The sequence below is a fragment of the Homalodisca vitripennis genome, chromosome 4 (assembly GCF_021130785.1).
Source record: "Homalodisca vitripennis isolate AUS2020 chromosome 4, UT_GWSS_2.1, whole genome shotgun sequence".
Lineage (NCBI taxonomy): Eukaryota > Metazoa > Arthropoda > Insecta > Hemiptera > Cicadellidae > Homalodisca > Homalodisca vitripennis.
The window spans coordinates 173669387-173957744 of NC_060210.1; the positions used below are offsets into that span (position 1 = coordinate 173669387).

The 288358-nt window shown below is 32.7% G+C and overlaps 7 protein-coding genes across 9 annotated transcripts; 3 read left to right on the forward strand and 4 right to left on the reverse strand.

Annotated features, from left to right (window-relative positions):
• Window positions 1–2089: 2089 nt before the first annotated feature.
• On the forward strand, window positions 2090–31121 carry LOC124360672 (casein kinase II subunit beta). Of its 2 annotated transcripts, none has more exons than XM_046814491.1 (6): window positions 2090–2195; window positions 11281–11356; window positions 21925–22027; window positions 27156–27347; window positions 27952–28141; window positions 30643–31121. In XM_046814491.1, the coding sequence occupies exons 2-6, from the start codon at window positions 11285–11287 to the stop codon at window positions 30752–30754; spliced, it is 669 nt and encodes a 222-aa protein (XP_046670447.1). In that variant the 5' UTR covers window positions 2090–2195; window positions 11281–11284; the 3' UTR covers window positions 30755–31121. The 2 variants fall into 2 exon arrangements, with proteins under 2 accessions (XP_046670447.1, XP_046670448.1); XM_046814492.1 differs by lacking the exon at window positions 2090–2195 and adding an exon at window positions 2204–2238.
• Window positions 31122–44723: 13602 nt separating this feature from the next.
• LOC124360673 (dehydrogenase/reductase SDR family member 7-like) lies at window positions 44724–78276 on the reverse strand. The gene is given in 8 exon segments (XM_046814493.1): window positions 44724–46423; window positions 56401–56525; window positions 56527–56571; window positions 56687–56818; window positions 60199–60438; window positions 66116–66219; window positions 67880–68029; window positions 77861–78276. Coding segments are annotated over 8 exon segments (996 nt in total). The 5' UTR covers window positions 77985–78276; the 3' UTR covers window positions 44724–46347.
• A 5239-nt stretch (window positions 78277–83515) lies between these two features.
• LOC124361517 lies at window positions 83516–84359 on the reverse strand. Its single transcript, XM_046815572.1, has 2 exons — window positions 83948–84359; window positions 83516–83741 (listed from the first exon to the last, which is right to left on the reverse strand). The coding sequence occupies exons 1-2, from the start codon at window positions 84113–84115 to the stop codon at window positions 83598–83600; spliced, it is 312 nt and encodes a 103-aa protein (XP_046671528.1). The 5' UTR covers window positions 84116–84359; the 3' UTR covers window positions 83516–83597.
• Window positions 84360–88975: 4616 nt separating this feature from the next.
• LOC124360675 (guanine nucleotide-binding protein subunit beta-2) lies at window positions 88976–105255 on the reverse strand. The gene is made up of 8 exons (XM_046814495.1): window positions 105179–105255; window positions 100560–100644; window positions 99202–99347; window positions 98977–99110; window positions 96386–96551; window positions 93218–93422; window positions 92811–93027; window positions 88976–90045 (listed from the first exon to the last, which is right to left on the reverse strand). Exons 2-8 carry the CDS (start codon window positions 100626–100628, stop codon window positions 89939–89941), a joined length of 1044 nt encoding a protein of 347 aa, XP_046670451.1. The 5' UTR covers window positions 100629–100644; window positions 105179–105255; the 3' UTR covers window positions 88976–89938.
• Window positions 105256–106499: 1244 nt separating this feature from the next.
• LOC124360674 (procollagen-lysine,2-oxoglutarate 5-dioxygenase) lies at window positions 106500–189184 on the reverse strand. Its single transcript, XM_046814494.1, has 16 exons — window positions 188704–189184; window positions 180070–180158; window positions 164440–164573; window positions 161449–161612; window positions 159875–160051; window positions 152703–152884; window positions 152371–152508; window positions 151119–151246; window positions 150550–150651; window positions 147206–147331; window positions 122260–122392; window positions 120283–120465; window positions 120098–120202; window positions 117214–117360; window positions 110805–110933; window positions 106500–109161 (listed from the first exon to the last, which is right to left on the reverse strand). The coding sequence occupies exons 1-16, from the start codon at window positions 188792–188794 to the stop codon at window positions 109006–109008; spliced, it is 2184 nt and encodes a 727-aa protein (XP_046670450.1). The 5' UTR covers window positions 188795–189184; the 3' UTR covers window positions 106500–109005.
• LOC124360676 (immunoglobulin domain-containing protein oig-4-like) lies at window positions 122926–128873 on the forward strand. Its single transcript, XM_046814497.1, has 4 exons — window positions 122926–123080; window positions 124368–124572; window positions 126938–127087; window positions 128651–128873. The coding sequence occupies exons 2-4, from the start codon at window positions 124369–124371 to the stop codon at window positions 128807–128809; spliced, it is 513 nt and encodes a 170-aa protein (XP_046670453.1). The 5' UTR covers window positions 122926–123080; window position 124368; the 3' UTR covers window positions 128810–128873.
• LOC124360677 (immunoglobulin domain-containing protein oig-4-like) lies at window positions 133703–141145 on the forward strand. 2 transcript variants are annotated; one of them, XM_046814498.1, is made up of 4 exons: window positions 133703–133779; window positions 137204–137409; window positions 138538–138687; window positions 140755–141145. In XM_046814498.1, exons 2-4 carry the CDS (start codon window positions 137230–137232, stop codon window positions 140911–140913), a joined length of 489 nt encoding a protein of 162 aa, XP_046670454.1. In that variant the 5' UTR covers window positions 133703–133779; window positions 137204–137229; the 3' UTR covers window positions 140914–141145. The 2 variants fall into 2 exon arrangements, with proteins under 2 accessions (XP_046670454.1, XP_046670455.1); XM_046814499.1 differs by having other exon boundaries at window positions 133756–133775.
• Window positions 189185–288358: the final 99174 nt, after the last annotated feature.

Genomic DNA, 288358 nt, shown 5'->3' on the forward strand with positions numbered 1-288358 from the left:
GTTGAATTATACATTTCAAGTCTATACCTCATTTAATTTTTTAGATATCCTGCGGACAGACAGCCAGACAATCATACAGAAAGAAATTTGTACATCCCCCTGGCATACAGAAGAGTCATTTTGCCAGGCTACTGAGTGACAGGATACAATGACGCTCAGCCGAAAAGCATGAGTAGACATGTGCCAAAATGGAATAGAGCTCCTTCTTGTCTAGGTATAAATAAAGTTTCATGTAAAATTTAAAGCTTACAAAAATAAGACATTTTTAGAAATATCTTGCGAATGGATAGAGTACTTGTGTTACCATGCCACATGTAAAATTGTCATATGATTGTACACAGTTTGCTTACAAATTTATTTATTCTGCGATTTTCCCGTCACTATCACGGTTAACCGTAATAGCAATTTGAAAGTGATCGCTATACGACAATAACCATATATAAGTCAATTTGTTTTCGAGATATTGTGGTTCGTACAGGCATACAGAAATTAAGTTTTTCGTCTTTCTCAGTTGAGTGGCTTCGGCACTGTAATTTGGCGGCTTCTGTCAATCGAATTCCTCATAGTGTATGTTTGGAGTTGACGTTGTAAAAATCTACTATTAGTGTTTTAATTTGTTTGCAACTTTTCATTTTAACTTTGTTTAATTTGAACGTCGGGTAATGTTTGATTAACCATTTAACAATAATTAGAAACCTCAACCTGTTTCCAACAGAAGTAGAAATACGAATGATAGTTAAATTATTTCAGTTTATGTAAATGAGTGAAATATATTTTGAATACATAAACAAAAAATAGGAATCATAACAAGAATGTCATGTCTTTAAAATATTTCTTATATTTTGTAAATACAACTGTCACCAGACTTTAAATTTAGTTCAATAATATCAAGTTAGGTTATAATAAACAAAATATTTACGTATAATACGTATACAAAGTATTTACCCTCAGATGTTAGGACTAAACTCGGCATAGAGAGCCTTCATGCCTACCGGGCTAGGAGTTGACTGATTAACCCTGTTTCGTTTTAAAAGCGCTTGTTTGGGACGGAGGGGCGTTGAGACAACGATCAGTTGAGTAAACGCCCTCGAATGTCTTATTTGAGCTTCGATGCATATAGGGTCTTTGCGTCAACGACCTCTTAATGCATATATTTCAACTTATTCTGAAACTAGGTTGTTGATTCTACGAACCTTTTTCTACTTTTCAACTTTTAATTTATATTTGGGCCGTTAATACAAAGATCCGTAGTGTAAACGGCCCAATTGAATGAATTAGATGGAAAAAGGGTTGTTGCGTTAACTAACCCATTTGTAGTTCTATCCTTATATTCTTTATATGGGTCGTTGTGACAAATAACCTTTCGGGTGAACTTTTAGTTTTCTTAATAAATCGGTTCGCTGTCACAACGCTTCGTAGTGTAAAATACCCTTTGATATTTGTTATTTTTCAGAAAGGATCGTTGAGTCAACGATTAGTAGTGTAAAAGACCCAACACTAATATTGCAAATATAAAAATAGGGTCGTTGAGACAACGATCCGTAGAGTAAAAGAGCTGCCCCCGGTTCATTTACTTTTCTCTCCGTGATAAAAACAAAGAAAACATTAATGTTTTTTTTTTTTTTTAATGTAACTGCTTCATTCTTGAAAGTTAAAAGGGAGGTTTGAAAGTATACAGGGTTTTGGACATTAGTCATTGTTATATGTTACAAAACGTATAACCTAACGTTTTGAGGATTGGTTTCTATCTTCTTCGTCAGGTGCAGGGTTATTAATACGTACAAAAATAAAGAACAGAAAGAAGAAAAGAAAAGAAAAGAGTTAAAACATTCCCTGATGCTGCTTGGAGTCCACCCCAGGCGTTGTCACTGCAGAGGATGCAAGTCCCGTGCACAAGTCAAGAGTACTTTTTGTAACATATAACAATGAAAATCACTGAACTCATTTGTTTTGTGTAAACTAACAGTAGTTGCGTAGAAAACTCTTAGGAAACTTGAGGAACTGTGATTAGAGAATAAAAACTTTGCTGTAACATAATCACAATCTTTGATTGGCGCTGTTTTAGTTTTGTAGTCTATGGTTAGTTCCTGAAGTTTGTATTGTTTCTTCTACGGTTGGTACTGTTAAATCAAAGAAATACAAAAAATGATTCTTTGTTGAATAACGTCAAGCGTGGCTAATCAAAGTAGGAAAAGGTAAGTGATTTTCGCCGAAATAAATTTTGTTTACATTTCCTAGGTAAGTGTTAAATGTTAAGAATATATTAATTAGTATAGTAACTTTAGCACGAGTGTCGTAGTATAATATGTAGAAAATTAGAAGACCTCTAAATGTCTTAATTTACACAATTAATTAGACGAAACTGGGAAGGAACTAGGCTTTCGGTTACCTCCATTAAGTTTTACAATAATAAACTATACAAACGTTAAAATAGTTTAAAAAGCTACGTTTTGACCAAGTCAATAATATAAAATGATAAGTGTTTGTATCAGATTGCACTTCTAGATGAAATAAAAGTTGAACTATTTGAATATTAAACATGGAAACTACTAGGTTATAGTTGGTTCTATTTATATGTAATTTCCTGTATTTTCCTAATATTTACAATTTGTATTTAATGAATTAAATTAAATCCATTGTTATATTTTCACTTATAATTGATATGTCTTAATATTAGCTTTGTTACATTGGTTTTACTAATTATAAAATACATAACTTACTATAGCCATAGATTTCATGTCTAGTTGAGGTTAGTTATTAAATAGAAAAATAAGCATTGTGTACAATGTAAAAAACAAAACATCAAATTTTTAGTAAAAGAGTCTTAGCAAATCTATTATACCTAACTTGATATTTTCAAAACTTGTTAACGAAATGAAATGAGAAATGTTTTCATTTTTAGATTTAGTTAGGACTATTTTAGCCCTTTCTTCCAATTTACATCTAAAGATATCATTTATCCTCATAGAAACAAGACTAATAACAGTTATTTACAAGTAAAAGATCATATTAAACAAATTGAAAATGAAAAACAAAATGGTTACTATAGGCTGTGATTAATTTTTGTTATGTGTAACAGGAGTTATACTATTAATCCTTCTCATTTAAAATATGCATATTGGTCCACCAAAAGAACCAATTAAATTATAACTAATGTTATGGGGTAGACTTTAGTAAGAGGCCTACACTCGTTATTCGATTGCTATTATCGAATGGTTCAATTGTTTTTATATGAAGGAATAATTCGATATTACAAATTACTTAACTTAGGATATGATTTCGTCTTATTAGTTATAGTAATTTTAATGTAGACAATAAACAGCAAGAAGTAACTGATATTTCTAAACTTTGAAAATAGTGTATTGTGTATTGAATATGAGGAAAATATGTGAGATATTTCTCACAAGTGACTGTTTAAGTGGCTTCATTATGTGGATTTGCCTCCTGAATTCTTTCCTCCATTTCACAAAGACTGTTCCTCGTTGATATTAAGCTGGGCAAGTTGTAATATTTTAAGGTTTCTTTGATATCTAAGTCTAGGCCATAGTTGGTTTTTTTAATATTATTAGTAAATTTATGTTTTAAAATTGTAATATACGAGATTCTTCTTGTTATGGTTATTTATAACCCGTATTGTATATGATTTTGGTAATTGTCACAGTAACGGCCGGAGTGGCAAAGTACGAGTTTTGCGTTATTATTTCATTGGAATCGTCCTGCAGAACAAAACAATATAAGGTTTGATGGGGTGGAAATGAGAAATAACGAAGTTCTAGAGCATAAAAATTGGAACAATTATTCCCCCGTGGAGCAATATTTCCATGTTGTACATCCATGTCGGACGTCACGTGATTCAACCTCGTGATGACGTCATCGGATGCAGCGCCATCTTTACAAACGTAAATGAAAAATAATACTGAAATGAGCAGAATTTTGATCCAAATGAACAATGTTTTTCTAAATTTTGAGCTACAAATTAATTACTTGTTATCGAGTAGAGACTAGTGCCTCCGGCCAACGAAAGAAAAACGTCCCTCGAGATAGTACCTGTCAGTAAAATATCAAATTCTAGAGGGGCTGATCAGAAATATAAATTGACATGTAATGCAAAGGCAATTATGTAAAATGTAAAAAACTTAATAAATCATGAAAAACCCTAATATAAATATATAAATGGACATTAACAGAGAACACTTACCATTAGTGTGTTGGTGGATAGAGCTGAGCAGGGAGCCTGGTTCAGTTCGAGGACTTCAGCTGTGCACGTGACCTTGAGTGTGTGGTGTTAGGTGGGAGGGGTGGCGGGGTAGCATTATGCGCTGCGTCCTGAAAACATTTCCTGTGACTCATGAGTAAAACCCTCCTTTCAGGAATTGTATTGGCCCAAATAACTCATCACACTCGCTAAAAACAGTCTGTAATGTGATAGTGCTGGTTGTGGTAGAATTAAATAATAAGAGAAAACCAAATAATAAGGAGTATAACAAGGAATAGTAGGACTTATCCTTGTTTTTCAGTTGTTATAGTGTTGTTTAACGTGTTTTTGAAAATAACGTATTTGTCAATACTAATCTGCAAATCGAAATCGTGAGTTTAAAGACGTTAAAGAGATTGTTGCACCTCCATCTCAGCGGCTAGCACGTAAACGCAACAACACAGATAGCTTTTATTTGTTGAAAGGGTAGTATTTGGGCCCTACGAGCACAGCTGAATTCCTCCAACTATATATGGGTGGGGATATTTGGCCTTGAAAATGAATTCTGCCAAGTATCTGACAAATTGATCACTCTGGACACCATAACGAGGGACTTCTCGCCAGTGTCTCTCAATGGTGTTTGTATGTGCACTGTTATCAGGGTCAACAAAATTAATTGAATGATTCACGGAGAAGTGCCTCAATCCCTTGTCACCGAGACAGTTGCAGGCCTGCCAACAGTCACTAACAATTTTCGTACCTGCCAGAACCCATTCCTTTATTACGACAAGCAGAGTGTGTCTATCGCATTTTTCAATAGGAACAAGGAAGGAATCTCTGCTCTGCCTTTCGATTTCCCCAAAAACCCACTGTCCCTGAATTCTTATGCCGTGATTGTATTTTATCTTTCCAAATTTAGCCTCATCAATTTCAACAACTGTCAGAGGACCGCCAGTTTTCTTCGACGTCGTTGAAATGTGATGGAAATATACTTAGCGGCAGAAAAAATACCAGTCCACCACACAATTTGCAAAAATGCCAAACTCCAACGAAATATAGCGTTGTCTCGGTGGCTTTAAGTGCAGCAACGTGGTCACCACACCAAAATATGTCTCTATGTCTAAGCGTGTTCTTTTAAAAAAGGAACCTGCCAGAACCAATTTTTTAAAATTACAACATTTAAACCTTTTTTTTACTACTTTTCCGAATTTTTATTTTTATATCGCAACGAAACATTGAAAGTCTCCCGGCTTTAAAAATAATATGCGACCACACGATGAACAAATACACTCATTATTAAAAATTCCATGTTCTATTAAAAAGGAAATAATCTTGTTTTGGTCAAAACATAAACTCTACGTGCCCGACAATACACTCTGACTCACACAATTCACTATGACTGGTCGAACTAGTGGATGGTTGATTCATGATTGTCAAGCACTCACTCGATCCAACCTACAGTACTTCGATATCTTGTGAAGCGCTGACTCATGCCCAGGAGCGCTCAGATAACAGATATGCTAACAGTTCGCTATCAGTCCTGGCCGCAGATAATATTAAGTAAACAGATTAGCCAGACACAGCACACAAACAGAACATTAAAACATTAGAAACTTAACTAGTTATTCATATATACCCCCTAAAATCATGTTATTTGTCATTTGCACCGCCTAAAACTATATATATATTTTTGTTCACGAGGGTGAGCAGAATACGTTGATAACATCAAATTCGTGATTTGCCAGGTCAGCCTTTAATCTTATAGTTTCCATGATTTTTACATATCGGAGTTGGATTGTATATTGAATTATTCGATAATAGTAATTGAATAACGAGTGTAGGCCTCGTAAAATAATTAAACAAAAACTATTGATATTTTTGTAAATGCTTATTTTAATGACTATGTTTTTCAGTAGGATAAAGGGGATTTGTTTACTTCATATTATTTGTTTTTTTTTTTTAAAGGAAAATACTTTAAAATAAATTTAAAAAAAAACATATAAAAATTAAAATTTAGAAGGATTTTTAATCTCCTAAAAGCACTAGTAGTTTAATGGGCTAAAAGTAATGCCTCTAGCTATTAGTGTGAAGTACTACAGCACCTTTGGTTATGTCCCATGCTGATGTCGACAAACGAAAAACATCCCTCGCGATAGTTCTGATGAGTAAAATATAACATTCTAAAAGGTATAATTTTACACTAATTGTTCATTATTCTTCACTAAATATTACAAACTCGCCTAACCATATTAAACCGGTCTAAAACAACAAAACATCAGTGCATGCTCAGTTAGAGTATAATGGCCACCACCACCACATTTGTTTCATAAAGAAAAGAAATGTAAAATTACATGTCGATCTAAAAATGATACAATAACAGAAAGTCGTACTAACACAATAAAATTACTTCATATAGAACCCACTAGACATGTTGTACGTAGGTAAAACGCAGTTGTAGAAGTTTAATATCATACAAACACAACACAACTCGAATACAAAATGGCTAATGGTGACGACAAAACACAAAGAACAATGTCTGTATTTTATAATGTAGGCTACAATGCAGCAAAATCTGACCAATCAATGAAATGGGAAAAAATAATTTTATAACGAGATGTGCAAGTAAGATTCGTATTGGCAAATGATACCAAGATCGTGAATGAATAAACGGCAGTCAAATTTCACTATAGAAGTAGAAACTGTTGCATAAAATATGAAAAAGAGAGAAACTACTTATTAAATTATCCTCATATGCAGTCGATAGTCTTACTCTAAAATTCTTTGTACTTTTCTTGTGTGAATATTGGTATCCTGATTGTTCCCTCGACCAAAATATATCCCTCCTTAGATTCTTATCCTCTACCCAGAAACCCCATTTCCCCTTGGTCTCCTAGACTGATGGTCTATTTGGGAAATAACAAAAATTTTAAGCTTATTATCAATTATCGTGCAATATATGAATCGTGACTGTCTAAAAGTTCTGTTTCGAAATGAAAACGTACTGTTTTAAGAAGATGATAAAACGTAGCTTATGTAAAAATAATCCAGAAAATGATTAAAAAGTAAATTAAGAATGCTTAGTTGATGGCCTTACATAGCAAAGCTTGAAGATAATTCAGTTTAGTATCAGTGCAGACAGCCTGTGTGTGTTTATTTTGTATGTAAATGTTACCGAATAAGGCAATCAAAATTTTAATGTTATTAACATATTCTGCTCATCCTCCTGAATAAAAACATATATAGTTTTAGGGAGTGCAAATCACATATAACTTTGTTTTTTAATAGTTATGGTTATATTTTTATAGTGTGCTTCTTGTTATCTATGATTTTCAGCATTATCTGAGTGTTCTGTGGTCAGAACAGTTTAGTTATGCACCATCTACTATGCCGTGCAGTCTCTCTAACAATGGCGTTTATTACACAATCACAGAGTGTTAACTCTAATACAGTTAATATTAGTTTTGAAAGTTATTTCGTTTTGATGCAGATTACATGAGCAGTTAAAATATTTGGAAATTAATTTATTCCTCTTTAATTGGTTATTGCTATTTTCAGAGTGAGTGTTTAAGTTAGATGTGTAATCATGTGTTATTTTTATGTGTGTATATTTTATTATTCAAGAAAAGTTATTTTTATGATCAGAAGTTACTACGTGGTATGTAAGTGCATAGTACATACATAGGAAGTTATGGTTATGTTAGTTTTGCTTATTTATTATTAAACTTTTTTCATTATTTATTGGTTTGTTGAAAGGTTTTTCGAATTTATGGTTAACCACACAGAAAACGAGATTCGTATTATTATCCTATTGCTATTGTCCTAATGAAAAATACAATATAAGGTTTTAGGGTGTGTTTGAAAATAACAAATGAATTTTAGAACATTAAAAGTGGAAGTAAATTTCTTGTAAGGTAGAAATTATGATAAGTTGAGTTTACAATATTTTATTGTTTATTCCAGTTGCGGTTCCTATAAAGCAGTAATGGTTGTAGACATTCTTGATCAGATCACTTAGAAATATTTTTTTTCCAGAAAAGTTTTTCCTCGAGGGATGTTTTTTGTATGTTGCCATCAGTGCAGGGCAACAGTTTTGACACTCATGGCCAGAGGTGCTTGTGTCAGGCTGATAAGAATTTTTATTCTTAACACTTTGTACCCTGAGCCCGAGTATAGCTCGGGTCGTGTTATTTAATTGTATTATTTAGCTCAGTCATCTTATTTTTGGATTCAAACATTTTGATTATGTTCATTGGTTGTCTAAGTTCGTATTTGTTGGTTTTGAGATCCCTGGGTCACGTTTTAGTAATGAAATACGTATATTTTTCGTCATACTACAAGCGAGTCTAGACAGCTGATCGTAGGCGCCGCGGCTGATCGTCGGTACTGTCAGTTTGCTTTGTAGTGTTTTACGTTGTGTTGTGAGTCTTAGTGATGTCTTACTAAGTTTTCTACAAATCTTGCCGACAAATACTGAAGCAAATGTTATTTTAAATGTGAATTTAACTGTTTGTAAATAGTCAGAACTTTAGTTTCTTACTGAATGAAGTAAAGGCAAATGCAAGCAATGTGAGGTTATCCGTGTGTTTTGTTTTGTATTTACACTCGCTTTGTTCTTTCTTCTCGACTTTCCGTTGAGTTTCTTTCATATTATTTACTTATTATTTTCGAGTTTAAATAATATGGGTGATGAAATCAAAAGTAATGCAATTTGCGATCTTTTGTTTGACTGCGAGTCGGAAAGTGACGATGATTTTGATACACACCTAGGACCAAATACTGATTTTATGAACGATCTAAACGAAAATTTGAGAGATCCTGTATTTGATTCAGACAATTGTGCTTTAAAAATTACCACTCTAAGGCGAATTACCTGAACTAACAAGCTATGTAGCAAAAAAATTGTTTTGTATTTTTTACATAACATTCAATATTATGTAATAATTTTATTTTGAAAATAAACTTTATATTAGTATACATTTAAAAAAAGTATGTATCTCTATCTTTAAAAAGATATATAGTATGAGTTTATAACATAATTACTGTTATAACACAGAATGTTTTTAAAGCATCATAAAACCCCCAGGGAGCCACGCCGAAACATGTATTAAGGGCCCAGGGTACAAAGTGTTAATAGGTCTAAATTAACAAAAACATCTTTTATTTTGGTCAAACTCCCTCGATTTCAGTATTATAGTTATTTTACGTGTAACGGGTGACGTCAGCAGCAACCAATAGGAGGTTGTCTTACAATCATAGCAAGATAATGTGATGCCGAAGAATAACCACATGCTGAAACTACATGTTGTTTATGTCCATATCGTTCAATTTGTGCCAAAAGAAATCTGTTATCATTGTTCTGTAGCGTTCGCCATTGACAGTGATGGCCTCACCAACGTTGTTTTCAAAAAAATACGAACCAATCACACCGCCAGCCCAAAATCCGCACCAAACAGTAACTTTTTGTGGATGCATCGCTACCTGGTGAACCTCATGTGGGTTGGCGTTGTCTCATATATGGCAATTATGCTTGTTAACATAGCCATTCATCCAGAAATGTGCTTCGTCGCTGGAGATAATTTTTCATCTGAAATTAGGGTCCTCTCCCAAACGCTTCATAGTCCACTTGGCAAACAAACGGCGTTGTCTTTGAGCTCCTAGGTAACTTGGATTTTGTACAAATGCAGGCCTAAATCCAGATACCAAAAAACCAAATACGTCTGGGTGTATGATGGTTGTTTACCGAACCAGTCTTCTCGAATTTAGCTACCAAACGTTGAAGAGTTGAGATTGAAGGGCCTCCGCGTCTGCTGTAAAATGGTCGCAACGCACATAACGTTTTAACTAGTGAACACTCATTTTGATAATAAAGTTTAATCAACTGAACGTGCTGCTCAATCGTGTAACTTGTCATGATGAAATAACTTGTCATGAAATGGCAGAACTCACTTGACAACAACACTAATGAAACAGCTGACACCAAAACATGGCCGCAACAGGCTGCCAACATCTACCTGCCCAAAATGAAAAACCCATTAAAATTTGCTCATAAGCAGATGCAGTTGGCACTGCTGTAGAACGTCTAAATTCTTTCATTATCTGTTGATTCTGAGTTAAAAAATTGGTTGAAAGAAATAAACATACAATATACTATATACAATATTACGAATTTCAGTAATATTGTTATTTAAAAGAGATCAGAGATTTGTTTACCTACAAAAACAGTGTAGACATTCATTTTGTTTTTGTATTTAGCCTAAACAATAATTTATTTTCTTACAGAATAAAAGCAATAGTCATATTTATTACAAAACAAGAAAAGAATAAAAAACAAAAGATTTATGAAGGCAGTATTGATGTTTTGTTCCCTCAGTCCAAGATCTTTACTGAGTAGAATAAGTGTTATAGGTAGTTGTGGCAGCCTTCAGTACATTCACAGGGTCTCTTAAAGTGGTCAGGTAGTGAGTCAAATAAAGCTGCACCTTTGTATGCAGGGTTTTTTTTCATATAGGCTGAGATGGTAAGGATCCAGGATAAAGTAAAGCCTGTTTCTAGTGCTGTAGTGGTACTGGTCCACTAGTCTTGTTTGATTATAACTGACAGCAAAGGTCAGTTGGTTTGTCTGCAGTCTTGGGGGATATACAATGATGCTCAAGATCTTGTTCTCTCTGAACAAACTTTACTTGGTAGATTTAAATGGCCAACACTATTTGTGTATTTGTTTTGTAGTAATGCATGAAAAAATAGGTTTGTGCCACTTGTGTTATATCTCATTTATTTTTATAGATTTGTCTTGTCAGTTTCATGACAAAAATATCCAAACCAATTCAATGAATCAATTTTCTACCACTAATTAACTTATATAAGACATACTATTGGTGCAAGTTTCAATCTCTAATATCTAATCGTGTTTGGACATAAATTTTTGCCATTGATGTAGAAATTTTTGAAAAATCAATGCATATACATAAATGTATAGGTGTGACGTGACCTAGAGTGTGTGTACATCTAATCATTGAAGGTTTTTGAAGGTTTAGAGAGAAGAATATATTAATATTAAAGTTGTGATAAATATGCTTTTGTTTCAGAAAAATGAGCAGTTCTGAGGAGGTTTCGTGGATTTCCTGGTTCTGCGGCCTTCGAGGAAATGAATTTTTTTGTGAGGTATAAACTTAATTAATTTTTAACTAGAATTGTTATGGATTTGATGATGACATCACGAATCCTTTGACTGGTAGGTTTTTCATTGCAGTAGTGCTTCAAAAAGTGATTTTTTCAGAGTTTTTTTTTGTTACTAACCCTCTAACTGGCAATCAACGGCATTAATGGAGATTCCATTGATTTGCAGTGCTCACTCAATTAGTATTTATTCAAGTAGTTATGAACATGATTTAAATACTACTGAGAAAAAGAAAGAAATGCTGAACATTGTAAATCCTTTTCCATTTCTCTATGCCCGATGATCCACCTTGCACAGTCAGAGGCGTACTTAACCACTGTACATGCTGATGTTAACTTAGAAGCACTACTCTTAATACTTCCTGCGCTATGGATAAATGACAGTTACTTTCTGGATATCCCTTACATTAACCCTCCAATTGTTAATAAGAAACTCCCAGAATGATACACTGGTTGTTGTCTTTGCGCATCATATTTTTAGTATATTATTTAAAATATGTGCTAAATGCTAAGTAATATGTGTTATATATCAATTTTTTTTGTTAGAAACCAAAGAAAAATGTAAAATAATGCAAATATCCCCTTAATAGAATATTGTTTATACAGGGTGAATATAAAGTCAGGACCCCCCCTCTATTTTTTTTCTATAGGTAATATAAGGAGATATCCTGTGGGTAGTGGTGCAATATGGAAAGGAAGTTTCATTTTATGATATTGAAAATTTTTTTTTTGTCCCCCAAAAATGCGAAATTTTGGGGGCAACCCAAAAATTTCAAATGTAAACCCCTATCAAGTGACCCCTCATTTTAAAGAGCATGAAAAAACTTAAATAGTGGTGAAAACCAGAGATCGCTATCTCTTTTCCAACAACATAGCCAATAAAAATTGTAATTAAGTCTTTACACCTAAATTTATTTTGTTTTGGGTACAGTTTCCGTCTGCGTGGAAACAGGTTTATTGGTTGTTTGTGTTCTCAATGAGTGAGGCATGCAATGGACGAAGAATCCAATATTAGAAGCTAAACTGATAAGGAGTTATTGTCAATGAGTGACTGGGCTTTTCCCGGTCTCGAAGTACAGTTAGTACAAACTAGTCCATTCCTTGTTTCAATCTTGTGAGAACAGGTAAGCAGTATGGAGTCAGCTGATGCATTATTATTTATAATAGACAGTAGAGCTGACACCAACAGCTGATCATTGCTGTTGGAACTTTGTCACTTTCGTATCTTTATTATTATTAAACATAGTTACGACAATGAGAGTTAGTGCATTAAATAGAGGGCGTTTTTAAATAGAATAATTGCAAAATATTGTACTAAATTTTCATAAAAATGGTGAGAAGGTTTTATGTGTTTTAGTGTTATTACAATAATTTATTTAGATGCACTTTCGCATTGTAAGTTTTTAAATAATATTATCTAATTAATACTAATTACGAGTATAAATGGCACGTAGTCACGAAGACAAAGTAGAAATGATATTTACTTTCGGGATTTTGAATGAAAATTATCATGAGGCAGAAAGGCGGTTTAATTTGGCACACCTGATAGACCTGTGACAAGGAAATACTTTTAAGAACTTTAGTAAATAAATTCCGAGAATTTCGTTCCATCAGAGATGCCCCACGCTCAGGTCGGCCTCCTTTTAGGCGGTGACAAACAGTTTGAAATTGTTGCACAATTTGTTGAAGATCCGCAGCAGTCCACCAGATTAGTAGCAAATCTTTGTGATGTTTCCCAAATGTCTGTGGTAAAGTTACTGAAAAAAAAAAATAAATTTCACGCCTATAAAATTAAGCTTATCCATGAGTTAAACGAAGACGATCCAGACCGTCGTCTACAATTTTGTGAAGAAATGGAAGCACTAATTTCTGCTCATCCATTGTTTGTTCGAAACGTTGTGTTTAGTGATGAATTGCAGTTTTTTTCGTCAATGGAGATGTGAACAAACACAACTGCAGGTACTGGGACACAGAAAATCCCCATGTTTTCCCGTGAATCTCACACCCAGTACCAGAAAAAGTTAATGTTTGGGCCAGGATTTTTGGGAATCACATTATAGGACCATATTTTATTAATGGAAATCTCAATGGTCAACTGTATTTGGAAATGTTACAAGAATCAATTTTTCCTGCAATAAATACTGTTATTAGGGAGAATCAACATGAATTTGAAGAAGAAATCGTTCATTTCCAGCAAGATGGTCCCATCACATTATCATCGTGCTGTACGACATTTCCTGGGGAACTCAGCTACGTGGTCAGTGGATTGGTAGGCGTGTGGTGTAATAGGAATGGCGCCTGCACGGTCTCCGGACCTTACACCCGTGGACCTTTTTTCTATGGGGTCACATAAAATCGCAATTTACAAAACACCAGTAGCAAACCTTGAAGATTTAAGAAACAGGATTATTAATTTTGCAAACCAAATACCACCCTCAGACTTTCCAAAACGTCAGAGAGGCGTTCAACCCCTACGCTAATCTCGCTGCCAAATAGTAGGGGGGCTTCAGTTTGAACATTTGATTTGACTTCGTGACGTGGTGAGTTATTAAAATTGTTTTGGTAATAATAGCTATTATTTCAGATTAGGAAAGAGATAGCAATCTCTGGTTTTCACCAATATTTAAGTTTTTTCATGGTCTTTAAAATGAGGGGTCACTTGATAGGGGTTTTACATTTGAAATTTTTTGGGTTGCCCCCAAAATTTCGCATTTTTGGGGGACAAAAAAAATTTTCAATATCATAAAATGAAACTTCCTTTAATATATAATATATATTTAATATATATATTACAATACTTATTATCTTGTATTGAAAAAAAAATCATAAATCGTTTGTTTTCTATGTTTCATTCCATGTAACTTTCACATGACTGGATAGTAAGATACTGTAAATGTAAAAAAAATATACACAGTATTATAGTGAACAAAAAGATTGTAAAATATATACACTTATTTACAACACAAAAGTTTTTTGATAAAAATGTAAAGTATATACTACTTTTTTTGGCAGTACGCATCCATATTGGTGTTTTATGAATTCTTTGGAAGAGGAATATCAGATAATGATGAATGTTTTCACTGTCACTACCAATTTTCACAACCCAACTCACATTCCACTAGTTTATAATCCAGATTACTGGAAAACAAATCTGACAAAAAATATCATGTACTTTATTTGCTGATAAGTCACTTACATGATCACAACTAATATTTTCATCATCCAATAGTTCACGTATATAATTTGAACGAGGATCGCCCATTTCACAACATAACAATCAATTTTAAACAACTAGCCTGCGTCATAACCTAGCAATAATAGCAACAAAGAACATCAAGGCCGTGCAACACGTCACCAGCTGCATAGTCCATCAGCTGTATGCCGTGCAGCATTTGGATCAATATCGGCTGACAACTAATATTATGAATATAAACTATATAAAACTAATTGGTATTTATAGGTAGAGAGTGAGAAATAAAAACTTGACCAAGTAAAACTGGTCCTATTAGAAGTGTACAGTAATTATCGGTCCTCAGAATTATTTTATATTTACCGTACCTAACAAAGGCAATTTAGTGGAACGTTCTTTACCTTTTATCTTCAGCAAGTACATATTATCAACGATCTGCATTGATTTCGACTTTGGACACTAAACTCATAGATTTTGAGTAAATAAATGTGAACATAACCTCTTGTAACTAACAAGGTTGAACTAGCACTCATGCTGCTATACGCTCACAATTGTAAAGAAGCAACACACTGCACATTGTTGTTGGCAGGTTGCCGGGTCAAGGCGCTATTGGTGACAATGATCACTCAAAGAATTCGTGGTAACTTAATGAAAACCGGTAATAACGACCTTACTGTTACTACTAGGATTTTATTTTATACTACAAGGCTTATGTAAAGCTGCTTCGAAAAGTCATTCCAATTTCAAAGAAAATGTGTAACAATAAATTGATAAGAGAATCTCTAAACAAAATAATGACTTGGAAAATTGTAAAGAACAGAAACAGGCAACGAATGAAAAAAGAGGTTCATAAGTAAAATTGCAACAAAAAACCATTGGTAGCGAGTCTCAATGGTCCCTAGGCAAGCCTCATCGATATATTCCTCCTGTACCAGCTTCAATATATTTTTCCAACTTCTAAAGAGGAGGTTAGTCGGAGCATCCTCTCCCTCAAAACAAAAAGCTCCAGTGTGGCTGAGACAGCATTTTGTCTTCTTTGCAGAAGTTCTGTGTGGATGATCTGGCTTCTTTGTCAATTCTCATAAACTAGTCTTTGGAATTAGGATGTTTTCCCTCAAAGTTGAAGTATACTCAGTCCATCCTCTACTCAAAAAAAGATTATCATTCTTAGATCTCTAATTATCAGCCTGTTTCTCTGGTTCCTACATTCTCCAAAGTATATGAGAAGGTCGTTCTTACCTGTCTCTCCAGTCATCTATCCATGTTTTAAGTCATAAACAAACAGCAACATGGTTTCATACGGGGGAAATCATCAATCAGTGCCCTGTATGATTTTTCAAATCTATTCTGATCCCTGGATGGGTCGAGTAAGGCGTTGGGTTTGTTCTGCAATTTATCCAGGGCCTTTTATTGTGTTAACCTGTTCTATTAAATTAAGTTTCTCATTATAGGATAAGAGGAATTGTACTTGAATCGCTTCAATCTTTTTTATCTGAAAGACAACAGAGTACAGATAAATAACTCCTCTGACTCATTTTTGTCCTTCTATAAATCAGAGTAACTCAGAATTCCTCAGGGCTGCATAATCTCCCCTTTATTATTCATATTGTACATTAATGACATTCATGTCATGGGAGAAAGTTATAATCTCAATATGTTCGCTGATGAGTTCTTGGTTTCTGGAAAAGACTGCAATGATCTTGAAGATAAAGCATAAGGTCTCTTTTCTACCTTCAGGGAATTGTATGAGAATAATGGAGAATAATGAGACATGACCCAATAACTTGCAGTCTTCTCCCTCCTTAAAGTTCGTGGGCGTTTGGCTTGAACAATCCCTTTTTTGGTGACTTCATGTCACGAACCTCTTGTTTAGCACCAAATCAGCTCTTTTTGCTATAACAATTTTAAAACCAATCTTTAGCAGAGAGGTTGTTCATGAGGCTACTGTGTAAGCCGACTTTGTTATGGAGTCACAATATGGGGGTCCTCTAATCTACTGGAAAAATTACTCAAGTGCCAGAAAAATATTTTGAGAGTGATTTTTTATTTAAGTCCTTGACATCCTTGCAAGATCATTTTTCAGCAAAACAATATTCTTACTGTGTTTTCGCTTTACATCCAGGACGTTCTAATATTGAGATTTAAAACTACTTTAACAATGAATAAAACTGGTGATTTTCACGTCAATACTAGAAAGGGATCCATGCTGAGTTTTCCTATACACCAAACAACAACCTTTGACTGAAGTCCATTGTATGCTGGGTTACGTTTTTTCAATAGGTTGCCAGCGGAAATAAGAGTGACTAACTCATTGTCATCTTTTAAACCCACCCTGACATCTTAGCTATGCATCCAGGCCTTTCATTCATCTCGGAGTTTTTCAATGGTTGAGATTCTCTTCATTTAATTTTGACTGTATGGTTTCAATGTTATCTATTTCATTTTTGTAACCATATATTTAGTTTAACTTATTGTAATGTTGAATTTAATTCAAGTTATTTTCTTTTCTTTTAACTATTTATTTGTAAAACAGTTAACTATTGTATATTTATTTCTTAAATATATTATTAGTGACGAACCACAAAATTTGTAAGAAGCCATTGTAGACAAATGAAAATGTGAAAATAAAAAAGAAAGGAAGAAAGAACATTACAAATTTAACTTACTTTTAAGTTACTTGTTTTTTCTTTTTTTTTAGTATGACTTTCCTAAAGTACACAAGGTACTGAACCAAAATAATATTTTAACATAAGTTTTTAAATGTCTTTGACATCTTATATGTTGCTATGTTAACATGTCACTGTCAGCCGTGATGCTCTATGCAAGTAACCCCTATGCCCTTTTTTTATAAGCGATTGTTTATGTTTACACCTTTACAAATTCTTGTTTGAATTTTGTAAGTTAATTAATTTAGAAGGGTTTATTGATTTTCATTGTGGTTTTGTAAACATAACAGGGTTTTTTTTTGGTGGGAAGAAGTTTATTATCAATGAAGTCGTCAAAATTCTGGATTACTATTGGACTCAGAATCTAGTATAAGTGATATTTTTGGGGACACCAATGATGCTGATTGTACTTCTAGTGGCAAACACCAAGGTTTTGTATGTAATAGTAATGTAAGAAGTCAAGTCCTAATTTTGATAATATTAGCAGTGATTATACCTAGAATACCTGATGCACGCCAGCAATTATGTAGTGATAGTTCTGAGCTTCATGGCTGAATCTGATCAGAATTATGATATTCAGGACAATGTTTTAATGAGAAACTTTTATTCAGAAACCTTTAGTCACAACATTTCTTTTATGGACTAAAACACTGTCCTCCAATAACTGCTATGCCTATAGAATATTTCAACCTCTTTTGAATTTGTTTACATCAGAAACAAACAAATATACCCATCAAATTCTAATCTAAAGGAGAGAGGCTTTCCCCTCAAATCCGTTTTAGGTCTTGGTTGGCTCCCCAGTAATGAAGTAAATGTTTTTATTATTGTGGTACTAAATGTGGGACTTACAAAGAAATCCATAATAAAGTCATATTGGTCTACAACCTCATCTTAGTCAACTACATGGTTTGGCAAAAAGTTAACTCATTTAATATTTGACTTTTTTCAAACTTGTAGATAATTCTAAATTACCCAAGTCAACTGATCCAAAATATACCCAACATAAAAATTTATCCCCATAGTTGATCATTGCAATTGACTTTTCAAACATCATTACTCTACTAATTATCTGTTGAAAGTTTTACTGGTACAAGCTTGATGCAGTATTTACCAAACAAACATCACCTTCACTAGGGTATAAAGTTGTGGATTCAGTCTCAATTTACTGTGCTGATTTCTTTTGTTACAAAGGAGCTAAATCTAATGAAGAAAAAATTAAACTAAAATATGGGCTAGGATACACAGTGCTCTCTCACAGGACACCATTGTTCAGAAAATTATCTCTGACAGACAGACTTGTTATACCATCTCTGCTTATGTAGAGGGAGTGCTAGAGACCATAAAAGTAGAAAAAAAGGTAATACAGCTGCATTGTTGTCCAACCAATGGCCTGATACTGTAGGAGCCCTCTGTTGGTTTAAGTAGACACCCTCTTGAAGTAATGCAGAAAGCAGTCCGAAAGGGATTGATACATGGGCCAGTGGGGTTTAACAAAAATTCCCTTTTATGGATAATTTCTTTACTAGCATAGGTCTAATAAAAATGTTATACAAACAAAGGACCTACATAACAGGCACTATTTACCCCCTGAACTTACAAATAAACTAGATATTCAAAAGGCCTTGTACTTTCAAAAAAAATAATCATACTGCTATGGCATATATCATCAGATGAAATCCTAAAAAAATCAGCAATTCTAATAAGGGGGGAATAAAAAATTACAATTACAAAGAAAAGACGAGGCAAGGAAATCACACAGTGTAAACAACAAATTATAATTCATACATGGGTGAAATGATATGCTTATTTATATAAGTACTGGAAGAAGGTTATATTTAATATTTTTGTATAATGATCTTGAATGGATTTGTAATATACAAAGATAATTGCTTGAATATTAATATGAAACCTGTATCCAGGTATCATTTTATTGTTACGAGTGGCTTCAATTAAGAAATGTAGATCTTTTTACTATCTAAACGGTGGTGATGGTGACATTTAAGGTTACTTGGTACTGCCTTGAAAACTTGTTGGATTTGTACTAGTAAAGGCTTAAATTACAAAATATCATAAAAAGATCTAGACTTTATTGTAACAAGTGTAAAGAGGGATGTCACAGTGAATATTTTTCAAATTATGTTTGCATACGGATGTAGTGCATGACATTCATCACAAAGCATGAATGTACAGGTGTAAATACTGTAAATATTTTTCAAAGTTGTAAATAGTACTGATAAAACATTAAACACATATATTTAAAACTATACTTGAGTTCATTCAGGTATTAAGCAGTTTCTTGTGCATAGTATCTAGTAGGCAGGCTGCAGTGTGTTTTAGTAAATGTTTAACTAAGGATTATGGTGCATGATATTCTCAAAAAACATGATTGTTAATAACTCTCAAAGATCTGAATAGTAATTAAGAAACATTTACTACAATAGTTTCTGAGCTCACAGAATAATACTGAGTATTTTCTTGTAGATTTAGTAGCTAGTAGACTGTCATATGTTTAATAAAGTGGTTATATTTCACTTATGTGTTCATTATTTTGCATAAAAATGGATAGTAATGTAGGAAATTAATTGAAATTTTATAAATAGTTGTCTCTTGTAATAATTTTTTTTCTAATTTTATTACTTTTCGTTCATTAAAAGTAAATTTGTTGAAGTTATTATTAATTTTTTTTAATTAAATTTTATTAAAAATAGTTTCTGGTATGTAATATTATTGAAAATTACACTAGAAAAAGATCCTTTATACTGAATATTTTGGTACAAAGAACATTAAAATAATACTTAGAATTATGGATCAAATAATTTTTTCTACAAATCCCTTACTACATATATGGTTTACAAATGTGCAGTTTTTCCATTATGTTGAGAAAATGAGAGTATAACATTTTATATTATATAAATTTTATGTGGTCCTAAAATTAAAGTAAAGTAAGTAAAATTCAATTAAATACTAGGTAATTGAGAACTTGTTTAGTGATTAAAGGAACATTTTTGCAGGTATTAAATCTTGATCATGGATGTGAATATATGATGGCTATCCAGAAAGTAGATTATAATTTGATAAAAACAAAAACAAAAAAAATTTATAATATACATTTGAAAGTGACACTAAAATACTATTTTTCAATATAGTCACCATGTAAATTTAGGGACTTATAACAGTGAACTAGTTTTGAAATTCTGGCGTTATAAAATTCTGCTGCCTCAGACTTTAACCAGGTAGTCACACCCTCCCACAGTTCCACGTCGTCATCAAAGCACTACATCACAAGGCAGGTTCTCATTGCTGGAAACTTGTGGTAGTTGCTGGGGTGCAAGGTCTGGACTGTAAGGGAGATGTGGAAATACCTCCCACTTAAAAGCAACCAGGGTCCACGGTTTTGAGTCCGATTTGCCGTGTATGATCAGGTTTTCTCGTGCAAAAAGAACATTTTAAAACTTAACCTTCCTCTGAACTTGTTTTGTATTGCCCTTCTTAACTTTTGCAAGGTTTCATAAAACCTCGCAGAATTTATAGTTGTCACGTTCTAAGAAATCAACAAGAACTCCTTTCTTGTCCCAAAAAATAGTTGCTATAATCTTCTGTGCCGATAATGTTTGCATGCATTTCCTTAGTTTTTGGGGGAGTGTGTATGCCCCCACTCCAGAGACTGTATTTAGGTTTCACAATTCACATTTTTTACCCAAGTCTTCTCTCCTGTAATGATTCAATTGAGCAACGAGTCACCATCTTTTTTGTAAGTGTCCAAAAATGTCAATGGAGCAACCATACACTGATTTTTATCGGTTTCTGTTAAGATTTTCGATACCCATCCTGCACAAAATTTATGGTAACCTAACTTCTGCATAACAATTTCGTGTGAAAAACTCCTTGAAATTTGAAAAAAAAACCAAGTGGTAGTACTTATATTGTAAATCGGCGGTCCTCTTTAATCTTTTCGTTGACTTTAGAGACAATTTCGTCGGTTACAGTGCTTGGTTGCCTATTAGTTCAGCCATTTTTAAACCTAATGTACCACTGACGCACTCCACCTTCTGTAATCACATTGTTCCCATAAACTTCGCAGAGCTTGGCTATAAATCTTAATTGGTTTATGGTGCTTAGTCAACAGAAACCGTATTACAGACCGCACTTTCAGTACGTGGGATTTTCAATTGCGTCACACGTTTTAAAATGCTATTGTAAAACAACAAGGAGTGACAATAACCTCTCACTAGCATGACTGGATAGCCACTGATTGGAGAATCGCCCTGACAAAATGGCCTTGATAGTCCCGCCCCTAGCAGGTACAGAGCGAAATGTAATCTACTTTCTGGATAGCCCTCATATTTCCAAGCATAAATATCATGTTTTTCCTTGAGAATATATGTCTTTGTATACAAATAATACATTTGGCATATTTATATATCCTGAAAGTAAGAAAATATTTGCTGGAAAAGGTAGAGCAGATTTACCTTTGATATGGAAACAAGAATTTATACTCTCCTACTTATTTATTGCTGGTGAAAATCAGCATTTTTATGTTGATTTCATATTTATATATTCTTTGGTTGTTTTTGTATATACTGTGTTAAATATTCAGAATTATAACACGTTCCAGCTCTTTTCAAGCTTATAATAATGTATTCTTATAAGGCACTGATCATAGTCATAATATTAATTGACTGAAATGCTTGTTGTAGGTTGATGAAGATTATATTCAAGACAAATTTAACTTGACTGGTTTAAATGAACAAGTTCCACATTATCGACAGGCTTTAGATATGATTTTAGATTTGGAACCAGGTAAGTTATTCCTAAAGTATTTTAAAATTCAATCTCAGTTTTTAGCTTTTGGGCATTATTTTAAAGTTGTGTAGAGAAGCTTTACACTCCATTGATTTTCATTTTAGGTTTTGATTTTCAGGTGCAAAATAAATATATATATTTCTAAAACTTCATATGTAAATGCTTATAGTTCCAATATAAGTTTTTTCTCTGTTGAAAGTTTATTATTTATGGTCAATCATTTGAACCAGTTAAAGGTATCAGAAATTTGTCATCGTCAATGTTACAAATATTCAAGTGTCAAAAAACCTTAGGTTTCAGATAAAAAAAATACATAAAAACTAATTAACATGTGGCAACGAACTCGTAAGTGAGGACTCTGAGTGATCAGTCCAACACAGAGTAATTGCAGTGAACGAGCGATGGTGAGAAACCAGTAAGGATAAAACAATTTGGGCAGTTCATGTGGCATATCGTCTGAAACAAAAAATGGCCGAGGTAAAGGGGAGGGGTGTTAAACGGCTGCATCTTCATTCTTACATTTTTGTTCTTGCAAAGTCATAGTTTGTGTTCAAATGTTGTTGACTGTGTTTTCTATGAATGTTACAATTTGTCTAAGCTTCTAATGTTTCATTTTTAAATATTGGTCTAACTTTAGGAGAAGGTTGACATAGCAGTGAATAATCCACTGGTTACCAATGAAGTATATTGTCCGTCATCAGTTAGCAATGGCGTAATTACCCGTCACGCTAAGTTCATTATTTTGTAGTTGAATAATAATTCTGATATCAAATTTTTTTAGGCATTTATCTATATTATTATTATTATTTCGATGGTCAGTCCGTCCAAACATAGCATGTTCGATTTTGAAGCGCCTCGACTCGCTTTAAATCGAATGTTTCTTATCATTACACCTGTTGATTGTTTGTTTTGATTACCTGCTGTTTGAAATGGCGTCATAGCTAGAAAGCTTTAGCTATACGAGGTATGGCTAGAAAATAACTGGATTGGTAAGGCCACAGAACAAGTGCAATAAGGTTGAATATTGTATGCTCGGTTACGTGACCCCCCTCCCACCCCTCCTCGAGTTTCGTCTGGCTCCTGTGCTTATAGTCCAGTCGTATTACCTGATTGAAAAAATAAATGTTTTCTTACAGCAAACTAATGGCACAATTTAGTCAAAATACATCATAAATAAATAAAAAAAACCATTCCGAACCAAAAATCGTCTATTAGGGGGTATAGGAGGGGTGGTTTTTAGGGGTGAAAATGGTTTTTTACAATTTGTGAGTAAACAATGCATCCTATTGAAAAAAGTCAAATATAAAAGTGGTTGGAAATAAAAAAGATCTACAACTTATGTAGTAATAATTTTTGCCCTAACCTCAAAAATTCCCCAAAAAAATTCAAAAAAACAGTTTTTTTTTTTTTGGTTTTTAATTTTTTTCTTTTACAAAAATGGTTCGATTGAGCTGAAAGTTTGATCAAATATACTTTGTGCTATTCTAAAAATACTGTATTTTTTTCATTAAGAAATATGTCAGCCGTTATAATAAAATTTCACTTTAAAAAAATATTTGATAATTTTCAATCACCATTTTGAAACATTTTTTTTAATCAAAAAAGGTTCTATGACGGCTCATTATTTTCGTTTTTTTAGTCTATTTTGAAGAAATGAAATAAAAAATATGTAGTTTAATTGAAAAAATTGCAGAAGAAAAATGGAAAATAAACAAAAATATTGACATTTTTCATTATATACATTGTATTATTTACGTGGAAAAATTGTTATTATTTATTTAAATTATAATTCTTTTTAATGTTGAAAGAATTTTCGAATATTTTGAAAAGTTTAGAAACATTGTTGAATGTGAAAGTTGGATTACACGTATATATAGTGCAGGTATATAATAGTGTCCTTGAAGCAAAAGGGCGGGGTCAATCCTATTCTTCTATTATACGGGTCTCAGTATGTTTCTAAGCATACAATAAGCAGCTGCTTTGTCGTCAGTGAAGTTATATTGGAGTAGTGTCGTGAAATAAGCCTCCGTGATTAGCAATTTACAAGATTTTTGTCTATATAAAATACAAATCGTAAGTAAAACTTTTAAAATTGTTCGAAACAAAATTTTATAAAAATTATTCAATAAAAATTATTAAAAATAATACAGATCATAAAACTTTGTCTCTGTACATACAATTTTACGCATGCTAATTATCTAGTAATTTTTACGTATTTTCAGTATACTAATTTTATCGTGCTTTCTGCATTTTAATAGATTTGTGTAAATGGTGGAAAAGGTACCTTCTTGTATCATTTGTAAAAGCCGCGATGGAGATTTGGCGAAAATAAAAAGTCGAGGGATAGATACTCTTATTTCGTCAAGTAAACAAAGCAATGATCAGCGGTTACAAAACATTTCAGAAATTGACTGAAGCACACATTCATGATGGTTGTCGATCGGCATACAATAGACCTCAATCAATTGTTACAGCTTCCGAAGAACAAACAAGAAAAAAAAAAAATCCTATTGGGAAGAAGATTATGAAAGAAGCATGTGATTTTGATTTTAAGCATCATTGTGTTGTGTTTTTTGTGAAGAACCTTATAACCAAAATAGAGCATTTCACGGCATGCAGAAGGTTGGGACTAAAGAAAAATCAACTTTAAAGGGAAGAGATGTTTCAGAATAATTTAATAAAAGTCTCTAAGTTAGAGTGAATTTTCTCAAAGAATCAGGTGAAGTTCAAGCTTATTATCATAATAGGTGCATGTCATCTTTTTATGATGGGACAACATTTACAAACATCTTGTAGACATACATTGAGTGTAGATTCTAAAGATTTCATAAGTTACTGCGTGTTATTACTTAAAAAAAATTCATCCGAGTGCCAATTTTCCCTTAACGAAATTAAAAGAAGATTTTGATGGTGATATCCCAACATTAAATATATTTTTAAAAAATTGAGTGATAGTTTTGATAACGATCTTGCGTTTCCTTCAATGAAAGGAGATACAATCATTACATTTAAAAAAAGCAGGGAAAAATTGAGTAGAATATAGTATGAATCACGATCAGATGACGTAGAATATGAAAAAAAAAGATATTTATATTTTTAGGTTCACTGAAAAAACATAAATATAAAAAAAAACTTTTGGAAGGAAATAATGGTTTCTTGATTCAATTTCAATAAGAATTGTAAAAAATATTGCAAAGAAATAAAAAATATATGATGAAAAATAAAAATTAAAAAAAATTTACTAAGACTCAAATTCCTGTTTTTTGATTTATTTAAAAATTTCCACGTAATTGTTAAATATCCATGATTCATTATTATTTTGCTTAATGCTTACAAATAGCACTGGTATAAAAAAAATTATAATTTAAATAAATAATAACAATTTTTCGACGTAAATAATACAATGTATAATGAAAAATGTCAATATTTTGTTTATTTTCAATTTGTATGCAATTTTTTCAATTACATATTATTTTCAATTACTAAAAAAACGAAAATAATGAGCCGTCATAGAACCTTTTTTTATTAAAAAAAATGTTTCAAAAGGGTGATTGAAAAATATCAAAATATTTTTTTTTAAGTGAAATTTTATTATAATGGCTGAATATTTCTTAATGAAAAAAAAATACAGTATTTTTAGAATAGCACAAAGTATATTTGATCAAACTTTCAGCTCAATCGAACCATTTTTGTAATAGAAAAAAATTTAAAACCAAAAAAAAAAACGGTTTTTTTTTGAATTTTTTGGGGAAATTTTTTGAGGTTAGGGCAAAAATGATTACTACATAAGTTGTAGATCTTTTTATTTCCAACCACTTTTACATTTGACTTTTTTCAATAGGATGCATTGTTTACTCACAAATTGCAAAAAAAAAACCATTTTCACCCCTAAAAACCACCCCCTCATATACCCCCTAATAGATGATTTTGGTTCGGAATGGTTTTTTTATTTATTTATGATGTATTTGACTAAATTGTGCCATTAGTTTGCTGTAAGAAAACATTTATTTATTTGACCATTTTTAACTGCTATTTCTCCTGGACAATTATTCTGCCCATAGCATTACTTATACACAGTAACCTTATGCCTCTGCATCGAAAAAATGTTGATTATCCAGAAAGAACAGCATGTGAACATCTAATTTATTTTTAAACTTGGAAAATCTGGAAGTGAAAAATTTGTAATCTTACAAGTTTATGGTGACTACATCAATCGATGCATTGGAAATTCCCTCCTTCTCCACGGCAAAAAAAAAGCACAAATAACAAATTCAAAATTCAAGGGCATAATGATTATGTTTTTTGATATCAAAAGGATGTTGTACATTAGTTGGGTAGCGGAGAGGCAGACAGGGAATCAGAATTGCTACACTAGCGTCCTGACTATCCTTCGTGGGCTTGTAAGGAGAAAACTGAACTGAATAATTTGTGGAAAAACAAGTTATGGATGATCCTCCACCAGGACAATGCTCCAGCTCACAAAGCTTTGTCAGTTAAGGTGGTTTTGGCCAAACACAGCATCCCTGTCTTAGATCATCCACCCGACTTGGCCCCCTGTGACTTCTTTTGTTCCTTAAAGTCAAGTAAGTTTTGAAAAGATTGAGTTTTGAGACTGTTAAAGCAGTAAAAGAAAAAGCAAAGAAAGTCATGAAGAGAGTTATGGAAAATATTACGGAATGTTATTAACACCTTCACTCTGGCACAAGACATGTACTGAATTTAGGATAGCTGGAATAGTTGTAAGTTTTATTCACTGCAGTTAATGTGTTAAGAATCACACAGATCAAGATCTCTGTCTTCTACATATTGTAGGGTTGTTGCCTTCCCATAATGTCACTGAAGGATATTTAGGAGAAAGCTAATGAAAAAGACATGGTCATCTTTTTAAAAAACTAAAATCTTGAATCAGAATCCTTTAAGATGACACAATCAAAATATGTATTGTCCAAATAAAAGTTTCGCCATTTCACTTAATGTGAAAATAAATACAAACAGTAGGGGAATTCAGAATGTTTGTGATTGTTCAAAATGTTTTTATTCTTTTAAGTTTACAGAGAAAAGTAATGAATTTGAAAATACTTTCTGAACAAACATTTTTATAGAAAATATTTATGTTTATTTGCAGATGATGAACTTGAGGACAATCCAAATCAATCTGACCTGATTGAACAAGCTGCAGAAATGTTATATGGTTTGATTCATGCACGTTACATCTTGACAAACCGTGGGATTGCATTAATGATAGAAAAGTATCAGGCTGGAGACTTTGGACACTGTCCACGAGTATACTGCGAAGCAGAAAATATGCTACCTATTGGTGAGTTTTTTTACATAATGCTTCAAGTAAACTTTGTGTACTATCTCAGCTCTACCAACAATATCTATCTATGGGACTATTGTATCTGGGAGAATTTAGTTATCTTATAATTGCTCAATTTTGTCTTACATGGACATGTGCTTTTAATGAAATAAAAAAAATAAATTTTAACTGAAGATTTTGAAAACATTAATATTCCACAAAGGGTAATAGTACTTTTATTTGCTGGTGGGTCTAAATTTCACAAATAAAACCTTGTGTTGCTTTTGGTTTATGTACTATTCATTGAAATTATGATAAGCTTTATGACAAAGCATGTTTTTAGTTTGTACTTAATTTAGAGGTAGAAAGTCATTTGTATGGTTATTGAGATATTATTACTTGGTTTAAAACCTATGGAAAACGGGGTATGTAAAAATGTTTTTAAGAAGTTTACATGAGGTTCAAACGTTTCATTCAGATTGTAAGACTCATGATACAAATAAAGTTTGTGTTAATGTGTGTTGTGTTTGTGTAAATTAAAGTGTGTTTGCACTTCTCAAATAAAGTATTATTAAGTTCCAAAGTTGTTATCAAGTAAGTAACAAATTTAAATCTGATTTAGGTTTGTCGGATGTTCCTGGAGAGGCTATGGTGAAGTCATATTGTCCAAAGTGTATGGACGTGTACACACCCAAGTCTTCAAAACATCACCACTCAGATGGAGCTTACTTCGGCACAGGATTTCCTCATATGCTGTTTATGGTTCATCCAGAATACAGGCCTAAACGTCCTGCCAACCAGTTTGTTCCAAGGTAACCAATCATATTTTACAAAAAACCATTCTTATTTTGTTGTCTACAAAATTTTAAATAAACATAAGCAATGTAAATTTGCCTAAAATACTGCTGGATTGGTGGTAAAAATTGAGAGAATAGGAACAAGTTCCATACCTGTATTGTTGACAGAATAACTTGCAACATCCATAAAATCGCAAACTCTGTAAAATGTTATTTCATCATGTTTTAAACTCAACCTGCAGGGTACATCAAATTTAAATATAAAGACTTGTGTACAGGAATGTTTCTCCATTTTGTCCAAAAATCAATGGTTTACGTTGAGTAAAAAAAGTACAATTTGGCCCTCATTTGATTTTAGTGTGGCTTTTAATGTGTTAGACAAAGATACCTTACTGCAAAAGCTTTATAAATATGGCATTCGAGGTAAGTATTAAGTTTTATTGGATTAAATATGTTCATATTAGTAAAATAAGAAAAAGTTTTTGATCTCATTTTCCATTGTGAAGATCAGTAACACAAGGACCTCCGTACCTTTACATATCAGTTATAAGTTAATGACCTCACAAACATTTTTTATCCTCATTAGATCAATATCTTAACAGTTTATCTGTGATTTTTGTTGTTGATGATAGCATCTTATTTTGTAATCACCAATATCCCAAAGTTTTTGCAGTATTGTAAATTTATCAATACCACTTCTTACTCAATCGATTTCTGTGAATAAATTCTAGCCTAAATTTTATAGACTGAGGCGATTATTTTTAATGAAAAAGGTGACAGTTAATTAATGACTTTTTTCCAGATATAAAGCTTACTACCTCAGTTACAGTTCAGGGAAATTCACATAGATAACAACCCGAAATAGAAAACTCATGTAACAGCTTTGTGTGTTTAACTTAATTCTACAACATTCATTAATTATATGGCCCCTCTCTGATTTTGTCTCAAAGGAGACTTTTTATATCACTTTTATACATTTAGGCAAAATATTTTATATTTCTATTTCCTATGGTATAATAAAACAAAACAAAATAATCATGGATTTGGCAGTGGGCCAGATGCTGTAGCACTAACAGGTTTAATCGAATTTTTACTCTGCAGAAGAGGGCCTTGAGGACTGTCTGGGGTCTAGGGCCGCAGGAGAGTTGCAGAAAATATTTTCAGTCAAATGGCATCTTAACCCTCCCGTCTATTATTCTATCACTGTGTGTTGATTTAGTTTTTAATAATCACAGTTTGTTTAAAATTCAAGGTCATAACTACAACACTAGAAACAATAACCAGTTAATAATAGAGATATTTAAGATAATGATTTTTTCTTTTTTTACTTTAGTCCTAAGACATTATCTCGTCGGGATAGCTTTTTACAGATTGCTTGAATATCTCAACATTATTTGAATATGAGCTCAACATTGACTTATTATTGTTATTTATTCATATTTTATGTTATAATTGTGTCATTGATTTACACAAGTGTAATGTTTAATTGTATATAAATAAAGAAAGTTTGTAGTGAAGTTAATTGTGAAGACTTTCATTTATAGGATGTAGTGAAGATTGTACATACTTTAAGATTGTACCTGCTTATACGATGTAACAGAATTTTACGAAGTTGTTAACTCTTTAAGTTAGGTTAAGTAACCTTTTAAGTTGACTTTGTTATACATGTGAACATGTTTACAACAAATAAATATTTGATTTGATTTAAGGATCAATTCTTAGGTTAAAAAAAGACTTTGATTAAAGTCTGTATTGAAAAAACCTTGAGTTTTACCCCATAAAAGCTATGTTATACTTAAAATATTTTGTCCGTTTTTAGGTTATAGAATCATAAGAAATGTCTAATTTTAAAGATACATTAATAAGCATCCAATTGCTTTTAGATTTTTCTTACACGATTAAGTGATTCGTGCATATCAACAGGATAAAGTAAAAAAAGTTGAAAATTTAGTTCTAAATATATTAATAGCATTACACATATTTTTGTTAGAGTATTAATAATATATTTAAAATGAGATGTCTTTCATAACTTATTATGATTAAAAGTTAGGTCATGTAAATGTTACAAGTTGAACGTAATTATGGAGCTAAAGTCAAGATGGCTGCCAAGCACAGCTGGCTCTTCAAACCATGTGTCTTAATGCAGTCTCTTTATCAGGTACAGCCCCTTGACGTCAAAGAAATTTTAATAGCAATCAGGAAGTGCTGACTGAACTTAATATCATTCATGTTACCTCCACGGTGTTTGCATAGAAAAGAACGGTTTTACTCTTCAAACCTGGGCTCCATCCCACTGGTTTAATTGTTACAAAATTGCTTAAATTTAATCTACAAGACTTCAAAATTAAATTTATATGGACATTGATATTACTTTAGAAGTAATCTACGAAATATTAGTCTGAAATAAAGTAATGACTGGTTCCAGAGCTTCAGATCAAACCAATCACTTATCACAGAATACTATGTGAAAGTTCTTAATTTACTGAATTGAATTTCATATTATTTATTGTTTACAGGTTATATGGGTTTAAAATCCACCCCTTGGCATATCAAATTCAACAGCAAGCAGCTGCCAACTTCAAAGCTCCACTGCGAGCCATGAGCTACGGAAATAATGCTAAGCGTTGACCCTAATATACTTTTTGTAAGTGCAAACAAACAAGAACAGTAGATTCATTTTTTACTGTTGAAGGATGTCTAGATGAAGCATATAAGATAGGAATAACTACTATCTCTATTGTACGGAAACAAATTTTCATGTATTATATTTTAAATGTTAAGAAACTAAAGTAAGAAGCTATAAATAAGAAGAAAAAATTTATCCGATCATGATCTTCTGTTTAATTCTGTATATTTTTTCAATTTCTTTTATAGATTTCCCTGCTGAATACTTTGAAAGCAGTTTCACATTGTTACTAGCTAAGAACTATACATATAATATTGTACAAATACATGTATTTAGTATTGCAAATTAAATACTTTTGTTCTCTTTAAAGCGACCTCTTTATTCTTTGTTCCTTCTCATTTCCATATTCCATTTTAAATGTAATGTTTAAACCTTTAAAATGGCTTTTAACAATATTGTTATCAAATTGTAGTGAAAATATGTCAGTATCTTGTGCACCATTGTCTGTATTACATTATTTGACGAATGTCAGATAAATAGCACAGAAACTGTTAACTAACTATCAATAAATCTACCTTATTTCATTTTTTTACCACTAGATGTGTGGGCATATTGTTCTACGATATCTCTTAGAAAAGTGTCCAGTAGGTTTTTTTTTGTGAAATCCCAATGGATACAATCAATTTACATGTCCCGTATTGCAAAGTTACAACATGTAGGCTAAAACATACCTAGTTGTACAATTCAAGATTAAAATCACTTGTGCCTTTCCGTACATGATAGTATCTTTATACCGAAATGCGTATGCGATTTTGGATTGTAAGACAAGGTATGGTTCAGCCTATAATTGTTGGATAAACTCAAGAGGGTTTACGTGAGCTGACCTAGAGCCTTTGTGTGCATGTGTGAATTATTTCCCACCTGTGGGTAGTGTCAGTTGCTGGCTTGCAGAAGAGATTTTAATTTTAAACTTTCAGTTAGATACATAATTTATAAATATCAATCATATTTCATATTTTCTTGTGCAAATAAATAATTATACAACAGTGCTCTTTCAGTTATTTTTGGATGTTAACGCACAGCAAAACACTGCAATTTTTTGACACGGTAAAGAATAACATAGTGTAATGCCCAGACTCTGAATTTACCAGTAGGGAATTCCTTTGTTTTAAAATTTTAAACAAGCTGTTGTAGCAATTAAATGGGTTGTTCAAAATACGCCATAGAAAGGTTTATTTATACAATACTTTATTTAAAGCGTTTCTTTTGTCGATGATGTAGGATTACCTCCAGTTTTCAATTGTTCTAACCAAAATCCAAAGGCCAAGGATCACCACCAACAAACCACTGACTTGTAAAGTAATAAATCTGCATATGACTAAATCCAAACTATTGTGTAACAAACTAGAAGGAAAATTTGTTTGACAGCAAACTAGGCCTACGAGGCCAGTCATTATCCAATGCTCTATTGTGTTAAAGCTTATAGAGTATTCTCCAGTCTGATCTATTTTTCAACTATCAGTAAAGTATTGCATTTTTGAAATGTTAAAATGTATATCTATAATAAATTGGTGTATATCACAACATTGTATTAATGTTACTTGCCATTCTGATGCAATATTAAGTATCCAAACCACAACGGATGCTACAGTAAACATTGCATCTAAACAGGTGCAAGAGCTCTCACGAGCGGTGTTTGGAAATTTTACACAAGAATCAGAGAGCAGTGTGTCTGACATTAAAACTTCAATTCTAAACAACACCGAGACATTACTGTTTGTGTGTGAACAGATTTTGCATTGACTCCTGTAACAGTTAGCGATGTAGCTGTTGCAAGGATTAAAATTACTTATCCTTGTTTACAATATGGGGAAGTTCCATGGCGAGTTAGGGAGTTCAATGCATTCCCTAGAGAAGGGAAGAGAAGGCTCTTCAATGCACTGGCACTGGCACTTACCAGCTACAACCTTGAATTGAGGAGGTCATAAAGGAGGACCTGGCAGAACTTCTACGAAAGGGTTAAGATCAGCCTAATGCAGCTCATCTCCAAAAAGTACTCTATAACGACCACTCAAATGGGATAGGTACACTGTTAAAACAGGATGGGACCTACACTGAGAGCAGCTGGGAGACGAGCTACTCCTAAGAACTCACTTTCCCAGCTCGATTTCCACCAATAACACACCTACCAACGGATTGGACTGGGCATTTACATGGCCTACCAGTAGAATTTTATGGCTGGGGAGAAAAGTTTCCCGTGAAAACAAGGTAAAATGTGCTTTTCTATGTTTTAAACCATACAAACCTCCTTGAGGGGTATTTTTCAAGCTTTAATTGCATTGATAACTTTGTTCCGACAGTAACAAAAATGTACAGAGCCAGTCTAGTTATGGCTACATTCCAAGTGAGTAGAGAAAAATAAATGTCGCCTTTATACCCTCCTCTGGTTGCTAGTGGTTGACAATCCTAGATCTTATTAACCATGAGGGGTATTACGCATAGAGGTATGCAGATATATGGTAATCATAGTAAAAGGCAGGCATGAGGAGGTAATTTCCAGCCTCACTCAAAATACCTTGAACCATGTCTGGACTTGATGCAACAGCACCAGGCTCAGTGTAAATCCAGGCAAAACTGTAATCATATCATTCACCAGAAGGAAAGTGACTCTTACAGCTCTAAAGCTGAATGGAATGATCATACATTTTTCAAAACAAATCAAGTATCTTAGGTGTAGTCTCAAACCAGAAATTGACATGGAAACCACACCTAGAGAGGGGATATCAAAGAAGACTTATTTCCCGTAGACTTCTGTGCATAACAAGGGGCCTTAACCATAAATAATGGTTTATTGGTCATATGTGGCCAGTAATATCTTACGCCTCATTGGTATGGTGGCCCAAAACAAATGAAAAGCCAGCACAGACTACACTTACAAAAGTACAAAGGCCAGGATGTCTGAATATTACCAGTGCAATACACACCTGTCTAACTGCAGGCAATTCTAAATCTGCTATCACTTCACCTTCATGTGAGGAAGGAAGCAATGACCAATGCCATAAGGATACCTTACATGTTTCTTTCAGGAGCCCTGAAGGGAACTTAAGTATCCTCAAAGAGGTAACATGGAGTTAACTTCTTTTGGAACATAAGTACATTCATTCACTATTTTTTTGCTTCAGAATCGTTTTGTCCGTGTTTGGTGTATTGAAGTCATGTACAGGTGAAGAAACACTATTATTAATAAGAATTAAGGATAGCAGAGTAGTCCCAGGAGCTTCCTCTGGGGGAAAGACAGACAGAATATCCTCTTGGGGGTGCCTGTCTCTGTCTTGTAGTTATTTTCAGTAGCAGAGAGTTATATATTTGGCTGTAAACAAGATAGTCGACTGCTGTAATCCTTCCAGACTGTCGTCTGCAGAAGTGACCTCGGTAGTCTGCCTTGAGAAGAGTGTAAGCTTTCAACTCTCGACTTTCCACAGTTGGATAGGAACTAGTAGTATATTCCTGCGGAGTTGTCTTAAAAAATCCTTTGACTGATCTCAGTCACAGATGGGCTGGTTATGTGACCTGGCAGAGGTCTCAGCTAGCCACCCCCACTACAGTCCTCAGCTGGGGGATCTACAGATGTTCCTGAAGGAACATTTGATGTTAGGGACCAAATAGCCTGCACTATCGTTCTGCCAAGTCATCTCTTCCCCATCTTGTTTAGGTGCATTCTAATGTGTGTGTGGCAAGTAAAATCCTGTTTTCTCAGTTCAGTACTGTCACCAAAACTGTTCATTTCCTTGAGTTTCTCGCTTGAAATTGTTCTCTTTATTAATTATATGTCTCCTTCCGAAGTCATGACAATAGACAATAGACAAATCTCTTTATTTACATGATCGTAAAGAACAGTATAGCGTCAAATATTTAAAACAGTCATAACTCAGAAATAAACTTTAGAAGAGATAAGTAGAGCAATTTTGGAAAAGTTCATCTGAGATGTGCACTCCTTGCTCTCTCAATAAATTCCTCCAGGCTGTAGATGGTTTCGGAGATGAGCCAGCTACGTAGTCTCTGCTTTAAGGAAATGTGACTTGGAACCATTCGTAAAACTATAAATTTAGTGTGGTTATTTTGTTGACAAAGCCTGGAATAACCTGAGCAGCTTGAAACTCAGTTTATGTCAATGGCCTCTCCGATTATAACAGCCACATATCTGTCAGTCAGGTCTGCACAGATGTCAGCAGCATTCTTCATGATGTAGGTAATTGGAGCTCCAGGACAGACATTAACAAACACATCAGATTCTGGAATGAGTGATTGAGAGAGATTTCTGACAGGACTATCAGAAAAATATGTGTCTTTTTCAGTATAAAATCTCACTCATATTTTTCTTTAGTACACTGACTTTAATATGTTTTGCATTAGTTTTAGTTTTAGCAAAACATCAATGCATTCAGTGTAACAATCTAGCGATTTTTCAAGATAATTGATCAATAAATTTGAAAGTGAAAGTTTATTGGTTACATGTTAACATGTAGGTATACCAGTATACAAATATTGACTGTAAGGATTTACAATAGAGGTTAAACAAAAAATATGTAAATGGAAGAAACAATTCACTCGATGCATTATATAGAGAAATTGTCTTCTATATGTTAGTTTAAACGACTCAGTACTACGTCAAGGTTGTGAATACCAATCTACCAAATACCACATTGTTTTAGCATTCTAGGCTGGTAAAACTTTAGCAAAAACAATGTTCTTTGTTTTCTTACGATTTATTTTGTTTTTTCAAATGTTGATTGCAGTGCAAAACCGATTGATTTCAAATAGTTTATTGTCACTAAGCTAGTACAGCTGTTTTACATGTTTTAAAGTTATTTGGTAACAACCTGATTTGTATAGTATTGCCAACTACAGTCGGGGCCACCAAATTAGGCGGGTGGGTGGAATTGCGCCGTTGCCAGATTGTGCAAACATCGTGAAATAGAAGAATCCCTGAATTGTATCCATTTTAGAGCATGATGTTGTTTGCCTTCTCCTGAGATTCTGATGACATCTTACAAGTTACAAAGATGAAAATCGTATTATTGGCTTCAGGAGAGACTGCTGATGATAACGGTGTATACTTTTTGTATGTAAATACAAAAATGTAATTTTTAAATCCTAAATACCTACAAACCAATTTTAATTCATTAACATGGTGTATTAAACATTTCAGTAAGCGAGGAAGTTTTTTATTTTTTAGTTAGGAACATTTTTCTTGTAACAAAGTTTTAGACAAAGGTATAAACTTTATTTTTTGTCCCAAACAAATTTTTCTCAGTTTACTAACTTCGCTGGGAAATGCGTGCAAACCTAAATTATTGAAACCAAACACGCAGAGCGATGCGTGCGCCGTGCGTATACACACAATTTCTACTCAACTTGTTTTAATAGCAATACTTTACTTTCTATTATTTTTATCATTACTCAACTATAGTACTATGTATTGTAACCATAGCGAAAATTAAATAAATATTTTATGTTTAGTAAAAATAACCATGTTTAAAACAATCTGTTTTGCCTTCCTTAGCAAAATTATTTTAAATATAAACATTTTAAACACGTGTAATAATAGAAATAATAAAGAAACATTTTTAAGTAATTATTACTAAACAAAATTCAGAACGTTAACTACAACACATTTAGTTTGACTATTTAAATCACTTTTTTTAATACCCTCTAATCGTCTCCTTTTCACAGGTGTTTTTTCATTTTCTCGTGAACTACCAGCTTCCTCCATTTTTAGTATGTAACTACACTCTCACTAACTAGTCAGATAGTACAATACGACTGGCACTGGCACTGGCAGGGTGGCGAGTCAAAGCTGCAGCGTCGGCGCGCCCCGACGCTTGGACTAGGCAACAATGTGCACACAGCGTTGCCAATTTGTGCCTGAGAGCGACCGATTCTCGACCTTCCTCCGCTTCACCGGTCCCATACGTGGCAACAGCGCAAATCCACCCACCCGCCGTATTTGGTGGCCGTGACTGTAAGTTCCACATTAAAGCCCAAAAGTTGACAGATGTTTTTTAAACATTTAATTTTCTTAAGGTAAATATTAATTTCTTAACCAGTTTTACTATGGTTAGGTTTTACAAAGTTTGATGAGAACTATGAAGCTGCTTTTTCGACTGCTAAAACACTTTAATTTTTTATATGTTCAAGTGAGTTCCCTTCAACGAGCAAAGATGTGTCATCGGCATAAAGAATAACATGATGTGGATGTTAAAAGACATATCATTAATCATCACTATGAACAGGAGTGGCCCAAGAACTGAACTCTGGGGGACACCCTGTCCACAGATCTAGATATCAGATTCCTGGTTACCAAGTACAAAAACTTGCCTACGGTTTTCCGAATAATATTTCAAAAGACCTAGCTCTGTACCCTTAATATCATACATAAACAACTTATATTTTGGCTATAACTTAGCATGATTAAAGCTAAAGTTGACTTGTTTTCAAAAACATCAAGTATTATAGAGACAACTTTTTCAACAGCATCAATTGTAGATTTACTGGATAAGAAACCATATTGAGCATATTAAATAAGTTATTATTTACAAAGTATAAATACAGCTGTTCTTTTATACACATCACAATAATTTAGAGAACACAAGTACAAGGGCAATAGGCCTAAACTGAGATAATTCATCAATTCCACTTTTTGTACTAATAGGTTGTGGCCTTGAACATTTTAAGGCTGTATGAGTGAACTCCTTGATCAAATTAATCAGGTACGTAAGAGGACTCACAATTGCTAAAATTATGCTCTTAATTAACTTATTGGATGAACCACAATGTCCTTGCTATTTAAATTTAAAACCGTTTACAATGTTTAAAAACATTACGATCAGAAACAATTACCAATTAAAAACATAAGATCAGTATTGTATATTGGGAACAATAGCGATGAAGTCTACATCATGGTTAGGATTACACTGCTGCCTATTAACAGAAGCATTGTTAGAGTTTCCCTCCATACTAAAAAAAGGAGTTAGTTATTTTTCACCAAAATCATTTAGTGAAAAAGAACTATTAACTAACTTATCTTTATGAAGCCATAGCTTCACCCTTAATAACCTTCCAAGCTGCACTGCATTTGTTTTGTGCATCGATAATGTTGGACTCATTGAACTTAAATTTTGCCCTAGATAGATCAGATTTACATTTAATTCAAACAGTTTTGTTTTCATCAGTCAGAGATGATTTATATTTACTGTATAAAGCTATCATATCATTTCTTACATTATTAATTTCAGGTGTGAAATTAAGTTACATCTTTTCTTAAAAGTTATCTTATTAAGTTTACCTTAAAAAGTTACATTTTTTACAAGATTTAACTAGATTAGGAGGATGTTTCAACAACATTTTTCAAAATAAGGGGTCATGTTATATTAAACAAACAAAGAATTAAATCCATACAAATGTTAAAAGCCTTTTCTGCATAAGATATAGAATACAAAAATACCAATTAATTTCATTTAGCCTACAAATTAAATTATTTACACTTTTCAACCTAAAGCAGAAAACCCTATTGATAGGCTCGAGTTTTATATTTATTCATACCAAATCATGATCTGAAATTTTGTACTGATCAATTTTTGAATGTATGCTCAAATTGGTTAGAATGTTATCAAGACAATGAGCATCTCTAGTAGGTTCAGTATTAATTAGGTAAAGATTAAAAAAATTGAGCAAATTTAGCAATCTTTTACAATGGAAACACAATTTAAGTAAATCTATATTAAAATTACAACCTAAAGCTACATTAAGAGATTCACATTATGTAACAACAAGGTTAATGGATTTTTTAATGACCCCAGATATTAGTCAAAGTCTGATCCAGGTGTTCAGCCTCTTCGATAGTTAGCCTCTGTTCATTAACAATACCAAAGTTATGAAATATGTCTTTATTTTTGAGGTGGAGTTAGTGCTGTTTTTGCTCTTCCACAATCTGAGTGAAAGCATCTAGCTTGTTCCGTATTGAACACGAGTTGATATGAGCACTCTATAGATCATAGTCAACATCACCGTTGTGACCTGCCACTGACAGAAACCACAGCCTAATGTCTAACTTTTTGATTGCGGATGGAAACCCATAGAGGAAACTAAAAATAAAATAAAATCCAACAACTCTTGCATAAGTTAAAAATTGGATTCTTTTCTTACCAACTATTTGAATTTGATTGCAAACAAATAACACTTACTCCTTCAGATGTGACACATACAAGGTGAGACAATAAAGTAATGAGACTGGTGTGAAAAAAAAACTTGCTTATTATAATCAAGTTTAGTGTTGTCTCCTTCAAAGTAGTTTCCTCCTGCTTGCACACAATTTTTCCAGCACTTCTGCCATTGATGATAACATTTCTGGAACTTTACCGCCATTTTGACTCTTAAAATATAAAAAAGTGGCATGGAGCGATATCTGGTGAATAAGGTGGCTGTGGTAGTACTGAAATTTGTTTTGAGGTTAAAAATTGCTGTACTTACAGAGCAGTATGGGATGGGGCATTATCATGATGCAGAGTCCAATTATCAGCAATGTTGGCACGGACATGTAAGAACTCTTCTACAAAGTTACTTCTAGACGAACTGTTTATCGATTGATGTTCAGTTTTTCTGCAATCATTTTCACGGACAATCTTCGATCAGAATCAGAATCAGAATCAGAAATTTATTGTCACATAACGTTACATAAATGTAGTAGATAAAATCTACAATGAACAGGTGACTCGTCAATATAGTTTAAAATATACTAAACCTAATTAAAAAAAGTTATAAACATAATTAACAATTCATTGATAAATAATCAATATTAATCGCACAAACAGTGATCCAGTATATAAAACAGTAAACTCTAATGATACAGGTACAGATTATAATTCATATTAAAATTAAATAAAGATAGATGTAGCTATTATTACACTAAAATAAAATAATGTACAAAACATAAAACACATTTAAAAATAATTAGTGATAAAATAAATACAGTGGAATTAATATATATACATCAAAATGTTTTGATACGGTTGGGGAGTAATTTAATTAATGAAGGTTGCATCATTTAGAAAATCAGTTTCTGAATAATATTCTTTCTCTATTAAAATATGTTTTAATTTTACAGAGAACTTTTCTGGAGGCAAAGAGGATAGAGAAATTGGAATTTTATTGTAAAATTTTAGTCCTTTGTAATAAGGGGACATTTAAAATAATTTAGTTCTATGGATTGGGTATGTAAGTCTGTCTCTCTGTCTTGTATTATAATCATGATCTTTTGTGGTGATATTATTAAGTAAGTTTTTATGGGTATACATTAAGACCTCATATATATAAAGTGACGGAATGGTCAATAAATTTAACTGTTTACATATAGACCTACAAGATGATCTAAAATTTAATTTTGTTATGATTCTCAAAGCTCTTTTTTGCAATATAAAAATAGAAATTGCTTTGGGGGAAGAACCCCATACCAATATACCGTATTTCATGTGAGGAAAAAAATAACCATAATACACTGTCATCATAACTTGAAAACTCACAATATTTTGTAAAACTTTTAAGGCAAAACACGCAGAGCTCAGCTTATTTTCCAATTTTTCAATATGATGTTTCCAATTAATGTTTTTGTCAATGTATAATCCTAAAAACTTTACTGTATTAGAAACACCTACCGATTCATCATTGAAATTCACGGTCTGAAGAATAGATTTATTTTGGTGTGTTTTAAAATGAACAATTTCTGATTTTTTGCTGTTTAAAAATAAACCATTTAGATTGAACCAATTATTTAATTTTAAGATAAGTGATGAGATTTTACAATGCAAACTTACAGTGTTTAGGTCTTTTACTATTGCTGTTGTATCGTCAGCATACAATATTAAACCTTCATCTGTTACTTGCTGTAGGTCATTTATATAAATTAAAAATAATGTTGGGCCTAAAATGGATCCCTGAGGCACCCCCTTACTTACAGACTTCCATTCAGATTCATATTTTATGCTTCCAATTTTAATCAAAGTTTTTTGTTTCCTAGATTGGAAATAAGACCTAAACCAGTTTAATTCTCTCACACCATAAAATTCCAATTTTTTAATAAGATTGTTATGTATAACGCAATCAAAAGCGCTAGATAAATCGCAGAACACACCAGCAGTGGCCCGCGACTCATCCAAGGCTTGAGAAACCTCATTTACCAAATGAGCCAGGGCCCCTTCAGTGCCATGACCTCTCCTAAAGCCAAATTGATTTTTATGAAATAAGTCATATTGTTCCAAATATCCAGTCAACTGAGAATTTACAACACTTTCAAAAATTTTTGAAAAAACTATGGGAACTGAAATTGGGCGATAGTTTTCAATGTGAGCTCTGTTTCCTTTTTTAAAGATAGGTTATCACCGAATATTTCAGTCTGTCAGGAAATTCGCTCTTCATAAAAGAGAAATTAATTAATGTACATAGTTGGGTGCAGATGTAGGGATTCACTTTTTTTATAAGGAAGGTAGGAACATCATCCCATCCTGTGGAATTTGTATTTTTTAATTTCATTATGGCTTTTGATACATCTTTGTTTTTTACAGTTAAAAATTTGAATTCATGAGGCGTTTGTTTCATATTATGAAAAATCATATGCTTGTTATAGGGTATACTTTTGGAAGTTTGTTTAAGTTTCTCTGCAGCTAAAGCAAAATGTTCATTGAATTCTTGAACAATTCTATTTGGATCAGATATTGTATCATTGTCAATAATTAATTGTCCAAGACTTTTTTCCTTTTGACCGAATCCCAATTCAGATTTAACGACTGACCAGACAGCCTTAGATTTATTTCTTGACTTGGAAATTAGTTCGTCATTAAACATTCGTTTAGCATTGTTAACAACTTTTCTAAATATTCCTCTGTATGTTCTATAATATTTTAAAAGAAATGGTGATTTGTTTGTTTTGACTAAGCTGTGTAACTCTCTTTTTTTATACTTGAAATTTTTATCCCCGTAGTACACCAGGAGTTTTTAGTAATTCTCGTCTTCCCACTAATGGTTTTCATTGGAAAACATTCATTAAATATTAACAAGAATTCTGACAAAAAAGCATTAAAGTTATTGTTTACATTATCAGATGGGTCCAAAGTCCAATTTAGTTTTTTTATTCTTGATTCAAAATTGAAGACATTTATTGCAGAAAAAAATCTTTTACTTATTAAAATTGATTCTCTTTTAGTTTTCTCAGGTAACTGGATGGAAACAAACAAAGAATTATGATCTGACCACCCCATGTCAAAATTTATTTTATCATTTACCATACAGTTCATACTTGTGAAAATGTTGTCTATGCATGACATTGTGAAATCAGTAATTCTGGTTGGTGCCAAAAAATTATATAAAAACCCATTTTGTGTCAGAATGTTTTTAAAAGTTTTAACATTGTTACAATTTTCATTCAACAAGTTGATATTAAAATCAGAAGCCACCAATACTCTGTTATTTTTATGTTTGCTAACCAAATCTAACCAATTCTGTATTTTATTTAAAAAGATTTCTGTGGAGTTTGATGAACAATATACAGCTGGTGGTGGAGTTCTATAAATAGATGCTATTGTAACATTATAATCAATTAGATTTATAAAGCAACCTTCAAAATGAAAGTCAGCATTGAAACATCTAAGGTTAATGTTTTCTTCAAACTCAATACCAGATTTGACTAAGATACACGATCCACCTCTAAGAGCTGTTTTTCTTACAAAGTAAGATGCAAGTTTAAACCCCTTTAATTTTTTCAAAATTTCAATATTTGATTTATTTAGCCACTGTTCATTAAAAAAAATAATAGATATGTCTTTGCCTTCATGTTCAAGAAAAATTTCAATGTCATTTATTTTACACAAAAAACCTTGAGTATTACAAAACATTATCCAAATGCTGTTCCTGTAATTAAATTTTAAACCATCAAATATTTTGTTATCTATACAGCATTTTTGCATGTGAAGGTTAGTATTATTATTGACATGGGGTGCAATCAATTCTAAATCTAAACTTCTATTTAACAATCCTTTCTTGACATTTATTTTATTCCTAAAAAATGTCTACCAACTTCATCAGATCATATGAGTCACGCACCCTGGTCAAGTTAACATCCGTCCGTGAGGTTGATGGTCGTCCACTGCGGTCTTCATATTCAAAATTTGTTTTGCTTACTAAACATTTTATTATACCAACAAAAAACTTGAGCTCTTGACATAAACTCCTCTCCAAAAGCCTTCTGAAGCTTACCATAAAATTTTGTTGCGTTTTCACCCAATGTAACGCAAAAAGAAATGGCATATCGTTGCGCAATATTATGCGGTTCCATTTCCGTGACGAGAGACACAAACATGTGTTAACTTATTACAGCACAACTCACAACTGAGCAGTAGCATCGATGTGCCGCTTGGACTAGAAGCAGCTTACAGATCAAGGTACCTATGCAAGTCTGCAGGGTTGCCACATCTTGCATCAGTCTCATTACTTTATTGTTGGACCTCGTATATGATTTTTGCCATTTCGAGAGTTAAACAAGTGAAATAGTTTACTATATTATGTCTATAACAAAAAACACAGTGCACCGTAATAGTTTAACAGGTTATAGAAATGTTATCACTTTTCGATTTTGTTAATTTAACTATTTAACAGAATCCCTACACTACAACATGTTGTTTGTGCATGTAACCCATTACTTCTAACTACTACCTTTCTCTTACAAACTGTCCAAACAATTTATGAAATAATAGACATTTTTTTCATAGTAAAGCTTTCTAACAAGTACGTACAACTGTCATATGATAGATTGCAATAAAATTTCAAACTAAACATCCAGCCCAGAGGACCAAACAATATTGTATGAGAGATTGCAATAAGATAAAAAACTAAACATCTGGGCCAGACAATGTTATGTAAGAGATTGCAATAAAATTAAAAACTAAACATCCGATCCGAAGGACCAGAAATGTCTTGTAGGGAAAAGAAATAAAACAAATGAATCAATTATTTAATATATTACTTTTAAAATTGGTTCGGAGTCTCCAGCTTCCAACAAATTATAGGAGACAATTTAAGGATAGGAAATTTCATGGTATGTGCCAAAATAAGTCACTCACCAAGAGAAGTTGTCTTTCCCGAGCACCATCACAAGAGGAGTCCCTGTACCAGGTGCAAGAGATCGGAGGGAGAAGAGACCAGAGAGAATTCCAGAAAGGGGGGGCTCCAGAGGTCCACACTGATAGATAGTCCACGTGTGTAGGAGAACAACACTTTAGCACGTACAACGGGGCACATAAAGGGTGTACAAGTGGTAACAAAATAGGTAAAATAATAAAGGAGAGTGGTGAGTTGGAATAATTAGCAGAGAAGTGAATGTGTGCAGAAGACACACAGGAGTAATGTACAGGAGAGGTAGGTCATGTCGAGAGAGACAGTGACCATACCAGTACAAGAAAAGCAGCCCCACTGACTAGCCGAGTGACAAGGGTTCAGGGTGGTTTGGCCATGATAAATTTAGAAATGGTATTTAAAGGACAACAGCTGATCTCTCTCACTTGCTCATTGATTAAACTTAATATGCTTAATTAAATAAAAATATTACTAATTTATTTGAAATTAAACAACAACTATGAAACTAACATTTCAGGACCTAGGTGAAATGTACATAAAAAGCAGATGTCTCCTCTATATATGAATTCACCTCCTTTGACTTACATAATGTCTCCTAGTTAGTTTAATCCTGACAATAGAAAGTGGAGCTTCCCATGAAACACTTGCTGAATGAACTGAAGAAGTGTTATTAACTCTTTTTAATTGCCAAAACAGCATACTGATACTTGTTCAGAATAGATGGATGCCATTCACAAAATGTAAGTTTCAAATTAAATAGTACACAGGGAGTGAAATAAATATGATCAACTATAACCATGAAAATTTATTATTAATTTAGTACAAATACAACCAGTTGAGTTCTACAGGCACTTTATATTACTAAAACTAACGTTTATAAATAATGTTAATTTAAAAACAACAAACAATGTAGGAAGCACAGCACACATTTTTATTAAAACCCTGCTTTAAATAAATATCAATTTAAACTAAAATTAAAATATTTACTCTCTTTCAAAAACAAAGCTTCCTGTTTGAGAAGATGTAATGTCTTCAGTGGTTTTAACTTTTTTATTGAACAATTTTAGTAAATTGATAGTGCTTTGAGAAAATAAAACTAAAATATGTTTATATTTACTTTTTTTCTAAACATTTCTTACACATTAAGAGAAATAATTTCCTGTAGCTTAATAACACCTAGTCTACTTATACTTTTCCTTTTAATGTACAGTAGTTGGTATACTCCCTCACTCTTCAGTTGGCTTGAGACAGCCTTTTTTGCGTGTCTGCCAATTTGATAGTGCATGACTCCTTCCCAGTGAAAGGTTTGTTTTGCTATACAATATAAGAAAAAAATAAACTTTACATTGTAACACATTTTTGTATTATACATTGTAATACATGCTTGTTGTGAGACACAAGATTTATTAATTTTATAGTAATGAAAGTCATTTGGATCGGTTAGTTTATACTTGTTATAACAATAAACCTATTGCTTATTAAAATGATCAATGCCATTGAAAACAACTTCAACTGTGATTTTATATTGTTTCTAGTGGTAAAATATCAAATGCTACAGGTACTCCCTTGTCCATAATGATTGTGTCATCATAAATTAATTGTGCTAAGCTGACTTTCAAAATTTGCATCCTTTGTATTATTTTACAATATTACTGTGTCAGATCTTCAGGTGTAGTTTAATTAAAATATTCCATTTTTCAGATTAAATATACCTGGAAAAGTTTTCAAGATTTAATCTGGCATTGTGAGGTACTGTCGAAACATTTTTTTTATCTAATTTTTTTCAAAATACAGTCTATCAATCAAATAATCAAATTTATTTGCCATAAAAACATACAGTCATTAGCAATGTCACCATCATGGCATGCATGCTAAGTCAAATTTTCTATTTCTAACCTATATAAACAAGAAAAGATTTATCCAAATCGTCATAAACTCATAGATCTACAACATGTTTACATCTACTTGTTTACATAACCACAAAGATATATTATCATATATCCAATAATTACTATTAGTAAAAGACCAAAAATTGCTTTGCCCCCTACAATTTATTTTCCATATTCTGATTTCAATAACCTATTCTGTAATCTCATGTTTCATGATAGAGAATTAAACATAAAACAAATAAAAGCATGGCTCTGAAAAGTTTTTATTTTACTAATACGTAGGTTTTAAGAGTACCTAAGCTAAAGGCCATGTATTTTACACAATTTCAGGATATGTGGCCAAACAGTTAAAATAATTCAGTTAGTACAGTCTGAATGAAAGAAAATGGGTAAATAAACTATAATGTTATCTTAAAGAATTTATGACTAATTGGTTTAAAATAATGTGTAATTGTGCCAAAAACAACTGTAATGTAAAAAGATTAATAAGTTAATAAATAAATATAAAACACAATTGGTGTAGTAGACTATCTCTGGACTTGAACAGTGACTCGACTGTCTCTCAGTTTCTGGAACTGCCCAAACCTTGTTATTTTCATCACCCTGTAACAAGAATATCTTATTATCGTATATAAGAATAGTCAGTCAAAAATTCATTTAAATTCATTACTGACCATGGCTGATTGAAAGAATAAAAATTGTTATGGACATGCACCACTGTCACTGTTGTACTTAACTGCAACACAATATTTGGAGAACGGTTTTATCTTCTTCTATTGAGAAATCTAAAGAACCATGTTTTAACACAATGAGCGCAACAAATTAAAACAAACATTGACATAACAAAGTCAACTGATATAGTAGTGTTGATTGACAATTTTATAACCTGAAATTAAAAAATCAAGATTAAAGTAAGTTTTCCAAGAGTAGAGTTTGCTCAATAGTAACTAGAAACCAATTCAACAATGACACGTCAAAGGCAGCTGTTTTACTCCTTTTTATGTATTTTTTTAGGATTTTTTTACTGCCAATGGTATTTTAATAGATCAACTAAATGTTTTTACAAGAGAATTGTCCAAACCTACTTACAAATTTTTTGTAGGGCTCGAACCTGTGACCTCTAGCTTGGAGAGCCACAACCTTATCCCAATGCTATGACGAAGAAATTGTACCGGCCTAATTAGTAATGAGCTTGATGCTGAGTCAAATTCCATGGTTGGACATGCACTATCATAGACCTCATTCTTGTCTATCTAGAAATCAAGTTTCATGCAACATTTAAAGCCTACAGTAAAATCTTTCTTTACATAAATTGCTACATGATACATTCACATTTTTTCATTAAGATTCATGGCACTATTCAAATATTAAAACTTCCGGTGAGCTAGGGAAGGTACTACAACGCAAGACTGCGCTAAAACCAAATACTGTCATAGACCTTTAACCCTTTCCGAGCCAATGATGTTACTAGACGTCATGCCTAAACTAGCGCTAAAAGCCAACGACGTCCATTGACGCAAAATCAATATTAAAAAAAAATATTATTTAAAAGCATTTCTGGGTAACAAACTTAGTAAAAACTGTTAAACAAGGGACAACCGTTTGTGTCTATTTTGAAGGTCACAGCTCTTGTTCGAGCGGCAAAATGGCGGGCGGCCGGATGTTCATAGTCTCCTGCAGAGCCAACGACGTCTACTGACGCGTGCTCAGTCCGCCTGTAGCCTTCCGTGGGGTTAGGTGTTTATTCGCCCTTCCATTTTCGAACCGCGTATTTATCTTTTCAATTTTAATGTTAATCAATATTTTTAATCAATGTACAGTGTAGTTTATGTATTATTACGTGATGTCAGAATGTCAAAATAAAATTTTTTTAGTGACATTATGATTTTACCATTTTTTTGCTGTAAATTAACAATAAAGAGTGAAAAAAAAAATTTTGTCGTTTTTGTACCTCTTATGTTATAAGAATTATAAAAACAAATTGGTTTTGATTTGTGGGAATTTTTTTATTTTTAAGGTGTATGGCTCTTAGGAGTAGTTTCGATTATTTATTTGTGGCTCGCTAAGGGTTAACATTCCACTCTACTACGTTTTTCTTGTTAATTCTATGAATAAAAATGTCACATGTTAAAATCTCATATGATTGCAATCAGTTTGTTCACAAATTTAATTATTTTCCTATTTTCTTGTTGCTACCATGCTTAACCATAAAACCAATTGTTATCCATAAGATCACGGTTACCATAAGACCAAAAATATTCGCTACCTCTGCCAAATTCCATTGAGTGACATGCACCATCATCAAACTCAGTTGTCCTCATATAGAAATAAAGCTTCATGCAAAATTTTGCCTATAAGTCAGATTGTTTTTGAGATATGATTTGGACAGACACACAGGAATGAAATTTTTCCAGAGCCTCGAGTGATAGGCTTTTACTAACGCTCTGCCAATAATATATTAAAAATTTTAATATATTTTAATGTATTAAAAAAATTTAAGTTTTGTCACACACATTATTAATTGCCTGAGCTCTAGTGAATCCTAGCACTCGTCAGCCTGTAATAATTTAATGTCTGTCTATCTGTCTATCCACATCTTGCATGAAGCTTTATTTCTGTATGAGGATCACTGATTTTGATGATGGGCACATCACTCAATAAAATTTGGCTGGGCGTTAACGAATATGTTTGCATGGTCTTAGAATAGTAGAATAAATAAATTTGTAAAAAACCTCAATACACCCACAGTAAATTCAAACATGTGACATTTTAACACATGTAGCCTAACTAACTCTATACTTACACCAATTTATGGTGACTTTTTGTGTATGTATACCTTTATTATGTAAACAATTAATGAAAAAATGTGAATGTATCATGTGGCAAGATACACTAAAAAAGATTTTTTATTTAGACTTTAAATTCTGCATGCAAATTACTTCTAGAAGAATGAGCTTTATAGTGCGTAATTTTATATTTATGAAATGAGCTGTAGATTAGAAATTACATGCAACCTCAGTGAAGCCTGTTATGACATGTAGTGTGGTGGACTTCTATCATGTTCTCCCCTTTTGAATGAATAACTGAATGAATGGGAGATGGATCCTCTATGTGATCAGCAGTAGGCAGGCCAAGTCCTACTAACTGAATTCCTATCCTGTATGTGGCGTTACTTTGGTAACGGTGCGGAGGGCCTTTAAGTATAAAAGATTTAAATTCAATACAATCAACAACTAAGATTTCCTCAGTATCTTGTCCAAAAAATAAAAATGTACAATAGAAATCCTCCATTCTTGCCTCAGTTAAGTGACCTGACTCAAGAGTTAGTATGAGTCACACAGCACAGATGAATCTTGTCTCGGCTGATCAATGAGACTCGAGAGCAAGGATGAGTCTCACATAATAACCACTGGTGTAACCAGAGGAGATATCGGAATGTATCCCCCCTCTTGAAACAAAAAATAATTTTTAAAATATTGAAAAGAAAATAGGTTAAAAATAGATCAGCTGAAAAAGTATGCTGTAAATTATGAGGGCTGTTCAAAAAGTATCGGACCATCCACAAGCCGGAATGAGAATTTTATTGAACAAGTGCGAAATTAAGTCACCGAGGACCATCGTCTTACAGTCCGAGAACTAGCAGAAGAAATTGGAGTCAGCACTGGGTCAGTACATTAGATTTTAACTGAAGATTTGGAAATGAGGAACTGAAAAATTTGTTCCAAAGTTGCTGATAATGGAGCAAAAACAACTTTGCCTTGACTTTGCACAAGAAATGCTGGACAGTGCAAACAGTAACCCTGACTTCCTGAATACAGTGATCACTGGTGATGAAATCCTGGATTTATTGATACAACCTGGAAACTAAGATGCAATCATCGCAGTGGAAACACACGACATCTCCAAGACCAAAAAAAGCATGGTAAGTTCGCAGCCAAGTCAAGGTCATGTTGACAGTCTTCTTTGACTAAAGTGAAGTGGTGCATCATGAGTACACACCACACGGCCAAACCATCATAAAAGAATACTATCTTGAGGTTCTTCATCACCTATGTGATGCAAACGACACAATTTGTGGGAAACCCATCCATTCTGCACATCTAATTCAGAGTTTTCTCGCTAAAAACAACACACCTCTGGTTCGTCAAGCTCCATACTCCCCCAACATGGCTCCCTAGGATTTTTGGCTATTTCCTAAGCTGAAAATGCCCCTGAAAGGAACTCGATTTCAAGAAAGAGAAGGCATTAAACAGAATACCACGGCTGAGCTTAACAGCATTCCAAAAGTTGCCATCCAGTAATGTTTTGAACAGTGGCAGAAACGCTGGGAGAAGTGTGTGCATCACCAAGGAGACTACTTTGAAGGGGATTAGAAGTTTGTAGTTCTAGTTCTATAAATGCAATTTCATTTAACAAAAGTCTGATACTTTTTGAACAGCCCTCGTATATCTCAACTAGCAGTTACCCAAAATTTCACATGCAATTTTCTGCTGAACAATTGGGACATAATAAGCATAAACTTTTTAACCCATTACAGATGAAAGGCACAACGTGTATGTCCTATCAGCGGAACGGAGACCCGAAAGGCAATCCATTGTTTCTTATGGGAAAATATACTGAATATAAATGATAAACAACTAGTATTAACAGATAATCGTATATTTTTACAATTTCATTAGCATTGAGGCGTTAAAATTCAAGTTTCTATATTGTAAGATTTTTGGATTTAAAACGAATTCATATTCCTAACCGAATTTAAAACTTTAGCCCCATGTTAAAAGCGGAGCCTCAGATGCTTTCAACATACTTATTTTACTTAAACAAATTAAGCAAAGATTTGGCATTAATCCAATTTCTTTTTGATTTCAGTCTAGTTTTTGCCAATGCTTAAAAGAATTTTAAACTTGTTTATTTGGGCCTTAATTTCTAATATATTTTAAATAATAAGGGAACTTATTGGTTTTGTTGTTTTGTTCTATCTGGATTTACACCCTGATTAATAAATATTTTTGTAGCTAAAAACTAACCTGTTTTTAGTATTTAAGAATATTAAAAAATTTAAACAGGCTTAAATCAGTATTCCATTTAAAATTTAAAAACTTTGTTTAAAATTTACTTTTTTAAAAAGTTTATTGACTGAGTGTTAGTTTAGCCTAATGTCTGCATAATATCGCAATAACAATTCAATCTTTTTGTTCCTGAAGGAAAGAGACGATTGTCCTCTCACTTAGTCCTAAAAGGACCTTTGTGCCTCTCTTATATTTGTATCCTCAGAATCTGAGACTTTACAGAAGCCAATCAGATTTTAGGGCTCCTGTTCTCTGATGACCTTGGGGCTGAGGAGATATGCTCCTAGGAATCTTTTCCTAATTTTAGATATGACAGGACAGTTTAGCCTTACATGCTCCACTGATTCCTCTTCTTCTCCACAGAGTCTGCATTCATCAGTCTGGATAAGACTCACCTTCATAAGATGCTTTCTAAGGGGGCCAAGTCCTGTCAACATACCTATTATAATTCTTATATCCTCCTTACTTTGATCTAGGAGAGATGCCCACGCTTTAGCATAAGGAGAGATAAACATTTTTGATTGCCTTAATCCTGAGGCCTTACTCCAATTACAGTATCTTGTCCTCTTTTCCCAATCTTTTACAAGAGCTTTGCAGTAGGAGAAACCTATCCCACAACCTGGCTCTGGCCTCACCATAAAGGACTCCACTCCCTTTATGGCAAGGGTAAATGCAACCCTTGAAAAAGATTGAGTTTGATGAAAGTACATGTCAGTCTATGCGATTTGGATAAGCGCGTTAGCAAAGGGGCATATCTTGAAAATGAACTTAGAATTGAAATTTTGTATATTTTGTTATTAAAAGGGTAAAGAATATCTTATTTCACCAGATAAACTTAGATCACCAGGGCTAACAAACTCTCTCTGATACTAAACATGGGGACCAACGGCTTCAAAACCACCACCAATTGTCAGTCAGGCTGACTGCTTGGAAGGATATGATCGCTTAGCCTGTTACTAGTCTACACCATTCTCAGCTATTGCCGTCCCTAGTACTCAGGGAGCTAGCAAATTTCTTCTTCTGTCTGTTTTCTACCTCTCTATCCCAAAGAATATTTCAAGAATAAATTGAGGCAAGTACATGAAATTTTGCATCTAATCTCATTTCTACATTATGCAATAGTGTTTAATCATAGTACATGTCTATCCATGGGATTTTACTGAGCTTTATTGAAGACTAAGGGGACTGAGAAATTTATTTTCTCATTTTCAACATTTGCACTCCTACCTTGTAATCCTACTGAATTGTTCTATGGTACACGATAACTATTGAGTAAATTCTACCTTATAATTATAACATATAGGTTATATTTATTTTATTAAGACTGTTGGCAAAGGAAATAAGCTGCATATTAAGTTATATACAAATTTTATCGCTTTACATTTTAAAATTCAAAAGATTTACCTTCAAAATTTGTGTAAGGGTTCTTTTTTATTTTTGATATTCCAAGGAAAGGTAATTTTTTTCACATGAAAATAACATAGAGTATAAATTAAAACAGGAGTAACATAATTTATTAAGTTGTTTTACCAATAGTCTCTCATAATACAATAAGCACTAAGATTTTACATTCATTTTAGTACTCTGAATTTTGAACATAAATTTTGGTAAAGAACATTGTAATTGCTCAATGATTCAAGGATATCACATTCATGGAGATTTTGTGAGTTTCAAAGGTATATTACAAATAGGTAAATCAAGTCTCATTTATGAAAAATAAACCAAGGGACCTACTTTTTGTCAATTACTTCACAAATAAACTATTGGAAACATGATTAATCCTGATAGTACCGTTATATTTGCAGCCTAACATGGATTAGCTCAATTATATAAAAAATAAATAAAAAATTTTATTAACCAATTGTTAATTTTAATTTTTTGTAATAGAACAAAATAAAAATTATATCTTTTTTAAATTAATTTATTTACTTACAATATAATTACTTAGTAATTAGCGACATAGCAAATTAATACATTTTATCTACTGATAATTTTACATTGTAAAATTGTTACAGTTAGGTTATTGATGATATAAGGTTATTTTTTTACAACCTCCGACCTCACACCCCAACGGCCAGACACGTGGCAGGTCCGTGGTGTGCGCACTAGACGATTGCGCATCTTCCAAGATGGATATTTATTGAACTATTCCCTTCTGCTTACAAGAAACCAATAAAAATCCTTAATTCAAATTTGCTGGGAGAATCAATAGAGGCAGCCATGTTTATGCGACTGCAACTCAGTGCAAACTAGCTACTTGAACTAGGCAGTGAGAAATATTGTAGTGGGAAATATTTGCGATCCAATTCTGCCCACACCGTGGACCTGCCACGTTTCTGGCCATCATAGCATGAGATCAGAAGTTAAAACAAACGACCCTCATATATAAGTTATTGGAGCATGAAATATGTATGTACTAGAAACATACGAATGATAAGTTTACGACAAAGTAAAAAAATTATTAATTAAAAAAAAGTCAAGATAACACGGTTTGTATAGTAAAAATATTTGATTTTATAAGTTTTTAGCCTACAATTAGATTCTATGTTCATAAAATAGTATGAGAGTTCTATAATAGTAAATAAAAAATAAAAGTATGTGATAGATATTAAAGTAAAAGTTTAGCACCACACACATATGTGTGCAAGTGGCATAAGCAATGGTACTAAAATGTTACCTGTGAGCCATTCTCAGTTACCTGAGAAAAGTATCAACAAGTACACAGATGGTCACATAATATGCAGCCTTGAAACTACTAAAATATACTTTTCATACACCCCAGCGGATAAGTTCTGAATTAATATTACAAAATATGACTGAAAGTTGTTAAAGTATCTATCTTTAGGTGTTTAAGGCATTTACATCAAAGTCAACTCTCGCATATGTACAGCACGGTACGGGTTACATTTATCCTCAACAATTTTCATCACTTTTCATTAAACTGTTCAAAGAATTGGGATGTAACACTATAATTAAATGTCAAAATAATAAAATAATGTATGATTAATCCTAAAAGAAATGCTACTCCAAAAATACTATATAATTTGTCATAATATATAATATTATAAATAAATTACTAGAATACTAACATGCACAAGTTGTAAAACTGTATATAGAATTTACATAGCTACAGTCTAACAAAAGCACAAGGATTAAAAATCTGTACAATTAATATAAATAATACACTAATCTTGACTAATACAAAAAAAATTAACAACACTATAAACTTCATATATCTTATGCTGATTCATACAAAACTTACTTCAGATAAAGTTCTTTCTTTCCTTAAAACACTATAGTGGATTTGGACTTTTCTGATCTTGACATATCATTACACTTTTTTGTATGATTAAAACATTGTGGATTTCTGAGCTAATATAAACTATTACCTCCATCTTTCTGGGTCAGTTGGTAGAGATAGATAGCTTTTGTGATAACTGAAATATTAATATGGTTTATTTCAGAAATACGGAATTACAACTACATTTGTTGTACGTATAGTTAAGTATTATGTTTTAATTATATTTAATTAATGTAAACTATAAGTAAGCTGGTTATAAAAACTGTTCAAAAAAACAAGATGTTAATAAGATAAGTTTTGTAATAAGACTGAACTTGTTTTAGCATTCCCCCCCCCCCCCCCCCCCCCCCCCCCAGTTCTTGGTGAGTAAAATATTTTTAAGGGATTTACATGTAATCAATATATATATATTATATATATATATATATATATATATATATAAATATTATATATATATTATATAAATTGTTTGAAAATTTTGAGATATAAAAAGTTTAGAAAATATTATACAGAGTAAGACAGATCACCCGTCTACGATATATAGCGGTTGAACCGAGAAACCTTCCTTCTTCACTTTAACGAAAACCTCCACATTTCGACTACAAACAATTTGGGAGAGTAATTGTTAACACTAAAAGATACACTAAAATAGTACTGTGGAGGGGGGCAGAGGATTATTTTAGAATGATTTTCAAATGTACAGGTAGGTTGAGCCGTACTTCATTTTTAAGGTCTCTCTTTCTATTCACTGATCATTTTAATACAAAAAGTTTTAATTTGTATCGCTTCTTGTATACATGGTGGTCCAAAACATCAAAGTTATATGGTTTCATAGTTTTTTTTTTTTACTTTTACCTGGTTACAAATTTTTCTAAATCCAAATTTTTATTTAAGGTTACCAAAAATATACTCTTTCTAAAATTATGTTAAATATGTTACAGTTGTTACTTTTCAGCAAATTTAAAATTTTTAAAATTGTTCAAATTTAAGACATTTCAAACTCGTAAAACCTAAAAAATAAAAATAAAAAAGTATAACTTTCATTACATCTATCAATAGTAAAAAGTAAATTTTTTGTATTTAGTTGTTTGGGTTTATCTTGAACTCCTGTATTTGCTGTAGTTTCTTAGTGACTGAATGTAAAAATTTTTTTATAAGTTAAAGAATTGATTTGCTCATGTTTGCCAGTAGCTGGGAAACATATAACTCATGTAAGTACCATTGTTAAAACAAATATTTTCAACAAAAATCTAAAAAACAAATATAACGAGGAAGCATATAATCTTACAGCTTCGTATAATTATTACAATAAAACACAATGTTTTAATAACACAGTTGTATTCAGTTTTAGATTCTAAAAGTACAAAGTACAGATAGTATTTGATCTCAACAAAAGTATTAAAATCTTGATTGAAAACCAAAACAAATTATATATGCCAAGGTATAATCTATCTCACAGTAGTGTGTTTGATTTGCAATGACTAAAAACCATGAAATGCATTATCAATGTACAAACAACATGCAGATATGTTATGAGTAAGAAAACTGAATTAAGGTTTTTCGGAAAACATGAAACGTTTGATATAAGTGCAATCCCCGAAATCACACACATTCAACACACTGCAAGCACTGATACATTATATTTGTAATTTTCACAAGCCAATGGTAAAAAAAAATGCAAAAATGGTAATGCCACAATGTTTATGAACTCCCAAGCTGAAAGTATCTTACAGCAATAAATCATAAACAAGCACAAACAAGGGACACAACAACAATAAATAATTATATTTTCAAAACATACTTCACTCGGTTAACTTGTTTTTGGTTTGTCAGGAACAGTAACTTTACTATCCCTTATCTTCTGAAAAAAATTGGTGTTAAGTATTTGTATTAACCTGAAACAAACACAATAAACTTAACACTGTAATGATGAAAATTACTAATTCCTCATATCTTTATAAATAATCGAAGCATGTTTTTGCTTAGAACTATAAATAAAAAGAAATGTCCTGCCAGAGTTTTAAATACTAAGAAACTAGTTAATTCTAATTACACTTAAAATGTAATTGAACTTTAATGTTTTAACTAAAATGTTTGCCAACAATAAATTTTCCTAATTTTTACTAATGTTACACATTGCATTGCTTGGCTCAAAATACCACAATTCCACTGTTCTGAACTACTTATGGATGCATGTTAGTATAACTTACCTTCTGGCAATATTGGGATAATAACGTAGAACATAGCAGAGAGGCACTACTGGAAATAGCCCCATCCAAGCCTCATCCAACCGGTTGGCAATGGCCACAGCACACAACTTGGCACAACGTTCGGTCGGTCGTCATACGTTTATCCGTGGGATCCTGGTGCTGCATGAACTTCTGTACACACAACACATCCATTTTATACACCATGTCAACCAGCTAGCTGTTACTTTTTATATAAATGAAACATTTTATTTATAATAATTAAGGTATGGAACACTCTGAAAGTTACCTGGCCTGCTGTCTCTGTGAAGCTCTCACTGAGGACATTACTAAAGACAGGTCCTGGACACAGAAGAGTGATGGCTAACTGTCCCCCACCACTCTGACTTATCCTTTCATACCGCAAGCTGTCAAAGTATCCCTGCACATTTTACAAACAAGACATTATAATAAAATTTTTTAAATCACATTTTATGATAAGCAATAATACCTTTGGCACACTATAAAATATAGTTATCACACTATATATGGAATAATATGTAACACGGAAATTAAACACAAAGAAATAATCAAATGGGTTCCCAAGTAGTTACAACTTTGCCCACCAAGCATTGCTGAGATCAATGACATCAATAATTTTCAAACAATCCTGATCTACTCAAATAGGACAATTGTGTGAAGAAAATGTATACAATGAGGAATTTAAGTGATCAATACATTTATAAATACATAAAAGTAAATAAAATAAATTCATGAAACAATCACCAGTTTTTGAATAACTCATCATTTTTTTGAGTATTGTTTTGAAAAATAATCACTGGATTCACTACACTATGTTTTGACAGTGACAATCATAAAATCACGTGTATTCGTCAAAATTCATTTTAAGTTCACATTGATTACATGGGATTGAACTAAAGGTCATTTCAGGTACTATGCTTTGTTAGGTTATTTTTATGTAGGCTGATGTAACTCTAACCCCTCTGCATTAATGCCGAAGTTGGCAAGTTTATATTAAAGTAGTTTTAATATTCTATTAACCCATTGTGGTTCAAGTTATTTAATATTATTTATCATTATAATTACATTCCTGTATGTACAAATTATTATGTTGTGGTATGTTAACCAAGTGCATTGTGCATAATACCACACCACTCATAGTCTTCACTCAAATCTACCTTTAAAATTAAATAAATTTTGGTTTGAAATATACAGGGTGTACATAAAGTCCTGCACGGGTATAATATTTTCTGAACGATAACAGATAAATCAACAAGATTTGGTACATCAAAACTACACCTAAAAATCTACTTTTTGAAGGAACTATCAGTTTTCTGTAATATCATGGGGACGTCCCGCAAGGAGTCAGAAGGAAATCTTAAATAGGAGCATAGGTCAATATGCACATCGTTTTAAAGGGTTTATCTAGCAGAGTTTAATGCCGCAAACCGCACTCAAAAAGATTGATCCAATACAAAATGGCGGCTGTTCAAAGGTTTTACTTGGTTACATTTTATTAGTAGCCATAACCCCAGTAAAGCAAAACTGCAACCAAACGAATACTGCAGCTAACTACTACATTATGCTTGTCAGTTGTACAGAAGTGAATTATGACGTTAGTTATCCTCAAGGGTTACAAATTTGGTCCTAATATATTGATAACGGGGAAAACCTGATAACAGTAACAATTAGAAATCTCTTATCTTTGGGTCGCAGTTAGGACTTTCCTATTAACCAGTCTATTCATAGTAGGCTATTCTAGTTTTCTTGTTTTAGTAGTGCTGTCCATCCTTTCTATCAGTGCGCTTTAGTACAAAAGAGTTTGTCGTATTGCTTGTAGTTCTTCAACTACACTATGTCGCTTGACGAACGTGAACGTATAACACTTCTTATGATGGTTTTTTTGGGGAAATAACAGACGATCACACGAGGAAGCATGCCATTTATTTAATGACTACGAGGCAGCCAATTTCTAGAACAACTGTAGGGAGAACTGTTCAGAGCTTTATGGAAACAGGAAGTGTTTCCGATCGTCATAGGTCAGGAAGGCCCGCTACTGCGACAACCGAAGACAACTGTTTAGATGTATTGCAGTCATTTGTTGAGAATCTGCAAGAGTCCCTACGCTCAGCGGCACAAACTCATGACATCTCTGTTACGTCTGTTAAAAAACTGAAAGGGTCTAATTTTAAGCCTTATAAAGTTCATTTGGTGCACGAACTCAACGAAGGTGATTTTGATCGAGGTATAGAATTTTGTGAAACTATGATGGCCAAAATAGATCGCAACGAAATTGATCTAATCAATATTGTGTTTTCGGACGAGTGTTCATTTATGCTGAATGGAAGCGTAAACAGGCACAATTGCCGTTACTGGAGTAGCGAAAATCCTCACTGGATACGGGAGGCACATACGTAGTATCCACTAAAGGTGAATGTCTGGCTTGGTGTGATAGGTAACCAGTTGTTGGGTCCTTTCTTTATTGAAGGAAATTTAAATGCAATATCATACCAACGTTTGCTGGAAAATGAAATTACACCAGCACTTTGATACAAGTTTGGAGAACATTTCCAGAATATCTGGTTTCAACAGGACGGAGCACCCCCACACTACGGCATCGACGTAAGAGCCTATTTAACCACTGTTTTTTGGCACAGGTGGATCGGAAGGCGGGGGACTGTAGAATGGCCAGCACGTTCACCAGATCTGTCTCCATTAGACTATTTTGTTTGGGGTTTCCTTAAGGACAACGTCTACAAAACTAAGCCTCAAAATCTAAATCAACTGAGACAAAGAATACTTCAAGAATGTCAGACGATTCCTCAATTTGATCTGCAAAATTCTGTTAATAGTTTTTATGTGCGTCTTTCCAACTGTCAAATAACCGGAGGTGAACAATTCGAACATTTACTCTGAAAACATTTGGTAAGTAAACATATTTTTTAAATAAAACATTTGAACAGCCGCCATTTCGTACTGGATCAATCTTTTTGAGTGCCCTAACTGCGACCCAAAGATAAGAGATTTCTAATTGTTACTGTTATCAGGGTTTTCCCGTTATCAATATATTAGGACCAAATTTGTAACCCTTGAGGATAACCAACGTCATAATTCACTTCTGTACAACTGACAAGCATAATGTATTAGTTAGCTGCAGTATTCGTTTGGTTGCAGTTTTGTTTTACTGGGGTTATGGCTACTAATAAAATGTAACCAAGTAAAACCTTTGAACAGCCGCCATTTTGTACTGGATCAATCTTTTTGAGTGCGGTTTGCGGCATTAAACTCTGTTAGATGAGCCCTTTAAAATGATGTGCATATTGACCTATGCTCCTATTTAAGATTTCCTTCTGACTCCTTGCGGGACGTCCCCATGATATTACAGAAAACTGATAGTTCCTTCAAAAAGTAGATTTTTAGGTGTAGTATTGATGTACCAAATCTTGTTGATTTATCTGTTATCGTTCAGAAAATATTATACCCGTGCAGGACTTTATGTACACCCTGTATAATGTGCTTCATTATACTATAAAAGAATATCAAACATCAATAAGAAAGTGAAGAATGTACACTATGAAACCCTGATGTATGACCCAGCTCCTGTGTGACGATATCTTGTCAATGAATGGTTGATTTTGATTAAACGTAATGGTACAAATAATCATTAATTAATTTTTTTCCCAAGATGTATATTATATACTGTCCCTAACACTTTGACAAATAATTTATCATCGTATTGCATCTAGAAATACATGCTAATCTCATTTGTTCAGTTTCCAAAATAAAATGTGAGCCACTAACCATAATTGCATGTTTGGTAGCCGTGTAGGAACCGGAGTAGGGAGCCCCGACAACCCCAGCTAGACTGGACATGGTGACTAGGTGACCTCCACCTTTCTCATTGAAGTAGCGCACAGCTAGTCGAGCCAGAGACACTACACTGAACACATTCAGCTTGAATATCTCCTTGTCAACAGCAATGTCAATGTCCTCCCAGAGAGCACGCTGTGATCGTCCTGCATTGTTTACCAGGATGTCCAGCTGCAATAAAACATTTTATACTCCTGTAACCCTCTGGACAACTGTACTAACAACAATTTAACGCTTCATCTTCAGATTTTCACCAACTGTGTTCTCCTTATCAACCAACCAGAAAGGCTCTATCTATATTCAGACAATAAATAATTGATTTTAAGAATGCCTTTTTATGTTGTATACATGCATGTGTATATAATTTTTGGAACTACTCTAATAAAATTAAAATTTGTAAATTATTGCAAATCATATTCATTTAGATTTCTAAGTTGCACTTATATATATATATATCAGGTAGAACATTACTCCACGATATGAAGGTTTCTTCACAAATAGGCTGAGATGATGTTGATATAGGAGGAAGTTGCTCCTGTGTCTGGTATTGTAGGTATGATTATCATCACTCCTTGCTTACCCTGTTTTTTATTGTAAAGAGAATTGCCCTCTTGAACCTGGACTCCTACAACAGTCAGAATTCTCAATTCCTTGAAGGCCCCTATCATGTGTGTCTTAGTCCTTTTATAGCTTCTCTTTGTGTAACGAGATTTGAGATTGTCATCCCTCCCCAGTCTATTAAGCTTATATCTCAAGTGGTACTCAATCAAAGAGTAGCATGCTGCCATGAGTACTTCTCTGTGGTGATAATTTGTGTCATTTATTTTTTTAATACATAAAGGCTCCTGTTGAGTTTACAACAAACTTGATTAATATGATGTTCCTAAGTTAGTCTTATGTATTTTCCTGACTCTGTTGTAGTTACTTCTGGGCACTGTGTGACTTCTGGCTGTTCCTGAAACTGAAATTCCCACTCAGAGGAACCATATTTCAAACAATTAGAGGTTAAATTGAATGTAATGGTGGACTTAATACTGATCTCAAAGACAGACTTTGCATACAACTTCTTTTTCAGAATTGTTGGAAGAATTGTTTGTACAAGAGTGCACCATGTCCAATGGAAAGAACTTTAAAGAAGACTAAAGTTCGATTGTGATAGGTATGCTATACCAAAATATCGGATACTTTCCGAACAGATCTTGCATGTTTATACTGCAGAAATAACACCAAGTAAAAATAATTTATAATAAGCATAAATATTTATATATTTTTTCAATTAACACGTTCGCTACCAGGCGGCGCATATTTGCGCCGCTCGGGTCACCGTAACAGACCAACGTTACAACATGTGGTTGTTCTACACAGACAGAGAATAATTGGTGTGAGACTAACCACAGACCAAGGATAAAATATTGTTGAATTGAGCTATAATTCAACAAAATAACCTAAAATGTACGTCTGTACTGTTCTTATTTGATATATTGCTGATTTGCGTAATTTTTACGGCGGCGCATATGTGGGACGTGCGGTCTACAGCATCAAAATTTTAACATAGACCAAGTGTCCCGTATATGAGCCACTATTTAGTTGCTCAGTTACTGTAGGTTTTAGGGTAAGTTTCAATCAAACATGCATATCTTATTATGAGAGTATTTTAATTCATGGTACAAAAGCTCAAACAACAGAGTCATAAATACAAGTTCATTTAATGTATTATTATACATATCTTATTAGGCTATAGGCCTTCAAGAATTTTAATTTTAGAAATTAAAAAAGTAGAATATAAGAAAATAAAGTTGAAATAAAGTTAATTTTATTTCATGGTACAAAAACACAAATGGGATTCTTTTTACTCTACAAGACATAATACACGACTGTTAACCCATATGTCATAACTATTTTACAAAATAAGTGAACATTTATATAAGTTATTAAATTTACACTTATATTCAGAATGTTCCACTTTACATTATATTTAAGTGCTCACATATTCATAGTCTAATTATTGTGCCACTGGTTATAACAAGTTGGCATGCATAGGCAAACTGTTTGTTATTTGAGTCTCTGCAGACAGAGCAAGTATAAAATGTTTGCTTCCTCTTCTGGTTTCTCTCTCTGCAAACATGGCATCTCAGACGCTTTTCGAGCTTCACGGGAGTATGGGCAGACTGTGAAGAGTGGCTGGAGCGAGGATTCCTGGCATGGGCTCTATCTGAATGTAATTTCTTATTACGATGTCCCTGAACTTCAGGTATGTTGTTTTGGTGGCAAGCCTTGAGAAAATGTAGACACCGTTCCACAGGGAGACGTCTAGCAGGTGGAAAAAAATTTTGACATACCATCGCAGAGATTTTCTGGGAGTGGAATAATACGAGACTATTTGGTCACTGCGATCGATCCCACTCATGCCTTTATTGTAACGTACAACCATGCTAGGCTTCATTGTTTGTTCCCCTCTTTTGTTTGTTACCAACTCCATCTCAGGGCCATTCGATGTTGAAATAGTTAACACATTTCTTTTGTCACGCCACTTCATAATAATAATAATAATAATAATATAATAATAATAATAATAATAATAATAATAATAATATTCCTTTATTGCATAAAAACAATTTACAACAATTGCATTGCAAGCGTCAGTAATGGTACAAAAAATACATCAGTTATTTGATGATTTGTCAACTAAAATTATTATTTAATGAAAGGCAATAATCAGAACCAGGGATTTTTCTCGTTGCTCTTAATTTTCAAAATTTTCATCCCAGCGGCCCATCATGAACTCATCAACAGAATAAAATGCCTTTGATACCAGGAGGTGTTTTAGACGAGCTTTGAATTTTTTTGGATCATCGAGTTGTTTGATAACTTCAGGGAGCCTATTGATTATTCTGACACCAACTTGTGACGGCAAGTGTTCAAAAGCAATTGTTCTGTGTTGTTCGGTTCTAAAGTTGTCCCTGCCTCTAGTCTCGTACTGATGGACATCCCTACCCTGCAGCAACTCACATTTGAGTCTACAGTACAGGGCGACATCGAGAATATAGAGGCAGGGTAAAGTCAGCAATCCAAGCTCCCTAAAGGAATCTTTACACGACTCTCTGGGGTTCAATTTTGAAAGAATTCTGACAGCTTTCTTTTGAGTTCTAAATACTCTTTCGAATTTGTACTTAGAACAGCTGCCCCACAGTCTCAAGCCGTAAGTCAAATGTGGATGTATCAGGCCAAAATATGCCGTTTTCAATACATCCAAAGAACAAAATTTTGCAAGATTGCGCAGGACAAAAATGCCCGAGGCAACCTTGGAGCAAACCTTTTCAATGTGATCGTCCCATGTCAGTCCTCGGTCAAGGTGCATTCCAAGGAACTTAATGGATTCAGCTTCATCAAGAAGAACATCGTCCACCATCACTGCAGGCCGTAGTTCTTGGTCTTGTTGCTGCCGGAGGCAAAAATTCATGACGTTTGATTTCGAGCCGTTTGTTTTCAGATTGAGTTTTCAGAAATGCTCGATGCATGAGTTCAACTCAATAAATGCCTTCACTTCGAGATCGTGTTTTGATTTTGATCTGATGCAGAGAGTCGTGTCGTCAGCGTATTGAGTCACCTTTCCATTCTGGATTGATGACGTCAACCTATTGACGTAAATTATGAAAAGGACTGGCTCTAATATTGATCCCTGAGGGACACCATAGGGCATTTTCACTTTGCTTGACATGGCATTCGAGACTATAACATCTATAACATTCATAACTGTAACATCTCCCTTTTGGCGACTGATAGACTCCCCTTTTCTCAACTTTGTTTGGACCACAACCTCCGGATTACCAGCTCTAGTTGACCTCAAAGTACCACTCATGTTGGTCTTGTTGTTCATGAGATACTCCGCTAACTCGACGCTATTGTAAAAGCTGTCAAGAAAAAGTATGTGGCCTTTGCCAATGTGGTCCTTTATTAACTTTTTGACCACTTCAAAGGAGTGGCCTTTATCTGTGTCCATCAGAGTTCCCTTTCCTTGATAAATTACAATATTTATAATGCATCCTTCTGATGTAGTCAGCTCGTAAAGTTTTATCCCATATTTTGTTGCTTTATTTTTTATATACTGCCGAAACGACAGTCTTCCTCTAAAGAGGACCATAGCTTCATCCAATGAAAGCGACTTGGCTGTAAACTCTAGCACAGTTTGCTAAGATATGGTTTACTACGTTTTCAATTTTATGCATTCTGTTGTTTGTGTTGTCGGTGTCTGGATCATAAAACCGTAAGCATCTTAAAATGCACTGAAAACGGTTACGGTTACGGGAACGTCCGCCCAAAAGTAGGATGTTCGTATAGGCTATCTTTGGACCAATAGTGCTTTATTGATGGTAAGTTTATATTACCCATCAACATGCACAAACCCAAAAACTTTTTAAGTTCTTCTATATTGACATCCTCCCAAACGTTCAATGATGCATGTTTAGGAAGAGGATTTCCTCGAATGATTGATGCTCTCTTATTTGTCCAAGTGACTATTTTTTCTAGGAGAACTTTGTCAAAAATAGCACCAAAAACTTCAACGGGATCTGTTGTTTGTAAGTGTATATCTTCTTTACCTGTAAACTCGTGAACTAGTGGAACATTGTTTGTGTTTGTCCAACAAGCAACTGAACTAACGTAGGCATTGTGAACTTCATTTGTTACGAACTGCACGTTAGAGTCATCTGCCAAACTATTTTGAGACTGTTCAGTTTCATCAGTGACAATGTTGGAGTTATTTACAATTCCATTAGCCTCAATGTAAAACAATTCATTTTGTTCTACTACACTACTATCATCACTACTATTAGAGCTCGGAACGTACTCACTCTGTCCATCCGAAGAAAACAAAGAACTTGAGTCAGATTCACAGTCACTATTACTCAGCTCACGATCTATTTCACTGTCAGTACACACAAGCTTACGTTTCTTATTTCGTTCCATTTTGTTCTACAATAGTTTCTAAACACTAACAAAACATAATCTCAACCGTAGTTCAGAAGAAAGAAGCCCGTGGTGTGAGGTTTACAACAAGAACAGTGTAGGCGGCAATGAACAAGTTTACCAACTGTGTGCGACGTAATTTTTAAGATATCCAGAGACCAAGCGTCCCACATGTGAGTCAGACATCCCCGTAGACCAATACAAAAGTATCAAGCCTCTAAAATAGACCAGTGATTTTTCATGGCAATAATAATGGCATGCAAACAGCGGCGCAAATATGGGACGTCAGTCTATTTGAGGTGCCTCGAGTGGCGCATATTTGGGACGCCGGTGCACGGGAAGAAACCGTGCGGCTCATATTTGAGCCGGTTGGTCTGTGGGTATACGACTTTTCTTAACATGGTGGTAGCGAACGTGTTAAAGTTATTTTTAATTTATAAAAGATAAAAATTGGGAACATTTTTACTCTGGATATACTAAATGACAAAACTTTTGATAAAAGTAGGGCCTACATCATCAGAATACTCATGAAGAAGCTGTACTTTGCCTTGTATTAAACAAAAAGTAAGACATTTTTTTTCTTGAAAAATCTCAAAACTATGGTAGACTCTTTGAATACAAAGAGTGCTATCTGGAGTACAAACATGATTTTAAATTTTAGAAAAACAAACTTAGTTTCTAATATGCTATCATCATATTCAATGCAATTTTACAGAAAACCCGTTTATTCAGCAGAGTTACTGCTTATAACTTTTTAACCTGAAGATAAGCTGATTATAATTCGTTCTTAATTTGACCTTGAACATGACAGTTACCTTTACAGAATTCTAAATTTTATTGAGGCCTATATCTATAAACAATTGTAAACAAATATACACATTACCTGTCCATAATGAGCAATAACTTGTTGAAAGTACTGTTCATGTTTCTGAATCTCCAAGACATCCATAGGGAGTATGAGCACATCCGTGGCTGGTAAACCAGCAGCTATGAAAATATTAACATTTTAAATCTTTGTACATATTGTATGTTACATTTAAATTTTCTGTATGAATATAAGAAAACATTTACTAAACACTGGTAATGAGATTAACATACAAAATTTGTAATTTCAAATCCAACAAACATAAATTTATAAGTAAGTACAAATGTTATGTGTACGAATTTATTTATTTATTTTACAATTCCATAAAGAACTAAGACTAAACAAATTTTTTTAACGACTGAGTATGTTAACTCCCCTAAATCTGACCTTGCAACACTAAGAAATTCCCACTACTGTCCCTTGTCAAAGCTGTTCCATCATAACTATTTCACCATCTGTACTGTTATTATCTCCTGTGATTATGTAGTTCACAAATACCCCAATAAATCATTCACTTTGCTTACATGTATAAAGTATCCACTCTACATCAGCTGTTTATATTTTATTTGTATTTTAATATAATGATATCAGGCAGAAAAGTCTATTTATGTCAGCAAATGCAGTGTAATTTAAGCCTCATTTTACAATACGAAATGAAAAAATTCAACAGATGATTTATATTCAGTTAGAATTAGAAGACTAGAAACCTATCATCTTATGAAATGTGAAAGAAAATTAGGACTGACATTCAGAGTTTTATTAAAAAAAAAAAACATAGTTACATAAATTAACAAAAAGTTTATTTATGTGCTCTAGAATCAAATATACAAATAACTACATTAAAAGAGTTAACAATACACTGCAGGTGCCCTAAACTATCTGCAAAAATATATTTGAATAACAAGATGCTGTTCTCTATAAACAATACATTTTTAATAGATAAAAAAAAACCGTCATCAATAAGGTATTGAACCCTAGAGCTATTGGTTGGTACCATTAGTACTGACTCCATTCCTTATAAAATGCCATCACACAGTATAGTACTAACTCACGTTTATTACCATTTATTTGAACATAGGTCGAAATTTTCACATGAAATTTTGTTTAGTAACTCTTACTGTAGATACATACTTTACAGCCTACTTGATGAAAGTTTTTTTTCCGCTGTCTATAACATGTGTTTTGTATTTATGAGTCCCATATTTGATCAGCTGTGTGACACTACATAGTCTGACAAGCGGTCAATTGTTGCTAAGTAACACATAATAAACAACATGACAAATAATTTTTCATTTGTATAAAAGAGTAGTATGCTTTTAATGTATTACTAAACCCAATAGTACACAACATTTACTACTTTTTGGTTATATTTTTGGATTTTTATTTTCAGATTTTTCATATCGTTGAGACAACCAAAAACTAAAAAAAAAAAAAAAAAAAAAAAAAAAATCGCTTGAGTAAAAAGCAAACTTTTTTGTTACGAGATAAACAACATTAGAATAAGCTGAAAACCCCATATTTAAACCTATTTTAATATTAAATATCTTATATCTGTAATGAATATTTGAAAATATCAGAGAAAATTCCCTGCTGTTTTAGAACAAATGACCAAAAGTTCCAGGGTTAAATTTTAAAATGTGAAATTCATCTCTGGTTTAGTATAAATAACAAAGTTAAAAAACTTGTATCACTATCTGAAAAGATATTTTGTCTGTCATTAGAAAACATACAAATCGGATTACAAAGTCATGAATAAAGAGCTTTCATACTTGTTATACTTACCTATACATTTCTGCTTAACCTTGCTTAAGTTTCCAGCATTCCTTGCAGAAATGACCAATTTGGCACCATTTGCTGCCAGTACCTCGGCCAAACTTGCTCCAATACCACTTGATGCTCCAGTTATCCATATCACTTTCCCTCGTAAAACTCCTGCACACCAATTATTAAATCAGTCCTGATATTAACAACCTCAGGTAATATTCAAAGAAACTTAAACTGTACAAATATTCAGGATACTTAATCATTTTCGACCTCTCAGAACTCAGTCTAGGGGTCACTGTGTTTTATTACTAGCGGTTTCTTACAATCTATATAAAGTAATAATAAAGTATCCCAAGTATACAACTATTTTACAACTAGGAAACTAATACTCGACTATTTATTGAGTGAGTAATAATTATTAATATTATTTAGTCCCAGATAACAGCAACAACTGAAGTGTCCTATTAACCTCTCAGTTGCCAATACACACTTAATATATTTGTGAATATTGAGTATAAATGCATGTTCATAACTCTTACTGATGTATATAATCAATAAATACTATCTTAAGGCACCAGTTAAGGTACAGGAACTCACAAGTTCTTATTTTACAACATTTAATGGTCTTCAGAAAACTTTCACTGGTGGATAGGCAGAAATAAAACATATCAACATAATTGGTGTAAAAGGGTGAACTGAAGTTCAAAAATAAACAGAATAATCAAAAATACACAAATACAGCAAGTTATGATTTAAAATAACCAATATTTGAACTAAAAATTTATTATACCAGGTAGTCAGTTAGTATTTGTTTCATAATAATTCCTGTCAAATAGTTTTTCTTTTTTATATCATGTTTTAATTATGAAACGGCTGAATTATCTTTTTTATGGACTAAAATTAATTTACAGGAACTTCAAAAACTTGAAGATTATTTTAAATTTAACTAATCAAAATGTTATATCAAATTATTTTATTAAATCCGTTGTTTAAAAAATAGAGTGGAGGTAGTGGTTTTAATTTAGTTTTTTTACAAACTGAAAATTTAAAACAAACAAAAGAAAAATACAATTATAATAACCCTTTCAGATACATGATAAGATTATGCTGTTCAGATGATTATTTCCAACAAAATCATTTTGGAGCAGTGGTGTATCTAACATTTGAGTTGAAGGGCCAAAATCGTCATCAGATTTAAGGGGGGGGGGAGGTGGTAGATAGAGCCCATATTTCAATAATATTGTTTTAAAATAGGGTTTGAAATGTGGACCTAAACTTGGAGAGGATTTGATTACCCAAAGACTGTACTAAATGTAACAGCTTCTTCTACCATTACATGTCCTTATATACTACTTAAATTCCATGAGGCTATAGTCTTATATACTGTGTATTGATGGATAATGTGAACTAACAAACATATTTACTTTCCTTAATCTTATATGAGTGAGCAGTAGTAGCTGTAATGAAGATTCTAATCTTAAAACATGTAAGGTATATTAAATAAGTATCAAGTATAAATAAATAATGCAAGATTTAATTCATGTTTATTTAATTTTACAGATTTCTATATTTGTAAACAAGTTTACAATAAAAAGGGAGGTTCTAAATGAATATTCCATACTAGGATGTAAAAGACTAAGTTATGACAACCCTAATTTAGCTCCTAAGAAGCAAGATTTTATACACAAGACAGTCCACCACATCACTGAATCGATTGGAGTATCATTTACTCTTAGGACTGGTTGACAGTAACTTATACAAATTTATCGTTCTTAAATCAACATAGCCTTTATTATTTTAGTTCACACTGAAAATTCATGAAATATACCCATTTATTTAATCATATGAGACTAGTGTACGTAAAATTGATGTGTACACCCGTATTTTTCCTTCACCCTGCTCTCCCCCTCTGTAGGCCTGGTCTCCTCCAACATTGCTTCTGTTGTTTAGTTGGCAGTGAGACGGAATAGTGTGGTATAGTATGTGCTTGCTTACGGTACAGTTATTTAACCTGTTCTCTGCACAACATGTAAACCTTAGGTAGATCTAGTAGTGGCTGTAAATATCACAATTCGTCATTTCGGCGTGGCTGTAGTAGTAATGACTGTATACAATACGTGATTTATAACAGTTACAGAACTGTGTACATAATTGACTAAATATTAATTTTACGTTAAAAACTTTGAAGGTGAGCGAGAAAAGGTCACTGTTGGATGAAGATATAATATGTACACTGGGATGATGAAAGTGATACAAATGTCTGAGAATTTGATGATATAAGTTCTGATAAATATGATAATGATACTGACTCCGAATAGATTCCAGAATTTTCGAAAATAGATCAGGGTTTCGTGAAATAACTGTTCCAATCAGAGGCATTGAGCTTCATAAAGACAAGGAAGAGTAGTGAAGCAAGTAACACAACAAAGACGGCCACTAATGATTAAGATAAAAAAAAGGATCTAAAATCTCAGGACATTGTGATTGTACCAGATGTTGACACCATTGGTGGTAACGATGGATTGGTGTGGCATACCAAGTCTGATAACGTAGTATGATAGGAAGGGTTGATTCAATTGAATTTTGAGTTTAGGAATGAAGGTGAACTGGAGCTAAACTCAAAATTCAACTAAGTCTGAGTTGAGCATGGGAAAAACCCCTTCCAAAAACATAACCCATATACGCTTATTCTAGGGCTTCTGCTCGAAATGCTTCTACTCCAATTAAATATTTTCAGCTCTTCTTTTCGGGCTCAAAAATGGATTATTTACAGAAACTCTGGTGATGGATCACTAAAGGACTTGGATCATCATGAACTGAATGTGATTGATTGATATTTGGCATATTGACAGATAACAATTTCTCAACAAAATTGTTGTTTAATACCATATATTCAGGTGAAAAATACCATGCAACTATAGTTACTTTTTTCTAGATATTCTCTGCTTTGATGACCAAAATACAAGAGATTAACTGAAAAAGACACTAAATTAGCACTTGTATCAGAAGTGTGGGATATTTTAGTAGAAAATATAAAGAAACACTACAAAGCCAAGTCATATGTAACAATTGATGAACTAGTGGTGGGTTTTAGGCATAAATTACCCCTTCGTTATGTTACATTCCCAACAAGTGAAACAAGTATGGGATAAATACTGTCATGATATGTAACAATAGCTCAAAGTACATGTTAAACGCTATCCCACACATAGGGAAAGGTACAGTTTCTAAACTTGTTGCTGACATTTTTGTTCAGTGATTAATGGGGACAATTGCTGGGAGTAAACATAATGTAACCACTGACAATTAGTTTAACCACTGACATTGTGCCTTTGGTTCAGTAAGCTACTTCCTGAAAGAGTGACATCATTCAACAGTGAGCACATTAAAAAATCAGAAGGAAACAGATGACTTCAAAGATGTCTACTACAAGGATCTCCAAGTGGATAGTTTTAGGTTTTTATGTTATGAAGATGTAACTGCTGCATCTTAAAAAGCACTACAATGTTTTAGATAAAATCTCTAAGCACAGTGGAGCAATCAAGTTTTCTACACCTAACGTAGCTATGGCGAGAAGTGTTAATTCATTGCCAACTTGAAACAACTTTGCTTCATATGACTAAATGTGCCCTAACCAGTAGCCAAAACATCCACTTGTATGATACATATGGCATAGCAAACTATTGAACTGGGAGACACAGAAAGATGGTTTAAGGTACGCCTACCCTCGCAAGTGGGTGTTAATTTCCTCAACAGACTGCCCAATTTAATTGAAGATGCTCCAACGCCTAAGGTGTTAAAGACTCGCCTCAAATGCTTCTTGGTGTCTCAAGCATTCTATAATGCAAGTGAGTTTTTGGCATTTGATTGGAAGGCAACCTAATTAGAAGACTGACTACACTGTACTAAGTGGGTTGCATTGGCAATGAATAAAAGAGGCGTGATTGTATGATTCATGTGGATTTTCACTGCCCCAAATCCAACAGTTAAGTTTGTTAACCTTGCCACTTAAGTGAACAATTGACTCGTCAGAAAATTTGTTGCCTAAGATGTTCATTATTAATCAGTTCATTCTTTATTCATCAAAGCATAAATGGTGTCAAACTTAGTCTAATGTATACAATTTATGTGTATAAAATAGCAGCAACTTAAATACTTTAATTAAAACATTAATAAACCAAACCATTAACACATCACTTTATCAGATAAAAATTTTTTCTAATGAATAAATATAAATAGGTTTTCCAATTAGAAATATTTTAATTTTCTTTTTGAATATGTTTTGGTTTTCTATATTTTTAAACTCATATGGAAAATTATTAAAAAACTTAATTCCTGCATAGCTAGGTTTCTTGGCATACAAGTGCTAGTCTATGACTATCATAAGCTGGTTGCTGACTGTTTCTTGTGTAATAACTGTGGGAACTTTCCATTTTGGGTAGTTGGTCCAAATTACCATTAATATGAATTATCAACTGACAAATATACAATCCGTAAACAGTGGCAAATCCCAATGACCGGAAATATTCTTTTACAGAATCCGAAAACCTAATTTTAAAATTATTCTATTAGTCTTTTTTTGTAAAATTAGAATTTGATTTAAGTTACTGTTCAATGTTGTACCACATAGGAATAGACCAAATAATGTATGAGATTCTAAATAGACAAAATACATTTGCTTTAATGTTTTTAAACTGTTTAATTGTTACATTATTCTTAATGCATACAGTCCAGAGGATATTTAAAAAAGAAATTTATTGATATGTTCATTCCAATTTAAATGCTTATCAATTGATAAACCCAGAAAATTATAATTGTATCTACTTGATCGAGTTTCCTGATATTTTAAAATTTAAATCATCTGCATAAAGGCTAATTTTGTTGGGGTTTCTAAACCTGATGGCAAACCTGTAAAATAAACTAAAAATAATAATGATGATTAAATTAGGTATTGCCTTACAGTAAAATGGTGTAAACCGTATAAATAGATAAATAAATAATGCTATTGATTTTTGTTGCACCATAATTAGCACAACCAAAACCTTATTAGAACATAATTACATGGTTAGGCTAGTTCAGGAGTTTGAATAGAGCAAGTTAGTAACAAATATATTTATTTAAACCTGCACTTTTTCATAATTCCACACATAGGTCCACTAAAACTAGGGTCGGTAAAGAAAACCTTTTGAGGCCACTTCACGCACAATATTTGTCGTTTTTACAAAAAAAATGCTTACAAATTTTAAAATAACCAGAAAAAATTCAATTTTGAGAAGGCCAAACACTTTTTAAAAGACACTAATAGTAGAATAGGATAACAGTAATACCTCCGGCCATCAGCATAGGCTGAGGCAGCTTGATGCTGTACCTGCACTGATGAAGACAAACGAAAAACATCTATCGAGATAGTGCAGATTAAAAAGGATACAATTCCAAAAGAGTGAACACTAATGCTTGAGTGCTACCAGTATTACAAACTCACCTAACTATATTATTACACATATCAGAGTAATAGCCGATACTATATTAATGCACAAACAATTTAAATTCGCAATAAGAAGTTAAAGAAAAGGAAAACATCTTTTCTGTTCATTCTGACGCAATGAGCTACCATACAATAACAAACCAAAACGACAAACAAAATTACGTTGTAGGTATTTCATATTATGTTATAGTTCAGCTATATTTTTGTATATAAAAGAGTAATAATTTAATGACAAGTTAAAAATTATCTATATCTATCTAACTACGTATATATATATATATATATATATATATATATATATATTATAATGTAACAAACAAAGTGACGGTGTAAGATTTGCTTCTAAATATTTTGAACGATAAGCCTACTTGACAGCTAGTAACACAAATAATGTTAAATCATAATAATAATATACAATAATAATGAATACTTGACCATGACACAAACATCACACTGAATATTTTTTTATTTGATAGTTTGGGTATTTCTAATTGATAATTTGGTTTACTGATTCAATTGCCATGGTGGCTGCATGTTATACTGCAGCTGGGATAATCTCATTCAACCCTTGGCGATCGGGAACCCTTTAATGCGGTCAAAAGTTCTCACTCTTCTTCTTCTATGGGGCAGCCTGTTGCCATGCACTTAAGCCTCAAGGGCCTTTTGCACACGCCGGAAGCACACCATGAGACCAAACAGTCTAGGGTTTCAGCAGTTCTACAAATCGCTGAAAACAACCGATCAGGTCCCCCTGGGGAAATTCACCATCCTTGTCCAAACTACCAAATATGGCGTACTGCTCCCTTACTATTGCAGGGCACTCAAAGAGCAGGTGTTCAGCAGTTTCCTCCTGCTTGTCTCACTCAGTTCTGTTAGTCTCAGATGGTTATCCTCTCAGCACGCCAGACCACGCACAGTGGCCAGCTGCATTCTGCATCACTACTCAGCGCTTGCGTAAACAGGCACTTCACTTTCCTTCGATTTAAATGGCAGTATTTCACCTTCGACTCTTTAAATGTCTGAGATTTAAATTAAATTCTCAAATAATGTACATAGTTTATTAGCTTTAAAACTTAAACTTTATCAATTGTTTACTTATTATTTCCTTTGAAATGAATCAAGTAACATCTAATTAAAAATTATAGGTTGATGTGTTTTAAAAGTACACAAAAACCAGTCTCAAGTGGATCTCTATTATCAACAGACTCATTTCTATATTTTGAGCTTCGTCTCCATCACAAATGCACTAGTAATTAATTGATAGGGTATACTATAGCACCTATAATGACACTGACATTGATAAAAAAAGTTCTGAACGATGTTTACTATAGTAGTGTATATGCTGCAAACAGAGAAATATTAATGAAGTTACTTATTTGGCTAAGAGATTGCAGCACTTTCCAGCCACAACTGGATAAAACAGCGAGGGCCACTAGGTGTGGCCCGCCAAGCTGAGGGACAGGACGTGGTCATAAATCAATGACCTGACGCATAGAGCAGCCATGACTACCCTTACAGCCAGATAATCTAAGAGGACAGTCATAGTTTAATGCGGATTGCAAGGGTTTAAATAATAACTAAACCATAACAAACAAACATGCTGACATGCTAAAACAAAGAAAAACACAGTTTATCATCTTTCAACACTATTTTGGTTAGTTTACTAAAGTTAACTGTAATTTTTATTTAGATTGTCACTTTTCAAATATTATGTTTACCATTTGAAAATTTGTTTACGTTGAGACAAATGTTTAAAGTTAAATGTTCAAATTAATTAATTAGAAGAGTGTTGTCACTTCTTGAGTGAATGTTGACAACTCGGTCCCCTAGATAGACTAATTTGAGACATAAACTAATATTAAAATGTTTAATAATTTTTATTCAATATAGTTTGTGACCAACTAAAAATTCTTTCAGGAAATTAAAGGGGTTGACTTTAATAAATGGCCTACACACATTATTCAGTCATTTTTATCAAATGGTTCGACATTTTTATCTGAAGGGATAATTTGATATTACAATTTATTTAACTTAGCATATGATTAAAACTTATTAATTATAGTAATTTTAGGGAAGACTAATAAGCGGCCTACACTCGTTATTGGATTGTTATTATTGAACGGTTCGATATATTATCCAACTTTCATATGTAAAATTTACACACAATAAAAGTTATAATAAATTACCGTAACAAGAAGAATCTCGTACATTACATTAAAAAAAATACAAATTTAACAATAACAATACAAAACAACTAAACCAACTATGGCCTAGACTTAGATATCAAAGAAACCTTACAATATTTATAACTACCTAGCTTGGTATCAATGAGTAACCGCTTTTGTGAAATGGAGGAAAGAATTCTCCCCATGTATTACCAGGAGCCAAACCCACACATTAAACAGCAAGAAGTAACCAATATTTGAGACTTAAAATGGTGATGAATATGAGGAAAATATAAGATATTTCTAACAAGTAACGTTTAATTGGTTTAAGTGGCTTTAACGTGTGGGTTTGGCTCCTGGTAACCCATGGGAAGAATTCTTTCCTCCATTTCACAAAAGTGGGTTATTCATTGATATCAAGCTGGGCAAGTCATAAATATTGTATAACAACAAAACCAACTATGGCCTAGACTTAGATATCAAAGAAACCTAACAATATTTATAACTTGCCCAGCTTGATATCAATAAGTAACCGCTTTTGTGAAATGGAGGAAAGAATTCTCCCCATGAGTTACCAGGAGCCAAACCTAAATGTTGAAGCTGCTTAAACAAATCTCGTCACTTGTGAGAAATATCGGTACTTTGGGATTATACCGACCACACCAGTATGAAGAACACAAAAATAGAAATTTATAGAAACAAACATGATAGAACGAAAAAACAACTCTTCAATTACAAAATTACAAACTTACAAGCATTTCCAGGTATTGTGATCGGTATTGTTGTCGCTGTTATCTTATCTTTCTCGAGAATCCTGATTACGGCAGGCCGCGCGGCATCACGTGATTTGCACGGTACATAATTGCCTTTCCATTTCAATTCAATTTATATTTCTGATTAGCCCCTCTAGAATTTGATATTTTACTGATAGGTACTATCTCGAGGGATGTTTTTCTTTCGTCGACATCAGCGCGGGGCAGCACCGAAGGTGCTGTCGAAGCCCGCGCTGATGGCCGGAGGCACTCGCATTTTGGGTGGCGGAATGTGATCAAGAATAAAAACAAGTTTTGAGTGTTTTTTTTAATAAAAAGTTTAGTTTGGTAAATGTTTGTTTTTGTTGAATTTTTGTGTTTGGAGAAATGTAGAGGTAAAACACGGAAGTACAACAAAGCGATGCACCAGCTGAACGGGCGGCGAGACTCTGCAATCACGTTATCTACTAGACGCTCGACTTTGACCTCTGTCTGAGGATGGGGAGGTGTTTGCGATAAGACAATTCCTGTTTTATATTGACGAAATATTGTTCTACGCTAATCTAGTAATCAGTAGAAACGAAATGTGAAATAACGATTCATGTCTGGGTGTGGTCGGTATAATCCCAAAGTACCGAAATATCTTACATATTTTCCTCACATTCACTGCCAATTTCAAAGTCTCAAAATATTAGTTACTTCTTGTTGTTTATTATTTACATTAAAATTACTATAACTAATAATTTGAAATCATATGCGGGTAGGGTACGATAAGCGGACCCGGCTTTTTATATCAAAATTGGCAAACGATATTACTTAATCACAACCATCGATACTGATTTTAAATTATTTTGAACAATTAACTTAATTGTTAACTGTTAGCTGTTAACTATATCAACAGCTATAAACACTTTCAAATGATACACGTAATCGTAATATTATTATTATAGATATGATTATGTGTATATAAAACAATAATTATTATTATTATACATACACGTAATAATATATAATTACATGTATATAATTATAAAAAATTCCATAATTATGACATAAACCATATGAATTGTGGCTCATAATTATTTATGCGTTTTCCTGTTTGATCGATTTAGTTCTGGTTCGTTTATTATGCCATTTCTTATTTATTTATGAGTTTTCCTATATACTCATATTTTAATTTAAAACATATGATTGTTATTTAGGGCTATAGATACTTTTATACCAGTTTATAGTCTAGGATTCGAGATGCGAATATTAGGTATCGATGATTATATTCTTCGATAGCCTATAAAAAAACCGGGTCCGCTTATCGAAACCCTACCCTCATATGCTAAGTGAAATCAATTGTAATATCGAATTCTCCTTCAGATAAAAATAATTGAACCATTCAATAATAGCAATTGAATAACGTGTGTAGGCCACTTGTTAAAGTCTACCCAGTAAACATTACTCAACATTTTAATATGTGTCACATAGGCTATTACAATAAAGTTTAAGCTCAGTTGTGCTAATCTAAAGTTTTCCAGCTAACATAAACAATTCAGTGATTAATAAACCAATTACTGTATAGTATACTATTTACACATTTTGACCTTACCTATTTTTTTACCAAATTTTTCTGCTAACACCATTCCAAAATCGCAGTCTGCTATTGATAAAACAAGTAGGTACACAAACAGATACAGTATAACAAAAAGTCCAACCAGAGTAAAACAATCCATTTTGTTTGTTATTTATTTCACATGAAAATAATATTAATAAAAACTAAGTGAGGATGGAAAGTTTGAAAATGTACAATAGTGAGGGTTTTCAAAGATAAGATACCTAAATCTTATCAGAAAAAGCTGTTATTACCGTTATCTTCAACTAGAATCAGACGTCACTGAACTGGAATTTACATACAAGTACAATAGCACTGACTACACAGAAAATCACAATTCTTTAGTTTCGATTTCAACAGTAAATTTTAATACTTCAAGGAATAGTAAAACAATTTTCTCGTGGTTAACTTTGCGTACAACGCCAAACTTAAAACTCGACTTTCAGTCTCAGAAAGTGAACTAAAATTTCTCGGTGAGTGACTGAAAAATAGTTTGAATCTGAGTATCTGACATAGAATTCAACAGGTAATGGAGTAACAGCTGTCATCAAGAACAGCTGTGATCAGCTGGAATGATATGCTCATTGGCATAGACAGTTTGACGAAAGCCAAAGAGTTTACCTTGTAGCTTTGTCTTAGTCAGGAAACATTAGAGACTATATCAAGCGCCACCAAAGAAGACCTATGAGTAATAGCCAATTGAAATGTATCATATAGTTGCCGCATCAAAAAACTAGTGACTACTGTCAAAATATGTTAACAATTTTGAATTTAGACACAATGCTTAACAGAATATAAGGCCTCAGTAGTAAACTCAGCTAAGCTCAAGCGGTGTTATGGCTGCACTTTTACATATTGTTATTAGTATATTGTAATTGTTTCAGGTCATGTTTTGATCTCGCTCGATAATAATGAACCTGATGATATTTATAAACTCAATGAAACATGTTACGCTAACGATTACCATCTAAATTTTTTGGTTGACACAGTCATGTGCGTATCCACAATTGATACAAACATTTAGGTATATTTAAACCCTGAAACCAATTTAACAGTTAAATTGAAAGCATACTCATAGTCAAACCATATATCATACATCAGTTTAAAAAACATTTCTTTTGATATTTCTACTACAACAGCTAACATATAATAAAACACAATACTTTTGCTTGGTAATTTTTCGGAACGACGAGTCCGTCTGCAATTGGTAGGGGTTGAAAAATATTAAAAAGTCAGTGTCGCTGCTTGCGCTTCGGGGGAAAGAGACAGCGAGTCCTTTGTTTGAAGGTTATTTTTGACAATGGAAGGATTGTGAAGGAAACAGGATTTTCCGGACATTTGCCATCGTTCAGTGAAACATGGCAAATGTCCGGAAAAATCCTGTTTCCTTCAGACAGCGAGTAATGGCCATGAACGCCTACCGGCTATTTCATTAAACTGATAATTTTTAATAGTCTTAACATAGTTCTCAATGTTTCGTTGTTTGCGCTAGTCGTGTATTAGTGACTTGTGTTAATAATGAATACTGATAGTGGTAGTAGCAACAAAAAAACTATTAGTTCTATGATTTTACTACTTTATTTTACTATATTCTTTTTAATTCATTAAATTTCGTTCCCTATTACTGTTCTAATTTTCCAGTATTGTTTCCAAAAAATTCTTTAAGACTTATATAAATTTAGATGCTTATCGAAACGTGTTTTATAGTTGACCTATGTGTGTGTGTGTGTGTGTGTGTGTGTGTGTGTGTGTGTGTGTGTGTGTGTGTGTGTGTGTGTGTGTGTGTGTGTGTGTGTGTGTGTGTGTGTGTGTGTGTGTGTGTGTGTGTGTGTGTGTGTGTGTGTGTGTGTGTTATTAATGTTTGCAATTATGAATCATGTAAACATTACGGTAAATATTAAATTTGTCTACTACTCCGATTTAGAAATTTGTTACTATAGAAATTCTATAAATAATTATAAGACATTGTGTATATAGCGGAAATGTATTTCACTGTTTTCACTCGTGTATGTGACATCAGTGCAGGTCACAAAAATCAGGATACAAACTGAAATATCCCCGAGATTTATCACGTAACATGTCATCACAGTCATGATGGTCTGAGAGAGCTCTAAAATATAAAATATTTCATTTCCGGAAATGTATCCTATAAAATCGTGGAGCTTAAAGTATTGTTCTTAGCACTTTGTATTGGAAAAGGTGTATTATTTTTAGATTCGATAAAGATGCAGTGCCCCACATTTGAATCCCATATGTCCCATGATAAGTTTCAAAACAGTTTTGTACAGTGACAAATTTTTCAGGAGAGAGATGTGATTATTTTCCATAGAGCCAATATATTTTCGAACATTTTTATCTAGCTGCATCAGTTTGTTCCAAATGTGGGTTAGCCATGTTAATCGCCTATCGATGTGGGTTCCCAAATATTTCACATACGGTAATTGTTAGTTGAGTTAGTGGAATGTTATTAAGGAAAACATGTAAACCATTCCACATGTTAGGAGTAAATGTAACATGTACTGATTTAATTTAAATTTAATTTAATTCTTCAGCGTTTGAGCCAATCAGATATTCAATTCAATCATCTTGCAAAATTTGTGAAGCCACAACTGGGTTTTGATAAGAAGTCAAATCTGCAGAGTGGTTTGCCAGGTTTTCGGGATAACAGCTATTTTGGCCTTCTTCCACTGAGATGGAATGTACTCAAGAATGGCATTAAACAATATAGTTAGGAAAATAATTCCTTTTCCAGAGAGTTATAGTAACAACTTTTCCGTAATGAGATCAGAACTATTAGAATTTATTATTAATCTCTCTTATTGTTTTCTTCAATTACGAAGGTGTAAAAAAGCTATCGACATTGAAAGCGGGTTTAGAAATTCTAGGAATTCCTTTATTGCAGAGCTTCCATTATGGTTGTTGGCTAGAGGGTTAAATTTGAACACGTTAAAACAACTGTCTTTTCTATCTTATCTTTCGCCCAAGTACCACCAGGTTGAGGTTGTTTCATCCTTTTGGTCACTTTCCATAACGAGTAGTCAGTCATCTTAGTAGAGAAAAGGTGAGCTATGAATTCCTGAAACCATACATTATTTATGTTTTAACGTTCTTTTCAATTGTCTTGAAGTTTTATTAAAATTTTCGTTATCAATATTATTTCTTGAATTTTGCCGAATTATTCGAAGTGATATTTCGATCGACAGTCTCTTGTTTTATGTACATTAGATAATAATCTGTACTAGTAGTTTCGTTTTCAGCTTAGGAGTTAATTTTCATGTAGAAGACTGTACGGAAGAAGTAAAAATGTCAATGGCATTTTTATGTCCCCGCCAGATTTTAAGGAAATGTTCAGCCTTAGAGTGCCATTCAATAAATCCCAGAATTAGTCCGAGTTACTACTTTTGTTTGCCGGTGTACGAAGCTTTTAACATATTATTTGAGCTAATGGTAAATATCAAGGGCGAATGTTTCGATGAAAAATCAAGGAATGAGGTGATATTCATAAAACAAACTGATTTGAGGTGTGTTGAGAGATTCCTCTGGTCAGAAAGAAATCAATTACATATAGTATTTTGATAAACCTGTTGAGCAATAAGTTGGACAATTAGGATGATTATTATTATTATCTACACATTTAAGTAGAATTCCTCCTCTAGGATTTCCTAGCCTAGAACCCCACATTACCTACATGTTTTGCATTATAATCGCTTCCCGCCAGAAATCGATAACCTAGAAAGCTGAAAAACGTATTAAACTGTTATGAAAATAATGTTAAATCTAGGAGGTCAATTGAGTGAAAAAATAGTCAAGGACCAATCGAATCCACAAACAATGATGGTAGCTTGAATAACATGTTGGTGAACTTTGAAGCTCTTGGTATGTCTTCTTAATAAGCACAAGCACGCCCATCATGAGCGGTGTAATCGGGATGGTTGGTGATATAAACAACATTAAAGGAATTTTAAAGTAATTCATGTTTATGAAATAGGTTTCAGAAACCAACATAATAGTGTATCAATTTTATGCATGAACATATAAATATTAATATCTTGGAATATGATGGGCCAAACCATTGACGTTCAGAGACCAATCCTCTAGAAATTATTCATTTTAATTTTACGATGACGGTTATTAGTTAATTAAGGTACATATTTGTTGAACTTGTTAGTATAAGAGCATTTCAAATTTGTTTGGAAATCCATTGAATAAAAACTGAGATCCATTGTAAATTTAAACTGAGATTTTCTTCAAACTTAGATCGACCCGATGTTACCCGAGCATACGACAGTGATGATGCGGATATTGCAATGGGCATGAGTCCACGATACAGATGGATTTAGGTCATGGGCAAATTTATCAGCCTTACCTTTTTCCTCTGACGAAGTAGGTGCTTTCTTAGTACTCAGGCTTAGAGGCGGCAAAGATTTGTTTCTTATGTCTTTATATATATATACAGAGCATCCTTTGTAATTTTCTTGGAGCTCACCACCACATAACAAGCATTTTGGAAGAGCATTTGTAGATTTGTTACAAATAGTAGTATCATGATCAAAACCACATTTTAAACAATGATTTGGATGCCAGCAGCAAGATTTGATATTCTCATACCGCTGGTACTTTTCACATCGTGCCATTCGTATCACATCTGTATGTGTATAAGGAGGTTCAAACAGAATTTTGTTACTCAGTAGGAATAACTGGATGTTGAAAATGTTCTTATTAGTAGACGCAGGACTTTTTAGTTTCAATAATTTCTAACAGTATGACCAAGCTTTTTTAACTGTTTTTATTTCCAGTGGCTCCGTAGAAATGTGCATGTCTTTAAGAACAACCCTTTAGGCCCTCTTTTTCTTGGTTTGGTAAGTATGAAAACTCACCTTAAGCTCATTTAAATTATTAATGAGAACACGGTAAGCATCAATGGTATCAGTGTTAATTTTTACCTTGTCCCTAGTAACACATTTGATTGGTGGTAAGAGTTACTTGTTATTATTTTTCGATGCTTGCAATCATATTCTTTATATTAGAATTGTTGGGGACAAATATAGGAGGATGTCTTAATTCCGTAGACTTAATATGTCCGGAATTTATTTCAATATCTACAGCTTGTTTCATACTGTTGAGTACTTCAAAACTATTTTGTAAGTTGATAACACGCACAAGACTTTTTATCATTCGATTAAAAAAAACAACTACAGAACATGCGGTTCTATGTTTTATCATTACCTGAAGGCAAATGTCTCTTAATTTTAGTTACCAACCAGTTTGGTTTTAGTCGTTGTCCTCATTTTCACCGGGAAAAGTTATTCTAGGCATTTCATGAAATTTTGCAGAAGCACAATTGAATCGTTTATTGCAGAAACCACATAACCAACATTTTTTAAATTTTAGGGAAATCAAAAAAAAACCTAATTTCTAAAAAAGTAACAAACATTTCAATTTAGTAAGTTTTCATTGTTAACTACCAAGGTATTCAAAGTCGTAGATGTCGATCTTAATCATCAGGGTTGATATGCCACTTTAAAAAAAAAATTTTTTAATTGTTTCACTTACGGTGTTTCTGCAATAAAAGCTGTTTTTGTAAATCAAATTATAATTTGGTTCCTAATTTTCTGACAGATTTGCAGGTTTTGGCACAATGGAAAACAAAAATATGGTTAAGACACTTTATTCAAAGATAGAACTCATTAACAAGTATAAAAACATGAAAATATATACATTTTTCGGACTTAACCTACTCGTCATCTTCATTGGACCTCTCTATCATTTCGGCATCTGTTGTTGGCCATTGTAACAAAGCATTGTAGAAGTCTTCATACCCTGTGGTATAGTTGGTCAACTTTGTGATGTCAGTGAGCTTTGCCTTTTGGATAGGTACCTGTAATCCAAAAATCAACTTGTTGATTCACCAAAAATAAGTTGTGACTGGCTAGCATATTTAAAAAATAAAAATTGTATACGCTGTTGATATTATTTTTATTAACTAATAACATTATGTTCATTATTATTGTAAAACAAAAATAACTTCATTGTTTTCTTTTAATTGTTCCAAATAAAATTTTAGGAATTAAAAAAATGTCTTACCTGTCCTTGAGGGTAGGCAACTGCAGTTGGTAGCTCAGGTGGTTGGTTACATTTCAGGAGGGTAAATGTGGACCACCAACAAATCACCACACAGTACACCACTGACAAGTGACAACAGACAGGAAGTGAAGAGCACATGGCAACAAGAAAAGACACGGCTGCCAACATCGCTCAACACAAAAAATAAATTTACCCCGAGTTTGTTGCAGAAACCCCACAACTGCAGTCACTTGAGGGGTTTCTGCACTAAACGAAAGATTCGATGCCCAGTTTAAAGCCTTTAGGATGGTTGCAGTTGAGTGATTTCTGCACCAAACAATGTATTTCAATTTGTACATTATTAATATACTAAAAAGTCAAATTCGAAAGAAATGTTGGTTATGGGGTTTCTGCAATAAACGATTCAATTGACAATAACAGTGATCATCACACACGTGTAAATAAACCCTTGTTTACAGATGAAGGGTTAACTTTTGAGGTATCCATTTTGTTACACTAAGTCCAAGTAAATAGTTTTCTTAACTGAATACTATGAATAAACACTAACTATTAATTTTACTACGTATTTGAAATATTTTCACATAAAAAAAGAATAAATTATTATAAATAGAAAAATACCACCAGCAAAAGAATATCAAACTGCTGTGAACTCACTAATGGACTTTTTTCAAAATATTTCATGACATTCAAAACTGTATTGCATTTATAACAGCTGTTAAAAGTCACAATAATGTGCTATTATCAACGACTTTAGACAGACTACCAAATGTAAGAATGTTGTTTGGCCACTTATGATCAACTATACTTGGACACTCAGGTTCATACTCTAGTTGGTATTTACTATGTCTCAAAGTTAGGAAACAACTTGACAACTCCGCATAATGGTAGTTGGGAGTAGAGGCTGTCTCTTGTCAAGATCCCTTGAGTAGGGATAGCAGGCACTATACCTAGAGCCGCCCTTAGATTCTGCAGAGCCTGGTGCAAATTTCACAGTAGAGTCTCAATTTGGCACCCATTCCTACCCACTATAATGAAGACTATATACTACACAAACACAGCATGACTCATAGATAAAAAGAGAAAACAATATGTTACAATATTAATAATTTAAGCTACTAATAAAAGAGATTAGAAAATAAATTAGGCTTGTCATAAATAAAATAGACTTACCATTCAGAATTTTTTCATTTTTAATATTTTTACACCTATACACGACATAATTTTCAATTTAAATTATTAATAATAATTCATAACCACAGGTTTTGTTTTTGATTTGCTAGTGTATTAAAGACTGTTAAATTTGGAGGTTCTGACATAAAACTTCAGTTATATACATTTGCAAATAACCGTACACTGTATACAACATTTCCAGAGACACAAATAATAACTGAGCACTACGTTTTGAACTTGAACAATGTGATCAGCGATGGATGTGTCATGGTGCACATGGAAGGGTCGTGAGGCTCCACGTAAACTGAGCAGGAACAATACATGGGTACTGTAGACAGGGATAGGGAAAACAAAGCAGATTGTGTTGTTTTAATTTCATGTGTGGTATTGTAGTGTGTGTTAATTTTATTTGTGCTAGTTTGAGGATTATGGAGCATATCATCAATATTATTAGGCCTATGATTTATAGGTGTACTTACATATATATTTAACTTATTTACTAAGTCTTCATCAATGTTGATGTTATTTTCATCTGATTTATTATTATCTACATCACTACTTTGAAGAAGAAACATATTCACTGCTGGAAATTTTCTCATTTAAATGCTGAAATATTGGATACCATTATACCAGTTTTCCTATTTATCATTCAATGAATGTGCCTCACTTTTTATGTTAATATAATGCGGTTAATTTTGGGATTGAAATGTTTTTTAAAGATAAATTCATAGACTTTTTAAGATAACTTCTCTGAATACAAAAACAAATACTATAATCAGGCCCAAATAAAAAAGGGCTTCAATGAGTGAGATGCATTTTATTAATTTATAACTTGAAAGAATTATAATATTTTAATTGAAAATACTTTTAGAAAATTGCATTTTCTTAACTCTTTTATTGCTAAGACACCTAACCTATTTCATACCCAGAAGTGCTAAACAGTTTTATACAAAAACACAGTTTTGGCAAAATCTTTACAATGTTCTGAATTGTGGTCATATCTTGTTACTTTTTTCTTTTGAAGCTAGGACTAATTAAGAAAATATATTTTAGTATAGTATTTTTAATTTGTATTAATATATTTGTACATAAACAATTTTAACTTCTATTTTTTCAGTATTTGTACATAGCATTTATTGTATTGCATATCTGTATTGTAATGTTTATGCTTTTTCTCACACTATAAGGAGCAGAAAAACAGAACGAGTTCTATGTACAATTCTTTTTATTATTACTAATAAAATAAATATAAAAATTATCGCCCATACAAATTATATTCCAATACATTATGTTTCAATCATTTGAGATTAATAATAATACAATAGTTATTATAATTTAAGACATTAAATAAAATAATAAATTCAAAGCTTATTCTAAATTAATTATTTAATTCCATTGATTCTTTGTTTTAATTAGTAAGAATATAGGTAGTAATTTTTCACAAGTGATAGCCACAATAAAAATATAATATGCCACAACTTGGAATATACTGATTATTCATAGTGTACAATGTTTTAGATAATTGAGAAACTAATAGTTTAAAAATACAGCAAACTTTTATGGTTGAATAAGATAAAAAAATTGCTTAAGATGTAAACGAACCTTGTTCTTATTTCACTTAAAAGAAATATAAACAGTCTGTTACCAATAAACGAATAAACAAATATTGGTGCTCTAAGGCTTTTGGAATGATATACGTATATATATATTAGTCACTGTTTGATATATATATCCCTTTCAGACCCAGTGTTTTTCATGTAAAACCTTCTAGAGTCCTGAAACATAAAAAATCGCAAAAACACAAAAATATATTAATTATAAGTAGTTGTAGTTCTAAAATGACAAAATAAATGGTTTTTAGATTTTTTGAAAATTTTGTTAACCAAAAAAATGTACCCTCACGATTGTGATGGTTAGGCTCTACCTAAAGTTTAGGTTATTTTAATTAACCCTCGCAATTATGTTGATTAGGTATTTTCTAGAAAGCATTCTTAAAAGCAATGTTATAAAAATTAACTTGTATTCAGTGGTCGAGACATTAATGTCTCTGCAAGTGTCATCCTGAATTTTAATAAATCCATCACCTCTTTCTTTGGCCTTTTACAATCGCGACATGCTTTCCGGTATTGCAACCAACAGTTTACCACAGCAAGATCAAGAAAATGAATGATGACTTTAAGTGTCCATTTCTTGGTCTTAAACCAGGTTCTGTAAACTTCCATCAGTTGGTTTGACAGATCAACTCCTCCCATATTCTTATTGTATGTTACTATTGCTGCAGGGCACTCAACGTTTATGTACACGCTTTCTTTCTTGGACCATCTTTGAACGAGTGTCACTGGTTGACTCCCACACACCGATGAAAGAATAACAACACTATGATATCCATCCATTATTTCAAAGCCACCAACCTGCTATCTGGAGGCACTCTTTCTTCATACTGCCCCAGCTTTAGATGTTCTGGATTAAATCTTATTTCCCTAAGTCTGTTTGTCATCATAGTTCCAGTTGCATAAAATTGTTCAGCAATAAGTTTTTCCATGAGAGAAATAGTTGTGAAATATCTATCAAAGTACAATATACACTTAATGGAGGAATACTCTCTTTCAGTCTTACAACAACTGCTGGCCCTATTGGAAGATTGGTCTTCTTTAGCCATTGGAAGATTGGTATCTTTACCCTGATACAGTTGAAAATCGAACATTATTCCATCAGATGTTGTAACAACAAAATTTTTAAGTCCAACAGGTCTGGGTTTATTAGGCACATAATTTTTTTAACGTTGTCTTCCCTACAAAAGGGACCATTTGCTCATCGATTGAATAATTGCTAGGTTGACGCAAAATCTTATCACAACCCCTTTTGACTGTTTCCAATACTGGTTGCACTTTCCACAGTCTATCTCTATTTTGTGGAGGGTTATTTACATCAACCACGTGAAGCGAGTTCCTTATCAGAAACCGATAACAGGGTTTGTTATCAGGTACCGATAACAAACCCAAATACTAGGTCAGTCCTAACCCTTACAATTGTGCCGGTTAGATTTTACAACCTACAAAATTGGATAATTTTTAAACTTTCAGGAAAAGAAAGGTATATGTAATAGAAATGTACCATTTAACTTACTGTATGCACGTCTTAAAATATTAACTAAACATAAATAATATATACAAAATTAAAACTTACTTGGTTTTATCCTGCCTATTCTCTCCATGTCTGCTCTTGAACAACTAGAAACACTATTGCTCCTACAAACTATAACTTGCAGCAACAAAAAAAATACCTGCTTTTCCCAACATTTCATAGACACCCCTGATAACAGTTACTGTTCTAAATATCATGTAGGTTTTTGTACAGAAGAAAGAAGAAAAAAACCCTCACAATTGTGAGGGTTAGGATTTTTTAGGTGTAAAATTCACCCTCACAATTGTTAGGGATCGAAAGGGGTATAAAGAATGTAGTGTCTACTACATATTTGCTATAACAGTAAAACGTTTAGTATTTTTCTTCTAAACGAAATAATCTTTTTTCATATTTCACTTCCTGAATCTGTAACTCTTGTTCATAGTGTACAAAAATCGCATTGTTATCTCCAGCTGTTTGTATTTGTACCTGATTACAAAAGTTACCTTAATTTCATATTTTAAATACCTGTAATTTTTGTGGAGTGGCAAAACATTGTTTCTACTTTTTCTGTATTTAGGAAGGTTATCTTTAAGGACTATGAATTTAATATAGAAAAAAATATTTTTCAACCATACATCGATTGCATCACCTAAATAGTTATGCAATAGAGTTAATAACTTAAAGTGGAGGTGATGGCTCATAGATGTAGAAGGTTAAATAATACTCAACTAATACAAATATTGAATTTAATTTATTTAAATTATGTAAAACTAGCTAATAAAAGAGTTTCACTTCAATGTACACGCACACACATAACAAACTTACCCATGACAGCTTATAGTGGACTGCCAGATGTAATCCTTCTTATAAAATAAAGTAAACAAACTGAAAGTAAAAAAATATGAAATAAAATAAATTGCTAAGACTAGTTACTTTCTAAGGATTTCAAATTTTAAATTCAATCTAATACTAAAGAAAAGATCTTAAAGACAGACTTTTTAATGAGTGGCCAATTAGTTTTTAAGCACTCAAAAATTATCTTTTTGTAAAATACTGGTAGTTAAATAAAATATATGTGATGAAAAAAGTAATAAGATGTATTTAATTCAATTCATATAACTTTCATGAAACATATCAATCAATGTACAGGTACTTTCAGTAATTTTTCATAAAACATATCGCTAAATAAAATGAAACAAATATTAAGTTTTTCTGGCTTTTACTAATGTTATTCAAGTTTCTTAGTCCACTAAATAAGGAGAGGTTCAGTAAAAATAATTGGTAATCGACATATTTTTAATGTAGTCTACTTATATTACTAATATGAAAATGCAAGAAACAGATTTTTTATATTGTTTTGACATGTTGACTAGCAGACGCCATACTACGTGCTGGTTGTTACTATTCAGAATTCAAGATCACTAAGTAGAGAACCACAATAAGGATGTTAAACAATATAGATAGGTAAAGCTTTCTTGATCTCGTAGCATTTCATACAGTTGTTTAAAAACTTCAAAATAATATCAAATTACAGTGTTGTGTTATTCCAGAATCAAGACATGAAAAATGTACATGTAATACAAACACATTAATAATAATAAGGACCTCTTAATTAATTAAAAGTTATGTAAAATACATTATTCTTGATAAGATTGAATGTAAACATAAGAGTATGACAACACAGAGACAATATTTTTATCCCCAAACCCTGACATTCTGGTCCCATGAACAGGTAGTCACTGCCATGCCATTTCCAGAGACTGACAATGATGTGATCCTGTTCTCATGGCCTGCCAGGCAGCCTGTAACAAAATGAAACTAGGCTTACTAGACAACTGTACTTGAGGTTAATTTTTACTGTATACGAGGTGTGTTCAAAAGTAACAGGAATTTTTAAGTTTCATGGGTTTGAGGGTCTGATTGTCAAGATTTTTTAAGTTATGTTTTTACTCAAGCTCCTGAAGTATAATACAATATTTCAACCTGTATTCGTTGTTTACTTCCTCAGTGGTAGTTGCTAATGTTAGAAATGTTTTATGAACTCAGTAATTTTCATTTGTTTAAAAAAATAGATCAAAGAATTTGTATTAAATTTTGTGTGAAAAATGTAATAAAGTGTAACAAAGTGTTGGAAATGTTAACTATGGCGAGTCTGCTATGAATAAAACAAGAATTTACACTTCATTGCTTATTCATGAATTGTTGGCTAAAAGCAGTACTTTAACAATGCCTCAGCTTCCACATTCCCTAGACATGGCTTCATGTGACTTTTTAAAAATTTCCCAAAATAAGTCGTTATACAAGCATAGATGACATTAAATGTGCAATGCTGAAAGAGTTAAAAGCTATTCCAATGATTAAATTTGAGAAGTGCTTCGAGTGTGAGTGCTGGCACAAATGCATAATATCTAATCGGGACGAATAAATAAATATTTCTTTTAATAATAAAATTCCCATTACTTTTTGAACATACCTTGTATAATTAATAATTTAAATATATTACAAAGAAAAATTACAATTTCATACTATTGCTCAATAGTAATACCAAATTTCACTAAATAATGTGAAAAAATAATAACGTGAATGCTAATGTGTATAAAAATGACTAATTCTCTTAAAAAAGTTTTCTCACCATAAAACTGTTTAATATAGTTATTGAGGGAACAATAGTTACCGTACTGTTCTGCATCGTCCTGTAAGTCATGATTGTATTGGCTTGCTGGTTAACAATGCATTTTCGGAGACTGAGTAGATGAGTGGATGAGAGGGGTCATACAAATACCTAGGACCACTGTCTCTACCCTACTTGTGTAGAGTGATAAAATTATGTAATTTTGAAGCCACATTCTTCGAATGTTGTGTACATTATTGTGTTAAGCATATTTTAATATGATTTGGGCAGAAAACAAAGCTCATTCATTAAAAAGACTCTAATCTTAAAAATTGGTATCATGGGAATGAATTGAAAAAAATTAATAAAAAGTTAGAAACAACCTGTATAAACCCAGTAAAGCTGATAATTATGAGACAAATTATTACTCTTTAAGTTTCAGAAACTATTATAACTATTGTTTAAAATATATAAACAGTTGCCATTATTATGAGTTCAAATAATACAATTTATATATTAAAAGTATACAAAAGAACATGTACTATGCACATAAATATGTATAAACCCCAGAAAAACAACATGAATTAAGGCATAATACTATATTTTTGGACTTTTTATATCCAGTTACGTAGTTAAATTGTAGGTAAAATAATGTTATATTTTAGTAAAAGATCGATCAGTGTCTTATTTTATTTAAGTTATAATAACAATCGTAATTCGTAATTAATAACAACTAACTTTGTATTTCATTTTTGGATGTCTGACGTATGTTGTTTCTGCAGTATAATCTATGTTTTAAGTAAACAAATAAGATACTGGTAAACTTCCTATCTGTTTTGTTGTTATTACAGTGATATAGTTTAAATTTGTGAACATGGCTGAGTCTTCTAATGAGTTTGATTGTGTTTTCTCAATAATGAGATTACATTCTAGCTTGTTTCATTGGCTAAAAAACAGTAGCTCAGTCAGCTAAATCATAATAAAATTGAATTTTTTGTGAAGGAGGAATCCAAATTTTTCTATTTAGCAAAATCTTTTTCATAACTTTAAAACATAATACTCTTCTACAGTAACCAATTCATAGAACAAGTTAATTCAGAGAAGTTCCCTAATATTATGGCTATTAGGGTATACAACAAACTTTCAAGTAATTGAATTTTGATTCTTTTAAAACAGAAGTAAATTAGAAGTCGTTTGTGGGTGTTCTATTCTGTCAATAATATCTTGAAAACAAATATATGGTAATTAAATACTTAAGCCAATTGAAATGAGGTGTTAACAAAGTATATTTCTGTGTACTTAATTTCCGGATATGACAGATTTAGATTTCTTATCACATACTTGATGAGTTGATTTATCTAACTATAATTAACTGATTTTGTATTCTATTTGTTCTTTTTATCAAGTGACAATGCACCTGTTTGGCCATTGAAAACTAGTGCAAAAAGATCTAAATAATAAAAATAATTTTATGTATTACTCGATTATTTATTTGTTATAGAAATTCTGTATTATAATCTTCTTAGTTTTAGTGTAAGTTAACTTTAATGTTTTACTTATTATATTGGCTAATGTTTATAATTACAAAATTGTTTAATATTTTTAAAAAAGGCTGTTATTTTTTAAGCAACAATATTAATATGTAAGCTTGTATTTGAATTATCCGCTTGTTTGTTTTATGCAGGATAACCTGTATCAAGTAATATGTAATAGCTCTAATGAGAAATTACTATTACTAACTCTGTTTTAATATATGCTTTACACTTTTTTGTATTAAAATATTTTTAGAATGTCTTTATCTATGTATTAAACTACATAGGATAAATCTCGGGTCAAAGTACTATAGTGAGCTAACTTTACTGGCATTATGTAATGAAGTAATACAAAATCGTTACTTATTGAGTAATACATAATCTGCCTACGTTGAACTCGTTCACACAAACTTTAGTCACTCACCATTGTGTTGGTTTTTCATAGTGTCCCAAATGTGGACAGAATGGTCATCACTGCCACAGAGCACAAAACGGCCTGATAGTGATAGTCCGCAGCTTGTAAAGCCTGAGGTCTTATTTGGTGGCTCGTACAGTGCGACTTGTTGATCAGATCGGATATCATACATTCGGGATGTCTTGTCCTCAGAGCCAGTTGCAAATGCAAATCCATTGGGATGGTACTGGAAAAATGTTTGAATACTTGAAAAGCACATAAGTAATATAATTTATTAAATACATTTGTATTTAAATGTATTGAAGAAATTTATTTTTTGTATTGATGTTTGTTTAATGTACCATTTTGACAAAAAAATAATTTTAATAATGTTTTACTTTTATTACAAAGGACTAGTAGGTGGTTTTGAAACTTACACAAACAGAGTTTACATCAGCTTGATGGCCAAAAAAAATCTGTTTGCAAGTGTTGTCTCGTAGATCCCACAACTTGCAGGTTCGGTCCACACTTCCCGTTACGAACGTGTTCTTGTCTGGAGACAGTGACATGGACACCACGTCTCCTGCATGTGCCTGGTCTATGTCTGTGGTCTTTTTGCCAGCCTCCAAGTCCCATATACATCTGTTAAACAATAAGATATATTTTATTTCAATGTCTAGAATCAAGAATGAAACATGTTTATTGTCGTACCACAAATAAATTGTAATGACAAAGTCCTTATAGCAGAAGGGTTATAAAGGGTGGTTCATCCATAATTGCACGATGATAATTGTTAGTCACACCTTAACGTCAAGTATTTTGCACAACTTAACTTGAAATTTTTTTTGTTTCAGTGTTCGACAAATTCAACCATGGAGAGGTATACCATTGAGCAGCGCGTTAAGATTGTTGAAGCATTTAACGAAAATGGACATTCAAATCAAAATGCATTTCGTGCACTTCGTGATTTTTTTGGTCACCATAATTGACCAAATGTATCCACAATCAGGAGAATTGTGCGCAAATTTCAGCAAACCAGATCTGTGGGAAATGTGAAAACACCTGTGCGTGCTCGCCCAGTTCGTTCTGCGGAAAACATTGGTGTTGTTCGCGATAGTGTGGCAGAAGAGCCGTCAACCTCGACTCGTCAGCGTGTGCAACAATTGAACATCTCACGAACATCACTGATGCGAATATTGCATAAAGATTTGAATTTACACGCTTACAAGGTTCAATTAACTCAAGATCTGAAGCCTAATGACCATTTCAAGCGTCGTCAATATGCCGAATGGTTGGTTGAACAGACAGAAGTCAATGGTGATTTTTCAAAGAAAATTATCTTCAGCGACGAGGCACACTTTCACCTCAGTGGATTCGTAAACAAGCAGAATTGCCGCATTTGGGCAAATGAGAATCCACGAGTGATTGTTGAAAAGCCGATGTATCCAGAAAGAGTGACTGTTTGGTGCGGTTTATGGGCTGGCGGCGTCATTTGGCCGTACTTCTTCGAAAATGAGGTCAGCCAAGCAGTTACCGTGAATGGTGTTCGCTATCGTGAGATGATAACGGACTACTTGTGGCCAGAAATTGAGGATAGGGACCTGGACAATATGTGGTTCCAAGAGGACGGTGCCACTTGCCACACATCCAACGAAACAATGGCTCTTTTGTGCGAGAAATTCAATGGCCGTGTTATCTCACGTCGTAGCGATGTTAATTGGCCGCCACGATCATGTGATTTGACATCGTTGGACTTCTTTCTTTTGGGATATTTAAAAAAAAAGTGTACGTCAATAAGCCAAGAACAATTCAAGGATGCTAAAGGATGAGATAATTCGGCATATTAACGACATTGAGCCTCAATTATGTCTTAGAGCCATTCAAAATATGGAGCATCGGATAGAGGTATGCCACCGAAGCCGGGGCGAACATTTGGCCGATATTTTGTATCACACATAATTGTCATAGATCCTTATATCATAATAAAATATATTAAGATAATTCTCTGAAAACTCTTTGTTTTATTTAAAATTTACCTCGTGCATTTTGGTTGGACCACCCTTTACATATATACAATATAACACCAACAGTATAAATGTAAATATAAATACATACTACATACATTTGGTAAATAGTACAAGAGAAAGACAAAGTTTAAAAGAATAAATGATTTACATTACACATATGCATTTCGTTAACATTATAAAAAGCTTTTTGTTTTAACCATTTAGGCACATAACTGTGATAAACTAACCATTAAGATAAAAACCTAGTGTACTCAGGATTACTCAGCAGTTGGTTATTTTCAGTATTGTAATATACTATACTGAAATCATGCAATATACTTGATCTTGTACAGTAAATATAAAAAGATTTTTTATGTTTCCTTTTGCAAAGCACAAAATATTACTTTATATTGGCTGGTCTAGGTATTTGTCAGTATATTATTTTTGCCAGTAATCCTCTCTATTCATTTATATTTATATTTTAAAGGGCTCTTTCTACACCAGTGGCATTTCATTAGTCATGATTTTGAAGAAAAACAGTCCAAACCCCTAGAAAATGTTTATTTCTGTAATTTGAACAACTGAACATGAAGAAGAATGTTAACCAACCAAAAGCGAAGAACCCGTTTAGCAGCACTGGTTACAATGTGGGAGAAGAGCAGGCCAGAATTCGTATATAGCAGTATACCATCAGTTCAAGCTAATAGCTTGGAGTGCTTTTGTGTAGTCCAATTTTTCTCTCATTCCACTGTCTTATTGGTTAAATCTTTGGAGCTTAAGGCCAACCTTAGATATACACTCAAGGGAATTGAAAAATCTAAATAATATAACATATATATTTGATATTTACTTGTACTGACAAAACAATGATATTTTACTCTCTTTGGTTTCTATCAATAAAAATAGAAAATATATGGGCTCCTAAATATTTTAACCAAGAATGTAATTAATGTAAACCCTTTTAATTATTAATTTAATAGCAATCAAACATTTATTTCAGCACAGAAATGGAAATTACAGATACTAGGAGGGGAGAACAGTTTTTATTTTATTTGAGTCTTCAGAATGAGTTAAGCAAAGGAGTTATTTAACATGTTCACGCTAATGTGGGGCTCTAGAGTCCTATTCTCTTTATAACCTGGCATGGGGCTCTAGAGATCCATGCCTTTATCATTATCTCAGTCCAACATGAGAGCCCCATGTTTTTGATTTTTAAGGTGAATTTAACCTGCCGTATTTCCACTACACCTACCAAATGTATCATATAGTATTTTGGAATGGCTTTTAATGCTTTTTACAAAAAAATGTATGGTTTTTTTATATATATTTAAAATGCAAAATACGCACGGCATATTAAAAAAACCAATAAAACACAATCGTCGTGAATGTGAGCATACATATTAAGTTTGCAGAACACATCTGCAACTAACCAATCAACAATGAAACTAATAATTAAAACGTGATCTTAATTTATAGTATTATAAATCTTTAAAGATATTTTAGCAATCTCCAATACAAACAATCTTATGTTACTGTTTCTTACATAATTTTCAGAATCACTGTAAATGAATACTTAATAGCTGATAGAGGGAAGCTCACATTTTCATGTCACCAGAACCAGTGAGGATGGTCTTGTCATCAAGGAACCTACAGGAAGACAAGAAGCCCTCGTAGCCAAGCAACTCCCTCACAATCTTGGCAGCCCCAGTAGAGTCTCGATTGTTCACATCATACACAGTGCACATGTTATCCATCCCTCCACAGGCTGCATGCAAGATCACACAGATGTTTCTAATTTTTTGTGAGAATACAAGAAATAAACCTCTCATCAATCCAGACTCAAGAGGGAAGAATGGTAAAATATCCAATCACTCATACAATGAGATGAATACAGTAAATTACAAAAAAAAAATCTGCACATAATCCTATTTCACTGCTACTGTTAAATTGAAATAAAATAAAATATAATACTGTGAACTTTTTACTTCAATCTAAAAAAATACAGTTAAACTTAAAAGTTTTAGTTTTGTTTAGTTTATAATTGAGTGTTTTATTTTTACTGTGATACAGCAATGCCTGAGCAGCAATTAGTTGTTACATACGGTAGTATATTATAGTTACGCTATATTAGAACCAAAAGTGATTCAAAATTTGTACTAGATTAATACAAATCAAATATTGTAATTTTTCTATTTATGACAATTCCAATATTCTTATGTATAACTTTATGGAACAAAAAAACAGACTTTCAATTCAAATATAGCATGTCATATCAACTTAACTACAAGAAAGGAAAAAATTGAAGATTTTTGCTAAAAAATTAAAACACTACTAGAGATAGAGATTTGGGAGTGCCAATGGCCGAGCGGTCTAAGTCGTTGGACTTTGGGTCTGAGTTATAGATAGCGCAGGTTCAAATCCTGTCTGTGACCGTTGCACTTTTTATCAGTACCATCGACATTGTACTGTATCGACTCTCCCCCTTATTCTGTTTGATAAGATCCTCGCACAGGCCAGTGGCCCATGAGGACGGACAGAATAAGGCTTAAAAGGGGATCGGTCTTTCCTTTGATAAAAAAAAGATAGATTATCCAAAAAAGATATGATTATCCAAAGTTGATGGGTACAAGCCTACTTCGTATAATCAAAATTTCAGATGAAGTAGACTACTATTAAAAACTTGTTTCCAGTTGATATTGATATCTAATAACTGAGCAGCAGTACCATGCACAATCTTACATGCCTACAGCATTGAGCAGTGTTTGCTATTTATAGCCTTAGAATGTAGGCTACTCAGTTCCTAAAAGAAAGCAAATTAACCCTTTGAGTGCCAACGTCCGATTTTACCGGACGACAAAAGTTGGCCGAAAAGTGCCGACGTCCGATTTTACTGGACGTTCGGGAAAAAATCACTAAAAATTGTAACTTTTAATATTTTTAAACAATATCATATTGAAATGTTTTTGAAGAATTGTTATTTTCAAAATAAATTGTTATAGTACACTTCCGACCAAACTTTAAATTATGAAACTCACATAAAAACATTTTTTGGTTGCCATAGCTACCGGAAACAATGTGACAATAGTTTCTTAAAAGTTGTATAACTTACTCATTATTGAAGATAATAATATAAATTTTTCAAGATTTACAGACAATTGCATACACTTTCCAGTGATATGGACTAAGAAAAGGATACAAATTTTTTTGGCCATAATAATTTGGTTGAAAAATGAAATTTAAAAAAATTTTGAATTTTTTTTTAGGTAAGTCCATTTTTGGTATTCCTAAATTTAGTGTTATGGTAACTTTGTTATTTTATGTTAATTAAACAGAGTTTTCCGAGAAAAATAAAAAAGAATCATGTTGATAGCTTATTAAATAATCAAACTGTGAATTTTTTACTAAAACCTTGCAAAATGCCCGCAAAAGGGCTGGCACTTTTAGGTACACCCACTAGAAAAATACCTGGTACTTTTCAGTATACCCACTCAGTAAATACTTGGCACTCAAAGGGTTAATACCATAATAGAATATTCGCCACTAAAGTCTACAGTTATTATGTTTTATATTTTTTATGTATTATGTGTGATATTATGGTTTACATAATATCACACATTTTGTTTTTCAAAACTCGATAATATTACGGTGTGTGCACAAAAACATCGTTACAACTGTCAACACAATCTGGCTTCAGCAGCAGTTTCTTATGATTCGTTCAAATCACATCCCTAGGGTACCACATTATTTGACTGTATTGCATATTCAAAAATTATATTTTAAAAAGTACACACAAATATTTATTTTGATTTATTAAACAAAACTAATGTAGATAAATGTACATAATATTTTGATTGATTGAAGAAAATCCTTTTAATTAAATGATTATTTAATTTTTTGTTTGGTTCAAATTGTACTAACAAGTTACAAATTTATTATTAGTCAGAATAAAATTGATCAACTAATGCTTGAGAATACACTGGGTTCTGAGTACACTAAACGGAGCTTTTTCACATGTTTGGTTGCGATAACACACTAGGCTGTCTCAATCATTCTAGTTTTTCTTATTTTTATTCTACTCTGTTAAATAGAAACCATCAAATATCATTAAACCTAACAGAATACAGTAAAGTGAATTAATTAAAACTGGAAATCAGTATGTAGCCACAATAAATATATTTCCTGATACTGACCGACATAATTACCACTCTGAGCGAAGGCAACACTCATGACCCAGGCGGAACGCAGGGGAATGACTTGCACCTTGTTCCCTGTCCAAGTGTCCCAGATGATGAGTTTTCCATCCAAAGATCCAGTCACAGCATGCCTTACAGTATTCAACCATTAATGATTTATAGGTTTTGATAATTTACATATAAATGCTTTGAGAAACACTAGGTTTAAAAAAGATAAAATACCTGCTATCACCACTGTAGTGGACTGAATTTACTTTGTTTATGTGTCCTTTGAGCATCTTTTTTGTAGTGAGTCTAACTTTGGGCGGATCAGCCATGTCTGCGCAGATTTCTTCCATTTTCTTGTCCACACACTTTGCCTGCTCCTCCTGTAGAACAATCATTTGACACTTCAACTTTTTAGTGCTCTAAACGTCTGACCAACATTGTCAATGAAAAATATACTCAAACCAATATCAAAATATTGTATGTGCTGAGTATTAAATCTATATATATAAAAATGAATGTTTGTATGTTTGTCCTTTATGGAATCGTGAACTATTGGACCGATCATGATGAAAATTTGTACGTATATGTATTTTTCCACGGAGAAGGTTTATAAGCTATGCCCATCCCTTTCCCGATTCAGGATTCCGCCCCACTGGTTACAGAAATACCCATAAGAAATGCATTGCAGCAAACATATGTTAACGTCTTTTCAAATTTTTAATCAGCTGTTCTTTGTAAACATATATTACACTTATAGTTTTAAAGCATAGAGTAAGCTTAAGAGAAACGACAAATTTTGTTTAAACTGTTTTTGCAATCACTGTTAAACATAGACTTTACTATCCAGATAATACAATTCAAATTTGACGTAAAAATTCACCTTTAACTGCAATATTTATTTAATATAAACCATGCTCATGCTTGATCAGAAGAGTAATGCAGATATCATAATTACTATCTTACGTTGGCTACAAATATAAAGAATGTTATAAAATCAACCTTAGTTGTTTTTTTTGACAGAAGTATGGTTCTCAAAACTCCGTGTGTACATATTCTCTCGATCGAGACAACAAAGCAAGCTCAATCGTGGCATCGGAGATATAACTAATTTAATCTAAAATTTATTATAGTAAAAAAAAAAAAATTTACTAAGTAATATAAGGACTTCGGTTCTTAAGATTTGCGTGCGAAGCCGTGGGTAACAGCTATATAGAGGCAGGAATATGGTACATACCTTCATAATACGCCCAAGAGGCTCACGATGGAACGACTATCAATTATCTCAGCAATGTTTAGAATGTGATAGAAAAAGAATAAGTGAATATAGTGTACTGTTTTCAACGGGAAATTGCGTGCGAAGCCGCGGGCAACTTTTGCAAAAAATTATTGAAATGCGCAGCAAAGCGCGCCGGGCCCGCTAGTGTAATATAAATTTCACTTCATTCTACTTTTATTGTAACTACAAAGAATTGTCTTCGCACATAAAGATATAAATGTCCCAATTTATAAATTACCACTTACAATCTAAAATATAAAAAAACAATATTGAATAAAACATACAAATATTTTAGTTATTTTAACAAAACTCTTACCTGGCATTTTTTTATTAGATCTTCGAGTTCTTTTTTTAACTTTGCTGTTTCTGGATCGTCTTTGGGCATAGTGGTTCAGAGATTTCTATAATAATAGAAAGATTGATTTGTGTCACAGTAATAGCTACAGGATTTACACCATTGTATCATTTACAACATATTACACATACAAAACTTAATTGAATGTTAAGAAATAAATTGAATCAATTGTAATTGTATTGTTAAGGGAACCTCTAGAAGTTTGTAGTTATGGGGACAAGCGCCTGTACTTGGTTTCAGGTTGTAATGAGAAGGGTTTAATAGAGGTAAAATGGAAGAAATCAGATATATGCAGGGGTAGAACATGCTTATGTGTTAAAATTGACTTTACTTTCATAAATATTTTAGAGTTAAATGTCTCATTCTTATATTTATAGCTGTTAATTTATTTTCTCTGCTAATGTGTATTGCTAAACTGAAATTACATTCATCTTCAGTAAAATGTTTTTTTTTTACCCTTTAGCCCATAGGTTCCCAGATGAGTGCCACTCTGCTATGTGTATTGCTAAACTGAAATTACATTCATCTTCAGTAAAATGTTGCTTTTTTACCCTTTAGCCCATAGGTTCCCAGATGAGTGCCACTCTGCTAATGTGTATTGCTAAACTGAAATTACATTCGTCTTCAGTAAAATGTCGCTTTTTTACCCTTTAGCCCATATGTTCCCAGATGAGTGCCACTCTGCTAATGTGTATTGCTAAACTGAAATTACATTCGTCTTCAGTAAAATGTTGCTTTTTTACCCTTTAGCCCATAGGTTCCCAGATGAGTGCCACTCTGCTATGTGTATTGCTAAACTGAAATTACATTCTTCTTCAGTAAAATGTTGCTTTTTTACCCTTTAGCCCATAGGTTCCCAGATGAGTGCCACTCTGCTATGTGTATTGCTAAACTGAAATTACATTCGTCTTCAGTAAAATGTTGCTTTTTTACCCTTTAGCCCATAGGTTTCCAGATGAGTGCCACTCTGCTATGTGTATTGCTAAACTGAAATTACATTCGTCTTCAGTAAAATGTTGCTTTTTTACCCTTTAGCCCATAGGTTCCCAGATAAGTGCCACAGATGGATGCCGTTAAGCAACATAAAGGGTAGCATTGCTGTCTGACTACGAAAGGAAAAGTAAGAAAAATTATTGTTTTAAAACATCAAATACTATGACAATCACTTTTAAGTTTTTATTAAAATTACATATATGGCTTTACTTTAGAAAATATACCGGTATCAAGGGTATGTGACATGTATACAGTTTATGTGAGCTGCATAGTTTGATGTAGTGTGGAGCGCTCAATGACCATGGTGGTAAGATGCATGCCAATAATATAGTTCTAGGCCTCATGCAAGGTAAGCTATAGCTTATTTATGGACAGTTATTATAAGAGCTGCTTTAAGGGGTTAACATCCCACCACAAACAGATATTGCTGAGAATGGCTAGATGGTATGTTTTCCATGAAGACCAAGTTGAAGAAAGATGAAACAATTGGTTGGTATGCAGAAAGTGTCATGTAAAAAGTAGAATACGTCATATCATACGTCTCTATGAATTTTTGAGTGACTTGATAGTATGCAATTACAGATGGGTCAAGTAAGAGTGAAACCACTTCCTATTGTCTTTATTTTAAGGGGTAGTATTGCAACAACCAGATGCTAGTTAATTATCTTTGAGAGTGGAAAACATTAAGATTGTATAAGATCTTTATCGATGAATTCCTCACACTGAGCTACATCACGGGAAAGAAAAGAGCGAGAAGATGTGTAAACAAGTGGAGTGTCTGTTACAGAGAGTAGAGAAAAAAGTTTTTGAAGGTGCAAGGAAAACTCAGGCATGTGCTTCTCAGACTTTTTAAGTTCCTTGAACAACCTGGTGGATTGATGGGTATGTAAACACTTTTTATAACTAATTTCTCCATTTTGTAAAAGAAACAACGGTTAGATGGTTAGAACGAACACTGTAGTGGGGTAGTGGTAGAATATTAAATAGTAGTGGTAGTGGTCAATATTATGTTATTTAAAAAGAATTTCATCTACCATTATAATTTATTACCAACATGGAAAACACTTTTAATAAAGCCACTTAGTGTTTTAAAATTATTTAAATTTTTGGAGAAAGTAATAATGATGCTTTAGAGTGTGAATATCGGTGCCAGGAGCAAGTATCGTTGATTGATTACCCTGTTTCAAAAGATGACACATCCAGCTATTTTCATCGTTGTTTGACATCTAACAACTAATGGCAAGTAAAATTAAATTATATTTTATAAGCAAATAAAAACTGCATAATTTTCAGCAGCAAATGTGTTGAAAACAAAACATAAATAAAACTATAGTTGAATGCATCAGTAGTAAAAATTTACATAAGAGACATACTTGAAATGGCAGATAAGACATGAAATTAGCCACTAGCAGATATTGGGTGTGTTCTGTTTTGACTGTACAGGATATGAGAAGCATAGTGCATCCAGATATATCCCTAGTGATATTAGGCCTTCCTCTACAAAGTCTTGGAATGTAGGTTAGTTAAAAAAATGTTTCCACTACATAATCGCAGATCTATCCACAGAGAAAGATAATTCCTCCCAAATGTACAAATTTCAATGGTTTATTTTTATTTCAAAATAATCATATACAATTACCTACAATACATACCATGTTTTAGGTGTCTAAAGCATGCTTGAGCAGATTGGTAGTTTCATTGTATTTTTTTATAATATTTTCTCATAGTGGAAGTTTGGATTTTTTGTATTAATAGATAAATGATTACTTATGTTAACTATCCTTATTTTAGTGTTACGAGACTGGTTTCAATTTAAAATTAAATCATATTATCAAGGGAGCATATAGTAAGACCTACGTTACTTTTTTACCACTCGTTTTGAGAAGGTTGGGGTCAATTTAAAATGTACAAACACTGGTTACATACATAAAAATAGAAGTAAAACAGCTAAACATTTTACGAAAAAAGTAAATACAATAAAGCCTATATGCTGTTTTATGATGGTCAACCATCCTAATCTCAAATGTTGATAATCGTTTTTTCATGATGTTATGAGTTATATATAATTTAGATTGCAATGGTTTAAAAATATTTACATTTAATTGCATATATTTTAATTGCAATAGCCACCATTTTGAAACAAGTTAGATGGTTTCCTTTATTTTCAAGCTTTAAGCCAGGTCTTATTTAGGCAAATATAAATACCAAGAAACAATACTGTAGCCCAAAGATTTATGAATTTAATGTAAAAATTAGACAGACAAGTTTTGTACAAAATCAGTAGCTCTCGGACACGTTTTCAGGAACATTTTACATTATTTAGATGTAAGGGATCATCTCCATAATTTTAGAGGAATATCACAAAAACACCATGTATATTATATGCTTATTCACAAGGGAATGTTTACAGCTTCACAATTACAAAAATTAAACACAAATTGTAAATAAAATTAAAAGCAAATAATAGCCATTTAAACATTAACTTATTTGTAAAGCTATGAAAATAAGCAGTTTAATTCCAATATACCTGTATTACTATAAAAACAGACAAACATAAGGAAACAACTAACATTTGAGATTATTTTATATATTACACACAATTTTTATTTTCAAAATAACCTATAAAAATACTTTAAACTATTTTTTAATATTTTAATAACTAGGACGGTTTAATAAATGTAGTTAAAGAAAGAATGTTAGAACTTGTGTAAAATATTAATTTCTTAGATATTATTTTGAGTTATTATTGTATGAAGCATTGAATGAACACAAGTTACAAAATAATGATAAATAACTCTTTTTAACTAGGAATATGTTTTATATAACCACATGTGATATGGTAATGTCTTTTATTTAAGAATAAAATATATAATTTTCTAGCAATAGTGGAACGAATAAATAAATTAGCACAAACACAAGTAAAATGAACTTCTGCCATGTTCTTAGAAACTCAAGATACCTTTAAAAATTGACGGTATTGATTTTCTATATACCCCCACTATGAAACTTTGATAGTTACGACTGTATTTAAGTTTTGGTTTCAATTTGTATTATTAATTTGTAAAATAGTTAAATAATCACTATGGAATGTACTGACAGCAACCATGATCATTGAAGATCAATGATAACATAACACTAAAAGACTACTAAAAAAATATAGTAGCATCAAAAATATTGGTTTAGTCAATCAAAATAAATGGGAAAAAAGAATTAGCCATCCTACAGATTACAAATTTAAAATATTGATTTGATTAGTCATAAACGAACTTACTAACGTTTATAACATCAATTGAAATGGTTAAGATTAACTAATTTTCTCCAAAGGATTTGTACTGATAAGATATCTTGCAATTGAAATGCAATAACGTAATACAACCAAATTATTTGAACACATTTAATACCTGATACAAGCAAACAAGCTTATTATTTTGAGATTTTAATAATTTAAAAAATTGTACTATTTAAAGTTAAAAAAAAAATGTAAATACAACACCAAAAGTCTGTTACATAATTAAACAGTATTTTAGAAAGGAAACTGGACAAGAAAAGCTAAGAGCTAAACCAAAATCAATATGCTGTAAACACACCTGGAGCGGTAGATGGTCGAGTGTGCTAAGGGGTGAGTCTTGTGTCGCGAGTTCTGTAATCTGCTTAGCTTATTTGATTAACTTTATACTTTAACCAGCTTATGTCCATTGCTGCCAACTGCCAGCCCTCTACAAACTGCTGTTCTAGCTATCTACAAGTAGTTCATTGTACGTCAAAATTACTACTACACCTATACTACTTTTGGAAAAGACAAACAAATATTTAATTAAAAATAATACATTTTTTTGGTGTGAATGACTGATTTCAGAAAACCAGTATTATTTGATGTATAATGATGTAATGGTACGTTCCATTATTAATGCCACACTGCATTTATTTTCGTAGAACCATACAGATGAACCAACTAATTATTTCTTCCCATCAATATAACATAAATCCTCAATGAAATGAGTTGTTTTTAATATACAGACGGATTTAGAATATATTGTTATTGTTGAATTCCAATTTAATTAGGTCTGACGCCTTTCTTAGTATTTGTATCACAATATAAAAGTATATAAAAAACACCTGTTCATCTCTTACAACAAAATGAATAGAGACAAAGCTTTGATTTAAAGCAGTTATGTTTCCTCATACGATTTATTTCTATCTTCAACATAAAGCAACATTCTGCCATTTAGAATTATGAGTTTTTTCATATTCCCAAACTGATAACTTTTTGGTACGTACACATTTAGAAAACTTGGCTATGTGGATAATTTAAAATCTCATTTTACCCATTTGCTGTGGCAAAAAGCATAATGAGGATTAACGGATGCAAAAATCTTGAAAATATTGTGTTTAGCGTTGCACAATGGCTCCATTTGGGACCATCCGTAATGTGCACTCAGGTCACATCAAATGTCTTGACAAAGATTCAACACATGATTTTGTTTTTTTGCTGTGTTTACTGTATTGCCAATGCACCTGATTTCTTTACAACTTTAGCTGTTATTTTAAAATATGGAAAATACATATAACTTTGCCACCAAAAAATGTTAGCTACAAATAGCATTTCAAATATGTACAAATGATACAAAATTGTATTTAAAATGCTTTGAGCATTGAACATTGAACCTTGTTTTAAAACACTGTTGATAAAATTTTACAGAATATTTTCAAACAATTGTTAGTTTGATATAGGAGGTAACCACCAAATCGCAAAGCTATGAAACAAAATGTTTAACATAATTTTCAACTTCTTCTAGATACATTTATTTTTTTTTCAATCCCCTTGAAAATAGACATAAGTAAGGTTGTGATCTACACATCTGGATATACAACAATAATAGGTAATCTTGGAAATATAAATAAAACATCTTAGACTTTGCTACCTTTATTTACAAAAGTAAACAAAGTTTTAGCATTACAAAAATTACATTTTATAGTATAAAGCCTAAGAAAAAACAATAAAATAACAAAGGATTATGGTTTGATAAAAATAGAGAGAACAGTATTAGGTGGAAAGCTGGTACACAATATAACTTTTATTTGATTTTTGCTATTCCTATTTTTGAATCAACTTACAGAATTGTAATTTTTATAAAACTACTAATGTATATAGTAAAAAATTTAAACAAGCCACCTAACAACTAATCTAAAGGAACAAAATACAAGGTACTAATAAGGAATAGATTAAATGAGTATTTAGGAATGAAGTATAAATAAAATGTTACATTCATAAAAGTAAAAAATAAGGAAATCCAAATAAAACTAACAGGAGAAAAATCTGTAAAACTAACATGAGATTTAATTAATTGAATTAACTAAACTTAGAATGGTTAAATAAAATAAAAACTGACCATTCAAGTCAAATGATAATTAATAACTTGCTGTAGTAAATAAAGAAACGAGTAGTATGTATTTTTATATTTAGTACACAATTTGGCCTTTACTGCGCTCTATACTGAGTGATCAATTAAGTAGTCCAATACCATAACACGCGCACTATGGCGTTTGCCGTAGTTGACGTGTTAAACTACTGTACAATAACTGTCTAGCTGCAATACATGTAGATAACAATCTCACTGCAGCTATATACTGTGGGATCTTAAGTAGTTTAACTACGGTGTTAATAACATAGGATTGATGTTAAAATGAAAAGAGCATATCACTATGAATAAATAATATCCATAAATATGACAATGCGCTTACAGAAAAAATGTCAAATGTATCAAAAGAGAACTGTTGTCATACAAAATACAGTACCTTATAAATAAAATACAAATTCCAAAAAATATGAAACATATAAACATGACAGTATTTTCTTAACTATCTAAATATTAATTTATAAAACTGTGCGTGATTCAGGATTCAAAACTTTCAAAGAACTATTTTCTCTCAAGTATTATCATAGAACCGATTAAATGGTAACTTACCCAATATTTAAGGATACAATCAAGCATAGCATACTTTTTCTTAGGTTTTGTATATAATAACTGTAGGGCTTTTGTAAAATCAGCAAAATGATTATCACATTTAAAAAACAATGGTTGTTCATATTTGATTATTGATAGATTTTTATTGATAAACATTCTCTTATAAGAAAATATTGTCTATATACATAAAATGCTTAAAACATAATATTTTAAAATAGTATGAACATATTTTATCCTACATTGTTCTTCGATATATCATGATGCCAAGTTCATATAATTCGATGTTAAGAAAAATGAATGAAGAATAAGATTCAACATTAACCCATTGGGAGGCACAAATAAAGTGTCCTAAATTGAACTATTCTGTCAAAACATTTTCTATTCACTTCTATACATCTAAAATACTAGACCTAGATATTTGCACATATTGTTTTTGATAAAAAGTACTTACCGAGTTTTAATAATGATAAATTTATTTATTATGCATCAAAATTGTCACCAATTATTGTATCTCAGAATTATTTTGTAAACACAATTCCTACATTAATAAAATGTAAAAAATAATCAATTTACAAATTTGACAATATTTAAAAACATCTAACCAAAAACATTTTGAAAAGAATTTTCTGTATGAAACATTTTACTTTTCAAAGTAAATAATACGGTTTCTACAGATGTATAAAACAGCAATATAGTATGTAAAACTAGAGATAAATCATGTATTGTAAAAACTTTAAGGAAAATTAAACCTTAGATTTATTAAAGCATTTAATGACCAAATACAGAACATAAGGGAATGTCTAATTTATAATTATAAATAATTTAGATTTTATAGAAAATCTACAAAATTCATCTAATACAATGGACTCTGACCATTCCTGTAGTCAATCAGTCAATTTTAAAAACTTTTCCGCTTGAAAAACATTTCTGGTTAAAAATTAACGTTAAACTATAAAATAAAATAACAAAATACCATGTCTGAGACCAATTGACAAAAAGTCTTTCTTTGGTATTTAAATTATAACCTGTTTTATTCCAACACCTCATATTGTTTTCCAAAATGCAACTAAATGCTGTAGTAAACATATTTGGCATAAAACCATTTGTTCAAAATATTAAAATATAGGAAACTTTAAAATATAAAAATAGTGTTACTTTGGAACTAAAAGTTTATTAGTATTTAGCACATTATCATATTTTGATCTCTAATTTAAATAATAAAACATACAAAAATGTCACCTACATGAGAAATAAATTCTATTTGTTCATAAAAAAGATCATGATAACGTCTTTATTCATAAGCATTAAGCATTAAAACTTGTAATTATAAATATTAAAAATATACAAGTCACAATACAAATTATACTATTGAACTTAGATGGAATTATATGGTTAATAAACTAGAAACTAATACATGCTTGATAACTACTCAATACTAATTTAAGAATCTATGGATCGACGAAAGATATCATAATGTAGCGAGTGCCATTAGTAACTCGCAATCCCTCGTGGAAGTGTGTCAGACGGCCAGGGTGCATCAGCAACCAGCCCACTCTAGTGTCAGTCACACTGCAGTTGTAACGCAAGAACTTGCAGCCACCACCCTACACCCAACATCCGTTATATTGATTGTTTACTTACTGTACGTGTAGCTTGTAACAGCAAAACTACGACTACAGCGAATCAAGACAACTGAATATAATTTGGTTCTTTTCTGTAACAGAATCAAATGTTAACTGAACCATATACTCAAAACATTATCTCAGGTGATAAGGAAAACACTCTTGATTTGTGCAATTTTACTTCAGAGCTGTCATAAAAAGTTATTGTAACTGTGATCTCAATATTGTCTGTAAAGTTTTAATCAACCAAAATGCATGGAATAAACCAATACATTTTAGAGCAAATATACAAATGGTTAATGAATTCCTAACAGGAGAAAAAAATACCAAAAAATGGAAATCTATTTCTCCTAAAAGAAAGTAAAGATCGGTACTGTATAAGGCTGTTAGTTTTATTTATGTAATTTTCTTTGTTAAAAAGTTTTATTTACGTAGTTGTCTTTGTTAAAAAGATTATGTAATTCTAATTTAAAAAGATTATGTAATTCTAATTTAAGAAAAGGTTATAAATTTAGGTTCTGTTAGAAACAGAGTTTTTTTAATTGGAAAATGTTTTTATTGTATAGATAATGATCTTTTTGATTATGTTATCTAATTATTCCACATTTGGCTGATGTTAAGTTCTTGTTATGGTATTATTTGATATTTTGACAAATCATATTGTTTAAGAACTGGATGTACTGAACAAACTTTGAGTTTTTCCCATAAGAAAAATGTTAAACATTAAACACTTTTAAACCCTTATTTTTGGTTGTAGCATTATGGGAGATGTTTTATTTTTAAAATATGAAAAAATTCAAAAAGATCATACAAGTGGATGAGGTTTAATATTAATCTTATGGGGCTACTATCGAGACACAGTGGCTATTCATTTAAAACTGAACATGTTTTTGGCAAACGGAACGACAAACCTGTCTGTATATCTGCCAAAAACTTGATCAAGAATATTATTTTATCTTTATTTGAGCATGGACATATTCTATTTTAAACACATCTACCTGTATTCTTTACTACAGTACCCTTACTCACTTGAATGTGTAATTTAATAATAACAATTCTAATATCAGATGACATCCAATAACCGTGTTTTTTATCACATTGCATAGTCTGTATTACCACATTGTATTATTGATATGCTGTATGGATATACCTCTGAATCATAATGTGGTTGTTAGTATCGACATAAGTACTGGGTACAACCTTTGATTGTACTACTACACAAGAGATAAATAACTCATCAAATGTTATAAATTAAGGCACAGAAAAAGTTCTGATTGCCATCTGTAGAGTTGAAGGTCAAGTAGCAAGTATCTGAACAGCAACAATCAAAGTAACATGATGGGAGTCCTAGCATCGGAACTCAGAACTAACTAAAACAATCCCATAAATCTAAGCACACCTCATCTTTACGAATGATTTATCTTCTGTGACTTCTACAATCATACACAGTTTGTAATTGTTAATATATCTATTTATTATACAGAAAGAAACATTTCTTTGAGAAAATAAGTTAGAGGTGGTTGAATATTTCTACAAAAGGTATTGAAATCTTTCATTATAACCTAATTTTGATTAGATCTGTAATTGTTATACTGGCTTATTTCAGTAGGACACAAGGAACTAACCTGATAGTCAATGTTGGGCCGATTGAGGGCAAGGTTGATAGTGTACGTAGAGGAGTCATGGTGAGGTCGCAAAGATGGCTGCTCGTCGGGTCGGTAACGAACTACGAAGTTCATCAGTGATTTAGGTGGCTGTAAAAATGTTCATTTATCATGGATTACTCCAAGAACTATATGGCCCTTTCCTATTTATCATGCACTAATATAAAATATCTTACTTCAATATAATAAATTAAGTTTTTAGCAATAGCCTCTCCCTTTTGTAACCTCAGAAGATAATTAGGAATATAACAGTTCTGCCAGTGTCAAAGTAACACTGGGGATACACTACTTTCACCAACAAACATTCACAATGGCATCAAGAAAACACTGGTAACCACAGACAACTTCTCACCAGCAGCTTGGATCAGGGCTTTTGATACCTGAAATTACATGTAATACCTTCTTAGTTCTATATTTCCTAAGAAGTCTAATGGTCACAAAATGATTAAAAGGTATTTTAAATTATTACAGGTTTTGGTAAAAAAAACCTTAAAAATAAATAGTATACACAGTGGTATATTAATATACTAAACATGCATGATGAAGTTTTAAAAAGATTGAAGAAAAATAGTTTGATTTCCATTCTAATTTCAATTAAATTATTATACAAAATTAAGACTTTTATATTTATCAAGCCGATTTATACAACAAAAGTTTTTATTATTTTGAACGATTGTGACTTGTAAACAATTAAAGCAAAAATCCGGTAAACATCGAGTAAATGAAAAAATCAAATAGTCTAATACTTAATTGAAAAAACGAGATAACGTAAAAATAACAATGGTCCAAAATTTAATTTTTAATCATTATTATTTAAATATTTTAATTCTAAATAAAATTATGTGTGTGCTTAAACCAAGAAAGAAATTGGTATACAAAACTTTAAAATTAAGATTTCAAGTAATTTTATATAACAATTAGACACCTATTATTTTTTACCACTATTAAGTGATTCCGTTATTAATAATTACAAGAACTTAGCAATTTCAATTATAATAAATGTTTCTTTTCTGAAGCCATGATATGCTGCAAGTAAGGCTATTCTTTTAAGTAATATATTCAATCTGCTCATTAGACATGGCCCATTCACATAGTTTAAAAAAAACGATATAAGACAAATTAGTCTATAATTTACTTCATTTTCAGGATCACTAGATAAAAAAAATTTTATTTTCAGTAGTTTAAGGTCTTTGTGACTTTTTTTTGAAATAAGAGGAGAATTAACAAGGCGAGCGGTTTTATTAAATGTTGTTTACTGAGCCAGTTGAATATTTTTATCAAATACAATACAATCAATATACTATTCATGTCTTTCTCAGATATTAGTTTGGAGTAGAGATATACTTCAATAAAATTTTGTTAGGTTTGAATATATAATATAATTACCAAAACATGATACTGATCTGAAATGAGGTGTTTTGAAGTCTTGACCATATTAGTATAATATTCATTAAAAACAGTAACAACGTCCTCAGGGCTATCAGTTAGCATACTAATATGAGATAAATAAACATTATTATTTAGTTTTATTCTTTTACACAAATTTTGTTATCTAAAAAACTATGTTTCTTTACAAAATATTACTAGATTGGATTGATATGTTATCATAGTAATAATTTTTAGTTTTTAAGAGTTTTCAATGATGTTCATTTATTCTTTTTAATGAATGTATGTTTTGAAGTTTCATATCTCTATACATTTTAGTAAGTTTAATTATTTCATCCTTACTTTACAACAAATAAAATAATATCCAATTGTTATTTTTATTGAATTGTCTACTTTTGGCTTCGGAAAAAACTATAATTCAAATAATAATTCAAGAATGTTAAAAACATAAAACTTATAGTTAACACTAGCATCATATACACAAAATTGGCTTTCTTACGAGAAAAATGGTTTATTGCATTCAGATAAACTGCCTTTGCTAGTGATAGTTTTATAATGTAGATGAGTTGTGCACAATGGATAGGTAAAATTGTAATTAATTCTTCAATTAATCCTTAACTTATTTTTTGGTATGTTGGTCAGGATACGAATACATAGCGATGTGATAAGATGCTAAGTGAAATTATCAAGTACACGTTAACATATGGAATAAAGTATACAAGGTGTGACTTGTTTTTTCTATTTTATTCCACATGATGTTTTGTATTTTAACTGTGATAGTTTTGTGTCAAGTCGCTGTCTGTGTATTCGTACCTTAAGAATACTTTTCAGTTGTATAATAAACTCAAACACAAAAATCAACCATATCGTAAATAAATGGCTTCTTATTACACTTTTTAAATTCTCTAATTTCTCTAGTACTTTTTAAACATGAATATTTCAATTACAAGCTATTATAAAATAAGCTAATTATATTTTTTAGAACAGCCCACACCTAAATAGTCTGACGGTGTACAGTGCATCTGAATCACCCCTGTACACCCTAGCCTGTACACTGCTTAGTCTCATCAGTCTCCAGACAACATTATCAGTTTTGCAGACATGCAAATCAGACAGTAGTGACCATAACCACATCATAGAGGGAACAGCTGATGGTCAGCAGGGATATGGCAGCACCGTTTAAAATGTCATATGAATATTTTGATATGGTCTGCTCTAGCTATATTTTATAATGCATTTTTTCAAATTGCATTACTTGGCAACAGCCTAACACACTTCTGTGAAATACGCAATTTGATTCTAAAGCTCATTCTCTATATCAAATACTTATAACATAACCCCATTCTCTATATGAAATACTTATAACATAACCCCATTCTCTATATGAAATACTTATAACATAACCCCATTCTCTATATGAAATACTTATAACATAACCCCATTCTCTATATGAAATACTTATAACATAACTCCATTCTCTATATGAAATACTTATAACATAACCCCATTCTCTATATGAAATACTTATAACATAACCCAACACATAAACTTTACAATGGGTGATTTGATATGATAACAAGGTTTCAGACATTTGCCATCATTAATGTTATAAAAATAGAACACTGTATTTTGAGGATTGGATCCCATTCTCCTATTCAACTAAGGCACAAAGTTAAAGATACACAAAAATCTAAATCTATTCAATTCAACAAATCAAACACACTGACTTAAAAACATAAATATAAAAGCTGAATGAAGCTGCCTTTTTTTTTTTTTTTTTTTTTTTTTTTTTTTTTTTTTTTTTTTCCTTTGGGATATTAGGGTGGATTCATAGATCCTCACACGTCAACCTGAGCTTATTGTGTGCCCCTTTGATGTTAGAGGGGTAAGCCTATCTTTGTGCCCTTAATTAGGCTAAGAAGCTTTTCCCCGATACTAGCATCTGGTTCGTCGCCTGGTTGTTTATCACCGAAAAGAGCCCTTCTCCTTGCTCCCAGTCTCTCACAGTCTCACAGTCCAGTATTATGTGTTTTGCAGTCTCTTCAGACTTATTGCAGAGTCTACACTCCGAGTCCTCATTTCGTAAACCTAGAGTGTTTAGGTGTTTCCTGAAGTGGCCGTGTCCAGTGATCAAGGCAATCACTTGCTTAACCCGATCCCTGCCCAGCCCCATCAGCCATTTGGTGAAGCCGGAGCTAGAATCGGCAAGCAGTCTTTTGCCGAGTGCTTGTCCTTGGTGACTCTGCCACCGCAAGCGGTGTGTCTTCCTGGACCATTTGTTTATACTTTGGTAAGCGGCTGACTTGCTTATACCACAACTCGGTTCTGGACCGGTGTATGGCATGCTTGCTCCGCTTTTGGCAAGCCTGTCGGCGCATTCGTTGCCACCTATGCCTGTGTGGCCCGGTACCCAACCAAGACGCACACAGTTGCGTGATCCAAGCTTGCAGAGAGTGTTAAAGCACTCCCACACAAGCCTGGATCCAATGCTGTTGGAGTCAAGAGCTTTAAGAGCTGCCTGACTGTCTGACATTATACAGATGTTCATTCCCTGGTACCCTCTGGTGAGGCCTAGGTTGGCACAGGCTAGGATACCATAGATTTCGGCTTGAAATATGGAGCAGTTCCGACCCAAACTGCCGCAAAGGGCAGTTCTAGGGGATTGACTAAACACTCCATATCCAGTTCTACCCTTAATAAGCGAGCCATCCGTGTACCAGACAAAGCTCTTTCTTATTGTTGGGATGTTATCTTGCGATTTCCACTCATCTCTGGAGTAGAAGTCAACAGAGAATGGCTTATTGAATACGAACTCCGTTCTCATTATGTCGGAGACCATTTCGAGAATAGCGCTTGGGTTTACAGCTTCAGTGATGGCGCCATGGCTCGTGTTAGACGCGCCATTCCTCCACAAGCCAGCTACCAAGCTGCCTTTTACTCCTCTCTCTTCCCAATTATCTCCATTCTGTTCCCTTTTGATTTAGATGATGAGTCACATAGCTACAGGAAAAGCTTATATTAATTTTTCCTCAGTCTTTCACTTTCTCTAGTATATGTGGATATGTTGTACAGTGAGGATCAATTTAGATCCTCAGGTATATACTTGGGTTTTTTTGACATAAAATTTATTCTGTTTTAACCATAACAACAGTAAGTTTATCACTAAATAGTGATTAGATTTTAATTTCTGTTTATGCTTAACCTCATATCTAAGGTTTTTCAACAAATGTAGAAAGGATAAATTCCAATTATCGAAGCATAATGATTTATTTTTATAAAATTAACAATGGCAATAATGTCTGAAAACCTGTTATCTTTTCATACACAGAGTCGTGTTAGTGGCATTTCAGACATTATAAGGAAGGACACAGAAGGGGAGTGTGGGCATCAGTGGACAGGAGATCTATGGTCTGACAATGCTAATATCAATACTACAAAATGAATCTGGCATATTTAGGTACAATATGCAATGGAAGTGTAGTAGTTCTCAGTGAACATGAGATAAATACTTCGACAATGCTAATATCAATACTACAAAAGGAATATAGCATATTTAGGTAGGAGATGGATGGGCAGTGTGGTTCTCAGTGGGCATGAGGTCTGTGCTTTGACAATGCTAATATCAATACTACAAAAGGAATATAGCATATTTAGGTAGGAGATGGATGGGCAGTGTGGTTCTCAGTGGACATGAGGTCTGTGCTTTGACAATGCTAATATCAATACTACAAAATGAATCTGGCATATTCAGGTAGAATATGCAATGGAAGTGTAGTAGTTCTAGGTGAGCATGAGATAAATACTTTGACAATGCTATCAATACTAAAAAAGGAATATGGTGTATTTAGGTAGGAGATAGAAGAGTGTGGTCCTCAAGAGCCTGAGAACTGCAGATCAACAATGCTAATGAACTACTAGAATCAGACCAATATTTTCATACATTTTGATTCTGCTTTACACTCAATACCTTCATTCCTATGCTACTGTACATTAACTAATGATCTTTTCTAATGAGTAGTTGACACTAGACAGTAAAAAGACACTAGAGCGTATCTCTATATTTATATAGACAGTTTTGTATAAGTTCAACCGGTAAATATGTTGAATATAACCTTTACAAAACATTAAATTAGCTATAATTTTGTAATGATATTAAGTTTCAAAATGTATATTGTTTCATTATATTATATTGACTAATTTACAAAGTAACTTGCTAACACATATCTGGGAAGAAAAAATAAATAATTAATTACCTTATGTGTATTTGTTAATTTTTTTAACATTTTGATGTTTATATAATTAATATTTTCAAAATATGTAAAAAATGTAAACTCTCAATGTCAAAGTGTTTAAGAAGTAATTGTAATTCCTTGAATTACAATAATATTAACAAAAGTAATTGTCTTTTAGCACTTATTGACAAAATGTTGAGTGATAAACTAGCAGATTTAAAGAGCAATCAATAAGATAGTACACAAATGTTCACGTTAATACTTATTGCTTGTAACAAATGTACACTACATAGACTAACTTTCCACCGCGAGAAGCCAAATATTGCAAGTGGTCTACAAGCAGAGTGGTGGTATGTATGATACATAAACGTCAGCTGTGACTGCCTTCACCATTGCGCCATGAACACTGATGATCAGTACAACTTACATCTTCATATCCAATAAACACAGTCTGCTGTAGTGGACTAACAAAGGAGATCAAGAAATCATCCCACACCATCTCCAGACCCACTTGCTTCATATGGATGTCTCGAGTTGGGACATTCTCATAACCACCTTCAATCCTAAGGTCCTGGTGAGGTAAAGGGTATTGGTAGAGAAGAGGGATAGAGAGAAGTGACAGGCAAAAGGGAAAGCAAATTTAAAACCAACAAAATGGACATGTTTAGGTTCAAAGGTAACAATGGATTGATTAGGAAAAGAGAGAACAAACAAAAAACTAATATAAAATAATGCATGGAAAAAGTTAGTACATCATGAAAGTATCCAAGGAAGACGTGCTCCTGTAGAGGTCTGACGTACACTCTCAGAAACTCCATCCATGTCTGGTCATAGCCAACCTGGTTCATATGGATGTCTCTGGTTGGCACATTCTCGTAGCCTCCTGATAGGCGATTGTCCTGGACATACGGATTTCATTGTATATACACAAATAGTATAATGTTCGTATATACGCCTCCCAGCCACACCTGTGTTTAGTATTACAACCACAACAAGTTTGTTGTCAATGTATGATTAAACAAATTCATGTTAGCATCATATCTTGTTTCAATTGATAAAAAAAAACCATTCAAATTTAGAGAAATACAATATTTTGTAAAAAATATATAACAACAAAGAAAAATGTAGGCCTTGCACATGAATTTATTTAACTTTTTGTAGTGTAAATAATGTACATACACATTCAGTAAATTATATTTTGGTTGTTAAGACTACATCTTAGATTTTGAGAAAGATGCATGATTAGTTACTGTTTTTGAGTTTTAATTACAAGGAGACAACTGAAAAAATATCTAAGTTATGTATAATACAGCCAAAATATTTATTTATCCAGTATGTATATTACCTACGAACAAACTGTACTTAAACTTTTCCTCTTATTTTTCATTATGTGTGAGACTACAATAAATATAATACATATTTTACATTGTAAAATTGTTTATACAAGCTATCTTGTTACAAAAATTAAGATATAAAATTATAATGGTTTTTATCAGTTTTTAGAAGGCTTTGATGCATTAAAATAAACTTTTAGAGTGACTGGTTATCGTATTATATGTTGTCATAAAAATTATATCTTTTTTTATTAAAATAACATTTAAAAAAATTTCATGAATGGTTTTTGAAACACCAAGCTAAGTAGAAGCTATGTGACGATCTGAGTAAATGATCTGGCTATCATTTACACATGAATTTTACATGACTTTTTTATATAGTTTGATACCTTTCAGTCCTAAAATGATTAATTGTTATACATCAGAGAACAAAACTGCAGTCTGGAAAATTTAACAGGACTTAAGTTAAAAATTATATAGAACTAGCGGGCCCGGCGCGCTTTGCTGCGCATTTCAATAATTTTTTGCAAAAGTTGCCCGCGGCTTCGCACGCAATTTCCCGTTGAAAACAGTACACTATATTCACTTATTCTTTTTCTATCACATTCTAAACATTGCTGAGATAATTGATAGTCGTTCCATCGTGAGCCTCTTGGGCGTATTATGAAGGTATGTACCATATTCCTGCCTCTATCTAGCTGTTACCCACGGCTTCGCACGCAAATCTTAAGAACCGAAGTCCTTATATTACTTAGTAAATTTTTTTTTTTACTATAATAAATTTTAGATTAAATTAGTTATATCTCCGATGCCACGATTGAGCTTGCTTTGTTGTCTCGATCGAGAGAATATATACACACGGAGTTTTGAGAACCATACTTCTGTCAAAAAAAACAACTAAGGTTGATTTTATAACATTCTTTATATTTGTAGCCAACGTAAGATAGTAATTATGATATCTGCATTACTCTTCTGATCAAGCATGAGCATGGTTTATATTAAATAAATATTGCAGTTAAAGGTGAATTTTTACGTCAAATTTGAATTGTATTATCTGGATAGTAAAGTCTATGTTTAACAGTGATTGCAAAAACAGTTTAAACAAAATTTGTCGTTTCTCTTAAGCTTACTCTATGCTTTAAAACTATAAGTGTAATATATGTTTACAAAGAACAGCTGATTAAAAATTTGAAAAGACGTTAACATATGTTTGCTGCAATGCATTTCTTATGGGTATTTCTGTAACCAGTGGGGCGGAATCCTGAATCGGGAAAGGGATGGGCATAGCTTATAAACCTTCTCCGTGGAAAAATACATATACGTACAAATTTTCATCATGATCGGTCCAATAGTTCACGATTCCATAAAGGACAAACATACAAACATTCATTTTTATATATATAGATATTAAAATTTAGTTATTAATTTCATTAAAGAATAATTATTTATCATTATTATTATTTTCATACTAATAATGGGGAAACAGAGCACCATCAGTAATTAAATGACAACAAAATTGTTTATACAGATGTTGTTGGTTGAAGTGCTTATATGACAACTCTATGGTTCGGGCCAGTCTCAACATTTTACACTTGTCTTAATTGGCAATACTATGACACATGTATGTTTATACAGATGTTGTTGGTTGAAGTGCTTATATGACAACTCTATGGTTCGGGCCAGTCTCAACATTTTACACTTGTCTTAATTGGCAATACTATGACACATGTATGTTTATACAGATGTTGTTGGTTGAAGTGCTTATATGACAACTCTATGGTTCGGGCCAGTCTCAACATTTTACACTTGTCTTAATTAATTGGCAATACTATGACACACGTTTGTTTAGATTGTTAAAAAAAAAGTTGAAGCACTATGGTTACATAAAAGAGACTGACCCACTTTTCTTATTGTTCAAATTTATATAGTAACTAAACAATTAAAGGTTTCAATATAAATATCTTTTCGTTTCTAAGACAATTTATAATATTAATGTTTTTTTTATACAGTGTTTTAATATGCACAAGCAATATTATGATCATTTTTAGGAACACTCTAATTGTAAAATCAATCACCTTGGAATTCTTGAATTAAGCATTCAGATATTTACCACAATTAAATTATTTATTTGCATTTTTTAATTGTAATACTAATTTAGGTTTTTATACATGCCCAAATGATATAATACACCTTTAAGGAAAATATCATTGTTTCAATGGTATTATTTTATTTTTAAATAGAAGATACTTTGCATAAATCAAAGAACTAGTAGGGTGATTACTCTGTACGAAATATTACTTACGGTATTGGAGCCATCGGACCACTTGCCAAAATTCTCCATGATATCAATAAGGCTCTGACAGAACTCTGGGGTCACCACTGGGAACCAATATACATCTGGACAAGGCTGTAACATTAACAATTCAGTAAACACGACAAGTCTATACTTTTATGATGAAGTTACCCATTAAGGTATGATATGAGTACCTGCTCAGCAGTCTTATTAGGGTTGAAATTCTCTGGGTACTCGGGGCTGATGTAACGCTGCTCCCAGTCCTGGCGGTTGGTCAGCAGCTCGTACATGTCCGGGTGGGTACGGCTCGGGTCGTAGTTCTCAGGATCAACCAGGTGTCCGTACTCTTCCAGATTGGAAACGTACATGAAGACTCCCTGAATAGGTTAAATAAAATAAATATTTTTATTTGTGTTATAATTAAATTCCCAAAATTCTGTGAATCCCTTACAAAAATTGATAAGATTTCTTTGGTTTTCAATGTTTATTCAGCTTACAATGGATCCTTTATAAGAAATTGTTTATATTGATAATAACAATTAACTTGGTATTATAGTCAAAATACTTAGCATTTAATAATGAGATAATGTCTACCTTAAGAAAAGAACTATAAATCCTTGTAAATTAAAAATACCCAGATGGCAAGTTATTGAGTATTTTGGAAGAGACAAAGAATCGGTGCTGCATAAGGAATAGTAAGATGACTGTTTTACTGAAAATAGGTGTTGGTTTTTGAATACAAATGTCATAGATTCCAACAAGTCTGCTTGGAAAAGTCAACAAGTTAAATTGTCTTCTACATGACTGAGAATTAACTGAGTCCATATATTACTCTTATGGCCTTCTTTTGAAGCGTAAATAATTTTGGTGGATTCATGATCCCATATGATTAAACTATATATAGCTTATATAGGGATAGAAACATCCATAGTAGCTGCCAGTAAGACATATTTACCAGAAAATGAGGTCAACCTGTTTTTAACATGAATAAACTGCTGATTGGTTTTTTAATTACTTTATCAATGTAGCTGTCGAAGGACAAATAAAATCAATTATCACACCAAGGAAACCACAGCCAGAACAGGGACTAAGACAAAAATCTTCAATTATTGAGTTCGCATTCTGAAGGACCTTAAACGGAATTCAAGAAGTTTGGTCCTCTTTACATTTAATTGAAGATGGTTCTGTTTCAATCACTGAAGCAAAGAATTACTTTGAATAAAGATATCGGTTTCTAAACATTTCCTGTCTTTATTGGAGATGCTGAAGGATGCATTTTATCTGCAAAGAGGCACAAATTGCTCTGATTTACAGCTGCATGTATGTTAAATAGGTCCAAGGACGGAACCTTGTGGCTATTTAAAGTAGTCAGTTAAAGTGGGTAGCTTACTAGACTCATGTATAGAGAGACAACCTGGACTGTCAATATATAGAACAGTCACCACTTGCTTTCGGTTGAAAACAAAAGAAAAAAACCTGGTCGTAGGCTTGCCTCTAATAAAGACTTAATGGACTTTTTAAAGAAGCAAATTGTGAGGGACTACGTTACATGCTAGGTCTAAAAATAAGGGAATGATATATTTATGGTCATCAAGTGAAGAGAAATCTCATGAAGGAAATGAAATAACTGCTAAAGACAGTTGCGTACTTGATGCAAGCAATGGTGATTGGGTTTTGATTAGAATTTTAAATTGTACATTATATTAAAAAGGTTTCTTTCACTTTAAATACTAGTTCCATATGTAACTTTTGAATTTTAATACATGGTAGGTAGATCACAATTTATTATTATTAACTTTGATTTTGCCAAATCAATTCTGATGTTCGTTGTTCTTTATGTAGTCAGAAGCTTTTGCTAAATTGTATAATTTTTTAACAGGATTGACAAGAAAATGTTTGTACTTAATACACTTAAGTTCTATAAAGTGATACATTGAAATATTAAGTAACCTAATATTCATCATTGAGTTACTGAATTTATTTCAAAGAGAAGTAATGTTTACTAGGATAGAAAAAATATTCCTCCACTGGAAGCACACTTAAGACCACCAGGAGATGTAATAAAGACAAATTTTCTGACAAACACATTCACACAATCATTACAATTCTTATCAGTATGACTATACTCTTGTGTAATGATGAAAAAACAAAAGTTACGGAACTTTGAGTACCTTTTCTCTGTTGTGGTGACAGAAAGCCATGTCAGGATCCAAGGTGGCAATGTCGTAACGAGGCTTGTGTCTCCGCAGCAGTGTAGCATTGGTCAGATAAGCAGCTGAAATGTATGGCACATTCCATACACCCCTGAAACAGTTCAGAAATGATAGTGGCTTCAAGTTATGCTAACACATGTCAAAATTACAGTTACTCAATGAATTATAGAAAATTAATAGCTCAGGAAAAAGGTTAATTTTGATAAAATTATTTACTTTCTATAATATTTTGAAATACTTTTGCTTGCCTGCTCCAGCAGGCTAAGTTAAAAGTCTGCAGTATCAGACGATGAAAAGTTCTTGATCATTGGTTCAGTTGCAGGACTTCAACACACTAATCATTGCTAACAAGCATGCATCAAGTTATTAATGTGAGTCATCTGTACCACTTCTTTGGTGGATATTGTAAAAGGCTCATACATAGTATAGGATTTCTTCATGACAAGCTAGGTGACTGTAGAGCCAAGTACTCTACCACATCATTCCTAACACTCTAATGCTGGAATATACACATGGAAGATCTTTAAATCTGCGCAGAGATGGGGGAGTGAACAAGCTAAGCCAGTTGTTGTTGACCCATTATGACCTTGTTAAATCAAATTAAACAATGAAGGCCCCCTGGCGGCAACTTCACAAGGAGGGGCTCACACCTCGTTGCCAACATCCTCTCTGTCACCACCTTGTGTTTCTGATTTGGTCTGGCCTGTATCATCTCTGGCCTTTATGTTCCATCCCTGTAAGGGCTGACTTTAGTGTCACCCACCATATTTCTTCTAAAGGTAAGATTGTTCAATTATTAATTTTCCATAAAAATAAAAAAAATAACCTGTGCATTGTATAAAGCAGAAACATCAGAATTAATGAATACAATTTTATTTGTTACTCAGAAAATCCTAATACAAAAAGATTATTAATGTATTATACATTTAACTTAAGGTGTAGCTATTTCCCTAAGTTGTGTGCATAAATTGCCATTATGTTTGAAAAACAGTGCAGATGATGTACATGTGTTGGGAAAGAGAGTACTGTAAAATAACAATTCCACTAGTTTTTTATGTTTTTTTTTAGGAATAAAATACAGAATATAATAAATATCTTATTATGGGGTATGATAAACATGATAATGTATGTATTAATGTGGTGTTCCACACCAACAGTCTTATTAAATAAACATACAGACTCCCTAACTGTAGGAAGGAAATGTAACAAAAGTATGTGTAACATACTGAAAGTTACTGGCATAAATCTAAAGATTTTCATACTTAAGTTGGATTGTGTTATATATAATTTAAAAGCTTATTAAATACAATGTTTAAGTAATAAAAACAACTGAAAATAACAAGCTGTTTCAAAGTGCCAGTCATGAACATAGCAGGAGACACTAACAGACAAGTACAATTTCTTTAAAGGTTCTTTTAATTAACAACATTAATTATTTAAAACAAGGTAAGATTTCTAACAATAAGGCATAAGACAATTTTCAACAACTTTATCAATCTAAAAAGTTCCAAAATTGTGGAAAAACTAAAATTGATGCAACCCGAAATTCTAATGATGAATTTCTGGTTGCATGTTACGTTGTATGTAATTAAAAGATACTTAAAAACTGTTTTTACATTAAATTTGATTTCCAATCATCCTATAAGAAAAAGAAGTCTAGTCTATTCTTCCAATGTATTGGTTTGTGTTTATTTGGTGACTAATCAGAAATTGTAATCACTGATAATGCTAAAAAGTACAATTTTAATTTTAACAAAAGAGTTTTTTTCCAAGCTTGCAAACAATTCAAAACCATCTTTGTGGAAAGGGTGATATAAATTTTGTAATTAATGTTTTTATTAGTTTGATTTCTGTATTGAAAAAAATATACAAAAACAGACTTTTAAATTGTAATGAAAACATTTGGAACTCATTTTTATTGATTTTAAGAGTGATAGGAATCGCTCATAAATAATAAACAATAATGAACTCAAACAATATGCTCTCCAGTGAGTTTGCATAACATCGGAAACATTCTGTATTTTATTTAGGTATAATATTTTGCTGACAAGTACGATCTGTTCTAGAATGGTGAAGAGGGTGTCTGTGTGGGGTGCTGTGTTGCTAGTGCTGGTCGCGGCAGCCCTGTCTGAGGCAGCAAGGGGTGGTGGGGGAGGAAGGGGAGGGGGCAAGGGAGCGAGAGGTGGTCGCAGAGGCCAATATGGATCCAGGATGCCAATCCTTATCCAACATCGCAACCCTGCTAGTGCCAACTATTATGATCACAAAGATGTGAGTACAAATGTTAAGTGTGAAGAGAGTCTCATGTTTTCACATAAAATTCAGTATACAGTGTAATAATTGTATATAATGTTTGGATTTTAACTGAAATAAACTTTCCCTGTAATATTGCATTGAAAAAATGTTGATCGTTATAGTTTTGCCACGAATAAACAAAAGGGAAATGTAAAAATATTCTGGAAAATGTTGTTTATTACACTAGAAAGGAAGGAGCAATGGTATAATTGTAATTGAAGTTCAAATATTTCTTATATAATTAACCATAAGTTCTTTTATACGGAACTATGTATTGTCCCTTAAGTGCTAATTAAATAATTTTAACCCTAGAGCCACTAAGTGGTTTGATTGAGATTAATTTGTCGTGTGGTCAACTGCTAGTGTCTTGATCGCGACGTATTATGTTGCGCATTCCTTATTGCATTGTTATGATCACATAAAATAAGTTTTATATATTGTATTGTATATCGTTATGTCAGCAAAAATCATAGTTTTATATTAATATGTAGAAATATAACTTTATTTTCACAGAAATTTATGTTGAAAGCACTTATATTTTGCAAAGGCTGAACTGTCATTTATAAATTTATATAGAAGAAACTGTAAAACTTTCATTTTTTTTATTATAGGTTTCTTAACAATATAAGTGTATCAATTCTGAATCAACATTATGTTTGGAGTTTTATGAGTGATTTAAAACTGACATTTTCATCAAGGAGAAAAACCTTTATGTGTTTAAATGTAAAATGTTTTCAAATTTCGGATTTTAAAAACTTTGGAATAAAAGATATACATGCTATTTTGTGGTAAGTGTTATTTGTACATATTCTTTGTAATTTACTGAAAATGACATTCTACATGTGTAATATTGTGTAGGGAATGTATCAATTTTCAAAAATCCCCTTGTGAATATTCCAATTAGGGTTTAGTCATTAAGAGAGAAAAATGCTCACTGGTTGTAAGGTTAAACAGTTCAACCTTTTAAAACAAATTACTGGGCATCTATAACTGTTGCTTTTAGGTGAATTTCATAAAATTCTACATATTGAAACCACCCTCATGACAGAATTACTTAGAGATTTTTTACAATCAAGTTACGCAGAACACAAAACCACCATAACAAAAAATTTATACATATTTGCTATTAGGTTAAAATTATATAAAAACTGGAAAATCAATGTTCATGTTTATAATTTTCAGTTTTCCATAACCCTTCATCAGAAAAGCACTGATAAAAAAAACAAACAGAACTCAAACCAACAAATAATATAACAAAACAATAACTTTAAACAAATAAATACCATAAATAAGTTTTCAATCAGCTGTATATAGAGTATTTGTAAATTTTGACATAACTGATTTTAAAATTAATTAATGTGCAATTTCAAAATTTCTTGAATTAATCAGATTAGTATTGATGTTGGGACTTGGCTCTAAACGGTAAATTCCTTTTAGGTTGAAGCAATGTTCTAGTTTATTTTGATTGTGTTGAATTGTATGTGAAGATAAAACAGCCTCTCAAAATATATTAACAGTAAAGTTTGAGTATCATTGTATCATAATTAATTTTTCACTTCAAATTTGAGTATACATAATTTTACAAAAATATTAGTATATTATATTATTTCCCCACTGAAACCAATGAAACAATGTATCACACTTGTTAACTACTACTTGTTATGTGGTGTAAACTACTTACTACATGCTTAAATGTCTCATGGATTACAAAGGCATGAATTAAATGTACCTATTGGGAAATCCTATCAAAATACTTACCACTAAATAATGAAAAACTTAAATATATGGTTTGATAAAATCTTATTATAAAACGTAAAAGTAAAATGCAGAAATACAGTAATAAAGATACTGCAATTACTGGTATCAGCAAACATGATGCCCAACAGTTTAAGCTGATATAGTAAGATTGATTAACCAGACAATTGTATTATTACAAAAAAAGGATCATGTATTTACTGTACATCCTGCCCTTCTCAATGCGCACACCTTTTGCCCACTGTGAATAATTATCTGGAGTACAACAAGAAAAATTAATATTTTGTTGCTGATTCTAAACAATTTTTTTTAAGTTTATCATTTGATTAACTCAAATAATACTATTTATAATATATAATTTTTTGGACATTATTATAGATTTCCTTCCTCCTACATTTGAAATTTGCAATGGGCAAAACATTGCATTTAAGTGTCATATAAATAAAAGTAGCTTTGTTACAATGTATCTGGTCAAATTTTAAACTAGTGATTACTTAAGAATTTGATTATTCCCATAAATTTCTATCATAAGCTTTAACAGAACTGGATTAGTATAGGATAAAAGACAACTCATGACTGATTGCAGGGAGCCAGAATCGTTAAGTCTAGTCACTTTGAGCTGGACTATATGTTGGGCCGCAAGATTACATTCTTCTGTATGGCTCAAGGCCTACCTCGTCCTCACATCACTTGGTTCAAGGATGGCATTGAGCTTTATGCTCACAAGTTCTTCCAGGTAGTTTATCCTACCCATTCTTAATGCCCAGCTGGTGTTACTGTAGTGTAGCTATTATGTCCATAAAAAGAATAGTATTGTCTTTAATTAATGTTGATCGGATTCAAAAATTCAACTATGAGTTAGATATGAGATAAGCATAGTAAAATTTTTACAAGACAATTTCTTCTGTATCTAGTTTAAAGATTACACATTTCCAACTAAATACATTAGAATAGTTATTACAATTTAGATTAAAATTGTCACCTTTGCAAATAAAGCAACTGTAAACAGTTATTTAATTTATTAAAAATTTAAAACTTTGTGTTTTATGATTTTTAAGTAAATTTAAATAAAATTTCATATTGATTTCATACAGTGCAAGTATAGGTGAGTATAGCTGTAACTTAAGGCCATGGCATTCCCTATAATATTGCATTTTTACATTGAAAGCTCAAGTTTTGCTTAGAAATAAAAACAAACTTCTTTATAACTTCTATATAACTAATATTTACATTTAAAAAAGCTTGTTTATGTGTGTAAACTTCTATTGTTACCTTGACTGGTGGTGTGGAAAATATGAATGATATTTTGAAGTGATAACTTAACGATGAACAAATCTATTTTTATTTCATTCACAATAATCTACAGTAGGCTTATATTAAATATGAATTACATAATTTGTAAATATGCTTACTTAACTTTGTTTATATTTGTTTGAAATGAAACATAAAATATGACAAATTGTACTTAGTAAAACAAGTTAGCAATAAAACCTGACCCTTGTCAGGATCAACGTGAATAAATAAAAAGTAAAGAGATAAATACAACAATAATTAATAACCCTTTTAGTGACCTTTTAAGATGTCAAAATAAAATTTACAATTAGGAAAATAGTGATGGTTCTATAGTACTACATATTAGTAGCAAGTTCAAAAATGTATATACCATTATACTAGGGCTGTTTACTGGTTTTGCTCTATTTTTTGCCAGTTTAGAATCACTATATATTGTAAAATTTGAATGTTTAATAATTGTCTTCCAGCTATATTCATTCTAAACAGTTGTGTACCATAACACTGGGATTTTTCAAATAAATTTGAAGTGTATTTTACCAGTCTTGAACAGGTTTAGATAATAGAATTGGGATGTTTGTTCTACTGATAAGGGTAGGGCAGGTAAACTGCTTATTTACAAATAGATCAATAACCCATCTTATTTAGTTATACAATTATATTCACACATCATTTTTAGGCAAAGTTATTTACTGTACATAGTATATAAATGACAATATCATTAAAGTAACTGTTTCATTGAACTAAATTTGAATTTTGAAGCTAAACCAATTAATTTTAAATTCGAGAAACAAACACTAACCACTTACTTTTTGCTGAAGATGTTCAAAATTTTAAAGTAACTAAACATTACCAAAAACAATCCTTAATATTATTATTATTTAATAAGTTCCATGGTAAAAATGTTGAACATTTACTTTAAATCTTGTCATAAAGTCATAACTGTTTGTTAGTTCTGCAACTGCTAGCTATTAAGCAGTATGTAGCTGAACATTTCTGAATGTGATAGGTACATGAATGGCCGATGGGCAATGACACAATGAAGTCCAAGATGGAAATTGACCCAACCACACAAAAGGATGCTGGATATTACGAGTGTCAGGCTGATAACCAATACGCCATCGACAGAAGAGGCTTCCGCACGGATTACGTCATTTATACTTACTGAACTGAGTGATTAGTTTTATAATCATTGTACATATGTAGCAATAATAAATTGTTCTATAGCATAATATTGTATTTTTGTCCTGAACACTTTACAAACATAATAATAAACAAATCATATTTTAAATTTTATTTGCATTTACAGAATGGAGGAATCAATCCTCATAGGTCTGAAGTCAGCATTCTGATACTTTATCAAAGACTGGAGTGAGGAATCAAAATTTTCAGGACAATGTTATGGAGGGTATTGTTGGAAAGACCTTTATGAGCATTGTAATACGCATTGGTTAGTTATTTTGTAGAACCATTCAAGATTGGTGAAGGGTTGAAACCCAGTGGTGGGGCCGAGTGGAGTTTAATTTATAAAAATATCTCAGATGGCATGGATTGTAGTGACAAACTATTCCAGAATAAATTAAAGGTCTCTAATAACACCCACCATTCTTTGTGAGGGAGTTGAAATAACAATTTTCAAAATTATGGCACGAGAGGCATCATTGAAGGTCTTAATCAGCACTTTAAACTTCCTTCATTACATTTTACATCACAAACTGTTCAAAACTAGTGAAGCTTGATACTAGAGAAGACTGAAGAATATATAAAATATATTTATAATACAGGGATATGCATGAATTGTTAAATAACGATGACAAGGTAAATAGAAAGCAAACAATGAATCGAAATATAACTCTGCCCTTGGATCATGCTGAAAGGAACTACATTGTGTGATAACCTCACCCTCCAAATGGTAAGTTTAGAAATTTAAGACCTAATGCAATTTTACTTGCAAATGCAGTTTAATATGTAATACCCTATAAATACGCATACCAATATGTCTATAACCATCTAAACTATAGTATTTATATAGTGTATAATCTTTGTAAACATACTCTTCATATTTGTAAATATTTTGCAAAAACCTGCAATCATGGTGACAACCACGCAACAACTTCACTGTAACTTTATATTGGTTTTTACAATATTTTCCTAAATTGTTATACTTATATATCATTATAAAGATAAACAAACCAAATACACATGACCAATCTTATAAAATGTAACAACAATATTGACACAATTTACTGAATTAAATTAAAAAATGTAAATTTTAAAAACTCAAGTGTGACGAATTTTCAAAATTTATTTATTTATTAACATATTTTAAAGTGTATTCTAAATGTACTTTGAAGACAACGTGTATATTATTACTTATTTTACAAACATTAATACATTTTTAAGTGATTTGTTTTCAATTTTAACATTTATGTCAATAGAATTATATCGATTTCAAAATTGCCAAAAAACATTTTCTACAGAAAAACGGTATATTGTTAAGTATTTTTATTCTCAGCACTAAATCTGTCATATTTTGCAGAATCATAAATGTATTGCCACGTACAAGTACATAATGTTTACAATAAACAGGTGACTAGTCAATAATTTAATCTGCCGATGCCTATTCTCTTATTGTCATAAATGTGTCCTATGTTATGTCTAAAGACAAATGGATTGTATTATTATTTGTATATTATTTTACTTCCTGAGTATTTTAAACACAAAACAACATAATAACTCTTGATTGATAACTTAACTAATATTCTTTATAATTTTACCTTTCATATAAGTACACACGACTATGTTTAAAAGAAAAACAGTAATTTTTAAGAAACTTTGGACAAATTGCTTGTGCTCCGCCACAAAAATGCCCGCCACCAAGCGGTTTATACTGGTTGGAGTGTTAAGCAAAATATTACATCTTGAGTTAATTTTAAAACAATGGTGTGTTTGGACAATTAAGCGAAAGAGTATGTAACTTGATTTATTTTGAAATTACTGAAGGGCTTTTGTCTGAATACAGCATGGTTTTCTAACTTTATTAAAAAACTGTTACTTAAAGGATTCAGAATCACATTAAATAAGTGGTAGATACAGAAACATCTCTCACATGGGTAAACGGATAATTCCACAACCAATCACAAGTTATATCATACAGTATAACCATAAGAGCAGGATTGTTTGGGGTTGTCTACTATATATATATATATATATATATATATATATATATATATATATATATATATATATATATATATAATTAATGATTAATCTAAAATTACATAGGCCTAGCAATATGATTTCACTACCAAAGTATACAGCAATGGTATGTGATAACACTCGTATTATCAGACATTGTGACTGTGTTAACATTGTATACTATAGTTGGAATAGAATTGGTATATAAACCCTGAGAAAATTACATAAGTAAGCATGGGTTTTTCGTTAGTCACTACAGAGGGCTTATGACTGCTAAAAAAAAGACATCAAATTGTATGGTCATGTGAACAACACTGGGTTTTAACACAAGGTGTCCATGAGTTTCTATTGTGGAAGAATTCTTTGAGAATATTTCCTTCTTTAAATCAGCTACTGCATAAAAACGAAATGATGTTAAAAAATGAACTGAAAAGTTTTTCATCAACCAGTTCATCTAAATTGCAACTTTATTTTGTATAATATCTTCCTAAGATGAAATACAATTAGTACAAATGAATACACTATACTGTGAATGTGGTGACAACTGACACTTACAAGAATAAAGGTCAGATGCATAATGCCTCAATGAAATTTCTATGCCTCAATGAAATTTCTACGACTCATCATTAAAATCTAGGTTTCCAGCCAAGTTTGTTTAAATTTTAATGAGATAAAACATTCAAGGTGAGTGTTCAGTAGTAAGCATCAAGGCACTTCCAGGGTTGCCAGTGTCTTCGTGAGTGTGGTTGTTCTGCAGTTCCCGTTAAATAGTTAAAAGTACACAGTTAATCTCAATATTACAAAAATAATGTTGGTCTGTCAAACAATACATTCAGATTTCATACAGGATAAACAAAACCATTCTTCTCATTATGACAGAAAAGTTAAAAATTATGGATTTTGAATTAAATGTAAGTGCACAAATTTGTATTTATTATTTATGCCACAAAAATCTTTTACTCTTATTTCGCAAATAAATATAATTTTTATTCACTCTTTATTTCTTAAGTTTACTTCTTCCTTTATTTAATCTCATGTAATACAGTATATTACTTGATTAAAACAAGTCTTTGTTACGGTAATAAATACTGTTGAAGTTATGAGGAAAAGCTAGCCTTACAGAGAAATTACAATTAACATCATAGTCGGTGGTAAAAAAGGTATATTAGCATATTTAGGATAATTTATATTGGTTCATTTAAAAAGATGCGTCTATATGCTTTGAGAACAATGTAACATCTTTGTAATAAAACTGTATTGAAAATGATTTACCATGCGCACATTGCCTCACATTAATTAATTTGTGTATATGGAGGGACAACAAAGAATCATTTGGATAAAATATTGGTATTGCAAAAGAAAGCAATTAGAATAATACAAAACTTTCACTAAAACAAATCAGTTAAATTAAATTTCCAAAATTTAAATATTTTTACTCTTTATAGACATTACATTAATGAGGACATTTTATTTTCTGACAAGCAACCTAAAGATATAAAGCAACAGATGCATGGCTTTAATACAAGAGGGAAGGAGTTTATAGTTCATTGCCATCATTAATTAAATTCCTAGAAAATACATGTTTCTTAAATAGAAAATTTTTTCTTTAGATATTTAAAAATAGCAATAAAACAAGAACAAGAAATTTGAAATGTTATTGAAAGACCACTTAATTAATTTAGCTTCTTATTCAATAGTCGAACCAGAAATAATAATCCAGTAATATAAATGATTTAGGTTAAGTTAGTTATTAAGAACTTTTATGACGCTATTATAGTACGTTTGTATGTTGAAGGAATAAGGATATTTTGACTGATTGATCTGTACATTAAGGGAGCGGTGGTCAAAAGATTTTGGAAACCCATGGACCAAGCAGTTTAGAGGTTATTGTTATAACAATTATTTTATTAATCTTAGGAAAAAATTAAATAGAAACTAGAGTAATTAGATAGCGTCTAATAATACATCTTTTCATAAATTTTAATTTCACAATCCGTTAGTTTCATAATATAATTATAAGATCAAGATTTGATTGATTTGAGAATAGGTTTATTTTAACAAACCTATACTTTATTAATATATATAGAATAGTTCACTTATTAAACTCAGAAGAAAAGCAATTGTGAATATAGAAACTTTAAGATTTAACCCCTCACATAAAGGCCATTTAAAATTTAAATCAAGAGTATTTATACAGGATGTTCATTTAAACAGTTATTACACTTTGTGTTGTAAAGATTTTGAAATAGACTGATTTTATTTATTGGATATTCAAGTTGAAGGGAAAAATATAACAAATATAACAAATTATTTTGAAGACCAAAATTCTCATATTTTCCCCTTCTAAAATCAATTTAAAAAATTCCAATGACTTGTTTGGTCGCTGGGCTCAATATCACTCAAAATTATACCCTACAATCTTGGGAAGAATCAAAAGTTTGTTCAAAATTACTTAATAAGTAGCAAATATTAGTTTTTATAAAATAAATGTGTAATAGAGTTCTAATACATATTGCTAGCATTAAAACTCCCTTATCAAAATACTAATACCAAATTTCTAATAAAAGGAAATTGTTTCCACAAATTTTAAAACAGGTCCCTAAATTTTTTATTGTTATAAAACATTACAAACAAGTGTAAATAGTCAATACTACTAAGGTTACTAAGGTAGTTACTAAAGTACTGTTCCATCCCCTACAACAAATATAATCTCATTCTGATCAAATTATACTCTAAAGTTTTGGTGATTCCTGAAATTTTGTCTATTCCTCCAAATACGCATCTACTTGTATATGTGGTTGGCAGTCACATGGACGGGCATGTGTGACAATTGTCGCTTGTCAGGAAGCCCCCCATTAGGTGAGGGGAGATCTATTACCCAGGACCCTCGTCCATTCTCCATTCCAAATTAGCCTTGTGACTCTCCTACAGCACCTGTAGGTAAGTCTTCTTATTTATTAAATACAGAAAATCTTTTTAATTGCACATTTCTATACATTTCATATATTTGTTTAACTTTGATATCTAATTCCAACTCACTATGGTAATATTACAACACTATCTGTTGATCTCTCATTTTAATAACTACAAATAGCCATCATCACATTGTTACACAGCTAAGGAACAATAATACAATTTTGAGATTATTATTCACTCTAATCTATATTAAATAGTTAAATGTACCTAAAAAAAACACACTGTGTTAGCTGGATGACATCAAATCCAGTGTAAATATTGAATCATTGGCTAAAATTCAGGTGACAAAGCCGGAATATCGTTGATTGCTATATTTAAAAATTAAATTACAAAATAACAGAAATTGGCTAATATAAGGATTAAAAATAAACTCAAAATAAAACTATAAATACATAAGAAATAAATAATATTTTATAATAACATTTTAGTATTCAGTTTTGTTCATTTATTCCATCACACAGGCAGAATATATTACACAATGCTTATATAATTTAGTAATTTCTTGTTCTACAACTGTGTTTTTATTAGAATATTTTTAGTTTAATATCGATTTATACAATTTTACAAGAAATATCATAGATGAATTAGTGTTCAGTACAATAACAGTACAGCGCAGTTCTGTGTCAAGAAGACACCTTCCTGCTGCTCTGGTGAGATTTAATACCACGGGCACAAGTAAACAGTCAACTGAAACGCACAGTCAACCACCATATAAGTAAAAGTAGGGAAAATTAATATGCCCTGTATTTTATAAAGTGAATTAGTGTTGTTAAAATTGTAGTGTTTAGTTAAAAGCCTAGAGGTTTTATTGAAATGTATAGCGAAGTTTCCTAGTGTCTGTATGGACACTTCTTTACAATGTACAGCAACTTATAACTAGTTTTTGTTTTTGACCAACTACAACATTTGAATATATCAAATTTTTTAGGACGAAACTAACATATATTTAATAATAAAACAGGGTATATAGTACATAATGTATATTGTGTTAGTTTTTTGTATAATTTATTTTATATGCTTTTCAAATAATTTCTAACTATAAAATATTTGTATATTTGCACTGTGGTATTTTTCATCAATGTTTTAACTTTTGTTCAAGTAGGAATAAACATTTACAACACTTATTATATATCAGTGCAAAGCTTTAATATTATATTATTATTAATTTTTATACCATCTGATAAAATTATTGGTTTTGCAATAACAAATTTATAAAGAAATACCGACATGTGTATGAAAAATTTCTACCTAATTTGTATATTTTTGCAATTCAAAGTTTCTTGCATTTTCTTTTTCCTGCACTAAGACTTTTTGGTATATGTTGAAATAAGATGTACATGATGATGATGATGATCTAGACGATTTATTGATTGATTGATATATTTGTAAACAATGTTTCATATTTTGTTATAGAGTGATAAATACTTGCTTTTGGCTAGTTTATTTTGTTACAGACAAATTTTGATACACAGCTAGGGAACTCGATTAATTGTGTTTTTGCACTGAAATTGCTTGGGACCCACTAGTTCTTGCAAGGTATTTATTTAAATGAGTGCTAAAATTTGTTCCAGTGAAATATTCAATTTCTGCATAGTTTGGGGGAAAATTATACATAAAAATTATACTGTTGCATGTATATTTTATAAGAGATAAAAAACCCCTTGCATATTGACCAAAATGGCTTGCTATTATAGAAGTTACTAATGTGAGGTCCTAAAAACTCGGCACTTGATAACCCGGCAGTCCGGTTTACTCGGCCACACACCTGGAAGAGTATAAAAACTCCTCGCACAGACTCGTTGTAGGTCCCGCAGTACTTGGTCTAGCTCTCGCGTTCTCCCACCACGTGTCTGGTACCAGTGGCTTAGTTGTTTTCAACCTGAAGCCAACCAGTTGATTTGTTTCCCACATTGCGCAACTCTGTGTGAGTGACTGCGTCTACTGTATTGTTCAGAGCTGTTTCAAAGTTTGTGCATGCTAGAGTGCTGGAAGAACTCTGTGATGGCTTCTCCCGTTAAAAGAAAACAAGTACTTGTCTATGGAGCAAAAGTTATAGGCATGAAAGACACTGGATAATGGTATCAATGCAGTGGCTAAGGACTTTTGAGTTGAAAAAAGTACGGTTGGAGGCTGGAAGAAGAAGCGGACGGAAATCGAGTCATAAGAGTGTTAATAAATATATGATTATGAATAAAATGTGTACCGAAACATTGAAAGAAAGGATAAGTATGCAGGAAAGTGACTTTAATGAGGTAAACGAAGCACTTTCCATTTGGTTTCGTCAAAAAGGAGAGAAAGGCATGTCAATTAGTGAGCCAATCTTACATAAGAAGGCCTTGAAATTTTATCAAGAATAAAAAAAAACTATGGACGTTACTTGAAAACGGTTCAAGATAACTGGATGATTTAAATGTCAAATTGAAGAGAAAAGAACAAATTTTGTTTTCATATCCTCATACGTTTTGATGTCAGCTCAGTTTGTTGCTTTGCAGATATCAAAGTGAAATTCGATTTTATCAACAAGTGTCTCGGATGTTAATGTGATTGCTTCTGAAATTCACCCACTAGATATGACAAATCAAGAATATTTACAGCATAAACAATGTTCTTTATGTAAACCCACAAAAAAGTCCAAAGGGGTTAAATCCGGACTCCTGGGAGACCAGGAAATGAGCGCACCCCTGCCTATCCAACCATTTGGAAACCTGTTGTTAAGTGTGACGTGCACTTCCCGAAGTTAATGAGGCAAGACGCTGTCTTGCATCAAAATCACTCGTTCTTCATCACAATGTCGGATTTCTTAGATTTTGTCATCACTTGTTTTTAGCTAACCAACTGAATGTCCTTTCAACACACTTTCTGTTTTACAAAACAGGTTAAACCAGCGATGAATAGCTGTATCATCTGGTAAATTTTGGCCTTGATACAAAACTCTAAACCGATGCTATATACCAACAATCAATTTCAATTCTCCATACCACAGAATACACTGTGCCTTCTGTTGTGCCATAAACATCGTACTCAGGACTTGCACCAGGCATGTCACAGCAGCGGACTGTCACTGCGCATCTGTTCTGCATATGCCAAGGTCAATGTTTCCTCCCATGCTACACGAAAAACAAAACTCCAATTTGAAGTTTAAATCATTTAGTTATCTTGAATAGTTTTTAAGTAACGGCTGTTAAAAATACTGGCATTATTTTTGGGAGATCCTGCACAAAGAGTTCTGCAGAACTTAAAAACTTAACTGTATTCTTAGTATTATGCGCAGTACACAAAAGTTAACAGTCCTGTAGCAGTCATCTCATCTCATAATGTACTCATATCTAACTACTGATTGCACCCTGATGGAATTACTACTGATTAGACTGTGGTGTTGGTATAACAGTATGTAAGAGAGGTGCCGGTCACAGTATGGATGTGCGTACTGTGCTGTCAGCTGTTTTATTGCTGAGTGCCATCTGCATGCTAGTACCTGTGTCTGCACGTCGTGGCAGGGCCCGCGGTCGCACCAAGAGTAGAGTACAGATCGGCCTACCCATCACTGGCAAGTACCGAGATCCAGAAAGTGACCAATATTACAATAACAACAACGTAAGTTGCTTGCTTAAACTCCTCTTAAATATTTGTACTATCATAATTAATTTACTACTATGTAAGAATTATATTAGAATAATGTTGTTTAAAATAAAGTAAAGTTTTGACTCAGTGAAACAAAGCCTCCTAATGTCAGAATTAAACCAAAGCAACAGCAGCAGTATGTATGTAAAATAATTTTTAGATGAATCAATTATTACAATTGATATTTATATACCAAACATCACTGTCCAGTCTCAATGCTAAAAACTAGGCTTGTATTTTAAGCCTATCACTAATAAATGTATCAAATAAAGCACAAACTTAAAGCAAACAAAATTGTTTCCAGTATATGTATCAACTCCGGAAAACAGACAAAATGACTCGTGAGTGAGATACTTTCCTAAAAACAAAGTTATATAAGCATAATACGAAATACCATAACATAGTTAATAAATAATATATTATGTTTGTAATTGTTTTCTGAATATAGATACGGATTAAGCACAAAAAGTTTTAATACTATAATGAAGACTCTTTAAGTATAGACACATTAAGTGGATGTTATGATCAAAGGGGTGTGGATTAGTGAGACTCTTGCATTGCTAACATTAGACCATTATACTATTGTCTATTATGTATTAACTTCAGAAACTAACAGTGTCTAGTGAGTTAGTGCAATTACGCTGTATTTAGTTTGTTTTTATTTGACAAGCTATTGGGTAATACAGCTTATGATCCTGACATTAAGTTATAGTTCATAACCTTTACATGTTTCAACAAATTTCACCTTATTTATTTTATACGTTAGGTAAGATATATTTAACCATTTGAGGACCACACCACTTTTCTCAACATCTAGTGTAGTTTTTAGTCATATTGTCAAAATAAAAACAATAAATAATGACAATCAATTATTTAACTTTTCTCGTTCACACCATGTGACAAAAATTGCTAACACAATTAAAATCTTTCGGCCTTGCAGTAGAGAGCTATCTTCACTTAACAAATATTACACTAAAACTGAGATGGTGTAACAATTTAAGTGAATGAATTATAAATACATTTTTCACAGCATAGATAAAGCAAGTTTAGTTTTCAAACAAAAAACACACCTCCTTTAGTAAGTTAGGCGTTTGATTTCAGGGTGCAAAGATTCTACAGGCGTCACACTTTGACTTTGAGTATGTACTGGGACACAAGATAGCCTTCCTGTGTGTGGCGAGAGGCACTCCTAGACCTCACATCACTTGGTACAAGGATGGCATTGAGCTCTACTCCCATCTCTATCTGCATGTACGTTATTTTATATACTACCACTAGTACTGCATTGTATTATATTAAAAAACGCAGAAATTTAAGGAAAATAACAAAACATACATGTTTATAGGAAAATACAAGTAATAAAGTATAGTTTTAAGAATTCAAACATTAAAAGCAAAGTAGGATATATAGTTTGAACACTATGAGCAACTATTTGTGTTTAGCCAAACAAAGTATATAACAAAAAGGAGAGTGCATACAAGATAAGAGTAAAGAATTCCACTGAAGAATGCATTGAAAATATGTACAATGAATTTATCTAATGTTCCCTCAAAGTACACTCAATCTGAATTTGCAAATTTTTTAACTTTTAATACATTCAAAACATTCCCAGAATCCATTTTTCCAAAGTTCTATCAGTTAGATAGTTAAATTTCCCAACACTTCATTGGTTGGGAATCAGCCGAATGTCGTCCTTTAATTTCATTTTTGCCTTGGTAAAAATCTGCTGTGTCACAAACAGGGCACAATGCGGTGGAGCGTTGTCATACAACAAAAACCAATCGTTTGTTACCCATTTTTTTGTAGTTTTCTTCTAAACTCATCTCGTAGTCATTTAACAATCTACATATAGAGACAGAGTTCTTTATTAACAGTTTTACCTTTATAAATAAACTAGTAGTGAATAAAAAACAAACAAAAAACACTTCTACATACAAAATTACTTTCATGTGGTTAATGTCCAACCATAATTATTCTGCCCTTTGATTATGTTTTTCCATTCATTCAGATGTCTGAAGTTTTGTCTGAGAGTCGAGCAGAAAGCACTATAACTCATCATCTTACAAATTTTATCGATGAAACTATCAATTCAGTCAGTCATTTCAACCAAATCCCTAGATATGTTTACTCTCATTTTATTTCATGTGACAATGTTTCTGGCATCATACTCAAATAAACACATCACGTTTATATCTCCATGAAGAATGACGCTGTGAACATTCCCATCTGAAATTCCTAGTTCATGGCGTTGATTGTTACTTGATTGTCAACGTGCACGATTTCTCAAACATGATCTAATTTCTTCTCTGTGGTGGAAGTGGAGGGGTCTCCACTCTGTATGTCATGTTAATGTTTGAGCAACCTTCACAAAAACACCACTGTTAGGCACTGCTATTTTTTTTCAAATTGAACCTTTGCTGTATGGTTTCTTCAGTGATTTAAAGGTGCCAAATAAAACAAATATTCAAGCAAATCCCAAAATTTGATAATTGCAGATTACTCTATAAATCACATATCAAAATCCCACAATAAAACAGCACCTTAATAGAGAAATTTACAGTAGTAGATTTTGATGAGAAAAACACAACCCCTTAAGGTTTATTAGAAAGAATGATCAATTTGGCTTGCATTACAACCATCAGTTCTACTAGGTGAAAGGGAACATTTCTCATTTAGGAAAACTCTTACTTAAATATAAAAAATATTTCTGGGGAGCTTTTAGACTCTAAAGAACTTTCCTTTAGTATTAATACTTTGTTTTAACTACTTACTTTTAATATTATACCACTTTGGATATAAGTATTATTTAAAAATGGAAAACTTGTGTATGGCCATGAGAACTTTTACGTTTTATTAAATAAAGATATTACTAAGCAGCATAAAATAGAGAAGAAAATAGACGCATTCATAATCTATTTGTGTATACAATTTTCCATACATTTGCTACATTCCATAAATTACAATTTACCAATGAAAGTAACAGTTTTTTAAGCTCTTTCTGACCATAGTCAATAATTGCTAGTCTTCCCAATGATGATATTAAGCCTGAAATAACTAAGGAAGATATAGAATGAATGTTACGTTCTACATTTTAACTTTCAGATGTTCTTTTATGTATTCAATTATAGAAGGGTTGCACATTTCAATTAAAATTAGATAAGTCGTTTCGCTATCACTTATTTCGGAAGATAAAGTATCAGTGTTCTTCCAAACTAATTTAGAATTAAAGCATATAGTTTTGTACAATTTTTTGAAAATATTCCTAAAATTTGTAGGTATTGTCTTGTAAACAACGGAAAGGTCACTCACTGTTCACAGGTACACGAGTGGCCAGTTGACAAGGACAAGGTCAAGTCCAAGCTGGAGATAGACCCTGCCACACAGATGGATGCAGGAGTGTACGAATGTTACGCGGACAACATGTACAGCATCGACCGGCGCAGCTTTAAAACAGACTTTAGCATCGCCTTCGACTGATTGTTGTTTAGGACCAGTTTATGTGATTCATAGACTGCTTCAACCAAGATTGGATGTATATTTTCAATGCAAACACTTTGTGTATTAAGTTAAAATCAAGTTTGAACTTTATATTAATTATATTTTACTGTAAGTACGAAGTAATGTTTACTTAAAAATTCAAATGCAATTTTTATTGTTATGAAATTTTGTTATATCACAAAGGCATATTAAACACTAGAAAAAATCTAAATTCATTATTTCAATAACAAAACATTCTTTACAATAAACTCAAGAGGTTCACATAATGAGAAGATCTGACAAGCATGTGCTCTGAACTAGAACTGAACAGATACTTGACACATGAGATCACCTAAGACATAACAGGAACTTAGTTACTCTTAACCATTATTCCTTATTATACATTATATAATAGTTTATAGAATATTAAATTCCTTAATTTTCAAGTTATTTTAGTAATTAGAAGAATGTTTTATTGTGTAAAATAAACAATTTTGTACATTAAATATCTTAATGCAAATGAAGAGATTTGCAGTATATCAACAATTTTAGATTAATGCGGAAAAAATCATTATTGGTTTAATACAAAATTAAATAAACATATGAATAATATTACATAGGTGTAATAATAATAGTGTTGATTAATATTAAAACAGCAATTGTTTATACTATCTTATTGAATGAATTAGTAAGGGGTGTACAAAAGATATTTACTATTTCTGTAAACATTACCTGGTTTCGATTGTTGGAGATAATTATTTATTTTTTAATATTATCTGCAACACAAAGGGATTTAATAAAATGGAGAAAAACAATGACAATTATCAAATTTTACTATCTCATTATGTTTATTTTTTTGTTATGACTTACTTGACTGAATGTTACACAAACACCAAGAGTGTTTGGCACTGAGACAGGTGACCTGTCATAAATGCTTGGGACTGGTAGCTTAAAAGTGCTTTGCACTCAAAGGGTTAAAGTGATTTATTTAGAACTTGGGAGGGTTAAAAAAGAAACTAACAAAAAACTTATAACTAATTTATCTTTTCATGGAATATTTAACACATTGGTGTTTTATGTAGAAGAAATATTCCAAAATGAATATTAACTTCACAAAAACACTAATATAATAATGATAAACATGCCATATCTAATTTTATGACAAATATAATATTTTTGCTTCATATAACCAAAATATTCTTTTCAAAACTCATTTACTAGTTTGTTTTGTTCAGTTTTTCTTAAATATTATACAACGTGTAAGGATATAGATGGTAAACCAATCCAAAAGTAGTAGCTATAATTCACTTTTAGATGAAGTATAAAATGTTAAGCTATCTCGGTAAATGAATATTTAAATTTGTATTTGTAGTGTTTATATAATTTTACTGTTTTCATATGCTTCATTTTTTTAAAGTATATACCATAGTTTTAGGATAAAAATTTGTATAAAAGACAACAAAAGAATATTTAGTTGCATTTTACAAAATATTTGTTTTGATTGTCTATTAAAAAAAAGTAAAGCTAAATACTAAACAACTATTGTTTGTTATTAAAAATATATTTTGTTTTCTATAAAATATAACTTTCAAAAATATTAGGGGTTTTTATGGATATTTAACCCTTTGAGTGCCACAGGCATAGACGCAGTAAAAACCTAGTAAATTGTCGGTGCAAATTAGCTTAACCCTTTGGCTGCTAAGAATTTTTTGTACATGTTATCCCAAAATTGCTCAGGTTTTTATTGGATTTTATCCCAAAAGTGCTAAGCCTAAAATGGTAATTTGTAGAGTTTTACTAAAAAAAATCATAAGTTCCTCAAATTTTAACCTATTTCATTGATTTATGTTTTGTTTTGTAGTATAATACATGTATGGAAAATAAAAAAATTATACATTTAGTGAAATACAAAACTATGTAAACAAATAAATAAATATTATTTTTTTTTAAACTTTGACACAGAAAAACATAATTAAATTTAACTTTTATTTTTTTAAATATATATTTTTTACCTAAAACCATATGTTGTTTTGAGTACATATTGAAATTTTCATGCAAAAATATAGATTTTTACTTATGTAATGAAAAAAAACACAATAAACTTACCCTCATGTAGATTGGTGTCAAGAAACTAGAAAACTTATAAGTCTAATCAAATTTAGATCGATTTTGATCACCCATAATTCACTAAATCTATAAAAAAACCAACCATAAAATAAAACTTGATTGTAAACAACGTCGCATAACCTTACAAACACGAAACAATAAACATCGGAACAACCATAACAATAACAGCTGTCAGCTGTCTGCTCCAACTGCACAGAGCATACAACACTCTGTGCTATCTAGATCACAGCTGTTTTTGTCGTTAGTGTACTATAAAAAAAACCAGCAAATACAAGTGTTGTTATTATTTTTAACCCTTTTACTGCCGACGTCCGACATATCGGACGTCGGCATTTTTGCCGAAAACGCCAACGTCCGATATGTCGGACGTCTGTTTTTTTATCGTTACTGGCTACTGTTATGTTCAAATGCCAAAATATTCGGTATTTTGGTTGTTTAGGAGCAAAGGATAATGAAAGAAGCCATTTGAAGAAACTTTGGATTTCTATTTTTGTCGTCTTTGACTAGAATTGACGAACTACCTAGACAGCTGTCAAAACCAGATGATCGGATTATGTTACTGAAATCTTTCGTTCATTGTTGTTGTTTACAATGTTATCGAAAGTTTTTTGAAGTGTTACTTTTGTTGATCAAGGATAAAAATGAGTAAAAGAGTTACATCTAACTCTACTGTGAGTGAGGGAAACAATAAGTAAGTGCAAGACGAACTAAGTGACGATTTCCTTCAGAATTTGTCAGATTCAGATGCCGAGAACGAATCTGATATTATTGTTAGGGCTATTGATGACAATCAAAGTGATGTGGATGACACTGATGACGATCCTGACTGTATCTTACCATCAGATAATGAGGAGTTATTAGATAGTGAGGGGGATGTGGCACAGATAAGTTTACCTTCAAATTCCACTAGAGGAGGCCTACCAGTTTTGGGAAAATCCTCATAGTGCAGTTATGTTTCAAGGTAGCACCTTCAAATTTGGTAATATGTTCTAAGCAATTGCTCTAGTTTATAATGATATCATGCTCATAATTTTTAGTATAATTTTAAAAATAAATTATCAGATGCCAAACACAATTTTTATTTTTTATTTATATCATTTTTAAAAATAAATAATGTGTTTGTTTCAAATTAAAATGTCTTTTTATTATTTAAAAAACAGCATTTAAATACGAGTAAATAAAATAAAAATTCATGCAAATCTAATGAAAAATAAAAAAGATACAGCATTTTTTGTAAATGAATGCACAACAGTGATTTTCCTCCTTGGCAATGTTGACTGGTACAATAAAAAAAATGGCCGGCAGTAAAAGGGTTAAGGAAAAGTAAACTTATTCAACTGTCATTTACCGCAATCCGTGTGTAAATAAACGTAATATTTAGCGCTGAAAAAAAAAAATTCGCAACAATGAAATATCGTTCCATAGCATTTTTCGGAACAAAGGCCAAGTACGATAATATATCGTTGCATAGCATTTTTCAGCACGATTACCAAAAATGACATATCATTGCATAGCAGCCAAAGGGTTAACTAACAATATTTATATAGTACAAAGTTAAAATATCATAGTAACCATATAGATGCATTTTGATAAGTTTCCATGTTTCGATTAATGTCCATTTTTTGTTTTCTTCCTCATAGGTCTGGAATGATAATTAACTATGATGCTGTTATGGTTGGTCAGCCGATGAATTTGTCAGGTGTGAATAAAGTGTTTGGCTACCGCACTGTTTATTTTGTTCCATAATTGTGTTTTGATGTAAAAACAAATCATAAACCAGTGAGCAATAAAATTGTCTTAGTGTAATAATGTCAGTGTTTTGATGTTAGGTGTTTCCATAGCAACAAGCTTTTCTTGCTTTATTGTTTCTAGTATTGCTGCCAATTGCAAATAGTTTCATGATCTGTTATTGACATTAATTTATTGCAAAAAAATATAAACATTATACATGAATTTTGAAACCAAAATCATGAAAATATGCTACAGCTATGATAAAATAAATCTAAAAAATAATACATAAGAACATTTTGAATAAAAAACTCAAAAGTTTTATAAAAATGTACACTAACAAAATATTAACAATATATTGTATTTCATTTTTTACAAGAATAATACATATTATATTATAAATTTTATTTTGAAAAAAAAAATGCAAATCTGTCAAGAGGTTATTGAAACGTTTTTTTTCCGATAAGCTTGCAATTATACTAAAATCAGGCTGGCAGTTCAAAGGAGTAACATAGCAAAAAATAGCTACGGCACTCAAAGGGTTAGGAGGAAGGAAATTTATTGATATTAATTTTGGTAGTAAAAGTTGCTTCTTCATCCTCTAGTTCTTTATGTATTTATTTATAGTACCGGTATAATTGTTGACAGCAGAAATGATACAGTTTACTGAAGGGTGAAATCAATTAGATAAAACAAAAAACCTTATTTGTGAAAAATTTTGTATCCAACTTAGAAAGCTTTATACATTATACATCACAAAATTAATTATGTGCTTTTATTTATGGATTAGTTCTCCACATCCAAAATAAAAATTAAATTATTTGAATAATATTCGATTCAATTCATAGCAATCTTATCAGCACAATACATTTTATATTAGTTACGATTGTAACACAAAAAATAGATGCTTTGTAATTTCAGTAAAACTATACAGGGGTCCAGTAAAATCCTTTTAACCTAGTATACTCTATATAATAATGATGTGTCGAAGCCGAATCTCGAATCCACTGAATCTTCAAGAAAGATTCGAGAATTGATCGACTGGATTCGAATTTCGGATCTGTGGAGATCCACATTAATTATCGGTTGAGACACACATCTACACAAATTATGCCAAAACGTATTATTGACTTATTTTGAATGTTCCAAACCGTAAATATATAACCTAATAATTATCGTACTTTTGTAAATAATATTTTTACTTGCAGTTCATATTTTATATATATATATATGTGTGTGTGTTTGTGCAGCCCTATGAGGCTGCTACACTTATTCAAAGCTGATCGGAATTGCCAAGTTACTGATTGCGAAAATGTAATTTCTTTGAACTACACGAATAAAAACCCATATATAGGTGACTCAATCAACAAATTATTGTTTTGAAAATATTTTTCTTGTAAAACTGTATTTAGTATTTCTATCTTTGTGCACTGGAACTATCTACTGCATATAGCTGCGGTTACTGCTGATCGGTAGTACGCAAATTACCCATAGCTTAAGATGTGCATTTTAGTTGTATTTTTTTAAATTATTTATAAAGTGTAGATAAAAAATTAAAAGATTATCATGCTTATGTAAATTATATTTCGCTTATAGGATTTTTATTTTCTATGTTTATGTTTGTGCAATGCTTCTTCTGCGTGTTATGGTGATTAAACTAATATTTTTCACATCTAAATTTGTTGTAGTTGTATCTAGACATTTTGTTGATAAAATACATAACTTTTATATTTTAAAAATTTTGGATTATGACAGGGGTAGTTTGAAATTTTTCAAATATTTTATGTTCTTTAAAGGTTTTTAAAAGTGCTGAAAATATGACTATGTTCAATTTCTAACAACGTAACAGATTTTGGGAAAGAAGGCTATGACAACAAAAAACTAGTTAAAATGTATATATTTCTATTTCCATCCTTGAATTATGGTATGTATGTACTGATTTGTGTACACCTATTGCTATATGACTAGTTTCAATTAGTCCTTCTTATTTGATCACATTAATGTATCACATTTGTTTGATTGAGTCTCCAAACATTAATTTTAATATACACTTCAGTAAATCCTAGAGCCATACAATATAAAGATCATTAATTAATAATTAATTATTATATGCCATTTCGTCTTAAGTCTACATTTAACAATAGGTTTTATAGTATAACCTATTATTTAGTTGCATCGAATCTAGGTTTCAAGTCAGATCTGGTTTTACTAGTACCAAAATTGGACTTTGATCAACTGAAAATCAGCTAAGATACTAAATAACAAACAATTATAATGCGTTTCTTCTTACCTTCTGTTATTATTCACAATATCCATGTAGTCAAAGGACCGAGAATAGAATCCGTCCGGGGTAATGGCACCCCAGAAATTGGACTTGGATCACTGAAGACCAGCTAAGATACTAAATAACAAACAATTATAATGCGTTTCTTCTTACCTTCTGTTATTATTCACAATATCCATGTAGTCAAAGGACCGAGAATAGAATCCGTCCGGGGTAATAGCACCCCAGAAATTGGACCATGCTTTATGAGGTCGAACCAACATCGGTGCCACCAGAGTTCTACAAAGTAATATACGGGTAAAAATTGGATGATAATAAAAATAAATGATAAAAGGTATAAAATGTAATGGAAATGATACTACTAGATTACAGTAGAAGCATCAAGGTGTGCGTTTAAGTTGCACATTTATATGTAAAAACATTGATATATATGTATAAAACATTATCGGGAAGGTAAGTGCATAGTTTATGTTTGCAGAAACGTACGCAGTTTTTCCCTCACATCTTCCCTTGCCACCACCTCACAGGCCAAAGCCGTGGAAACAGCTATATGCCTCCTACTTTTTAAATATGTATGAAGTTGATTAATGCGTTGTAGCATTAATTTGATCTAACAACATATAGCGTTGTAAGTAAACATTGATTTACAAATAATTTCTAAAAGTGGAATTGACCATTAGTAGCATTAAAAACATTTGTTAATGTAAATGGTAGCATTATTTTACTTTCAAAGGAGAAACATGAGGCATATGATGATAATATTAATGTAAGAATAGGTTATTCCAGCATAAACTAATATATACTTTCAAGGTTAAAAGTAATTTTCAAAGTATTTAAAAATATTAAGCTAAAAATGAAATTAAGTAACTGAAGGTTTTAATACAAATATCTTGGAATTATCTGATGAAACATGAACACTGATGAGAATCCTAAAATATAAGTTTTTTCTTACATTTTCATTCTCTGGTACACATTACTGAATAACCATGTACACCAACTTTCTTCCAAAGTCTAAATCAATGCTGGAGGAAGATTTTTCTGTTTAAAGGCTTATTCAATTGTGACAGCATTTTTAGAAAACCCAAAAATATTTCAGCATTGATTAGAGTTTCAAATAAATATGGAAACATTTTTTCTGTCTTAATTAAAAACAACTTTTCAGATTCTTTACAATTATAAATAAAAGCTTAGCTAATTTTGTCCACATGTTTGATTCTTCAATTCAAAATATCTTCACTTTCGTCCGTGGGTGTATACTCACGAGTGTTGTTGATATGCGAGCGCAACAGGACTGAAATCTGGACTCATGAGACATACTACTTGTACTCCTTAATTCATAATGCTACTATTCCAATTCCATGAACGAAATTCAACTGGATCATTGTCAAATTAACTTTTTATACATTTAAAAATACAAATATGATAATTTTGTAATAGTCAAATCTTAATTATTTACATGATTAGGTAAGATAATACAAAGTTAATTTTTACTGTAAGACTATGTTATTAGGCATTTTCACACTATACAACAAGTCAACAGTACCGGTACAGCCTCGTCAACAATGTAATGTTATAGAATAGAATAGAAACACTTCTTTATTGAGGTGAAATTAAGACCATTTAACCTCTTAAAAAAAATAAATCTTAATAGTACAAAAAAAGCGTATATAACTAAAATTTACTAACACAATATTCCATTCACTCTTCCATTCAAACAGTCACAATTTAAAGAGTAACCCCGCCGCCTGCCACGATAATCTGGTTCAGGTATCTTCGTCTCAGCTCCGCCACAAACCGAGTGAGTGCGTTCACACCTGTGCTGTGCTAGCAACGTGTCGGGACATACTGTTGACCTGGAGTCCCTAAAATGGCTGTTGCCGTGCAGTCACAGTTCAGTCCTGGCCTCTGTTAAATCAGCAAAGTGATTCGTTAACCAAGATGGAAACAAGGACAAAGGCTGTGCCATTCTTGTGTCATTGCTCCTAGGTCTGTAAGCACCTCCTACTGTAACTGTGCAATAGTCACTGTTCAGTCCTGACCTCAATTAACTCTGCCAAGTGCTTCGTTATGTAAGATGGAAACTAAGGATCAAGGTTGTGCCATTCTTGTGTTGTTAATGTCAGTTGTGTAAGCACCTCCTACTGTAACTGTGCAATAGTCACTGTTCAGTCCTAGGCCTCTGTTAACTCTGCACAGTGCTTCGTTATGCAAGATGGAAGCTAAGGATAAAGACTGTACTGTTCTTGTGCCATTGCTCTGAGGTGTGAAAGAGCCTCTGATGTTGCTCTGCAGTCACAGTTCAGTCCTGACCTCAATTAACTCTGCCAAGTGCTTCGTTATGTAAGATGGAAACTAAGGATCAAGGTTGTGCCATTCTTGTGTTGTTAATGTCAGTTGTGTAAGCACCCCCTGCTGCTGCTGTGTTGTTAATGTCAGTTGTGTAAGCACCTCCTGCTGTTGCTGTGCAGTCACAGTTCAGTCCTGACCTCTATTAACTCTGCCAAGTGCTTCGTTATGTAAGATGGAAACTAAGGATCAAGGTTGTGCCATTCTTGTATTGTTAATGTCAGTTGTGTAAGCATAATGATTTTTGTTGAATTCTGTTATGAAATTGATTCTTACAAGTTGAAATATTTTTTATGGCTTGAGAACATGGTGTTTTCCTATTAAAAATGTCACTTTTCTTCTCATACAATTTATTGTAATTTACTAATCTAGAAATTATTACTAGTTTAGTTGGGATTTGATGTAATTTTTTCCTCCTCTGTCTGTGTACACAGTAAATTACTCTGATCAACTCTGTTGGCAAACAACTGATGGCTTTATTTCCCATATTGTAAATACAGTTTGTTATTATAAAAATTTACTTATAATGTATTATTTAGTGGTTATATAATTTCTGAATAGAATGATGTATCAACTGTTACAGGGACTTGTTTATTGGTATCTCAGTTTGTTTATATCCTATTCCCAAAATGAGAAAATTATTAAGTGTTACAAAGTAAAATATTTATAACTATATTAGCATTATTATATAACTGTAATTAGCATAATATTAAAAAGATATTTTTGATTTGTTACTGTACACACACATTAGTTTTTTACATTTTTCTACAACACGCCCAACATTTTACACTTAAGAGAAAGAAATTGCATGTAAATTACAAATTTCCACTATGTGGAGTGAGTGAAAATATTACATTTGATGAGTAGTAGTCTTTGTTGAACCATGTTTAGATTCTATTGGCACTTATATAATAAAGCTAAGTCATCCCTACTGGAGTATTTTTAGTTTATTTTAATTTATTTTGAGAAGTGTACGTGGATAGAACTGATAGAATCTCTACCTATCTACAGCACTTACAAACAGTACGATTTATTATTTGATTTGGATTGACATTTAACATGAAACACACTTAACAGACAACAATACGATAATTATTAGCACATCTAGAGGTAAAGGTATCAAAGTAATATTAAAATCTGAGAGGGCTAACCTGTTGAGCTTGATAAGAGCCTTGAGAGTGTTGGGATTGTCCAGGTGAGCAAAACTGTCTACTGACAGCAGGTAGTCACACTCCTTTGTCATGCAATAGTCCCTAAAAAAAAAACCAATTAAGTATTACTCTACATTACCTATACTGTCGATCTATAAAACTAGCAGACTGTTCAATCTAGCAATAGTTCAGGAAATTGTAAAGTAAAGCCGCTTCTGATGATTAAACACGAGTATTTTAATAACTACAACTCAATTGGTATCCACCACTTATTACCTAATTTAACCAAAATTTATTTGAATTGACTGTAAAATACAGTGTACATTATTAAGATAGTTTAGACAGTCAAATACAAATCTCGAATTTCCTCTAATAAATGATGACCGAGTAATCGTGTCCTTGCAGGCAACCCAATCTCCCTTGTCATAAAGGTGGTTTAACAGTAATCTTGAAGTTTTTGGTCCTTCATTTTCAGTGTTAGAGGTAACTCCTTAGTCATACTTTTGCATATTTAAGAAACTTACTTTGAAATTTTAACTTGACCTTTAAGATGGCTATGTTAACTTAACACAGCAAACATTCTGGCATCTGCTTCCTTAATTTCATCTTCTGCTTTGATCATCTTGATTCCGAGGTATTGTTCAAATGCATTGATATTGTCTCTAAGTTGTTCAACATCTTTGTTATGGTGCACCACCTGCAACATGTTTATCCATCTTCATTACAGCACAGTACACCATCTGACTGGTCCATAATACCAACTGAACTCAATAACATAACACATTTTAGTAAAACTCAGTAAAAAAACTATAATAATAATAATAATAACTCAGTAAAAAAACTATAATAATAATAATAATATATTTATTATTTTTATTCAACAAAAGTAGCACTGATAATATCACTAATCCAACAATTCTTTTAAAAAAAAAATTACTAGTTTAAAAGTTATTTCATAAAAAGACAAAAATTGAAAGTACGTCAAGAATTAAGGAATGCTTGTTGTATGTACCAAAAGAGTAAAGTAATATTTACAGTCGACATCATCACATGCTACCACTAATTCAGTTATTATTTGGCCAAACACAGCCAAAGCCGAAGAATGTTTTATAAATTCCAAAACACCAATGAATTTTTATTGATAAAATCATACTTTTGAAGTTCAACTATTTGGAAAGAAAGAGATTGTCTGGAGGTGGTCTCAGAAGGGTCCATCACCAAGACTTGTCAGCGGAGCACATTTGGTTGGATTGTCCTGCCATCGCAGAGACTCGGAAAAGATACTTGGGAGCATATCTCATCAGCCCCAAGGACATTAGAGAACAGGAGCCCTTAAATCTGATTGGTTTTTGCAAAAGCCTCGGTCTTTGAGGGCACAAATTAAAGTAAGGGAGGCGCAAAGGTCCTTTTAGGACCAAGTGCGGAGACAAACTGTCCTCTTCCCTCAGGAAGGAAAAAAAAAGACTTGTCAGCAAAGAGAGGTCAGATACTTTTTGGACAAACTTGTACTCAAGATTGCATACATAAAACAATAGTACAATCACGTACATATCATATTATGTGTTAGAGAAGCAGTTCTCATAAAAAAATAGGTTGTCAATGGAAAACGATTATGAAGGTTGAGCTATATTTTAATCCAATTCTAAGTTATTTTATGTTTACCTGCTTTTTTAATTGCATCAAGAACACTGCTTATACACTGTGATATCCTGTGTTTTTGGACCATAAGTTACTGCACAATCCTTGTCGGTGTTGCCCAACTATTTTTAAAACAAGTTCAAAATAAATTTCAAAATCTGACATTAAGAAGGACATACTTACAGAGTTAGCAATGAAGAAGTATATTTTGTTCTTAGGGTAATCAAGTTGGAGGAGCTTATCAAATGCTTCTCTGATGAATGGTGTTGGCACAGCCACATGAACAGCAATCACAACGGTTGGGTAATCTGCTTCAGAAATCTATGACATCAAAGTGAACACTATAAATTAATGACCTATTCAGTGCCTTAACTTCTGAGTTTGCTAAATTAATCTAATCTAGAATAAAATTTTCTAAAGGTGGAAAGGGAAGCGATAAGTTGAAAAAATATACCATAAAGGAACCAGTTAAATATACAAATCGCTACAAAACTTTTAACATTATCTTTACTTACTTTCTGTATCTCAATATTGTTTTCTTTGCAGCCAATGCAACCTTCCGCGGCTGTCCAGTATTCGGCCAGATAATTGGCCAATGTGTTGAGTTCCAATTTAGAGATGCCATTGCCATGAAATACCAGAGGCTTTGTGCCATATACTACATTCAACAGAGTTCCTTGCACAATGTCCACATCATCTGCAACACAAAGCAGGAATACCTGTTGTATCATTCATAGGTAAGAGTTTAGAGATGCCATTGCCATGAAACACCAGAGGCTTTATGCCATACACCACATTCAGCAGAGTTCCTTGCACAATGTCCACATCATCTGCAACACAAAGCAGTAATACCTATTGTATTATTCATATGTAAGACTTTAGAGATGCCAATGCCATGAAATACCAGAGGCTTTATGCCATACATCACATTCAGCAGAGTTCCTTGCACAATGTCCACATCATCTGCAACACAAAGCAGGAATACCTGTTGTATTATTCATATGTAAGACTTTAGAGATGCCACTGCCATGAAATACCAGAGGCTTTATGACATTCAGCAGAGTTCCTAGCACAATGTCCACATCATCTGCAACACAAAGCAGGAATACCTAGTATTATTCATATGTAAGACTTTAGAGATGCCACTGCCATGCAGAGGCTTTATGCCATACACCACATTCAGCAGAGTTCCTTGCACAATGTCCACATCATCTGCAACACAAAGCAGGAATACCTATTGTATTATTCATAGTAAGAATATAGAAAATCCACCTCTCCAGACCAAAAAGTACACAACTTCAAATCACCTACATCCACATTTTACAGATTTGTGAATGTTTCAATGAATCAAAATTTACAACATACTTGAATATTAGTAGCAACAATAATTAATAGCTAGTTTATAAAATTTTCATAAAGATTACGACAATTTACTTCTTACGAAGTAAGAAACATTTGCTAACTCCCCTAAAATCCCAAACCACAGCAAATGCGTGTTTACTTGTGAGTTGATGTTGTTTTAGCCTGAAAAATTTAGTTCCTTTCAATTTTAGTTATATTTCAAAAGTGGTAGCTACAATATAAAATCCAGTAATTGTGAAATATGTAGTATTATTTGAATTTATGAATATTTGCTTCTTGAATATGTAGTGTAATATACTACTACTATACACTTTAAATAAATGGTTAAACTTAATTTGTATTCTGATGATTATAGCTAGAAATAATAAATAACTCAGTATGATACAAATGTGAACTTTAAGGATGATAAATGATGAAAAAAAAAATGGGTACCGTTTAGGGTATCTTAAATTAAAATCACGGGACATTAATTGCGATATAAAAGATAGGAATAACATTACAGGACTAATGTCTTGTTAATTAAATGTTTAATACGGTTAGTTATTAAATAACCTAATCCTATAGCCTATTGACAGATGATACGAATAAATGACAACTAACTATGTACAGTACTTATATCTAGGCTATTCTTACGATCTAGAAAATTGTCTCAAATCAAAGATTATTAATATTTCATTAAGCCACTACGTTGGACGCCAATTTTGTAATATACTACTACTAATACACTTTAAATAAATGGTTAAACTTAATTTGTATTCTGATGATTATAGCTAGAAATAATAAATAACTCAGTATGATACAAATGTGAACTTTAATGATGATAAATTGACATACAGGTTTGAATTTTGAAACAAGATGGAGGATACATTAATGGTAAAGTTTTTTAAATACAGTTCTCAAAATTTTAGGGCAGGGTGGTCGTGCTAGCTTAATGAAATAGAAATATTAGGTATTGATTTTAATAAAATATATATTGTAATTTGAAAAATAATTTTGTTAAATTTTTATTATATTAATTTTGAATTGTTAGCCAAATCGAATGTTCCTGGGTTTTATGTTTTTCCAATGGATCACTGTTAAATTTAAAAGGAATTTTCTCACCCAATGTCTGTCTTCTGCTTCTCTGTACTTCAGTGATAATATGAATTTAATAAATTAATCTTTCTTTTGAACCAAATACTGCTGAATAAAATGTAACCAGTTTCTTTCTTTAAAATAATAATCTTGCTTCACTTCTTCTATATTTGCCTCTCCTCTCAACTTTTAAAACTCTGCTCTCTTCACTCAACAATCATCCCTGCACACTGTATCACTGACTTTTGTTTACTTTATAACTTTTGAGTTTTCTATGTAATAAGGTGAATTTTGATATATTTAATTTTGTATTTTATTATTCTTTGTATTACAATTTGAGACAATTTATAAATAATTATTCCTTAATTATTTAATTATTATTACTAATAAATTTCTAAATTAAATTAAGTATTGAAATGAATGTGAGATGGGTGTATGAAATGAGTCATTACACTAGTTAAGAATAATCTCCATTGACGTTTGATGCACATGTTGATGCAACTTCCATACGAATTGAAACTAGAATGTTAATAACACCAATCTAGATTAGGGCATTTAATGTAAAGAGAAAAAACTATTAAATCTGGCAGCACACTTATCTACAATACTAAGAAACCTAGAGGAAAATTTGTGTTTCAGAGCTTCATCACTTTATGTGATTTGTTCCCTCATCAAAAACCCTTTTTGTAACAATTTTGTTAACAGATGAAAGTCTTTAGACCTTGGTTGGAATAGTATTGTTAATGGTCATTTGTTTGACCATCTTCATTATGCGTGTTCTAACTTGTTTATACAGCATTATACATAATCTTTTAACAGAAGGCTCTTTCAGTGCGTTATCATAGTAAACACATTTCAGTTGACAGTTAAAATGTATTTAGTTCCTTCCAGTGTGACAGGAAATTCTAGTTGAGTAAGGATGGGGAATTAAGGCCACACATAGTATAGTGGTATAGATAGTACTATCTGAGTCATGACACCTTTGAAGAAGGCGAGACTTCTCTGTTTCAACCTCAACCTCTACCACTCTCAGTGGGCAGGTGAGAATGTACTCTCACATTTACACTTGCAAAAACTCTTAAACACTAAGTGAGACCCACTTACTCCAACAATCATCTTCCGCACTAAAATTGATGTATTGATAAAATTATTTCCTTTCTTTAACATCTAGAAATTTGCAGTTACTGATGTGCTGCTCCTGGACATATATATTTGGATATCCACATGTTTGTGACAACATTGTACTTTACGGTATCCAGTGTACTGTCTACTAACAGGTACAAAACAGCCAAAAGTGAACACTCCTGAGGCAACATCAACGTAGGAAAGTAAACTTTTTCATCTTTCTATTTTGTACACAGAATTATAACAGCCTAAACCAATTGTTTCAGCTGAATTACTTGCAAATGCTATAAAATTGTACTGTCTATTGACACATAAGAGGGTGGTCTGAAAAGTTTCCAACCTAACAAATAAATATAAAAGACATTTTTTTCCAAATTAAAAGATTTTTCCAATGAAGTCTCCTTGTAACTCTACACATTTTTCCTAGTGATGCTCCCATCTCTGTAGCCTGTCCAAATGGCATTCTTATTTGTAAAATAATTATTTACAAAGGTGATTGCCTCTTTAATGAAAATCTTTGTCCTCAGAGCACAATTTTTTGATGAGGGAACAAAAAGAAGTCATTTGCGGCTAGATCTGGTGAGTAAGGCGGATCGTCAAGCAGTTCAAACCATAATTAGTGAATTTTCAATGTGGCAGCAGCCGGTCAGGTGTGTAACGGTGTGTTAGCTGGATGAAACAGGATTTTCTTTTTCTGCAAATGCGGCAGTTTTTTTCCCCGCAAGTTCTGCCTTCAACTTGTCAAGTAATGATGCATAGTATGCTCCTGTAATGGCTTTTACTTTTTAAAGATAATCAATTAAAATAACTCCATTACTATACAAAAAAACAGTTGCTATCACTTGACCAACCGAAAAACAATTTTTACTTACTTTTTTTGGAGCCCGGTTTTCCCTTTGCAGTCCAATGTTTAGACTGTATTTTTGTTTTGGACAGATGGAAAAAGGTGTATCCAAGATTCATCTACAGTAATTAATCGGTTGCAAAACTCGGATTTATTTCACCTTAAATGCGCCAAAAGAGCATTGGAAATGTTCATTCGAACACGTTCTTGGTTAATGTGAGCAAACGCTGCACCCAACGCGCGGGCAGCTTTCCCATGCCTAAATGTTGATTTAATATGAGACAAACATGTTTTTTTTGACATGTTCATAACCTCTCCTACTTCTCTCGGCGGTCATCTAGCATCATTTGGTGAAGTTTGGTGATGTTTTCGTTGGTAGTTGCAGTTTTTGGATGTCCCAAATGTTTATCGTCTCCCAAGCTCTTACAGCCACGTTTAAATTCAGCAGCCCAAAATTTCACTGTGGTAAATGATGATACAGAGTCCCCATACACAGAATCCAACTCATTTTTGATTTGCAAAGGCATATATTTAATGACAGCTCGATACTTGATTTTGTGCATTTTCACAAAAAAAATAACATCAACTCACTTAAATGACTGTTACATAAAAACTGCGCGTCCAAAATGGCTGAAACTTTTGTGAGTAACTGAACATACAACGAAATTCACTAGCTTTTATTTACAAGTGCTGCCATGTTTACGTTGAGGTCAGAAACTTTTCAGACCAACCTTAACATAAAATAATTCACATTTTTTTAAAGAAAAAATTTATGGTTAAAAAGGTACTTTTTGAATAGATATGTTTATATTTTTGAAAGTAATATCTACAACACACTCTTAATTTATACAAGGGATGACAATCATTTTTGAACATTTACATAGATAGGCATGTACAATTACAATATTAATAGTAAAAGTGATGTAATACTGAAAAGTCAGTTATTATTTATTACTTTGTTGAGTTCATATTATTATTAGTTCACACTAACCTGTTGTTACAGCTTTATGCAAAACTTATTATTATTATGTTGAAAATGGAGCTTGTATTGGCTACTATTAACTTAATTACAGTTAAGTTAATTTTAACCCTTATAACGTCACAGACGCCGTATGGCGCATAGACAAACTATCTCCAAACGGCAAAGACGCGGTACGGCGCATCGACACAAAACTGCGTCTATAGCAAATTTAAGTTCCTTTTAAATCCGATCGTATGCGTCAACCATGTGTGTGGGTTATTGACCTATGTCAAGCGTCAAAATATAGCTGTCGCGTTACATTGTTTGAAGCAATAGACGCGGTGTTTAGACACTCTCCCCGCCACACGGCACAGACGCCGTACAGCGCGCGCGCTTTTGTTTGCAGTTTGGCTTCATGTAGTGCGTGTCTAACCATCGCTGAGTCGGTTTCCTTCGTCGTGTTTTCTGTTTATATGGTTTTTTATTTATTTTTAATTTTATTATATATAATTTATTTTAATTATATTTATATAATTGTCTGGTAATGTTTATAGTTTAGCTAATAAAATTTTGTGAGCCTTTTATTTTGACTTTATTTATATCTACAATTTAATGTCCCATAAATATATGTACGTACAAGATAATTTTAAAATTTTCACTTTTTTATACTTACCATAATTATAGAAAGTAAAAATAAAAATGAACTTTACACATTAAAAATTTTTTTTTTAATATTGTGCTGTTTGCTGGAAGTCGTGAAAAGATATACTGACGTTATAAGGGTTAAGTATTAGTTTTGTGTGTTTTAAATGTAATAATTAAGTTATTATAATTACTTTACCTGAAAAAAAAAAACACTTAAAACAAATATTTTTAACAAAACATGGATTTTACAACAATATTTTCTATAAAATAGCACATTTGTAAGTCCTAAATAACAGCGGACTAGATGATCAATCTTCACACTTTTCGATTGATGTACTGATTTGATGGAATTTATCTGGGTCTCACTAGGGGTTAGATTTTTAATATTGTTCATTTGTTTATTTTATTCCACTAAATAATGTTAGCAATTAATTTATTTTAACATTTGTATGTAATTATGCTGATGAATTAATGTTCATAATGATGGCAAATTCATTACAGTATGCACTTTTTACTATGTTTTTTGGTTGCTGAAATAGGTCTGGGTTTGGCTGCTAAAGTGACTATCATTAATCAAATAATAATATCAAACAGAATTTTGATACTAGATACATTTACAATGAAAATGAAATAACAGAATAATGGAAAATCAGGTTAGACAGTAAAAGATGGAGGTGGGAGTCTTAGCAGAATTTAAGAGAATGGAAAGGGGTAAACTATGAGTAGTATGCTTTGTTTTATGTAGGAGGACCACCTGCTCTTGACAAGAACAAGAATAGGAGAAGAAGGTCGCTGGAACGTCCCAAAAGGTTGGTTAGAGATGTCTTGAGTCACAGGTTTACAGTATAATGTAATTCGAGAATCTGTTCATACACCCACAGAAACGAGTGATAGTAAGTTTTGCTGGAAATCCACACTGGACACGGAACAAAAGAGGACCTGTTTATGTTGCCATAATGATTACTCAAAAAGGGGTTTTTAAAGAAACTTCAATTATAAAGATAGCCTAAGAAAACAACGAGAGTGCAGCAGGCTATACAAAGTATGGTTACATATACTTGGAGCTGACCTGCTTCAGGGGTTGAAAAACAACTGACTGCCAAAGAGTCCGAGACACTGTGTTATTTTTTTATTATCTGCTATACGGGTAGATAAGATTGCTAAGACATACCTTGCTGTCTTTTACTCCAAACACGAACTAAGTTTGAAGTTTCTTTTTAACAATTGAAGGATTGTGAATGAATGGGATTTTCTCAGGACATTTGCCATCTTTCAGTGATACAAGAACATGCCATAGGTGGTTGGTTGGCAAATGCAGACCTATTGTGACCTGTATTCTGTAGTTCAGTTTTAACAATTTAGAGTTAGTGGAGTTGGCACACAACATGGTGGTTGTGAACGCTCTGTTATGATTTGTTTATTTTAACCTAGGTTAAATTCTGTGTTAAGTTAGTTATTCATCTGAAGAAGAGATCAGATTGCGATTTTGAAAAGTAGTGTTACTGATTTTTTTGTATCACTGAACGATGGCAAAAGTCCGGAAGAATCATGTTTCCTTCATGAACTAAGAGCAGCACTTGTCAGGATTGTTTAAAACTACATAATCAAATGAACAACAAACAGTTGTATATTTAAAAACTGTGCATTATATTAAATGTTTGACTCATGTACAGTACCTATGGCTCCATACAGATTTTGGAAGATGGCTGCCTTGTGATCTAGCTTTATATGATGCTTCTCTCTGATGTTTTTGTCAAGGAAAAGCTTTGTGTAGTAGAGCTGATCGTCGTCAGTAGCTTTTAGTTCATGAGATGACAGAAGTTCGTACAGCTCACTGGCGTATCCAATTATACCTAACAGAACCATATAAATTAATATAACACTGAATGAAGAACTCTTAGAGCAACTGAAAATTTTGAAATGCAATGTAAATAATAATAACAACATTGTTTCCTATATAAATATATATTTTGTGCGAGGTTTTTTAAAATAATTTTGTCCAAATGGCAACTCCACAAATAAATATCTGAGCTTTTTTTTCAATTTAATTTTTCCCCCGATCTCACACCATGACGGCTAAAAAGGTGGGAGGTCTACGGTGTCAGCAGTAGTTGATCACACATACTCCTCACTACATTTCTCACTGCTGAGTTCAAGTAGCTAACTACTTGTAGCGGGGAATACAAGTGATAGACTACTGCGCACATCGCTGACCTGCAATGCGTCTGGCTATCATGGCGTGAGATGGAAGGTTGAGAAAATAATGACTCTTGTACATTTGTGAGCTAGGATCCATAAAAATAAGCATGCTAGCATTAAAATGCATGGTTTTATACTATAGTTGACTCATAGCTGTGTGAGTGGCTGTAGAAAAGTAGTATTTTAGTCCCTCTTTCACAATTATATAATAAAATGTTTTACTTGTACTTAGTTTAAAAAAATTCCAAAACGTTCCTTACTTTCTGAATTGCTTTCGTTGATTAAAAAATTGTTTTATTTTGTACAAATGAATGCTTGTTTCTTGTCTTGAAGTGGTAATAATAATGTTGTCAATAAGTTGTGTGGTGTAACTTTTAGAAATAGCAATATCTTTTATGTACTTAAATTATTTGCTATAGTTGTCAGTATAGAGTGGTGTACATGTACTTGTGTACTGATGTGTTTAAATCATCAAATAAAACTTACCCCTTTTTGTAGAAGTGAGTGGTTAGATTTTTTGACAATAAATCTATTTAAGTGTTTTCTGAATACATCCCATTTCAAATTTTGTTTGGTTTCTAATTGAAAAAAAATATTTATAAATGTTATACTACACATGACATAGTTATAATGGTATGATGAAATACTTGGAATGACTTCCATAAAATATAAATTTATATTGAAAAATATGCTTATTATTAGTTACATAAAATTTTACATTGTCCAATTTCTAAAAGAATCCTTCATACATACTTCAAATTAAATATTTGTTACAAAACCATGACATTTCATTAATTTGGTTATTTATTTACGATTTTCGATAAAAATTTAAGACACATCACACAATCGCTATTATTTGTTTGTTTACTGATCAACTATTTGTTGTAAATAGTTGTGCACAATTATACACTATCATAGAAATAGAATGTACAAAGTACAAATTGCGTAGCTTCTGATACATCGGAAGTTCAATGAAATTCTTGTAAAATTTAACTACTTTGCTAAAAACTTAACTAATTATTTTCTGTAGTCTAGCTTAAAATGTACTAACCTCCAGAGTTGAGATACTTGTAGCGGGATTCAGTGACTGGATACTGATCCGCCAAGCTGCGGTCAGGCCAACAGTTTGACTCAGCTGCAAACACCAAGCGAGCGTCTAGTGCTCGGAACTGCTTCACAATATCGGATTGTGGTCCCAGCACCAACACATCGTAGCTGCATAAACCATGATACTCTAAGTAGAATGTACTTTACAGTATATCCATATGGAATTAAATTAATATAAATATATTTTGAGGCTGTTAATTTATAAACTAAAATGATAAAAATACATAATTATGATAACAATACTAAACTCAAGTTAGTATTGGTAGGTCAAGGTCAAGCTTTGAAGATAAACATAATGTAACATTAAAGAGACCGATCAGCTGAATAAACCTAAATTGTTTAAAACTTAAACTTGTCTCACCAGTTCTATTTCAGTTCATCAAAGATAGTGATATTAAATAAAAATTTACATATTAAATATTTTAAACATTATCATAAATCTTATTTTAAGCCCCCACATTAACTCTTGTTATACAGATTTGGATTCATTAGATCATATAGGCAGCTAAGAATCACCTTGGATATGTTGATGTGGGTCTAGTCATCTGCTTCTTAAGACATAACATGGCTTTTTAGTGCTCCAGTTTGAAAGTTTTGTTTTGTGTGTAAAATGGGGAAAATGGCTTTACAGTACAATAAAACTATACTATAGGATAAGTATGATTATTTAGAACAATAGACAATTATATGAACAAAGATTTTATTAACTTTTTTTACTTGAAATTGTGAAAAAATATCCAATAATATTGCACACATTAATATATGAGATAGTCTGCACCATATGTAAAATATCAAGATAAATAGAAAAATACAGTTTAACAATCAAATTTTCCACAATATACATTTTTTATATTTGAAGACAATATTGTTAAGAGCTTTGATCACATCTTTTGGATATTATACCTTTTGAGCAAAAGAGCAAGCTAAGTAAAGGAAACTAGTGTTGTCTCTGCTGTTCAGCTGTTCATGATCTGGATAGCTGTCAATAGACAGGCTCTTAAGATTACTGGCAGACTTCTTGTTTGAGTAAATAAATACTAAGATAGCAGTCAAAGCAGCTTTATCAGCTAGCAGGATTGAGACTTTGGTAGCAAGGTCAGCCACTATTGCTTAATATTACCATTATTCACTGTGCCCACCAATAATATATATAGTCTATTCGTTGATTAAATCTTTATTAATCATTGTAATCGTTTGAACACGATTACAATCTGTAACTATTGTTGACATTTCTTCTTTAAGAGCCACATGATGGAACCTGATAATACAATAAAAAAGAAAGAAATGTAGAAAACTTTGCAGAACAGATTAAGTGCTTGAAAAATGAAAATGAATACCTAAAGAGTGTGCATATGAAGTCCAACAACTTGTTAAATGTAGCTGAAAAAGTTATATACTGGATGACACAATAGCTTTTTATTTTCATCTGCTATTCATAAAATTCTTGCAAACCAACCATAATGTATTCCTGATGAATCCTTCCAAGCCACACGCCATTAAGTCTTTTGAATATTTCAGTACAATCCTTGATCCCCTCCAAATTAAAAACAAAGACAGTAATATGCCAATCAATGACTGCACCAACTCAGAGAAAGAGGGAGGTAGTCACGGGAATCTCCTAATTTTCAACAAAAGGATAGAAAAATTCTTTTATTACGACTCTTTGAAAAATCTCTACCTAAAATATGCAGAAGTCGTTGCAAAAAAGTTGTTCACTTACCTGCATGACAACCTCAATCCTTCTTTTTCACTGTTACAATCAAAGACTTGCCATGAAATTTAAATAAACAACCAATGCTGATGATGTAACCCTTAGTAACCTAATGAATCTTGAGGCAATAAATTATGGAAGATGCAAAACATCTCGCCATTTACTGGTTTTCAACAAAAAACTTCTTCGCAATACAGAAAAAAACCTCCAAAAGGTTCTTTTAAGCTTGAGCCAGTAGATTTGTTAGGTTTTAATGTTGACAGTAAGCTGAATAATACATAGCATTAATAAAAGGCTGAATAGAGTAAACTATGTAATCTGGAAACTCAGAGAATTCTTGAAATTAGCTATCTAAGAATAACATATTACAGTTTTATTTCAATCTCATATTGCGTGTGGAGTTGCTGATCTGGAGTCACTCTCATCACACAAATGAAATCTCATTGTTATAAAAAAAGGTCATTAGGACTATGAGCAGAGCTGGCTCACGAGAACACTGCTGTTCACTGTGTGCTAGCATGAGAATTCTTACTATTTATAATCTGTAAATATATTACATACTGCTTTTTACAAAATCCAATTTACATAATTTAACCACCAGGCAGAATATATACAATTATAACACTTGTAACAAAGAAAAAATTGATGTTCCCAGTCACGGACTTAGTAAACGGCAAATTCTGTATAAATAAATTCACAATTCAATTTTTCAACAAACTTCCTCTTTCAGCAAGAACCATTCCATTGAACAAATTTAAAATAGTTTTGTATGATTGGTTATTAGAGAATCCTTTTTATTCAATTCAAGAGTTTATGGATAGAAATGTACATATAAATATGACATGAATATGATGTATTATATTATATAGATATTTATTAGTTTAAGGTTCTTTACTTTATTGACAATGCCTATTTTAATATGTAAATGTGATAAATGGCAATAAAGTATTTCATTTGATTTGTGTATTTGATACATTTTCCAAATTTGGCCACATGGTTAAAAGTATGTGATTTATGTCATATGCATGATTTATACATCATTATTTAAAGTGACCTGAATGTTGTCTATAATGCTTTATAAATTTTAGAAGTAGTTATGTTCCAAAAATGGACAAAAAAAATGTTATAATCTTGTAAGTATGAATGAGTACTTGTGTTATTTGGTAAATGTAAATAAATTTTACCACACAAGAAGTGTGGTGTTGTCCAAGATTTGGAAAGTACCTGTCAGTAAACATGACGATTTTATTGCTGTCTGAAGCATAACGTTTGAGGGCCTTCCTTAGCATCAAGACCTTGTGTCCTCCCCCAGTACCCTTCATGTCTCCTCCCTCCCACTGCTTGCCCAGCCCCAACACCTGCAAAATGTCATATTACAACCTTCAGATTACAAAATATTCTTTACAGTATGTTTTAAAAGTAGAAAATAAGGTAAGATAAAAAACAATTTTTTAAGGACATCGCTTTTATTGGTTTTTACACTAAATCAAATACCTAGAAATAAAAAGAGGAATTATATTTATATTTTTTAATTTTCATGTCAATAATATTACTTTAAAACCTCATGTTTGTTGTAACATTATTAAAATGTTTAGTAACAAACCGCTTTTAATAAGTTATAGAGTGGTGAAAGGGGAACTTTACAAAATAAAAATTGCAATAGCTTAATTAAAATACTTTTTTAATTAACCCTTTAGGGGTTTTTACCCATGTGATAGGCTTATTTGATTAAATGCGCGTGTTAAAAAACATGTTTTAAACAGCCTAAATTTTATTATAATACACCGAGTTATATATAATTTTAATTTGTATATTCTAAGGAAGTGGAAAATAATGGTATAAGTGTATTACCCAAATCTTATCATTCATTGTATTCTGTTGAATGTTCAAGTTAAATTTGCAAAAAAGATTTTCAAATTCTCACGACTACTGCTTTACTATACACATAATATAGTTAAGTGTGTAATAACAGTTTTGATCACTTTTTTTATGTACATTCAGAAAAATTAGACACATACCTGTATGGCTCAATTCATAAAAATAATCTATACATACAGTAAAAAACAATGTGTACCAAGTTTGGATCATATACTTCTCAATACTCCCAGAAGAATACTCCTTTAATGATACATCCGAATCATATTCCAACACATTTATATAACTAGTATCTTCTACATCATATTTTTCATCTAAAATGTAAAAAGTTTTATGTGAACCAAAAGTTTTATCCATTGCAACTAAATAGTGCACAGCTCAAAACAATAACACAGTAAGACACCATTAATGTACAGCTGTGACAATAATCGAAAACAACTACAGTAGTTGAAACAATTGATATATATATACTACTAAAATACTTTATTTTCATAGGGGATAAAAAAAAATTTAAGAATTTCATGATTAAGATACTATATTGAACATCGGATTTGGATATGAATTGGTGAAGGAACGTTGTTGTTCAAAGTGCTATATAATCGTCGCACTCGTAACAATATCATCCGGGCAGAGGATATAATCATTAAGACCAATACTATTATCACTGTGAGTGTTAATAAGAATATTATTTTTAATGGATGGTTGTATATGTGAAAAATCTACACATTCAGTTTATTTAAGAAAAATTCAAAATTTAAAAATATATATAGATTCATTTTATTTAAGAGAAAATAGAAGTCAAAATCTGAAGTCTCACTTTTTGATAAACAGATAAGCAGCTACAACTGGTGTTATTAACCCTTGTTCAAGTGACCTTTCCGTGTCACGAGTACACAATGTCAGGACAGTTGAGTGGTCTTTGCTTTGTTTCTGAACGCGGAGCAATGATCTCACACTGTTTCAGTTTCTGCTCCGGACCTTTGATGTCTGTAAATCTGGTGTATTTGTCTGTGGCAGATCAAAGAAAGATTGGGCATAGGCGAGTGGTAAGTGAAGACAGCACAGTTGTTTCACCAGTGAAGAGAGGAGAGAGAATAAGTATCAATGGTTGTACCGCACTATTTTACTAATTTCTCTACTGTAAAATTTACAGTATATTAATGTTAAGTACACTTAAACAAAGGTAGATAATTTGAAAAACAGTAGTAATAAATTTTCTGTATTTAAATATTTTATGCAAACAACAAACAACTTAATAATCTTAAATGAATGTTCTTGATGATTGTTAGTTTTAAATATTTAAAATTTATTATGTTTCATACAAAAATTGTGTAATATATAAACACTTATTTGTTTTCATTATCCTTTACAACTCATTTAACGAAAAAAGTTATTTTTCTCCTTAACAGGTTTGTTATGGTCGCAATTATCATTCAAATAATCTATTAAACCATAGTTATCAAATTATTTATCCTCAGTTTAATTGATTAATTAATTAATTTCATTTCAATGGCAACACCAAATACAATATACAAGTTCTGTTCAAAACAATATTGTAACTTTTGCTTTTTTCTCTTAAAAATTATCTACTTACTCATCAATCTCAATTTTGTCTTTTTCAAATTAATTCCCATTAGATATATACACTTGTACCAACGTTTCTTCTTGGAGTTCTTTTTTTAAGGACTTTTGATTGCTTAAAAACTAAGCGAGTTATGGGGAAAAACCAACATCACATTTTTGTAGAAATTAGAACATGTATATTAGTATAGTGATGAATACACATAGTGGCATAGTGAAACACTGCTAACCCCCGAGAAGGGGTGGAATCCACCCCCAGGGAAAACACAAACCCCGGCACAGGGTAGTAGACTTTGAAATAGATGACGATTAGATGATTAGAACCTAAATCCAAGTTTTTAACTGATGAAATCGATGCTGTATGGGACAAATACACAGTTTACACTTTTTTTACCATCATTGACTGGAATGCAATTTTTTCATCTATTCTTAATGTGCTGGGGCGTCGTTCACATCTTCTTGGCCCTAAGAGAACGTTTTATACCACAGATAAATGTTGCTTCGGCCCAAGGTAGTTTCTCCATAAGTTACAGTCAATATTCGGAATGTGTCCATGCACTTAATTTAGTTTTTAACATAAAATTTGATACAATTTTCTTTGATCTACTTTTTCGAATAGACACAAATTTCTAGACAAGCCATGAAACATGCAAGCAAATCAGCTGTCAACAACTAACCGAACATTCAAAATGGCCGTACTTGTTGTCATACATTAGAGACATGTGTACCAACATTATGCCATTAAAAACAAATATAATATGTAACCTGTGGAAATTTAAGTCTTGATATTTTTGTAACAGACATCGTAATGGCAAGATAAAATATACACTGATAACAAGATAAATATTATAACTAGTAACAAGATACATTTATAACAAATCCTCATCATAACTTAATTGATTTTATAAAAAAAACAAAAAAAAAAAAACAGAACTAATTTTGATGGTGACAGAAGTAAATATTAATGTATTGAATATAATACAGGTCACGCACTGACTCGACACTAAAAAATAGTCCACATGTAAAAATGTAAATAAGAAAAAATTAAGTGGAAAAGACTTAATGGGCTACTCTGTAGCAATGTAATAGACAAACAATACTGGGGAGGTGCGTCACAGCATGGCCCATGTGGTAGACTCATGCATAGCAACAGCACACTTCTGACCTCATTTGTAGCAAATCTTCGTCATTTATAAAAAAAAAGAAGAATAAACATGTTCATTCTGATCCTTTCCAATAATTTTCCTGCTAACATAATCGCCTGACCAAATAAATACACACACATTTTTTCACAGAATGACTTTTGTTTTTTTGTAGTTAAGAAATGTTTTATTACTAATGTTCATAATGTATTGTAATAAGATGAAAAGCAAACTAGACTTTTGAAAATGCTGATTATTATGCCAAAGTACTTCTGTACACAATTAAAAATTTTCATTACAATGAATTGTAACTAAATATGCTTTACAGCAGTGGTTATGAAACAAAGTATTATAAGTTAAGCGTCGGTTTTGGACATTATTTCAATGCAGAGCCAAAAGGTGGAATGAAACTGAACTGAATATTTGCATTGTTTAATGTTTTCACCAATAAGAAAGGGTGGTTCGGCTCCAAACTGATGTAATGACGTTTATATGAGAATGCACAGTCTATTCCTTTCTTTGGTCTGTGGTGATAGTGAGCATTGATCTATAGCTTTTAATTCCACCTTATTAATTGTATCAAACAATGATTGCATAAGAAGATTCATATATTCTCTTATAGACATGAACTCAACTAGAAATAATTGTTCCGCACTTTAATGGTTACTATAAAAACACTCGATAATTGTTTTGATTTTAGTGAATATATAAAGTGAAAATAAAATTATAACAATCTGTCAACAATAAAACAATAATATTTTAGTCAGGAATTTATTTTGCTGCAGCATGCTCTATACAACACATAAAATGTTACAAACAGATTTGTAACTGGAATCTGTTTATATAGTACACAGTACACACAAATCATTATTGAATAAACACATCTATGTGACAAGAGGTTAAATAAATTAATCTTTTAAGTGGACAGAATACAACCACTCACATAGAAACCCACAATCCGATGAGCTGGTCATATGTAAAGCTGGCCACTTAACTGGCAAACGTTATTTATGTCATGTTGACGATTCAAAATAGTTAAAAAGTTATTGCATGATGCAAAAATTACCTGATAAGTATATAAGTAATTTCTAATTATAACTCTTTTCTATCTTTTTTTGTGCGCTTTCTCAGTGAATTGATTCAATGTGTCTCTTAACATGTTACAGAACAATGAGGAACAGGGCAAGAGGAATATGGTTACTACCACGTAAGATGTCAAACTAAAAAATTTAACTATGATAGACAACAGTTTTATCTTAAAGCTGAAAGGATGACAAACCTCCATTATATTTAGTTTATTTTCTGATTAAAAACCAAACAGGTATTATCATTTAAGGTATGCAAAGTTTTGTATAACACTGATTAAAAAAAAAAAATGGTTTGATAATTTTTATTTGGGAACTGTTTTTTTATTTTGAACCTAAGAGATTGTTAATCCAGCAAACAATTTTGTGTGTAGCTAATTATTTTTTAAAAGCTATTCATTTTACTTTTATACACAATATACGAGTGTGCCATTACATGTGTTGCATAGGACTTCACTGAGGTTGAGTGCCAAATTTCATAGTCTATAGCTCAATATGTCCTGTGGACAAATAGACAGACAGATATCATACGGACACAAAATTTTTACATTCTCCTGCTAGAAAAAAAGAAAAATTTAAAGGTCTACAGATGAAATCATTCTTAAGATATCTTGCCACATCATGCATTCATATTTTTTTCATTGAGTTAGATTTCATAGCAGTGTATAAATAATAAAAGTTCTGGTGAGGTAGGTAGGCTGTGAAAATTCAAGAGTGTGTACTGAAATCAAACCTTGTCACCAACTTTTAAAATTGACTTTCCACTCTATATTTTTTTGTTTTTAGTGTATGGATAAACTAGCTGATTAATATGTCACATGTTAAAATCTCGTATGATTGGACTCAGCTTGTTTACAAATTTATTTATTCTCTACAATTTTCTCATTGTCCTATCTATAAGATAGGTTATCTATAAGATCAGTGTAAAAGTATTAATTAATGCTTAACCAAATTTCATCGAGTGACTTGCATCGTCATCAAAATCAGTATTATATATAAAGAAATTAAACTTCATGCAAAATTTCAAATGTATGTCAGTTCGTTGTTGAGATATTGTGTGAACAGACAAACAAAAAATGGAGTTTTTTCAGCCCCTCGACAGGTAAGCTTTGCTTTGCTTAGCCAATAATTCAACAAAATGAAATCTAATGCTTTGACTTTTATAGACGTTTTATTTTAGAGCACTTCACTCAAAGTTTGTACACCGCATTTTAAGTTATTGCAGGAAAGTGAATATTCTTGATAATGCAGAAAGGGAAGTAGAGCTGTAAAAATGCTAATGGAAAAGAATAATTTTTCTTTTTAGAGGGTTATAGGCCACTGATGAGCAAAATTGCTATAAGTTTTATACCATGCTAGGACTCAGCGGTAGTGAGAGGCTGCAGAGTTAATCGGTTGATGACCTCAGCCTCAGAATGTCAGTGATCTACTAACATCATAAAAGTCACACTGATAACAGATGGCATGACTCATTTCTTTCCTTGGATTATGTCTTGCAGACTTCTCACTACCACACTCAGATTTACTCTCATAGAAACTTTACTAACTTAAAGTTAATTTAAGTCAATTACATGTCCATACAGTACATTAGGATTTGTTTTAGAAATTGTCATGGCATTGTATTACATAATGATGAATCAGCTTATGACAATAAGGGACGTTGAGTGTGTGTTCTGAAGCATTTTATGGCACACAAATATACTACTGTTAAGTTACGAGACTGTATTATATACATCAAAGTATCTGTAATAAATTTTCAAATTTTTCTGACTAAATAGTGAATCAATCAGCAGATCAGACCATGTGATGTGATCATAACACACACATTTTTTTCAGTTTGCTGTCCATATTTCCATCAAATTATTGATTGTATATTAAATAAAGCTAAGTTGAAAGGAGTGTATATATCTTATGTAAGATTCCACTGTATTCCTTCTTATATGAAAGCTTGTTTACACTTCTTATTTAATCTACAGAAAGTATCGCAGATTTTTCTTTTGGATAATTAGTTAAAAAATACAGTAGTCCCTCACTAATCCGACACAGTTCAGACTAGATATTGTCAGATTAGTCAAACAGCCGGATTAATGGAGTTCAATTGAAAAAAAAAAAAACAGTAGCAGTCGTGGGACTGCCGATAGAAGTGAAAACGGAACTATTAAGTTGAGAGTAATTAACAATACGTTATAGTAGCAGTACATCTGTAATTGTAAATGTGACGCGTTTTAAATTTTCCAATTTTAAAATCCACGGGAAAAAATATTATCAAATAACTAGAAATCTATTTTACCACGCTAGTAAGATAAATCTTATACCGTAATAATACTCATTTCATGATGAAGAGGTTAAATATTAAAAACATAATTAAAATGAATAATGCTAAAATTTTAAACACAAATATTCGTACAAATATTAAAAATGTTTAAAAATATATTCGTTGTTTTCATTATTCATTTATCTGTATAAAAATATTAATATGTTTCATACTCACTTTTGAACTTCCCCACGTGGTCAATTTAACTTTACTTTACGGATAAAGTATATAATTGCAATAACAATTAAACCCACAATATTTTTAAAACTAATAAATTAGTTAAATTAACTTGGTTCTTTCGTAAAGGTATTTTTATTGCACAATAAAACTAATTTATTGAGTTAATACGGTATCAGTGAGCCAATGCGCCAACTACAGTTCCGGCAGAAAAACGTTCACTCATCACTTCATACACTACTACAAGGCTAAACTAAACTTCCAATAAAAAAATGATAAATTACAAAAAAAAATATTCATCTATTTTCACACAACTTTCTCGCTGACAATTTTGTCTGACCAAAAAATAAAAAAAATCCTCGCTTAACTACTTTTTTTCTTGTCATTGTAAACGCTATGTAAAATGTAAACAATAATCAAAATTATTTCGAAATTTTTTTAATATTTACAAATGTAACCAATAGATTGCTAATAATTTAAGAGCTTTAATTTGACGCATCTTTACAGGAATTGTACGACATTGGCTTCACTTTTAAATCGCGAGAGGAAGCCGTTAAAGGTCACTGATTTTCGCAGTCTGTTTTCATATTCCGCCGGGACAGTTTTAACACAGCGAGACTGACTTTTTCATGCAGGTTAGTAGTCCGCGGCCAAGTCTACGGTTAAAAAACACAGCGTCGAGAACTGACTTTTTCATGCAGGTTAGTATCATTAGCAATGTCGGTGACGCGAACCGAGGATTTTACCCTCTACCAAAACGCTCAACGCGCCTAAAGAAGTTTTCACTTAAAAAAAAAAAACATTTTTAAATTACATAATAGAATGTATCCTTACTCAAGTAAATTCTAACCGTAAAGATGTACAATTGAGTCTTAAAATAAAAAATTAAGTACAGCAGTTGAAATACAGTATGTATTTACACTTTATTGTACTTTTATAATAAGCACAGGTACAGAACTATACACTAAACAGATTGTTTAGTAAAATTCAAATGGAAAACTAAAAAAAAATATAGGCCCATCTCATCTTCAAATTTTTAAGAAGTGTTACTTTTGTGAGATTGTTGTATTGCCTCATTTCTAACAAAAACACTGTCTATAGTTGTTTGCTTCTTAGATGTAAAAGACTTTCTAAAAAATTGTCACCAAGTGTTTTTAAAACCAAGATGTCTTGTGCTGCTTCTCCATTTTCCTCAGCCACTTGATGCTTGTTCAAAAGGCTGCTATTGCACTGCCAACATCTACAGAGTGAATTGATTTTTGAATGTTTTCAAATTTTCCTCCAAGTCTTCTTCTGTAAAGATTTCTGGAATAAGTTCTCCATCATTCATGATCTGAAGGTTTTCTTCAGGGCTACCAACAAGTTAAGATTGAAAGTCACTTATTATTAGATTTTCTTCATCACCACCACAAAGGGGAGCAATAGCTTTCTGGAGTTCATTCAACTCAGTTTCATTTAGATTTTTATCTCAAATGTTTGAATCCTCTTTGATATTTTGGGGCCTCATTTTTTGCCTTTATTTTGTTAATGCCGGACAAATAGATAGATTATTATCATGCAAGCAAAATATTAACGTTATAGAAAATCTTATACAACTAGATAACAGGCCATAGACGCTATAATACTAAAAAAGTGCAGAAAACAGACGGTCATGCATTTTATACTGTTGTGTTAAATTTTCTAAATTTTGCCATATAACAGAGTCTGATAATTAATTCAACTTTTGAAGTATTGTAAATTAGATTTTGATCCTAAAGTTTACATCAAGCATTGTGTAATTTTGATTTTGAATATTTTGAGAAGAGAACTTTTCATTTTATTTTGTTAATTTAAACCTTTTTGGTGAAGTATACCTTTTTTAGTTTCATTTTAAATTTTGATCAGACTCTAAATTAGATTTGACCGATTGAGAGAAATTTTGAGGAAAAGTTGTTCTGATTTATAGAAAATTAGCTCCAGACTTTATAAATAATATGTACTATAATAACGGTACACAGTGACACAGTACATGAGCCATCGTCTCATCATGTCTGCCGCAACGTCGACAACGGCAGTCTTCTTTGGCCCACCTCCGCGACACCCGTTCAGCGGCAAGGTGTTCAGCCTGGCCCGGTGTATGAACCGCCAGTCGGCGAAACGGGTGTGTCTCCCTCCACGCATCATATGATTGGAGGTGGGACAAGTCGTCACGACTCGAGCCACCCTGCCTCGGTCCGGCTTCGCGGCAAGGGTATCCCGGCCGTGGAGCTGCAGAGCTCGCCGCAGTGCTGAGGCCAAAGACTTCCGGCTCCTCCCGTCCATGGTGATCGGCCGCCCCGCACCAGGCACCACTAGCTGGAATGTCCGCCGCTCCTCACTCCAACCCCACCGGAGCGTAGGCAGGCGCTTGGAGAGGCGGTTCCTCGCCGTCCGGGCCGCAGAGAAGGTGGTGGTGATGTTGGAGTTTCCCGCCACTTCCCCGTTGAGGTAGGCGACGAGTTGTCCAACGTTGACCCGGGCAGCAGAGCGATGCCCAGCAGAGATGGTTAGGCCCTCCAGGGCAAGACGGGAAATCCTCGGGTCGGGAGATGTCAAGGGCCGGAACGCATGCCCTACCACAGCTAAATTGGCCTGGTCAGAAATGGGGAGCAGTCCCGCCCCGCCCCACGATGGTGGGAGCTCGACCAGCTCCACGCTGGCTCGCGATGGGAGATCGAGGGTCCTCTTGCCTTCCGCCCTCATCAATGAGTCCAACCCCTTCAGGGAGGTCTTCTTGATCCTGCCGTCCTGAGGTTGAAGTCCAGCTGGGGGACTCTGAAAGTCCTGACCGCATCCAACTTCTGCCATGGCGCAAGCTCACTAGCAAAAATCTTTGCGGTCTTCTCTTCCAGTCTGGCAATGGTACCACTGGGGTCTGGTCACCTCTCATCCCAGTGGGCACACCAAGATGGTCGTACGTATCTCCATCCTCAAGGACACGGAGGGGAGAGACATATATGGTGAACGCAGTCGGCCTCACGGTCCTGACGGCGACATGAAGTATCGCAAACTTCTCAGGCTTGAACCTGAGGCCAACCAGGTCGCCGCCGAAGAGACGGAATCCAGCATGGCCTGGAGTGAGGCCTCCGACCTAGCCACAATAGCCAGGTCATCAGCATAGGCCAAAACGCCGATCTGCTCCCCGTGCAGCGACACACCATGCTCCCCCTCGCCTTGGCGAGTACTGGGCGGATTAGGTACTCTATGACGAGGTTGAAGAGTACCGGAGACAGAGAACAGCCCTGGCGGACTCCAGCCTGGAAGGAAATGGCTGGAGTGACTCTACCAGAGTGCCTGATGGTCGTTGCACTCCCCTCGTATAGATCCTTAATCAGGGCCAGCTGAGCCTCCGTGAGGCCCGCACTCCGCAGTGCCGCCACAACAGTCGAGTGAGGGACACTCCCAAAGGCATTAGCAAGATCGGGCCACACTAAGCAAAGCTCCCCACCCCGTCGTCGCGCCTCATCCAGAAGCTCCTGGAGCACAATTATGCTCCAAGCAGCCCTCGGACAGAGTGAACCCCTTCTGCGCCCAGGATAGGAGGCGATTGTCAGCCATCCACGATTACAGGCGATGAGCCAATACACTGCTCAACAGCTTGCCTGCATGTAAGACAGCGCGATGGGCCGCCAGTTGGTAATCTCATCGGGGGCCCCCTTTTTGTGGATGCGGCTCTACACTTTGATCTTAGCCAAAAGGCCGATAAGCGAGTGACCATTTCCTGATGTACTTGATGTTTGCTTCTTATATTCTTTTTAAAAGTGGAAGATTAGGCCATACGTTCTACCACATGCTACCATAATGCTTGCTACCATAACAAGCAAATCAAGTTGGTAGCGTCAACACATGGTATAAATTCTTTCTTTCCAAACTTTTTGGCCTAGAACTCTAGCTTCAGCATTATGTCCAAATATTTTTTTTTAGGTAAAAGCCACCAAAAAATGGACACTTTCGTCTGCATCATATACCTGGTCTGGACCAAGTTCAAATCACTTTTAGAAACAGACAACTTTTAGAAACCTTTGTTTATAAGGCTATTCATCACAAGATTTTCAAGTTTTCTCACCACTAAAAGTTTGCAAGCAAATTCCTTAACGTTTTTGGTATTTTTCTAACCAATGTTTGCTAGCTTGAAAGTTATAATTTTTTGTTGTTTCTATATACAAATATGTAGCTTTTTCTTGTATCATCTCTCCTGACAATGTGTGTGTCTGTTTCTTCCCTGTACAAACCAGGCAAACGCTTTCCATTTAGTCGAAAGATCATCATTTTCTATAAACGTTAACATTTTTCTAGGTATCATATATGGTTGCCTATCTCACGCCATACTCTGTCGCTAGTTGCATAAATGTTACACCATGTTCAAGTTTATTTATTATAATCTCATTCCTTTCAACTAAAGTTAGAGTTTTATGTTTTCGTTTTTAATTTGACAGCAGTCTTTAAATAAACTAATACAAAAGTAATAAAAATGCTGATTCCAACATCAGATAATATTTTAAACCACATATAAAGTCAGTGTACAGGCCAACCTCACTATGTCACTATCATTAACTTACAGTATAAAATTGATCAACTCAACACACTACAAATACAAATCAACATAAATAAATTATGGCGTCACTATAAGCAAAAAAATAAAATTATGACCAAAATATCTCACATTATTGATGTACTGACACTCCAAAATACGAAGATAATCCTGAAAGCTTGGATGCGATTACCACCTGTTGCGTTTTTTTTTTTTTTTTTACTTTAGACCTCCCCTATTAGAATCCCACTACCAATTTTCTATTTATTTGTTATGGCAATGTTTTTAGACCCATTTATTAACTAACACTAACATTTATTAATAAATATTTATTATTAGTGATAGGTATAATAGGAAACTCTTTAAACAACAATTGTAACTCATGTAATATTTAATATATATTTCTGACAGGTATATAAAACATACGTTATATGATGCTATACCAATTTCTAGAACATTCATAAATTACTGTTGAATATGATATGAATGAGTTTAGTTTTGCGTAGACTACATAAAATTGGATTCATTAAGCAGTGGCAATCTTTCAGAGACTGATGAGTGCAAAAAAATGGTTATTTGTTCATAAAAAGCATTTCTGCCATCAGGATAGTTAGTATTTTTTTCCAAGTTTTAGTATACATTTAAATACAATTTGGTATGTACATCTATAAAAGTATAATCTTTGTAAAAAGAAAATAGCAGTGAAGGTGGGAAAATATTAATAAGTGAAAGACAAGGTGGACATAAAATTAGATTACCTTAGGATTTACAATAAAATACAGAGAGGTTAAGATAACCTCACACTCAGTTACACCTGAATTAAGTATTAAAAGATTACAGTTACAATTTAGAGATTATTTGGTTTGTAAGGATCTGCATAACTTAGAGGAATTTGCCAGTTACATTATTCTGTTGTTAAATTAAGTTTAGATTAAGAATGCTGTGTAATTATTTCTGTTGACACTGTTCTACAAACACTTGTATGAATAATACAAACATTTAAAGATGAATGTTTAGAGTTCCGATTTAAAAAGAAGATGGCTGTATGGTTGTGAATAGTATTTTGTTTTAAATAAAAATGAACAAAAAATTTAGTATTAATCATGGACACCGATCAATAATACATGTTTTTTACTTAGGTTGAAAACGAAAAGAAATAAGCAATACAAAAATTAAGAAACATATAAGCAGCAGCAGATAGGATTATCTGACCTAGTGAACTCTAAGACAAGTAAGGTGAATAAGTTGCTCGCTTCAGTCTCAAAAATGTGAGAAACCAGTGCAATATACATTTTATAGTATTTGAATACACTAAACACAAAGTATGTTTCATATAGTAATGTTATACTTTTGTATGACTTAAAAATTAGTAAAATATTTCTGAGATTAGTTATGAATTGTCAATATCATCATCAGAACTAGTAAGAAAAATAAGTTCTTTACTAATGATATTTTAAAATTTACTTCAATATGTTCAAATACAATTTAAAATTAGGAATTCATTATTTTGAAAATTGAAACTATCCTAAAATAAATAGTTTATTAAGTGAGCCAAACAAATTACCATAACATGCAATATTTCAGTCAAAATTTAAGTTTCCATCTTAGATTATCTCATACATTTTAATTTTTAAGTACGTATGTTTTTAAAATAATAAATCCTCAGACTACCATAAGATTAGTAATTACGAGGGGTATCCAGAAAGTAACAGACACTTAAAAATAAAAATTAACCAACTGATATAGGAACATCTTATTATATACATTTAAAAGCTACACTCTTAGGTTATTTATCAATGTAATCCCCATTAAAATTGAGACATTTATCATAATGTGACAAAAGTTTTTCAATTCCAGCTTTGCAGAAATCTGCCGCCTGAGATCATCACCACTGATTAACGTCAAATGCCAGCGTCACTATCCAAGAGCTGCGTTGCAAGCCAGGTCTTCATCGCTGGAAAGAGATGGTAGTTGCTTGGTGCCAGATCTGGGCTATAAGGCAGATGATCAAACACTTCCCAATGAAAATAATTTAAGACTTGTGTACGATTGGGTGTATGGTGACATGCATTGTCATGGAAAGATAAAATTTTTTAGCTCAATTTTCCCCTACGCTTGTTTTGTATCGCTTGCCGTAGTTTCTGCAATGTTTCACAGTACCTCTCTGAGTTGATTGCGATGATTCATTCAATGTTTGTTCTTTCTGCAGTCTATGCACAAAACTGATTGAGCGAAGTTATTTTCAATATATTTTGGTGCTCTCAGATCTCTACAATTCACCACAAGTACCATTTAATTTAGTTTTTAATTTTTGTCCTTTCTTTCTTGGTTTATGATCTGACATAATGCTTTTGATTTGTTGTCCACCTGGTAAATAAAAGCTGTATTTTGGGTCTTTACATAGTTTTTTGAGCTTTAGGTTATAGTTCTTTTTTCGTTCTGATTCTGATCTGTCTTCTATCAGCCAAGAGCATAGGAACTGTTCAATTGCTTCTGTACATATTTCTTTTAACAGCTTGATTTCCTCATTCCAGAAATACTTTACTTTTTTTTGTTTAAATGAAATACGGACAGTCAATATCTAGATAATATTGCAGAATAAGTTATAGGTTGTGCCAACATTATTTACTGTCTGAATTTCTGTCCAATTTTCATTACTTAAGAGTAGTTTAATTTGGTATATGAATTGTTCACTAAAAACTCAATTTTTTTGGGTGTTAGATTGGAGATGTTTTGGGCAATTAAGGATATTATTTGAAATGTATGAACTGAAAAGGCCTGTCTGAACTACTTTAGAAATCATTTCATTTTACTACAGATTGGTTCCAGTGAGACATTTGTGTTCTATTTTGTTAGTAATAAGAGTTCTTCAAACAAAAGTGACAAAACAATTAGCAGAAACTTTTTTTTCATTTATTGATATGCAATGAATAATGTGAACTATAACAAGAATATCTGCATTAAATAATTGTTAACAAAAACACTTGCTGTAAGTAATTTTCTAAAGGAGTGATACACTGAAAGTTTTCCAATTCTAGAGTACAACCAGTAATTATGACAATATCTTGTAAATAAAAATGAATCGTAAGATGTGTTGGTAAGCGCATAACTCAACAACGCTTGGACCATTCGGTTAATTCTTTTTGTAAAATGTCCATTGAAATCTGAGGAAGGTTTTTATGATGAAAAAGTTAAGAATGGCTAATGGCTTATTATACATTTTAACAATGGCTTATGGAAAAACAGAGAAATGAATAATCACATGCCTCAACGATTCATTCTTTCCCTGGCTACAGTCCAAAAAACAAAAACTTTAAAACGCAAAACTTTAATAACGATTATTTTGGAATGTTGTATAACCTTAATAAGGATTTCTCCCTTATACCGAAAGTACATAAGAAGTAGGAAGAACTTGCCCCTAGGTCGTAATATGCTTTTCAGTCCTACTTATGTGTGTATTTTCTTCATCAGGACAAGGCAAACTCAACTATGTCAACACGATTTTGACCAAAATAGATTTCTGAGAACTAGATAATCGAACGTATATAGTATTTTGATCGAGGCAATAGTAGGAATTTAAACGGTCTTAAGTAGGCACTTTTTAACCGAAGTAGGCATCTCGGTCCTATGTAAGTATATTTTTTTTTTCTTCGTCAGAACAACAAGGCAAACTCTACAAACTATGGTACTGGAAATATCTTAGACCTGAAATATATGACAAGGACTGGAAATATGCACTTTTTGACCGAAGTAAGTTTTCGAGACCTGTGTGATCCGAGATTTGTGTTTTCTTGATCGGGATGACAAGGCAGATTCAGCTGTGACGTTATCTATATAATTAATTCAAACTAGAAGTGCTCCTACACATGTCCAACATGATATAATAATTAAGTTAAACTCTGATACTATTTACCATGAACTTAAATAATATCTACCTGATGTATGCCTACTAACGTTTTAAAATTTGTATAGGACTCCCATCATATTACATCATAATTGCTTTTACTAAGTAATATAAGGACTTCGGTTCTAAAGATTGCGAGCGAAACCCCGGTTAACAGCTAGTAATAAAATAAAAACTAAAATAATAACTAAATATAAATATTGCAAACTGATGGAACTAAAAAGTACCTTTGTTGGGACATTGTACACCTTGGTAGAGCGGATAAACCTGAGGAAGCCATCAGTCTCTTCTGTGGCAACTGTCAGGAGCAGGAAATCTGTAAGCATGTTTTAGTTACAGCAAATTTATGAATATCTAATATACATTATCTAAGGATTTCTAAATTTATTGCCTTTGAGATGCCAAGCACAGCATAAGTTATATTTTAAGTAAATAAGAATGTGTACTATAAAACATAAATTCAAGCAACACTGGTACAACAGATGAGCAATACAATATACGAGTTCAATATTTTTACCTAAAACTGTTGTTTCCATGTGCTGTCTTCTTGAAGAACATTATTATTTTGGCTTTCCCATGCTTTTGGAAGACATAGCAATATCAAAATCTGTTTTCATACATTATCAGTTTTAAGATCTAAATAAATTAAACTAAATGAAGTAAACAAGAGCCTCCACAATAGTAATGAGAAGTGGGAAAGATAAGAATTCAATATGAATGAAAAAGCAAATTCTTTATATATATATAATTTCGATAAACGTTGAATCGCAAAAAGTACTTGCTCCGCCGGGAGTCGAACCCGGTTCTCTCACTTGCCGGGTGAATGTGCTACCATTACACCACAGAGTGCTTACTTTTTCCGATTCAATTATTTGGTATTTGGCCGTATCTGTCACATATGCGTTTTAAATAAGCAAACTAACATATGTTCAGAAGACTAAATACCTGTCAAACGACTTTTATTTACATTAAATTGTATAAATGGCAATATATATATATATATATATATATATATATATATATATATATATATATATTGTTCTTTATATAATAGTTCTTGAATTAAATTGTTCTTAGTGACACTAGATTTAAATATATATAAGACCTAAACACTTTTACTATGGGGTCATTTAAACATTTTATTGTACTCTACTTTCATTACAGATTGTTGAAGGATTACAATTGAGAATATGTAATAGTATGGAATTGCTCAAGCAGAGACCAGGAATCTTTGAACGAATCTATCAGTCATTTAGAAGGTGCCTAGATGCATGCATTTTCAGAACCATAAGTAATTTTCAACATGGCCTAATCCAGGGGACACTTGTCAGTCAGTACTCTGTAGACACATCACCTGAAGTGAGGTCAGAGTATCAGGGACCTCGAAGTAATTAAATGTCACGTAAAAGAAAATTAACCTTTTTGCTTAGTTTTATATAAGTTTTGAAAATGTAGTAAAGGTAAAGTTTGCTATGTTCAATGAGTTATTTATTCTATTTTTATAAAAGTTGAGTTATGAGTTTTTTATATTTATATACATTTAAATCTAGTGTCACTAAGAACAGTTTAATGGGATTGTCAAAGCTGCTGTGACCAAGCTGAAGACTAAAATACCAACTACAATTCTTTGTAAACATCTGTAGTTGAATGTGAATCTCAAAAAGTTAGTCTGAAGATCTGGCAAGGTAAATTGAATCTTTCAGATAATTGCACTGTTAATGATATAACAGGAACATCAAACCACTACACTAGGGAACGGTTGGTGTCATGTTTCATATTACGGAAGATCTATTGAACCTTTTAAGAAATCTGATCAAAGCGTTTTTTCCAGACAGTGTCTGGGTTCAATTTTGTGTACATGGAAGCTAAAACTATTATTTGCTTCCAAGGACTTCTGTTCTTCAATTAATCCTTAAGTCCTTAACCTCAAAATGCTGTCAGGGAAAGATGGCCACTAGAACTGGAGGAGCTTTGCAGAGCCGAGTAGTCACACCACCAACTTCACATGTGGAAGTGGGATGAATCAAAGTCAATATTCTTTCTATTGTTTCTTTCTACTTTTGTAATATAAAAATATGTAATACATATTCTACTCTGAAAAAAGTAAATCTAGACCACTGAAGAGGGCATTATAAAAGAAATGTTTCAGACTAATATCGAGACCAATATAATGGAACAAATTAGTGGCTAATGAACATAGTCAAGATATTTATAAAATCAATTTTTGTACCAGGGTTGAGCTTGTTTCAGCATTTCTACAGGCAGCTTGGTGGTAGAAAAACTTTTAGGAAATTTAAAATATTCTAAAAACCGTTCAAGATACAAAGAAATTGTTAATGACAAATGGTTTGGTAAATGTTAACACTTCTCTAGTGTCCTCAATAACAGAGTTGTGAATTTTAATAAAGTTTGAATGGCTGCCATATAAAATAGTAATGACATACCATGCTGATTAAAAAACTTAGCTGAGATATTTAAAAATCAATTTTTGTATCAAAATTTCAACTAGTTTGGGGGCTTGTTTTTTGGGACATTTATTGTTTCAACAAGTCTGTTTTATTCAAGATTCCATAAACAAATGTGAGGAAATGATTAATCATGCTAAAACAAAGAAAAAGGTTCCTAACACACGTCTTAAAATGCTTCATTTTCAGTCTCTATGTCTATTTGGGGTTTTTACATAAAAAACTCAAACTCATAATGACATACCATGCTGATTAAAAAACTTAGCTGAGATATTTAAAAATCAATTTTTGTATCAAAATTTCAACTAGTTTTGGGGGCTTGTTTTTTTGGGACATTTATTGTTTCAACAAGTCTGTTTTATTCAAGATTCCATAAACAAATGTGAGGAAATGATTAATCATGCTAAAACAAAGAAAAAGGTTCCTAACACACGTCTTAAAATGCTTCATTTTCAGTCTCTATGTGTATTTGGGGTTTTTACATAAAAAACTCATAACTCAACTTTTATAAAAATAGAATAAATAAGTCATTGAACATAGCAAATTTAACCTTTACTACATTTTTAAAACTTATATAAAACTAAACAAAAAGATTCATTTTATTTTACGTGACATTTAATTACTTCGAGGTCCCTGATACTCTGACCGAACTTCAGGTGATGTGTCTACAGAGTACTGACTGATAAGTGTCCCCTGGATTAGGCCATGTTGAAAATTATTTATGGTTCTCAAAATGCACGCATCTAGGCACCTTCTAAATGACTGATAGATTCGTTCAAAGATTCCTGGTCTCTGCTTGAGCAATTCCATACTATTACATATTCTCAATTGTAATCCTTCAACAATCTGTAATGAAAGTAGAGTACAATAAAATGTTTAAATGACCCCATAGTAAAAGTGTTTAAGTCTGGTGACCTTGCTGGCCATTGAACTGGTCCTCCTCAACCTATCCATTGATTTGGAAAATTGAGATGTGGGTGTTCACGGGCAGCAACACTATAGTGTGCAGGTGCCCCATTGTTCATAAACCACATATTTTGTCGCAACTGAAGAAGTACACCATCTAGCACAGAAGCGAGCTTTTCTCTCTAAAAGTCTAAACACATCATTCCATTGAGTCCAGGAGGAAGAAAGAACATTAATACAAGTAGATTATCTAATACAATGCCAGTACAAACATTTACTGAGAATTGATGTTGTGAACAATTTTCCATAATGGTGTGTGTCCAATCTTAGGTTTTATAGCAGTGTTTAGATAGTATTTACAATGTATTAGATGTTTTTAATTCACCACTGAACCAATCTGGAGTAGTAGTTAGATATTAACTTTGTCTTTGTTATCTGCCTTACACTACTCATCAAGTTCAGTATATACTTAATATTTTATACAATTTAAACATAAAAAGATGATTCAGCCCCTGTGTTGAATATTAGTTAAAAGTGTTAATTAAATTTGGATTATGAAACATAAACATTACAATTTGTTCCGAATTCCAAAATAGTCCAGGTAACTTTTTCAATCTTTCTTTCCATATAATACTTCTTTTGGTTTACACTAATATTAAAAAAAAACAATTAGCCAAATTGTTGCCGTCATTCTAAAATTAGCACTTAGCAACACATTTTGCAATTAATTTTTTTTATAAGATTTTCTTGTTGCAATCACAGCTACCCATTAGTCCAATGCAAAAATATTATTAGCTAGGCTCTGCCAAATCGCACGGAGTGATATGCACCATCATCAAACTCACTGTTGTTTCATACAGAAATAAAGTGTCATGTACAATTTCAAGTCTATAGGTTTGCTACTTTTCAAGATAAGTGATACTATAAGAACAATTGCAATAGGCTGTTTTTATAAACAAAATTTACCTAAAATAAGAAAATCTTAACATGTTTGAGAAAATAATCCTTGTCTTGCCTACAGTTTGCTTCCAAAAATGTATTTAGGGTACTATTATTTCAATTAATACGATTTTAAACTTATTATGCTTTTATTCTTCAAGAGAACTTAGGCCAACATTTTAAAACAATCACATTTATTGTGTTTTGCTAATGTATTATTTATTTACAAAAAGCATAATAATGAAAAAAGTACTATATTTATTGTGTTTTGCTAATGTACTATTTATTTACAAAAAAGTATAATAATGAAACAAGTACTATAAGTTAACAACGTAACAGATGCAGTTCTATATGCTGTATATCTGATTTGAGAGTTTATCAGTGTGAACTTCCTTGCTTGGTTGGATATGCCTCCCACTCACTGACCTGCATCCTCTCTCTTTCTCTCTCTTTACACTAGAATATAACTATTACAAATATATACTTATTACACCTATTTTGTCAGTTAACTTACAAGTATTAGAGTTCCAAGTAAAATTCCTTTGACTAAAGAACGGCCAAAAAAATTATATTCATAAAAAGCAGAAACAGCAAGTTAGTATTTGTATACTATAAACATGATGATTTTAAAGTATATATATATATATATATATATATATATATATATATATATGTTAAATTGTATAAATGGCAATAGCCTTATTTAATTTCAATAAACATTGAATCACAAAAAGTACTTGCTCCGCCGGGAGTCGAACCCGGATCTCTCACTTGCCGGGTGAATGTGCTACCATTACACCACAGAGCGCTTATTTTTTTCCGATTCAATTATTTTGTATTTGGCCGTATCTGTCACATATGCGTTTAAATAAGCAAACTAACATATGATCGGAAGACCAAACACCTGTCAAACGACTTTTATTTACGTTAAATTGTATAAATGGCAATAGCCTTATTTAATTTCAATAAACATTGAATCAAAAAAGTACTTGCTCCGCCGGGAGTCAAACCCGGATCTCTCACTTGCCGGGTGAATGTGCTACCATTACACCACAGAGCGCTTACTTTTTCCGATTCCATTATTTTGTATTTGGCCGTATCTGTCACATATGCGTTTAAATAAGCAAACTAACATATGATCGGAAGACCAAACACCTGTCAAACGACTTTTATTTACGTTAAATTGTATAAATGGCAATAGCCTTATTTAATTTCAATAAACATTGAATCACAAAAAGTACTTGCTCCGCTGGGTATATATATATATATATATATATACGTTAAATTGTATAAATGGCAATAGCCTTATTTAATTTCAATAAACATTGAATCACAAAAAGTACTTGCTCCGCCGGGAGTCGAACCCGGATCTCTCACTTGCCGGGTGAATGTGCTACCATTACACCACAGAGCGCTTACTTTTTCCGATTCAATTATTTTGTATTTGGCCGTATCTGTCACATATGCGTTTAAATAAGCAAACTAACATATGATCGGAAGACCAAACATCTGTCAAACGACTTTTATTTACATTAAATTGTATAAATGGCAATAGCCTTATTTAATTTCAATAAACATTGAATCACAAAAAGTACTTGCTCCGCCGGGAGTCGAACCCGGATCTCTCACTTGCCGGGTGAATGTGCTACCATTACACCACAGAGCGCTTACTTTTTCCGATTCAATTATTTTGTATTTGGCCGTATCTGTCACATATGCGTTTAAATAAGCAAACTAACATATGATCGGAAGACCAAACACCTGTCAAACGACTTTTATTTACGTTAAATTGTATAAATGGCAATAGCCTTATTTAATTTCAATAAACATTGAATCACAAAAAGTACTTGCTCCGCTGGGTATATATATATATATATATACTTAATACTGACATTAAAATATCAAACTTTGATCACGTTTTATAACGTAAAAATATTAACTTTCATCCCTGTTTTATTGTTAAAAATCATAACAGATGATACAAGAATTGGTATGTATTCTAATTTATCATCTGTGAGTATCAGCTGACAACTGACTGGAACATAACAAGATGGCTCGCAACAAGTGGTCTTTGATTTGTTTGAATACAGCAAACCTAAACAAACTAAGTCTAACTGAACTGGCTCAAAATTGTTATAACTTCTAACTGAGAAGGGCTGGGTAATTACCCGAGCGAGAAAGTAAATATAAATTGGGTATTTACCCAATGGTCATTTAAATACCCAAAAATAGAAGCTAGTGTGTTAATTTGTTGAGCTTTTAAAACTAGAATTGTTATTGTTTTGATGAGGTGTTGAGCAAACAAGGATTTAAGTCATTTGATGCCTTAAATTGAAATTAGAAAAAAATATTATTCTTCAAAATTAAAAAAGTAAAATATTAACCCTTTGAGTGCCAAGTATTTATTGAGTGGGTGTACCTAAAAGTGCCAGCCCTTTTGAAGGCATTTTGCAAGGTTTCAGTAAAAGGTTCACAGTTTGATTATTTAATAAGCTAACAACATACTTTTTTTTGTAATTTTTCATTGAAAGCTCTGCCTAATTAACATAAAATAACAAAGTTACCATAAAGTTAAATTTAGGAATATCAAAAATGGACTTGTGCCAAAAAAAATCCCCGAATCTATTTAAATTTCATTTTTAACCTAATTAATTATCATTACCAAAAAATCACATCCTTTTCTTTGTCTATATCACTGGAAAGGGTATTCAATTATCTATAAATCTTGAAAAATGTATATCATTATCTTCAATAATGAGTGAGTTATACAACATTTAAGAAACTAATGTCACATTGTTTCCTGCAGCCATGTCAATCAAAAATGTTTATATGTGAGGTCTAGATTGATTTTTGTTAAAATCAATTGATCGGAAGTATACTATAACAATTTATTTTGAAAAGAATAGTTCTTCACAAACAATTTAATATAATATTAGTTTTAAAATATTAAGTTTTCGATTTTTAGTGATTTTTTCCTGAACGTCCGGTAAAATCGTACGTTGGCATTCAAAGGGATAAGTCTGGGTATTTATGGATATTTATAATATTTTACACTGCTAATAATGTATTTAATTCCTACTTCTCTAAATGCTTTTTAATGTTTTTTCTTCTTCTTAAACTAAGATACAATGTTGGGGAAAACTTATTATTGTTTCAATATATGCTGAAGTATTGTATAAGGGTTGGTTACTTTTAATTACAGTGGAAGTGTAGGTACCTGTAGATGACAAAATACCAGAAAGATTAAACTAGAGCTTAATTTCATAAAAGGTAAGAGTTTACAAGTACGAGTTTGCTCTTCAGACATATCCAGTGGAAAACAGACATACATATGAAGGATTTTGCCAGGCAGAACCATTTGTGATAGCTAACAAAAATATATAAACATTTCAATTTTATAGCTCAATTTATTCTTGAAATCACCTTGTGTTATTGATTTTACTTCTCAAGCAAACCCATGTAGAGACATGCACCACCATCAAACTTTAACTGCTGATGATTAGTAAAGCCTCTCTTTTGATTCTGCCACGCACATGCCTTAGCATGTGCATTTATATTTTTATTGTATATATATTATTTTAATACTTTTATAGACATGTTTTAACTGTAAGCCTTTTTTGACATAAAATAATAACAAATAAACTGACACAACTTAGTATCGAAACAACCCAACAGAATGTAAAGTCTTATTTACAAATCCATCAAAGTAACTTCATAAAATGTGTTAATACACCACATGCTAAAATGTAAAATGACGGTCCTCAATTTGTTTACAAACTTGTTTAATCTAGGATTTTCTCGTTGCCATCATGTTTAACCATAATACCAATGTTAAATGTTTGCTTTATGCTAAGTCTAATCCCATGGATAGGCATGCATCATCATTGAGCTTGATGTTGTACATAGAGAAATGAAGCTTTGTGTAAAATTTAAAGACTATAGGTCAATTTGTTTATTAAGATATCATGTGGAAAGACAGATAGATATGGAATTTTCCAGCCCCTCATGCGGTAGGCTTTGCTAATGCTCAGTCAACTAGGTACTATAGTTGACTTTTATCTATAATACAAATTTTCAAATACCATTTTAAAAAGATATGGGAAGAATGGGTGCTTGTTATTTTCATAGTAAGAATAGGTCTAATAATTAGTTTAAACATGTGTTATATATTTCAGTTTTTTCCTCAATTATTCATGATCAGATCCTGAATTATTGATTTAGGCACTACCTTTAAGGATGTTACCTTGATATAAGATTGATTAGGCCTGACAGAATCTATATTGTCAAAGCCTATGTGTCTATATTGTTACACTTACTCTAATTTTTATGCTATTGATATTGTTATTCAATATTACTAGTTTATTATTATATGTTTTCATTATTACCCAACAAATTTGTTGGTGCTGGCCTACCATTGGTAGATAAATAAATAAACAAGTCAATAACATTTGAGAAACATTGGTTCATAAGAAACGAGCAGAACCTCAGAACCAGTAGAATAGTTACCCCAAAACATTACAAGTTATTAAAATATATGGTCATATTATATACCTTCCTCCTCCTTGTTGTTGACTGGATTGATGACAGCCGCACTCAATATACAGAGTAGCAGGAAAACCCGTGTAGAATTTAAGTCGCACATTATTCAATTTCTAGACAGTAATAAAATTACTATATTTATCTCATAAAAGGTGTATAATGATTTCTTAAAACTGATATTATCTCACATTACCGACTGGCGTATACACAGACGAACATAACCTCAAAAACAACACACTAACTTCATTAGTAAATATTAAAACAATTCAATATCACAGCACCATATAAGCTACTGAGGCAAAACGAAATATCTACACTATATGATTTAAAGTAGGCTACTAAGTTGAAGTAAACTTGCGTTGCACTCTTTTATGTCAACAGTGTAGGCGTTAGCTTCAACACAAACAAAAGCAAAAGCCTGTTCCAGTTCAGTGTCTATCTCACCTAATCACTAACATCAAGTTCGAGTTCGAGTGCGTGACAACATGAGACAGTCGAATGGAAGTATATTGACATTTTTGAATAAAAAAAGCCGAACCATCTGTTGCGTGCTTCAACAGCTGAAAATCAGCTGCTAACATAATCAATAATAGATTAACCAACAGTGTATATACATGCACGCACAATATATTATTGATCACCCAAACAAACCTACAGTCACTAATTATATCTAGTGAGCTTGGATTTTATGACTTCTTAACAGATTTTAGAAAATACCGCTCCTTAACATTCGCTGGTAAGTCCAGCGGTGGTGGGGTACTTACGAAGTCCAACCAACAGAAATATGCATCCAGGCTGATCTCGAATTTCCATGCGTCTCCGTCTCCTTCGTTCCTCGCTTGAATTACAAAGTCCTTCTGGTTGGTACGTGTATTACTCTCCGATCACCTCTTGAAACATACCGTACTCAGATTTCTCCCAACAAATTGAAGAAGTATTGACGTAATTTCATTTCAACTGCATCCATCTATATGGTGACCTCAAAATACCCCCGCTCTCGGGTGGAAGAATCTCCCAGTACCTTCCGTAAACACGTTACTTTCAGGTTATCTCTAACATGAAAGCGATGTTTGCGTAGTAAACTATGTTCGGCATAACAAAGGAGTCCTACTTGATTTAATCTTTACGTCACTATCAGATGCCTTTGTTCTCCGTGATCGTGGCCCAATTGTCTCCGAAGATATCCATCACCCGCTCCCAATCTTGGATCTGCTCTTCCCTCGCTGGAAATCCCTAAACCTAGATTTACAAGAAACTTAAACAAGTAATCTTCAGCAGGTGTATCATGACTTACCAACTATCAATTTTGACAGGTTGATTTCTGATGTAAACGTTATCTCGTCCTTTGAGGGACTCCTATAAGAGATTCAGTGATTAATTACTCCCCGCTAAAAAGATATGGGCCATCAGATTTCCCAGTCTGGTATTTATACTGAACTCAAGCAACTAACAATACTAAAAAAGGCCTTCACAAAAGTTACAAGCAAACCTTGGATGACTCGGCATACCGTCAATTTTCACTAGCTAGAGCATAGCTAGTGCAAGGCTGTCTGGAGATTGTTTAACAAATTACGTGAAACACGTTCAGGACATTTTGTCTCAAAACCTGAACATTTTTTGGTTCTATGTGAAGGCTCTCAAATGCACGAGCCCCGTCTCATTCAATATTATGGATCCACGTCTGAAAATGAGCAGTCATCTGCTGACCTTTTCGCTGACTTCTTGTCGGTGTTTGGCGAAGATAATGTGACTCTAGATGTCTCGCATGCAGCCTCTTCGCCCTTTATGGATATGCCTCCTCAATTTCTTCCGTTGGACAGCTGCAAGTTCGACAAGCATTCTCAACTCTTGATACCACCAAAGGCTGTAGTCCTGATTATATCCCTCCATTTGTTATGAAGTATTGTCACCTTCTATTGGCTCTACCTCTCACCAGACTTTTTCAACATGACGTTATCCATGTGTGTCTTTCCTGACATTCTAAAGTCGAACTACATTATTCCGATCCATAAGAAAGGCACAATTATTATTAAGTACGAGATGAACTATAGGCCACTATCTATCACGTCAGTCATTGCTAAGATTTTCGAGAGTTGTTCTCTCGAGGATAAGTTTTGTGGTGAACTAGTTCATTGTACATGCCCATGGATTTAGGAAAGGATGATCCTCTGCCACTAACATCATGGTCTTAGATATAAACATCTTTGATGCTTTTGGTGAACGTTGTCAGTTGAATGCTGTAATGCTTGACTTTGCGAAGGCGTTTTATTGCGTTAATCACAGGCTTCTCCTGGATAAATTGAAATGCTATGGCTTCAATAGACGTTTCAAGCGGTTCTAAAAGTATTTACGGGGGCGGAAACTTCAGATTAGATTCAATGGTGCTCTTTCACGTGGCTTTATCGGTACATCAGGGGTGACGCTGGGGTTCTTGCTCGGTCCTATTCGTTTCGCCATCTTCATCAATGATGTCTTATCTAACCTTCGTTGCAGCCCTAATGATACCAAGCTTTATTAGAATATTCCCTTCGTGATGGATTTAGATGTTCTCCAGGGAAATCTTGACTCAGACTCTCAATGGTGCTCAAGAAACAAAATATGACTAAACAAGGATAAGTGTGTCTGCATAAAGTTCCAACGCTTGTGACCTTATAGCGTGACGCATCATGGCAGAGTACTTACTCGATCATCAGAGGTGAAGGATCTAGGCTGCTTCTTACTTCAAATGTCAGCTGGGATTAGCTAAGTATAACCAGTCTGTATACAGAGACTTTCGCTCTCTTGGCCTTATATATCGGCTAGCTGCATCCTTCACCAATATTGACACTTTGAGACTGCTATATTGCTGATTGCTCCCTTGTAAGGCTGCATCTGAAATACTGTGATGTCATCTGGTATCCCCATCAGATCTACTTCCGGAAAATACTTGAAGGTGTGCAGTGCAGATTCGTCCATCTGTGGGCACCCGACTAGGCTTCAGGTACTTGGATGGCCTTTGGCGGAAGTATCACTTCTCCTGGATTTGCCACCTCTTGAGGTCAGACGCTTTAACTATGACGTCCTGTTTCTCCAGCAACTTGTCATTTCAGAACTCAAGAACTCTGCCCTCCTTGAGAGAGTAAGCTTCAAGGTTCCATCTAGCATCAGGTCCCGAGACCTCTTTGCCAGGGTGGTGGTTTCCTCGAATTACACGATGAACAGTTCCATGTGAGGATCCAAAAGCATGGAAACGCCATTTGTAACAACATTGACCTATTCAGATACAACAGATCCTCGTTTAAGAGGCGTCTTCTAGGTTTTCAACGGGCCCAGTGGTGATAATGTGGTGTTCGAAGTGTTTCGTGGTTCCTTTTAAAGGACCATAGGTACTTCTTCAGATTATTATTTTCTATTATTCTTTTATTGTAAGTGAAGTTTTTCTTAAACTGTTACTTTTAGTTTACTGTTTTTGTGAGACAGGAAGTATCGTGACGGACCTAGAAGTGGCCGCCTGTCGTACGTTGTCTGATATTGCTCAAGTTCAAGTTAATCTGCAGCGATCTCGGAAGAACTCACATCGGCTGACTGTCACAACAGTTAGAATCACTACACAGTTCGTGCCAATGGGCTACTAATCGTTTAAAGTTATGTTCTTACAAAATGCGGGCAGTTCAAGAATTAAAACTAACAAATTCAGCGAGGTATGTTAAGTGGTGTAAGAGATTCTGTTGAAATAACGTAACTAATGAATTGAAAATAATTTTTTTACAAATGAAGTCTACTTAGATATACATATTAAGGGCTATCATAGACGACTTTGAGCTTCAGAAAACCAACATGTGTTTTATAAATTCCCCCTCCATCCTAAAAAGTTGCAGTACGGTGTGCAATTTATAGACGTAAAATTATTGGACCAGTATGTATTGAATCTGATGAGAGGATATGTTGACAGCAAAGCTGTAACTTGACATTCGTCAGTTGAAACAATAGAAATACTTCGGGATTGCTTTTAGAAAGGATAATTTCAAGAATACTTTGACTTCCATGCTAGTCAGACCTAACCGCATATGATTGTTATGGAGATGATTGAAAGGAAAGATTTATCAAAACGATCCCAGAAGCCTGCAAGACTTTCGAAACGACATAAGAAGGGCCACTGAGAAGTAGCCCACGCAGTTTTCTATTTGTAACAGAGCTATGGGGGAAGGGTTGATTTAATATGAAACTTAAGTTTAGCTCCAGTTCACCTCCCGGGTTTCTCCGCCGTGCTTTGGGATTGTATCTAAAACACCGTAGTTCACTCAATTGTGTACCTGATGAGAAAATGAGAATAACTCTTCACCTAGATTACTCTATATTTCTTAGTCTAGGCGTTCCTGATGCCGAAACGATGCAAAATTCATTTTGAGCTTCTTAGTCACCGACTTTTGCTTCTCTTCAGACGAACATGATTCCAGATTTCAGGAGTCAGGTCTGTGGACAGCGTTAGATGTCAGACGCTGCACCGAGAGTAAGGTGAACTGCAGCTAAATTCAACATTCACATTGAAACAACGCTTTCCCCCATAGATATTTCGTGTTAGATACTGCTAATAATAAAAACTATACCTTTTACATCCTTATAGGTTTGGCACCTAGTGTTTAAAATGTCTCAACCAGACGAAACTCACAGAAACTGTTGATAGTTTTCCGTTTCAGACTATTCTAATATGGAATACGCAAAATCCCAAATTAATTGTAGCATGGTACGTACTATTAATCTAGAAGCCGAGAGCTAATTTGAATTATATAGACACAGAATCTAATTTTTCGTGAAATCGGTACCTAGTCATTTTCTTAAGAATAATCTATCGTCAGCCGAGATAGTTTTCATTAATATAAAAAGGGTATCAAAATTGTTAAAAATAACTAGTTTTAGAACAATCGTTTATCAGATGTATACAATAAAAACTAACTGTCACACAAAAATTAAAGTTAAAACAGCGGCATGCAACTCCGTGAACATTTACTTTTAGTTTATTTATCACTCTGATATCGAGTAATTTTGTGTTTACGTGTCTGATTGGTTAAAAGTTTGTCAATCTAAAAACTATCTTATATGGAATAAATTATTGTTTGGTATTTTTAACACTTTTAATTGACTCCAGCAAAACTGTTACGATCGGTGCTAATTTCTTAGAGAACATTCCTCTATTGATTCCACAAAAACCGAGTCGCGTGCTTATACAATGCATATTGGCTCTCAGCACGAGGAACGTACTTTTTGTTCAACTTCAGGCTAAACTAAATTTACCCCGAATTCAAATAATTCGAGGATTCTGTTCGATTTATTATCAGACAGTACGTACAGGTAGTTCCTATTTTTAAGTGCTAACTGCGTAACTTTCATAGTATTAAGCAGATTGTTACACATTATTGGCCCAAAGTAAGTGAAACTTTTTCTCTTGACACCAAGCTGCACTTGGAGAAACATAAAGCTTTCGATACAACAACTTAAAGCCAAGACACTGGAAGTTTATCATATCTCTTATATAAACAGCTGCTCTTTCACATTCGTTGCTAAAGAAATTTCAAAATAATTTCAAAAGATTTCCAATATTTTGAAGTAAAACCATCTTAATACAAACAATAGTAAATTACTTATTTTCCAATTTTTACACAATAATTATTTATAATGAAGAAATTATTATTAATGTACTTTTTAAGCGGATTGTAATGTTTAAAATTTATATTACGAGTAAAACGGGAAGACTAAGTGTTAATAATAAACATTTAATTTTACATTAAATATTTATGTCTTGCTCTCCTAACAGAACATTCTTTAATAATTGTTAAAATCCAAACTCTTCGTTGTTAAGGCCATTAGCGTCAATGTTCAGAACTGCAAGAGAATAGAATACTTCTTCTTTGATGATAGAATATAATTCTCTTCAGTAAAGAAAAATACCTTCTGCGGAGCAGTTGCTAACCGCAGTACAAAAATACATTCTCAAAGATATACTTACGTTTGGAAACTTATTTTGCAAATTGTCTTCTTCAAGGAATTTGCTCTATGGAATAGATGTACTCGTAACATTATTGCATTTGATTAATTTAGAAAATGCATGCACTCACTTCCAAATGATGACTCCACGTCAGAATTGTAAAGGTTTTGAAGGTTTGTTGCATATTCTATAATGACTGGTGGTTCTTTGTTTGAAGGATTAGAAAAGTCTGAAAATCTATCATCTATTATAGAATATGTTTTTTTGGAGTTAATTTTTAGGTCTGTGTAGCGTTTTTAAAGCTACATTGGTTGATTTTTTTTATTAAAACTTAAATTAAATTACATTTTTGAGAAAGAAATATTGGGATTTAATTTTAATTAGATTGTGAGAAGTTAGGATAAATATGAATATGTAATCCTTTGGCAAGTTATTGCTGGTTACTTTAAATTATTAGGAAGGCGGTTCACTGCTTTGAATTGATCAGAACTTGTCTTGTGTACTGCAGTTACGTCAGATCTGAGAGGGCTATTGTTCTCAAGTTGGATACGGCTGGGTCAATTAGAGAACGCCGCGGATGCTCATCAGAAGGGGGGGGGGTGGGGTGGAAGGGGATCTATAAAAACTGCCAGCTTATAATTTTTGGCCTTTTTGGTAACTATCGTTAATGTAGTTGATAACAGTGCGCGCCGTGTTTCTAATTTTTTTCCGCGAGGGATTTTGAAGTAAGCACCAAATTTATTGTACGTTATATTGAAATAAGGAAAAATTAAATTTATAGAAACTACAGAGCAATCTGCATAACTGATTCTTGATGAACAATAAAGCACAATAGAATCAAACTAGTTACATTTGGTTCAAACTTGCAAGAAAAGTGAATTAAAAGTGAACTTTGTTAATAACTTTGATTGGATTTTGGAAATTTAGTAATTTATTAATATTTAATTTGAACTGTTTTATTGTTAATTATTAATTGGAAATTAATTAAACTTTAATAATTTTTTGAGAAAGTTTTATCGGAATTGCAAAGACTTGAAAGTTAAGGTACAACTAGGGGAAAGAGATGTTTGATTTTTGATTTTTGAATTTTGAGTGAACTTAGAAGTGAATATTTTTATTTTATTTATTTCCAAGTGGTATTTGATTTTATTTGAAAACTGTATTATTTTATTTCAGAAGTGAGCTTTCTGTTTGATATATTTGATTAATATTTATATTTCTTGCCAAAGGACCTTTTATACTATTTATAAACGGTTTGTCAATTCTTTAGTGAAAATAGAGAATGATAACATTCTGAAATATTGAACTTTTTAATTTGCCAGTTTAAAATAAATCCATTATTTCTATTTAGAACTGTGATTTTTATTTTAGACAAACCAGATAATATTTAATAGTTAAAAAGTTAGTAATACATTTTACTGAATATTCACTCGGAGCTTACTAACCAAAAAATATTCTATATCGTCTGGGATGTCTGATTGATAATTTTATTCATAATATTCTGGTATATTAATATCTACAATCCAAGTCGTTATAGTCTGTCATTAATAACGTAAAATACTTTATAAGACATATTTTTAAGTCTTCAACATAAATACAGTTTCCAGTCTGTAGCCTACATGACAATACCAGAAGTTTCATTGCTTACAAGAAGTTTATCACAAAGTTCATTCTGATACATAACCAGGATTCTATATCAGCTTCCTAGCTTTTGGAAACGGTCAGTGTTACCAAGGTCCGAAATATAAATAGCAACTCTCGTACTAGTTTAATATAAATAGCAATGGCTATAGTATTATCGAACCTTTATTTTAGCTATTGACAGTGACGAATTGAGACAATTTAGTATATTCTGGATATTATTTAATTAAAAATTGTTATCAAATTGAATTTAAAGGACATAATTGTGAATGTGTGCACGTTATTGCTCGAAATAACTCCTTCCTTTTGATGCGTGAGGACGGCATATAGTAAACCAAGAAATAATAACTGAAGGACAAGACACTAACATGACTCATAGAACTGTTCGTTTCGTGGCTACTTAGGCACATAGAAATGGACATAATTCCTAGACTAAATGATAAAGCGAACAGAGATTGGAAAGTAGGGTATAACTTACACTGTATTGTATTAATTTTTCAGATATTCATACGTTTCAAGAACGAAAACCGAGGGTACAATTTACGAAAGAAAGAAACAAGAACGAAATCATTGAAGCTATCAAGTTATTAGGCCTATATCGTGGAATGTTGCGCAGAAATCAGAGTTATTTCATTGGTGCTCATAAAAACTGTTTTATTCTCCAACTTCAGTGTCCAAAACACATTAAAATAGTAATAGAATCATCATAAAATTGATCAGGAGATTGAAATGTGTTCAAACTTTCATCAATTAGAAGTGTTTGGCATACCATTTATAAAGGACATGCCCTCGAGGTTCTTGTTATTCAGCAGTAAATTACGTGAAAGCTGCGGGTAAAGTCTAGTAACATTTCATACCGGTTGAAACGTAAATAAATCTGATATTAACAATTGATTAATCACTAAGTTTAATTTTTACGTAGGCTATTATATGGTACAATAGTTAGAAATCGAAAGAGAAACTATATCCTATAATAGGTTTCACAAACTAGTGCGGAATTACGGTTTGCACAAATGGTTATCTTCCGGCACGAGGGGGAATTACTGCCTTAGGACACATTGCGTTTAATCACATCCAGACATTTTGTCACCTTTATATAAACATCGTTACAACTGAAGAAAAGGATAGATTGCAATCCTCGAAACATAGTGTTCTATCCTTGTAACATATAACGCTGCCATTGTCCTGCTATCCTGGTATCCTTTCAAATCACCCACCGCCAATAGCAAAAATCTCTTTACTGTATAGTTTTTCTACTTCTAAAGAAAAAAAACCATCTAAAGAAAATTCCAGAATAGCTATTAGAGCAATAGGCTGTTCAATTTTATTTACTAACTAGTTAATTTAGTGTATTAATGTATTGCTTTTTTACTTAGCTATGACATTTTCCTCTTAATATTGGTTTTCCATAATGGTTCTCTGTTTAAAAACACGCGCAAATATTTGACTATTAGATGGACCTTGAGGAGAGTTTATAATTATAATAAAAACTAAAGAATCGTTTCTGAAACTACTTACCAGAAGATATAACTGGACATGAAGTAATGTTCGGCGCAGGTACCATAGAGACGCCCAGACGATGGCCAAGCACACAGCTCTCAGGTGAAGAATGGAGAAGCCCGGACACCACGAGTTCTGCATCCGGCTGTTTATCTTGAGGTCCCCAGTAGTACCGATCCTCCGATAAGAGGTCTGTAGCCACAGTACTATCTACAGACAAAACGCATCAAGGAAGTCAATCAGGAAGCAATTACTGTATTACTGGCTGACTTATTATAGCGTCAACGTCCGGCCTGCAGTTGTCTACTGACAGTCTGTGTTGCTCTATTGAAAAATATATATCATTAGATATTTTTATCATTATAAATATTTGATTTTAACTGTTACTAGTACGTTTACATACGCATTCACAATTTTACACGTTAGTTGCATGGATTTAAGTCGAAATAAAGTTAACTTTTATACATTGTTTAGTTATTTGTTAACATAAATTTAAACATTGTGATAAACAATATTAAAAAGTTTAACTGAAATATTTTGTTTTCTTGCGTAATTTATAACTTTTAAACTAAATTTAACCTCACATAACCCACGTTGGCTGCATTATTATTGTTTAAGTTAGTGAACTTAGTGTATAAATGTTTTAAATTGTAGTACATGTTATACAGTTGATCAAAAGTCACAAAAACAAGGTTACGTGAAGTAAAACTTCACACCTAAAGAAATGAACAGATCAGTTCCGCGATCACGTGACGCAATGGCCAGCGAGCGCATCCAACCGGACAACCCAGTGGTTACATGACATTCGATTGTGGTAAAGTATTGGTCTACTCTAGAGACGTGCCATCTTAATCTTAATTATAATTGCAAACTGTTAGTACGAGAACTATTCGTCAATAGGAGATTCCACAGGTTGGAGCTCCGTGACTTGGACATCTCCGCCAAAACTTATACCTATACGTAGCACCCAAGTTGTAAATTCACAAAAACAATAAATTTAGAAATACGAGTAATTTTTTGATTTGAATACTGAATTCGGAATTTCTGTGGGTCAGTGCCTAATCAGACAGATTGTGAAACATTAAATATAAATCAAATTTGTGAAAAATTATTAAAACTAAATAATTATACAAGACCGATAATTTGGAAAGTAAAATAAATGTAACGTTTCTTACGTCTACAAATAATATCTAAAACTAACTTATATTTTGAGTTTTTATAAACTTTAATGTAAAAGGTGTGTACGACATTGTATAAATTATATCAAAGGGTTTTATATATTATATTATGACATTCGTTTAACAAACATGCTTAACACTCTATCTGAAGTAAAATCAAACCATGTACACCTAATCTGTTACAGAGTAAACATAACCTTTCTCAACAATACTGTACCACATTAACTGTAAAAAGATTTTAGCCCACTGAAAGTTTTCTTTTAAATTATTTGTTCGATTCATCTGATGGAATGGTGGAAAAGTGCAACTCAAAACTTCAAAATCACAACCACCGGTCAAGTAAATCGCCATTAGTTGTCGATTGAAATGAAATAAACTTTTATATAAGTTTTTGTTTAAATAAAACTTCATTTTACTTATATACGAGCAGTGACTGTTTAATGAATGATATCCATATACGAGCAGTAACCGTTTAATGAATGATATGCGAATACTTAATTTTACAAGTACTGTAACACTTCCACAATTTAATAACTGAAACAATAAAAGTACTCAAAATGGTTATATAAGTTTTCTTAAAGGGACTGTAACTTAATTATTGGAACAAGTATAATTAACAAGTATCTGAACTGAGATAAAAATATCAAAAAGTGAATTACTACTTTATTTGGGTATAACAACAGGATCTTAACCAACTGGACACTCACATAGAAGGATGGTGACCACTGCGGAGCTCCAGCACATGGTGAGGCAGCGACGGCGGCGTGTAGAAGAGTGACAGGGAGCCGATGTGAAGTCACCTGTAACTGCGAGCAGCAGTATGGATAGGCTGGATGCAGAAACATATAAAAATTCCCTTTTCCCACTAATTGTATATTTAGGGCCTGCAATTCGGAATCTGTGACAAATTCTCAACGTTGATTAATATTTCCTATAACTTTATTTGCTCTTACCAACATTGACATTATAAGCAATTACATGAGTAAATAAATAATTACTTATACTAAACATTAATAAGCAATTTCCAAATTTGTATATAAAGGCCTCCTTTTGTTTGGCTTGTATAAACCAGTAACAAAGCGATGGTACGACGCGGCTGTAGCAGCACGTTCCATATGCTTATTTTTGTAACATGCGCGGCAACATCGAAAACAATCTGGCCGGGTCTGGAGACTTATCCATTCTGTTGTGTGTTTCGGTAAAGAAGTTGCAAAATGTTAGAGCAAGGAGAACCTTGGCAGTAGGCCGACACATTTTCTAATCCACAGAAATGGTGAGATAATTATTTTTTCATGTTATGCGAGTAAGCCCTAATAAATGCCTAGCAGTATTTCCCGGGAGGCAAGGCCTATCACTTAAGGGTCTGGACAATTTAATTTCTGTCTGTCTAGAGAAAACCTGGACATTTGAAATTTTGCATGAGTATCGAGTTCTATAATGGTGCATGTCACTCCATGGGATTTGGGCGATATCGAACATGTTTGTATTGGTATTATGGGTTACCATTATGGCAACAATAAATCATAGTATAAACAAATTGTAAAGAGACCGATCTCAATCATATGACGTTTTAACAAATGATACTTGGTGGATTGGTTGGTAGAACTTTCGCTATATCTTATCCTGGTCTCCGATTTTTCGTTGTATCAATTTATTTAACATAATTTAATTATTTCATCTTTTATTAACCTGATTATTATTTATATTCATTAACCTTGCACTGATTTAATCATTAATGATTATATATTTTATATATGATTAAAATATCCTAATCCTAATAATAATAATAATAGGCAAAATGAGCTATGGAACAAAACATACTAACATAGAAGTTAATTAAGAGTAAAATGACCATAAATATAAACTGTTAACAAATTTTCTTGATCGTGGGTAGAAGACTCAACATTAGCGTCGGAAACATAAATCACTCGAACCAGCAATGGCATACTCGTGCAAAGGAGCGGGTAATTAATTGATAGCAGTACAGACAAAAGACATATAGTATAACTATTACTTTACATTTAAAGACTGTTATGAAACATAAATTAGTCGTGTTTTGACAAAAATAGGCTTCTCAGAGCTGTGTATGTGTATAAATGTTCTTTATCAGGAAAGACGCAAAATCATATATGGAACAAAAATTACTAATATAGAAGTAAATTAAATTCAATGACCATAAATATTCACTTTTTAACATATTTTCTTGATCGTGGTTAGAAGGCAAACTCAAAATTGGTGTCGGAAACATAATATACTCGAACCAGAAGTGCTCATACAAGTGCATAACATACGAAATTGCGTGCGAAGCCGCGGATAACTGCTAGTAATATTATAAATACGAAAGTAACTATGTTTGTTTGTTTTGCATTCACCCGTAAACTATTAAATCGCATGTACGGACATTTTTCATGGACATTCTTACGGTCACTTCGATGAATATAGGCGTGTTTTTATTTTGAAAGTCCCTCCGGGCTACGCCCAACTGGTCTTTAAATTAAAAGAAAATCCCATCTTAGTCTCTAAAGTTGGGAAGTAATAATTCAAAGAGTATGTCTAATCTAATCAACTGTTCTGTGTAATCATTGTTTATTATATTCAATTTGTTTACATTTATAGTGAGTACAAAATCTCACAGGAACAAACATGTCACAGTCGAGAGTAGTCAGTTATTTCTTCCTCCCGGATTTTGTAAGCGTACCATTAAAGTGGAGCCCAACTCCGTTATGTCGCTGTGATAATCCGCAGTGGAATGTTTTGACAATAAGCCCTATTTTGGCCCTGTCCTACGGCTTCTTGCAGAACCCCTGCACTCTCGCTCGCACACTCACAGCCTTATTGATCATCGACTGTGTTCCCAACATAAATTGACCGTCTATGGAGATGTCATATTTAACAAAATAAAAGTACCTCACAACACATAAAAAAATAAACAAAACAGTTTCTGTACGCCATGGCATACGAGTTGATAAGGCCTGCATACTGAGTTAAGCAGGTAGTAGGGTTGACAATGCGGTCGTCATGAGTGAACACTGTGATCAAAGAAAAGCTGACCGTCCCACTCAGTACTATTTCGGCATTCTCTGCTATTGATGATAAATAACTAAAGTACCAGACTAAGTCAGGGTTCAAATAAGTAAAAAAGTACGTTTTGTCTAAATCCGTCAAGTACGAGACACATACGGTTCCTATGTACGAACAAGGATGTTTATTTACTAGATGGTACATTATTGTTTAAGTCATAATTATAATAAAAATATGTGGTACACTGCAAGTTCATTTTGTAGCTACCATTAATTCTTAAAAGGTTACCGTAAAACTATAATACTGTGTTGTAGTGACATTATAGAAAAGCATTCCTTACTGCTCTTGATCAATTAAATATACTGTTGTCAAATAAAACATAATTCATTTATGTTTTATTTATTTAAAAAATAATGGTTTAGTGTAACCAACCAGTTTAGTACAAAAGTCAGACTAAATACTTCCCCGTCAATGTAATAAGAGTAGGAGATACCTAATTGAAGTCTGTGGTAATTATAGTGTGTTTGGAACATATAATATATTCCCCTTCCTTCTCCCAACAGTAGTTACAATAATGCTTCGTGATAAAGCGGCATCAGCTGCACGATCAAGGTCTTGCATTTTTCTGTATTCCCCATTGTATCTTCAGAATAACACAACAAAAAGGATTTTCTAAGAAATCAACAAAAACTGAATAATCAATTTCACACATCCTCATGGATTGGCTACATACTAGATGTGCCAGCCAAACTGGTAATGTGATCTGGTTCACTTATATTTTCCAGTGGAATCGACAATGCGTGACGATCGTAAATTATTGGCGACGATTACAATTGTCGAGAAATCTCCGACTACAATTTCTTTTCTTCCAACAATTGGTGGTAGAACAAAAAATATACAATACTTCGTGTAATATTCTCAACAACTGTTTTTTATAATAAAATAATTTATACCATCTTTTGGAAATTTGAAGTATTTCTATACCATATTACTAACATTAATTAATAATATGCAAGTGTAATATAACGGATGTTTGTAGTAAGTTCGAACTATAGTACAAATCCGAACGCCTCAGTAAGATTAATAACTACGAGTTTATGTAAATAACTTGTCAGTGATATGTAATGTACTCCTAATGGTATGTCCTAGGGCTAGACGTCGGATCTTGTTGTGAACAGTGGTCCTACAAGACTTCTGTGCTTTTATGTGTTTGGTAGTTAATTGTATATTTTCGGTCAACCATGTTCAAACATTCTGAGGAAGAGAAGAGTTGACTTTTTTTATATATTAAACGCTCGTACTCTTGCAGTCAAAAAGCTGCTCGCTTTCGAGAGAAAGATGGTTTATGAAGGAAACGGGGTATTGTGCATCCTTGAAGCCCCACTGGTATATAGCCTGATTAATCGAAGATCTGCAAGAATAGGAATGGATATATGTACGATAACATTTTTATCTTATCCATTTCCTCACTGATCACGGCAACTTGCCTGTTCAAGTTGGGAAAGAAATCTTGAAGTTTCCTGGAGAAACCGAAGTATGACGACACAAATCACCCTTCTTCTGCAGGAAGTGTAAAGAAGACAGAAAAGAGCCGCAGGCGGACATGAACCCTCATCTTTTTTAACGCTGTATTCAGCGGAAGGCAAATTAGAGGTGAATTTAACATTCGTAATGAACCAACCTTCTCACCAGAGCCACGTTATTTGTAGAATAAAGATATAATACGGAATCGGTGTCGCTTAACCATATATAATCAATTGTAGTGCGTGATAGAAGTCCTCTGAGGACGAAATCTCCCTTAGTGAGAAACATGTTTATCATGTGGGCCATTGTGAAAATTAGGGTGATACTCTCTCATCACTAGTGTTTTGCGTTGTTATTGATTTTGTTTCAGGAGTGTGCCTTAGATGTTAGGTTTGAATCAGTAGAGCTAATTCTTTGGATTTCTCTAATAATATTATATTTTATGAGTCCAAGTGTAACACTCGAACCACTCTGGGTTGGGTGGGGCAGGAGGCCATAGTCACGGTCGGCGAAGTTAAGAAGACCGAGTTAAAAACAAGCCAAGATAGTTAAAAACAGCTTCCACATTCACTATATGGTGGAAAATAGTGTGATTATTCCTCATATGTCTGCTTCCAGGAAGTGTGTTAGTTTGAAGTAGACTTCAAGGTCGAGTTGGAAACGAAGAGGTATTTTATTCCTTTCCTATTTATTCACTTGTCAGATTACCGTTTTCGTTATTACTAAGATAGGCTAACAATCTATGCGAAGAGCAGTTCCGAGCGGGACTGGAGTAAAGATAAATGAGTTTGTTCCACAATCTTGAAACAATTCTCACCTACCAGCCTTCTCCAGTGAACTCTAACTCTGCATTACCAAAATTTCCATCGATAAATTTATAAACCACTGATTATTACTAGGTATTAAATAATATGTTAAAAATAGACAATTGTAGTGGTTTTGACAATAGAATAGAATAGAATATATTTATTGTCTTTAAGCCTTGTGAGCAATGGACATTGTCAATAATAAACATACATATGGCATTATAATGAGATAAGAAAAAAAAAACAAACAGAGATTGTCCTACTGAGCCACCAACAACAACAACATGGTCCATTATAAAGTCAGAACATATTATTTAACATTCAGATACGAAACATATAAGAACCACAATAAAATTTATAGTAAATAACAAATAACAAGAATGTTTGAAACATAACAATAAAAATAGCTGATGTTGAGTTATTAGGGAGTAAAAAACACACAAATAAATAATTAATAATAATTATAAAACTCTATAAAATAAATAACAAGATAAAATTTAGATTAAAAAACATTATTAATTAGGCCTATTTAAAACTTACAGTCTACATTATTACAGTTCAGGTACTCATTGATTGAATAGAAAGGATTTATTACCAGCCAGTTGAAAACAACACGTTTAAACTGTTTCAGCTCCACTGTATTTGCCTTGCGGTCAAGTTTATTAAACAAAGTAATGGACACATATTCAAAATTCTTTTGGGTTTTACTTAACCTACAGTAATTTGTATCTATTAAATTCCTGTTCCTTCTATTGTAAGAGTGCACATGACTTCTGAGAACATAATCATTTAACTTTGTCTTTACATAAACTAAACATGTGTATATATACAGATTTATTGCAATAGAATCGATTCTTGAATAAATAGGTCTACAGTTAGTATTTCTTTTTGAGTTTGTTAAAATTCTTATTGCTTTCTTTTGTATTATAAGAACTCTATCAATACCAATTCCATTTCCCCAAAAGAGTAAGCCATATAAAAGTATGCTATTGAAAAAAGCAAAATAGGAATTTTTTAAGTATTCTTTAGGTACAAAATTCTTTAGTTGTCTCAGCAAAAATACCACTCTTGATAATCTAGCACAAACTTGATTAATGTGATCTGACCAAGTAAGTTTACAGTCTAAAACAATTCCCAACAGTTTTACACTTGGCAAATAATTGTACTGGTTAGGTTGTAAAGTAAATAAAATATGCTGTGTTTTACTTTCATTTAGAGCCAGTTCGTTAGACTGAAACCAAGTTTTAGCCTCAAGACATGCCTCATCTACAAAACTACACAAGTTGTTAATGTTACTATCGGAGCTAAACAATGTAGAGTCATCAGCATAAAAGATAATATTGGCCTTAACATTACAGGGAAGATCATTAATGCTCTAATGCATCAATGCTAAGAACAAATAGAAACTACCACTGTAATTGCCACGATTCTAGGGTAGGTGGTTGGTTTTAAATTCACACAACAGATTCAATTATTATATAACTAAATGGTATACAAATCTCTACATCAGGATAACGCTATATAGTACTGAATAAACGTCATGCCATTCATAAACTATTAGAAAAACTGGAATCCCAAATTGCAGACTTTAGGCCTTTCTGTATTAACTACTCTCACAATACACAAGTCACAGGAAATACTACTAGTAAGGCCGAGAGAATATTCAAGACATTAAAGTTTACTTAAAAAGGTTGTGGGGGAGTATATTGAACATCTTTTAAAAGTCAAGAATATTATAAATGTGAAAGTGCGTTTGTTTGTTTGTTTTGCTTTCACGTATAAGCTATCCAACCGATTGTACTAAAATTTTACATGGACGTTCCTAGGGTCTCTAGGATGAACATAGGCCTATTCTTATTTCCTAAATCCTTCCAGGCTATGCCCCAATGGTCTATAAAGCAGCAACAACTCCCATATTGGTCTGTAAAGTTGTGTAATGTGAGTTTAATGAGCTAGTTAAATATATTCAACTGTTATGTTTAAATATTGTATTATGTTTAGTTATTTTAAGTAATATTTTCAATTTGTTTACATTTATAGAGTTAAATAATAACAAAAGTAACAACACATATTTCAACATCTTAGGAAAACCAATGTATTTTATTCTGGGATCACAAAGCAATACACGAGACAATTTTTAACAGAAAATCCTCGAGGTGACATCGCAACCATTCTCACTAATGAGATATACGATTCTGATTAGGTGTAGTATAATTACTGATATAATTCCTAGACTGGACCGAGGAAATAGTATGACATAGCGAACATGGATTGGGAAGTAAGAACTTTACTGTATCATGTAGGTATCTTTACATATGGATTGCAACTGTCATAGTGTAATTATTGAAATGAGTTAGTATTATTAATATTGATTTTATATTTTAATTTTTAATAACAATAATATCTATATCTATACCATTTAGAAAACTATACTATTTTTGATCCAACCTTATTACAAAATTATATATAATTCTATTTATATTGTTTCTCCAAGAAAAATAGCAAACTCTAATTTTGCATTGCAAATACAATTAATTTGAAATGGAAGTGCAAAGGCTGAAATAAGAATTGCACACACTTTTGATTAACTTCTGGCCTTGTTAATCATGAACACTATAAAATGGGTACCTAATGCATGATATATACCTAATTCCCTATAAAAATATCATAGGACCCTATCATATTACACCACAAGTGCTTTCAATAAGAAAACTATGAACTTCGACTTTGGAGTTCCTCTGCATTGATCTAAAATAATTTGTGTTACCGAAAGCGCGGGAGCTATTCAAACAAATACACGGAATACCGCATAGAAATTCGGCGAAACCACGGTTATGTGCTAGTAATTCTTTTAACTCTACGAGAAAACAAAAAAGCGTAAATGTATTATTGAGGATGACAATCCCTTATGGGGCTAAAATCGACATAGCCACCAGTACAAAGAAACACTAAAATAATAGTAAAAATCTTCATTGCAAGGTTTTCTTCGGTATTTTTTAAAATAGTACACTAAACTAGAACAATTCTTAGTCGAGTTTACAAATCAGTACTTAAGTGGGGGTATTAACTCAGTAAATAGCTCAGATAATAAAACATAATAAATATAAGGATTCCACAAGAATGTATTTGTGATGTACAGAACGGAATGGTTTTAAAGATTAAGTAAAATTGGCTGTCTTGGTTTGAATGTTGCTGATTATAGACGTAATTGTCTTTTAAATTTTATTAATACAGGTAAGTATTTATAAAAAAACAGTTAAAATAGTACTATAGTAACGTTCACTACCAGTTAGAGTAGCGGTGTATGGTTTGTCACCAAATATCATATACTTTGTTGTTTCGTATAAAATTACTATATCATTATAGTCGAGTTAATATTTAATATTGTATGCTATAGCTATAATAGTTTACTTACATTAAAACATAAAACCAATATTTAATACTTTTATTTTTTGTGAGGCCTTTCAATATCAAGGACACATCACAAAAGTAAATTTTATTTTAATTTTATTAAAATAACATTTACTTTTTGTGCTTACTTTTGTGACGTGTCTGAAGAAGATATCCTTGATATCGAAAGTCCTCACAAAAAATAAAAGTATTAAATATTGGTTTTATGTTTTAATGTAAGTAAGTTATCAGTACCAATATAAGCTCCATCTATAACAGCTATAATAGTGTTGATATATAATACGATCGCTGCCAAAGGTTAAAGCAACAGCGTATATTGTTTCACTGAACATAAGACACATAAGAACATAAGAACGTCGCTGGATAGTCAAAGTTTATGTAAATTCATATTCGTAACGTTGTACTCGTATACTATATCAGTATACTGGAGTCTTTGTTTTATTACATTCTCCTATGAGGTCTATACAATTTTCAATAATTTAGTATAATCACGGTTTTACTATATTTATTAACTATAAATTTAATAGTTTAACACATTACTAATAACGACTTAGTCAATTAAAATTTAAGAAATAAAATATTTTTATTGCTGCTTCAGCTTAAGATGTGTCGCTATCAACTCTATAATAACAATTAATTTTAAAATTTACTTTGCTTCTGTATACGTTGTCTTAATTTAGAAAACTGTGTTTTACTTTTACAATAGTGCCTGCAGTAATGTACTATGCTATTTGCAGCACCTCTGGGAGTCTATTCTAGTATCATTGAGTTGGTGGGCGAAACTGACCAGTGTTTTACCATAAAATGTACCATATCTAGGAAAATAAAATAACGATTTCAACAGAAGAACGGAATGTTCTGCTTATCTGGCGATGATTTAAATCTTCATTCTGTTCATTCCACCCTCATTGTTTCCACCCATCACTGTGCAACTCGTATAATACTGTTTTAACTTAATGAAAGTGATTCATTCCAAATAAAATATTAATATTAATATCCATTCATCAGGAGTTTAGCAACTTGAAACAGTGTCTATAGGTTTGGGATCAGTTGGTTTGATACTCTTTCGTGCAAAAACACCAAAGCAACGCGAGTGATTCCACAGCGACACAGCAATGCAATATCAAGTTTATAACATTAACCATCCCCACTTAGTACTGATTTGTAAACTCGACTGCGAATTTTGGTAGCAATGTACTATTGTTCTAGTGTCATTCTAGTTTCTTTCAGGATGAAGAGAAGGTAAGCACCAAGGCCAACAAAATACACTTTACTATTTAAAAAATACAGAAAAGAACCTGGTAATTACAATTTTTACTATTATTTAAGACTTTTTTGTACTGGCGGTTATGTTGATTTTAGCCCCATAAAGGCAATGTCATCCTCAAATGAATTTAAGCTGTTATGTTTGGTCGTAGTTAAAATAAACAGACTACATATATACACAGTAATTGTCCAACAGTTTAACTACATGTATTACAGTTATAGCAATTGTACAATATTTAGACACCTAGAAATGGTCAAGTTCTATCGACAAAGATGGCTGTATTCTTAAACCGCATTCAGTTTTAAATATGTTTTCTTGAGAGGATTTGAGATTCTTTATAGCAAAAAGTGATTATAACTCATATTATTTACTTTATATATTTCTGAAATAAAGATTAAAGAATCGGAGTGGTAAATTGGTACATCTCTAGAAGTTTTGAGAATATCCTCAGAAATATATAATATTGTCTATTCCATTTTAATTGCAAATAAAATTGTCTCCGTATAAATTGTCGTCACAAGAGGAAAGAAATTAGTGTACTTCTCTATATGGATGACATTGTAAACACTATTTTCAACCATTTTATTCCTTGGAGGATGTTATTTTTGTGGAAAAATTAATTCAATATACGGTGACTTCCACCTCTGATATATCTCCTTGATTTAATACAATACCGCATGCTGCATAAGTACAATAAGAAAGTTAAAAAACAAATTTTTATTACGGACATACAGTAATGTATTTAATTGTGTTCGGTAAATAGTAATTAATCCAGTATTAGGATAATCAGGAGGTGTTTGTGTAAGATGGATTGATGCCAATCTATATCCTTACGAAATATTTTGTTGCTTTTATGAACCAAGAAATACTTAATGAAACAGACAACTGCACCATATGTACTTTTTTACAGTTCAGGTTGCCCAATGGTTAAAACAGGAGTGATACCAACAAAGGGAACTCACTAGTTTGTAATCTACCAATTGCAGATTATAATAATAATAATAATATATATTAATTATATTATATTATAATTATACCTGTGTGTAGAAAGCAAGGCGTTGGATTGGGTCCATCAGCTGGAAATACTGTTTGTCTGCTTTCAAAAATAAAACAGCTAAAGACAAGTACAGACATATTATTAAGAATGTAAGTCAAGGGCAAGCTTTTTCTAATAAAACAAACGTGCCTGCGCTCCAATAGATAAATGTGTCGAAAGTAAAAAACTTTGATAAATAATCTCCGATTCTGGAAACACTAACAGATAAAAGGTAGCGTCATAAAGCCTTAACGAGTAGTTTTAATGGAGTGCTTATTTGAGTCGCTTATATGCAAAGAAATTATCGAATACTATTGCATCTTCAACAAAGGTTTTCTACGTGAAAAGAGGAGTAGTCGCTGGACTGTGTGATTCTATTCAACCTATTCCTGCTGGATATCAAAACCTCAGAATAAACGAATATTTTTATTCATATATAACGAATAAAGTGACAATTTCCATAGTTCGTATTAACCAGCTGAGATTATCTTTAGGCGGAAGCTGCCTGACCAATCGCAGAAGTTATTGAGGAGCACTTGTGCACCACACCATACCTGATAAGAGTATTTTAAAGTTATTCACATTGCTACATAACGTCTCTAGAAAATGATTTTTTGAACAAGATGGTACAGCATAGGAAATATCATGTTATAGAAGGTGCTTTTTCAGATATTATCTGAACTGCTTTATTGTAGTTATCAAGCCAAACTCTAATAATATGTCAAATAAGAAGATTTTTTAATGTTGCGTTAGGTTGAAGCTGAAGTGCTTGGCTTAATTAAAGTGGTAAAGCTTGGTTATCTACGAAAACCAAAGACCTAAGCGAAGTGGAGTGTTACAAAAAAGGCTCAATCATGTAATAATTTGATTTGTCCACAAAATATGTGCGCTAACATGGGAAGGAACAACATAGAAAAATATATTTTTAAAATCAAAATATGATATGAGGAATGTTTTTGACTTGGCTTGAAAATAAAACACACTTTTCTTTACACCGTTAGCCATAGTTTCGTGTCTTTCTTATTGTCATTTACAAATCTATTTGTTTTTACATTACGTAACATGTAAAGAAGGCGTTATTACTTAAAATGCACGTCTTGTTTTACCAGGCGAGGTTAGGCCTATGAAACACTATCACCTAAGTCACACAAATTAGTTTCTTGCATGTCTTTTAGTAATACATAAAATATTTATTAATTTAGGAATTCTTCATAATTATTCCCTAGATTTACTGATTAGGTTTGAAATTTACATATAAAAAGTTATACTAGAAACGAAAGGCAACTGTTTTGTGAAACAGATATTAAAAAAACATACTACGTGGTTTCCAAAACGTGGAGAAAATCAAATCAATTTTGAATGGGAATACATCATTGTTTTTACTAAAATTTTCCAAAATTATCCCTATAACAAGTGTAATATTTTTAGGGTTGATACAAATACACGAGACAAATGAATTAAGTAAATATTTGCCCATTTCAATATAGCTAAAACATGTGAGTCGTTAACTAATCTATTAGTAAAAATGCTGAAAATATGATACTAAAAGATAAACATCCATGTATACGAATATTTTCTTGGAGGACGACTGTCCAATACCCTGTTTAATTGAAGCGGGTAGTTCATAACTAATGACCTTTTACTATAAGTTGTGTCCCCTTACAGTTTTATTGCTGGTGACACCGATGGCTTCTCCTGTAACTTACAAGACCTCATCTAGCAACTCAAAAATGTACTTGTAATTTATCTCTTAGTTTCATTTTCATCAATGCATTTTGAACTAAATACTAAAAATAACCATTGAATAAATTATATTGAGGTAGTAATAGTAGGGTAACAGCTGAATAATTATAATATAACCTTTAACGATTTTTTGACAAAGTAAAAGTAACGGCAATTCCGTGTTGTAGTGCCCGGGCGTGGTATCGACAGTCAACAGTAACAGGTTACGTCATGAATTATAATATAAATGTGGTGGTGCGATGCAGTGAGAAAGATGGGCAGGATTAGGATTGTGAGTAGCGGAAGAGGAAGCAGCACAACTGGGCGTGTGAAGGCGAAGTGAGCTTTCTACTAGCTGTCAGTAATGGGACACATTGTCTAAATATTCTCGCCGGGACGGGGAATCATTAGCTACGATGGACACCTTGTTGGCACGGTGCTGATGAGCCTGCATCTGTCTTTTCGGGCTCTGCAAACTTTTTGTCTACACGTTCTTTCTAGGGCCATGGAGTCGCGATTCACACCTTTTTGGCACGGTGCTGATGAGCCTGCATCTGTCTTTTCGGGCTCTGCAAACTTTTTGTCTACACGTTCTTTCTGGGGCCATGGAGTCGCGATTCACACCTTTTTGGCACGGTACTGATGAGCCTCCATCTGTCTTTTCGGGCTCTGCAAACCTTTTTGTCTACACGTTCTTTCTGGGGTCATGGAGTCGCGATTCACACCTTTTTGGCACGGTGCTGATGAGCCTGCATCTGTCTTTTCGGGCTCTGCAAACTTTTTGTCTACACGTTCTTTCTGGGGCCATGGAGTCGCGATTCACACCTTTTTGGCACGGTGCTGATGAGCCCGCATCTGTCTTTTCGGGCTCTGCAAACTTTTTGTCTACACGTTCTTTCTGGGGTCATGGAGTCGCGATTCACACCTTTTTGGCACGGTGCTGATGAGCCTGCATCTGTCTTTTCGGGCTCTGCAAACTTTTTGTCTACACGTTCTTTCTGGGGTCATGGAGTCGCGATTCACACCTTTTTGGCACGGTGCTGATGAGCCCGCATCTGTCTTTTCGGGCTCTGCAAACTTTTTGTCTACACGTTCTTTCTGGGGTCATGGAGTCGCGATTCACACCTTTTTGGCACGGTGCTGATGAGCCCGCATCTGTCTTTTCGGGCTCTGCAAACTTTTTGTCTACACGTTCTTTCTGGGGTCATGGAGTCGCAATTCACACCTTTTTGACACGGGGCTGATGAGCCTGCATCTGTCTTTTCAGGCTCTGCAAACTTTTTGTCTACACGTTCTTTCTAGGGGCCATGGAGTCGCGATTGACACCTTGTTGGGACATTACTGATGAGACTTAATATGCCATATTGGCATAGTATTGGATAGACTCAAGATGTCTTCAGGGATTCTGCTACCTTTTCGTCCACTCTTCCTCTCTGGAGCCCGGGAGAATGATCCAAAATGGACATCTTTTTGGGCCTAAATTAGTTTTGCTCGAATTCAGTATTGATTTTATCCTTTTCCTAAACTATATGGAAGTCATCTTGAAGCTTGGATTTATCAAATGTAAACGTGTAACCAACTTCAATTACAATAAAATTGCAGTAAATATTAGGTATACAAATGTGGACTGGCGTTGGGAAACCAACGATACTTTTTTGGACACAATTCATTGGAGATATATTGGAGACCTGTCATCTCCGAAAAATTCCCTAACTATAATTAAGTGGACAAAGGTTAAATTTTCACAGTGTTCAAAGTCAATGGCTATATGTGATTCAAATGCTATGTTTTTCAGTGGAAGTACCCAGTACGTTGTGTGAATGAGTCCTCAGACCGAAGAGATCTGATAGTCATTAATCCACCCTCACCCCCTGTTATTACTTACATGCTAAATACAAAAGCACAATAAGAAATTTAATTTGACAATACTTAAAGAGTGAAAACGTTAAATATATTTAAAGCACAAAATACCAACACAGTCTTGATTGTTAATCCGTGTAACGCATATAAATATTGTAAACTGTGTTGTGTTTGGAAGAATTCTGAAAACATAAAACGCTTCTGAATTATACCTTAGTTTTAACTGAATATTTGATAATAATTTAACTGAAATTTTAAAAGTAAAATTTATTAGTTTACTGTTATATCTTTTGATAAAAGTGGTCCATTTTAAATTGAAGCATATAGCCTGTTTTAATACCGAGTTTTAAGATGATCCGGCTTCCTAGATAATCGCTAATACTACATGCTGAACTTGTAAAATACGTAATGTAAATTAATCGATAATATACTGTGTATGTTACGTTAGGGCATCGTCTTTTGTAATGCCCGAAATAAGCAACTTCACTGTTCATACACCACAACTCGAGGTGCCTATACACACCAAGATAGTGTTCCCAGCATCTCAATTTACATCAGGAGGTTTGAAAATACTGTCACTGATGTGTTGAGAATTCCAATGAGCTTTGGACTTACAACTTTTAAACTTGGATTTATCTGTTTTTTTTTTTTATTTATGATTGAAAAATGTAATACTGTATTTTTTGTTTGTTTATCAGATTTAAAAATAATGTAGTAATAATGTGTTTGTATATATTTTAGCCAATTGCTATAAAAAAAGAAACATTTATTTATATTTAAATTATAATTTTGTCTTTTGGCCGACTTAAACATTTATTTTATTATTGAAATCTGTATTTAATTTGGCACGTTTTTGTGTCTTTCAACTAATAGGTTAGCTTGTTACTGTTTTTGTAAAAATCTTCAAAAACAATAAAAATAAACAAACTGTTGTACCAAAAATTTTGGTTTTGTTTGGTTAAGCATTACCCAGAAACTTTACCATTGAGAACAAGCAGGGAAAATGTCAAGGGTTTAGCTTAAATACTTTAGAATATATTATATATATAATATATATTCTAAAGTATATATATAATAAAGGTGTTTCCTTTATTTAGATAAAGGAAACACCTTTTTTGTAGTAGCTCGCAAAGTTCTAACACCCATACTCAAACAGTGGTATTGACTTGATTTTATAATTTAAGATAATCTCCCAACAGCTAAATTCAATTTGATTTTTATAAATGATGAGAGCTAGCCTCTCAAACTCTAATAAGGTGTAATTGAAGGCACGTTACTACCAATGTCAGCGTCATCTCCAGCCTTGAAGTAACGCCGAGACTAGCTGCAACTTTGCTCCTAAGCTCATTTTGTTTATTGAATTCTACGGCGAGTAATTTCAAACTCACCAATCTTTTTACACATTTTAAGAACGTGAATTGATTTAGTTGTAATGATTATTGATGAACTGTCGATACTTATATATGCACTTTTGCCTGACCCGTTTGTATGTAGTAAGTTATAAAATAAAACAAATGTTGAAAGTTGTGTTTTAGACGCTTCTTTTTAATTTTTCTAACCTCAAATACTATTTTGTAAAGTTTGAATGCCAAACAATATTGTTTTTAGTATTTGATTTGACAGTGTTTCCAGTTTCTGATATATCTCAAGCAAAATGCTTTTAAAATGTTTCTTGTGGTTATTTTAAATCGTCCCTTTTAGAGTCGACAATCATTGCAATCACGATAGGTTAATAGCAATAATTACAAGGGAAATTAGTAATGAAAGAGTTTCAATCATCCACGCAATCTCTCCCAAGATGAACGACGATTGGGATTATTAGACAGCAGTAGTCTTGTGTAATCCTTGTAACCTTTGTGTAAATGACACGGAGAAGAACTCTAGACCGAAGACCTTTGGCAGGCTGACGAGAGATGGGCGTGGTTATGGACAATACGGTGAAGCGGCGGGCGGTGAATCAGTTGAGTAGGAAGCACAAGGCGATAATTCAGCGAATCTTAATACAAAATGTTAATGATTATGCCTTTTGGCTAGTGAAAGTGTAAGCTACGATTTTAAGAAACACATTATTGTGTGAGAAAATACATTTTTGTTTGGCTGAATAATGGCAAGTGTCCTGAAAAATCCTGCTTCCTTCATAATCCTTCCATCCTCAACAATAAACTTCAAACAAAGAAATGAAGCTTGCTTTTATCTGATATATATATTTAATTGATACCGTCATTAGAGCTAACCCATTTCTAAAATACCAAAAGGCCAGTTATACAGTACATCACTAGGCACTTATACAGATTACTATGAAAACAACAAAATAAAAACATAGACATAAAAACGAAGATCCCTATTCATTTCGAAGACCTATCCCGTCTCGCTTGTTGTATTTCTTCAGCATTGTAAACTTGATTGTCAGTATTACTACTCAATGAACAAAGTATTAATTCCATATACAGGCTAAGTCTAGGTTTGTGCAACTGTAGATTCTTACTGTACGGTAATAAAGAAGCACAATGTAAATACTAGGCCTAATGATATTTAGGGACATTGATGTTAAACTGAACGCATACTTGTAGGTCTTATAGTTATTTGCATCCCCATCGATTTTACGTGCTTTTGCCATTTTATTACATGTTATTCAGATTTAGTACATTAAGATATATATTTAAAAAATCTTCCCTGCTTGAGGTTTTACTGTTGCTATCATTGTATCATTGAATTTGTAAAAACTTACTTTTTTCAGAGCTGTTTGAGAATTAACATTTTCTCTTGCTGATAACGTAGGTTAGTCCCTAAAATATCACTTTTACAAAGTTATATATGATTTAACACTTTTCACACCGCTGATCTATTGTGTCACCTGAAGTTTAAGTTGTGGATGAAGTTCCTACTCAGTTAACTGTATACAACCATAAACTTCACAATGATCTCTTTGTCTCAGGTAGCCCGGGGCCTCGGCGGACTCTCGCATGTCATGTGACTGTGTGCTCCAGTTAAATTAACACATTTGTCCCCTGGCTCGAGGATCGCTGATTCACACTTGACAAGGATCACTCGCTTTCTCCGGGCTCGCACGCGAGCTCGCTACTTACGTAAACGTGACTTCCTCCTGCCCCCAGCCGCATCCTCGGTCATCAGTCCTACGTCCGAGGAAGACATGGGAACGGCTTCACCGAGTCTTAAAAAAGTTTCAAAACTCATACATTTATAACAACTCATAAATACGCGATGAACATTAGAATTCCTTAGGGAAATATAGTACTATAATGAGTTCCATGTATTTTTAAATGTCCGGATTTAAATGTGGCGAAAGTGCAAGTACATGCAGATTTCAACTATTTTTAGGGGTCCTTAAAAAAGCTAGTACTGATACAATTTTGTGTGTAAATTAAACGATTTTTTATTCACAATGTAAGTAACTATTAATAAAGTCTGAAATATGTAAAGTTGTCAAACTTAGTTGATTTTTAAATCTACTAAATATATGGGAATGTAGCACAAGTGTCACATTTACGATTGGTTTACTACTATTTAAAGCCCTGTACCTATTATCCAGACATTAATTCAGTTCAGAGAGATTCACAGGTTGTTTATGTCTATGGGGGTTTGTCTATGTTCAGGTCACAGGTGTGAAGTTTTCCCTTTCCACCAGTGTTTTAAGTAACTTAAGTAAGTTTGTCGTGCTTTGTACCTGCAACATATCGTAACCGAGTTTCTCTACAAAGTTAAGTAAATAGACAATTATAGAAATAGTTGTGACTATCCTAGTTAGAGAGCTCGGCCAACAAGATTGCGATTTCTGTACACAATCGGGCAATTAGAGTGAGCCTTAGGATTTGGCGGCGCGGCACCGCGCGAGGAGCCGAGCTGTGAACTGGCGCAACCATTGTGTGTTAATAACTTGCGTGAGGAAATACTTGGGAATATTTTTTCTTTATCATACGAACATTCCGCAGTACATAGGCAGTGTTTCGCAACCACTGCCAACAATGACACGCAGCCTCCGATATGCAACAATGCATCCCGCACCGATAAGTGCTTTGTCGTGGCGTCCATTAGTATTTGGCAAGCCAGGAGCCCGGAACTTCATCGAACTGGTTTACTGATGTTTCAACACTTTATATAGCTACGTCGGTTGAGAGCTTGTAGAAGTTACATCACTCGCCTACAGGATGTACCAAGTTCGATTGTATACTATATTTTAAGTATATCCAATAATTTGTAATTGCTGTGTTAGTGCAACCAGCAGATAAACTGTTTCTTGGAGACGATTAATTTATAGGTAACCCATAGGATCAAATACAAAGGGCGTCACTTTGTATCGTAGCGTTCAAACCTGCAATTAAAAACTGTTCCGCTTTTGGAATAAATTCATTGGGTCCTTTTGTCCTTTAAACTTCTCTGCCTCTGGAACACTCGCTATCTGGAATATTCCTCTCCCATAGACTACCACATACCCATATTAGTTTATATATATATATATATATATACGTGTTATAAAAAATAATAATTTATTTATTCCAACTTTACAGACCATTTTACAATAATGTGAAAATTAGATAGCAAATAATACAATGTAAATAAATAGTTAACAGTAGCGTATAGGCACATACAAAGCTCATAAAAATGTTATAAAAGTAACAGTTTACAAAACAAAATAAAAAGCAATAACTGCAACGACAAGTAACGAAAAAGAAAATAAATACTATAGATCTCATAACACCAACAACCTACAATGAAATAATTTAAATCGTACTTACGACAACTAACAATATGGTAAACTGAATAAAATTTTGAAAGACTACGTTGAATATAAAAATAAATAATAATAATAATGTAACAAAAACAACAAAGATAAGTAACAAACTGAAATAACAGTAGCAAAACAGTATAACGACAACAATATATATATATACAGAGTGAGTCAGAAATATGGTAAAATATTTTGAGACATGATTGTAGAGCTAAAAATAAGAAAAAAAAAACGTTATATAAAGGTAGGTCCGGAAACGCTCCATTAGTGAGTAATAGCTGGCGAAAGATTTTGATTTGTTTTCAGTTCACCTGGTGAAATTAAGTGATTCTGAAATGTTTTTTTTCTTACTTTTTAACTCAAATAAGGTGGATTTATAAGGAAAATCACCTGAAAAATCAAATAAAACCACTCTATGGGTTGTAGTGTGAACGGTTTTTGAGAAAAAATATGGAATTTGCCAAAAAATCTAATAACAAAAATACCGTCTTCAATGTTTGATGTTCAATAAGATTGTTAAATGACCAATAAACAAATTGTTTTTCCTAATACATATTGTAGAGAATTTAATTCTGAAAACAACCATAGTAAGCAAAGTTAACTAAATGTGTAAAAAAGTTATAAAATTGACTCCTCACGTATTACACTACACAGCAAACTTTCGTTGGTGTCTGTATATATATATATATATATATATATATATATATATATAAATTCTAGAACTCTAAATTTAACATTAACACTAACAAATAACAATAATACTTAAATATACTTTATAAATAACAACATAGGTGCAATGCATGAACTAAATTAATGACCAAGTTGCACGTATAAATCTATAAAATAAAGTAACAAAAACAACACAGTATGGCAACAAGCTACCATGCAGAAGGTAACAATAACAGCAATAAACATAGAATGGTAAAAATCAACAATAACAAACAATAATTATTAGCAACCAACAGCACATGCACAAACCATAACATAATTTATTGAAAAAAGCTGTTTATAACAGGTTGTTGAATTGCTTAAAATTCCGTCTGAAGGAAGGAACAGACCCATGGAAGAAGTCAACACTCCAGAATTAAAGATCCAGAGTTTGTTGCCATAAATCAACAGAAAGTGCAACCGACATACTTGATATAAATATCTCACATAACTCTGATGGTCACTAATATACTGTCTTAGGTAACATAATATCAATATTTTCAGCGTTTTAAGGTACTTTGGTGTTTCGGCTACAACTATCACATTCCACCAGCCTTAGGGTTCCGTTTCGCCTACTTCACAATGACACTTCTGGAGTCTCTACAACGGGGGCCAACTGGTCTTTTGTGAACATCTAACCTGTAGAATTATAATTGTCCAACTAACAGGCCTAGGGATTGCTCTTAACATTTGAGAGAACCTAAACTGTAGGTGCTTCTGGCCTCAGGAACACCTACGGTTTGGCAACTTCCGGTAAGTAAAACTTGTTCCTGTGTGCCACTGACTCGTAAAACTATTAGAGAATGAGTTTTTTTCGGAGACCTCCGTTACTTTGCATTTCCAATTACCTAATCTCTAGAGGTCTTTAGGATGTAGGGACTTCGGATAGAGAATACCCGCAATGTAGAATCCGTACAGGTCTGAGAGCCCTTGATCTCGGAACTACCAAACCAGGTCACAGAAACTGAGAGCTTCCTGGCCTCTAAAACATTTTTAGATTATGTCCGGTCTGATCTCGGAGTATATAATTTACAGTATGCAGAGTATATAGTATACATTTTTTATTTGTATATAAATTTCCCCGTACCTCAGAAACCTCCTTAATTGTGGCACCCTGTACTTGCATTAGCAGGGCAAGACTGTCGATACTTAGTCTTACTTAGTATCTTAATACTAAGTTTATATTTTAGATTTACAAGAACAATTAATTGTATAATAAAAAGAAAAATATAACAGTCATATATCCAACTACAATATTAAGGGTCTTATAAACCTCTTCTGTATTTTTTCAATTGTTTACTTAGCAGCCAGCACTTTAAAATGAAAAAAAAAGTATTGGAGATTATTCCAAAGACACGTATGTTCCGTACCAGTTTCATACCATTTAAAATCACAGCCCGTGTCAATGATTTATGTTTTCAGCATTTATGACACAGAATATGTGGCACATAAACTTGCTCTAAACATACGGTTGTACTAGTAGAGGGTCAAAACTGACCCAAATGGCTTATACAGGTTAAAATATTAGTTTAATAGTACATATTATAACCTTGTACCCAGAATATGGTGCAGATACCTGTTATTCTAACATACAGTTGCACTAGAAGAGGGTCGATACTCACCCCACGGGCATATACAGGTAAGAGTATTAGTTTACTAGTACATATAATACAATATAATGGAATCTGATGGTCTAAACAGCTAATATGGTTTGTATGTACAAATTCTATAATTTTAACATTTGACGTAAAACACTAGATATGTCACGAGCTGGTCGAGGAAAAGTCATTTGAAAAAAATAATCAAAATGAGTCGAGTGTCAGACATTTTGTTACTTGCCTTGGTAGGAGTAATCCTTGGAGTGAGAGTGATTAATTAATATCCCAATTACCAGGGAACAACAGTATAATTTGAACTCCAAATCATTCCGGGCATAGATTCAATTGTACTGACTAATCGACAATTATTCTAGCATTCTCACGCTGTAAGAAGCCTGTTTTCTATTTTAATGAACATTTCCATTATTTCCATCTTTACACCTCAATCGTTACTGTATATGGTGGGGATACTTAAAACTGTTATATATACATACATATATACTCATATACCTAAAATAAGGTCTTAATATTAAACAGTTGTAAGCAGACAAATCAATGGAAAAAATAAAAATCGAAAACGTTATTGGTGTATTTGTAGTTGAAAGATCAGAATAGTTGTTTTGAAAGGAAAATAAATAATTTGTGTTTTTGGTGTCTCAGCTCTACAATAAACTGTCCAATATTCGATGTAATAGTCTGAATGGAGAACAAAGATCCACTAACTTTAGTCACAATTATTAATTTTAAATTGCGCTTATTGATAAGTGACTAAACGTTATAATTCAAGAGCAAATTTGGCTCAATTGTGTTTACAGATTCCCAATTTGCAGTAGAAACTACATAAGGCTCAATGATGGTATAATATGATTAATTAGCCGTTGTCATGGCAGTTTACAAACCAGTTATGCATATAAAGAGTACTTTATAAATTCGCGGTTTTCTGAATTAATTGTACCAAATAAAATGTCAAAATTTACTATAAAGGATAAAGTTGAAATATATTTTAAAATAATATATATATATATATATATATATATATATATATATATATTATTTGTAAATATTAAATGTAAATAAAAGTCATTTGACAGGTATTTGGTCTTCTGATCATATGTTAGTTTGGTTATTTAAACACATACTGTATGTGACAGATACGGCCAAATACATAATAATTGAATCGTAAAAAGTAAGGGCTCTGTGGTGTAATGGTAGCACATTCACCCGGCAAGTGAGAGATCCGGGTTCGAGTCCCGGCGGAGCAAGTACTTTTTGTGATTCAATGTTTATTGAAATTAAATAAGGCTATTGTCATTTATACAAATGTAATGTAAATAAATGTCATTTGATAGGTATTTGGTCTTCCGATCATATGTTAGTTTGGTTATTTAAACGCATATGTGACAGATACGGCCAAATACAAAATAATTGAATCGTAAAAAGTGAGGGCTCTGTGGTGTAATGGAACCACATTCACCCGGCAAGTGAGAGATCCGGGTTCGAGTCCCGGTGGAGCAAGTACTTTTTGCGATTCAATGTTTATTGAAATTAAATAAGGCTATTGTCATTTATACAAATTTAATGTAAATAAATGTCATTTGATAGGTATTTGGTCTTCCGATCATATGTTAGTTTGGTTATTTAAACGCATATGTGACAGATACGGCCAAATACAAAATAATTGAATCGTAAAAAGTGAGGGCTCTGTGGTGTAATGGAACCACATTCACCCGGCAAGTGAGAGATCCGGGTTCGAGTCCCGGTGGAGCAAGTACTTATTGCGATTCAATGTTTATTGAAATTAAATAAGGCTATTGTCATTTATACAAATTTAATGTAAATAAATGTCATTTGATAGGTATTTGGTCTTCCGAACATATGTTAGTTTGGTTATTTAAACGCATACTGTATGTGACAGATACGGCCAAATACAAAATAATTGAATCGTAAAAAGTGAGGGCTCTGTGGTGTAATGGAAGCACATTCACCCGGCAAGTGAGAGATCCGGGTTCGAGTCCCGGTGGAGCAAGTACTTTTTGCGATTCAATGTTTATTGAAATTAAATAAGGCTATTGTCATTTATACAAATTTAATGTAAATAAATGTCATTTGATAGGTATTTGGTCTTCCGATCATATGTTAGTTTGGTTATTTAAACGCATATGTGACAGATACGGCCAAATACAAAATAATTGAATCGTAAAAAGTGAGGGCTCTGTGGTGTAATGGAAGCACATTCACCCGGCAAGTGAGAGATCCGGGTTCGAGTCCCGGCGGAGCAAGTAATTTTTGCGATTCAGTGTTTATTGAAATTATATATATATATGTTTAGGTTAGGTACTAATAATAAAAAAAAACATCAGATTAAGACATTAGGAATGATGGGGAGTTCAACACTTCTACGGACTGCAGGAGAGGTGATAAAAACTGACTCGTTCACCAAGAATCGTGCTGTGAAGACTGCCAATTAAAACAGTTTGTAATAATAATTTAGTGTAGACAGGTATTAAATTTATCTCATAATCTGTCAAGACGATTTATTGGAAGATCTCAGCAGATACTAAGATTTCTGAGACACCAACAAACTTTGACACCCAAAAGTTATAAATAGAAATAATTTTTCAAAATAAAACAATGCAAAATGCCTTACCAGACTTTCTCTATGATAAATCGGCAGAATACTAAGTCATCCATCATCATTAGAAACGAATAAATACCACGTTTCTTGTTGCCTCTTACCCTTACTATAACGGGCAATGAGATTAATCAAGATATTAATTTCATACCTAAATTTATGACTAAACCATTCGCATCATTAGTTAATTACTGGTTCAATAAACCTGGCAGTGAAGAGCTTAAAAGAAATAAACAATGAAAGCCCATTCATCCTTTACGTTACGAAATATGAAACTTAGAATGTAAAATATCTCTGTTGTACCGATTTAATATTTTAAGCCAGGAGGGACATTTTCCAGTGTTTAGAAAATTGCTTATGAATAAGATGAATTAAACATCAAGTGAGAACATTGGAACGTCAGATATGCATGTATATGTAAATAAATAATAAAAATTGGATATACAAACATCTTTTAGTTGTTTTCCGTAGAAATTTTAGTAATGGACATCCTGCTAGAAAGTTTAGTTTTACAAAGAAATATACCTAATAAAATTTGTAAAATTATCAAATATGGTACTTAATTAGAGGGGGGGCGTAGTATAGCTTTTACTGAAAATTTTACCTTAATAATGGTAGTATGGGGATATTTTCTAATTTGATATATATGTTTTCCGACGTGAATGCAGACCTAATCGTACATGAAATAGAGAAAGTACTTGGCCAAACTAATCACTCGAAACTATTTATGAGGGTCAGTCAGCCAACTTTCCTAACTGGCTTGGCGCGACCAGTAGCATCAGCAGTCAGCAGCGCATGGACGCTGCTGCTGTCGTTACGAGCGTCCCGTTGTACTTGACTCATACTGTACACTGTACATGAATGCCATCTATGTTTATTCGGTGCTTAAACCTAACTCTTCACAACTGTGTATTGATACATTCAGTGCACCCTTGTTGATCAGAGGAATAGTTCAATGCGTAGTGACAAGCTCATGGACATACTGAACTCTAATTTATAATACATTCTAATTATACTCGTACTTCAAATACAATTTAAATTGGTGACATTGTTTAGTTCAATTCGGATTCCGTTAAATCAATTAACGATGCGGCTTTTTATTAAAGTAAAGAAAACAATTTTGTTTCCGTCCTCGGAATCCTTGATGCCACCCATCTAAAAACAGAGTATACGCAGTGCAGATTACATTTTTTGATGACCTTTGTTTGGTTTCAATAAAATAAACAAAATCAAATACAAAATTAAAATAAATATATTATTTATTGAAAGTTATATAGTAAAATCAGATTACGATTTTCCACAACGTTAATCCAAAAATATAAATAACAAAATTTAATTCTTGTCGACTAGACTCCAAAATATTTTTACACCTTTCTCAAGAAAGGTAATAGCAGCTCTTAAAACGAACTATATAAAGTTTGATTGAAAAGAGGTTGATCTACTTAGCGTTTTTGTTATTTTAGATATTTGAAATCTATTTACCGCAATTTCCCTCCATGTTAGGGACTACATCGAAAATAGCAATTTTCTAATTGTTTTACCCTTAAGGCCGGTATCGACAGTGCGAGGCTGCTCGCTGCGAATGCCTCGTGGCGGATGCTCGGCTTTGCCTCGGACTGTGGATACCGGGGTTGCTCGCTATGAGGCGTTCGCGTCACACAATGTGAGGCGAGCCGTGTGCTTGTCGGTTTTAGAGCAGTGCTCAAAGGTGCCTCGCTCCGAGCTGTGCGTCAAGTGGGATACCTGCGCTGTCTGCCTCGCACCATACAAGACAATTCTGCACTGCAAACCAATAAACCTCCACAACGAAACTGTCATCATGGATAATCATGGAATGATCAAACAATTAGTGGAGTGTTATGAAACCAAACGTTTACTGTGGGACTCGAAACACCCTGAATATTATAATAAAAACAAGAGAGAAGACTTGTGGCGCGAAATATCGCAGTCAATGATAACCGATTTCGATAAATTTTACGATCCACCAACGGGATTTACGTCGCTTTTCTGTTGTTTTTTCCTAATAATTGTCGCCATCACAACAAAAGCAGCGGCAGCAACTTGCGCATTTCTAGAAAATAAAACATATTGTTCTAACTGTCTTCACTATGAATGCGGGTGGTTCGCGTGCTCGCAGTGAGCATTCGTTGTTACAAACTAGCTGCTAGCTGAAGAGCTCACCCTGAGGCAGATGGCACGAGGCATTCGCAGCGAGCAGCCTCGCACTGTCAATACCGGCCTTTAGAGAGATGGGAGATGAGGTTAACCCAAAAATTGTAAATGTCTTTGATAGTATGGCAAAAAAAAATTTAAATTTCTTAAAAGAGTTAATGAAAATTGGATCACTTAAAAAATGGGGTTCTCCAACGTACGTAACATGATCTTAAAGTACATAACTTACAACCCCACCCCTTAACGTTTTTTGGCACTTTGGATGTTTGAAGTAGGTTTACTGGAATTATCCTGAATATAAGAGACTACATAATCAAGAGCTATTATAAACTTTAGAGCTTCAGGAGGGTTGGAGTTATAGAATAATTCATAACTTTTATCTCTAATAAGTATTGTAAAATATTTTTGTACATGTACTATAAGAACGTTTATAAATCTATCAAATAAAATGTAAATTATAAGTTGAGCTGATGAAATGTGTTCTTGTATGTATCATTTATGATTTTAAAACTTTTATTTTCTCAATTCTTTAATCAATTGAGGGATTTAATGGTTTGATGAGTTTAGGTCTGGTGATAATACTCACCTAAACTGTATTGGGCACTCGATACTTCCTCTCAGGCCAATCCGCTTAAGAATTGGCGATTTAAAGAATCCCTTACAGATTTAGCATAATTTTGAGAAGGTTTTCTTCTGCAGTAGCATATCTTCCGAAAAAAAAAAAAAAAAAAAAAAAAAAAAATACTGCACCTCTATCAACATTGTAATTTCCAATGTAGTGCTACATATGGTTTTATTATGCTTTTAAGAGATATAATTATCTGTATATGTACCATATTATTGCAATTTAAACTTATCAAATTGCCATCGATGATTACAGCGTCCTACAGTATTATCAATAAGGGATTGCGGTTGAAGGGCTAGGTAGTTGCCACGCACACACGCACACGCACCCTTACACTCACGAGCGTAGAGGGCCTGCCACTTTCCGTCCTGAGGTTTTCAGTTACTTCTTAGACTCTGACAATGTCAGTATCTTATGTGTTATTTAGTATCATTTTTCTTTTTACGATATTTACAATCTGCATATACTAATCACTGTACGATAAAATTACAAATAAAAAATCTTGGGTTTGATTGGGGATTTTGCAATAAGTAGCTAATATGGTGGAAATGCAGCTACTGGTCCTATCCACTGCACTTGTGTGTGTGTGTGTGTGTGTGTGTGTGTGTGTGTTTGTGTGTGTGTGTGTGTGTGTGTGTGTGTGTGTGTGTGTGTGTGTGTGTGTGTGTGTGTGTGCGCGCGCAGGGTCTGCGTCTGTGTTGGTGTGACAGTACCCAAACCCCAGCCGCAGTCACTATTAAATTGCTAACACTATAATATACAATCACCAATTACATCGTTCCATACGTTTAACCTCTTTGGGTATTTGGGTATTAGTTAACCCAAATTGTCCGTTAAGTTGGAATGGTACTTAATATAAGAAAAATATTGTTCTTGATTCGAGCTTTGAAACTCATGATCTCATACATTTAGATTTATTATCGAGATCATATTTACTCAGTTATTGTATTGTATGATTTTAGAGCACATACATTAACCACAAAACCAAATTAGGGTTACGCGCAACATCCTTAACTGACAGTTGTGAATTGGCAGAATACTCTACAAAAATAAATCGGTTATGAGCTATCTGTTCGATTGGCTTTGAGCTAATCTAAAACACCCTGAGTACGCTGAAACTTCATTGGGGATTGTTGCCTTAAATGCACTGAAAACAATTAAGGTAGTATTGTCAGGATCATCGTAATAGTAGTATGTATGATCAGGATAACCTTCATTGAAGGCTTCTTTAGTAACATAATTTACCACAAAAGAGTAAGATGATTTCTACATGTTCTTCAATAGAAAAATAACCTCGTTTTAACAATCTAAAATCTGAATGACTTTTGCAGAACTATAAAAACCAGTAATAATCTGAGTAAAAAGAGCATTCGCTATTGATGGAGTATGTTCCGTGAATGACTGTCTGTCCGATCGCGTTGTGAACTCTGTGTTCCAGTAAAACTTCTATGTTCTGTGCTTCAGACTTCGTAATATCAGAGTACTCTGAGGATCGTATCTGGATCGGTAATCCAAGTGAATGGGCTACTAGTAGAATAAATAATGGGGTTTCAATGACCCAGATTGCCGATGACTCACTGTCGGGGATTGCCTAAATTCCAGAGGCTCGTTTTAACGAAGCAACCTGCTTGACAAACTGGGCAAAAAATAGAGTGATAAATGATAGGTCCAGTTTTGTCAGAAAACTATTTATTAGGTACCTGTCCAAAATTAAAACGGACTATTTTTTAATCTTCTCTTGTTCCACAATCACGGTTATTATGACGTTTTGAAGGAAAGGGTAAGGTAGAGGTGATAGCATTGTCTGATCTAGAATATTAAGGAACGGAATATTATAATAATCATTAAATTTATTATTTTTTATTCCAAAGGCAAAAACTTGTCAATACGAGTATACATTCAATATAATATAAGAGAAAAATATCATACAAGAGCAAACAAAAGCAAAATCAGGAAGAACTAGGGATAAGATGATTTAAACAAGCTTCATAATTTATTTATACATAAATAATAAAATACTTAGTTAACAAAAATTAGATCAATTTATTTTGTAGATTATTAATTAGATTATTCTATAACGAGCAATGAATGCTGGATTGTTTATACTACTTTGAGATGACCCTATACTACAACAAAGTGCGCTACAGATGAAGATAAAAATACTCATTTGCTGTCATCAAGATGGAAACAGGCGTTATGTACAGTATATAGAGTGATAAAAATAAAAATAAAAAACCAGTTAGTTGTCAAAGTCAGTGCCAGTTCATGCTATGTGTTATTCTGCCACATTTGGAACACAGGGGGTAGTTTATTTGCCAATTGCCATGGTCACTACTTCCGGGTTAAAAATTCATTGATACTACAGAATGGGTTATCTGCTAGCCAGGATTTAAATTTCTTCTTTGATACTTTCAGCTCTAAACCTTCAAGGATGCGCGTAAGGCATTGAAAAACTTTGCTCCTGCGTAGACGGTTTAGCTTCGAAATGCTTCAAGCGAGGGGCCGGCAAATTAAAGTCTGTTCCATGTCTGGTGCAGTGTGTGTGTGATCCTGATGTGTCGCTTATTGATTCCCAGAAGAATTGCTAGTGCTTTAGCATGGAGGATATAGATGTTAATTAATTACCGTTTAATTTGTACTCTGATACTTGTAAAGGATATCTGTATTTATGAAAGGAAACGGAGAGACAATTTCAGAACACAAAACGAAATAGCTTCTACAAGACAAGAAATATTCACAAAAATCTGTCGTATAAGTTGGTACGAGAGTTAGTAATATATTCGCTGAGGGCATCTAAAGTACACACATTTTCCTTGTAATTGAAGCACGTCTCGAACGCCTAACTCGTAGGTCTAGTGCTTGGTCGACGAGTTCGTGACTTGAGGTCGGTATAATTATTTAATATACTACCTTTGACTTTACAGGAGAGACGACCTTGCACTCACATGAGAACTGAGAGATGGTAGCCAATTATGTGCGGGATGTTAGCGCTGGCACAGAGTAACGGTATTACGATATGCCGTATCCATGCTAAATATAGTAGTCATATTAGTATAACACGATTAAATAATTTAAAATATTTTAATTCAAACACAATCTGGATGGTTTGCCAAAGTTTGACCAATATAAGGACATGCTGCTAGATTTTCTGTTAGCGCACAACCAGAACGTTTCAAATCGGCAATCAACGAAGACATATATATATATATATATATATATATATATATATATATATATATATATATATATACACACTTATAGAATATTACAGTCATAGGTAATTGACTAAATGGAATAAATCCGTGATTTGAATGACACGATTGCTGACCGAATAAATTATACAATTTCTAAATGATATTATATATATTTTGTCATTCACTTTTGAGCTTCAATCGGATGTATCACTATTAGATTAATTATTAAAATAATCAGAAACAACTATTAGAGTACTCCAGTTTAAAGTATTATTAGTATTTTTTATTTAAAGTGTAACAAGGTGTCCGAGATAAAAATTTGTGCATTTTGAAAACAAACGTTACAGGAATAGTAAAACCTGTATTAGGTATGCACGGTGAGTAGTAAGTGCAATAATATTAGAACAGAGATTAACGGTAACGTCCAATAACACTTTGTTACGTCTTAAATATTTTAAAAGCAAAACAATGCATTCTAAGTCTATTTATTTTCAAGAATTTCAAAATATGCCGTTAAATTCTACAGTATTAGAAATCGGACTATAATTCGTCTTCTATATTGTCATTATATATTATTTGTTTATACAGGTACTAACAAAAGTTAAATGTATTGGTGTTTTCTGTTACTCAGTACCACAACGAATGAACAGCAAAATTGTGACCCAACTCGACAGATTATCACTCGCTGTTCCGTAACATCAGATTGTAATTTTTGTTAAACGCCTTTGATATAACATAAAACACATTTGAACCGACATCTATAACAATAGGAACCATATTGTGAGAAATAATTCAATTATCTTATTAACAATAAGATACCTTTATTTTGACTTTAACAAATTAAATAATTTCTATTTGATGTCATACACACTATATTTTTATTTCTTCAGTGGTTTTATTGTTTTGGAAATATTTTCGTAATTTTATTTTAAAATACGTTTAGTTGCTTGGATGTTTTAACCAGAAAATTTGTACAGCGAAAATTGTGTAACAGGTAGGGGGAAAAGCCATTAGCTTCATTGTTTTCTGGCTAAATTAATTCTTATATATAAATATCAGGAGGGAAGTAGTTAGGGCAACCAGAAATGTAACAATGAGATGGTAAGAAAGTAACGATAATTAATTTACCAAAATATGTACCGCATAACAAAACTTCACTAAGCAGACGAGAAGAGTAATTGGTTTCCTCTTCTTCTGCTATATGAGCGAGCATCTTTACGGTTATGGATAGCTCTTAGCTTCATAATTCCCGAGTTACGGCTAGATTTAGTCACGCACCACCTCTCTACAATACACCACTGTCACGGAGCAGGATCGGTTACACAAGCGTTCCAGGTCAAGTCGGTCCATTTTGTCGGAGACCACCCAAATTATAAATAGCCCAGTTTTGACAACAGCACCTGCTAGTCAATGTGTACCGACGGGAAATAGGGAATAGGTGACATCACGGAGCAGGATTGGTTACAAAAGCGTTTCCAGGTTAAAGGCGGTCCATTTTGTCAGAGACCATCCAAATTATAAATAGCCCAGTTTGACAACAGCACCTGCTAGACAATGTGTACCGACGGGAAAATAGGGAATAGGTGACAGCACGGAGCAGGATTGGTTACACAAGCATTCCAGGTAAAGGCGTTCCAGGTAAAGGCGGTCCATTTTGTCGGATGGCACCCAAATTAGAAATAGCCCACTTTGAGATCAGTACCTGCAGACATATACTGCTTAAAAGCTGCTGTATATGTAAGTACAGCATCACAACTGTGCGTCCCCATAGTTTGGTGTTGTAGGCGGTTTGTTGATATTAGCTTACGGAATTAAAAGAGAGATAATAATGCTAAATATAGTATATTTTTATTTGGCAATATCATTAACCGACTGGCCGGATTTTTGTGGTTGCTTGGCTATAAAATTCCATCAGTAATACAAAATGAAATGAAAATATTATCTGGATATTAAGAAGTGTTCAAAATTTTGTTACAAACGAGTTATATGAATTGTGTGTTCTTGTTCGAATAAGTTCAAGATTATTTTATTAAAATGTGTTTTATGGTTAGTCAGTTGGTTCTGGTAGTGTACGCTTCTCAAAAATGAATCGAGTGGTTTTTCAGATGTATTCTAAAATTGATATCTATGTAGTTTTAACGGTCGATCTTACAACCGAATAAAATTAGACTGTGATTGTAGAATTAGACTCGTTAACTGTAAAAAGTGTGTTTTTAATAATACGTGATGATTACGATACAACAACAACCTAAACCTATAGTTCTTTAAAATTAATTTTAATTGGCTGAGCGTTAGAGAGCCCATCACTGGAGGGGATTGGAAATTTTTTTATTTATGTCTGTCTGTCTGATCGCATGATATCTCGAAAACGAACAGAAATGTAGATTTGAATGTTTGCATGGACATTTTCACTCAATGAGTTGACCGTTAGCTAATATTTTTACATCGGCCTTTGGAAACGAGAAAATATTAGAATAAATAAATGTACAAACAAATCGAGTACAATAATACGTTTATACATGTGACATATCAATTAACACGTGAATGTACACTCTAATTAATAGATTAAAGCAAAAAAATAATAGAGCGGAAATTTAGTGTTAAATAATAGCAAGATTTTATTTCATCGCATTCTTGTGCTGAAGTAAACTTCCTAGGTAACAGGAACTTTTATTATTAACACTGCTAAGGAACCTAAATTATTGAATAAGGTTTGAATATATTAAGAGGCAAAGTATACATAGAAAGATTTTATCTATTGACTTAGAATTGTACGTGAAACTACATAAAAACTCTTTTCTGTGTGATTGTCTGCCTATCTGACTGCAGAACATCTGGCAAATAATACAGGCCATGGTAAATGTTTGTTTTTTTAATTTGGGAATAGCTGTGGTATTTGTACAGATAAAATAAAAAAATATCTTACATTAATTTTTGGGTTTTGTGATGTTCTGGCCTCATTAGTCTCAGATCACCACTTGCTTGTATTTATGTACATGTCGTTAACAAAACATCATTTTATTCGTCAGTGCTACTTCCCGTTAACAAAAGATCTTCCTTTAAATAGATGTTAGTGTACCTGTGATAAGTATGTAATCATCAAACTAACATAATGAAATAGATCTAATTAAAAGTGTAGACTCTGGACGTCATATACTGTTCAGTACTTCTCGTCTTCTTTTATTTTCCTTTCTGGTTTTCTTAATAAATATTAAATAATTAATTTGGTTCAATGTATAATTTGTAATTTTCTTGTCTTTTTTACCATAATATCGTGATAAAACATGTATATGATGTTAATAGTTTTCAAAAAATATGTGATGTTAACAATGAATGCAAAGGTGTGCACACTAATAATTAAAATCTGTTTTAACAAAATGCAAACAAACTCTTATTGTTGCATCGTTGTTCATAGTTTGTTGAATTTTATTCCTAACAAGCATCAGTTGTGAAGAACTCAATAACTTATTCTATAATCAACTCAATTATTAATAAACTCTCGCATTTTCATCCTTAAGATATAAAATATAGTGTATTACATCTGATAGAATCGCCAAAAAGATAAACGATAGTATTCAAATATGTTATTCTCATCCTCCATTGCCACTTTCTCATCACTTGTGTGGAGGGAGCGATAGAACAATAAAATTGTAGTAAATGTTATCTATACACTTTGGACTTACTACAAATGAAAATCGAAAAATTAAACATGTAGTAGAGTAATGGTACTTCTTATTCGACGTGTATTCAAGGACCAGAGCGTTCTATTTTAATACTTATGCAAAATGTTTTTCAACATGTTAACTTATATCCAATAAATGACAGTGAATACCATTTGATATCGAATAACTAGCAGGCCTAGATTTGTACAAAATTAACAACACTTATTAATTTGTTTCCTCAACCAGGACCAAGTGTTTTTGATAAAAATTAAAACAAGAAGAAGTATTGATTGGTTCAGACAAAAAAAGTTAGCAAGAAAGTTGGAACGAACTTCTACTGTATGTAAACAGGAGAAAAAAACAGCTCAAGCAAGTAATTTGATATTACGTTTATTGCTAGGGCAATTAAGGCTGTTTATGGACTATTTAAAAAGATTATTATTTGTATTAGATAACTGCAACTGTGTTATATTGTTTGTTGTTTGTCTATTTTAAATATGATTAAGTTGATAGAACTGGTAAGTACAGTTCTTTTTAGTATTGCATCATGACGCTTAAATATTCCACTCGTATTTTGGTAACTGTTTGGCACTTGAGCTTAACGAAAATTAGCTAAACAATTTTTGTCAATCGCAAGTTTGAACAGATTCAAATGAAAATAAAGTTTTTCATTTTATATAAGTGGAATATTTCAGTTAGTGAAATTTCGCGCCCCAAAACATAGGAGTTTCCATTAACTCGTCATACAATAAAACATTAATTTTGGGGGGAAGGGCATAAAGTTGAGAAGAGTGCTGGGATGGGGAAGGTTCGAAAAAATATAATATGAGCTGAAGGTTATAGTAGTTACAATTATTCTAAATCTTAAACTTTATTTTACCATACGCAAATAGAAGAATCCAATACAAATATCTTTCACTCTTATTTTATTAGATGACGTTATATATTAATAAGTATGTCTGAACTTTGTTTTAGAGAAAATAATCCATACATAAATATGCAGGGATGCAATTTTCTCTGATTCTTAAAAATTGATATGTGCATGTGCCTACCATCAGAAAAGTGGGCAAGTAAAATTCCCCGTCCTAAAATGAAGGATGACTCACTAAGGTCGACATACAATATCACTACCGGGCGCGATGGTACATTTGATAATCAGCTGACAGCGTATCAGTCACGATCAACCAATCAGAAAGAACCTTGACTAAATAACAGCTGACTCGTGGGAATGCCACAGCGACAGTGCAATACTGACAGACAGACCTCTGGACCAAGCGGAACTAAGTTATACTTTCGCTGTGTCACCAAATTAGCTTGTCGATATTCAGAAATTATTGTTCTAAAGCTATGAACTTTGTGAAATATGATTGAGCTGCTAACAAAACGGTTGATTATTTTAAAAAATTCACGGAAATGCAAATCCATGCAAATGATTGGTTGCTGTAGGTAAATATTTCTCCCATATCAATTCTAAATATGTGGAAAGGAACATTATTTTGTAACGTTTCGGTTATTAGTGCCAGAATGAATATTGCTGGCAGTCAGTGACAAATACAACAAACTAAATCACTGATCTGATAGTTGGTATTCACTAACTATAACAAAAACTGGCAAGCTTTGCAGGCAAAACAAATTAAATTTAACAATAGTAATAAATAACAAACGATATTTCTTAGTACGCAATTAATTGTAGCACTAATATTTGGGTTGAGAAATGACTGGGTTTGGTAAATGGGGTCAGCAAATGAAAAACAATTATTGGAGAGTGAGATTAGCCAGGTGGAGCCCGGAAGAGGAGACCACTTCAGGGTGCTTTCCTTTCTAAACATTTAGCATTACAACATGTTATGATAGTTGCATGAGTTTGATGTGTAGATTCGTCAAGACTATTCAACTTCGTCAAGAAATTCAATGTGATTTTACCGTCATTTTCAATTCTTTACGTTTAAGGAATACGGTATCTATAGTGCGTATGCTTATAGATACAAAATGGCACAGATAATATCGAAATTTATGGAAGAAAAATCACACATAGTCAAATATATAAAGTGGTATCTAACGGGTATAAGTTTGAGGGATAAAATGAACTCTCTCTACAATTTAGTTCTTTGCAAGTGTGCAGCTGTTCGAACTTTATTTCATTAATTTGTTTATGTACCACGTGTATAGTATTTGAATTATAATGATATTATTGAAAAATAATCTAAATACTTTAAATTATTATTAAGGAATGTTCTAGTGTTAAGCGTAAAGTGGTATAAATAATCAGTTATTTGTATGTAATACGATCTTTATGCAATATTAACTTTAGCTTATTATGTATTTTTACTGTTCTATGGTTTAATAGTTCGAATAAGTGTAAAAAGATTAATTTTTTTATTTTTAATATTTTAATTATATGTGCTGTAAGTTAATTCTTTTTCAGCAAGTATCAATTGTATTGTTTACGTCCAATAACCCAAATAATAATGCATTTCAGCGCTCAAATGTTTTAACATCACTTGATAAGATATACTCCAATAATCTCCGTCCATACTGATTGGTGATGACATCATATTTAGTCAGCATAACACTGTATCTAAAAATAACATAATATAATAAACCAGGACCGATTTGTATAGTATCAATAAAATAAATCAAAATATTTATTGTTCAAAGACATATACTTGCAAAGAACATAGTCATTAAATAGTTTTTTACTATATAATATTAGAACTATGTGTTATATAGTAGTAGTAGTATGTTGTAAATAATAATATAACCTACAATATTAATTGCTATTATACAAACAATGTCATTAAAACTAAATGTGATAGACAAACACGCATTTGTTAATGGCCCCCCCCCGTTGGGAAGCTTCGTCCAACAGCTCGTCTACAGAGTAAAACACATGTTTTATCAAGTACTGCTTTGAATTATTTTTAAAGAATGCCTCAGTTGAAGAGGTATAATCACACAACTTAGTTTTACGTGAAATCCATAAAGAATGGGAGGGTTAAATCCAAAAAATGAAATCCTTAATGGGAGGGTTAAAAATATCATGTGGTATTTGTTCTAAAATCAGGATTTTTTAACTTTCCACTTAATAATCAACTGTCAGACACCCAAATAATAGTTAAATCACGTCAGCCAAGAAGAAAAAGAGAGACTGAAATTTGTATAGTTAATAGTCGGTCTTCACATGGGTTTTTAATGCTCCTTTAACTCTTATTTACGTGTCTAACAGTTGGTTGTAACTAAGTGAAGTTATATTAATATAGCTAATATTATAAACATTAAACGTGAACAAATACTCGTTCGATACACTGCCATTTCGACGCGCACCGGAATTGACGACAGTGACGATCGATTTCTTTCTTAGAGTAAATTCCTCCGTCAGTTTAAGGAAAAGTGAGCGCATACAATGTAAATTGGCTCTCGTCTGCTAGTCTGTAACATCTCATTAAGCTTACAGTAAAGACTCGTTGCCCAACCCGTCTGGCGCCCAGCCTAGCGCGTACTGTCGTGACGCGGACAAGACGTCACTGCACAACACAAAGCTAACTATAAGAACAAGTGTAAAACAGTATATCATACATGTCTGTACGATGTTTATGGTCAAATTTTGGTAAGACTAGAAAAACGAAGCTAAAAAAAAAAATGTATAAATGTACATTATTGGAAATTAATCTGATTTTGCCTTTTAAAACATTGAAGAAAGTTTATCATTTGGTTACCGAATTAATACTGTAATGTCTCTTATAAAAAAGTGGTCTAATAGTATAATGTAATGTACTATGTTGTAGACAGATGAAATTTTACACTCACTCGCCTTATGCTCTTTAGAGACAAATAAAAACATGTTCATATAGATTGTACGTCCATGAGGGTTGAAATGGGGTTGCAACCCCTAGAACAACTATATTTTGTTTTTACAACTCCCCAATGTCCTATAAAAATAAAATTTAATACAAATATGCCTCATGATTTAAATAGAAAATTAAAAGCATTTTCATAATGATAAAACCACCCATAGGAGTTGAAGCCTCCAGAAGAATCGTATTTGGTTTTCCCAACTTACCAATATTTCTGTTTTTCAACATCACAAAGAAATTTAATACACACGTAATTCTCACTTAAATACAACACCAAAGCATTTTTATGAAAACCAACTATCCATAAGGGTTGAAATTTGATTGTAACCCTAAAAGAACTATATTTTTGTTTTTTAAACTTCCAAATGTTCTACTATGATGACATTTGACACACAAACCTCATGCTCTCAACAGAAAAAAAGATTGATCAAGCAGATCAACCATTTATAAGAGCTGAAATATGGTAGGAACCCGTAGAATATATATCTTTTTTATATTCAAGCTTTCCTAGAAAGATACAACTTAACACGTACGTTACCTATCACCAAAATAGAAGAAAAACATTTTCATGAAGATAAATTCCCCACAGGAGTTGATATAGGATTCCAATCCCTACAAACCCTACATATTTGTTTTTAATCTTCTCGGTGGCCTAGAACTATGAAATTTGTAATATGCTCTCAACAGACAAAATAAACATTTGTCATGATTTACCCTTTTAGGAGCTGAAATAGTTATATAAATATAGAAACAAAATATAGAACTATATTTTGTTATACAACTTCAAGCTGTCATAGAAAGATGATATTTGAGACACTTGTGTATTTGTCCTCAACATACCTCTAGCACTAGAAATACTGGAAGTAAATTTCAGTGGGCGAAAGTAGATGTGTTTTGACTGAAGAAGACTTCAGACCTATGTACGTATATACTGTATTTTCTTAATCGTTGCAACAATATACACGACCTAATGGCGCCGGAAGTACTTGAGACCAGAAGTAATATATTTTTCATTGTAACAACAAGGCAAACTCAACTATGGCGTTGAAATACAACTACTATGAAATTAGTATTCCTCCACTCTGACCCAAAGTTGTTCAAGTGTTACTGAAATTATTAGAACAATGCATTAAAACATTATTCAGAGAAATGTTGCTAAGAAATTTGAGTATTTCATTGGTACTCACAGAAACTGTTGCACTCATCAAGTTCAGGGCCCTAAAACATTTCTCTTTAGATTAAAATTCAGTATTGTAAAATAGAACAGCATACTGGAATATCTTCCAGTAACCATAACTTATTTTCAGGCGTGTTTATTATGCTACATAAAAAGAAGATGCCCATGAGGTACCTGTCATTAAAAAGGAAATAGCGAGCACAGCCGCGGGTAACTGCTAGTTTTATTATAAAATAAGACATGTTGAACAAGTAATTGTGTATAAGAGGTTGGTAAGTAAAAGGACTATGAACAGAAAACTAACTAATTATCATACTCTTTAGGAGTTGGTTGGTTTTTAAACCTAATGATACAATAAAATAATTCAGTATTAAATCTTCGTTTAGCACGACAAAAATGTAAGTATGCTTTAGCTTTGTAACCACATGATTATTCTTGTATTATTAACATTTAATCTTTTTTTAAGCAAAATGGTTTTGGAGTCGATGAACTGTTTAATTCAGTCAATGTATATATGTGTAGCGCCTGTGTGTATGGTATTACAATTAATGTACATAAAATACATAATACTCGTGCACTACGTACAGTACCAATGTTATTCTTTGTAAAACAATTATTTTATTATTTTTATAAATATAAAATTATGTTTAAACATTGCTTTTAGCAATTCTTCAAAATTTGACTCCTTGCGAAGATTATAGTTAATTAAGAAATAACTATATTTATTTTAGAATTATTTTCTTTTTGCAAACGCTTACATTTACAAATTTTTCCTAGGACAAGATGTTGAGGAAAATTTCTAGTGTACTTTAACTTAAGTCCAGAGGTGTGTTGCGTGGCTTTCGTGAGTGATTTTGCATCTGAGTGATTTTGCATCTGAGTGATTTTGCACAGGAGACTCCAGATGAGTAAGTATGTGGGATTGCGATCTTCTCCTGCCGAGATCCCATGGTACAGCCTCCATGAGGAAAATATTTATCACTATCTCAGACTTGGCACCTTGGAAGAAGCTATTCTAACCCCTATCGGTCAATGTGGACAGGGAAAAACTTTCAGGCTTAAGCTCGGTAAGACTCTAACATTAAGGGAGTTCCAACCACTCCAACCATCATTCTCTGCATTAAACGAGACCTCTTGATAAAATGATCTTCATTCCTCAATACCTCGATATTCGCGGTTAGGGTTGCCATGAAGTTGTTGATAATCCATGAGGTTGCCTGTATGTCAGAGACATCGGTTCTTGTTGTACCCAGTGGAGGTTGTAATGGAAGGTATAAACCACAGAATGTGTTAACACATTTTGCCGAATATTAAATTTCGCGCTAGAAACATCAGGTATGTGAACCAGCTTGGTGCAGTGGCGGACAGAGGCAAATTAAGTCTCGCGGCCGACCGCAGCACGCTCCTATCCTCGCGAGACCTCACGTCAGTTATATTCTTCATTAGGCTGCATTACTTTTGTCTCTACTCAGCTTGCGCAAACAGATATTACGTGAATAAGTTACTGCAAAGAGGTATAATTTACAAATACTTTCAACTAAATATCTGATTTAAATTTGTATTTACGTAAACAGCTTCGAATCTCTCCGTAAAGTATTATTGCCCGAGTTTACGCTTCCTCCATTTGCGATAGATTAGATTGCGAAAAGTACGTCAGGTAACGGAATCGCATTTCCAAGTTAGGTATAATGATTGTTGATCTTGATGATAACAAACAGGCTTACAGGTGGAAGACAATAAACGCATGAGTGTGTATATCACAACACTTTCCAATGTCAAGATAAAACAGGAGAAAGAGAAAAAACAGCGGTCAGAAACATGTTCTTCCATAACGAGAGAAATCCTGTTATATGGTGCGAATGTTTCTTGTCACAAGTTCATCTAGTTTGAAATCCCTAGCGCAGTCTGATCGTTTCTTCAGGTAATATGTAACCTAACATATCATCAAAATCTAGTTTATTTCGCATAGTTAAAATATAAATTAATTTTGTATCACAGGACGATGGCAAATGTTCGGAAAGTTCTGTTTCCTTCACAATTCTTCCATAGTCAAAAACAAACTTCAAACTCAAAAAAGAGATTACAATTTTTTATTTAGATATATTAGAATCCAAAAAGTAATCAAACGATGGTGAATTATTATTTTCCGGTAATTTAAAGCAGACCATCAATGATGTGGGACGAATCAATTAAATTTCCATGCTTTGAGTGCCGGAATATGCAGGAATTTAAAAGCCAACTAGCCAGTAAAGAGGATTTCACACATTTAATTGGATCTTAAACGGAATACTTGTTGTGTATCAAATTCTTAGTCGGAAAAAGAGAAGACAATCAATTAAAACTCTTTGGAGACCCGGTGCTGAGATAAGCCAACAAACTACTAGTATCATTCCTTCATTTATCTTCATTATTGTACATACAATCATTTATATTTAGGCTACACTACTGTTGGAAAGAATGAATAAAGCTTACACTTGACACGAACAGACTGTTAGTGTGACAATTGCCAATGTAGTTTTTATTTTTACGTAGTACAATTGATTCCCTGAACCAATGCAATATAACATCACTTTTATCTGCCAATAAAAGGGAGTTAGGTATTTAATCTATTATTAATAAACATTTCAATGTAATTTGTATCTGCGGAATAAAACTAAAGTTGATCTTTGAATAAGCTTTAAACCATTGATTTCTAAACAAAACGGTTTAACTTAACTTTTTTAAGTAATCCTCCAAGTTGTTATTACCAGAAAAAGAAATAAAACAACAATTTAAAAGTTTTTCTCATTCCAAAAGCGTTTTTTATTTAGATTAAAAATAGTAAATCAATAAAAAATAACAATAACTCAGAGATGTGTGTGAAGTTAAAACCAATTAATGGTTACACGCATTGACAAATACTATAAGGAAAAAAAGATGTGGACAACTAGTTTTAATTTTTTGTACTCTTGTAAAAGTTTTAAAAAAAAGTTGTAAAAGTAAAACCAACCCCTAGGGAGGGTATAGGCGAAAAACAAAATTAAGGATCTTTGACTCCCCTTCCCCCACTTATTCTAACCGCTTGGGTTGAAGAATTTGTAATATGTTATACTACCATGTACCCCGAACAACGTCCTATTGTTGGTTTTTAATTTCCTCCTAGACTTTTCATTTGGCAATTCATTGGCTAGACAAGTATACCCAAGCCCGTATTTTGCACAGGATGGCAAAATTTGGGGAACTGCAATGTTCGTAGAAAAATATTAAGTTTTAAATAATTGTATTATGTTATGTTATAGTGTGCTTGGGTCGTGCTATTGTAAGGTTGTCTGGATGAGTTTGGCGCACCGTAACGTACAGGTACATAGATTTGTGTATATCAACTGATTCTGTTCTAGAGAGAATCCAACCCACCGCCGCGGCCGGGCTGCATACCACATTCGAATCAAGAATTACAGTGAATAGGCCAAAAAGTCACGTCACTGATTGATTAATTGATTACAGCTACTCTGTTATTTATCGCATGTCTATGATACAAATGACCGTTTTTACGAAAACTGTCATCATTAGCAACTTAGCAAAGAACAGTTCAGCGTATCTCGTGGCTAACAGAAGTGTCATACTGTGATTTCAGTGCAGCGTATCATCAAATGTTTAATGAAAATCTCTCTCACAGATGAAAAGTTTATCGATGGGATGAGACATTTAAGGAACCTTGTAGGCCAAAACGTGGGTCAGTTGGGCTAAAAAAGTGATAAAACCGTCGAAAACATTCAAAACAGTTTTGTTAGAAGCCCTAAAATGTCTATATGGAAACGCGCACGGAAGTTAAATGTCCCTCAGTATCCAGTTTACTAATTTTTGGAGAAAAGGTTTAAATTTTGTGTCCAATAACCTCAATTATTGCATTCTTTGAAGCCAGACACAAATTAAAGAGTTATGAAATTTCTACTGTTATTCTGTATGAACTGGATCGCCAATATAATGTATAAACCAAATTGTTTGTTGTGATGAGGCTACCGTTCACTCGTCTAGAAATGTACATAGTAATATATATATATTGTTTGTTATATATGTCGTTTGTATATTGAACACTTAAAGCATCTGATCAGATCCGCGACGGAACAGTTACCCCTGAGCTCTTGTTCAAATTATGGATGAGATTAAAGTTCGCTAGGACGTCTACAGGGTGATTCATGGTGCTCATGTTGAGTTCAGATAAACTGACGTAAAACATTTACTCTTTAATCCTAGATTAATAGCATTCTTGTGCTCTATATTTTTGTAAATAAAGTTATTTTAAAGTGTGAAGAGTTTGTATGAAACACTGTATATACCCGAGTTTGAACATTACCATGAAATAACTGGTAAAGCTATTTAAATAACAACATAAACCTAACCCTGAAAATACTTTAATAGGAAACTTGTGTTCATCTTAAGTTCAATAAAAGAAGATATAGTGTAATTTAGTGAAGTTTTAATAAAATGAGTTTTGTTACATTATAGTGTAATATATTTGAGTTATATAATAATAAAGTTATGAATATAACAATAACACTTGTTATCAAATTACCATCTTAATCTACTTACCGGATGGTTAAAACAATTCGGCATTAGTCACGTAATTGGAGTTGTAAACAACGTTATCATGGGCGTGTAATTTTTGTAAACAATCATTCAAAACTTATTTAACACCTGTTTCAGTGAAAAGATTGTGTTTATATACTGTAACTGGCGCCTGATCGTTGAAACGGATAAACCGCCAGACTGCTGAGGGCAGTGTTGCCACGCTCGCGCCCAGGATTCCATGGAAAAGCCGTAATAACTGTTCTTTTAATATATTTGACCTATTTCTCTTGAGAGTGTTGCACCAGGAAATGTAAAAATTAATTGCTTGCTAAGAAGCCGTTTTCAAATATTAACATTATTTACAATATTTATATTTTATCTGTTTGTATGGAGGCTTACAATAAACAAGCCTACAAAATTTGGATTTTTTATGTCCTTATTTCAACTATGCCAACTTGGAACTAACAGTGAAAAATTAAAAAAAGTCATAGTTTTTTTAAAACAAAAAAGTAAAAATATGTTGTATGTATGTAAAAACATAGCTTGGTCTCTTATGTGTGAGATCTAAATTAATGTGTTTAGGCTATTACGGGTTGGCTGGTGGTTGATGGTGAGACGTAGGAAGGAATGGGGGGGGGGGATCGGAGAACTCTGACGGCAAAGGGGCGCACAGTTACTACACATGGCCATGCCAGTACTGTATTCCGAGTGAGGACCGCTATTGCTTGTACGTCTATAGAGGACTGTCCTCAACATGTTTTATTGGTTATCTTTGTCTTCTGACCTTGGCTTCCTCGTCCAATGTCACGTACTTGCATCATTCCTCCCTCCCCCCCCCCCATTGTGCAAAGGTGAATGTTTCAGCACGGCTCATTTAATTAAACTCGTGTTTGCGCGGACGACGCAACTGACTCGGTGTCGCTGTCGCTGTCTGGTTCGATGCTGCTGTGACATCTCCAGTTGTAGCAACTGTCTCTGCTCTACAGCCAGATTACCAACCTAGCAGTGGAGTAAACATCAGTAATGTTTAGTTTTGTGTAAAATATAACAGGCAATGAACAGGTAACGAACAGGCACCTGCTGTAATGGTACGAGGTGTTATTTGAATGGTCGATTATACCGAGTTTACTCACTGATTAGTTTCCAAGTGTCACTAACCTTCTGTCGTAGCAACACTAACCATACAGCCAAAGGTGCATGTAATAAAATAATATAATTATAATAATAATTTTTTCCCGAACTAATTTTAACTAATAGAAATATCAAATTTAATATAGACTGACTGCTAGGTATCTAAATCAATGCAAAAAAGATGGTCCATATCCTCAACGGTACGAGCGCAATAGGTCCGACCCGCGCGCCTGACGAAACGTTTAAATGCTACACGGGCGAAAAGTCAATGTAATTATTGTTGTATAGTGTTATCTGTCTACATGGAATTTCAACTAAAATATCAGGCTACAAAAATCAACTGCACTGCTATGATTTACCCTTCTGATTAGCTGTACACAACCAATTATTCACAGTCAGAATACGATTTCTACCCTTAGGTAATCGGGCCCTAATGGAAAATAACACATCGTCCATTCCTACAAGACATACGTCTCAGCCAGAAAATTCTATAGCGGTGGAAAATTTTGAATAACCCTCAGAAAAGACCGGGATTACTGCCACAGGAAACTTTAGATAAGGACGTGTGAAAGACATTTTATGCCATTCTACTAAGGTACTTTATTACTACTAAGAGGACTCTGTATACGTAGTGTTCATAGTAAGAGGGGGAAGGAAAATGTAGACTTTACTGATCTAGCATTCAAGACATGTGGTCAGCAGCCTAGGAGAAAATTGTGGATGAAATAAACCGAAGAAAACTAAATGTTTGTGTATTAGATATATCACATCTGTAATAAAGTTCATAAAAAATAACTCACGTTTTTTTCACAGGTTTTCTTGATTTTAATACAAATTTTCCAGAGACAAGAGAGTGCAATCTCGTCCATGTTAAGTATATATCTAATGGAAACCTAGTTTAGTAGGGAGGAAATCTGTCTTTACAACGCCATTTAGATTACTTATAAAGACGTATAAATACGATTTGTGACTCTATTTATAACGACCATTTAATCATTAATGATTGATTTCAAATTCTTCTATTGCGGATGAAGGGAGAAAGGTAACCAGGCAGTTTTGTATAGCTTCAAACCATATACATAGCTCATTTAATTAATATTTCACAAGTTAAGAGGCCAAGATTTGTCGCTACTTTAAAGATCACTGGGGCGCAGCCCTGAGGAATTTTCAAAATAAAAAGAGTCCTAAAATAAGCATGTCAAAATCAACTGTTTTGAGTAAACCGTGTTTATTATCTTCAATTTGTCAACATTTATAGTGAGTACATTCTAATATGAGTAATTTCTAGTAATGGTAGGAACACCATTATTTTTAAAGCTGTTTTAGATTTCAGCGATTAGGTAAGTACTTATTTACCTTAGAAAATGTCCTAAAACGTAAGATAGTCAGAATCTGACTCCGAAGACTCCCTTTGAAGCAGGCGGCAAGAAATTGGCTAGAGATGAAAGTTCGCTGGACCGTGCTTTTGATATAGTCTAAATTTTACATTACATTTAAAGACTGTTATGAAACCTACATTAGTTGTCTTTTGACAAAGCCAGGCTTCTCATAGCAGTATACCTACTTTATACATATTTTCTTGATTGGAAAAGAGGCAGGCAATATTAGCTATGTAACAATAATACTAAGATTGGAGTAAAATTACAATCACCATAAATATACACTTTTAAACGTATTTTCTTGATTGTGGAAAGAAAGCAAATTCAATATTAGCGTCGAAATAACATTCACTCGAACAGGAGGTGCATAACCTGAGAAATCGCTTGTCAAGCCGCGGGTAACTGCTAGTACAAACTATAAAGTGATAAAGTAAACCGTCAATAATTATTGTAAGAAGATAATGCCAGATTATGTAGAGAGAGCATGCTTTTGTGAATTTGTTGTGAATTTTGCTTATTACCTTTTTACTTCTCTACCCAAGCACCAACTTATGTAACCGTAATTGTCAGAATGTCTAGTTTATATGGAATTTTTAATACTGAAAGGAATTTTTTAATTCAAAGAACTATTGAAATAAAAAAATCGTTAATATAAGTCGGACTCCTTGCAATGTGCCAACAAGCGGGACAACAAAGTGTTACAACTGGTCAGAACAGTGCATTCGTTGTTCGCCAGCGACAACACACGGTATTGTGTAGGGCGCTGGTGTAGGCTCACGACACTGTATCGACACGGCACGACACGTTGCGGTGGTGCGGCACGCGGCGCGGCGCGGCGCTACATTCCGCTAATCGGTGCGCAACTACGCGACTTATCCTGTCCGACATTCCGCATCCTGAGATCCTCACGCGGCTATAAATCAAATGCCAATCATCTCTGACCTTTGGGTTACGGTTTATTACTGAACGCAACTTTGCGTTGTTTAGGACTGACTTATGCGAGACTGAGGACAGGCTACGATATACAACCGTTAATAGAGACGTTGTTGTCGAGATTGTTTAAGTTATACTTGACTGGGCATCACCTTTGTGGGTGAATGTATCCAAAACTGGGATTTAGAAACATAAATCAAAGTTGTTTGACTGAGATATGGCGTATTATTTACCAACCATCGTGCTATTCTGACCCATCGTCGGTGCGAAGAAATTAGGCTAGTGGGATCGTTCTTTGATATTTTATATATTGAGGTGAAGCTAACCATTTTTTTAACTTGGATGCTTTTTTATACAAACTTATTGATTGCGGTCCAAGAAAACCGCACTGTTCCATCAGTGCTATTAGCTGAGCAGATTTCCAGATTCTGTTAACTTGAAATATCATGGATTATGAGGCATAGTAAGGAATTAGTGTAGTAGCTCATGTATCTAGTCCAATAAGCCGTCGGGGGTACTGATGGAACTGCTTGGCCATGCATCATGGCATACTTTGGTAAGCCAGACAACAGTAATATTTTTCATTGTCAGGCTTAAATTATAATTAAGTTGTAAGTGACTTTAGGTTTTTAGTAAAGTGTTTCTGATTTTTTACCGTTATGATAACCTGTACAAATTACACTCTCAGTATTCTTTATCATATATGAGTATATAAGTTACTCATACTTAGTAACATGAGTATGTGAACACTCTTGGATGTTATGCGCACAGTATAACATAATATATTCCATCTACATGCAGCTACAATAGTGCTACGCCACGTCTTCTGACCTAGGGAAATCCTTGCAGCTACAGACTTGACTATTTTGAATTAACACATGACTGAAAAAAGAAAATCATCATGCTTTCACTGATTCTAATATACACTTGAGCCTTTTGATTTACTATTACAGCCATTGTTATTTTTATTAGTATATTTCATGCCCTGTAAACAATTATCTTGCTGATATTGTTGTTAATAGTTGTATATTTTATACATGTTTATATTTTGTTCCATTGTTAATTGAAGTTAAAGTTTTACACACTCCATTATTGTATACCTTTTTCGGCTTGATGGTTTACTTGGAGGGGAGGATTGGAGATTATTAACTATATTCGAGTGGTTTTTTCCCAACTTTCTGTCATTTACTCATTATATTTGAATTATATTTTTGCATTTATGTGTTTTGCATTGATCTATAAACCTAAAAAATATGTGTTAAATTTGAATTATAGTTGATTGCTATTTATTGTTCTTATACATATATTAGTTATTGAGTTACCTGTTACTTTCCTCTTCATTTATATTTTGTGTTGTGTATGGTTGTTGATTGATATTTACTCTTATAACTTGTAAAAATTAGATCCGTTACTTTTATCTCAGTATTTGATAGATTTATTTTTCGTTTTAAATGGATATATTTTTAACTTTCTGTTTTGTTGGTTATCTCAATTTAGAGTCTACAGTCTGGGTTTGTGTAGTATTATAGATTATTGTTTGTTGATATTGCACGATGTGACTGCTTATGGATTGTTTTGTAGTATGGCGTAAACCTTTTACATTTTTAAAGTTTTTTAAAAATGGGTTATGGCCTTTGAAATAAATAAACAAGTCTTCTATAGTAATAACACTTCTTATTCCAACCTTCTCTGGTACTGTTGTAGATCACAGAACCAGGAAATATTCAGATAAAAACATACAATGTTCTAGTAAAAATATATTTTTAACTGTACATTTTAGCAAATATTAAGTGTGTATTGTTTGTTCAATACTGTAATGCAGATATGAAAAACTAAGTTACTATCTAACTGATACATACACGTAGTCACTTAAATTTATAGTAAACTATAGATTTTAAGGACGGTTATAAAACTCATCTTCGTTATTTTTTTGACAGAAATAGGCTTCTCAGATGTGTAAATGTATACTCTTCATCTGGGAAACAAGCCAAAACCAATAAGTTTAAACAAATTTTCTACCCATAGATTATTCAACCTTTTTTAATCTTTTTATCAGTACCATCGACCGTGTACTGTATCGACTCTTCCCCTTATTGTGTTTGATAAGATCCTCGCACAGGCCAGTGGCCCATGAGGACGGACAGAATAAGGCTTAAAAGGTGATCGGCCTTTCATTTTTATTAAATAGAAAAAAAAACAAAAGGTTCGAATTTATTGAAGGGATTTTGAGCATTACTATTGAAAGTAACCAAGGAGGAAATTTACAACGAAAAACTCAGTTTAATAAACGAGGTGAAGGCTTGAAAGCTTTACCAACAAAATTACCATTGACACAATTTGCTGTCCGTGCTACATTTGGGCGTCGATTTTTGAGTAAACTACAAACAATTCTAAATTTTCTGATTTTAAGAGAACAATACAAACAGATATGCTAACTTCGTAGCGTGATTCAACTCCAGTAACGATTACAGGTTGTGAATTAATACAATTTTATCTTTCACAACAGCGTAAAAACTCTGGAAGACATTTATGGATTTGTCGGAAATTTCGTGAGAATTTTGCATTTATATTGTGTTTTCCGAAGCCTAAGCTAATACACATCATACTGTGTACCTATGTCTATAGTTGTTGTTGGGTCGGTGATTAATGGTATTTGGGAAACTCTGGCACGTACTTAACTATAAGGCATTATCGTAAAAATCATATTTTTTATACTAATACATTTATTTAAATTGGAATTGCATATTATCTGATAGTATAGCTAGTATAGTATAGATAGTAAATGTTGGAAATCTTAAAAATTTGTGTTGCAAATTAGTTTTATATTGTTAATTAATTGGTGAAATATCACTACATGTAGTATTGGTAATTGTTTTGAATCAATATTGCTCATATGATGTAAATTACGTAATATAGTTTGTAAAATATTTATACTCACTTATAAGTATTCCAAACGTCATTGTGTAAATATGATTCAATAATGACTTAGATGTTGAAAGATGTAATGTTGTTGAAAGACTTAAAGATTATTATATATTAATAAAAGTAATAATTGTGTAAATGTTTTAAAATACAGTTCCATATCGAGTGTTTTTTTTTTATTATGTTTTACCATACATTTACGAGTCTGATTAATACACGTTAGACAACTGTAAAATGCAAGTGTGAAGAGTACAATTGTGCAAGTGTGTAGGGAATAGATTCAGTTCGAAATAGCACCAATAAGCAACAGCGATAATGAGTGATTTACAAACAAGTATGACGTTAATGTCCGATATTGTTTAAATGTGAATGCAGCAGTTGCGGCAAGCACGAGTTACCTCACAGGCTAATGTTGAGCCCACGCTGGCGACAGACTTGCCGTGTTTTGTGATGCGCAGTTGCACCCAGACCATCAGAAGGCGTTTAGCGGCCGAGTTCCGCGTAAAGAACTCCACGAGAACACTAAAGAACGCGGCCAAAAACAACAGCAATAAAACGTCTAAATGATGAAAGGCATACGGGATTTAGAGCACTCGCAATGGAATATTCTAGACCCGCGAGTGGCCCACGATTTTACAGTGTTGGCTTTTTACAAAGAGAATGAGGTTAAACTAAAACAAACGAAAATTAGTGAAATACGGAAAATAATTAAACAGTTTATTACACTGTAATATATTATATTATATATGATGAAATATTTATATTGCTATGAGATAAATTCTAAATTATTAAAATAAAATTTGTGGAAAAAGTATATACACATTTCTCTTAGTGAAAGATCATTTAGTCAGCTTCAACTAATAACAAACATTTCAAGATGGCGGCGGCAGTTCATATTTTTTGCAAAATTTTACTCGGCTATTATTCAGCGCAATGGCGGATAAATATAGTTGTACACCACACATGGTCACCGATGTATGTCTCACCCACTTAACTGTATTAACAAGTGTTAGAGGATTGTATTGGAAACAACATTTTAAACCAATAACATTCGTATGAGCTGTCTTTGGAACTTTTGACGAATACATGGAATTTATTTAATGAAGTGTTTAATAACATGAAAAAATACGTAAAGTAGAAGTGGGGCCTGAAGGTAGAATCAACATTTTCAGAATCATACCAGTTAGGATATGCGATTGTTGAGTTCAGCTCCATTTCACCTTCCACTGAAATCTGATGCCCGCCGTTTAAAGAGATTCAAAAAGGTCGGCTATGTATGCAATGTTCTATAATTTACTATTTATTACATAGTGCTGTATACATGTTTGTAAACAAATTTCCTCGAAATAAAATTACTCCCTTCACAAGCTGAAAATTACCGAGTTCTGTCAATAATTTTTACAGATTTTAAATCAAATAAAACTGAAAACGTCAGTTAGTCTAATATAACTTAAATGTCAAACCATTAAACAAAATAAATGTCTTTTAATATAAAATTTAAAAACATGAAATGTATTACGTATCCTACTCTTAGAACTCGAATTATTAATAAAATTCGATATGATCATAATGTAATACATAATATTTACAGTAATACATAATATCAACAGATATTACTTATCAATAAAATTTGTATAAAGTGTCTATAATGAATCAAGAACACCACTTTACATTATTCAAGATTGTATGTCCTAGTATTGTATTACGACTGTTTTGTACAATTTAATGACTTGAAAATTCACAATTTATAATTTTTTTCTTCAAATTTCTTATGCGGTTACCAAATGCTGTGTCTACTAATGTTGATTTGATATTTAACAACAATATAAAAACCGAAAATATAGAGATGTAAATTTCACTACATTAAAACATCAAAGCCAGTGGAAAGGAGTTACGGATGTAAAGACTAGGACAGCTTACTTCAATATAAATTTAGTAATTGAACAAAAATCGACTTGAAATTAATGGGGAGGGGATTTATGTGAAAGTTTAACTCATTTTTTATACATTCATGTTTATAATCACTGTAAATACAACCGATGTTAATAATTCATATAAGGGTTTTTTCATATAAATGGAAAATCCAAATAAGATTTTTAAGGTATACGGTTTGGATCCTGTGTTGACTGATACAAACCCTCATCGATTATTTTGTGTTCACATACCGTGGACTAATAAGTACCTATGTTATTTGCAAATTCAAAAATTAAAAATAATTAATAATGAACACTTTCACAATAACAGTTGTTTGTATAAAAATACATAATATTAATAAATGTTTGCAATATTTATTATAATTCAATATTTATTTGAATTATTCCAGATATGTTGAATGATTTTACAGAATATGATGAATGTTCCGATAAAAGTTGCATTATTACTCTGTCTGCTACAGATTGGGAAAGTATGTTTCTAATAAAGCTTTAATACTAGGAAAAAAAGATGGAACAAAAAAGTACAAGGGAGTAACACCTTGATATATTTTTGATAACATGTGTTTTTAAAATAATACAGTAAACAGTAAATAATTCTCTCGCCTGTAACTGTTTATGTTTTTTTTTAAATGTACTTCAATGTTTACTAAAACATATCCTTAGGTCCTTTACTTAGCAGTTTTATTTTATTACAATTTAAACTTTCTTAGTAATTAAACCTCATAAATTTGATGTAGATCCTGAACATAAATCTGCAGAAGAACAATGGCTGCATTGGCATCAAACATTTTGTAACTTCTTGGAGGAATGCAATGCTTACGCAACAAATAAGAAGGTAAAACTATGTTTACTTGTTAATCATGTCAGTCCATCTGTTTATAAATACATTTCTAGGACTTTACCATTCGATGAAGCTATTGAAACATTAACAGAACTTTATGTACGTCTTAAAATTATATATATATATATATATTCCAGACATCTTCTAGCTACGTTGTTTTAGCATTTCGTTGTTAGAAATCAGGAGAATCAATAGACCAGTATTTACAAGACTGAAAAGATTTAAGTAAACTATGCAGTTTTTCTCAAGTAACTGCTGAAAAAAATAAAATGATTATATTCGGGCTGCACATATTCGGGGTTTACTTTCTCTATCATATTTCTATCATAACGTAAAGAATTTTATAAAACAAAACATTATTTTTGCATGAAGCTTTTGAGAAAGCTCGAGTTTTGGAATTAGCTCAGTTTCAATCAGAATCATATGTTAATCAACACTCTGTATCAAACTCAATTCATAATTCTAAAGCGACCGATCAAATATTCAATGTTTATAACAGAATATGTTGAACGCCTACTAAAAGAGGGTATCATTGAGCCAAGCTCCTCACCTTGGAGAGCCCAAGTGGTTATAGAGGAAACAAAGAAGAAGAGGATGTGCTTAAAGAGAGATTACTCTCCGACAGTCGAGTCATAAAAACATCGATTCACAGAATCACACAGCTTAATAATTACCCGCTGCCTAGGGTTAAGGATGTTGTTAACAAGGTTTCCAAGTATAAAATGTTTTGTTCTATAGACCTTAGAAGTGCGTAACCATCAAATACCTATTGAAAAGGAAGAGCATGCTTATATTGATTTTGAAGTTTGTGGGCACTTTCTATCAATTTTGCAGAATATCTTTTAAAGTTAAAAATGGCGTCTTCTGTTTCCAAAGAAAAATTGATTCTATAATACAAAAAGAAGGACTTGTGTGTACTACAGGCATATTTAGATGACGTGACTATTAGTGGGAAAGACAATACTGAGCATGATAAAAACTTGAAAAGATCTTTTGATGCAGCCAAGAAGTACGATTTAAGGTTAAACAGAAGGTTGAGGAAAAATGCATATTTGCACAAGATAAGATTAATATATTTGGATATGTAGTTACCTGTAATGAAATTCGACCTGATCCAGATAGTTTTCAGCCTATTATTAACCTGCCGCTTCCTTATGATGTGTCTACTTAAAGGAGACACCTTCCTATAACAAGCTATTAAGCTATTTATACAATTTATAAAATACTCAAACCTACCTAGATTGTACAATACACTACTTCTTTGTGGCTTAAAAGTTTACTATGCAAAATTACTTAAATGCGTATACCTCTATATATGTATTATACAATGTTACAAAGAAAGCGCGATTTACCCATAATGTCATTTGGGAGAGATATTGTAGTATAAACATAAAAATAATTATAGTAATATTCTTGACTTTAAAAACATCTAACTGTAAATTGAAAGAAAACAATGACAGCTGCAAATAATTATATATACTGGGTCGCGCTATCTCATTCTTAAACAGAAGGTTGAGGAAAAATGCATATTTGCACAAGATAAGATTAATATATTTGGATATGTAGTTACCTGTAATGAAATTCGACCTGATCCAGGTCGTTTTCAGCCTATTATTAACCTGCCGCTTCCTTATGATGTGCAATCATTGCGTCGAACTAAAGGCATTTCAAACCCAGTGCTGAGTTTTCATGCAGGCAGACAGAGGCAGTTCGCCCAAGACCGGCCGAACTCGAAATATGCGTGTCGTTACGCAACCCGAGACATTGACAATGACACTGGTCTCTCCGTAATTGCTGGTTGCGCGAGGTCCCAAATTTTTGGAAAACAATTTCCGCTGAACACTTTCACTTGAAATTTGGCTAACAAGTTTCATAGGCGCGGAGACTAGAGAGAGACTGAGAGAACCGAACTGTGTTTACCGAGGGACCTACCCAGTTCTTTATCGCTGTTATTGTTTGTCTTGTCTCATTCATATCTACGAAGTTACATTTGTTTCTAACAAATGTAGAATTGTAAAATTTGTGTATCCATCAACAGGGATTGAGGACTGTAATGCATCTCTTTTTTTAAAATATTTTAAACTATATATAAATGGTAAAAAAAATCCAAAATAAATTATCCAATATCCATCAAAACTTCTTTGAGTTTTTGTTGGCTAGAACTGGTGGCAAGTTGTGAAAAATTACGTCTACATTAATTTGTCATTACCAAATAATTTATTACAAAATAACCTTCATTTTAATTTCATCATGACAAGCTTCTTCATAAAAATAATGTTTCAAAATGGTAAAGAAAATATATTATTTAAAACTTTAAATAATATACAACACTTTCATTTGTTGTTTATTTACGTAGAAATAGATGGAGTCAAAATTAACTAACCTAAAAAAATTAGAGGCATACCATTATAAATCATGCTCAACTAAAAGCAACGAATATAATTAAAGATCACTAATAATTGGAGATCATGGATTTTATGAGATGTTTGTGGATTTTGCTTCAAAGCGTAATAACTGCAGTTAAGACAGATAATCAAACCCTCCTTATGCATAACACCTGAAACACCTTTCTATAAGTAACAAGCTATTAAGCTATTTATATAAAATACTCAAACCTACCTAATTTGTACTACAATACACTACTTCTTTGTGACTTAAAAACTTACTATGTAAGATTACTTAAATGCGTATACCTCTATATATGTATTACACAATGTTACAAAGATAGCGCGATTTACCCAGAATGTCATTTGGGAGAGATATTATAGTATAAACAAACAAATAATTATAGTAATATTCTTGACTTTAAAAACATCTAACTGTAAATTGAAAGAAAACAATGACAGCTACAAATAATTATATATACTGGGTCGCGCTATCTCATTCTTCTTCAACCTAGTGTAATTGTAAAATTCATCCTGTATCTCTCTTGATTACGCCCCTGTGATGTAAGTGTTATGGTATAAAAGTGGATGTTCATTTAACATTTTTCCACGTATGATGTTTCTAAAATTCAGTTTCATTTTGGTTTGTTACTCAAGATCATGGGAATTAAAAATAAAATCTCTCTCGTACATTACTCAAAAGAAAATTCTTAAATTGTAACCTATATCTTGTGGTAGCTCATTTGAAAAATCGTCCATAATTATATATTTTCGAAGAAAACATCCACTTCCGAGCCTCCAGTTCTCATTGTACTAAAAATTTCAACAAAGGAGAAAAGTTTATTTTACCTTATTTTCAACGTTTTTTTCCTACATTCAACGAACGCTACTTTTATCATGGTATTAGGTGAGAATATAATGCCATGGTGGTGTAACAATTGGTATTTATATCAAGTAAAAGTCAAATAAAATTTTCCACAACCAATTTATTTCTATACTTATAAAAAAAAATATTCCTAATAATATTATTGTGTCGAAATAAATAGGTTTCTTAGGATTCAGAACATATTTTTAATTTTCCAAATATCTAATTTAATGTGTGTGTGTGGATGACCTGAATTGTTTGTGACGTTGCTTCAGGCTATACCAGATTAAATTATGTATACAAGATTATACAATAATTATTAGTAAGCTTACGAAAATGCTGTATTCTAACCTGCATTTGAACCCACTTAAATCTTTGAGTTTAAGTGTCCCAGGTTTAACGCAATCGATTCAGCTATCAGGAAAAGCTGTTAAATTGAAATACATCTACGCATACAGCTCTGTCCTACGGTGTAGTGTTAATGTTTATCTTAGGAGAGTATTTTTGTTTGGTTTAACTGCTAGTTACTAAAATACATGTGCTCAAGCAATTATTCTCAATTGACTAACCAATTTTCATATTGGTTATAAAGTTGAATAGTTATAAAATCCATAACAAACTTCATATCCTGTTGATTTATTATAACAACTAAACGCAATATGAAAAATTATACTGTGGTTTGATTAAAAAATGTTTTAGAAAAAATGTTTAAAGGTGGAATATAAGTATGTTGCAATAAGCTAACATAAAGTTGTGGTTAATTCGTGAAAAATGTGTGTGAATTGTCTATTTGTTCCGGTATGTCAGAGTGATTTTCTGATAACGTATTATCTGATTTTCATTTCACTAAATATATATCAGGAGCTGCTGAGAGGTAATTGTAAATTAGTTTAAACTCTAGAATAATACAAACTCTCTAAGGTCTATTTAGGTTTCTCATTGTTCTACTGAAATGCGAAAACGACGATAATGGTTATTTTATGTATATAATTAATGCACGTAAGAAAAGTAAAGAATTTACTTTTTTAAATTCAAATAAATAGTAGGTATATCAAATGAAGTATGAAATTTATTAAGTGTAATTGTTTAGGATTGTACTGCAAATAATAATGGCAAAACTATGACCTAACTGTTACTACAGATGGTGTTAGTGACGAATTAAAACAAATTATTGCATTAGGGATATTATTTAAAAAATACTTCTTTAAATCAATCTAGTGTTGAAACGATGATGTAAACAATAGTGACCACTGACGTTATTCCTAAGTGAGGTCCGAGGAAATGTAAAAATATAGTCAGCATGAATAGGAAATAAAGGACACACACACTATATTACATGGTTTTCAGAGGTTTTTGGAATACTTTCTGATAACAAATATGGAGGGTACAAAACAAGATGAGCCTGTTATCGTACACAGCAGGGAAGAACGTAAAAGAAAAGGAAAACAAATGTTTGTATCATTTTAAGAAATTTTTCTAATGCTACATATTCTACTTAAGAAGCTTTGAATTATTATGATTATATGACGCAAAAAAATTGTCATGAACGTCGTGTTAAGATTTCGTAAGGGTTTATTTTAAACAATTTAATAAAGTTGAAGTTAATAAAACATATTTAGGTTTTAAAGTCATTATAGGGCTCCTCACAATCACCGGTGTTTAATAAAAAAATCGATATGAATTACGACTCCATTCTGCTGGCTATACATATTTTATAAGCGGCACAAGTTAAAACGTGGTGAGCCTTAAAAAAAAAGGAAATATCTACGACGTCTTTGATATGTTACAGAAAATTGCGCGCGACGCTACTTAAAACAGCTGGATTATTACTGTGGCTTTCATACTCTATGAACATGGCTACCGTCTCAGAGGCGCGGGCGGGCACTCTCTCTCTTTATTGTCGGCATTAATGGGCTTGAGAAATTCCTGGATATGTTTACGAAGTTATATGTTATCACTCGCTCCTCCCCCTGCTGCAGCAATAAGCCTTGCACAATGGAGTGTTCAGTTAGACTGAGCTCGGTCCTCACATCCCCCGATGACGGATGGCACGAGTCGGAGTGGCGCGGCGTGGGAACAGAGTCGTGATCGTGGGGACACCCCCGGAACTGTCCCTCACTTCCCGGGTCCGGGTCACTGACAATATAACCAATAAGACTAATACCCGCCCAGATCGTGTGGCCGGCCGAACCATCTCTCCTCCCAGATAATCAGCTCTAATCACTACAATTTCGGCCACTAATAGGACTAATGGTAGACTTGCACACACTTTTTCCATCTGATTAATGCCTAATTATATAATAAAACTCGAGAATAAGGAAAGGGTTTCCTGCGTTTTGTGTGGATCCATATTTGCATAACAGTGAAAAATCTACGTGGTTTAGAGCACACGTAACACGAGTTCCGAATCTCTTGCTAGGGATTCTGACGTTTTCGGCGGCGAGCTTTTAGTTGCAATTTTCAAGTCAGTTAGAAATAGTAGGTTAATAGGGATAAAAAGCAATAAAATAACATTCACAAACCAATACAAGTGAACATTTCTTCTATATAATCTGGAAGCTTGTGCCTCTAAATCCACCTTCCCTGACTAACAACCATTATAGCCGAAGATGAGGTCCTCGCTATAATTTCCTGAATTTATCGCTCCTTAGTCATGATTAAATTTACAATCAGTAATTCTGCGCGTAGATCGTTTCACTACTCCCTTCAAATATTTTCAAGGCCTTATTGTCTGGAATATTTAAAATAATCAATGCCCAGAAAAAGAATTACACCTTTTCAACCTTCTTCTTCAACAGAGGATGGAGTATTTGAATTTATGGCTATGGCATCGGCATGTATCAGCCGTGCGGTTTCCACTAAAATCGAGTCTGGTTTTCCCCAAATATTTCTGCGAAAATCAATTGTCAGTAACCAAACCATATCTTCAGAAGTTTGTTCGTGCTTCCATTTTTCTCTTTACATTAGAGACTTGTTAAATACAGTAGAACCCCTCATATCCGGCCTCGGTTTTACCGCACCTCGGTTTATCCGGCCACTTCCCGGAAGCCAATATCGAAATTTATTTACCACGGCTTGCAGACGCGCAGTGCACGCACTAGTCTCCCACGACTCTTGCGTTATTTTGGTGTATCTATTTGTTTACATTTTCCTGTGTTGTCCTCAGTTGAGCTAATAGGTTTAACCTGTAAACAGTTCGTTGATTATTTCCAGTGCGGTTAGTACAGTACAGTACAATTGTTTTGTTTCGTCAAGTGCTGTGTACTGTAGGTTGGTTTATCCGGCCGAATCGTTATCCGGCCAGGGGCTCGGTCCCGTGGTGGCCGGATATGAGGGGTTCTACTGTATCCAGTAAAATTATTATTATGGTTAATTTAGAACTAAGTTGAACACAAACAATGGCTGCGCTGTTTTTTTAACTGTGCTGATATTACCACGATTTTTATAAATCCAAATTTTATGTATTGTAATTACGGGTCTCTGATGTCTGATCTTTCTGTCTCTGAAACGGCCTTTGAAACAGACTTCCTACTTGAATAATCAGACTCCATTCAGTTCCAGACAACCTGTACTGTGTCGTCGTATGTTATAAAAACTCATGGAAAGAAATTTGTTATGTTTACATCATATAGCTTTTAACAGTTTATTAAGATATAGATTCTCTAAAAAAGTTATTGTTTATCATAGTACTACACTATTTCGTAGACATAACACATATCTCGTAAAGAATTATGTACTGTGCTTCGTATTAAATAATTGTTTGATATTTTGTCAAGTTTTTTTATTATCTTAACATTTAAGAATGCTGGACTTAAATACTTTCGCCTTCCTTATACATTTTGGAGTTCTAACTTTCCACGAACCCTAAGTATTCCAGCCCTTGAATGCTGAATTGGCTCCTAAGTCAAAGTCCATATAATTGTAATTGCAATAACAGTAATTATATCTTAAATTGCGAATTCGTATAGTAAAAATTGAAAAACCATCTTTTTGATGAGTTAGTAAAATTTATCTAGAATCTTTGATTCCAGTCGATTTAGATATAGTATTCGTAAATAAAAGCTGAAAATTTTGTACAATAAAGAAACCTATATTCTGAAATTGTATTAAAATAATATACTCCTTTTATTTTTTAGAGAACCTTTTCTTTTTTTTTGAAGAGTGATAGCAACGAAATGGTTTACGGGTACCGATGAAGATCAATCAAGTACACCCACAACGCTGTATTGAGCATTGAAATAGCGATGACGCGTGACTCTGCACTGTATTAACTGGGCAATCTGCAACTGCTGATTGTGCGCAGTGACATGTCGATTGATACGGTGTCCCACGCCACCGCCAACCTCCCGCCAACCACGTTACTGGCCTCTCGAGTCCGGAGAAAGCAGATGGGAATAGTCGATAGATCATTGCTACTACTAGTACATTGTCAGCCTGAACCTGACCTTTCACTTGCTTTATACACGGCTGAAGAAGGTATTACACTATTATCTCGAAATAAGAATATTACGTGTAGTTGAAAGTGAAGTTATATATACAGAGGATTGTTACTAGATCTACAAATAAGTCAGTAGTTATAATCTTTATCGCATAGACAAAATGGTAAAATTTTACCATCCCCACTAAATAAAAGTTAACATTAACATACAATAATTAATTGACACGTTTTCCTTTCATTTGCCAACACTTCCCACCTACAGCGCCGGTGAATAATCCAGATTTGCTGGTTAAAATTTTACCATCCACTCCACATCAAAATTAACATTAACATACAATAATTAGCTGAAACGTTTTCCTTTCATACGCCAAAATTTCCCAGCTACAGCGCCGGGGTATAATCCAGATTTGATGGTCGCCCAGTTTTATGCAAAAAAACTCGTTGACATTATAAAACGTTTGAACATTTTAGACGGGGTTTGAACACCTTGAGCGTTGAGGCATTTTGATCCAGTGTGGCAGCTTGCTAACAAAATGAATACCCGCCTGCGACGGCAAGCGTTCATAAGCAACCGTTCTGTGTTGTTCGTTAGTTTTCCCTGCTTTCTGTTTTCATACGAATGTATGTCTTGGCCTGTTGTCTTGACACATTTAGACATACAAAACAGAGTTGTTTCCAAAATGTAACAACAGCTCGACAGGATCAACAGCTGCAAACTTTTGAAGGACTTTCTGAAGGACTCTGAAATTAAAATGTCCGATTATTCGAATCACTTGCTTTTGCAATCTGAAAACTAGCGTATTTTTTTATAAATTGCATTGGGATTTTTAATATGTAGCTGACTCATGATGATGTGTTCAGTGTTTAAGCATGGGCACTGACAATGCAAGATTTGTAAAATTGTTTACAAACTCTTTTACTATAGTTGTAAGAGTGAATAAAAATTGCAAAGATGATATTGCTTGTATGGCGAAATGAACCAAGCAACCTGAAGTGCTTTTAAGGGTCAATATGCTACAAGTTCTCTCATTTATATAAATATCCTAAGAAGGAAACATACAACAAACAAGAGTGTTGGCGATTACATTTTATAAGAGACAAACCACGATTCTTAATTTAGATCTTAATTGTGTTTGTATTCATAGTGTCTTGCAAACTCATTAAAATAGTTTTTATTCACAACGAGTATAAGTTTGGTTCAACAATATTTCAGAGACTAATGTGGTTTAGATGTTTTCTTCAACTCGAAGATTTCAAAATACTTAGGTAGAATTTAACTGAGGTAGAATAAAACGATACGGCGGAGTATATAATGTCCTAACAAAGACTAAAGAAATTCTTCACTGAAATAACTTTGCAGCATTTTTGACATTTTTCCCCCTATAAATCAACACAGTGTTTTCTTCGAACCAAGAAAAACGTATGCACTAAGTTTCATATTATTCTGAGACCTTTTTAACAAGATTTAACAGTACTAAGAGACTGGAGTAAATTACAGTGGCCATAAATCTACATTTTAACAGATTTTCTTGGTTGTGTCAACAAGGCAAACTCAACAAATAGCATTGGAAATATAATTCAATGCAACCAGAAGTGATCATACACGTGCAAAGCCTACGAAAATGCGTGCGAAGCCGCGGGTAACTTCAAGTGGAATTACAAAGTAATATACCAGACACTAAATTCAATTATTGAACAACATAAATAGGACATTGCGTCCATTTTTTCAAATAAACGTTTTAATTAAGAAAGCAAAGAACTTCGATTCCTCACAATGGTCTAAAATAGTTCCAGCGTTACCGAACTCGTTGGAACTATTCTCTCAAATACACGGAATGTTAGATGCAGTCCATTGCAGAGGAATTGGGGATGATGCAAGGCCTGGAAGCTCTCCACCAATTGCTCAGGAGATACGAGTGTACACAGTGCAGTAGCAGTAGAGTATATCGCTGATTCGCTATTACATTATCGACACCGACACGAGATTTGACATTTATAAAAGTCAAGGAAACTCATCCCGACATTATTAGCTATATTAATGGCGACATGTTATTGTTCTACTTAAGTGACGCCAGGTGACAAAGCATTCCTACGCCAACATTGTGTAAACCAAGGTTTCTTGTAATCGTAGAACACTTTGTTGCTCGTAAACAGCTTGATTACGTTCCCGCTACTGAGCAATACTGTATAACTGTTCACTATTCACACGGCATAACACTTTGCGGACAACAGCCTACAGGTAAGCCAGTAAGGTTTAATTTTATGTTTCAAGAATCTCCCTGTTTATCAGTCAATTTTTCAAATGAAAGTTCACTCTTCCAGGTAAGCTCAATATAAAAAGTTAAACGTTCTTTGTATGTCCGAAACTATGTAGTTACTTTCATTGACGAGGATCGCATAACAACATAACGCAACCCATTCCACTAAATATAAAATAATGTTGGAAGTGACATGAAATGAATCCAAATCATATTTTTACTGGATAATACATTTTGATATCCTTAGAAGAAACTTATATCTCCCGCATAGCTCTATAAGCTATAATGAGCAATGGTATTGCGTTTATGGCACTAAGAGCCGTCTGTAATGTCGGCCATCTAGATATTAGCCCTTCAAGGGCAAAACTACACTTAAAACACTTTTACGCTTTGATTTTTACTCCTATAATTTATTGGGGATAGTAATTTTAAAGCTCTAATTAATATGTTTCAACATGAGTTTTTCATGTTATTACATATTTGTATTGATCATTTAGAAAAAAGTAACTCTTAATGAAATTCGTCATGTAAATATAAAAAATAAACAATGACAAAACTTAATTTGGATACGTATTAATTAGATAATTGAAATAGACATCTTTCATGATTCTACGACCAAACATAATGGCATATAAGTGTTTAAGGTTTAACATGGTTTTATGGACTCAGAGTTACTTCATTTCAGCAGTTTCTTAACATTGTATACGCCTACAACATAAGCAATACTAAAACCCGGATCACGCATGGGCGTATCTGCATCTTCTGGATGGTGGGGGTTGGCTATGGAGAGTTTTCCTTGGTGCTCAGAGACAACTAGGGCGGTCATTTCCTACTATTCCCCTAAAACTTCTTTTACTAACAGACTCAGAAATGAGTAGATAAAGAAAATGGAAATTTGTACATAACTTCGCAGTGCATTCGGATTCCTCCAACAAGTGTTTCCCACCAGAGTTCACCATTACCTGATCAAAACAACATCAGACTAAGAAATTTTAATAAGAGAGGTTATTCATCGTTGAAGATTGCATCTAGATGAGGCGAAAGAAGAGATTAGTGTTCATTAAAGCCCATCGCAAGTATTGACTATGGAAGGCTTACGCTTGGTGATGATGGAAGTAGTGACTTCTGTGCTGGACATGATTGGTTTCTAAATAAACATCTTCGAGAGATCGTTCTTGCCCGTTCCCTGAATGCAATCATATATTTCAGTAGGGCTTTAACTAAAGCAGTAGCTCTGGTATTACCTCACCTAGGAGCGTGTGAATTTATTTGTTTGTTGATGTTTTTGTTTGTTTCAGACTGCCGTTTAACGAAGTTTCTTATCAATCGATTTTGCGAAGTTATTGTAGTCCTGGAATTATGGGATATGTTTCTTTTTAAAGGTATATTAAATACGCATCCAAAAGCTTTTACGTGTTGTTGACTTTTTATTGGTTTTTCAAAATTAATATCAAACGTTTTGTATTTCATCGTCTTAACATTCAAAGCGTGTACACTTTACAAGGAGAACAAAACATCATTTGGCTGTGTATTGATCCATTAAACGAGTATCTTTAAAATGAGACATCTATCATTTCAAACACTTATTTTTGGTTATAGAATAATCTATAACCAAAAATAAGTGTTTGAAGTTTAAAATTGTTCTTATGGAACTTATGGAAGTTACTCAAGGTAGTTTCACTATAGCTATAGACCATCCATACATCCAGTAAGGAGGGACTTAGGGAAAATAAACAAATAGTATGCTTCAAATAAGACCTTAAGACGATAAGATATGCGTATTATGGAATATACGTCATACGGTCTAGATTTTACTATTATTGATACAAACATTTTTCATTGCCTCAGTTGTTAAAAACGATACAGTTATTTTTTCTTAAAGGTTATCTCATTATAATGTAATCATGATGGCTCAACATTATTTATCATTAAACAATTGTATACGCATCTACTTCTAATAAACCATGTGAGATAAGCGAGTGAAGAAGACGAACAAGAACTCTTGTGGCGCGGTTTAACTGAATTGAAACTCTTGGTCATGATGATGATATGCAAGAGGATGAACACTAGACATATCAAAGAGTGCGGTGCGGCAGTGGAGTGCCACAGGGAAGCAATCAAGGGGCAATCAGGAGCTCGTGTGAGCTGTGAGATCGAAAGTGCAGAAATCAATATTGGGATGAGCTGGAGGGCCTTGACCCACTACTGGAGCTGGAGGTGCTGGAATGGCTGGAGCGGTGGCGGGACGGTGGCGGTGGCGCGGCGGGGAAAGGACGAGCAGAGCTGGCTGTCTCAGACTCAGTCTGTGGTGGCTGCGGCTAGTGTCAAGTGAGAACTGCTGCGCGGACCGGTGAGTCTTTCATCCCTTCGTTATCGTTAATTACACAAATCATATTTCCATACATATCATTGCTATGATAATTTTCTACAGATAAGAGGTAGTGTGCTTTTGTTAAAAATGTTATTTGGAATGTCTGTCCACTGCAAATACACCACTAAATACACTAACAGTGAAGACAATTATGTTTCATACAGTCAGAGACAATAACAAATTAATCATTGTGTCAAGTTATTAATATGTATTACAACAAAAGAACTAACTATTCACTACCATCAAGATTGAAGAGTCAGCGGCTTCTGTAAAACCAAACGTTGAAGTCTCCCATGTTTCGAGCTTTTGCTAACTTGTTTAGTTTAGTTCTTAACAGTTGCTGATTAATAAAGTTTTTATCATTATTAAAAAATATTAAATCACTAGTTAGTTGCCTAGGTAAAACCAGCTATAACCATTACCTGATTAACTTATTTGAAATAATTTATTTTCTTGTTATCATTATTAAATTTGCATTTTTAAACTACCTGTCCATAAATTAGAAAATCACTACAGAGAAATATTGTTTAATAATAATTTGCAAGCATAAATACGAAGTGGTAGTATTATTTTGGAGAGTATTAAAATGGTATGTTAAATAAACATTTTGTGAGGTCCAAATTTTTATTGATCTCTCATAAATAGTCTTCTATCTATTTATTATCAGTAAAATTTTAGATGCTCATTTCACCTTCCATAGAGCTAGTACACTTAATTTTTCAATATTACGAATAAAAGGATTTCTCTATGAGCTATTATTTTTATTAAAACTGATACAGATAGGTGCATTGGTTTTACTATCAAAATTAGAAGGCCTCTAGTAAATTGTTAAAAGTAATTCCAAAGATTTTCATATCTTAGAATTGCTTGCAAAAAGTAGGCAACCTTAACAAAAATATATACAGGGTATTATGCGATTTAGTTTTAAAACCTTTGAAGAAATGCTGTATATTCATATAACCCATATTTTAAAATCTTTATAAATACGAGTATGCACAGTAATGGAAATTTAAAAATTAAGTTAACCTTGTATGGTCCAAAGATAAGTTATAAAACATGGGGAATATTAAACATAAGTTTTCACCGTTTGATAGTTTACAATGTCTTATTCTTCCTGTTTCATTTTAGCTAATGCATTTTGAGTTTTTTCATTCGTGGAAAATCATAAAATAAGCTCTTGTAAAAATTTTTGACGTAACTGTGTAAAAGTTATTTGACGTAATTTGTATTAACAAAGTTGATGAAGCGTGTCCTTGCTGTTTTAAATCTATTGATCTAATTTAATTAACAAGTTAAATAAATGTATACATTTTATTAAAGATTCTATTAATTTTGAATTCTGATTACGTTTAAATTACGTAATAAAATACATATGGTTTATTTTAATTTAAAGTTATTAAATGTCCGGACAGTTGTTATATATTAAATTTTACTTCCGAACCAGGTGTATAATGCTACACGTCGAAACAACAATATAAATCGTTTGAAAAGAGTTAAAATAATATCGTCAAGAATAAAAAAAATAGAAAAATGTTTACAAGAATAGCCAGTAAGTATATATAGTGACTTTTATTATAAGGTAGCGTATGATGCTGGTTTATATATTTAGTATTTCAATTTGCTTCTTGAATAATTTCAATGATACTAACAAAAACTACGACCCGGGGTTTAAACAAAAAATGGATTAGTCGTTACAACTAGCTTTCGCGAATGTGAACGCGATCGAAATATTGGTAGTATACCCTTAGCCTTGTATTGGAGATGAGAACGTAAACAAATTGTTTAGGATATATTTATAAGATTATTTAAAGATTGTCAAATATTATCTATTTGGCCCTTTCTTCAAATTCTTTATTAGTAGGATTTCAAATGAATGGATAATTTTCTTATTATTGTCGTATAGAATATATATATATATATATATATATATATATTATATATATATATATATATATATATATATATTCTATAATACAAATGATATAATATTACATATTAGAGACTGTAATTATTTTAAGCTTGTTTTTAATTAAGTATAATTAATAAGGTGTAGATCTAAATAGGTCTCATTCAAAGAAACTAAATACAAAAATGAGTATAATAAAAAGAACGAACGTTTGCGGAAAAATACATAGATTTTAAAGGGAATATCTGTTTAGTAAAATATATGTAACATTCCAATTTTTTTAACCGGCCACCACGTTTCACATTTACTCAAGAAAGGTAGTTCGAATGCAAAATTAGATTTCACGTTTTGGGGTTCCATCAGTGGATAAAAGTATAGAGATTGGCTTTTAAAACGTTTAACTCCCCTATATTTATAAATTACCAAAATAGAAAAAATATTATAACTAAATATGTTGCGGATAAAAATTTGCGAACAATTTTGGATTATTTATAAAATTGTTATAAAAGTTATAAAATTGAAAAACTAAATAATTAAAATGACCACCATATTGCCATATTGAATGTTGTGAACACCGCTTATGAATTAAACGCGGTTTTAAATTAGTGGATACAGAGTTTTTTATGCCGGCTGGATTATGTAGGAGGAACGACGTCCACTCTGTATGGTCTGCGAAAGAAGCGACTAATTATATGTCATTAACAGTGAGGTTATTAGCTAAGCCCCCTCTTGAGTATGACTTGCATACAGCGCAATATCGAGATAAATAGTCATCGTGATTGACTTGGACTCGCAAGAGAACCATTAAGGCCACTAAGATTATTCGGTTTGAGCCTACATATGTATAGGCTGCTTGGGCTCGGAGAGCTTTGTTAGATTACCACCGGAGCTGCAGGTGCTGCACGTTCACCAACATTACTCCCTCTTGAGGTTATTTGATTAAAGGGTTTAACTATTATTGGTAAATTAATTAACTTCGATAATCTCCCAATTTTTCCTTTTGTATCCCCATAATAACAAAATATTTATGAGTCAGAATTTGTTCTCTGAAGATGGTGAATATGTTTAAGTATAAGAATAATAAATATTTTAAATGAATATTTAATATTTATTTATTTTTTGTGTGGATATTTCTTATGTGCTGTAAATAAATATTAGTATTACATTCTAAACTGTATTTGTGAAATATTGTAATAAATTCATGTAACAATATTACAGACACAAAAAATACCAAACAAGGACCTAACTATATATGACGTAGTAGTCAGCATAAAATAACATATAAATATCGATAGCTTAGTAAAATATTTATTATTTATGTATTTGTTTATATTTGAATTTCTTATCATGTAACAGTTTTATTGGCAAAGAAAATAACAGTTAACCCTATATTCTAAAAGACCCATTTCAGTTCAAGCGATTTTTGTATTTTAAACTTAACGATTTTTGAAAATTTTTCACCAAATTAAAGGTTAATTTGGGAAGGGCTAGTGGGGAAAACATAGAATATTTGGAATTTAATACCCCGCAATTCAGTAACCCTAATAATATAAAAATAATTCATGTAACTAATAATATAAACGAATTAAATTACAGCAAATATTGCGTTTATGAAAAAAGTACTTCGCCCATGTATTAATTAAACTTCATAAAAATATGTAATGATAGGCACGAACTAATTTCGCAATAGTGCACCTTCGTCTTTCTAAATTATAGAATAGTGAGAATTAAAAAAACGAAGTTAATATTCACACCATGAAAGTCCCTCTTCTAAAACAGTTGAATAACTGAAATGGATTAAGAAGTATGGAACCTGTAATGCTTGATAAAAAATTAGCATCGATAATTGTTAACTCTAAAAATTAATTAGTAACAAGTAATGGGTTTAATTGTAGTTTCTTTGGAGAACTTGATATTTTAACTCTTGGATAAAAATGTTTTATGCAGATTTACAGTCACAATTCTATTAGGTTATTGATTGACTATTATTTAAACATATAATGGTCTAGTATATTTTAGAATATCTATTGTGACATGCCTAGTTTTGAGAACTGATGCAATAAGTAAATTTACATAATTGATATTGAAGACTACTTTGGTATTTACAAATTGTCGAGCTTACAAATCTTGTTTAAATTGGCCAATGAAAGTGCTGACGATGCGGATGGAGAGGAAGGATGGAATGTGACAGTGAGTGACAGAGAGCTCTCAGGACGCCGCCCACCCCACCTTGCCCCGTGGTACATCTCTGTGAGTCATCCACAGTCCGGGTGTCTGCCAATGTTGTTTCTTATTTTACAACTAGTCAAAGTTAGATTTTAATATAAATATTACGTTTTTGAACAGACATAATAAAAAGAATACGATATCACTCCTTAGAGATACATATAATTCGGTTAACATTTAAAAAAATTCGGAAAAATTTAGCATACCTAAGATTGCATTCCTTATTTCACCATTTAAAATTTTGAACAAACTTCTAGTACTTACTAGTGAAATTATTAATTTTAATTATATTTGTTCCTTATAAAAGTAACTTCTTGGATACCGGAAATAGGAGACTGAGAACAACTTATAATTCACATATGAATACTGATTAAGTGACATCTGAAAACACACTAATACCGAAATTCCATGCCTAGTTGTTATATAATACCTTATTGCGACCAGTTCTCACCTTGTCAGAAAACTCAGATTGATCACCACTGGGTTATATTTCTTTTCCATAGTAGAATTTCCCTCACTTATAGTTCCAGTGTTAACATGAGTACAGTTTTTGTATTTTACTCATCATTACAGTATGCCTGTCGTGTTCATTGACTGTTTTACAGTTTTTTTTTTACTATTTAAGTATTACATTTTATTTTCATCAAGCCAGACTTTTTGTGCAATTTATTAATAAATTTTATAAAATTGTTACGTTTTGAGAAAATAACATGTATTAATTAGACTTTTTCAGTTATTATTTATTCTTTTTATTTACTATTCTTAATTTAAAACTGTTCAGGTAGCTTCCTTATAGATTTATAACTTTTAAAATGTTACTCGAATTCAGGTATAGAACCCAAATAAAACTATTATAACTAGTGAAAAGATTACAAGTAAGTAGCTTTTAATCTTTCGTTAAAAATCGGCATCTTAAAACAAAAGCTTTATGCAGCAATAAAATGTATTCAAATTTTAAATAAAAAATTCACATCATTATGGTGAATCCGATCAGGCTTCAAGCCCTTTTAATTTATCCTTGATATTTATGTTTTATATGGAAAATGTACAATTTTATTATTGATATATCAGAATGTAATAATTGGTTTATCAACTTGAATTCTGAAGAAATTGTTTTAGGATTAATATGTATCTAACTATTTTGAAAATCAAATGAACAGTTGGAAAAATAAAGAAAACAGGTTTATTTAGAAGCAAAATATTTAAGAGGTGTAGATTTGTACCGACAATTTTTGTTTTTAACTGACTTTTACTATTTTCTGTATGACTAACACTTTTACAGCAATATTTTTATAAACGCTTTAAGCTTGTGTACTTGATTAGTTATGTCATTCGTATAGGTCACAAACAAATACTTTCTTAATAGATTTCCAAGTACGACCTATTACATTTGTATTATTTTCCCGTGAGCAAAGCGTGTAATGGTCTAATAAGTAATGTAATTAATACAATTTTTGTTCGTAATTTTTACTTTATAAGGCTAGGTTGTTTAGGAGGATAGTATACCTAGACGATATTTCTGTGCTCGTTTATATTTGGAGAATGAGAAGGTAACCTAAAAAAATATATATTATGTAAAAGGCCTACTATTATATTTTATTTAACACTCAGCCATAATTAGTTCTTTGAAGTACGTTGAGCTCCCTGAGATTCGACATGGATTTATGGATATGTTCGATTTCCTTACAATTTTTCGACTCACTGGAAGGAGGGAAACTCATAATAAGTCTTTACGTCAAGGTCCATAAGTTCGTGATTCCCCAAAGATTATGATCGAGGGTGTTAAGTAACCCAGTACTCCGTATTGATTGAACTCTTTATTGTAGCAGGCATCTAAAGATAAGTCCTATTCTAATCCAATTATGAGTTATGAAGTCTTTCATTTTTTGAGTGGAGGGAGGTTCTTTCTGCATAGTAATTTTGTCTGGATAGTTTTGTTTTAGTTATCTATTTGTTTCCGACATCTATTACTCTTTTAAACACCAGGCTAAGATATGTTTTTGTATTTTATGGTGTATTACAAAAAGTTTATTTCACACTCTAGTTTGGTAAATCTATTTCGAATAAAAAATAAATATAGATCCCACATTTTAAAAATTGTATGCCACTGATTAGAACCGAAATGTAATTTAACACTTAAATACCAGGAACAGTTAAATAACAGAGTTTAAGTACTGTTATAAAGTCTATTAAAATGCAGGAATCTACTTATTTTACTGTTTGTAATAACTTACGAAGTTAGCGATATTTTTTAAAGACCTACTGTACTGGCAGCCGACTTGATTTTAGCACCACAAGAAAAAATTTAACCCTCAAACACTTTTACCCTGTTATTTTTATTCGGAAAATTTTGGGATAGGCCTACTCGTATGTCAAACTTTAATCTCATCATTAATACGCATCTAAGTGTTTTATAGTTTTTGAATATATGTTTTAAATGTATCGTTAAAGTATTCAAACTCTAGATTTAACAAAAGTAAACGTCCTTAGACTCATGTGTTTGAATTGAGGTATATCCAATATTTGTATGATATACAGTAGGGCTGTAAAAAGGTTTGAAGTTTAACTTTATTCTTAACATGGGGTAAATCTCGTAAGATAAAAAATAATTGTTTTGACGGAAATTGATATACATTGGAGAGTAAGATTTAGCATCGGCGTACACGAAAATACACAATGTAATACTTAATACTTCATATGGCATACAAAGATTAATATAACATGCTATCTTTCTTTTATTGTTATTGTTATTAACGACAGACACCAATATATCCATTTCTTCAATACACTCTTTTGTCAATGTAATATAAACATAATATTTCATTGAATGTTTCCAATGCTAAGAATCATTTAAAAAAATCAGTGTTTCCATTTAATTATAGAATAAAAAACATTAAAACTCCTAATTACAGAAATAAAAGAATCGTGATGGATTAAGTTAAACATCTTTTCATAACAATGAATTTTGTAATGTGTTAATAATATTCCATTCTCCTTTCGCATTGAATGGTACGTGGGATAAGCAGTGAAGGGGGGGGGTTAAGTTGATCCAGTAGTAATTGCATTGGCAATGTGATTAAATTAACATGTAGCCTACCAGTAGAAGCCAAGAAACTTTTCCTGCGATTTCATTACTTCAATCTTCTCGGCGACTTTTCCTAATCTATATTTATTTTAAATTAAATCCATATTGAAACCATGTAGTATTCTTGATTATTCAATTTAGGAAAACAGAAGGCCTTTCCTATCAAATCGTTATGTACTTATTTAATTTAGTTGAATTACATACTTTTACTATTCAAAAACTATTTTACTTATTTCTCCGAAATGATGACAGTGTTAAGGTCTAAGGCATTTAATAAATAGGAAATAATTAATTATAAGAATAGAATTTTTTAATCTAAAGGTTTTTTTAATTTTCGCATAGCCCTTTCCAAAAAATTTAAGCGAAATGCTGGTATTATAATGGACGAGAGCGAGTACACGTGGAATGGCTCGGCTGCTGACCACTGAGCCACACATCACATCAGTACCAGGATACGATTGTTGTGGCTGCCCCTGGTGACAGAGGGGTTGCGCTAACACGTGTGACCAGCTCGGCTGCTGACCACTGAGCCACACATCACATCAGTCACATCAGTACCAGGATACGATTGTTGTGGCTGCCCCTGGTGACAGAGGGGTTGCGCTAACACGTGTGACCAGCTCGCGTGTCTCCACAACATTATAGCGTGGGAAGCTTACGTTATGACACCTTGACATGGACAGTACACTCTACACTCTTGCGATATCAACCCCCGGTATTAAAACTGAGTAAACAATGCTCATTAATTACCCGGTGTCTCCCGCGTCTGAGAGCCCAGCCATGACACTAGCTTTCAAGGTCGTAGTCAGTCGCACTGTCCTCAATAGATAAGTGAAAGAAATAAATCTTCATGTATGTTTCATTGCACATTCTGTATAATAGAAACAATATTTAGTGGGATATTCGACCATCTCGGCCCTACTGCTTATCTGAAGGCAATATTTTTCTAATGTATTTTCTACAGAAAACCGAATAGGCCTGGATTTATCAATCCTCCGTGTCACCAGGGGACAACCATAATTATCATATCCTGACACTGTCTCACATTAAGATCTTACCGCTATAACCGCTGAAGTGGCTCAGTGGTCAACTTGATTGGACTGATAACCAAACGGTCACCAGTTCGAACTTGACATTGGGCCATTGCTTGTACTTACTTTCTCTCGTCTATGTAATATTAGTATTTGGCTACAGATGGTGGGTAAAGTCAGGAAAATGTATACAAAATATGTAAATGTTTAAATTTAAATTAATATTCTATTTTTTCTGTGCGATTAACAATAGAATCAGTAGACGTACCTTCGTCATAACTTCGGAGACAAATGTGTTGTTTAATTTATCGAAATTTAAAAAACATTTTAATAATAAAAATGTGAATTTAGATAGATCAGATAAGAACATAAAGAATCGATAGGAAAGGTGTTTTGTGTCTAGAGTTGCAATACCTGTGTTAAACATTTTATAAAGTATAATATTTGATAGATTGTGTAATCAATAATGCTAGATGGCAAAATTTATTGGTTTTATAGTCAGTGTAGATTAGATAAAACAGTTGCTAAGCAGATTGTAGTAATAAAAGCACAGAAAACGTTGCTTAGCTGTAACTGGCATAATAATCACAAGGTAGACGTACGCCACACCACATAGCTCATTTCATTCTAGAAATGTCCTGATACGACAGATAGAAAAGCAATCATTCAAAAAAAAAATCAACAACAAAAAGCGCTCAGCCAAATCCCATGGAGTGACATGAACACTCATCGGACTTACGGTTCCTCACATAGGCATAAAGCTTCATGCACAATTCCAAGTCAAGACAGACAGATAGAGAGAAAGATATGAAGATTATGCAGCCCCACAAATGACAGGCTTCGCCAAAGGTCAGCCATTTATTAACTATACTGTACATGCAATTATCTACTACAATGCTCCCGTAAAATTAAAAGCTCTATAGAGGTTGTGCTGTTACCTGTTGAACTAAGAGGGTAACAGTCTTACAAAATTGAAAGCAATGATAGCTATTTGTATTTTCTAAAGTATTTTACTGTAGAAACTTCGGAATAAGGTAATTGGTATGTCACGATACAAGTGTAAAAAAGTAAATAAATAACAGAAGCATAAATTTGAAAATCGTGGGCGTTTATTATTAATGTTGCCAAATAAGATTAAACAAATAGTTATACAATTACAAAACAATATTAAAACCCCATCTTCAACCTCAGACATTTCGTATTTACTTGTGCATTATTAAAAGCGCCAAAGATTATACTGTTTAGTGCTTTATGACGACGAAACCGCGACAATAACAGTGGTTGTCGAGTGACGAGGAAACCACCAACAGCTCGCTCGGTACGGGTGTTGCTGACTCTCTCCCAGAACGGAAGTTCCAAGTCGGCAACTAATCACTTTTAATAGTCTTATACCGCAGTGGGGTCGGTGGCGCCGCATGATCCGGCAGGCGAAAACATTGCTCAGTGTAGTAACTTCTGTTGTAAGAAAAAGGTGAATAAACTTGTCTGTAACTGTGATTCCGAATCCATTAGGTAACTTGCCAAGGAGTTAAAGATCTGGAGAAGCCTGGAATATGTAGCTCCTTTGAATTCTTTTTTACGCTGGAATCAGTGCCGTATCTAGGATTTGAGTTTGGGGGAGAAAGCTCATTAACTTGACCTGGATAAATATTCATTGTTTATTACTGGGTAAAGATATATAATTTTTGGGTAATGTTGACCTGAACTTCGTATACATGATTTGATCACACAGAACACGTACAGAAACAAAACTGTTTCTTATATCACAATATGTCCTCATAATCTACTTAAAGCTCATACCTCAATGCTCTAATCTAAATTGTTGGGATGTTTAACGTAAATTAACGAATATACTTCTATTTCCGATAATCTCATATATGGAACGGCTATCTCTGAGAATACCGAATCAGGTCATAGCACTAACAAAGTTCTGAAACTTTTCACATGAAGGGTGATTAACCATCAACCTTGCAGTGGATAATGTAAAATTCAAGTTGAAGACGAACTGAAGTTTTTTTTTAATGATATAACATGTTTATAAGAAGAGGATTTAGCCAGATTATTAAACTTTAATGTACACATTATTATAATTCTGATATAACTTGCTGATAACATTCGGACATTCACACGTCTTCAATGCCATTGAACCTATCGGAGATCTATCAGGTCCTAGGGTCGGTAAGTTATTTGAGTTACTTTATGAGTTATAAATGTAAATTTTATATAAAAAAATAATTATAACCTAATCAGATGCTTGTATCATCTTTCTTAAACAGTTTGTGGAAGGCCCGACTACCGGGCCCTACTCTTGGCTACGTCCCTGAGTCTGGTAAACGTTCTGATTGGAGTATTTACAATACAAAAATGTTATATTTTACATTTTTGTATATTTCTTTATGTGACTAATCTATTTAAAACCCTAATTATCAGGAACAACTTTATCCTGGTACTTTAGGCTGACATGTGTCATATGTAACTTATATTATTAGAAAATGTTTTAGGTATTATTAAATAAATAAATAAATAGTTATGATACAAATTTTTCCTTAAGTTTTTTGAACATTTTCAGAAATATTGCAATAAACTTATATTATTTCTTGTAATTTCTAAACTACCACTACATAGAAGTGGCAGAGGTGACACATATTGTGGGCGATGGGGCAACTGCGAGTGCTCAGAAGGTGGGACGCTGCCTATTATGATGAGGGGTATTTAAAGTGCGGCACGCGGCTGTGCCGGAAACTGGCGGGTATAAAAACAGCTGATGCAACCGTCAGCAGTTATATACATCTGCAGCAGCTGACTGATGGCACTAGTCCACGCTTTATGGAACCACTTACACGTCTGAACTTGCACATTACTCTTCTACTTCGAGTTTTCTCTTCTAATGGATTACCGTAACAGATTCTCTAGGGAAGTCATAATTGTTATGGGAAAGTAATTCATTCATGTATCTCAGTTGTATTCAAACAATTTTGCATTCCACCAACGAATAACTTAATTATAGCGAGTCCGAATATTTTCCAAAAATTCAGTGACCGTATTCGGGTCTCAAATATGCAGACGTTTCTAAAAGTAAAGAAGCGGTTAACTTAAAATGTGGATTGCATAAAAAAACCTAAGTTCTAGGTGCGGTCAGGTAATCAGTAAACACGTTTAATTGCGTTAACAATTCGATCACGTAAGAAAGTTTATAATCATGGGAACTAGGTGATTATTTAGCATTATAAACTGGACCTAGTGGGATGGCAGGCATTTATTTACATAGTGTTTGTAATGTGTACTCAAATCGATTTAACGATTACGACTGTGGTCGTTTATATTTATGAATCTGATAACTTATCTTCTTATAGTACGAACTCAAAACAAGGAATGTAACGCCAATGTATGACAAGACGATACATTAATTTGATTGCCTTCATTTATATGCAACAGTTGTGCAATAATTTATCCTTACACATTCAAATTGATGTTATTACGCTTCGAACAGCGGCTACGCGAAGAACTCATTAGGACGCCGTTGCTAACGTCACCGTAAACATAGCAAAGTTTATGGTAAGTATTTTAAATTTCTTTACGCGCAACGGCATTCGTCGTTACAATTTTAGCACTAAAAGGAGCACTTGCTCCCGGAGTGACAGGATATTCAGAATTGGGGAGTAGAGGCCGTCTCCTGTCGAAATACCATGAGGAGTGATAGCGGGCACTATATCTCTGTCACGTCACCATGGAAAAATGTAAAGGTCAGTTCTGTTCCAGCCTCTGTCAGGGGAACAGGATTGTTGTCCCCTCAGATCTTTCATGGGACAACAATCCTTCTCGTCCAGGCCAGCAACAGCCTTTAACATGAAAGGGAACTTCACCCATTTCACCAGTCATTCTTCACACTAGATTATTCCTATCAATCCATCCTTCCACCTATCCTGATCTTTTAAAGGGTTGGTGAGATACATGAAGAATCGGTTTTTACACTGTGTACGTTCAACTGGAAGATATATACCAGCCAGGAATGACAATTTTTCAGGGGAATAGTACACAGCGTTTAAGTTCACTTCTCAGATTTAAATCTTCGTAGAATTTAAATTAAAAAGTGCTTTGGAGTTCTATTGGAACTAATTAATAAATTGACCAAGTCGTCTGACATTCAAATATGGAACTCAGCGACAACTACTTTTTATCCGACTTAACCGGTATACCAGCAGTAATTTCTAGTTTCTACGGACCGTGTGAAGGAACGCTTGTAGTAGAGAGCTGAGCGCAGCAAACGAGCGCATCTCTGGTGCACTACAATTATCGTGGCGTTGTTGCTGTTACGATCGGACCCAGCAGTTATCAAATGTCAAGCTGCAGTTGTCCATTCCAGTCAGCTATAACAAGTACAATAAAATTACAACGTTGGCTACAGCATTCTGTAATTTTTCCCACGGTCAACACAACCTGAGGACTAAACATTATTTTAACTTACATATTAGTAATGAAGATGGTATTAGAGCCGAGAACCAGTTCATATCGTATAACCATACATCCTGATGTTTTTGTCAAATTTAAAGAGTGGTGACGTGAAAATACCGAGTGTCGGCTGTGCTAGTTTACGAGGGGCTTGAATGATAAATGGATTGTAAAATATTTACTATTTCGTATTTTCTTTCCTATTTACCTAAATTAACTCGTTTGTTTTTTACTCACATCCAAGCGTTCGAAATATAAATGAAGTTCAGCCATAAATATCATCCAATGCGATAAAAACTGTTTGGATTAATATTACGTCACTCTCTTTATCTCGTAGATTGATGATGATGGTATAAATATTACTTAGTGTTTAAAAGGCTCTGATTGTGTATAATTAAAATATATGACCAATAATATTCTTATTATTTTACAATATTAACCGACGACTTCCCAATTCGACAACCACCAAATTAGCAACGCTAACACACGATTCCTTTCTTAGGAAAAAACCAGTCGATAATCACGAAAAAATAATTTAGAGCTTATACAATGCAAATTGAATCTTATATTCTGGATTGTTATACATTTTCTATTGTTTACCAACTAGTAGCATCATTTAAGATCTTACATAATAAATTGCACCCGTTTCTATAAAATCACCATAGTTTATAGAAAAGTTTTTTTTAAGTTTTTATTGAAAATTTAGTTTTGTTGTAAATCCCTAAGTAAATTATTTTTGAATTTAATCCCACTAATTTTAAGTATAATTGCTTGAAATGTGGAAAACATATAATAAAATGTTACAATATTATTGTAAAGCCCACAGTAATAATATTTATTAAAAGACAAATTGATGTATACATGCTTGATAACTTATGGTGATGTTTTTGAAAATTTATTTAAGTAGTCTTAAGTAAAACATTTTAATTTTATTGTATAGTTCTTAAGTAAACATGAGCTAATTTCCCGATTTCAGTAATCGATGAGCTAAATGACATGAGTCAATATTAGAAAGCGACAAACTCAGAATGAAGTTAACAGTGATAATGCCAAAACACCAGCAGAACATTTACGGTTCACCTGTAAGGTTGACCAAACCGTCTATTAAATCGATTACACGAAATCGAGGCCGTTATTCTTTACCACCGTAGTTCAAGATGCGTAAGCGATCGACCATGGCATTTGTCCAGCAAGTAATCGTTGAGAAATTAGGTTGGCAGCAATACAAGGGGTGTTGTCAGGGTGGCAACCTGAGCGATCAGCTGATACTGCTTCTCTGACACAGTTGACTGGTGATTGTGGCCATCACCCGTTTCGTAATGATGTCGTCAAAAATTAATCTGACCTGGATATAATATGCTACATCAACGCTAAATAACGCTTCTAATAATTGGTTTGGTAAATATTTAGACAAGGATATCAAAGTTAAATTGGTATTAAATTATTCGTATTAATGTTTTTATTTCACAAATTAAGAACATTTCTGTCTGAACACGCCTGTTATCCTCACTATCCTCAGTATCAGTATCCTCACTTGATGATTAAGTTTGATAACCGGACTAAATACTCAGATATAAAAACAATGTTTAACTGATACCTCACTGAGGTTAGTAACTATTGTGTGCTTATAACATACCTGATGTAGAGTTGAACTCTTACTATACTTAAAATAAGTTGCTACACGAGTCGGAATCAAATGAAAACTAATTCAACAAGTGGCTAGTGCTACGCTAAGTCCGGTAAATTGTACAATAAGTACATTGGGCTCGAGTTTTTTCTTTATAATTGGCTTGTCGCCGTTGTTTGATTTTTTATGACCTGAGATTATACTTTCTTCGTGGAAAAGCTTTATGTTTGCAAAAAGGTGTGTAATTTTAATTATGTTTGCAAAAAGGTGTACAATTTTAATTATGTTTAAAAAACGTATGTAGCTGTACATTTTCGTTCAAAACTGATGAAATTTTCGAATTTGGTTAAGAATCCAATATAGGCCATATTAGAGACAACATTGATGACTTGGTTTTGATGGAATTAGGCATTTAGGTGTAATTTACAATCAACTACAGAGAAATCATAACTTCTTTTCATTTTTTCATCATTTTCTTCATTTATTTGTAGGATTTTTTAGACCAATCATTATATTATGTTTATCTAAATAGGACAATCACTGAGCTAAGAAAGTGAAGTTTCTTATGAAAAGTGACTGTTATATTTGTGTTTAATATTCATAATGCACATATGACTTTACTTCGTAAGGTTTCAGCACTGAAAGAATCTGCATATTATGCATAAACCTTATGAAATAAAATTAGATTTTGATTTTGTATGACACAATGTGAACCCGGATGACGTCCCCATATGGCGTAAAGCGAGAGTTGTTTGGTATTATGACGAAATTACTGAAATTACTTGTACTACTGAGATGTAAAGTGAAAGGTTTGTGTTAATTTCATGATATTTATTTTTTTATGTTAAATTAAGAACATAAAAAAGATAAGATGTTAGTTGTTTTTTTATGTTGTGTTTTTTGTTTTTTTTATGTTTGTTGTTTTAGTAATTAAGAAGAGTGAAATCACTCTTACTTGGTTTACTAATATAGAAAACGTGCATCAATAGTTTCTTACCTAATGTATACAAGGGGTAGGTGATACGCAATCAAGAAAGACTGTTGAGTAAGTCAAACCCTTTTTGTCGGTATAACAGATACTATTTCCGGAAAAAAGCCATCAATTCGTGTTGTATTTTATGAACTTTAAAATAAATTAGGGACAGTTTCAGAAGGGACCTTTTTAACGGTCGTTGATTCTGCGTTGTTTATGGTTACTATTATACTATCCGCCCCTAGAAAATAGTTTATGATTTACAACTGATTGAGGTCATGTATCATTTTAATTAATTGCAGCTTTATTCGTTATGTGCTCACGATTGCCTTTAAAACGTTGCTGATAGTTTGATAGAGCAAGTAGTATGATAAACATTCCGGAATAAGCTAATATGTAATAACAAGATTAAAAATTAATAAAAGAATAGTGGATGATACATGGTTAAATAAATCATCAAAATAAGTGTATAAACAATTAAACGCAGATACAATATAATTGGTTTTCTTTTAATTGCTGTATTTATTAATTAAATTTACTGTAATTTCATTTTAATGAAATGAAACATATATTTACCACTAATTTAGTCAGCTTGGTCAACATAATTACAGTTATCAACATCACCGGGTAGCGATTGTGTAGGTGGCGATGTAGTTAGTCGTTACCACAACGAGGCGAGTATACAGTACACCGTATTTCATAGCCACTGGCAAGTAGTGTAGTTTGTCGTGAGGAGTAGTAATTACGTGTTTGTACATGGACAAAAACAGAACAGTTGACAGCAATAAAAGCATTACATCACAGTCCCAGCGTGATGACATGTCCCAACACTTCCTCGTACTGAAATAAAGTGCAACGGTACGCCCACTTTTGGAGAAATCCGTGGGTTTCAGTTTTTGAGCTTCTGAATGAACTACCAGAGAAAGCCAACTACGAACTAATGTAAAAACAAAGCAATAAATGCTGCTATTATACATTTTAATGTTGTACTGTAAGTACGGAATAGAATCATCAATACCTTATAACAAAGACGGTACTGATATAATTAATGAAATACGCAAAACAAGTTTAATTTCTTATATATATGTAACTGTTTAATAATAATTTTTTTTATAACTCAGAAGTTGTACTTAACTCACTCAGTGCTTCATATGATGTTGGATGAGATAATTTCAACTTGTCTTACGTTTATAAAAATATAATAATTATTAATCATGAAAAAACTAATAACTTTTGTGTTGTAACTAATGCTAGATTGGATACGTGTTTGCAACAAATCCTAAGTTTGAAACAATAAAAGAGAATTCAATGATAAGTCATGGCAATCAGTGTGAAAAGAACAATTTTAGAATGTGAATTTAACAATAGCTGTCTCTGCTTTAATTGCACCTCACATTACCACACACTTTTTAGGCATCAAGTTAAGTAAAATATGCATGAAATTGATAAACAGCTAAAAATGTTTTTTTAACAAAATGTAATGAAACTATAATAAAAGTTTATTTTTATTGCTTCGTTAGATATTCTTAAAAATCGGTAATTTTGTGCCATCTTGATTTTAGTAAATGAAGAACAATGTTGACTTAAGACATTTAACGACCTTATTTTTAATCGTATAATACTGAGAAATGTCTCATTGTCCAAGTATGATTAACACATTCACTCCGAGAGCCTACATATGCTGACTTTTCTGTGTAACCGAAGGCTCAAATTGTGGCGCTTGAAAGCCGAAGTCTACGCATGAAACCACTTTATAAATTTCTGGATACATTTTGATTACTTATTTTTTTTAAAATTCTCGAACTCTTTTGTACTTTATCTTGTAATTACTCAAAGGGGACGCTAGAAAAACTTAAATGCATGATGCGTATTCATCGTACCTTTAAAATGATACAGTACATCTTCAATTATTCTATGGCTAACAAAATCTAATACTGCTGTTATGGGGTAAAGTTCACCTTCGCTTCTGTAGAGCTGAGAATACTATAATCTTGTACACAGCCATTATTAATTTATTGGTCACTATAATTATTTACTGTCATAATATGAATTTGAAACGGAAGAAGGGCGAGATTCTACACGGACAATAATGGCCCAGCAGGGCACGCGGGGCGAAGCCCTAGTTGGCAAACTTATATAACAGCTGAAAATGGCAGACAGAATGCCGATGACACTGTGCACAAATGTCACCCTGACTGTCGGATAAACAGCCATTAGCAGGGTATAATCCAGGGGACAACATGCGCTACTCTGTCTGTGTTGTTGCATCACGGTCTGTAGCTGTTCGTGCCGCGTCAACGTGCAAACTGATACGATCGTATTCTCGAAATATTTCACTAAGGACTTGCAAGAATCAATATATAATAAAATCTAGTTAATCAATAGAACATTTGACGAGGAAGAAAGCAGATTGCAACAGAGATTTGGGTACATGAGAATTTTAAATTGTGTAGCCATCATAATAATACATAGTGAACTAGAAACTAAACATTAAAAAATTAAGATAAACAAAATAGAAATATTTGTTTAACTACGTTATTCGAAAAGGAAAATTTTTTTACACGTCGTTAGTTAAAAAGAAAATGTTACCTTTTTCATACAATAGAAATGTATTTGAAATGTAAAAGTAGGCTAACTTTTGTCGATTTAATGGAATAATATTTATTTCGTAACTGCAATACCACGTTAATATATGAATTAAGTTACAATTCAGTAATATTAAATACTTATTAAAAATTAAAACCATTGTTAAATTTTGGGAATGCATGGTGTAAATAAGAACATATGTAATATAAAAAAGATTATGCAGATGTAGATTTTTGTTCGTTTTGGAATGCTGAGATCCAATTTAATTACAGACTTAGTAATAACAAATTTATTACTGAGAGAGCAGATACAATGTATAAACAGCTCTGGGGTTGTAGTATATGAGGCTAACACGACAACATTTATGCAATAACTACATTTTATTTTTAAACGTATTTCTAAAGAAGTGTTTACTTCTCTTGGCTTCAAACACGAAAAGTAAAAAAAAACTAGATTTACATTACTCAGTGTTTATTTCTTCTATCTTTGTGAAGTGTTATGACATTAAACATTAGAAACATCAAATGTTATTAATGAATAAGATCATCTCAAAACTAATTGTGACTTTTCATTTATGGCTTATAACTAATAAGCCCGTACGCTTTTAATTTGCCTATTCCTTACTAACATTTCCGCATTATTTCTTTAAAGTTATTAGTTTTATTATTCACCTCAGGTTATGAAATTAGATCGAGTAAAAAAATTTTTTGTAAGCTAAACAATAGTGGGCGCTGAAGCATCCATTGGTAACCAAAAACACACGGAGATGGTATCCTTACCTAAATGTAAATAACAAACCGTAAGCTCCTGTATTTGAATGTCACACGGGAAATAGACCATGTTGTAAAAAGGCATATCATCCTATAAACGCCATGCCTGGTGTGAACACAATCGTCCATACTAATGCCTTGGTGGAGAACGCGAGGGCAGCCGACGGTGATGCAACTGCGGATAGAAAGGTCGACCTCCTCTCATCTCATCTGCTCGACTGCTAGTAATCTCAAGTGTTGACTGTACAAGCGAACCGACCGGATGTAACAGACACTCAGCACTACTGCCAAGATAGTTAACATATAATCTTCAAGACATTGTTTTGTAAGAGAGGATTGTAATGAAGTGATATAGTGCAGTTAGCATCTCGACAAACAGTAGCACCAATTTGAAACAAATAAAGAGTACAAAAAAATCAATTTTGTATTTTAATTTAAGTAGGAAATAAATGTTTGATTCATACCACTACAAAAGCCATCACCATATCTACAAAATGTTCCATACTTCAACTATTACATTTCAAAGAGTGATAGGTCAGCGAATGACTATATATTAATATAATAATATTATTTCATAATTATAATCTTTATTCAGGATACGCGCGCTCACACAAACTGGATTTTACTGAAGCAAGATGTAACCACAAAGATAAAATATTTTATATTTATGATTATTGATTTAATTTCTATGTTAAATTTATCGTATTTTAATCATATCTAAGAACATACATAATATGTTTTTAATTAAACTATATGCCATGTCTTACTACAGTCAAATGTTGTCGAATTTTTATCTAAACATTTGCTGGATGTTAATGGTTCTACCTGTACACATACTCGTATACCAGAGCATTAATTTCCACACTAATATTTCAAACAATTGAAACATTTTGTTACCATAGTAATACTTGTTTAAACATTCGTTCTAAATTTCAACGCCTTGTTGAGGCAAACACATCATTACATTTAGTTTTTCTTTTAAACTGACATCACACAAACCATCTGAGCTTCATCATGTTTTAAACTTTGTATGCATTAAAAAATACTTCCCTGGTATTCATATGTCCAAATCATCAGACCACAGTTCCTTGTGTTGTGCACGAAGTCAAGAGATACATCCAAAGTCTCACACTTCGCTGCCTGACATCACCTGCGAGAAATGAAGATATTTTGAGTGGGATCCTCTATATTTAAAATAATTTCATTTGGTATACCCTGCATATTCAGCTCCTTCAAAATTATCAGTCTATGATCTGGCTCAATCTTGCATCTGACACAAGACTGAGGGATGACGGAGGTACATTTCCATCTTTGTATTGTAAAAATTATTTTGACTATAATGAATAATGAAACGAGCAGTATTTTTTAATGGTTATACTCACAAACTAGGATCATACATTTTTAAACTTGGTTGCAGATTTTCAGCAATGGTTTATTTGACAGAAAGTAATTTTAATTAATTGAACAGAAAATGATGGGATTGAACAAAAAACAAAAACAAACTAAATTTGGTTTTGTTTCATTACAATAATAAATTATATATATGTATTAAATTTTTTCGTCAGGTGTTCAGCACAAGACGACACTACACAAGCTTATTACACGGTATTAATTCTCGTACAAGTATCGTAGTTCACAAACTAGTCTAACATTTTATTCATTGTATTACAGGATGACAACTCCAAAAAATAAAATAAACAGTATTCTAAAAATAATCTGCAAATAAATTAAAATTAAAACTATATTTTTGCTGATACATGGTACTTATAAAATACCTACTTAATGCAGCTCCATAAGATACTTTTTTGTATAGTCTCGATTCCAACATCTTTGTAACCGCGACTTCTACAGGCGCTGGCTCTCGGACAACGGTTGTATACTAAAGATGACTTTGCAAACGATCTGTAAAGCATCACACAAGACTATTTCTTGTTGAAAATGGAACAACACAAATTGATTATTGAATATTAAATCAGCATTGCTTACATACTAAGAGAAGATCAGTTTGGAACTTTTGAAAATAGAAGAAAAGCTACGATTGCCCGGCGCTACCGATGCTACACACGACACTGACCCCTGGCTATAGGTGGATAGCACGGCGTCGTGTATTGGACGTTAAGAGGGATCAATATTTGAGCTGCGGGAGATCATTGAGCGTCGGTTTCCACGTATTTGAAGATGCCACTTACGTTATATACTTACATCGTAATATTGTTTTCTGTTTGGGCAAACACTGATATTTTCCAGCTTCTCTCGCCGCAGCAAACGTTCCTTCCGATTTTGGGAAGAAGATCAATCTTTCTTTGCTCAATCGTTGACTTTTGAACTGAAGGTCTTTTTCATTGTCTATTGATAAACGTATACACGCAAGAAACAGTAATAATGATCAAAGTATATTTTAGTTTATTTCTCGATTCATGAATACTGTATTATTTGCCAGTGTCTGAATTCAGACAGAATAGATATATAGTAGTTATTTCTGTGCCATATATCCGTTATATTTTGTAAAAAGGTTAATCTAACTGTGTGATCACTATTGAGTACTATCTTTTGTTTACGGTGAAAACCATATTTTATCTACATATTCTAAAATTTTCTGAGTTTATAACCACAATTCTGTAGTGTATGATCGTTTTCAAGTCCACATCAGATGCATTAAAATCAAACACTCGTTAATCGTTTATAAGGTTTTGCGTTTACTAAGACATGCTGTTTTCGCACCTACAGTTCTGGGAAAGAATGGCTCGTTGAGGCATGTTAGTGCTCACTCCGCTTAAAAAAATTTTAAGTCATTGTAAAATGTCATATCTCAATGTTAAGGAAGCCAAACAGTTCTGATTACCTTTTGTGCAGAGATCACAGCTTTGTTCATTAAGGTGGGTTTTATAACATTCTTTTAGTAATATTTAAACAGAATTTAAACAAGAATATCCAATGCTTAGATGTTTTTATTCTTCATTAGCGCAGTACCTATGGAATAAAATGTATAGAGTAGCTTTGTCCTCTCTTAGCTGCACTCCACAATTGATATACTTCATATTTCACTAAATTAAAACGTTAGCAAATGTTTTAGACCCTTTGACGAACTTCAGTTGAAATATCAAGAGCTGTTTAATGTCAGATAATATTGGATTGTAAAACATAAATATTATCATTATTTTCCAAATTCTAAAGTATTTCAAGGAAAATGTTCTAGTCATCAAATTCGCAATCCTCAAAATTTAATGGCGTAGCCTTCTTAGTGAAAACATTATGATGTAATATGATGGAGCTGTATGATATGTTACAAACAGGAGTACACATCACGTAAGTATCGTTAAAGAGAATCAAAAGTTACATACAAATTTGACTGGTTACATTTTGCGTTTTGTTGCATGCAAAAATGTATAAATATAAGTCTCGAAATCTAATTCAATCAAAAATTTTCAATTTATGTCTATTTAAATTCACTTCCTGTCTAAGATCTAAGATATTTCAAGTGACATACTTATAGTTCGCCTTTTTGTCCTGACGAAGAAAATATATAACGTACGTACGACTGAAAATTTACTGCGATAAAAAAGTCAGTTCCGGCTGTGAAAATTTACTTCCGGTCTAATTTATTTACAGACACAGTTGATGTTGCCTCTATCAAGAAAATATATATGTTGGTTTTCAAGATCTACTTGGGTTAAAAGTGTCTACTACCAGCACTTGATATTTAAAACATTCAGTATGTAATAGTATAAAAAGTATAAGTATAAAATATAAATTAAAAATTAGATAGTAACTCCGTCTTTGTGATGTTTCTTTTGCTATTGATTAAGCACTGTATTTCTAGTATTTTCTAAGATCTAAAAGAGCAAAATGTAAACTAATGTGTCTGCCTTTGTGCTGAACGTCAGCCGAAAGTGTCAACAGCTGTTAAGTGTCAGTTCACTTTGGATTACGTGTCGTAAATATATTAATTATTTTCACGAGTTCTTAAATATTTTGGGAAAATTTTCTAACCTTTCTCTCCTTATAAACCTTCCTCGGACTTCAACGAAAATGTGAAAAAAGAATTAGTTGAATTGGTTTAGCCGTTCCCGAGATTAACCAAAATTTTGTATAGTGTAATTTCGAGATAATTCTATTTATTTATTAAACAATGTTTTTACTAACCCAACAAAAATCAGGCTACACCACCGACAATTAATTGTGTGAGCTTATTGGCTCGTCAGAACTAGGCAGTTATTAGCTTTGTCCAGAATAGTATGAAAGACCTAATGTATAGGTATTGTATATCATATCAAATTAAAATTTTTGTTGCATAGTTGTGTCTCGGATGTAGTTAGATTTCGTTTAATCTCTCTAGAGGTATAATAATTCTCTTCCGTCTTTATTGCTACATTGCTGAATCCGAGCACAGATTTGGTTCAGGACCAACTATGGGGATATCCTGTGAGGTGCATTCCTCAGAAGGTCCTGGCCCCCAGACCGGAACCTGTTCTTACGTGACAAAGAGCGCAATCTACTTACATCAGCTGATAACGTCTCATTAAATTGCAAATTCTCGGTGTAATAATAAGTTAACCATTTGTATTTCATGGTTTGGTGGGCTCGCTACGCAACTACTGCTGTCTGCTTTCATTCAGAGGAATCTAAGCGACCTTAGCCGCAGTGGAGCAATAACTCATTTCGAGCTTCCATTACTCAGCTGGCGGCTAAAGTTATTGGGCTCTGTAACAGATCTGAAGGGGAAACCTCTGTAAGGTTTATGGTATTACTTTGTTTTTCGCCAAAATTAACTAAAGACAATGAGTACTAAAGCTATAGTTTTTAGTATTCCTCCATTACTAGGTATAATTGAAGTACTAAAATGATATCTAATTCTCATATTAAAATTGTCTTAAATCCTTGTAATATTGGTTTTATGCAGTTAAAAATAAAAATAAAAATATTACTTGTGGCAGCAAAGTAGTTGAGATCTAATTTTTGGCAGAAGCGTGTTACGAATATTGTCAATTAGTTCTCCAATAAATAACCGATATAAAACTTAAACTTTTGCAACCAAGCGTCACAATGTCTCATTTTGGAACTAGCCGTACACTGACCTCGAGTATAACCTCTTGTAGGGAACGTGTTTAAACCTTTCAGGAATAATTTTATTGGAGTATATTCCTGGGATGTTCTTAATCACACCTGCAATAAGAATACACGTGACTGGATTCAAAGACGTTTTAGGTTTACTTATGGTTGTCAGTACTTTATTCGGCAAGTTTCCAAATAGGTACTCCCTTGTTAGCCACGTATTTGATACGTGTGTCGCGCACGGTCCCGGAGACCGGATTTAAATAATCTCTGGAAATAACTGGAAAATACTTTTGATATTTAAAACACCGAAACACTTTAATTCCACGGGGCCTTAGAGTAATTATGTAACTTTTTCAACATGAAATCCTTTTTAAACCTTAAAGTACTGATTCAAGAATATTTTCAGTTTAGAGTAGTTAAAATAAACCTTTATTTAATTTATTCAGTAAAACAATAAAATTAATAGGACTTATAAAAAATATACCTTAGAAAACAAACCATAACGCAAACTAAACTCGTCCACTGTCGAAATGATTCATTAAAATAGAATTTTTACTTATTGGTGAAGAGATGGGGGATCTAAGAATCATTTAAGCCCAAGAATATTAGAAATATACATCTATTATAAATGTATCGTAAATGTCTCCTAGTCACAGAA

Coding starts and splice junctions, on each gene's coding strand:
- LOC124360672 (XM_046814491.1), top strand. CDS start 11,285: ATGAGCAGTTCTGAGGAGGTTTCGTGGATTTCCTGGTTCTGCGGCCTT. Junction 11,357..21,924: donor GAAATGAATTTTTTTGTGAG/GTATAAACTTAA, acceptor TGCTTGTTGTAG/GTTGATGAAGATTATATTCA. Junction 28,142..30,642: donor GCCAACCAGTTTGTTCCAAG/GTAACCAATCAT, acceptor TATTGTTTACAG/GTTATATGGGTTTAAAATCC.
- LOC124361517 (XM_046815572.1), bottom strand. CDS start 84,115: ATGTTGGCAGCCGTGTCTTTTCTTGTTGCCATGTGCTCTTCACTTCCT. Junction 83,742..83,947: donor TTGCCTACCCTCAAGGACAG/GTAAGACATTTT, acceptor TTTGGATTACAG/GTACCTATCCAAAAGGCAAA.
- LOC124360675 (XM_046814495.1), bottom strand. CDS start 100,628: ATGCCCAAAGACGATCCAGAAACAGCAAAGTTAAAAAAAGAACTCGAA. Junction 93,423..96,385: donor GGTTCTGGTGACATGAAAAT/GTGAGCTTCCCT, acceptor ATTGTTTAACAG/ATGTATATGGGACTTGGAGG. Junction 90,046..92,810: donor TATGAAAAACCAACACAATG/GTGAGTGACTAA, acceptor ATTTTGTTACAG/GCTGCCTGGCAGGCCATGAG.
- LOC124360676 (XM_046814497.1), top strand. CDS start 124,369: ATGGTGAAGAGGGTGTCTGTGTGGGGTGCTGTGTTGCTAGTGCTGGTC. Junction 124,573..126,937: donor ACTATTATGATCACAAAGAT/GTGAGTACAAAT, acceptor GACTGATTGCAG/GGAGCCAGAATCGTTAAGTC. Junction 127,088..128,650: donor ATGCTCACAAGTTCTTCCAG/GTAGTTTATCCT, acceptor TGAATGTGATAG/GTACATGAATGGCCGATGGG.
- LOC124360677 (XM_046814498.1), top strand. CDS start 137,230: ATGGATGTGCGTACTGTGCTGTCAGCTGTTTTATTGCTGAGTGCCATC. Junction 137,410..138,537: donor AATATTACAATAACAACAAC/GTAAGTTGCTTG, acceptor GTTTGATTTCAG/GGTGCAAAGATTCTACAGGC. Junction 138,688..140,754: donor ACTCCCATCTCTATCTGCAT/GTACGTTATTTT, acceptor CACTGTTCACAG/GTACACGAGTGGCCAGTTGA.
- LOC124360674 (XM_046814494.1), bottom strand. CDS start 188,794: ATGTGCGACTTAAATTCTACACGGGTTTTCCTGCTACTCTGTATATTG. Junction 152,885..159,874: donor AAATCTGTATGGAGCCATAG/GTACTGTACATG, acceptor TTTGTGTTGCAG/ATGATGTGGACATTGTGCAA. Junction 109,162..110,804: donor GGCCCAACATTGACTATCAG/GTTAGTTCCTTG, acceptor TGTTGGGTGTAG/GGTGGTGGCTGCAAGTTCTT.